The sequence below is a fragment of the Podarcis cretensis genome (assembly GCF_951804945.1).
Source record: "Podarcis cretensis genome assembly, chromosome: 7".
Lineage (NCBI taxonomy): Eukaryota > Metazoa > Chordata > Lepidosauria > Squamata > Lacertidae > Podarcis > Podarcis cretensis.
In genome coordinates, this window is record NC_137176.1 from 52,976,865 (window position 1) to 53,265,222 (window position 288,358).

Below are 288,358 nucleotides of genomic sequence, written 5' to 3' on the forward strand. Positions count from 1 at the left end.
CCCTAACTTCCACCCTGCTGCTGAGAGCCCCATGGGATGTTGAATGAAGTGATTCAGCAGTTAAGACCGTCTCCCTAAATTAATTCAGTGGGACTTAAGAGAAAAAGAAGCACAGGGATAGACAGTAAAATGTTTATTCTTCATATTAGTAGGCTCTATGACTAGTTTGTAGAAAATCGATTTCTTTCTGGTGGAGACATTTTTGTATTTTTTATGGCACAATTGTGCAAAATAAATAAGATACCAAACATACCGAATAAGAGTGCAAAGGAGTACTTTGTGAGTGCCATCAGACTTTGTCACATTTATTATAATGTTCCCTGCGCTGCTATCTATTTTATACATAAGATCACCCAGCATTCTCAAATGTGCTAAGGAACAGACAGTATATTATTTTGCCAGATGAGTAGGTAGCTGAAAATGGAGGAAGAAAATATGCTTTGTTGAGCTGTGAGATTTTCGGCATCTATGAACCTGCATGAAATCTTAAAAGCAATCTGACAATCTTTGGCCTCTCGGGTTACTGAAATAATGTATGTGAGTGATGTGAGCACTTACAAATGCTAATGTCATCAGGCATTTCATCTGATGACTGGGTGGTAGAAGGCCTGTGCTCACCTTTACTTCCCCCGTAACACAAGTGTCTCTTGTGTCTTGAAGAAGAAGAAGAAGAAGAGTTTGGATTTGATATCCCGCCTTTCACTCCCTTTAAGGAGTCTCAAAGCGGCTAACATTCTCCTTTCCCTTCCTTCCCCACAACAAACACTCTGTGAGGTGAAGGAGGCTGAGAGACTTCAAAGAAGTGTGACTGGCCCAAGGTCACCCAGCAGCTGCATGTGGAGGAACGGAGACGCGAACCCGGTTTCCCAGATTAGGAGACTACTGCTCTTAACCACTACACCACACTGCTTCACGTTAACAAGCCCAAGTCTGCATGGGACTAACACAGTGAGGAAGAACCTGTGGCCCTCCAAATGTTGCTGACCTAAAACTCCTATCACCCATGGTTGCCGGGAATGATGGGAGTTGTAATTCAGCAATTTATGAAGGGCCAAAAGTTCCCCGCACCTGGACTAACATCTGGCTGCTCTCTGACAGCCATTACCAGTGGTTTGGCTGATTTTCTGCAAGCATAGGCTGCCTTTCAGGGTGGCCTCTTTCCATGAGGTTGTTTCTTCTCAGACCTGCTGTGGGTTCAGCAGGTGAGCAGGACTCAGAACATCTGAGGGCTTTGGGAGAGAATTTGCACCTCCCTAGTAGCTCTTGTAGGGGACGCAGGTGGCGCTGTGGGTTAAAGCCTCAGCGCCTAGGGCTTGCCGATCGAAAGGTCGGCGGTTCGAATCCCTGCGGCGGGGTGCGCTCCCGCTGCTCGGTCCCAGCGCCTGCCAACCTAGCAGTTCGAAAGCACCTCCGGGTGCAAGTAGATAAATAGGGACCGCTTACCAGCGGGAAGGTAAACGGCGTTTCCGTGTGCGGCTCTGGCTCGCCAGAGCAGCGATGTCACGCTGGCCACGTGACCCGGAAGTGTCTCCGGACAGCGCTGGCCCCTGGCCTCTTAAGTGAGATGGGCACACAACCCCAGAGTCTGTCAAGACTGGCCCGTACGGGCAGGGGTACCTTTACCTTTACCTTAGTAGCTCTTGTATTGGAAGCCACCTCAGGAAATTCCGAAGTTGGCTCAGGGAAACCCCAGAAGTACAAAAAAAAAATGTTGTTGGGAGGCGCATGAATGCAGCCTAAGGAACACTCAGCATGCTCAGTGGCTAAAAAATGCTGACTGTTAGGAGAAAACAAGAAGGGTAACAGCATGGAGTATCTTGGAAATGGGCATGGCTGGGACAGTGAACAGGAGCACTCCACACTGCAAGGTCCCCCTTGTCATGGTGTGTGCATGACTTTCTCACAGTATTTTGGCAAACGTAAAACAAGGTGGACCTTGCGGTTTCCCAGTAAATACACAGAAAAAATACAGCATGTTTCTTGTAGTTCAGCGCTTTATCAGCTCTTTCAAAATGGCCAGCCAGCTTAGCATCCACTGGCCAGACTGGCTCCTTCTTCTGCCCAAAGGGTTCAGAGCATCCCTTCACTTAGGAGAGAAGCTCCTCAAGAGGGAAACCAAAGAGGATTCCTCACTCCATTGTCTCCACGCCTTAAAAAAGATAACCAACCAAACAAGTATAAGAGAGATGGAAGAGCCATCTCGACCTTCTTTTGCTTTGTTTTTTTAAGAAACGGCAACCAGTCTGAAGGTCTGAAGGTAGAACTCCTCGCACTGGGGGGGGGGGGGGGGGGGGAGAACATGCTGCAAGAAGGGCGCTTGAGGCGCCTCAAGATGCTGCTTCCGTCTTCACCTACTTAGCGAGCCGCCGCCGCCGCGATCCTTCTCCTCGCGGGGGGAATTAAGAGCTCGCCGCCTCCCCCAAGCGAGGCGCCATCATCTGCCCAGCTCTTTCCGTGGGTGCTTAAGGAAGCCGATCCCCTCTCCTTAATTCCTTTCCCGCCTCACAGCCCTTGAAAGGCACCTCATGCAATAAGGAGCCCTTCCAATTTATGTACACATGAATCTGTTTCTGCCTCTGTGTGTTCCTTAGCAAAGGCCAAAGGCGGGAAAGAGCCTGAGAGACGAGGCGCGAGGGAACGTCTGCTATTGGCTCCAATCCTGCAGTTTATCTATGCAGGTGGATTCTTTCCTAACCAGCTGCCTTTTAATTGGAAAACACTAAACGCGCAGGTGGAGGGAGCACAGGGAAAGAGAGCACCTTCGTCCCTCAGCCTCCTCCCCTAGAATGACCAGGGCGGAGATGCGGGGAGACTCAGGAAGCAGGCGGCCGCGTGACGCGGAGCAGCAACAGCCAATCAGAGAAAAGGAGCTCGTCTTCCTGCCCCGCCCGCCCCTGAGCTTGGATGTGCCTCTCCACTAGCGTAGGTAAATCTTCCCTTTTCTTCGGCGCAAGTACTGTAGAACGTTTTTTATGGCCAGAGTTATGGTGCCGGCGTTCTTGAGGAATTATCCAGGCTGTTTCTCTGTTCCTTCCTTTTTTAGTGTGATACAGAAACCAGAACAAAAACAGATCCAGCAAACCCACCCGCCCACCACGACGGGTTGGCTTGTTAAGCAGCTTGGCTTGTCAGGTGCGTCGCGATCTTAGTTCTAGCCGCGGAGTAGAAGTAAAACGCAGCAGAATCGGATTGGGGGGAGGGGAGGGGAGGGGTGGGAGAGTCTCCGCGTTTGGGACGCTCTAAGGCTGTATTTTTCGGAGTCAGAGGAGCCACCGTTTTCTTTCTCTGCTTAGTGAAATATAAAGGGTCGAGAGTGGGTTGCTGCAAAAAGATGTACAAACAAAACGCCTTCCCATTCTAAAGGGCGATGGATGGAGCCGAGCACCACCCAGTAACGCAGCTTTGAGTAGCAAGCTTTTTTCCCTTTTTCTTCAAAAAGAAAATCACCATCGTGATTGCAGTGCTTAAATCTTATGGCGTCTGTGATGGTTTTTGATCACAAGTCGCCTGCTGTGAGACACTCTGATGTAAAACTCCCACCAGGCACCTGCTTGCTCGTCGGCGCCTTTTGGCGTCTGAAATGAATTTATGCTAGCGAGTCTCTCAAGCCTTTCTGCAGGTCAAGACACTTAACCCGGTGGCTTTGTCCTCACCCCAAATGTTTAGAGGTTGGCCCGTTGGGATACTAGTGAAGGAAAAGGCACTCAAACACATGCTCAAACACTCCAAGGCTGGGTCTGGGGACTGAAAGGGGGCGGCTTACGTTATTTCGGTGATTTCTAGTATGTGCTCCGACTTTGACCCACTTCTCCCTCCCTTGCTTACACTTATTTGGGGATCAAGCACCATGAAATGAACGAGGCTAGCTGACTTCCAAGTAAGCTGCACGTTACATCAGTTTAGCCCTGAGAAGCGGGGATGAGCAGCCAGCCGGAGACCCAGTTCCTTATGCATGTAAAACACCTATTAAACTCAGCTTCACGCTTCTGGCAGTTGGCTATTCCGACTCTCCTCCCCGCCACCCCCCCCCCCCGGTGGAAGCAACGACATGTGACGCCCCCCCCTCTTTCCGCCCCCGCATAAAACAAAAGCTGGCCGCCCCCTGAAGAGGAAGGGGGGGGAATCGTAACTTTGTGCAACACGTGCTCGTTGCAACAGTGGCAGGGAACTCCTGGACTTGCTTGGGGCGGAATGCATAGCCGTCTCTTCCTTGCAGTTCAGATCCCGACGAATCCTTCTTCTTTCTCTTCTAGTTTAGCGATTCTCATCTTCACTCCCCGCTGGACAGCTGGGTACCATCGAGCAGGATCGACGCCCCCACATCTGGGGCAACAGCGAGAGGAATACATGGCCGTCGAAGAGATTCTGGAATGATGGCAAATCTCCTGCGGGAGGAGGGCGGCGGACCTTAATTTGCCCCCGCAATTTAATTTCCTCTTCAGGGAAGCCTCTGCCTTCCGATGGATGGCGCCCCCTTTGCTAAGCGGCAGCGCGATTGAAAACTTCCTTCCCGGCGTCCCGCCGCCTCCTCCGCCTTTTTCTTTTCCCCAGTAGGGGTCGGTTGGGAAAGGGCCCGCGCTTCCCGGGTCGTCCTTCGGAGCGCCTGCTCCACCTGCAGAGGCTGAGGCATTTCTAAGCCACACGCTGGCGAGCGCCCAGGTTCCCGTTCCCGAGAACGAGCCAAGAAGGACGCCAGGCGGGAGATCGGCGGAGCTGCCCGGCGCTTGGCTGACAGGTCGGCACCCGCAGGCATGGACAGCGCCTCCAGCCTGCACACCCAGCGCCAGGAAGCGCCGCCGCTACTGCTGCTGCTGCTGCCGCTGCCGCTGCTGGCGACTCTAGACCGGCTCTCGCCTCGCTGCTGCTGCTGCTGCTGCTGCTGCTGAAAGGGCGATCGCGGCTGCTGCTGCTGCTGCTACCTCTTGGCTCGCCCCCGCCTCCCTTCCCTTTCGGATGGACGCCGCGAAGTAGCTGCTCTGCCGTGCTCCGCAGATGCAAGCAGGGATCGCTGATTCCCTTCCCTCTCCAGTCTGGAGCTCTCCACAGAGACTTCCACAGAGCCCAGCGCTTGGAAACCTCCAGAGTGCAAGTTGCGACTCTTAAGCAATGGGCGCCGCGGTCGGAAGTCAGCGGGCTAGCGCCTTGCCACGGCGGCGCTTCTCTTAACTGCGTGGATTGGGAATATTGGGGAAACAAGTTTCCAGAGGCGGTTTGGGCAGTTGGAAGTCCGGCGTTCCAGTGAGAGCGAGCATGTCAGCAAGTAAGTGGTGGGTGGTTGTTTTTTTTTTTTGTTTTTTTTTTGGGGGGGGGGTGATGCTCGCCAGGAAAAGGTTGCCTCTGGTGTGGCATTTTTTAAATAAAAAAATATTAAGATGATAATGCCGCTGTTACTCTCTTGAGACCTGGAAAGGGGAAGAGGGCATGGTCCCTGTACTAAATGCACTTCTACCTTTTGGATGGGTGTTCCTAGTGTGCTTTCATTTGCAAGAAGCTCTGTTGCAGTACACCATCTGTCCAGCTCTGAAAAGCACTGGAGATGCTTCTGTTTCAGTGCTGACATACCTTTGAGACCCGGTGCGGGGTCCGTGAGCACAACAGAGCTAACAGCGCAAATGTGCCTGCCTGCCGTTTTGCCATTAGTTCCCCAGGTAAATGCCAAGTCTTTTGTAAAGCAAAAGGCACATTCGTCCAGCAGTTCTTACATTTCAGCTGTGCTTCTGTTGATTTGTCTTGGATACCTAGAGTGTGTTGTTGTTATTGGTGCTCTTCTCAAATATCTCTTTATATGCAGCCCATGTGCTGTGTGTGTGTGGTCTGTTTCTTGCCTCTGGAACTACTTACCCTTGTGAGGGTCACTGTGGAGCTGGAAATCTGTCACAAAACGGCTGCTGAATCCTGTATGATTTCAGTTTAGTGTGTTGATAGCACAGAGTAAGTGTCTGAGTCAAATATTAAGTTGTGTGTGTGTTTTTTTGAAACATATTCTAAGGCCTATGGAACTATAATCATTATTATCTTGAAACTCATCAGTTGTGGCAAGCCTGTCACATTGAAAGCACTGAGATCCCCACTTCTCCCTCTCAGCACAATTAGTGAATGGAGCCAGCCGGCTATTCTCTCTTCCTTGAGACTGCAAACTGCAATCTTTTCCACATTGCCCTTGCTTTTTGCATTCTGCTTTACCCTCAAAGATTTGCAGAGTAAGAGCCATTAAACAGATTTATAGGCAATTGTGGGCATTTGTCTACTAGCTTGATCTGTTCCAAGTGAGCACATTAAGATCAGCATGTGCAGCTGTCAAAGGTGCATGTGGGGGAGGCGTGGAGGCAGAGAAGGCTTTTATTTTGGTTTGACTTGCATAAATGAACTTTGTCACATATTATGGTAAGGAGTGGGATTGCATGCAATGATATCTTGATATATGTTGCGGAAAACTAAGCTGAAATGAAATTGGCAGGTTTGTATCTGGGATGCTGCCCAGTAGTTTGATTTTTTTAATAAAAAAAACCCCAACCAACCAACCAACCAACCATAAAGCTTCCCTGTTTGATACACTTTACTCTGGCCCGTGCTTCCAGCTTTGGGTATTTTGTGACAGCCATTATTAGTAGATACAATTAAATGTACTTTCAGCATATTGTAGCATGATATTTTAGCTGTACGTCCTAGAGAACATGGATTGTCATAAGCTCCTTGGGGCAGGGATCAATGTGCACTTTCCTTATGTTACTCTGTATAGTGCTATATCTGCTGATCTTGTTGGAATAAAGAGAATAATTATTTAAATACATTCATAGCAAAAGACAGAATATATAATACATCTTTCAACCAGGTATTGTACCTGGCTGTCACCAGGTGAGGAAATAGGTCCTGTATGTTAGCTGTCTAAATGCACTTCCAGAACTGCATCAGCAAGGTTCATATTTCTCAGTCATAAGAACCTGAAGTGTTTTTAGATTGTTGGGATGATTATTTCTACCTGCTGTGATGATGACTGCGTACACACTTTAGGCATACCTCATTTTATTGTGATTCACTTTCTTGTGCTTCACAAATACTGCTGCTTATGAGGGTATATGGGTGCAGCTGGAGGGAGTCTGGCTGCTTCCAGGGGAAGGAAGCCCCCCCCTCCCGCTTTCTGGTGATGGGAGGGGAGTTGCCTAGTGCTGGATCTGGGTTTTCCCCCCTCTCCCCCCTGGTGTCAGGGGAGCATGGCTTAATAGACTTCAGTACAGTGTAAATATAACTTTTAGATTCACTGAGAAATGATTTGTGTGTAACTTGCTTTATTGTGGTGGTCTGGAAAAGAACCCGCAATATGTAAAAGGTATGCCTGTGTACCTTTAGCACTGCCTCCTAAAAAAAGAAAAGAAAAAAGAATTTTGGGCACTGTAGTTTAGAGAGCTACAATTCCCAGCAAACCATACCAAACAGCAGCCCAGAATTGTTTTAGAAAAAAATGTGCTTCAAAGGTATAGCATTTTACACACCCTGCCTGCCTGGTCTTAATGTTAATTAGAGGGGGAAGACTTGATTGGCAATGCAGTCTGCCTCTGAACTATACATATGGACTTATTGTAGTAGTTCCCCATGCAGTGGCAGAGAGGCAGTCTTTCACTAAAGTGCCTGTACAATACTGTGTACAGAACGCTAAACCTTGCCTGAAGGCTGGGATTTATTTAGAGTGCATTAGAGTGGTCCCCTTTGACAAGCAGAAATGACTTAACAGTAGCTGATGAGATAAGCAGATGATTTTTGGGAAACCAGGGGTCCTCGACCAAATCCAGGCACCAAATGCATGTTTTGTTTTCTGTCCTCATATAATTCTGCGGTTTAGCCTAATACTGTCATGAGAACTAATGGACTTAATATGTGCCTTGCTTAAGTGGAGGATGGGAGGGGGTCCTACAATCTGGTCCCTGATCAGCACAGTGTAGTGATTCTGGCTAGACAAACTAATGAGATGTTAATAGAATCATAAAATCACAGAGTTGGAAAGAAACCCCGAGGATCCTCTGTTTTACTAAATTACTTCAGCTACGAAAAAAAGCCAAGAAAGGCATGTTGGAACATATTTCCCCCCCTCTTCAAAAACCACATTCTGGCAATACTTTCGTTAGGACCACTCAAAGTTTCACAGAATAGTGACCAAGTTTTGGAGTTCACCAGAACTCTTTAGCCAGCTGGATGTTAAACAAGGGTGCGAGATGGAGGAGGAGTAACAATCTCTTCTTTTTTGTGTAACATCTAGCGGCTAGCCTGATAAAGCAATCTGGAGAAATAAGTTTATTCTCTCACTTTTTCAGCTTGAATAGATGAGTGATTCTGTTTTTGGGGTCAAAGTAGTTTTTCACATACTTTATTAAATAAGTTATTTTGTCCCACTAAAGTGCTAAGCAGAAGTACAGTGGTACCTCGCAAGACGAATGCCTCGTAAGACGAAAAACTCGCAAGACGAAAGAGTTTTTCGTTTTTTGAGTTGCTTTGCAAGACGAATTTCCCTATGGGCTTGCTTTGCAAGACGAAACGTCTTGCAAGTTTGTAGCCTTTTTTGAGGTTTTTGAAGACTTTGGTGATTTTTGAAGCTTTTCCAAAATCCGTGCTTCGCAAGACGAAAAAATCGCAAGATGAAAAAACTCGCAGAATGAATTAATTTCATCTTGCGAGGTACCACTGTAAAGGCCAATTTGTGAACAGGAAAAAAAAAAAAAACCCAGTAGCAACCACAACTGTGTTGTAGTCACTTAGAAATTGATGAAGGAACCATATTACCCCCTTTCACATTTGGCTCAGTGTCTTCTCATATCTGCTATTCATATGCAGGCAGGCACTAATTCAAATTATTTAATTCTGGCTACTATTTTACTATTGTAAAATGTGAAGAGGTAACTTGTAACCCTAACCGTGTCTACTCGGTTAAATTCAATAGTAAGTCCTATTGAATTTATCATAAAGAAAACATGTTTGGATCAGCCCTAGATTTCAAAACTAGATTTCTGTTTTTAACAGAAACAAAGTTGGCAGATAGGATAGCTCTGACTTCAGCCGGAGGATGGCCGGGGGGGGGGGGGGGATATGCATTGGCGTATGCCCTTTCAAAGTCCTCCTTTCTTTCCCTTGCATATCTACTCAGAATTAAAGGCCTGTTGAGTTAAGTGGGGCTGATTCCCAAGTAAGTATGCATATTGGATCCTCAGTCTTATTTGGCTTATATAATTTGCTACAATTAATGCCATTGTATTGATAATTTTGCTGTAGATGTCCCAAAAATTCTGCTGACTTTCATTAGAGCATATTTCTGACTCTTAAGACTACAACTATATTCAATACATATCCAGGGATATTAGAAAGCTGTTTAAAAGAGAAGAGCTAAGGCTTTCTTAGGTGCACTCCAAAGCATGGAAATTGCAAGTTAAGCTGTCCATACACAATGTAGGCAGTGAACCTATTCTACAGTCCTGCATATTGTGCTTGATTACAATTTAGTCCTCTGCACCCACACTTCCCTGCAGTCTTTCACCTTCATCCTCTGCCAATAGAAGAACACTGAAGCTGAGGCCACAATGAGGGCAATCGCCACCAGGTTTTACACTGACCTGCTTTAAGTCAGTAAGAGAATGGAGGAGGTGAATCTTGCATATATGGGAGATGGGAGAACATGTTTATTGCTGACAGACTGTCAAAATTAACATAGATGCAGTTCTCATGCTTTTCGATGCATGAGTAAACCTGTAAGCCTAATTCTTCAAATGATTTTTATATTTGAATTTTCTGGAGGCCACCAAGATGGAAGAAGTACCTCATATTGATGTCCCTCAGAGCTTGCATTAAATGCTGAAAGATATGAGCTTCCCTCTCATCAGCTGAATCCCTTATTTACCCCAGTGCTTTTTGAATCACTTTTATAATCTTATATTTTGCTAGAATGTCTGTATCGTCTACATTTATACAGAAAGGTGACTTGCAAGGAACATCTGACACCGCTGCAACTCCCATATCCTGGCTTCCAAGATGGTTATCATAATATTGCTCCCACATTTATCTGTATTACTAGGCAACCAACACTCTTAGGACTTGATGGCCTTGTAAGAATCTTCTTCCCTCTGAGGGCTGTATTCCCTCATGGACAGCTTATGGAGTATGCCTGCCAGTGGTGGATGGGTCCAGAGACAAAGTGTGTGGAGCAACAGATGGTGACCCTTTCCTTTGTATATTGGATGCATTCCAATCAGAGACTAATTAGAGGGTTCTCCACCCTTCATTCTGGTAAAGATGAGGCATTTTCATAGTTCAGGAGCCTGTTCCAGTCACATAAGAGCACCCAAAGGCAGTGCAGAGCAGGGTGATGGGTGGGAGAGCCACAGGAACAAGCTAGAGAGGTCAGGCCTGCTCCCGACCTCTGTTTTAATGAGAAGACATTTAGGCAAGCCTTGGGCTTATGCACCTACCTTCCTTCCTCTGTTCCAGTTATGAGGAAGGGATTTGAAATGTTTTTAACTAACTCACACTAAGTATGAGCAAGCATATAAGTAGCATTGGATTTAGGGTGGTGTGGGTGGTTCCCTCGCACAGGGGACTAAGCTAAGGGGACATAAAGTCCATTTTGGGCCACCAAATGTTGGCCTCGCACAGAGCGCTATATTACAAAGGATTACATTGGGCCTGAGAATCACACACACAATGATAAACCACGATAAACATGTATTGCATTTGATTGACAAGCATTGTGTGCAATGGAACTCACTTTCTCAAATCTGCTCCAGAAGGTTGAGAGGCTCCCCTTCCATAAATAAATTTAGGGGGCATGTGGAGGGAGGAAAGTGGGGAAGTTCCATTGTGCAAGGGAAAGTTATTGTGGTAATAGAATGAGTGACTTAGCACCACACTGCATGCCAGCGTTTTTTGTTCCTTCAGCACAGTGACAAGGTGTTTCTACAACACACACTCTCTGGCCCTGTAGCTCACTTTTCTCAAATATGTATTCCTGAAAAATACACATAAACAAGGACCAACTTAAATGTGAAAGAGTGGCAAAACATGTTTCAACTCATGTGAGCATTCCATTTTCTAAAGTTCACAAAGCAGAAATTTGCAATGGAAAGTTATGGGTTTTTCAGCCATAGATTATGAAGACAGATCACCGTCCCCATATCACAGTATTAAGACTGAAAAGAAGAAGAGGAAGAGGAGGAGGAGGAGGAGGAGTTTGGATTTGATATCCCGCTTTATCACTACCCTAAGGAGTCTCAAAGCAGCTAACATTCTCCTTTCCCTTCCTCCCCCACAACAAACACTCTGTGAGGTGAGTGGGGCTGAGAGACTTCAGAGAAGTGTGACTAGCCCAAGGTCACCCAGCAGCTGCACGTGGAGGAGCGGAGACTCGAACCCGGTTCACCAGATTACGAGTCGACTGCTCTTAACCTCTACACCACACTGGCTCTCACCACACTGTCAATTCGGCCAGTTGTCCTCTAGGCTAAATTAAGAAATTATGAGTTTTAAAACAATTTAGAAATTTTGTATTTGCAGCTAGAAAATAATTAGCAGATGTTGCAGAAGCATTTTATAACATGCCTTATAATAAGTCATCGTTTCATGCTTCAGTAATAAACATTCATTAGATGACAGTGAAACAAGCAGCTAGGAGGCACTGAGTGTCCACATTGTTTTAAATGAGTATATTTTTAATACCAGATTCAGCAATCTCCCAGAAGTTATTATTTCTAACTTTAGAAATGTGCATGAGATTATTGCCTATGAAACTTGACTCACGTTGCCTGAGACTGCATTTTGTTGGTATGCAATACTCTTGTCAGGCCACTTCTTGCCTTTGTTTAAGTACTTTATTTCAGTAAGGGTGATTGGAGATGAAGGGACTTATGAGTTTATAGGTGACCAAAGAGCTTGAAGCAGTACGAGGGACACAATCTAAGTCACCAAAGGAGACTAAGGGACCTGACATGACAACTGTCAGTCATGCTAGCACCATGCCATATGGTATTTCTTCCTAGAGGTGATTTCCCTTTGTGCTTTTGGGAAGTGACTATCTGGAGGTTATTTTTGATTTTGTGTTACCCTTGATTTTTAATAAAAAAAGGTAATGTGCCACATTCGTACAACTGCAGTAAACATTATTGCTTTTACCTAAGTGGCCTTCACATGTTTCGGCAGTGTCTGGGAGGGCATCTTAAAATTTATTTTGTTTTATTAAAATGTTACCTGCCCATTCATAGGAAGTATATTAAAGTGGTGTGCAACATAGAAAATTTAATAAAATTAGAAAGAACATACATAAAAACATAATAAAAAACATCAGAAAAACACAGGTTGGTTAAAAGTGAAATTTGTATTGCAAAGCCCTGTCTAAACAGCACAGTTTTCAGAATATGTCTGAAAGAAAGCAGAGATGGTCCCTGCCGAATTTCTATTGGCAGGGGGTTCTACAAGGTAGGTGCTTCCATGGTAAAGATTTGGTCCCTAGTGAATGCTAACCAAACCTCAGGGGCATAGGTAGCTCCAGTTTTGCCATGTAAACTACTTCAATGGCTTTATGCTATGAAGTGGTCCATTATTATTATTATTATTATTATTATTATTATTATTATTATTATTAAATATATAACAACAACAACTCCTCACCAGAAGATCTCAGTGATCAAGTTAGAAGATTGAGGTGGAGCATAAGGGATCAGGCAGTCTGTAAGATAAAAAAAGGTAAAGGACCCCTGACAGTTAAGTCCAGTCGTGAATGACTCTGGGGTTGTGGCGTTCATCTCGCTTTACTGGCCAAGGGAGCCGATGTTTGGCCGCAAACAGTTTTTCTGGGTCATGTGGCCAGCATGACTAAGCCGCTTCTGGCGAAACCAGAGCAGCGCATGGAAACGCTGCTTACCTTCCCACCGGAGCGGTACCTTATTATCTACTTGCACCTTGACGTGCTTTTAAACTGCTAGGTGGGCAGGAGCTGGGACCAAGCAATGGGAGCTCACCCCGTCGTGGAGATTCGAACCACCAACCTTCTGATCAGCAAGCCCAAGGCTCAGTGGTTTAAACCACAGTGCCACATGTGTCCCAATCTGTAAGATACTTCATGCCAAAGTTTTTTCAGGCTTTGTGAATTAACACAAGTTATTAACCTTGAACCTAGCTGTTTGTTTGATGTTTGTGTGTCACCATGAGGGCCCTGCTAGGGATGGTAAGGCCAAGTATACATATTTTAATAAACAGGTCCCTCTGAATGTATGGCACAGGCTCTGGCATCTTCTTCGGTGCCCTAGTGTCCGTGGCTCCCCATAGCCACGTTCTGAGTAATTTGGAGCTCACGTCAAAGGAGTTAAGGAGAATTTCAGCTTTAATTACATTCAATGTGAAATCAGTTTATTGTATTATGTATGTGCCATTGTTTCATTTCAATAGAAATATTGTTTTATTATGCATTATTATCAAACAGTTGGATTGCTTTTATAGTCTTGATTAGTGGTGTTTTGTTGTTGTGTTTTTATTTTTGAATGGCATGGTTTTATTGTGAACTCCTTTGAGCATAATAGATGCATATGCAATGTATGCAAATACCTTGACTAAGAGACTAAGCAAGTATCATTTTTTAATTTTCTTTAGAATACTTTTACACTGACCTTTAAGGCAAAAAAACCCATTTAAAGTGGTGTATAAAACAGAAGAAGTAATACATATTCACAGTTAACTAAAACTACTGCATTAAATTATATTTTTAATGGTATTATATCATCCAAAGTTTTGTACTTCATTATGTAAACGTGTGCTAAATTTTGTGAGGTTTTATTTGGGACCAAAGGGTGGGAATTATGGGAGTGGGGAAATGGTGATCCTGCTGAATGCGATTGGAACCAAGCATCATCTACCCCACCACACACTTCACTGATACCTAGATTAGCCTTGCTGAACCAGGTCCTGTGTAGATATTTTGGACTCCCATCATCCCTATCCAGAATGGCCAATAGTTAGGGATGAGTGGATTTGTAGTCTGAAACATCTTGTGAACACTGGGAAAAGGCTGCCCTAGATGAATCATGCCTAGTCTTTACCATCGTACTTCCTAGTGGAACAGAGCAGGGTCCATTTCCACCACCACCTTGCCAGCAATTTCTGTTTCAATCCACATGAATGCAATTCAAGTACAGTACACGCGGTATGTATTCCACAAGCATAGATCCAGTCTATGCACACATCTCTATTCTTCAGTCATAAAGCTAGTTTTAAGTGTATCCATTTATCCCTTGATGGTGGAGAATTCACTACTGCTCTTAAAGATTAATTAAAATGTTATTTTTTCACAGTTTTATTTTCATTGGGATTTATTGATGTAGATGTGTGCTTTTGTTTTGATACACCGGTTAGACATTCGGGCTAAGAATCACACACACACACACACACACACACACACACACACTTGCCTGCAAGCTAGATCATAGAGTATGTACTAAGGCAAGATTTAGCGTTATTAAACTTTTATTAGTGTTTAACTTGTAATAGGTTTATCAGAAAAGTGTCAAAATGCATTATGGACTGGAAAATGATGTGCCAGTTGCTATAACCAGCAAGTTCAGAAGTAGATGGATTTTGAAATTTGTGTGAATCTATTACTTGACTTTTAAAATTATAGTGTACTTTAATTCTATTCCCTCCAGCAAATAATTGAATTTAAGCTTTAAAAGCCTTGCGACATCATGTGAGGAAGCCTGACCCTATTTTTTCTTTGACTGGTCTTGAAAAATCTCATTTCCTTTCTCTTGCTTCTGCTCTCCTTCCTTCAATGAATTTGGAGTCTTACTTTTCATGTTTCAGGTATGTAAGTGGCATGTAATGCTAACAGATATTTAGGAAATGACTTTCTGATAAATTCACGGTTATTTTTTAGGAGGATGTGTGCATACTTTTGCTGGTCATACTATTATACAAACAACTATATCTTGCAGGATCTGATCATTAAATCAGCTGATCTCTCAGTTCTAGCTAGGCACATCCTCTACATTTCAGCTCCCTTCTCATTCCTTTCCATCTGTAAAAGATGGTACCACCTGGGGAAGCTATGCTGTGTGGCGTGGGTCTGTGGGAGATCTTCCAGGTAATCATATCCCAAGTTGTTCAGGGCTTTTTTTCTACAAAGTACCAAAACCTATGTCTAAAATTTTATGGGCATAACCAGGATTCAGCTGCTGGAAATTGTTTCCAGGGGAAAATTGCTAAATGTCTGGGAAAAACTGGACATATGGCAACCCATGTCTGCAGTGTAGATTTTTGGCAAATTTGCTTAAAAATAGCTCAAACCAGTAGTTTGAAAAACATACATTATAAATTAAAATTACATTTCAAAATAAATGTCAGCCCAGGTAGGCTGGCTCAAACAAAAAAAGTTTTTAAGCATTGTGTAGCTTAAACAACTCACATCCTCAATGCCACTATCAAGAGCTCACATAATGTCTATTCCACACTTGCAAGGAACTTGCAAGGAACTGATCCTTCGGGAGGGAGGGAAGCAGGGAGTTTCAAAGTGCATCAGTTCCTTGCAAGTGTGGAATAGACATGTGCAAGTGTGGAAAAGACTCTTGATAGTGGCGTTGAGGATGTGATTTAAGCCACAGAATGCATGCAAAGATTTACTTAGGGAGCTCGCTTAAATCTGTTTGCCTTTTGTGCTCAACATACCTGCTCTATTTTTCAGTAGAATGTTTTTCCCATTAAGTGTCTACATTGGGCCATTGTGCACAGTCTTTCAGAAGTTCACAGTCTCACATTTTGGTCAGGGTGTGCATCCCAGAGCACAGTTTTGCTGATAACAGAGTGAAATATTTATTTATGTGATGGTGCACATATGGCACTAAAGTATTTTAAAATATGTTAAGTGCCAGGTATGCCTGTTGTACTGCACTAATACACCAATCTATTTTGGAGCTAATCTGTTGGGCAAGATTTTACTTTTGATCTTCTGTTGGCTATGCATATACCACTGGCTAAATTACTGAAACTAGTGTGGTTCATCTGGCTCACATATTAATCACATGGTGGTGGGTTTTCTTCTTTGCGACTGTAATGTATGCATTATTGGCTAAATATCTGGCACGTGATTATCTGGTGAGCTACCTTCCGGTCACTGACCAGACAACATACGCTTAGCAAGGTTACTATATCATATACTTTCATGTCTAGAACATAGCTCAATCCTGGGTTCTGTACACGTAGATATCTAGGGTGAGTTAGCATAGGTTCCAGGACAGAGGATTGAACCCCACTACTTCTCTCCATTGATAAAGTCCTTGCAGAGTTGACATCCATAGCAGAGGGGGTTTGCTTCCAAACCTCCCTGTCTTGACCTCAGTAGCAAAACACTTTGCTCAACTTTAAGAATTAAACTAGTGCTCCATTCTGCACCCCCCATCACACTGAAAATTAACATAGTAGTTTGACTTGGTGAGGGGGTATCTTAGGATAATAGAATTTTAGAGTTGAAAGGGGGATGCAAAGGGTCATCTAGTCCAATGCAGGAATCTTCATTTTTAAAATTATATTTAGAACAGGTTATAAACTGCTTCATAAAAAATCCCTAAGCAGAGTACACAAAACATAGTTTTATAGAGTTTTCACACAGCAGTCTAAACGTCTTTCATTAGTAAAACATTGGTTCGGGAAGAACAACTTTTAAAGGATTGTATGGAATATATTAGGGACGTGGGTGGCGCTGTGGGTAAAAGCCTCAGCGCCTAGGGCTTGCCGATCGAAAGGTCGGCGGTTCGAATCCCCGTGGCGGGGTGCGCTCCCGCTGCTCGGTCCCAGTGCCTGCCAACCTAGCAGTTCGAAAGCACCCCCGGGTGCAAGTAGATAAATAGGGACCGCTTACCAGCGGGAAGGTAAACGGCGTTTCCGTGTGCGGCTCTGGCTCGCCAGAGCAGCAATGTCATGCTGGCCACGTGACCCGGAAGTGTCTCCGGACAGCGCTGGCCCCTGGCCTCTTAAGTGAGATGGGCACACAACCCCAGAGTCTGTCAAGACTGGCCCGTACGGGCAGGGGTACCTTTACCTTTACCTTTATGGAATATATTGTTGCTTGTCTGTCACCTGTGATTTATGTGTGTCTGTTGCCTGGCTCTGCTTTCTTTGATTCCCAGTGTCAAAAGAACTGATGCAACTTTTTCTAGTCTGGATGAATAAACTTGCCTAACAAAAGCAAAAATAAGAAAATGTTTTATTCTACAAATATAAGCCAATTATACTGTAACAGCTCAAATTTTCTCCCTACAATTTTTCTTGGGAGAATTGTTAATAGGTGCTAAGGCTTTGAGCCCTCAGTGGTTCTCTAACTGGTGATGTGAGGAATCTCAGGCTGTTGCTGGTTTTGGATTACCCTCTCAGGAACCAAGTCTTGCAATAGAATATTCGCCTTTCAAGTGCATATTTAAAATTACAGGTCAGTTTTAAAACAATGCTGTATTAGGGCTTAACTCTTTATTTCCTCTGTTTCAGAATTTTATTTTTTGAAAGTCTGTTGGCATGGAGCGGGGCCTTCTTTGTGTGAGAGACAGTGAGTGGGCTGCCGTAGGTGAAAAAAAGGGTGGGAACTGTTGCTAAGACCATTTTCAATCTGTTTGTATGTCTTGTGTTTAGTTTTTGCCTAAACCTTTGGTTAAACTGGAATTGTTTAAAGCTTATTATAGAAGTGTTAAATTGTTTATTGGACCTCTTTACCTGATTCCATATCCTCTGCTGGCTTACTCAAGGGTGGGGGGAACACTGGGGAAGGTGGAGAGCTCTCGTTCCAAGACGAGGGACCCAGGAGAATAATGCACAGTCGGAGAATCATAGGATATGTAGTCCAACTTCAAGTTATGAAGCTGCACAGACCACAGGTTTTTTGTTTTTGTTTTCTGGCTTAACAGTGAGGGGGAGCAGTGGCTAAATTATTTTAGGTGTTTCCTTGAGTCCTTTGCGGCTTTGGCTGGAACAGTCTCAAGATCCCGAGTCTCTTTCCTGAGTGATCAGGAGTGGTGAACAATGGCTATAAAGCTGAGAGACAGGGGTATATACAGTGTAAGTATTTTAGCAGAAATAAAGATTAGTTAGGGAAATCCCTTTGCTATAGCTTCTCATTTAGCTTTTCTTAAATGTGTCTTTGCTCTGAACTATGTTATTTCAATGTCTTCAACATTTCCTGAAATCTTACATCTCTGAATTAAAGCTTTGGTTTTGTTTTTTTAAAATGGAAATGAATTCATAGATGAAATGAATAAATAATAATGTATTTCTGACTGATAGTTTTCCAATTACATGTTTCAACTGTTTAGATGCAGTTAATAGCCTGGAACTGTTTGAGTTTGCAGTTTTGTATGGACTTGTGCACAGAAGAGAATTTTATATACAATAAAGTATACATGGTGATTTAAAAAATGACTACTAGTCTTTCCTCTAGTTAAACATATGGCTGTCACAAACCACAACTGAATGTTTTGACCTCTGGCAGGATTTGCCAACTGGCTGAAGCTCAGTGGTACAGAAGACATCCCTACATCTGCTTTTTTGAGCCTAATCATGTGTGTCATGATTATTGTTACATAAACACATAGATGTGGATTGATTTAGTATCAAGTAAGGTCAATTTCACCTTTAGAAGCACATGTTTTGAATATTAAATCAAAGAGTCCAGCTCTTCTGCGATATTTTTGAGAATGTAGAAAGTGCTTCAGGGTTTTGGCCTGGGTCCATTGTTATTCTACATCTTTATAAACAACTTGAATGAGGGAATTGAAGGGATGCTCATCAAATTTTCAGGTGATACCAAACTGGGAGGCGTAACTAATGCCACAGGAACCAGAATCAAGATTCAAGATAAACTTATCAGATTGGAGAACTGGATCCAAACTACCAAAATGAATGTCAATAAGGGCTGCACTTAGGCAGCAAGAAGCAGCTGCACAAATATAAGATGAGGGACACCTGGCTTGCCAGTAGTATATGTGAAAAGGATCTAGGGGTTTTAGTAGACCACAAGATGAACATAAGTTGGTTTTACTTTTGGTGGCTATATAAGGAAGTACTGATGTCTATCTCTAAGTCGATGCAAGTTATATCTAAGCAACGTTTTGAAGTAATTTGCTAGATGAAACGACTTCAATTGGCTTGCTAAGCCATGTGAGCCAATGGTTCTCAAACCCTCAGTGTGTTAGGTACTTCCCCTGCATGTGAAGACATACTCTGGTGGATTAAGCAGATGAGACCAATAGTGGGTCCAGTGGTCAAGATGCAGTTACTGCACATGCTGTAGAGGGGAAATGAGGGGCAGATGAGGCTGATCAACCTGGGAAGATAGGCCCTCTAGGTGAAGGAAAACAGAGTTTTCCTAAATCTCCATTGCATTGTGGCTATACTCATTTGTGAGAAAGCCTTTGGGAGTAAACCCCGAGGAACAGTCCATACCTGCTGCATTGTGGGACATCTCCATGAGAAGGAAAGGCTAAGGAGTAAACCCTACACAAATTTGGAGTGGAATCCCTAAGATGGTTGGATAGTGTCTTGTAGGCCGCTTCCTAGCAACTCCTGCAGCTGAGCTCATGCCAAATGTATTACTCTGCTTTTTTTTGACCACATCAGCGAGGGCAAGAGGGTTTTCTGTCTTTTTGTCACATGGGCAGCCCAGATCCTGTGCAGGCTTGCCCTCTGGAGAGGTCACTTTGGTGCTGTTAATGTAGCAAAAACAATGCAGGAGGCAGTGGATACAAGTTGCCGGTTTCTGCAGCCACAGCAGGCACTGTGATTCTCCAGTGAAATAACTTGACCCTCAGAGGCACACTCCATTGTCTCTTGAGATAAATGGAGAACAACAACAACAAACTTCCAAGTTTGTTGCCATCTCAGTATAGCTCTGTGAACTAAGTTGTAGGGGTGGCAACTCATCTACAAAGGCCACATAGAATTACTCCTGAAGATGCAGAGCTGGCTCCAGATTTTGCGAGCCTTTGGGCAAAGTACCACTGATGGGCCATCTTAACTTGGAAAATGTCATATCTTCCAACTCCAGCTTGATCTCCTAAGCCTCCTGATATATGCTGTGTCTTGGAGAGTCAGAAATAGGAATCTGTTCTGTAAGGAAATGCTTTAAGTCCAATTGCCAACTTTTTTGGCAGCCTGTGTTTTGCAATCTGTGCTGCATCATTTCACATCCGTAACTGATTAGAATGCTGTGATGTTGTTTGTATTTTCTTATTTGCTTGCATCCATTATTCCCAGCAGCTCATTCGTTTAATTTGCCTCTCAGCTTTCCCAACTGTTTGAAGACAAGCTGTCTTAAAATAATAAGTTGAAAAGTCACAAGGTAAATGATAGGAATGCCTAGATGTCTCTGGTGTGTAAAGATGCCAAAATGTGGCCAGAATGGCTATGCACTACCTCCAGTTTTAGAGGCAATATGCTTCTGAATAACACTTGCTGGGAATCACAAGTGGGACAAGCACTGTTGCACTCAGGTCCTCCTTATAGGCTTCCCATAGGCATCTGGTTGGCAATTGTGAGAACAGGATGCTGGACTAGATGCACTTTGGCCTGATTCAGCAGGGTTTTCATTCTCTTCTTAGATGGAGTGGAGAAAGATGTTCTGAGTTTCACAATAGTCTGCTCTTGATTGAGGTGGCATTCACATGGCAGTTTTCTGTTTTCCTGATCTTCCCTTAACTGTTAATTTATGCATTCTGTTCAAGCTCTCACATGACATAAAAGCAGTTTTAAGAAATATAGCATAATGACACACAACTAGGGCGCTCGTTTCTATGTTTGCTTCCAGAAATAAAAAAAATTATTGGCAAATAACATGGAAATGCGTGCTATATCCAGCTATATTTCTAGAAGTGACTTTTACATTGTGTGAAACCTCGAACAGAATGTGGATGCTAACAGGAAAACATCAGGAAAATGGAATAAACTGCAGTGTGAATGCTGCCTGAATGTTAAGCATCATTACAGAGAAAATTCTATAGGTTTCAAAAATCAGTACGTATCTGAAATACATGACAGTTCTTAAATTTTGTCCTGAAACCTTCGAGGTGAAAAACATTGAACACATTTCTTCTTTTTTTTCTAAGCAGTTAAGTTTCTGAAACCACAGTAGGCAGTACACTTAAAGAAGTTGCTATCAAATACGACTTCTAATGTAGGAATCTGGTTTTATATATATATATTAAAAAACCAGATTGATCAAAGTATCTTATTATTCTACCACTGTATTCTGAGCTTTCCTCATTGCTGTTATCAGTCTGTGAACAGTCATTTTTAAAAATAAAAAGGTAAAGGGACCCCTGACCATTAGGTCCAGTTGTGGCCGACTCTGGGGTTGGGTCGCTCATCTCGCATTATTGGCCGAGGGAGCCGGCGTACAGCTTCCGGGTCATGTGGCAAGCATGACTAAGCTGCTTCTGGTGAACCAGAGCAGCCCACGGAAACACCGTTTACCTTCCCGCCGGAGCGGTACCTATTTATCTACTTGCACTTTTAGAGACCCATATTTTGAAAGAAAAAGGCTTAAATCAAGATGGCTTACTTTTAAAAAGAAGGCAGTTTTTAAACGTTTCTGATACAATGTCTCTATGTTTTGTCACAGAATAAGCATGGAATGAATTATTTAATTCTGTGTATTTCATAATGAGTGATATCCAACTAAGTCCATTGATTTCTACACAGTCTACTGTCAAGTAACATGGTGTACAGTCTTTACAATAGAATTTAAGACAAAAATAATAATTTCCTAAGGCTAAACATACCTTTCTAGTAAAGAAGGGCCATTGAATAGAGTGGGCTTTACTTCCGAGTAAACATGCACAGGAATGGACTGTAAGCCCTTCTTGTCCTGATACTCTTTTCAAAAACATCCAAGACAGTTTTGAAAGCAGTATCCTTTCTCACTCAAATCTGTTTGCAAGATAAATTGATTTGGCATGAAGCATTTCTCCTTGATACCAATATTTTGTTAAAAGCCCCAGATACTAGGTTAGTGGTGCAAAACTGATTCTGTGCCCTGAATGAATTAACGGGTTGAGAAATGGAAGCTTACTGGGAAAATTTCGTTTCTTAATGTTCCTGAAGTTAGATCATATCATGTCCCTAGAGTATTATTCAAATTCTTAAAAATTGTTTTCACCTATCAAGAACAAAGAAGAGCTATAAGCCAGCAGAACAGAATACAATTATTCTCCAATAACCAACAAAGGCAGCTGAACACCAAAAGACCATTATACCCATTGTTGGTTTCCTGTGAAGATGTTGATTCAGAATGCTCATATTAGTCCAATTCCTTGGAGTACTAGTGCATTGGGCTTATGAAATATGATGAGGCCATCTTTGTGGTCAGGTCCTCTTTCACTTGCTACATATGCTGAAATGTTAGCTAAGGTGTATTGTTAGCTGTCTGCTTGCCCACAGCCCTGTCCTGACAGAAGGGACACCATCTCTCTGTAGCCGTTCCTTTTCTGGCCAATTTGATGGGTTATTTGTAAAGTTATACAGGTTAAAATTAGGAAACTGGGAAATGACACCCACAGCTGAATCTGCGGCCTGAAGTGGCTGCATGTTGCCCTGTGATAAGATAAGCTCTTCTCTAAAACTTTGAACCTATATACTTCATTATGACACGTCCCAGTCCATGAAGGCTTGGATTTGTAGCTTAATCCTCAGCAGTGTGTTGTTACTTTATACCCATGTCTCTTCTGTCACTGCCTTCAGTCTTCAAGATTTTCAGTAATTCCTTAATGTCATTTTTTTTTTGGCAAAGTATGACTCCAAACTGAATCCATTTCTATAGGAAGAAAGTTCATATTTTTAATGACTGTATAGTCAGCTTCTCCAAAGTTCAATGCAGAGTACAATGGAAGTCTAAAAAAAGCACAGGAAAAGCAGTAGCAAGACTTCATGTCCGGTTTAATGTAACACTGAGATTTATTTGAACAATTAAACTCATTAGTTTTGTTTTAAAACACTCCCTGTTTTCCTTTACATATGCAGAAATAGCTGTCATGAATAGTTTCACATTATGAAAAGTAAAATAAATCTTTCCCCTGTCCATTCTGATAGACTTAATACACCACCACCAACAGCAACAACAAAAAAATCATTAGCTGTGATGTCCTGCTTTAATAATTTCTTCAACAGATGGACAGTTTTACTAATCTGTTCTTAATCTTGTTGGATTATAACATTTTTAGGTGAAGGAGAATACAAATGTTGCAGCTTTTAAATATATTTAGAAACTGACATAGGAACCTTAGGCTAGAAATTTGATGTAGGGGAAGTATCCATGGAAACCAAAATTTGAAGCGAAATGTTCTCAAAAAGGAAATACATAGGTGAAATACTGTCTGTTTTATACATATCCTTTTTATAAAAACCAAGTCAAACTGAAAGCCTGTTAAACATTTCTATATACTAGTCATACCAATTAGAGTTAGTTTGTTTCAGTTGTAACAAGTGTATCCTGATCAAAGGATTGTTGCTAATGAAACACATTGGGTGAAATCCAGCTGTGTCCATCTGGCAATGAACAGATTCTTTTGGCAAAATGGATACCTCTTCCCTCTGTGGTTTGCCATGCACCCGCTCTTCACAATCTGCTTTGGGGGGCTTGGGAAGGGTATGAGGGCTGTAGGTGGGAGGAAAGAATGGACAAGTCCCCTCATGCAAGTGACAGTCAGTTTGCATAAGTTTTCAAGTGATTTAAAAAATGTCTTTGGTTTTCTTATTTCTCCATCACCCTTGCTTATGGATGTTTGTCAGCCACTGTTTGACCAGGGCTGGAAAAGGATGTTACCCATAGGAAGAGTTTTTGCCAAGGAAATTTGGTTCTATATTTCATTACATTCTCATCACAACTTTCTTTTATGGGAATAGGCATTGGGCAGTGTTACCGTTGGGGAAAGTAATGGACAGTCTCCAGGCTTTCTACCCTTTGGGGAAATAACTTTAAGGGATTGTGAGTTGTGGCCTCATCGTCATACTTCAGGGGGGTCATAATGGGTGGAGGTGGACCTGGTTGGTTGAAAAACCTACCATGATTGGTGGGCACTGTTGTGTACTCTTCACTTCAGGTCAACTTCTAGGTCAGGCCCCAGCACATGGGCTGAGTGGTGATGGTGCTAACACAAGCACAGGCAAACACGGCCCTCCAGATGTTTTGGGACTACAACTCCCATCATCCCTGACCACTGGTCCTGTTAGCTAGGGATGATGGGAGTTGTAGTCCCAAAACATCTGGAGGGCCGAGTTTGCCTATGCCTGAGCTAACACGTTGCACAGCAAATAGGCTATACAATGCATTGATCCTTACTCTATGCCTAGCCAAACCCTTAAGCAGCTGCTATGCATCCAGGTTTTGGCCTTGATCATCCCAATAAATGTCTCCATGTTTTTATTTGTTGCCATATTCCACTTTCACACTCCCCGTGTACCTGGGTGTGTAATATTGGTTGCTGGATATTTGTTATCTGTCCTTTCATGGTGGTATGGAACACTGACTTATGGCAAATCACTTTTTGTTGTGATTTTACATTGTTTTGTTGTACCCCTCTCAGGGATTGCTTCTCAATGAAGGGAAAATATTGAGTCACATGCTTTGGCACTCTGAGGTCTCTGGAATCCTAATAAGGGTTTGAATGGTAGGAGTCCACATTCCATCTTAGTAAATTTGGTAGTAATAATAAATTTATACCTCGCCCATCTGGCTGGGTTTCACCAGCCACTCTGAGTGGCTAGCAACAGAATATTAAACAGAATAAACCTTCAAACATTAAAGACTTTCCTAAACAGGGCTGCCTTCAGATGTCTTCTAAAAGTCAGGTAGTTGTTTATTTCCTTGACATCTGGTGGGAGGGCGTTCCACAGGGCGGGCACCACCACTGAGAAAGCCCCTCTGCCTTGTTCCCTGTAACCTCACTTCTAGCAGTGAGGGAACCGCCAGAAGAACCTCAATGCTGGATCTCAGTGTCTGGGCTGAACGATGGGGGCAGAGAATCTCCTTCAGGTATACTGGGCTGAGGCTGTTTTAAAACCACTGCTTTTAAAGATACCCAGTTATTAGATTTTATCATCTGGCAGAATTAATTGTAACTTTTTTCTTCCCCTCAGTAGAATAAATTACCTATTCCAGTTTTCTTTTAACATCTCAATTTATACCTTTACTCTTGCATACAAATGATTCATTCATATGCAACAAATAATTGGAGAAGGCTTGGCTGTGCTAAACTGAGATTCCAAATGTGTTGCATTTGGGCCAGCAACCTTTCATTGTAATGCAAGCTTCCCTGGGAGTCTGGAATGATGTGTTTGGTCTGTTGCAGAATGCAAACAACATCCATCAGAGAACCAGATTACACAGAGTTGTTTGCATTATTCAGCAGGTAGCTGAAATACCACAACATTTAGATGTGCAAGCGATAAAATGCTCAGGAGGCTTTTGAAGGGTTTGTGCAGGCAGAGAGCGATTCTGTAACTCCATCAGTTTATAACCAGATTATCTTCTGAGATGTGAATAAGGGCCTCTTGTAAGAGCTGTAAAGTTCTTATCTTCACAAGGCAGATGCTGATAAGCCATTGTTGGAGGACAGGGAAGCTCAGTCCTGTTTGGCCTGAGTAGTTAATGCCTTTTTAATAACCCTCACAGTACTGATTGTAAATGCTGATGTGTGGAAATGTAAACATTTTCTTCTACAAACTTTCAGTAAGTGCCAACCTGATGATAAAGAAGCTCAGTGTTGACTTCAACAATGATTCCAAATAACATAATACCACTCTGCCATCAATAAGATATTTTGGATTGGGTTGGAAAAAAGGTGCAATTCAGGAAAGTGTAACCACTTCTTGCCCTAGTGTATTCCAAATATGGTGCAGATTAATTTTCATTAGACCCAACTGCATTGATAGAGTACCTTTGGACTGCAGATGAATCTTCTGTCACATGCACCCTATAATGAATTGCTGTATCTCAGTGAGTATGTGGGCAACAAGTTTGATGCAAGGTGTAAACCTAAAACCACACAGCAGGTTTTCGTCTAATAGTTTCATTCTCCATTGAGCTAACTTTAAGGTACATAATTGGTGCCCAGACAAATGGCCAGAAACCATTGTGGGAGATCAAAGTCCTGTACTGCTGTATTTGTCCATTTCTTCATCTCATTTTCTGGAATTTAGTCTGCTAGTATGTTTCACCAAGGTCATTCCTTACACCAAATTCCATATTCATAGGAAAAATGAGGTTAATGTGACAAGTAGTAGAAATGTTTTACTTACGATGGTGGAATGCTAAGAAGTGATCATATCTTAACTGCACAGCTACCGGGTTCCCATTGTTATAGGTAAAAAGGTAAAGTTAGTAAGATAGTTCAAGGTATTTCAGTAGACTTTTTAAATTAAAGTAGCACAATGTACAGCAGCAATGAGGAACCTCCAACCTGCAAGCCACATTGCACCCTGCAGGGGTCCTGATTTGGCTCAGATCTACATTTTCCCTAAAACACACCCACCACACCTGACACTGCAAGTGATGTGGGACAGATAAAGACGTGGCAGCAAAGAAGTGATCAGGAACCTTAAAATGTGTCCCTGAATGCTCTTTGGCAGGTGACGCCTGCTGCAATAGGCTCTGGCAGCAACCCTCTCTGGTATCAGCTGAGATTTGTAGGGCTTAAGGAGTGTGGTGGCAGCAACTACTATATAGTTTTGGGATGCTACTGGCTTACCTTGCTAGACAGTTGTGGAAGGAAGGGTGTAAACAGGCTTTCCAGACCGCTCCCTTCTGTTGCAATGGTGACCTAGGTGTGTGGCCCTGCCTGCCCATCTGTCAGAGTGACTGCAGCGGTTGAAGGGCAATTTGGATCTGGCCTTATGCACTTTTCAAAATCCTTTGCACCAGGTGTCTAAGCCTCAGATAGCCAGCTGGCTCTTGGGCACTTGGCAACCTGCAATGGCTTCAAAGCCCCTTTGCTGTATCCAAAGGGCTTTAAAGTCAGCCTCTGCACTCCTGTGTGAGCCATTGTCACAGCAAATGAAAGAGGAGCCTCAAACCACTTCCAGGGATCCCAGGGATTGATTGTTTAAAAACTCAGAGAGTTGCAGCTCTGTGAGGAAAATAGGTGCCTCCTAATGATATAAGAATTAGAAACCCTGGTCTCCTGTGTGACAGGTGGGAATAGTTACCCCTATACTAACGAGGATAGGTGACTATGGGGGTGAAGATACCAGTATGGAGCCATGTGTGCTTTACTTCTCATGACTTGTAACCTTTCCTGACATATTTGAAGATGTTTTATGACTCTTTGCTGCGTTTGAACTACTATATATGTTTTTGTTCTGAAGTGCTTTGGGGCAGACCTTCTCAACTGGCACGTTGAGTTCAGTGAGCTCTGTCCTATTGCAATAGCTATAATAAATGCTGGGTCCCTAAATCTGGATGCTGGACTTGGAAATAGTTTCCTTGGTTCTGTGGTTTATTCAAAAGGTGGTTGTTCCTCACCTGTATAACAAACAAGATGGTGTAGATGTGATTTCTTACTACATGACCAACTCTCATCACCCTTAAGAAACTAGTGTTTCCATAATCTGGGGAGGCAGAGAGTCATGACTATTTGAAATGGGATGATTCTGATTTAAATGTATAGGTCAGATGGGGCCTCATTGGCATTTTGCAATAGCACCATTTCTTGCTTTCTGAGGCTTTAGCAAAGTATATGGATGCAGTTCCACAGATATGAGAAGTAATCCCCTTACTAAGTACCACCATTTCTTACAATGAAAGAAAATGTTTTCTCCTATAAAATAGCATGGTTTACATCACTGAAATTTTAAACTGTCCAAAGTCTAATAATACATTTGGGAAATAGGACTTTTAAAACATAATCCTGCATTTTTACAATTATTCTGCATGGTTGGGGGGGGGGGGCTGGCTAAGTTTCTGAATAATTGTGTTATTAACAGGGCACCACAAGTAAAGAGCAAAATCTTGGATTGCTGGAGGAACATAAAAATAAAGCTTTCATGTGTCATAGTGGATAATAAATATTTATCATTGTGCACTATACAACTCAGCATGGGCTGAATTCTGTAGGAGAAATAGTCAAAACCAGAGGGATTTTATATGCTCTCTATGATTGATGGTGGGTGTAAATAGGATAAATAGGAAGGAAAATTCTGTTAATACAGACAGGGAACATCATCATAAAATTGGATTTAGTCTTAGATATATTGCTGGAATTTAGCTTGTTCCCACCCCTCTTTGGACATAATTCTGTATCTAGTGTAATTGGTCAATGAATACCACAATACTTCTTGCAATTTTCAAGACTAGTCTGCTCACTTTCAGCTGGAAGCTGGGCATTTAATATCACTGTTCGCATGCTGTGGAACACTCTTCCAGCAGAGATTTGGCAAGCGCCCTTGCTTTTGACTTTCAGGCATCTCTTGAAGACTTCTGGATGCCAACAGGCCTGTGGAGTTGTAATTTTTAAAAAATGATTTTAATTGTTGTTCTGTGCTGCTTTTAATTGGTAGTTTTGTGTTTTTATATTGCTGAACGCCACCCTGGTATTTTACTAGAGGGTGGTATATAAATGCTTTTAGAAATAAATAAAAAGCTGTTAACTCAGTTTCTGTACAGGGAATTGGGTGGTGATGCCATCTTATCTTTTGCCTCAGGCAGCAAAATGCATTGGACTGGCCCTGCAATCTTTTTTGCAAATCTTTTTCATGAGAATACAGTAGCCCATTTATAGCTGAGGGATGTGGGCTTTTGTATTATTCTAATTCAAGTATACAAATCAAATTGTTGATTGGTGTACTTCCACATCCCATCACAGGGCCACTTGCCTGCCAGAGCCATTTTGGTTTCTGTGTGTGTGTGTGTGTGTGTGTGTACAGGTGTGTGCATACATGTTAAATTTGGGAGTAGATAGAAGTGGTCAGGGAAAACTGAAGGGCCAACATATAACTGGATGCCTACTGAAGGTTTTGGTTAATTTGATTAATGGAATATATAGAGCTTACTCTTATGCATGCTTACTCCTAATTAAGTCCCACCATGCTCTTTGAAGCTGACTCTCTCGCTAAATTTGCAGCCTTGGAGTGATCCAGATTTTACTTGAAACTGGATGCAAAAGCTTAATAATCCCACACAGTATGGGGTTATTATGAATCAGTGTATCAGGAGGACTTTGGTTTCTGTGCTGCCGTTTTTTAAAATGGTGACACTCCAGTCACACCATACATTTAAAACCACTATACTGTATTACTTTAAACAATCATGGCTTCTCTAAAAGGATTATAGGTGATGTACAGTGGTACCTATGAACTTAATCCGTTCTGGAAGTCCATTCTTAAATCAAAGCTGTTCTTAAACCGAGGCACGCTTTCCATGATGAGGCCTCCCACTGCTGGTGCCCTTCCACCGTTCGGCTTCCATTCATAGACCGAGTTCAAGTTCGCTAACTGGAGCACTACTACTGGTTTTGGGGAGTTCTTATGCGGAATAGTTCGTAAACAGGGCTGTTCTTAAACCGAGGTACCACTGTAGTTTGTTAAGAGTGCTGAAAGCTGTCAGGAAACCCCTATTCCCCTCCCAGAGCTACAATGCCCAGAGTTCCATGGGAAGAGGGATTGACTATTAAAAAACCACTTGGGGGACTGTAGCTCTGTGAGGGAACTAGGGGTTTCCTAACAACTCTTATCACCCTTAACAAACTACAGCTCCCAGAAATCTTTGGGGGAAACCATGATGATTTAAAGTGGTATCATAGTGCTTTAAATGTACTGTGGGAATGTGGCCTCTGATGCTTTAGAATCCAAGTAATTTATGTCGGTAGGTAAACACTTTTAGCACCCAGCCCCAAAGAAAAAAGCCAACAACTTTCATAACATTTCCGGTGATTTCAGAGATGTTAGTGGGGAAACCAATGCAGCATTGAAAAGTTTAAAGCTAGAACCTCAAATCATAATAGGGAATAAATATGCCAGCCAAAGATTAATGGGTACTGTAAGGGATGTAATGTAGGAACCACAGTGAAAGGAGATGTAGGAGGATATTGCAGGCAGTCCACTTAACAAATGCCTCTCACTGCTAAGTATTAGTGGGAGCGAGCTTAATAATAACTCTGTTCAAATGCTACATTTTGAAATATCCTGCTGTTGAAAGGTGAAGCAGACCAGAATGTGTTGTCTCTTCGTCCTTAATTACCTGTCTTGTTATGCGTAACTATTTTTTGTCATGCTTCCTTTAATTATGTACTTAGAAATAAATGCATTAAAACCCACCCAACTACCTGCTATGTACTTGAGATGTTTTGACAAAGCTCTTTTTCTTCCTGTCTTGCACAGGTGCCTTTCTGTTCTGTCTACTGATTTCCATGTAACGTTTGCCTTAACGTGGAATATGAATTACGTGCACAAGTGTGCAGACCCCGTGATGCAGGTTTTACATATAACTTCTGTTTACGTCTTAGACATGGAATATCCGGGCCCCATAATGAAATATGCAGTATAATCCTGTACATATTTACAAGGATGTGAGTTGCATTGAGGTCAAAGGGGCTTACTCCCAAGTAAGTATGCATTGTCAAGGAGTAAGTCCCACTGAACAATGACATTTACTTCTGAAGAAGTGTGCAGAGGATCACACTGTTAAAATATAAACTTTATTTGTATTGAAATGCTCTCTGTTGCCCTGATTACTTATCAAAAGAAAAAAAACAAACAATTGTAAGTGTGTCTCCAGTTTTTCCTAAGCTCTAGCAGAGGGCAAAAGAAAAATCATTCTGCTGCATTGCTTACTTTCCTTGGATACCCTTTAAACCAACCTTCTCCCAACCAGGTGCCCTCCAAATGTTGCTGAACTACAGATCCCATTATTCCAGGTCATTGACCATGCTGATGGTGGCTGTAGTCTAAAAGGGCACCAGGCTGGGGATGGCTGGTTATATTTTGAACATTGTGTCATTTGACATGAAAGCAACTTACAGTGCAACAATATCACACTCAAAAGCAGCCTTGGGGAAAGAGTTAGGCTCTGCCTATCTGTATTTGAACTTAAAACATCTGCATCCGGACTCAAAACATCTCTTCAAAGTTTTCTCCTCCTACCACTTGTCATTCAGCTCCAGAAACGCATGCTCTTGACCCAGACATGACTGACAGAGTTTTGAGGGAAATATTTAAGCATGAGAGAAGTCAAGAATGTTGAAAAACTTCATGTTCAATAAAGAGGTCATTGTGTGACTGGATTGAAGAGTCCTAATACGACAGCAAAGGAAAGAAGTTGAAATTCTGTCGTGAAATGTGTAGGGTAACGGTTGGGTCAAGTGCTTACACTCAGTGTGCTCACACGTTGAAAATCAATCTTGATGGATTGAAAAGAGTGTTTCGCTTTCATGTGACAAATGGAAGTAGAACATTGCATCCAGACTTAATAGTAACCATTAGTTTCGGTTTTTAAAAAGCTTTAATAATTTCTCCACTACCTTGGAAACTTAATGGAATCTGTGCATGAGATCCGTCACATTCATTCGAAATATAAATCATGGTGATATTTGTACACAATGAATTAAAAGCAAATATGAATGAAGGGAGACATTGCCCACAGGCCATTACCCATGAATACTTAGTGGAATGAAGCAATAAGGTCTCTATCCTGGCTGGTGCAAAGGTCTAGATCAGAGATTCATGGCGGGAAGCAGTATGCCAGCACTCTGAGTCTGTTTTCACTTACCGTAATTGCTTACGAGTACCTGATGATTTTTCTTTCATGCTGTGTAAAAGCAAATTCAGATCAGGGAGGGGGTACTCCATGCACATTTGCAAACATTTCCGCCTGAACCCCCCTGCATGTGGGGCTTTTTACATCATTTTGAATGCTTTTAAAAAAGAGAGAGATCCTCAAATGGTATTGCATCCCTGCTCACCCCAATATACTCGAATCAGCTCTGATATTTGGCAAGACAGAGACTAGATGGTAAGTCTTGCTCCTATGAAATCCAGCTCGGTCTTTCCTACTTGCTTTTAATCTCTGTGGGTTTAGTGAATGTTCAAGACTTTTTGTAAAATCAGACGCTACTTAGCCCTATGTGTTATCTTGAGCTGTAGTAAAATGAAGGTGGGAACTGCCGGGAGCAAGTTTCTCTCTGATACTTAGACAGTGGAACATATGATGCAGGCAGGACCAAGTTTCCTGTGGAACATCTGCAACTTGTTTTTCTTTGCAGGGACTGTAAGATAAAATTTTGGAATACTTGCTAAATTAAGTAACTTTGTACAGGCTCTTCATTAAACAAATCTCTAGCTTACTGGGTTATGAAATATTTATAATATATGCCAACTATGTATACGCGTTGGGCAGCCTTCACAGGCTCTGGATTACATTGAATTTAGACTGTGTTCTTTCATTTTAGTTTATTTCATTTAATTTGTTTATTTTGTATTAATAAGCCTCTTTCAAATGTCCTTAATGCTTTTGAAGATAGTGGGAATAATTCTCTGTACATTTTATTGAATTCCTTTCAGCTACTGTTCATCACTTTTAATGTGCTTATGGCCACAATGGCAGCAGCAGTGGTATAGCTCCAGAGTCCCTGGGCAGCTGGCAGTGACTGGAGAGGATCCAAGTCTCTGTATCTGCAGTTGTATTTGTAGGTTCAGCAGCTAACACTTTAGCTGATAGGTGGTGGGCAATTTGAGTATGTCTTGGCAAATGTTGCCCGGTCTATAAATAAACAGTGTCCCTGAGGTCATGTGAGTGCTGATTTCAACTGCAATAGGGAATGTCAAAGAAATTACTGGCCTTTCCTTTGAACAATGAATGTTAACTTTGAGTTCATCAAATAAATAATCAGTTTTTCATACTTTGTTATCTCAAAAGATACACATGTTTAGGATTTTTATAATAGGCCCTTTTTAACTGAAGTGATTGCCTCATAACTGAACATGGCACCAGCTAAAATATTTAGAAGGATGACAGCCTTCTATATTGTAGCATTTGAAGTGGTACTACTGTTACAGACAAAGGTCCAAACCTGGGGTGACAAGCCAAATTAATCACACCAGGGTGGAAAAAGAAAATGTTTATTCAGATTGCAGCACTCTTTCCTATTTGAGCTTGGTTACAAGGTTACTGGGGAGACTTGTTATGCCTTGCTAGTTTCTAGTCAATCTCAAATGTATGAGACAAAAGCTAATGTCTAGTGTATGCAAAAAGATGGAGTCTTTTTGGTTCTCCTTATTATGTGTTCCCTTCACTACTGACAAAGGTTTCATTCATGATTTAATTTAACATTTAAACTTAGTCCTAGAATCCAATTTCCATGCCTGGCCTCAGCCTTAGAACATTGTGACTTTAAGACCTGCTTTCCCTCACTATGCAGGAAATACAACAAAACACTTTTATTTTTTTAAATTGTTTGTAGTGGAAGATTTTATGGATAACAAAAATACATATAATGCCCCTGTTTTCATTTCATAGAATCCTATCTACAGGTCAGTTACATTTGGTGTGAGACTCTGTTATCTTAGGCATTGTGAGCTTTCGGGGAGAAAGATGTGGTGAGAGAAAGAAAGGAGGGTAATGATTTTTCCATCTTTTGCATAATGTATGTGCAGGGGTTTTGTGTCAGTGTCACATGGATAGGTTCTTTATCTGTTCATTTATCTGTTTTCATTGACAGTGTGAAAGATTGGGGAGCCCAGGACATGTTTGGTTGCATTCAGTTGATTGTAATGAGTTTTGCTTATGTGTGTGAGAGGGTGCGGGTTGTTGGGTAAAGATAGCCATATCAATTTGTATGCTGTTGTGAGGTGTGGGTGGGGTTATGTTGTTGTCTTGTTGGGAAGCCACACCAGGGCAAAAGCATCCTCTTTTGTTTGTACCCATGCTAATTTCAGTTTGTTGGTTAGGTTTTCTAGTTGGGCTGTTTTCCATATGGTTTGGTACCAGTGGTCTATGATCACTCCTGACTGGTCCCTCCAGTGTCTAGTTATGATGCTTCTAGCTGCTGAGAGTAGGCAGCTTACATAGTGTGAGTGTGCGTTGTTGTCTTGGAAAATATTTAATAGGGCCAGTTCTAGAGTTGTTTCTTATAGCTGTTTTGATATTTTGTGGATTTCTTGTTTGAATAATGTCCAAAGGTGCTGAATTTGGGGCCATTCCCACCACATGTGGATATATGTGCCTGTATTAATGCAACCTCTCCAGCATTTGGGTGAGGTTTCTGGGTGTATCAGTGCCAGCTTCCATGGTGTTAGATACTATGTATAAACAAGTTCGCTTCTTTTGACCAAGGTGGATTTAAAGGGTGGTTTAGACCCCAATTTAGACCATTGGGTAGGGTTTATTTTGTATGTTATGTTATGTTCCCATTGGTCTTTGATTGTTGTTAGGGGGTTTGTAGGGTCTTGGAGTAGTATTTTGTATATTGTGGATCCCATCCCCTTGCTGTCTCTCTTTCTGTTGTCAGGAGAAGTTTTTTGAATGTGGTCAAAGGCCTAGTGGCTGCTGCTTTTATTGCTGGGTTATTTAAGGTGGTGTGTAGTTGGTAGTGTGTAGGCCAGGGTATTTGGGTGCCCCCTAGCTTGTCTTGTATTTCTTGTGTTGCTTGTGCAGAAGTCTGTTAGGCAGTATAAGCCTTTGGCTTGCCTTGTTTAGCAAAACACTTTATAAATGGGATTGCCTTTCTTGGATGAAGGTGTCGCTTTCAGAGAAACTTGAGCCTCATTCTCCTCTTGTTGCCAAAATGTAGTTGGTCCTTTTATTCTCTGTAGTGAGATTAGGTTGATCCTTTCCCACAGGATGCTGGGAATTGTAAATTGTCTGCTATGATTCTTCTGATAATTCACTTGTTATGGAGTTCATTTTTCATTCCAGTTGTATCTGACAATTGACCAGCTTAAATATGCATGAATCATCACATGCTGATTAATGTAAACTGCTATTAGCTATTCATGCATCATGTCTTCCTAGAACTAATTTTAAAATGTTAATGGGATTTGAACATCTTGGGGAAGAGAAAGATGATTCAGTCTTGCTTGAGCAAAGTATGAACTTCTGGCATTGTGTTTAGAGCACATTTTTCCAAATGTTTTTCAGATGTCTGAAAGGCATTTGAAGTGATGGACCTTCAAAGGTTCTGGTTTTATTCTTCCACCCTTCCAGTAACTCTGCAGGTTGGTGGCGAAATAAGTGTTCTTTAATGTTTTTATGGGGTAAAGGTTTTGTTTTAAAAGTAAAGTATATAGAAATTCACACTCTGGAATGTACAAGGTTATCTGTGTGTACTGTCTTGTAGATATACAGTATATCCACAGTGCTGCCGCCAGTTTAATTACCTGATACATCCTGTCAAAATGAGGCTTGCTCAGAAACTGAGGTCCTTAATATTTATGTTGGGACCAGTTGATTCAAATTTGGTGGGTTTCTATTGGATAATACATTGGACATTCTGCTTCACTCCATTGGACCAGAGTTGTGGCCTGATGAGTGAGGAGAATTCCACATAAATTTAGAATGATTGTCTGGGGAAAGACCCTGCTTGAGTATAAAAGGGCAGGTCTCAGATCAGTCAAGAGAGAGCCAGTCAGTTGGTTGGTCAATCAGTCATCATATGAAGCAGCCCCAGAAAGAGCTTGGAGCTGGAAACTGGAGCCAGGCAAAATATATTGGGAATCCTGAAGATAAGCTGGAGCTGAAGGTCTGTGAGGGAATAAGGGAATAAAGTCAAGGGTCTGCAGAGACTGTGGGGTGCCTGAGGTAACAGAGGTTGCTCTGTCCAGGTGAAGTCTTTGACATGAGTCCAGGTTGACACCTGAAAGTCTCAGAACAAGAGGACCAAATTGAAGACTTTGTGAGCATAGTGCCTCAGTGCCAAGTGATGAAGTGGTAATTGGGTTGGAGTGACTCTGGTAATTGGGTATTGGTATAAATAGCAAGAGGAGATGAATCTCCCAGATCTATTCTTTTTAAAGTGATAATAACACAGTACCATGGTATAGTGAACACTCTTACTTAAATTAACACTGGCCAAGTTAACTTTATTCCATAGCAACCATTCTAAGTAAGTAGAAAGTCTTTAATGAAAGTGTTAATGAAAAATAAAATACAGCTTACATTTTTGTTTCACTGTATGCAGTGTCTGTACCACACCTAATCAAAGCTACAGGTGAACAAATGCATTTTATTTAATGGCATTTTTAAATATATGGTGGCAGTAGAGCAACAGGATCAAACATAGTGAATAAATAGCAGTAGCTATAATAATCTTCCACATTTGATGGTAGTGTTGGTGGGTTAATAGATAGGAAATTTTACATTTGGTGGCAGTATTGGTGAGATAATAATTGAAAAGCCCTCCTAAGGTTGTATGAAACATTCTCTCCTTGTTAACTTGTATCATGTGTCAAAGTGGATTATGTTGCTGTAAATCAGTGCAATCAGCTCCTTTCCCTGATTCTTTTTTGTGTGTTCCTTCTGCTTGAGTAATGTTGATGTGATCTTAGTCTTGCCACTAAGTACATGGCCACTTGGCATAGATACAAAATACATGGTTGTTTGGTAGAATAAACCCCAATAACATCCTTTTTATTTGTTAGAAGCCACTCAGTGACATTTTAGTCTTTTTACAATTTTATAAAGTAGGTTAGAATTTGCTCAAGGGCCCCCTAGTGACCTTTCTCCAGTCAGTGATGATTTGAACCTATTTTGTTCCACATGCACCCACCAGTGTCCTATGTATGTTCTGTTACACTGGCCCAGTTTGCATGTAACACTTCAGCATCATATAGGGCTCATCCAGACTTCCTTTTGCACTGTGCTTTCCAGGCACTGGTCCACACCATGTCTGAATATATATATTTTTCGTCCCAGCGCTTTCCCTGACAAAAAATAAAAATAAAATAAAAATCCATATTTTACTGCTGAATTGGAGCAAACAGCAATCCATGGAGAACCCTCTTGACATTTCTTGTGATACAACAATAAAACATGGATTTTCCCACAGAAAGAACTGGGACAAAAGACAAAACTGCTCAGACATGGAGCTTTAAAGCTAAAACCTGTGCCTAGAAACATGGTACAAAAGGAAGTTTGGATGATCCTTTAGTGTTTTGCATGGGTAACCACAATAATATTTCAAACATGCTGATGATAAAAGTAAATACTTCAAATAAGTGTGTGTGTGTGTGTGTGTGTGTGTGTGTGTGTATATATATATATATATATATAACTAGCATCTGAGAACAGACCTGTAATTTCTGGTGGATCTGTTGAGCTGTCAAGGCCTAGATAGACTCTGTCTGAGAGATTTGTATTTCAGGTTTACCCTACCATTATTTATCAGTGGGTAGATCTGGCATCAAGACAAATATCTTCCCAATTATTGCTGAAATGCTCCATTCTTTCCCTGGCTCCTCATCCCCTCCAGCCTGTAATTAATTGCACTGCTGCTACAATTACCTTCACAGCCTCCCCTGCACTTCCATAAAACAAAACAGAAAATCTCAATATGTCAGGATAACAACAGCTTTCACTTCAAGATTGTCATACACCTCTCTGACTCCCCACTCCCTCCAGCAAAATGACTATGGTGACACTGGGCTATTTTTGTAGGACTGCTGTAGCCACAGCCCTTGCCCTGGCAACATGGGCACAATGATTTTATCTGAATTGGCTGAGTAATTTCCAAAATATTAACAGTATAAGGAGGTGAAGAGAAAAATCCATTTTGGGGGCATATGAAATAACTTGTGAGTTAGAAAATGTATGAACTCCCTTGCTGCTATCTTTTGCGTTTGCCATGACACAGCTTTCCAGCCACAGCTATAGAACCTTAGGGTGGCAGTGGCCCAGGAGATGGCATTCTCTGGGGCAACCCCTAAGTTGTGCAATTCTCTCCTTTCAGAGGTACACCTGGCTTCTTCACTATACAGTGTTCAGCGAATGCTGAGGACTCACCTCTGTCCCCTGGCCTTTGACACCTGATATATGTGTTTTCCGGGCCCACCTGAAATCTGTTTGCGGGAGGAGGAGATGGAAGTTGGATGTGTGAAAGCCTTAAACTTCCCCTGGGCTTGTTCCAGCTTGTGAACATAGCACTGAATAATGTTTTAGCATCAACATGGAAATGCCATTGTTACACTGCTGTTGCTTATCTATTGGTAGATGTATCTAAGGCTCAGAATGAGGAAGGGGAACATTAAGTCATTCTGGTGTGTTTGTTACATTGTTTCCCTTCCCTCATAGAGTGGAATTTGTGGAGTTCCTATGTGGCCTGGCATCACCCAGGGAACTCAACTGCTCCAGACGTGCAAAGTGTCAGAGATGGAACTTTGACAAAGTACTGTACTTTCAGACTGTTATCTGAGCTCTCTTTAGAGATCTCTTTCTCCGGCTATTATGTTGGTTGCTATGCTTTAAATTGAAATTATGTACCCAAAGTGAATGATAATAGCCAGACATGTAGCAGTGACATATTGTGCATAAAAAGCTTCATCAGTTTAATATTCTGTATTACTACTGTTGAATGTTATTGTGTTTGCCGGTTTTGCTGGTCTATAAATTTTTTCTAGGTGTATCACAGACTTCCAGTATGGGAGGTGGGGCAGACTTCTGTCTAAATAAGAGTTTATTTTGGAGTGACTTGGTTGGTAGGTTTTAATGGGGTCTCAATTGTTTTTGTAAAATTCAGACTTCAGTAATCTCTTAATTTGGGAAAGTTTACATTGCTTCAACTGTATTTAGATACACATGGACTGCTTTTTCTTTTTCTTATTGTGCTGCTGTGTTGCTACTCTGGTTCTTTAATAATGTATGTGTATTTATATTTCCTGTTGCTTTTAAAGCTCTAATATGCATATAATTCTTGGAATCCTTTGGTTTTGAACAGTGTGGTAAACATGTTATTATTCAGGCACAGTAGTATCTGATTAGTTAGGGTTACTTCAGGCAGATAATGAGAACTTGTTCTGTAAGCTCTCTTTAGGAAGTTAAAGAAAGCATCACATTTGAATTAAACCAAAGAGACCATCTGAATATTTAATAGTTACCACCAGATATTTCCAGCATTTCCCAAAGAATTAAAACTGGTGTGTAGCTGACTCGCAGATTATGATGAGCAACAAATATTAAGCAATGTGCTTAATTGTGCAGCTCAACTGTAGGCACAATTGAAGGAAATGGATTATTCAGCCCAATTTTGGCACCAAAATGGCCCTGGTCACCATGACCTGGTCAACCTCTCATGACTTCTGTCAGGAGAGATACATGGGGAATGCAACTTTGTTAATTCTCTTAGTTTAAGTGAATTCTGGTACTGTCAACATGGTATTCTTCTGGACTGACTTGGTGGGCTTAGGACTCAGGGCTTTGGTAATAAAGTGGCTCAGCTATGCTCAGCCGATAGAGCATGAAACTCTTAATCTCAGGGTTGTGGGTTTGAGCCCCACATTGGGTGAAAGATTCCTGCATTACAAAGGGTTTGAATTAGATGATCCTTGTGGTCCCTTCCAACTCCATGATTCAAGCTATTATTGTGTAGTTCCAGAAAGTGACACTGAGTTTGTGACGGTTGCTCAGTTCCATGGCACTTATAGTCATTCATTGCTCTATCTTGTTTCCACTACTGTTACATCTATATGAAGCTGCTGGGTGAGGTTATCAGAGTGGGTGGGAGTGAAGTGCCAGCAATATGCTGATAACACACAGCAGTGTGTCGTCAGAGCCGGGTGAGGATATTCATGTGCTAGTCAGCCTTCCTCAACCTTGGGTCCCCAGATGTTTTTTGCCTACAACTCCCATCATCCCTGACCACTGGTCCTGTGAGCTAGGGATCATGGGAGTTGTAGGCCAAAAACATCTGGGGACCCAAAGTTGAGAACCACTGTGCTAGAGCAATGCTTGGATGCAGTAAAGAGCTGGATAAGGGCCATTAAACCAAAAGCTGAAACCTGACAAGATGGAGGCATTGTGGCTGGTTAGTTCCCATGACCAGGAGTTAGGCAAACAGACTGTTCTAGATGGAGTTGCACTTCTCTTGAAGGAACAGATGTATAGGGATACTCCCAAATCCAGCTTTGTTGCTTGAGGACTAAGTAGTTTCAGTGGTTTTGAGTACCTTTTTCTGATTTGCCACTTATGACCATTTCTGGACAAGAGTGGCCTTGTCATGGTGAATGCAAGCTTTAGTAATAACATGCTCCTATTATTGTAATACATTGGAGATGGGCTGCCCTTGAAGATGATCCAGAAGCTTCAATTAGTGCAGAGCAGAATGTAGCTGCCAGAATTTTAACAGGTACAACCAGATTGATTCTGAAAGCATGACATTGGCTGTGTGTTTGTTTTGGAGTCAAATTTTAAAATGTTTATGTTCACCCATAAAGCCTTTAAATGGCTTTGGACCTGAGTACCTGAAGGAGAATCATCCTACACAAGCCCTAGGATTTTCTGAGGAGACTCTTCTATGTATACTATCATTGGGGGAGATTTTTAATATGGTGGCATATGAGAGAGAGAGAGAGACCTTTCTTTACAGTGTGACTTACCCTTACCTTAGGAGCATGCTTCAATTCTTGCTGTAGTTTTTACAAATCTTCACTTATGCTCAAACCATTTAGCTGGAGTTTTTCTCTGCTTGGCTGCATGTTGGTGCATGCAATGTGTGTCTCTTTCACTGTTTTTAGTAAATGTCAGCCATAGTTTGGAATGTGAACAGTTCTTTTGTGGATTAATTGCATAATAAAATAGCAAACGATAGGCTTAACAACCCCAGATATGCAAAAATAAGGCAATCATAAAAACAGCTTCCTACATAATGAGTTTTTACTATAAAAATGCTTTAACTTCAAAATGGCAATTCCATTTTGATGATTTGGCATTTGTAGTAGTGTTGTCCACTTTTACATGTTGGAGAAGTCACCTAGAACAAAACAATTCTAGCCCCCAAGGCTGTGTGAAAATATAAGTGTTGAATGTAATAGTATATATTTGAACAGGGTTCTAAATTGTGTGGAGATACTCCAAGGGCTGAAAAGGCTTCCACTTCAGAAGTTCATCCTGCATCTCGTAGAAGGCAGGATGGTAATGGGCACTGAAGTTGAATACACTCGTTTCTGTTCTCCCACACATAGTGCTTCTAAAGTGAGTGATTATAATGCCCTGAAGAGGACTTAACTGTGAATTTTTCAGTCTTGTGATTGACATGAAATCCACACAATTTGATAAAGCAATATCTGAAGGATAGTTACTGGGTGAGATTGGGCCAGTTCTTGGGACTCAGCTAGATTGGTAAAGACAAAGTGCTTTGAATGCATTGTACATGCGGTATAACACTGACACCAGATGACGCTGTGGAGTACCATCTTCCCGTAGTGTCTTTCCCTGTATGAGTTTACAATGCTTTTAACTGAATTGCTTCTTTGACCTGTCTAGATCCAGCCACTGTCTCTCAGCCTGACTCACATCATAAGGTTGTTGTGAGGATAAAATGGGGACGAGACAACCATGTACAGCAACCTGAGCTCCTTTGAGGAAAAGGTGGTCTATAAATGTAATAAACAAAGAAACAAACAAAGGAAGAGGAAGACTGAATGTTCCTCAGTTTTACTGTATTCTGTAATATTTGCCACAGGCTGCTAACATTTGCTCATATCACAATGCCAAGTTCAGTAATATCGGATCCACAGTAATATGACTTCATCTGTCTGTTTGTTTGCCAACTCAAGGTAACAAAGCTACATTTTAATTGGAGTTTTTAATTAAAAATATAATTAAAAGTTTGCATTTAGATTACTGGTTGGAGATATTTTATTGTTTTGGTGGTCTCATAGTAATAACAGAGAAAAATGAATCTAAGCCTTGAACAAATGGGGAGGCGGAGTTTTGTTTCAGCATCATTAGGTAAGCCCATTGGCACTGAAATTGGATTAGTGCTCCACCTCATGTGTGTTGTAAGCAAATCATTTTGCGAAACAATAGCTCTGTTAATCTGGACCTAACTTTTAAGGGGAATGCTTAGTTAAGTTCTGCAGTGTTTGCAAGCATAGATGTGATGTTTCCCTGAAAATTTATCTCCTGTTTTCAAGGAAATTGAGTGTCCCATTTTTTGTATCAGATTTTTTGGAAGATCTGTACAAAACTTTCACATTGCATCATCAACCCCCGCCATGTGTGAATCCCTTGCAGATTATTGCAGTGCCTGGATACAGAGTCAGGTCATGCATCCATAGTAGTGACCAGAGGAGGAATGACCACTGGGAGGCGTGCAGAGAAAAGAAACACCATGTTGCATCTGTAGCAGCACAACCAGACACCTTCATCTGCCCCAGCTGCACCAAAGCATGCCTCTTCCATATTGGTCTCTACAGTCACAGCATGCATTGTAACCTTCCAACAGTTTGATTTCACCCCCAAAGGCACACTCTTCCATTGTCTCCCAACAAGCAAGCAAGCATCAACAAGTTAAGAATGGATGTATCCGTTTTCTCAAAGACATCTGTGTGGCTTAAGAGTCATTGAAGAATGAATGTAGCAGTTGCACTCAATGTTGGCCTGACAAAATATTTATAAAGAGTAGACAAATAAATCATCTTTGTGAGTTGTTTCTTTTTGGTTGTCTATAAATAGAACTTTGCAACATTACTCAAACCAGCAAACCCAAATTAGATTGATGTAACACTTCAGTATACAAGCCACATATACTTGCCCTTGTTAGGAATAAATGGTGATGATCAAAACTATCTGCCACGGCTGAGTCACACACAGCTCAAAGTCCTACCAGAAGTCAGAGCCTGCAGTCAAGCTGGAAGGTCACTCCAGAACAGAAAAACAAAGTCAAGAATTGGAATAAGCACAATCAGGAAAGACAGTTGCCCAGGAAAAGTAATTGAACAAGCAGGAAGCCTCTACAACTGTTTCTGTTAAGGAAAGTCAATTGCCAAGAGTTGAGTGTCTGCAGATAGTCCAGTACTGAGAATCCTTTACAACCTAAGGAAATCTTTTCATCTGTAGCCAGTGCTTTTATTCTAGAAAAAAACAGGTGCCAGTATTCACCACGATGTTGTTACAGTAAGTGCCACATTTTTAACCAATGTTTTTGGGGAAATGGTGCTGGTACTGAGTACCATCGAGTACCCCTGAGAAAACCACTGACAGTAGCCCTGTGTGATAAAGAGCAGGCAGTGCACAGAGGTGTGTACTTTAGGTTCTAACCCTTTCAGCAATGGACACCTATTTTTTTGGTGAGCTCTCATTTGTATCACCCTGCCAAATAGCAAGGAAAACCTTACAATGCATCAAGCATTAAAATAGCCACTTATTTGGGCTCAGACAACCAGTTTACCCCACTACTATACACCATTAGGTAAAGGTAAAGGGACCCCTGACAATTAAGTCCAGTTGCGGACGACTCTGGGGTTGTGGCACCCATCTCACGTTACGGCCTCGGTCCAGTATACCTGAAGGAGCATCTCCACCCCCATCTTTCTGCCCAGACACTGAGGTCCAGTGCCAAGGGCCTTCTGGCGGTTCCCTCACTGCAAGAAGTCAAGTTACAGGGAACTAGGCAGAGGGCCTTCTTGGTAGTGGCACCTGCCCTGTGGAACGCACTCCCACCAGATGTCAAAGAGAACAACAACTACCAGACTTTTAGAAGACATCTGAAGGCAGCCCTGTTTAAGGAAAATTTTAATGTTTAATAGACTATTGTATTTTAATATTTTTTGGAAGCCGCCAAGAGTGGGAAACCCAGCCAGATGGGCGGGGTATAAATAAATAAATTATTATTATTATTATTATTATTATTATTATTATTATTACGGACCAAGGGTAATGTGGCCAGAATGACTAAGCCGCTTCTGGCAAACCAGAGCAGCCCACGGAAACGCCACTGGAGTGGTATCTATTTATCTACTTGCATTTAGACGTGCTTTTGAACTGCTAGCAGGGACCAAACAATGGGAGCTCACCCCATCGCGGGGATTCGAACCGCCGACCTTCTGATCGGCAAACTCTAGGCTCAGTGGTTTAGACCAAAGTGCCACCCGCATCCCTACTATACGCCGTAAGATTTAGATAGTCAGATCTCCAGAAAAGCAATGGAGTTGGGATGGATTACTCACCTTTACAAATATAACCTCTTCATGAAATATTCATACTATTGATTTAATGAATGCTGCCAGCACTTAGAGTGTGTGTGTGTAATATGTGAACTGGCCCTCTTACAGTTGAAACTATTTTCTTCTACCAAAATGTAATAATAAGATGGAGTTTTAAAAGTTTTTCAAATTCACATTCCCCAAAACACCCGATCCTTTTTATTGGCCGTAGTAGGGGATGAGATACCAAAAAAGGCATATAATTTATTCCTGTATGCAACAGCTGCAGCTAGAATAGTATACACCAGATATTGGAAAGAAAGAGGTATTCCAACAAAAGAACAATGGCTGTATAAACTGATAGTTTGCAGAACTACCAAATATGACAGCCAAAATAAGGAACCAGGATGAGAGACAAGCAAGAGATGAGTGGGAATATTTAGAAGAATATCTAAAAAGAGATGACACCAAAACTATTCTACAAGTAGGGGTAATACTTTGAGCAACAGTTAACAATGAAGAAATCGATGGAAGGAAAATAGGGTAGAAAAACTAATGGATATGCAGCAAAACAATGCCATGGAGTGGATGGGCTGGGAAGTCTGTGTAGAAACAATGTATGATGAAAAATATATGATATGTAAATTTAAACTGGAAAATGTAGTAGTACTGTAGTAGTAGTAGTAGTAATAAATCATCATCATCATCATCATCATCATAATAATATATGGTGCTTCTCACCATCCCTGCTGGTTTAAACTCTTTGTTTATCAGTTGTAAAGTCAGTAAGGTTCAACTCCTTACGCAGCGCAGCACAATGCACTGTTTAGAGTGAGATTATGGGCTACGCTTTCTGTTGAATAAATTACATCCTCTCTCTAGGGCTTTGCAATTAGAAAAGAGTAGGAGAATTGTGAAGGAATGTGTTAATGGTGGTATGTTGTTGTTGTTGTTGATGATGGCAGCCATTCTGTTTTCTCTGCAACAACATCGACAAACCAAGTTCTGTTACATTTCTCACTGAAAACAAATAAATTAGGGTGAGATTACACATACACATTCATCTCTCAGTAACCACAGTATCGCAAATAACTAGATTCAATTACTCCAAGCAGATCTTTCCTACCACTCAGAATGAAAGGTTATCCTCCCCGCTCGTCCGCCTTGAAGGCAATTCACACTTTCAGCTGGAATTCATAATCTGAAAAGTCATTGACTGATGAGCAATCAAGTGAAACATTTTAATGTGCAAATCTGCCTTTGGCTTCATTTTGTTATAACTGCCTATTGCTAATCTTGATGCTTTCTAAAAAGTGAATAGTATTGCTCTATCTACTCCAGCTTTTCCCAATTTGGTGCCCTCCAGATGTTTTGGACCACAGAGTCTCATCAGCCCCTGCCAGCATTGCTGGCCTAATAGGGATTGTATTCCATAACATCTAGAGGGCACCAAATTAGGAAAGGCTGCCCTACTCTGTGGTGATAAGAAGCCATTGGGAGAGCTGCATTTCAAGACATGAAAAAACACAGGATTCAGAGGGGGAAAACCACTCTGGGAATAAGATTCTGTGACAGAAAATGGAAGGAAGGGATAAAAGAAGAAAATGCAAACAATTTAAAATTAAAAGAATGTCAAAACAAGTGGGAAACTAGTTGATTACCATGACTACTGAGAACAGAACATAAAGCAATAAGATTAAAATACGGAGTAGCAGATTTAACATCAAACATTAGGAAAGCAACATTTAGCTGTTCGAGCTGTTCAGCATTTAAACAAGTTGTGTAAGAATTGTGTGGAAACACTTTCCTTGGAGATTTGCATAATATATTGTTTTGTGTTCAGGGAAATGTTCTCAGCATTACAGACTAGATTTATTTTTTTTTAAAGACAAAACAGGTTTATTGGCTTAAATATGTTGAGCCCCCAAGAGTAAGAGCATAGAGGGAATTCAGGGAAGGTTTCTTAAGGAGTAGTTTTACCACTGCCTCCTTCAAACAGGCAGGGACCACCCCCTCTTGTAAAGAGGCATTGATCACCTCCCTGGCCCAGCCAGCTGCTGGGTTTTTATCAGCCAAGAGGGGCAAGGGCTGTTAATGGAAGAATCCGAGGGCTCCCTTGGACAAAAACAAAGACACCAACTAGGATTACTTGGAGCAAAACAGCAGCCTGTAGGCTTGGCCTTTATTGAACTGTTGCAACAGGGTGCTCCCCTCACTTGTAGGAAAGAGGAGGGACCCAGAAATATGGCGTGCAAGACCTTATAAAGATTTTTGAAATTGCCACCCTGTAGATCAAGACCACCCCCAGAAACATCATCACAGAAAAGAGGGGTTGAGGGAGGAGTTGTGGTGGTAACCTGAGTGTCCTGTCACCTGGCTGGTTTCCCCTTTCCCCCTCCCCATGAGTACTTTCCAGGTGACAGAGGGGAGTTTGCAGTTTCCTGCCCCCAGAGGGAAGAGCTGATAATTGTCCTATGTTCCAGTCTGTGCTGAATCCACTCCCATATGCAAGTTCTTTGTGATCTTGATGGTCTTCTGTCTAGGACCATCAGGGTTGGCATAGCAACTGGGCAGGGCTCCTGTGTATGTGCTGGTATGCTCAAGGGATTATGGCTGCCCTGTATCAAACCTTCCCCATTTTGTAGTCCTTCCTTCATGGAGTAAAATAAAAGTGGAACAGTGCAAATTTATAACAGAAGTGTAGCGTATGTAGTCTGCAAGTGCGAGTGTGTGTGAAGTTTGTACAAACTGAATGATTGGGTCCCCCCCCCCCCCGCGGCAGGGTCTAGAGTGCAACTGGTCGCCCTGACCGATCCGAGCACCTTGCCCACATCCTCGAGCCTTACCAACTGAAACTCATACAACACTACAGGACTTGACTGTACTTTGGTCACTCCAAGAGGTTCATAAGTTTGTCATGCAAGAGGATATAGGAGAAAAGTATGATGCACCTCTGGAGACAGGAGACACCTTTCTCCTTGATGGAATTTCTCTTAACATAATGCTGTTCTTGAATAGCTACTTTCTGGGGAGCATGCCTAAAGCCACAATCGTGTATAGTCAAAACACACTGGGTGAAATGGTGGGTTGCATTGCCAAAGTGTTTTTTCTGGATTCCTGCCTTCTTTTCACCCCACCCTTTTTAATGTGCCTAGTGCGTAAAGCTGAATGTGCACAAATTAAATGTGTGCAAGATGTGGGTATAGCAACACCCCTGCCTCAGTATAACAAATGGCTTGTATCACTTCACATTTTGTGGGGAACCTTTTGGTCTCCTCTGAGTATCATATAAAATGATGAGCAATCAAATAGTATCCTGGAAATCAAAAAGCTGGGAGTTCAGGAAGACTTCTCCATGGTTTGGTTTTTTTGTGCTTGCACAGTTTTATTTTCTGTCCTTGTCTTTACAGTCCTTCTTGTCCGTGGAATCAGTATCACAGGGATCTGATAAATTTTGTGTTAATTATGTTAGGTTACAACAGCAGCAGCACATTCACACTGCTGGACTATTTTCCTTTTTCTTTTTAGAAATGATTGGGCACAAAGAAGTATTACTGGAACAAGGCTAGTTGCTTGAAATAGTAATCAAAGGTGGGGCAGCCAAGGGCCATGCCTGAGAAACTGTATCTTTGCTTAATACACCAAGATATGAACGAGCCTTGTACCTCCACACACATCCATTTCTCTGCCCTCCATACCTGATACGGGGAGCTAGTGTTTATAGTATGTAAAGGGTTAAAATGAGATTTACAGCAACCCTTGCTCCTCCTACAACATGGTGGGATTTGTGCTGTGTGCGCTTCAGATTTTTGTCAGTTCCATTCTGTGTAAGCTAACCTCAGAGCTTAATAAAGTAGCCATTCTGCTGTTCTCTTCAAGTATCACTCGTTATTTCCAGTTATAGATTGCTTACTGTGCTGCTAGTGGAAGTCTGCAAAAGGACTTCTGCTAGTGCAATGGGGCTCCCCCTTTTTCTCCCTGCCTCCACCTCAAATTGTCTGTGTGTCTGTATTTGTCAGGAGAACCACCAGAACAGCTCATGGAGGCAACAGGTTGAGAGCTAATTACATGCTGAAGGAGCAATCTTCTTAGTGCTATGTTGAATTCCTCCCACTATCTGGAGACCTCAAAGCCATCTGTTGTGGTGCATAATTAACAGGAAGGTATGCAAGTGTTTGAGTAGATGCATGAGGGACCCACTTAAGAATATTACATGGTGTTAGAGTTAGGCCTGTTCGACATCAACATCCCTGACAGTGTTTATGGCACAAATATAGTCTCGAGGGAAGCTAGTTAGCCTTGAAAAAAGCCAGGATATGAAGACATGGTTTGAAATTGACTTAATATCCAGGTGAACCATAGTTTCCCAGTTTGGAAGTAACAGGAAACTATGGTTAACTGCTTGCTCAATTGGAATAAAGTGGCTGTGTTTGAAGCATAATTGAGCTGAAACATAAGTATCAAAAAGTAGCCTATGGAGGTAGTTTTCATGCACCCCCAATAACTGGGCAATTGTCACTAGATGTGTTGAGGTGCGCTTTTGCCTTCTAGGCAGGCCATCCCTTTCTTGTGTTCAGGTTTCTGTAATTCATTATGCTCGGTTACACATATGATTGTCTAATTCAACAGCTGTACAGTGGTGCCCCGCAAGACGAACGCCTCGCAAGACGGAAAACCCGCTAGACGAAAGGGTTTTCCATTTTGGAGGCGCTTCACAAAACGAATTTCCCTATGGGCTTGCTTCGCAAGACGAAAATGTCTTGCGAGTTCCTGCGGGGTTTTTTCCCCTCCCCCCCTTTTCCTAAGCCCTAAGCCGCTTATCAGCTGATCCGCTGATAAGCCGCTTATCAGCTGATCCACTAAAAGCTGCTAAACCGCTAATAGCGCTAATCCGCTAAGCTGTCAATGGGCTTGCTTCGCAAGACGAAAAAACCGCTATACGAAGAGCCTCACGGAACGGATTCTTTTCGTCTTGCGAGGCACCACTGTAGTACAATATGCAAAACCACAATCTGGATTTGGGTGATAAAGCTTCATACGGTTTGAAACTTTGCAGCTTTAGCCACTAAGGAATGCTGTGTTCTGCAGTTTCATGACAACTTCTAGGTTGTGAAGCAGTCTTACTAATGAGCTGTTATAGAGAGTTCAGTCCATTCTTTTGTGCTTCTTTATAGCAGTGTTTAAATCAGCTATTACTAGCATGAACTAGGCACTGTCTTCCCTAGTTGGGAAGAAGTCATGGCTTGCATTGCGCTGGAAGCAAGATTAGATGATGCTGTTAGTCCCTTCATGATCTTAAAAAGAAAGAAATGGATATATTATGCTTCAATACAATTCCTTATCTCTGTGTAGGGATTGTGAAGCAAGTTCCAATATAAAAGCTAAATGTGATGGCAGCCTGCCTTAAATAGTCTGTTTCAGCATATATATTTTTAAAAATCAAGTAAGAATACATAGAGTTTTTTCTTTAGATGTTAGGAGCCCTGTTGAGAGAATGTTATAGCGGGCATGCTAGCATAATAAATTATATAGTTTTTATTGTTGTAAAGCATTCTGAGTTGTGCAATTGCACTATAAGGGTGGGATATAAGTGTAAACATAAATGAAAAAAATGTTTGTAGATTGTTGAAAAATGGGCGCTATAACCTGTGTTTATAAACACAAGCAAGACAAAATTCCTTCAGTGGATTTTCTTGGTTGTGAAGAAAACTGAACCTGCTGATCCAATATTGGAAAAGGCAGTGGTGCTATCACTGCAAGACTTGGGTGCAGATGTCCAGGGCCCTACTTAGCAGATATCAGAACCACATTAAATCAGCATCAGAGTGCAAAGTTAAAGCAATGCAAAAGCCTTGCGATGCAAGAATTTTTGGGTTATTCACTTAAAGTCTAAAAGAGGAAAATAAACAAGCTTCCTTCAGGAGGGCATTCCACAACCTTGGCATTACTATTGAAAAGGCCTTGTTTTCTGATGAGCTTTGTCTCTGAAGGGTTGGAAGACTCATGTGGGAGAAGATATTCTTTCAAATAATCTGGTTCCAAACCATTTAGAGATTTATAGGTAATCATCAGTCCCTTACATTGGGGCCAGAAGTGACTTGGAAGCTAATGAAACTCCTATAACAATGGAGCTTATTGGTTTCATGAAGCTGGTTGTAGCCAACATCTTGGCTTCTTCATTTTACATGGGCTGAATTTTCTGAACTCTTTTCAAGGGCAGCCGCACATAGAACACATTGTTACTATCCTGGGAGACAGTGGAGGGCAGGTGTGGAATCCCTTGACTTTCCAGCAGCCTGACCAATCTCTCCCTTCTCCTGCACCTTTCCTTCACTCTGCATTCCTGCAGCTTCACCTGCCTCAAACTCTTATCTCCTGGCTGTTTACAGATTCCCCCAATTCACTAATTCCTTCTTCAGTCTCCAATCACGCTTCTCCTGATGCCCACGCATCAGTATCCAGCCAGCACTCCTCAGTGTCCAGCCAGGTCCTGAAAAGAACCATGGCAACTAGTTGCACACCATTGCCAACCTGAATGTGCCTGTAATTGCCAGCCTTTCCCCCAAATCTAGTGGAAGAACATTTTTGTCCATCACTTCCCACAACACAGATGCGAATGTATTGCGTCTATAGGATTTCTGAATATTTGAAACCAGCATGTTTCATATATTGCAGATATAGCAGGCTGTTGTCTTGATCAGCTGTTGGTACTCTTGACATTAGCCATATTTTCATAAACTGATTTTGCTAATAAGAGGTGTGCACACAATGACAAACCACCCTTCTGCTATTTTGCATGTACAATATGTTGTCAGTAAATTACAACTCAATTTCCATTTAGATTTAACTGTTGTAGACTTTCAGACAGATAATTTGTCAAGAAAACCAAATCAAGAGCATAAAGGGAGGTTCTGGTAATAGTATGTTTCATTTCTTCAGTGTTTTCAGAATGATTAAGAGGTGTGATATCCTCAACCCCTGAATATTTTTTATTTAAAGAAAGGTAATACTACTGCTATATTTTTCTTGCCATTCATGCAGTCATATGGTAACAAGCTTGTCAGGATGAGGGATAGAACATTCAGGCGTGGCAGTTTTTACAAGCCTATAGTGTGTACTACGGCGATAGCGTTTGCAAAAATGCCACATTCATTGTATATTTCATGCTTCAGACTCCACTGAGAAAATGAACCTGCAGTTATAGAATTTAAAAGATGTGAAGTGAAGTCAATTTCATGTGTAAATCTAGTAGAAATGTTTTGTTCACTCAGTTTCAATATATTCCATCGTGAGAATCAGCAGAAATACTTCACTTAAAGGAGTCTCGGTTCTGCTGTTTAATGAAGACTGTCAATGACGCTTACAGACTGAATGTGCTTGTGTTACTAATTGTTTTGAATTAATTTCTCCTGATTTTTTTTTAACTCTCCAAAACTGAAGAGCTGACTTGGTTTAGAATGTGAAGCTCATCAGAGCTGGGAGACTACAACTATTCCATCACATCCCAGCTAATGGGAGATAAGAGAGTGTAAGCTAGCTGTGCCCATGTGTGAATAAAGCTGTAATCTGGGGCAAAGTTAGGGAGATTTAGCACAGAGAGGCAGAGAGAGGTGCAGGTTCTTCCTTCAGGAATAGTTAGAAATTGGCTGGGTGCCAGACAAACAGATGGATCTGTTAAAGGGATGATGATAATGCCCCCTTTGACTTGATCCTAGTTTGGGTGCAGGATTTTGGACAGGATGCAAATGTGACCAGCCTCTTTGAAGTGGGGGATGGGCAGGGAATACATAGAAAACCACTGCAGCCTCTTAAACTACTAGGGGGACTAGGTTAATTGTGTGCAATGACTGTAGCACTAGAGTCAGGCAAATTTCAACCTACTGAAACCAATGGTCTTAAATACACTTTATGTTGGAATGCATCCATGGCACTGAATTGTGCCATCTGTGACCCTTCTCTCCTGTCTGAATTATTAGCACAGGGATCTAAACAGTTCTCATATGCCTGACATGATGTTAGTCTGCAGATTTAGCAGGCCTGACACTTGCAAGCCTCTCCATCTGGGAACACCTTTACAGTAGCTATTAGTCATTTCTGTCCTGTCAAAAGTACTATCTTGCTTGAGTAGAAATAAAGCTGTTCGGGTCAGAAATTTTTGGAGTTGCAATCTGGTTTCAGTATCTAATTCTGAGATTTCCCGTGTCCTGATTTACAGTGACTTTGATCAGGAATGAATTGGCATAAAGGCTGATCTCACTTTGAAGATTCTACTAGGCCAAGGGCAAGATACATCAAGGGGACGCAGAGACTATAATGTGCTGCAGCTTTGAGATCAGTGAAGGGTTTGAGTAATCAGGAACTTTCAGTTTACTAATGTCACCAGCAAAAAAACAGGAATAAAACTCCATGACACAATTATGGTGAAACCAAGTTAATTTTCTTGCATAAGTGTGGAGGTAAAGAAAAAAAAGGATGTTAATTGTTAATTTATTCTTCCAGTATATTTTAAATTATATTTTCTAACCTTAAATTTACTGTTAAAGTACATAGAGATGTATCTCTGTAAGGAATCATACATTCTGTCTGTGACTTTTGTGAATCAAAAGCGTACATGAATCTATAGGAGTTAATAAAATCAATGGAATGATGTAAGTGAAAACTTAATTTTGCACTTTTACCGCCAAAACTCCAATAGGCTATTGACACACATTGTGATTCTAAGCAGGAAGTGTGTGATAGAATGCATCAGTCCAGTGATGCATCATGTTGTTCAGTAAATATGCTAATAATCTCCTTTAGGCATATTTAGAATATCAGAAAATTCTCTTCTTGGAGCTTACATGTTTTCACAGCAATCATCTGTAAATACATTAAATTACAGTAATGCTTTAAATGTTTCTGTATTAATCTTGTTAAATCATATATCAGCCTGTAGTTCAATAATTCAAGAAGCAAAGTAGTTACTTATCTTAAATTGCCAGCTGAGGCTTTCAGATTTTATTTGTTTGTATCTCAAGTAGAGAAAGTATTGAGCAGGATTTTTGAACAGAGGACTGGGCTGTGAAAGAAAGTTAACAGGGGAATAAAATGATGAACACATGCAGGCAGTACCGCTTCCCTTTTACTCTGTCAATGATTGTCAATAGCTGTGGCTCCATAACTATATATGCTGGGGATTTTCAGAGCAGCATAGGGAAATGATATTGAAATCCTACTGAATGTCATGAGTATTGGGGGATCTAATATTTTCTGCTCTTGATTTCCATTGCATCCCAAGCAGTTTTCCACAGGTTGCTCTTGGCTCAGAAGAAAGCAGACTCTTCTGTTCTTAACTTGGCAGTGAAGTCTTCTCCAAATTAGGTCCATGACAGGAAGCAGAGATGTATCTGGGAACAGATTGTCATTTTGAACATCTCCCTGCCCTCCACCTGTCCTGCTCTGGCCACATCTGGCATTATTAATCTGTGGGCTAAGTGGGTCAGGTCCCCCAGCAGAGTCCATTGCAGGCTTAGGGGCCCCTTCCCCAATACAACAGAATGTTAAGGAGTCCATAAAGCCAGACTGAGGACAAACTAAGATATCTGGTCTGAGGCAGAATGTAATCTAATGGCAGCACGCATAAACAGGATTCCTGGGGTCAGCAGCTGAAGAGATCAATTCAAAAGCTGGGGAAGCTAAAGAAGTCAGGTTCATGGAGTTGAATGAGATGTGCTGTTCCAGTGCCTGGCAGGCTTCAACTGCAGCCTGATGTAGCCTGGTCTCCCATACCATGCCCAAGATGATGCTTGAACCTGCTCTTAAGACTCCTTTCTTCTGAGGCATCTCATTAGTCTCAAGGAGCCCTTTGAAGTACAGGTTGTGTGGTGACCTTGGCCTCTCAGGATTGCACTCCATTGTCAACCAGCAGCCTGGGCTTGGTCCTTCTGGTGCTGATACTTTCAAGCCCTGGAGAGTGACTTTGCCATCCCTCTTACTTTGCCAGAGGGTCCTTTTTCAGATGTGGGTCATAAAACTACTTGAGGGGTTCTCCAGGCATCTCCTGGGTGTAGACCTAGGGAAATCCCTCCCAGCCTTTAAATACTAATTGGGGTGTTCTTGTCTGCTCACCCAGGTGCATAGGAACATAAAAAGATGACTTAAATTGAATAAAAAAGACTTGGCCCATCTAGTTCTGCTTTGTCTACGCTGACTGGTAGTATCTCCCCAGGATTTTGGATGAGGTTCTCCCCCAGACCTACCTGGAAAATGGATGTCAGGGATTGAACCTCAGACCTACTGAGCAATGACCCTTCCCCAGGTCCTGATCAGCAGATTCTTAATCCGAGGTCAGTCCAGCCCAGATTGACACTACCTCAATGTTTGATAGTAAAATTTGCAATTTCTGAAATGTCAAAAGAGATTCCAGCTGCTTTTCTTTTCTCCTTTTCCAGCTAAAATCTCCAAATGCTTCAATTTTCTTGACCAGCTTCTGTTCTTGTACTGGAGAATAATGACATCAAATTTATATGCACTCACCCCCTGTTTAGCAAACCATTACTGGCATCTGAGTTTGCTCCCTATGTCTTTCTGACTCACCGCAAAAAGACAAAATCTAAGAGATTGTTCTGTTCATTGTTCCTCCCTCTAGGGAAGAAGCCAGCAGTTCTCTGGTTTCAGTCTGCCTACTTGCTTGGACAGAACTTCCACTTGTCCTAGTGAGTGAATTTTACAAGCCTTGTGGCTAGAAATGTCAAGTGCTATGAGAGCAGAAAATTGCTTTGGACTGAAAGTAGCATTTGTGTGAGGGGCTTAGGCTGAAGGAACATTGTATAGCACTGTGAAAGAAGGAAACAAGAAATGGTATCCTTTATGTGTGTCTTTCCACTTGCTTGCTGTCGTCCCTCAGTAATTTTGTGAGCTGAGCTAGTGGCTGTAGATTTTCCTTGGACCTAAACATGTCTTACTTGGCAGGTGAATTACACATTGTACACTTTCAAATATGATTAAATTTTAGTGCTAGGGATTGGTGGGGGGTGGGGTGGGGGTTGGGGAGTCTGCTTGGCAGTAGACTTTAAAATGGCCTGCAGCCAAGACAACATGAAGTAAGGTGTTCAGTCTGCAGAGAAGTCATCGTGAACAGTGAACAATGATGATTTTAGTCTTTGTGGACACTTGCAGAATGTCCTATCTAGGGAGACTTGCCTGGCAAGAACTGTGATTAGATTCCCATATCAGGCAAAAAAAAAATCTATTTGTCCAGGCTTTTAACATTTACTATCAATTAATTGTATAAAGATTTTATCTGTTTTGCTGAAATTCTAGGTTGAATTTTTTTATGCTGCTGTTCTTCTCTGTTCAGACATTTTCTGACATTTTATATTGACGTTTTACTATTCTGGCTGTATGTTTCCCTGATAGATTTGTTTTTTTAATGACAGTCTAATCCTTTTTTAAAAGAATAAAATGATTATGTGTGGTTGCTTCATCTTCACCAAGCAAGTGGTTCAAGTCCTCACTGAGAAGCACAAATAGGAATGCCAGTGTCCAAGAAACACTCCAGTAAAGTAAAGTAAAGTAAAGTAAAAATTGCTTCTATTTCAATATGAATGGTACATAGTAGTAGTCATAGTGGTGGTGGTGGGGGTAATGAAATGATAACCTTGAGTTCAAACTATTTGCTCTGTTAAATATCAAGTGAAATGTTGTTTCACAAAGGTAAAGAAGTATGAATGAATATGAAGAGCACAGGATTTATTCCTTTCGTTGCTGGATTCTTGGTACATTTGAATGGGGAATCCAGAGCATGTAGCTCCCATGCATTCATGGCCCCACTGCTCACCAACAGAATTGTAGATGGTTTGATGCACACAGTTTTCCCCTTGCTGAGAGCCACAGAGCTCCATGTTATTCCTGGCTTCAGCTGGGATGGTGTGTGACAGCTCCTGAACAGGACCAGTCAAAGGATGTTTCTATTGATCATACACTCCTCAAGCAGCTCTGCCATTTTGAGAGGCGCCTGTAAGCCCTAATTTGCACAGTGGCCCACAGTGACTTCAAGGGACTAGAAGGGCATCCATTGTTTAGTCTGTTACATGGCCAAATAATTGCCATCACATTTTATGCTGCAAAATGGGTGAAAAACTCAAATTTAGAGTTGTTTATTTTAAAAATCATTTCTACACTGCCATATAAAATATCAAAGTGGTATACACTATCAAACATAAAACATGATTTAAACCTTTTATATATATAAAAAAGATAATCATTCAGGTGACTGGCTAATCAAAAAATAAACAGCTGCAAAGGCGTATCAGCACAAAAAGTATTCAAGAAACACTTGAAAGTTAAAAGCGAGGGTGTTTGCCAAATCTCTGCTTAGCTGCCTCAGTTCTATAGCTATCTGTTGGTGGGAAACAAGAATGCATAGTGGGATGCTAGCAGATGGTAGCTGTTTAAGAAACAATGACCACAAAATCCTTTGTAAATATAATTTTTGCAGATGTTTCTCAGTGTGGCAGTTGTTCCTGTTTGCAGACTTCAGACAAATTTGTGCCTCAATCAAGGATCTGTCCCTTCCCCCCAATAAATCTATGTTTCTAGTATATATGAAAATGTATCCTGCCAAGAGCTTGATATGTTTCATTGTAGACAATCAAGATTACAAATAATCAGCAGTGTCATTAGGCACACACAAACAGCTGTGTTAGACATCCCTTGCAGGGCTGATGCTTCACTAACAGCAGATGGAATGGCTTTTCATTTATTTCAGTTTTCCTTTCCCTTGCCACTGACAGGAATATTATATACAGGGTGGTGCTGTAAGACAGACATAGGTGGAAGAAACACCACGGAGATGGAAGTGGGCCAAAGCAGTGGTTGAATTCTGCATAGTATACTCAAGTGCTGTGGCAGTTTAAAGTCTAGCAGATTTATTGCAGCATAAACATAAGCTTCTATATGGGACGCTGGTGGTGCTGTGAGTTAAACTACAGAGCATAGGACTTGCCAATCAGTAGGTTGGTGGTTCGAATCCCTGCGACGGGGTGAGCTCCCGTTGCTCAGTCCCTGCTCCTGCCAACCTAGCAGTTCGAAAGCACGTCAAAGTGCAAGTAGATAAATAGGTACCGCTCCAGCGGGAAGGTAAACGGTGTTTCCGTGTGCTGCTCTGGTTCTCCAGAAGCGGCTTAGTCATGCTGGCCACATGACCTGGAAGCTGTACGCCGGCTCCCTCGGCCAATAAAGTGAGATGAGCGCCGCAACCCCAGAGTCATCCGCGACTGGACCTAATGGTCAGGGGTCCCTTTACCTTTACCTTTAAGCTTCTACACCTAGAGGCAGAAGTTGCATCCTGTAAAAAGAATGGAAATTATGACTTTAAAGTTCTGCAAGACTGTGGTGTTTTTTCCCCTCTGCAGCAGATTAACATGACTATTCAGTGTTACATGGGTGTTGCACAGAACATGAATGACTATTCTAGGCCTGAGATTGTTTAAGGAGCTGTCTTGCTTTCAAGGTGGTAAGACATGGAAGCTGCATACTTGTGGGGCTGTGCCACAGCCCAGAATTTAACTTGGCTAGACAGTCCTTGTTAAGTTCCCTTTGTCTGATCTTGTAACAATCTGTTATAGGCTGCTTACACACTGTATCTTTAAAGCACATTATTCCACTCAAAGAATTCTGAAAATTGTAGTTTGTTATGGGTGTCGTAAGCATTGAAACTCTGTGAGGGGCAAACTACAGTGCCCAGAATTCTTTGAGGAAAGAATGTGCTTTGAATATGTCCTTTTCTGCTCATGAGTCAGAAAAAGCAGGAGCCTAGATTCAGATGCAAATATAGTGGTACCTTGGGTTACAAACACTTCGGGTTACAAACACTTCAGGTTATAGACTCTGCTAACCCGGAAGTAGTACCACGGGTTAAGATCTTTACCTCAGGATGAGAACAGAAATTGTGTGGCAGCGGCAACAGCATGATGGCAGCGGGAGGCTCCATTAGCTAAAGTGGTACCTCAGGTTAAGAATGGTTTCAGGTTAAGAGCAGACCTCCAGAATGAATTAAGTTCATTAAAAAAAAAAAATATTTATTACTTTTAAACACTACAAAAAAGGAAAGAAAAAAAAGAAAAAAAGACAATACAATACAATATAAAAAGATTACACAACACTAACACAATAAACTAATCTAAACAAAACAAAAACAGTTTAGCACACATTATACAATTTCAGTATCTTATCTTTCATTCACTTGTTTCAACGACCTCCTCACACCTCCCTTTTTGTATTCCACTTCTATTAATTGTTTCAGCAATTCCTTTCCATCTTCCTCTATTTTCTGTCCTATAATTATCTTAACATATTCTAACGTTATTTTTCCTTTAATACTCTACTAATCTATTTATACCTAATTCCTTATAACATTTCTACTAAAGCCATATAACTTCATTCCAACATTTTTCTAACATTCATTAATTTTACAATATTTCTATAAATAGTCTTTAAACTTTTTTCCAATCTTCTTCCACCGACTTTTCTCCCTGGTCTCGGATTCTGCCAATCATTTCCGCCAATTCCATATAGTCCATCAACCTGGTGATCTTCTGTCTGATGCTCTTAGCTCTTTTCCAAGTCCCTTCTGCAGATCTTCTTCGTATTTATACAAAAACTTTACTTTGTCTTCTACTGATCTTATTTTTATTTTCCTTCCTTTAAAGCTGAAGAATAGACCTTGGGGAAACTCCCACCTAAAGATGATTTTATTCCTTCTCAGCAGGGCAACCAAATCTCCGTAGTTAGACCTAAGATCCAAAAGGTATTTCGGGACGTCTTTAAAAATTTCCACTCTTGGCTGTTGTACTTCTAGGTTCTTCTGGTAGTGCCAACAGTCTCTTATTCTGTTCTTCTCTTTTTTCCCTCCTCTTCCAAATCTGAAGGCCCTCACAGTTTTAAACTCTTCTTGACCCAGATCCAAGTCCCAAAAATCAGCAAATTCCTGTGTGAAGAAGTCTTATCAAACTTTCCTTCTCCAATTCAGGTAGGGCTCTGATCCTCAAATTCATCTGTTTTTCTTTAAATTCAGTCATAGCAAGCGTCGACTTATGGTCATCAAGTTGCCTCTGTAAGGCTGGGACTCTCTCACCAATTGTGTTACTTTACATTCAACAGCAACGGCTTTCTCCCTAGCTTCCTCCGCAGTCTGCTGTATCAAAGTAGATTCCTGTATCAATTTCTGGATTGTTTCTGTATTGATATTCACCTTTTGTCCCAGATTATTTATACTTTCTGTATTTAAGAAAATTTTAATAGTTGCAGCGTCCACTTTCGCATTTGTCACATCTATTTTCTTGTTAAGCTGTTCCAGTGAATCACTTATCTTACTTAATGCAACCGCTAAGGCCTCTTCTGTCGACATACCTCTTGATTTTGAATATACTGTTACAAAAGCAATAGCGGAAGAAGCAGGGGGGCCTGATATTGAGGCTCTCCTAGATTGCTGCCAAGTCCTCCCAAACCTTAATGTTTTTTCAGGAATTGACTAGTCCGTTTTTTCCTTTCCATTTGCCATAACACTTAACCAATTCAAGGTCAGTCCCAGAGTCTCACAGCTTTTTATCTTGCAGCTGGAAATTCCCCAGCCCAGCTCTTGTAACAGTTTCAAATGCTTCCTCTAGGGGGAAACAGTTTCTGTTTATATTAGTCAATAATGTCCTCTTTTAAACACAGCTCAAACAATAAAGTTAGTTTCAATTTTCAGTTACTTTTACTGCTGTTTAAAAGCAGACAGAGACAGTAGAAACAATGTATTTCTCTTATTAGCTAGCTGTCAACGAACGTTCTAATCGCTGTCAGTGAGCCTTCCAAAGAACATCAGTCCTGCTAGCAGCCTGTTTCCAGGGTCTGAGCGGCAGTATTTTAACTCTCTTCACTCTCTCCCGCAGGCATATTCAGTTCACAGCTTCTCCCCCTCTTCTCCTGCCTCCAAGGGGAGGTTTAATGTTCTTTACCGATGGAAATTTAGTCCTTTACAATAGGCTTTCCAAGGCTTCACCTTGCAGCCTCAATGCTTCAGTCTATTTACAAAAGGGGAAGGCGGACTTCCTGTATTGAACCTCCCCGTTACGATACAAAATTAAACTTTTAGAAATCCAATTCTCCCGCTTCAGTTCTACTCACGGGTAATTACTTTAAAATCAAATTGTCCACAGGAAAAAGTCAGCACTCTCCGGCAACAGCTATGCGGCTTCGCTCCATGGAAGAAGCAGACGATTCAAAGCACCGCGCCGCTCACCCCACGTTGCTCCGGACCCCCGAAACCGGGTTTCCCTGCGAGTAGGGAGGCGCAAAAGGTGCCCGCCGAATCCCATGCTCACAGGCTTCTCCTGCCTGTAATTTTTTGCGGGTCTCCGCCTTCGCCATGATGGCCAGACCCAAATTCCCACGGGGCAAATTCCTCCCGATCAGAGGAATTCCACCATTACCGGAGGCACCAACCCGGAAGTTCCTCAGAATGAATTAAGTTCATAACCAGAGGTACCACTGCAATGGTTTAGCTCTGGGTAGTGCAGCTGGGGGATCCTGGAAGTCTGAGGTGGAATCTGCACACATATAAAAAACACTGTGAAAATGCTTTTTAAAAAGATGTTTTGAAAAATACATTGATTTTGGCACAGCTCACCATTGTCATCTCATGTCACAACTGTATATTACACTTTACAACACATTTAAAACATTTTATTTGCAGCTGTATAGCTGAGTCCTGAAGGAGCAAAGTGGCCATGATTTCTGCATTGAGCACCTGCATGCTTTATGCTTTACATTACGTGTGAAATGGGTCTGTGTCTAATCAATGGTTTGATTGTTGCAATCTTGCCTGATCCAGCTATCACAGTTCTGTCCTGAGCGCTGGCCACAGTGACAGTTATACTGCAAATTGATTTCAGTGGTTCATTCAATCAAAGTAAGATCAAGGTCTGAACCAGCATCTTTGTGTGTATGCTATGCTTATCCATCAGACTCCAAATGGGATCTCTAGCTTGGGAATCTAAGAGGAGGAATTTTTAATAGCCTGGTTCACCTGCCTCTTGGTCTAATAAACTGTGGTTGTTAGAAGCAGAAATTAGCTATGAATTTAAGCACTTCCTCATTCCCTTACACTGAACTTCTGAGGAGACTTCCTAGTTTACTAAGCCACAGTTTCCTGTGACGTCTCAACCAGAAAACTGTGGTTTGAGTCTCCTCTGCAACCCATAATTAGGAGCTAAAATTTTGTCCTGGTTAATAGGAAGCTCTTAATCCATAGTATCCCTCTTTGGATGCCAAAGTAAAGCAGTTTAACAAACTAGGTCATTTTTATACAGCTGGGCACATGAAAGAAGGAAGGAAGGGGAGGAAGGTGCACTTTAGTGCTTGCTGCAGATTTCCAGGCCAGAAGTTCATAGTTTTCTGGGTGGTGAATCACCTTTACCAGGCCAAAGAGCATTATGGCTCATGGTAGTGTAATCAGAATGTTCTAGTTATATGTGAGTTGCAGTGCACCTTGAATTCTTAATAATAATAGTAATAGCAATTGTATTTGTGGAGATAGTAGAAAGAATTCCCTTTATTAAATCTCTCTGTGTGCTTGAATATGTTAAGATAAGCTCAACATAGTTTTCATGAAGAATTTATTTGAGCGCTTTATAATTCAGAAATCTTAAACTGTATTGATTATGCAGAAATCTGTTATTTTAGAATTATTTTGCTGCTATCCAGGCTTCAAGATTTTTGTATCAAGGATTAAAGACAATGTTTTTCACATAGCCTTTCCATAATACTGTGGAAAGGCTATTTAAAGGGGGAAAGGTTCACCACATGCACAGTTTAATGCTCTATGGAAAAAGTTATATGCACTGGGCCTTTGTAAATATGCCATTAGTGCATGTATTGCTAAATTGAATTTCGGCATTCTTTCCCCTTGAAAAGCCATCTTAAAGTACTTTGGGTATTTACTTTCTGTCATATCTTGGACCACACTTAAACAATTATTTAATTATTCCATTTGTAGCTCACTTACTTTCTATGGATCTATTGTATGGTTTACAAAAAGGAAAATCCAAATTCAAAGAAATACATAGGCATAGATATACAATAAGCATAATTTCAGATTATTTTACACTGAGACAAATCAGGACAGGAGTCCCCTGACCAGCCCTGTCAGTGAAAACCCTGCAGAAGGATTTCTGCATGTGTGATGGGTCTTTTCTCCTCTTCTTCCATGTCTCCTGCACCCCCGGAATTGGCTGTGGCTGGCTTGGGAGAACCCCCAGAATAGCACATGGAGGGAAGAAAGGATGGAACACCTGAAAGAGTACAATGAACATTCCACCCACTATATCCATATCTATATCCATATCCATATCCATTATTCAAATTACAAAAAACCAAACATTTCAGCCTGGCATCTTCACTCAAGCTTCAAAATGCTGGGAAATTAGTTGTGAAAGGACCACACAATTAATAGATTCATTATTTAGACCAGGGGTCAGCAAACTAATGCCTGGGGCTGGTTGCAGCCCCCCAGGCTCTTAAATCCGGCTCACAGACCCTGCCACCTGCTTGGTCAGTCCTCGCGTGCTGCGGATGCCTTGCTGCAGGGGGACTGACTTCTGTGACATTGGCACGGCTTCTGGGCAGGCAGTGATGCGGCTTCAGATCGGCTGCAGGAAGTTCCTGCAGCCAATCTGAAGCCTCGCCACCTGTGGCTGAGGTAAACCCGGTTTGGCCATGGATGGAGAGGCCGTTGGGCGGTGGGTCTAGGCATCGTGATGGGCACGTCGCAGGGCTTCAGCTGGAGCTTGGCATGCCTGCTGGCCCTGCACCTGGCGCCCGGCTCGGTACTCGGTACTGCTGCTGGTGGCGCGCTTGGCGGCCATGCTGGAGCAGCTGGAGGGCGAACTGCGCCCCACCTGCCTGGTGCTACACGTGCTACACGTGCACGGCCTGCCCACCAACCTGGCCTTGGACGACGGGCCACAGCGCATGGTGCATGCCACCTGGGAGCTCTGTGGGGGTGGGCCAATGGAGTGGCTGCTGCTCATCAACAACGCCGGTGGCAACACACGCTCCTGAGCCTGTGCAGAGTACGTCCCTCCTCCAGGTCCGGAGGCAGCTGCGAGACCAGTTTGCAGGGTATTTATATTTTTCAAAATATAGTCCGCCCCCCAAAAAAGGTCTGAGGGACAGTGGACCGGCCCCCTGAAGAAAAAGTTTGCTGACCCCTGATTTAGACAATATGAATGTGGTACAGAACCAGTGGCATTGAACAACCCCACACCATGACAAATAACAAACATCAACCCTAGTAAGTAATCACAGTAAATGAGCAGAGGCAGATGTGGTAATAGACACAAGACAAATATTGTCACCCCAGCATGATGAACCCAAAGGTCACTGTGAGCTCAGTCCTTATAGCTGAGAGCTGCAGGTGGAGCACCCCTGTACTCCGGCTTTTCAGCATGAGGTAGTCTGAAATAAATACTGGTGTGGGAGGAAGTGGAAGGAGACAGATGCTCATGTAGCAGATCCAGCTGAACACATTTCCTTCCCCTTCTGTCCCTCCCTGCCCTCCAGACAACATGAGGTACTTGGGGTCAGTTTAGATCTGCAAGCAACTTCATAATGTTCAGGAGCAGATTGGAGATGCTGAAACATGTTCTTTTTCTTATCTTCCCAGAAGAATCTTAAAAGATTTAATACTCTAGTCTGCCTCTCACAAGGATATAAGTCATTTTGGTCTGTAAGGATTTTGGTACATCTGTTTTCTTCTCCAGAGGTTCTTTTGCACAACTAATTTTTCAGATGGTTCCAGCTTGAGGGACACAGCTTGCTAAAGGAGTAAGTGGAAGCAAATATCCCCAAAACAGTTCAGAATTTATATATTGTTCTGCTGCTGCTGCTGCTGCTGCTGCTGTCTTTGTCTTTAAAATTTAGAAAGCTTGAAAAAATGGAATGTGTAATTGTATCTCCTTATGGATAATAATCCAACGTCTACTTTATATAGAAGAAGAGACTAGTGGCAGTGCTTTTGAAATGGAATTGAGAGAACTCATATACACCAAGGAAAATGTAATGGGGAAGAATTTAAACCAGGCTTCCACATCCTGGTGCCCTTCTGATGTTTTGGACTTCAAAACATCTGGAGCTGGAAATATTGTGTGGGGCTAATGAGAGTTGTAATTCAAAAAGTCCGGAAGGCAGCAGGTAAGAAATGGTTAATATATGCAAAGGAAACCATAAAGTCAGAAAACAGTAATGGTGGGTGATTTTAATTAACCCATTTTGAGTGAGTTCAAATTTCCTCACATCAAGCTGTTCTCTTGCAAGGAAGCCCAAAACAAAAACATCTTGATTTTTTTTAAGTACAGATTAAGATGTAGTTCAAGGGGTAATTGTGCAGGAACCACTTGGTAGCAGTAGCCTAGAATAATTTTAAGTAATCATGGTTACTGAAGGAATACATCTGTCATAAAGCCACTTTTAAGCAGGGAGGGAAGTCGACCACATGCCCAGTTTAAATAGTTAATGTTGAGCCATTTCTCTCTGATTTGTACTCCATCGCTCACCAACACTGCATCCCAACTTTTCAATTTGCCATATGTGAGCCAAGGGAGAATAGATATTTATTCCAGTATTCTCCCCTTCTCCAGCATTTTATTTTCCCCAGCTGTGGAATAAGGCTGGCAAAGAATTAGAATGCAATAAAGGGAACAGATTAGAGTTCACACGCTCCACTTTCTTTTGTTTTCCACTGTAGTGACAGCAGCTGGCCAAAGGTGAAGCATAAGCCATCGCTACTAGCAGGGGGAATTAAGTATTGGCAGAGTTGCATGAAGGTTAGGAAGGATTTGAGATGTAACTAACCAAAGATATGAAAACCAATTAGGATTAAAGGAAAGAACGAAGCACTTTTGAATCAGAAACTCTTCCAGAGGGTTGATTTGCTATTTATGCAACTGGGATATAAAAAGATCATTCATGAATGATGCATGTATTATAGCAGATGGTTGTTTACATGGCTGGATCATTTGGGTTGATTCCACAGCCAAGAAGTAAAGTATTGTCCATGTGGGGCCTCTTAGATGTTGTTGGACTCCATCTCCCATCACCCCTAGCCAGCATACCCAATAATCAGGGAAGATGAGAGTTGTAGTGTCTGGAGGGCATCACCCTGACCATGCCAAAAAATGGTAAACCAAACAGCACTGAGAATACTGCTTGGACCTAGCGGTGCTTAGATCTCACATAAGGTTTCTGGTAAAGATCATGTCTGATACAATGCAGAGCCACCTCCATTCAGTGTAGAAATACTGGACTAGGTGGACCAGTGGGGAGGCTGGGGAGACAGGAAAAGCGCCAACACTGGAACAAAAAAGAAAATACCACCTAAGAGCACTGAATTAGTGCACTTACAGCTGGGGTAGGGAGTCTGTGTCCTGCCAAGTGTTGCTGGATTTGCCATCATCCCTGACCATCATCCATACTGGCTGATGGGAGTCCAACAACATATGGAGGGACACAGATATCCTGCCCCTGACACAGAATCTTCCTTTCCTGGTTCCTAGATAGGCCAGTGATTTTGCTCCATATAAAGCAGATGCCTAGGTCCAAATGTTGCTTTTGCAACATTTTCTATAAACAATCTGCTGTCCCGCTTTGCAAATTTAGACTTTTGGGTCATACATCCATCATTAGCCTTTGTTTGACACAAGCAGGCGTAACTGTATTTGTAATACTTTTGAATATGGTACCAGGAATTGAAATGGTAGAGTTCTTTCACCATGCCGTATGGTTAGGACGACACTTTGGTCAGGTATGGACCAATCTTCCAAAAAATGTAATTATCCATATATATATATATATATGCACACTATGTCTTCTGAAATTCTCAAACATGTTGATAGGCAGTAAAATACCTGGAAACATATTGTGGTGAAAAATGAAACACTAAAACAAAATAAAACAACTAGGAAGTTTGTGGAACTATACTAGGAGAAACAAATGAATACTATTATCTGATCACCTGCATTGAACACCCTTCTCAGTATTGCTTCGGGAATTTCATGTCAATTTCTGAGGTTCAGAACAGAAAAATCTAGCAGTTGCAATCTCGATCATGCAGAATAGTCCATTATGCAACTGAAGGAGACATTGCAGAGTAGTTTAAAGCCAACAGAACTATAGGGAATTGACCTACTAATGGTACTCCCTGTGCAGAGCTAGCTCTGTGAACTTGAACAGGTTGTAAATCTGCTTCCCTGGCTCACACATGGAATGTTCTAGGGAAGGGGTTGAACTCAAGGGCAAGTTTTGTATTATTTATCAACTTGCAATGTTGTTTAGGGTAGACACTGTTTCAGGCATAGGCAAACTTGGTCCTCCAGATGTTTTGGGACTACAATTCCCACCATCTCTGACCACTGGTCCTGTTAGCTAGGAATCATGGGAGTTGTAGTCCCAAAACATCTGGAGGGCCGAGTTTGCTTATGTCTGCATCATTTCATACTTGGAAAACCATATGCATTGTGATAACGATGGATGGATAATAAGTTCAACTGATGTGAATCATTCAAGACTTCCAAAACTACACACAGAGATATTTTACTGCAGAATAGTAATGTGTGATGTGTTTTCTTAGAGTCCTTTGTTCTATAGTAGCCCATTCTCAGCTGGTAAGAGGATACTGATTCATTTTTAGTACACAGTAGGCATCCATACTACTGTGGTGTGATGTGAAATTTGGCAAGCACAGGCATAACAATGAGATTGTTTAGTAAGCTGCCATTATGCAAAAGCAGTGCCTGCTATGAAACTGCCTTATTTTCCATGCATAGATTATTACAGGTATCACTTTAATAAGTTTAAAAAGCATGATGATTATATAAATACAGAGTAGTAGGGCTTTGGAGTTCAATTCAGATGCCACTAAAGCAAGGGTAAGGTAGCTGAACTATGATCTAGTGTCAAGTCTGAATTGGCAAACCATGGTTTGTGAAACAAAAGTACAAACTATAGTTTAAAGTGGGCTTGCTAGCCACAGTTTGAGCTAGCTGTGGTTTGGTGTGATATTTGAATCGTGAAACCATAGTTATAGCTATTGCTCAACCTCTAGGGCTTGCAGTGCTAGGCAGAAGAAAAATAAAAGCAAACAAATAACTCTAAACCAAGGTTTGCCTGTACATCTGGAAGCTCAAACTGTGCTTTGAATTATGGATTCTGGATGGTACACAAACCAATCCTGTGAGTTGTTTTCATCCATGCAGAAAAAAACAAAAGTTATCAGACTGAGTTATGGATGAGTTTACATTGGATTGTGAATATAAGATGAACTGTGTCTCACTAATAAGGATAGTATTTAAAATGTGTTGCAGTTGTGAGAAATTGGGTATGTACTGTAGCAATGTGGGAGAGGGCCTTCTTGGTATCAGGATGAGCAATGAAGCTTGTACGGAGGAGGACTACACATGCAGTTCAGTATTTGTATAGGCCTTCTTTGCACTACTGCAGAATGTGCAGGCATGAAGGTGATACAGTCCACAAGTTTGGAAGGGATTACACATGTGCCTAATAGCACTGCTGAACTGTTTATCAGTTTCTGAAATTCTGGTAAAAAACCCACAATCCATTGCTGAATGTCTCCTGCAGGGTGTGTGTGTGTGTGTGCACTGTGCAATAGGTTTTTCTTACTTTAGAAAATAACTTTGCAACAGTCCCCAAGGGTGTACAGCAACTGGCATCTAATAAACTCCTTGTAACATTTTCTCTCTGCAAAACAAAATGCTAGGAATAAAAGGTTTTGAAAATCCTTTGGTGCTTATTTTAGTGTCTTTTGCCAGTGTGTGTCAGGATTACAAACAATACAAATAAAATATGCATTTGAGGGGTAGCCAGCATGGTGCCCCCTGAATGTCTTTGGACTGCATCTCCCAACAGGCATAGCAAATGGCTGGGGATGAGAGTTGCAGTCCTGCAGTATCTGGAGGGCAGCAAGTTGGCTTTCCCTGAATGTAATCAGACTTGAATACATCACTGAAATGGTAAATACTTGCCTGGGAGTAAAGTCTATTGAACTCAGTGGATCTTATTTCTGAATAAGCATGCTTGGGATTGCACTATAACAGTAGTAGATTGTCAGTAAGACTATACAGTATATTACAACACAGTGGACTTTGTTTTCCTCTTCCTACCAATAGTACATTGTCATCCCTCAGAACCAGTGAATTGTGCCAGAAAAACTTCTTTCCTGCCCTTTCTGTACAGTTTGTCCCTAGTCCTCACGCTATCCCTTTCTTTTCAAGTGTTAGAATATTTGTGAATATTATGAGATCACAATAACTTCCACTAAGCACCTGGATGCTACTCAGTTTTTGTCTGTGATTTCCTATGAACTAAGATATTGCTGCACTAAACCTTTTCTAAGAGTAGTTTCATAAGGAGCTAAGATGATTATTGTTACAGTAATAAAGAAACCTTGCCGTTCTTGGTCAGCATCTGCCCACTGAGGCTCTGGGAAAGTTAGAGTGGGGGAAACTCTCCCACATGACCAACTGACCACTTCACCAGCCTCAGCTGGTCACGGGGGATGTCAGGATGAGGCAGGAAATTTGAAATTGAATGGGCCAATTGTGGCCAACCTTAAAGGTAAAGGTGGTGATCAGACCTGGGAACACCTGGCTTCAGTCAGGTCCGCGGTCAATCCATTTAAACCAACCGTGCTTGGAAACAGCAGCTCAGTCAGTCATTGGATGTCCCACCTACCCTTGACCCTGCCTGAAAGTAAGCAGGCCGTGCATAAGCAAGACCTTGCCATGGAACTAATCTGTCACCATACTCAGGGCCAGGGAGGAATTTGCCTGCAGACTAGGGGTGCCTCACCTTTATTGCTGTTCCAGGACAGTCCACTCTGCTCTGTCAATAAATTCTTCACCTTGCCCAGTAGCTTGAAGTGTGGATAGGTGGATCTCCAGTTGCTGTACCTTCTCTTCCAGCAAGCCAACAAACTTGCGCTTGCTGTAGGTGTAGTTTTGCACATTTTCAGGCAGGAAGACAAAACATGGTACAGGTGTTGCAGGCCACTGCAGCAGCTCCCTCACCATCTCTTGGTCCTATGTACACTGTGAGACAGCACTCTGGACACCCCCCCAACACCCCCCCAACAACACGCCCTTGCAAATGCCCCTGTTTACAGATCCTGGTCATGAGCTCCCAGAGGTTGTAATCAGCGGAGCACACCTTCACTTCTTTTAGGGTGCCAGAAACCACCAGTTCCTGCAGTGAGACACTTGCCACTCCCAAGCCCGCCTCACCAGTCTCCTCCAGCTAACCATAATAAGCCACAGCAGGGAAGGATTGAGAGAGCAACTGATCAGTTAAACTGCTGAATTACAGGACTTTCCTGAGGTCAATAAAGCACTTTCACTGTTGGATTCTGGCCAAGGTATGGTAAAGCATTGTTTAACATTGTTTCAATAGTTTCCTTGGAGGTTTACCATTCAAAAGAAAAAACACACGAAAAGACAGAGCAAGAATTTATCTGCTGCACTCTACAAATGTCCCTGAATGGGGGAAACTGTCCACCCCCCCCCCCCGTTCAAATGTAATAGCCCTGCTCTTGACCACTGAAATATTTGGAACTAGTTCCTGTTTTCATGTTTTGATCACCTTTGGTTTCCTGAAGAAATTTAGATTAGATTACTCTGATAGTAAAAACTAACTTGACCTTTGTCAATATTTCAAAGGCAGAAGAGGACATTTGAAAAGTCATGCTTGTAGCCCTCTAAGACAGCAGTTCTATGAACACTTATATAACAGAACGTCCCAGTGAAATCAGCGGGGCTTTACTTTTGAGGAAACTTGCGTAGGATCCGGCTGCAAGCGATTTAACAGGAAGCAGGATTATTGTAATGTACATTTCAAGATTCACCAGCATGCATCTTTCCACACACATTTTCCTTTTGTGTAGTGGTTCTGTTTCCTTCACTAAACTTTAGCCATGGGTTATTTTTAAGTCATACCTAGGAGAAGCCATGGCAACCATGGTCAGAATAACCTGAAGTGCATTTTGATGCCACATGCCAATGCACATGTCTGCCAAGGCCACATTTTATATTGTACATTCTATCTACCTTTTTATTTTTATGCTCATGCTTAATTTGGAAAAATAATATTTTTCTCTCCCTTTTTCTCCACATTCTTTTTCTATTATTTTATTATTATTATTAATTGGGCTGGATTCAACTATCTGGTACCAGTAGCAGAAGCCCACACAAAAGACTTCTGCTAGCTCAATGCAGCTCTCCTCATCCTCCTGCAGCCCTCTACCCCCCCCCCCATTTTTTGGCTGGGGTGTATATGTCAGAAGATCCCCAGAACAGCACACAGGCAAGCAGAAATACTTGTGCTGTTTTTTAAAAAAATATTTGATGTTTTATTGTGTTTATATATATGCTGTAAGCCACCTAGAGTGGCTGGGGAAACTTAGCCAAATGGGTGGGATATAAATAATAAAATTATCAAAATTATTATTATTAGCACTGCTAGGCTGTAGTCCAAGCACAGTTATCTGGGAGTCAGCCCTATTCAATTTATTAGGATTTGCTTCTGAGTAGACTGCACTGTTACTTATTACTTCAAATGAAAACAGTGATGAAATGAGTTGAGAAATCTGCCTGTGTGAGCAAATTTGCAATATAGAAATGTATTTCAAATGTGTTTTATATGATGATTTTGAAACTGGCAGCTGACAAACTGGGAAGTTTTTGGATGAATCACCTTTAGTCATAGATTTTCATAGAATCATAGAATTATAGAATCATAGAATCATAGAGTTGGAAGAGACCACAAGGGCCATCGAGCCCAACCCCCTGCCAAGCAGGAAACACCATCAGAGCACTCCTGACATATGGTTGTCAAGCCTCTGCTTAAAGACCTCCAAAGAAGGAGACTCCACCACACTCCTTGGCAGCAAATTCCACTGTTGAACAGCTCTTACTGTCAGGAAGTTCTTCCTAATGTTTAGGTGTTTAGTTCTTCCTTTAATGTTTAAATGGAGAATTCATTCTCAACACCTTTGTGAGATGTGGGTTGAAAGTGAGCTGGAAAACAGTGACTTGCTCAGTGCTACTCTTCAAGTGTGTTGCCTTCAAGCGTAATCTTCTTTCATGTGTGCCATGCTGACACCAGCAAAGCCCATTTCTTATGCCACCATGCAGTCATGAAAAGGAGTTGGAAATATTAAACCAGGGCCACAGCTGAAATTCCCATCATTTCTCTTGGAGTCAAGCAATACTCCAAAGGCCACAGGCTCCCCATCCTCTATCAATGCATGAAGGTGCTGGATGCATCAGAATTGCTGCTTTGCAAATAGAGTGGAACCTTGAGTTGTGGACGTAAACCGTGATGGAGGCACATCCGCAACTTGCAGCATTCGTAACCTGCAGCGCCACGCCTGCCCACACTTGTGACTCGATTTGGTGCTTCTGCGCATGCGCGAGCAGCAAAACCTGGAAGTAACCATTTCCGGTACTTCCAGGTTTCCTGCGGTCTGCAACCTGAAAATACGTAACCCAAAGCTTTTGTAACCTGAGGTACCACTGTAGCTTGAGCTCCAAAACAAGAGGAAACCCACGGCAAATGGTAATCTTACAATTTGCAGTGAAGGACGTAGGCTTTATACAAGGTGACAGGAGCTCAACATTAGCTCCTCAGCAGAACAAGATTCAGCTCCCTCCTTGCTCTCCTCTGGATGATTCCACCGTATTGGATTAAACCAACCCATTCATATGGGTTACATATATGTACTCAGCAGGCCATGCTCTTAACTTAGATTGCAAAGACTGACCTGGGGCTGAGGCATATTGAACTCTGTGGAACTTAACTCAGTCAAAACTCATAGGTTTGAACTGTTAGCTATTACTTCTCAGGGCTGCTTTTTGCAGTTACTGTATTTTCACTTTCTTCTTTCTGATCAGCATTGCACAAGTTTTGTGAAATCTGCTTCTTTTAAGTCTATTTTTCCCATCTCATTCTTGTTGTGCTTATTGATCTATTCAGTCTTCCTTTTCACTCCTTGTGTGTCCTTGGGTTTTGATTCTCTGCTCTTGCTTCTTTCACAGCAGCTCTTTCCTCTCCTCCTTCTGATGATTTTGCCCCTCCTCCACAGCCTGTTCATCCCTCACTTTCCACCTTCATACTCTCCAACAGTCTATGTTAGAGAAACAGAGCAACCTTCACAAAAAACTTGCTGCTGGCATGACTTTATGCACTGTAAATTCACGCTTGTTTCATTTCTGGGCTCTTTCATATGCAAAACAGGCTTATCTTTCATGGGTTTTTCTTCATCTAATCCTTGGGGTATTTTTTTTTCTAATTCCCATTCCCATTTTTTTCCAATTTCTGCTACTCCTTTTCAGTCTTCCTTTCTCCTCATGAATTTGCCTTCTTGGTAAGATAGAATCTATCAGTAATACAATTATGACTCCCTTATCACCTTCTGTTCCTTTATTTTGTCTCTTATGCTGCCTCTGGCTTAATTTTCTTCATTTTGCTATGTTATCTTTGGAGATTTAATACCTCCTCCACCATTTAAATCTATTTGCCTCCCCCCCCCTTACCTCCTACCTTTCTTCCTCTTCCTCTGCTCTTTATTTTTTCCTCATTTACTTTATAGATTCCTTTTTCTTCCAGTCTTGCTATATTCCTCCCATATTTTTTACAAACATTACGCTACCACCGTTGTTGACCTTGTTGATCAATATGGGTGATGCGGGCCTCTGAAGGGTTCCCCAACTGCATTCCCTGACAAAGGAACAGCAGGCCTCTAGTTGTCTGGAACTGCTACAGCATGGTGCCCCAAGCCCTGTCACTTGTCCAGAAGGTTGGTTAATGATATCAAAAGCTGCTGACAGGTCCAGGAGAATAAATAGTGTCACCCACCCCCCCTCCCCTGCAGCCAGGATGGATGCAAACAATTTTATCCTCAAGGAACCTAGCAAAATATCACAGCAGGCTACGGAGTGAGCAAAACTTACACTCAGCTTAGTACTAGAATGCAGCAGCAGCAGCAGCAACAGCATCAACAACAACGACAACAACAAACACAACCACCACTACCACCCAGCTGGAAAACTGAGGATGAAAGAGAAATAAACATTTTTAATTTCTTTAACCACCATGCAATAGGTCTTCAAACAGAGTCTAAAGAGTCAGATTTGTCAGATTTCTTGAGAATTCTTCTGCTTGTGCTAAATCGTCATCCATTCAGACTCAGGTCACCACTGAACCATCATGACACCTGAGTGTTAGAAATGTTACATCATCTAGAAGCTATGGTTGTGAGTCGAGAACCCACCACCCTCATAGGATTATAATAAGACACAAAGACACATTATTTTAGGTTAATGGGCAAAATTAGGCCACAACTTTTATTGGTTACAGCACGTGAGTAGTATTGGCTTAGGCATTGGATGAAACAGCAATACATGACTCCACCCCGCTCAGCAGGGAGTCATATCAGGGTTAGCAGGAACCTGACTGGGAACTGAGCGCTGCCGTGGCTGTTTAAATGTGGCTAGCCCCGCCCACCAGCCAGCCCTATTGGTCAGCTGGAAGGCTTGGCCATGGCAGCAGAGGCACTCAGGAGCAGGGAGCTGAGTATGTCTCCCTGCCGCTGCGGGAAGCTGCTCCCGCTCACAACCCCTCCCCTCTGGGAGGAGGAGAGGCCCTCCCAACTCCCTGTTATAGGAATAGATCAAGTCTTCACTAGGATGGTCAGACCAATTTTGTGTGTGTGTGTGTGTGTGTGTGTGTGTGTGGCACAATCAATAAATGAATACAGTTTGGCAAAAAAAGAAGTTATTTTCATCATTCCTTCTTAATTGCTCACAATTGCCAATAACCATAGTTGGTGGTGCAATTCTTGCTCACTGGTTTCTTTTGCTGTTGTGGGATTCTTTTTTTGGTTTCTTTAATTTTTCCTCATGTTTCATATTATTAACAACAAACAAACAAACAAACAAACATTAAAAAGAGAAAAGGCTAGCCAGACTAACTGAATTCATAAACCCATGGGACCCACTGCTTTTGTTGATCAGCAGCAACTCAAGTTTCAGGTATCCAAACTATAAATGTGCCTTACTTCATCTTCCTAGTTTGTTTGGAAACTTGTTACAATTTGCTTAGACCAAAGGGGAGTAGCTATAATGCACAGTAACTCTTGCGTGAATGCAAAGTTAAAATTGTCTGTAGCTGTTTTTAAGAAGGAAGAAACCTTTTGGCAAGAGCAGTTACTTTGAATACACTGTTAAACAGTACCGCCAACCCAGTTCAACCAGAAGTAAATCCCACTATGCTCAATAGGACTTAATCCCAAGTAATTGTGCAAAGGGTTGCAGCCTAAGGGTTTGTTTTTTAAATGATTTTTTTTTAGTTCAATGGAGTTGCTTTTTCAGGAGTATGGTGAAATCTTTAAAACACACAGACCATTATTTAGAAAGATAGAGAGACCTTTGTCATCAGCTGAAACCAAATATTTGTGGACTTGTAATGAAAATAATGAAATATGATATTTAAAATCTGTTTATTTGAAGACTGAAACATAGCCTTATATATTATTCATTTTACAAAAATCTCTTCCAGCAGTCAAGTGGCTTAGCATTATATAGATTGCTTGAGCTTGACTTTTCCAATAACCTAGAAGTGAGGATGGAGGAAAAACCTGACTGATTTCTCATTTGAAGGGGAACCTACTTAATCCACACTTTGCATTATGCAAATCAAAACACAAACACCCCTTCAAAATTAGCATTTCTCTGAATTTTGCAGTGCAATTCTCCAATCAAGTATTGTATACAAAAGTGCATATACTAGAGTGATGTCAACATAATGAATATATTAGTGAAAAGGACAAAAAAATGTATTATATTAGGAGAAACTGCTTTGCAAAAATGTGTGTATAAGAGTCCTGTATTTTTGCAGGGTAGAAATATTATGAAACTCACAGTTGCCAAGGTAATAAGGGAGGAGAGAAATTTGTAGCAGAGATTCAGTAGTTCAATTCCTGCAACCACTGGTTCTCCTGTGTGTATGGGTTAGGAATGTCCAAGGTTTGCAAGAAATATTTGCAAGAAACAATACAGTTCCATTGTTAGTTGTAATGTATAGTTCTACTGTTAGTGGTGCTTTTGGAGACTTGCATGCCTTGGTATTAGGCTCCCTGTGGAATTTGACATAATAGGAGAATGTTTTGAGTGTATAAACCTATTAATCTAGCACATATTTACTGCTATTAATATTATAGCAGATCTGGTTGATGGTCTTTTAAAACGTTGAATAATTTTAAATCGGCATTACTCCAGCCTTACACTCAGCACTCATCCTGCCTGACTGGTCCTTGATTATCTCCAGTGCAATGAGGTCTGAAAAACTTTCTTAGCTAATTCCTACATCCATTTTAAAAAACCAATGTCAAATTGTATTATAATGCTTCTGCTCACTCATTTATTCACCAGGTTCCACTATTGTTCCTACTACTGAGATAGATCACTTGTTGTCATCTAGTCCTTTGTATGCTTTACACCCAAAACATTCACTACCTCATATATGGATTTTACACCCCCCCCCCTTTGGGATGGTCATGGCAGTGATTGCTTGGACTAGTAAGGATTGAAGATGGATTTGTTATTAAACCAAGCTTGAATGTGCCATGAGACCCAGTGTAGAGGAATGGTGTTCTGGACTTTTCTAGGTTCTTTAAAGAATCTGGGTAAGCCTACTGCCCCTCCAACAATTTCCCCAAGCCACTTCCTTTTCTAGAATATGCTGTCAAAATCTGCCCCCCCAACTGGATTCACCTCAAGATACAGAGCTACCTTGGGTTACAGATGCTTCAGGTTATAGACTCCACTAACCCAGAAATAGTACCTCGGGTTAAGAACTTTGCTTCAGGATGAGAACAGAAATCGCGCGCTGGCGGCACAGCAGCAGTGGGAGGCCCTATTAGCTAAAGTGGTACCTCAGTTTAAGAACAGTTTCAGGTTAAGAACGGACCTCCAGAACAAATTAAGTTCTTAACCTGAGGTACCACTATATTAGGGACGTGGGTGGTGTTGTGGGTTAAACCGCAGAGCCTAGGACTTACTGATCAGAAGGTCGGTGGTTCGAATCCCCGCGATGGGGTGAGCTCCCGTTGCTCGGTCCCTGCTCCTGGCAACCTAGGAGTTTGAAAGCATGTCAAAGTGCAAGTAGATAAATAGGTACCACTCTGGCAGGAAGGTAAACGGCGTTTCCGTGCGCTGCTCCGGTTCACCAGAAGCGGCTTAGTCATGCTGGCCACATGACCAGGAAGCTGTACGCTAGCTCCCTCGGCCAATAAAGCGAGATGAGCGCCGCAACCCTAGAGTCAGTCACGACTGGACCTAATGATCAGGGGTCCCTTTACCTTTTTACCACTGTACTATTATCAAAGCAATTCATGCCACTGATGGATAACACAATAAACATTTGTTGTATCAAGTAGTAAAAGGGATTTAAGGTGCCTACAGAGTTGGCAAGGCATGCGCATGAAAATCATAAGAAAGTACACACAGTGAAAATGATGCATGCATCTTTAACAACATCCAAGCAAAAGATCATTTGTGTAAAAAGTGATTGTGTCCTTGAATGTCATGATTTTATTTTAATCATGTCTGAACTTGGAACGTGGATTAAATAATGAGATTGGGTTTAGAGATCTGTGAGCCTTTTTGCTAGACTTGACATCTTTTTTTTTTTTAACTTGATCATACTGTAGTACACATTGGCAAGGTTTCTGAGTTTTGCATTTTTATTTTTGGTTTCCTATTAATTCTGTGTTTGGCAGATTGTTTTGCCACTAAAATAGTTTCTAAAGGCAAAAATCACACTGGATTTAATTGTGATTGTCTACATTAAAAATAGGGACGCAGGTGGCGCTGTGGGTTAAAGCCTCAGCGCCTAGGGCTTGCCGATCGAAAGGTCGGCGGTTCGAATCCCTGCGGCGGGGTGCGCTCCCGCTGCTCGGTCCCAGTGCCTGCCAACCTAGCAGTTCGAAAGCACCTCCGGGTGCAAGTAGATAAATAGGGACCGCTTACCAGCGGGAAGGTAAACGGCGTTTCCGTGTGCGGCTCTGGCTCTGGCTCTGGCTCTGGCCAGAGCAGCGATGTCACGCTGGCCACGTGACCTGGAAGTGTCTCCGGACAGCGCTGGCCCCTGGCCTCTTAAGTGAGATGGGCGCACAACCCCAGAGTCTGTCAAGACTGGCCCGTACGGGCAGGGGTACCTTTACCTTTACCTTACATTAAAAATGCAATGAAACAGTATACCCATTTTAACATTAGGTAGTCAGTCTGGGTTTCTGCTGCAGAAAATGACAAGTCTCTGCCTGAAGGCTTGCAGTTTTTAATAGATAATATATATGGAGGAATGATGGAAAGACTATGCAGTTTCATAAGAATGGACTCTCAAAATAACAAATAAATGGAAATGCTTATTGGCATTTTAAAAATAAATCAGATAAATACTTGTTGAGTAGAAAAGGAAGCAAATAAAAGTCTTAAGGGAAGGAACAGAAGTGTGATGGATAGCAAGGGATAAATAATTCAAGGCATGAGGAGAAGCAAGTGAGAATGGACAAAAATAAGTATTGGGAAGGGAAATTCAGCCGTCTGTACATGCCTGCTTGAGTTAGTCCCACTGAACTCAGTGGGGCTTTCTTTTGAGTAGAAATGCATAGGACTGTGCTGTGAATTTGTGATTTGATTTAGAACATCCATTGGGGCTAGGGATACTACCTTTGGCCAGGCCACTCCATATTTGCATCAGCTATACAATCCCCACCAACGTAGAGCTTTCTCCCTTGCAAGATTTAACGTAATGCCATCTGCGATCCTGCAAAGGTATTGTCCTTGTGGTATAAAACAGGTCAAAATCATTGTATATGTTTTATTCTATTGCCCCTTTTATGCAAAAATCCGTGATGAATATTTGAACACCATGCTGAAAGAAAGCTTAAATTCCTCAGACTTCTCTGGGGTTGACTCTCTACTGCAGGCATGACTTCACAGAGAATGTAGCAAATTTCTGAGAGATACCATGAAGCTATGTTGCTAGAAGTTGCTGACATTGTAGATTTGCCTTGTTCTGGTATATGCAGTGTTCTTTCTCTGTTTTTCAGCTGTGCGGTTTGTGTTCATATTATACATTGGTGCCCCGCAAGACGAATGCCTCACAAGACGGAAAACTCGCTAGATGAAAGGGTTTTCCGTTTTGGAGGAGCTTCGCAAAACGAATTTCCCTATGGGGTTGCTTAGCAAGACGAAAATGTCTTGCGAGTTCCCGCGGTTTTTTTCCGGTTTTTTTGCCCTTTTCCTAAGCCGCTAAGCCGCTTATCAGCTGATCCGCTGATAAGCTGCTTCTCAGCTGATCGCTAAAAGCCGCTAGACCGCTAATAGCACTAATCCGCTAAGCTGTCAATGGGCTTGCTTCGCAAGACGAAAAAACCGCTAGACGAAGAGAATCGCGGAACGGATTCTTTTCGTCTTGCGAGGCACCACTGTACACTGGTACATTGGTTCTCTAATGGTTTGGCTCCCAAACAAATCAGCTCCCGAATGCTGCATACCCAGAAATAAGTGTCCCGGATTGCGAACATTTTTTGTAAGCCCAATGTCTGACCCAGCTTCTGTGGCTTTTGATTGAGTACAGGAAGCTCCTGCAGCCAATTGGAAGCCACGCATTGGTTTTCGAACACTTTTGGGAGTAAAACAGACACTCAGAATGGATTAAGTTTGAGAACCAAGGTACCACTGTATTGTCTACAAACAATAAAATTGATTGATTGATTGATTGATTAATTGATGTTGCTAGAAGACTCAAGAGGCACTTTTTAACATTATGTCTTTATTAGTTTTATCTTAAAGATTGTTCTTTTATTAACAGACTCCAGTTTTATGCTTTAACTTATATACTCTTTTATTCTCTGTATGCCAATGAAGACTGATTATACTTGTAGTAAATAGTAAAGCACTTCATTTGGGTGTAGTGTTGCAGTCTCAAACCTGCCCATGACCTTTGGCAGTTACAACTGACCAGGACTCCAATGGGAATGCAATGCTTTGTGCACACTGTGACCTCATATGCTCTGCTTCCACATGCAGACTGAACAATGTGATAATGTAATCTCTTCTGATGATCAACACAGAGTATTGAAACAAATGGTCTAATAATTGCACTGGAAGCAGACAGGAGACCCAGCCCTGATTGGTTTCTTATATCTACAATTTCTCTTCTGGACACCAGTTCCTCCTGTTGTCATGTCTCCCTGTGATTATGACCTAGCACATTGCTTGATCATGTCCTCATCCTTTATCACTATGTCAAAGCTGCATTTTGAATAAGTTGATTTCTACATGGTTGAGGTACAAATTTTTTATCCAATCACATGGCTGGGAATGATTAAATGGGACCCAACTGTGGAACCTGTCCCTGCTAGGATGGGAAATGACCATTCAGTGGGAAAGACCCACACAATTGAGTCACTTAAGTGTTATTTCCCATTAGTGCTGGAGCTGTGTATTGGAAAGGAGTTCTCCTATGGTTAAGCTAACATTTAAGAAGCCTCTAAATGAAGAGTACTTAGATTCTTGTATTCAATAATAATAATGAATGTATAAGGAAGAAAAAAGGTTGATCTGAATTTTCAGGGTTTTTTTTTAAATTTTAAACAACCTCTTTTAACTGGTACAGGGAGAGGAGCAAAGGGGATTTCAATAAGTGATGTAAAGGAGGGGAGAGGAGGGAAGGTTTCCTCTTGCCATGAAAAAGGGAAAGCAGAAACCAAAAGCAACAAAGAACAATATCTGGGTGAAAGTCAAAGCATAAAAACTACAAAGCATACAGCAAATGAGAGGATTGATGGGATTATTGAAAGAAGCTCAAGGCACTCCAGAAATGTGGTGTAAATGGAGCAAAAGGAGATAATGAACATCAAATAGCTAAGCACAGAACATCTTTCTTAAAGGCTTTTGGGGGCCAGTTGGTGTTAGAGGAATGATAGGCCCTTTTGGAGCTACATGTGGGAAATCGCCAAGGATTGAAGCTGCTATATTATACTATAAAGTAAGGAATGCAAATTCTTCTTCTTCTTTTGGTGAGGGAAAGTAAATAAAGGCTGGATTTTAATAAAATATTATTTTAACTTTTTGGATTGGTTTTGTTCATTTGCAAATTTCCTCAGGCCAAGCAACAAAATATGGATAATATATTGGCATGTGTACAAAGGCGACACAGGATTGCTGGAAAACACTACAAAGCAGTGCAGAAATAGTAAAATTGTGCTTATCTAAACCAGTGCATAAATGATACATGAAGCCATGATGCACAATATAGACAGATTGCAATATGTGGTCCGTCTTTAAATTTTCCAACATTGTGTTACAAAAGCAGAAATAAGTACTGAATAAACCACGCTGGCATTTCTTCATTTATTCCTAGCATTCCAAAAAACATCCCAGTTGTTCTTAATTAAATTACTAGAACTTCACACCAAATTGTCTAATAAGAATTTTAGTTACTGCAAAGTTGTCCTACTACAAATGATGCTAGAATGAAGGATAGCTGGAGATGGTACAAGGCCAAAGTGAAAACAAGTCATGTTTGCCTGTCATTATGAGAGCCTTTATTTTGCTACCCTTAGGGCCAATTCACACATGGATATGCTTCCCTTTATTACACAGGGTTGCAATTCAGAGACTCCAGTGTGCTCGTTACAAGGAAGCATTCTAGCTTCCCCCTTCAAAAAGTAGGCTTCACACTCTCCAAAATTACCCCTGGAGGCAAGCCTGAAGGTGCAAATGGCTGTTGTCTGAAGGAATTGCTGCCCATTTCTTGATGCATAAGTGGAGTCGGTTTCTATTACCACACAGCAGTGGGGTTAGATCTCATCCACAGTACACAGTGGCATGCTGTTGAAAACGTAACTTTTCACCATTGAAAAGTGTTGTGCTTGAGGTGATTCCTAGTGATAATGAAATCTCAGTTTGTAGCTTCAAGGAGGTTTCCTCTTCCATATTTTAATTATGAAACGTATCAAGAATGCCTTAACGGCTGCTGAAGTCTAGGCGGCGATGTTAAGTGTTCATACAAAGGGAAACGAATTCAATAAAATCAGTGCAGTAGAAACTGGATTCTAAAAGAACTATTTAAAACCAGAGAAATGAACTTCATGTGCTAATAGCTGTCTTGGCCTTCAGTGCCAGATGATGAACTTCAACTCCCAGCTCTGTTTTTGCCAAAGCCTTTAATGTGTAAATCAGATCAGTACATAGAGGAAGGCACAGGTGAAAAGGTGCAGGAGGTACAGAGGTATAATAGACACCTGACTAAGCACAAGCTAAGACATTGATCCAACAATCAATGCACTCCCTGCACATTTTCTTTTTGAAGAGTGGAGCGGTCATAGCACCTCCCATTCCTCCTCAGGCTCTCACCATCCTCTCCATGGCATCTCCATGGGACTCGTGACACTAGCAGTTTTATGATTATTTTTGAGGCACTTTAGAACCATTTCTTGGAAGAATTTTTTTAAAGCTCCTTTCTGCTTGTTGATGCATGCTTCTTATAATGGCAATTCAGATACACTGGAAAATTTCTAGTATTGAAAGAGAATACCATATTTTTTGCTTTATAAGACTCACTTTTTCCCTAATAAAAAGTAAGGGGAAATGTGTGTGCGTATTATGGAATGAATGCAGGCTGCGCAGCTATCCCAGAAGCCAGAACAGCAAGAGGGATTGCTGCTTTCACTGCGCGGCGATCCCTCTTGCTGTTCTGGCTTCTGAGATTCAGAATAATTTTTTTCTTGTTTTCCTCCTCCAAAAACTAGGTGTGCCTTATGGTCTGGTGCGTCTTATAGAGCAAAAAATACGGTATGTGATGGAAAAAATATGTGTGGCCATTATTTAGTTGCAAAGCAAAATACTATATTTGTCCCATATACTGTCTGCCAATTCCCCTGGTTTTCCTGCAGTCTTTGTTCTAGGATGCATGCCTCTGATTATGCACACTAGAACTCTTTCAGGCTCTGACTTTACTGTCTTCCTTCTGTTCACAGTGGCAATTAAAGTCGGCCGTGACATTTTGGGTATCGGCAAGGGGAGCCTTGGTTTCTGGGACTGGAAGTAGAGTCTTGTCAATGTCACTACTTGCCCTTGGAACTCTCTTCTCATCATCCAAGGAAGTGTTTAGTGAGTTATATTGATTTTTCTCCTAATGTCTACTGATTTAATTGATGTTTATCCTGCCTCATTTTCATGTTGTTATTTTTTGAAAAATGCATCTTATTGCTGTTTTATTGTTTTATACATTTTTTTACTTGTGCATTGAGCATTATTTGGTCAAAAGACAAGGTTGATATTTAACCAATAAATTATAACAAAATGCTCAGTCACAATTTGGAATAGGCATTCATTTGTCACTAGAGATGTGAAAGAAGCAGTGTTGGGGTTTTAGTGAACTTGTACAAATTCAGAGGGAGATCAACCCCTTGTGGATTTTTAGCTGGCATATTTTGGGGATTTGCCTGGTATCTTCCATCACCATGTAGCTCTTTAGACCAAACTGCAACTACAACAATTTTTTTTAAAAGAAAATCAATACTTACTTGCTTGAATTCTTCTTTGCTGTATTTATGCCTTTTCTTTTATGGATGCCAGTTGGATTCTTGGAAATATCACTGGCCTCAAGCTGTTGCAGGCTTGAGTCATCGATAGAACTGTGGAGAGTCTTGGGAGAATGTGTATATGTGTGTGACTCTGTGTGCATGAGCACTGCAACAACAATGCAAAGCTTATGGTGTGGCCTTTGGAATTCATTTAATTTTAAGAAGCCTTGGGGAGATAACTGCTTTCTGAATAAGCTCCAGCAGGTACCATTAAGTTCTGAGCAACTGTGCTAACCAGCCAGTCAAGATTCACAGTTTATTCCCACTCCCACACAATTAATCCTGAAATAAAGACTTGCATTGAAAGAAAGAGCAGGAAATCTAAAATAAATTCTTAATTAAACACTGATAAAGATGAATGAGTGGTATGTGTAATCCCTAGCTGATAACAACCCAGAAGCAGTATTCCATGGAAATTGTCCAAGTGATATAATGCTGTACAGAAATAAAATAAAGAATAGGAATAGTTATTCTACTCCTTCTCCCTTCACAATTTTTTTTACACAAATAACAGGATCACAGAATTTTTGAATTGCAAGAGATCCCAAAGGTCATCTAGTCCAACCCCCTGCAATGCAGGTATCTCAGCTAAAGCATCCATGACAGATGGCCAGCCAACCTCTGCTTGAAAACCTCTGGTGAAAGAAGGCCCTCCACCTTCTGAAGTAGTCCATTCTATAGTCAAACAGCTCTTGCCACCATAAAGTTCTTCCTAATGTTTAGTTGTAATCTCCTTTCTTGTAATGTTGGTTCAGGTCTTACCCTGTGGAGCAGCAAAAAACAAGCTTGTTCCATCTTCCATGTGACAACCCTTCAGATATTTGAAGATGACACTTTTATTTCCAGTCATTAGCATGTGGTAGTTACTTAATACACTATGATCATTGTACTTGGTGCAAACGAAATGCACAAATACAACACATTTACTTAAATAAGGTGCGCTTATTTAAGTAAATGCTTTCATTTGCTCATACCTAATCTCCTGAGTACCAAATGCCAGTAGATAACAGCATGCTGATTAAACACAAAAGGTCTGATTTAGGGGCAAATTTGTATAATAGACCTGAGATGTGTTTGAGATTATTATTTTATCAGCAACTTCCCCCAGCACATTCTCTAACTGCTGCTAAGCAAACTTGCATACCTAGGCAGTTCTCTTGCATAAATGATGCTATAGTTTTATATAAATCCCATAGATTTATGACTAATGTTTCAAACAAAACATACAGATTTCCAATGTTCAGAGGTCAGATTTTTTCTTAAAAATGAACAAACATATGGCTTATTAAATTAATCTCCCCCAAGTTCTTAAATAAAAGCAGTGGTTGAAAACATGTCTTTTGGTAGCTAACTATAGTCACATCTTTTCACAGCACACATGCAAAGAAAAACGGAAGTTTTCAAACAAATATTATTGTTTCTCTGGAGAGGTTAGAGAGGATTCAAGAAGGCTAATCAACGCACAACTCCCTCCTCCCAAAAAAAGTTGCTTTCATATTTCTAGTGGAGAACTAGTATGAATTCATAGAGAGGGTGTTAACTCTCATCTGATGCTTAACTGACATTTTAACATAGCACACAAACTCTTCAAAAAAAATAAAAATATCTTACATACTTTTAATAGCTTTGTAAACTTCAGAGTCTCAAAAGGCAGTGGCAGAGGAAGGTGGATGTGGTCCGTCCCGGGTGCCATCCCTGAGGGGGGTGACATTGCCGTGCCGCCGCCCCCATGCCTCTGCTCGCCATTTGTGGCACCCCCCATGGGACGCTGCTCGCCGTTTGTGGCACCCCCCTGAGACGCTGCTCATGGCACCCCCCGGGGGGCACTTGCCCCACCCCTGTGGGCCACTCGCCCTGCCCCCCAGGTGTATGCCGCTCCGGCTACCGGAGCACCTAGCTCTGCCTCTGTCGGAAGGAAGGGAATGCCACAGACTCCTGTAGTTATCCAATTTACACTCTGATCTTTTGCTAACTTTGAAATATATTAGGTAAATATATGCTGTTGGCATCCATCTGTCTTATGCATCTTTGGGGGTAAAGTCAAACCATTGGAGAGTTACAGCACCAGCTGTGGCTGTATGGGAGAGACTTATGGAGACATATGGGAGAGACATGTTTTATTGAAGGTGGGGCAGATGAAGGTTTTGCTGCTAAAGGTGCACCATGGCATTCTTTCTCTCTGCACTTCTCCCAGCAACCCTTCATCCTCTGGTCACTGCTATGGATCCATGACCTGTCTCTCTGTCACTAGACACTGATAATCTGCAAGGGATTTCTATGCAATGAGGTTAATGTTGCTAGCCTTCATGTCATGTTTGCTGACATCTTTGTAACACACAGGTGGTCTTCTCAACAGGCCTAGTGCCTGAAGCCAGCTCCGTGTAGAGCACATCCTTGAGGATCCTGCCATCTTGCATTCTATGTACAGACCAAAACAGTGTAGATGATACTGAGACAGAAGTGTGAACATGCTGGGATGTGGGCTTAGGGAGAGCACATATTTGTTTGGTCAAATCTCTGTCCTACCATGTGGTGCCCAAAACCTTCCTGACACAGCACATATGTAAAGCATTAAGGCATTGCTCCCGGCAGATGTAAGTTGCCCATGACTCATTTCCATAAAACAGAGTGCTCAACGCGCAGACCTTCATCTTGGTATTGGTCATTTGCATCACATTCTGCCATACTCTTTTGGAGAGGCAAGCCATTGCCATAGTTGCCTTGCTAATATGCTTGTCCAGCTCAGCATCAATGGAAAGTTTACTGGTTATTGTGTGACCGCAGCTCCATGCTGACAGCTTCTAGGGGCCACAGGTGAGAGTGTAGGGAGGGGACCAAAGGTGGATGAACTACTTCCAAGGGAGTACGACATATCCCCATCAGAGGTACTGCTCCTCTCCAAACACACCATACTAGTATAACATAGGAAAAAGATTACAGATAGGTAGCCGTGTTGGTCTGCCATAGTCAAAACAAAAAAAAAATTCCTTCCAGTAGCACCTTAAAGACCAACTAAGTTAGTTCTTGGTATGAGCTTTCGTGTGCATGCACACTTCTTCAGATACACTGAAACAGAAGTTTCCAGACCCTTCTATATAGTGAGAAGGTGGGGAGGGGTATTACTCAGAAGGGTGGTGGGAATGGGTGATTGGCAGATAGCTTACGCCAAAGAATAAACGGACATAAATCAGACATCAGGAATCACAAGACAGAGAAACCAGTAGGAGAACACTTCAATCTCCCAGGACATTCTATACAAGATCTCAAAGTAGCTGTTTTACTACAAAGGAATTTCAGAAATAGACTGGAAAGAGAAGCTGCTGAATTGCAACTTATCACCAAACTTAAAACCATGGAGAGTCCTGGTCTGAACAAAGACCTTGGATTCTTATCTCATTATACATGACAAAGCCATTTTTCACCTTCAGTCTTCAACAGGCTCATCACAGCTATCTGCCAATCACCCATTCCCACCACCCTTCTGAGTAATACCCCTCCCCACCTTCTCACTATATAGAAGGGTCTGGAAACTTCTGTTTCAGTGTATCTGAAGAAGTGTGCATGCACACGAAAGCTCATACCAAGAACTAACTTAGTTGGTCTTTAAGGTGCTACTGGAAGGAATTTTTTTTTATAGGAAAAAGACTTTGTGAACCCCTGGAAAGCTGCTGTCAATCAGTCAGCAGAGTGTTGGCACTTACCTGACCTCCCATCATAGGCAATGCTGTGACTTCCCAGGAAGGAGAGGTAGCAGCAAGGTCAGCAGGGCACAAATCCACCGGCAGAGCCAAACTGGTGTTCTCACACCAGCACACTGACCTTTCTACTGCCTCCCTCTCTCCCTCCCAGGAATCCACAATGATGGGTAAGTGGTGATGCCTCACAGACCACTATTGCAGTCTGTGGAGAAAGTACAGTGGTACCTTGGGTTACAGATGCTTTGGGTTACAGACTCTTCAGATTACAGACTCCACTAACCCAGAAATAGTACCTCGGGTTAAGAACTTTGCTTCAGCATGAGAACAGAAATCACATGGCAGCGGCACGGCGGCAGCGGGAGGCCCCATTAGGTAAAGTGTTACCTCAGGTTAAGAATGCCCCTTCCGATCTTCAGGAGGAGGGGGGGTTGTGGGATCACGACCCCTCCCACACTCACTCTGTGAGGCTGGCGTCAGCCTCGCAGGAGACAGGGATTCACCCAATTAGCATACCCTGTGGCGCCAGCCAATTGGCTGGCGGCAGGGGCGGGCCTTCCTAGGGCCACTTAAGGTCAGGGCAGCCCCTGGCTCGCCCCCTTTCTTCCCTGGAGACGACGCAGTTTCCCACCCACCCGCCCTTTAGGTTTTGCCACTGACCTTGCTATGGGCTTCGGCTGGTCGCCGCAAGGGGCCTGGTAGGAGTTTTTCCATTTGGCTAATTGGCTGGTTTTGTGAGCCACTTGGTTTTTTCGCCTACCTCGTAGCAAATCGTCACAACTCCCTCAGTTTTGGCGGTAGGCATTGGCCGGGGTATTATCATGCAGATGAGGTTGGGGGGGAGGAACGCCATCACCTCCCCCAATGCTTGAAGGGTAGTTCGTTAAAGGACTCCGAGGGGCGACGCCTCGTCCGAAACCTACGGAGGCTAGGGCCTAAAGCGCGCCCCCGAGCGGTAACCCCTCGGGGAGCGCCTAGGGATATGCATCTCGGGTGGCTCCCCCTGTTGGTGTTTAACCCTTCCCGGTCAGACCGGATAGTCGGTTAGGGCCAATGCCTAAAGCCAATACCCTTCTTTCCTGTAATCAATAAAGTTGTGGCCATTTTCGCCCATTAACCTAAAACTCTGTGTCCGTTGTCTTCATTTATTCCACCTGTGGGGGGGAGGGAATAGCCACACAACAGTTTCAGCTTAAGAACAGACCTCCAGAACGAATTAAGTTCTTAAACCCAAGGTACCACTGTACTGAGGTAGATGGACCAATGTTCTGACTCAGTATAAGGCAGGTAGGTTCCTTGTCTTCCCCAAACCCACCTGTGTGAAGTGCTTGTTGTCACAATAGCCTGCCAGTCGTGAAGCCAAAGCTGCATTCCATCCAAACCAACGTCTTGTCTGTGCAGAGTGCTGATTGGCTGGCCTTCATGGTGGTCACAAAGCTACTACTTTACTTGCTCAGGCTTCATGCAGGCATAGTTTTTGATTGCTTGTGGAAAGCCCTTGGGAGAAGGTGACTTAAACAGGTGTAAGGAGGTGGGGACTTTCAGTCTCGCAACTGATCCATGGGGCAAGACCTACTGGGGATACGCTGCTGTGCTCCTTAGGACTGGCACTCATACAGATCTGTGAAGATTGTGTTTTTGCTAACTCTGAACAGTGTGATTTACAGCCGGCTCACTCGCTGACACCTGTTCCTGCTCTTTGAAGGCTATATTTTGTCTCAGCTCTTTGCCTCTGCTAGCTTTTCTCCTTTCTTCATAGAACCTTTCCACTTTTTAAATTCAATTTTTATATGTATTCACTTTGTAAGTTTCCCTTCCTCCCAGTGAAGCCCAGGGTGGCATGAAGGTTCAGCTTCCAGTGTAATGCATTCTCAAAGCACCCACCACTCTTGCCTTTCTGCATTGTCAGTGCATGAGAAAGTTTTGTTTTCTGTGTCATCCCTGGAGGATTCCCATGGCTTCACAAGATGCTCACAAAGGAGAGAAATATGCTGAGCAAAATCTGCATTTCACCCATATGAGTTCTCTTAAATGACACAGGAAATGATGTGGATTTCATTCTGTTTTCAGATGATCCAGTAACTCACAAACATAATAGCATCACAAATTACTTCTCTGCAGTTGGCACCTAGCTTACATTCTCCTTACACATCTTTGCTGCCTATTTCAGTTCTATATTTCATTAGGGAAAGAACTATAGCTGTGCAGCAAACATCAGCAGGGTGGATGAATTGTGATTCCTTCTCATACCTGGCTACCTTCATCATAGTCTTTTGAGTCCTTTTGTCTTATCCCCTTTAATGCCTCCTTTCTCAGTTCTGCCAAATGAATGGATCTTTCAGCCTGGTCATTAGAGTCAAGCCCAGATTCTACTTAATGGAGCCAGCTTCATCCCTCTGATCTTTCTCTCAAGCCTCAGTTCTTTCATGTGTTAAAGGAAGCTTGTGAAGTGAGCAGGCTAAGAAGGAGGAAATCCTGTTGAGGCTAGGATCAAGCCAGCAGAGTGTCAAGGCCACTGGAAACAAATGACCACATTTAAAGGATTAAACATGGTTCAGATTTCTTTCAGGGTTTTGTAAAAGATGGTGCAGGGCCAGTTCAAGCAAAACAGGAAGCAAGCAAGCAAGCAAGCAAGCAAGCAAGCCAGCCTGTGGCAATGATACTGCAGGTGGACATTTGCTCGGAAGAGAGACTTCTCAGCAGTGAAGCAATATGGGAAAGATGTGGGATAATTTCTAGATGTTATAGACTCAGGGCCAAACTACATCTTGCACTTGCTTGCGTGTGTGGACTGTTACTGCACATAGGGAGAGGAGAGTTACCCCATTCATCCCAAGCTGTGACCCCCAAAAAGAATCTTCCCCCACTCTTCAGTATGGCTATGAGAGCTTTTTTAAAACAACAACAGCAGTTTTTCTAAACCTTGTAGTTCTGGGCAGATTTTTATCACTATTGCAGTTAGGGAGGAAAGGGAGTAAACCTCCAGTCCCCATTGTGATCTCTAAAACAATCACCACCATCCATTTACCTTTCCTAACTATCATTATCATTATCATTATGCATTGAGCATAGCATGGTTTGGCCCTTATTAGTGAATTTTATGTTATGGGTGATAGTCAACCAAGTTTTGAAACTGATGAATATGTTTAAGTCAGGTCCATTAATTTCAGTAAGTTTAAAGGTAAAGGTAAAGGTACCCCTGCCCGTACGGGCCAGTCTTGACAGACTCTGGGGTTGTGCGCCCATCTCACTTAAGAGGCCAGGGGCCAGCGCTGTACGGAGACACTTCCGGGTCACGTGGCCAGCGTGACATCGCTGCTCTGGCGAGCCAGAGCCGCACACGGAAACGCCGTTTACCTTCCCGCTGGTAAGCGGTCCCTATTTATCTACTTGCACCCGGAGGTGCTTTCGAACTGCTAGGTTGGCAGGCGCTGGGACCGAGCAACGGGAGCGCACCCCGCCGCAGGGATTCGAACCGCCGACCTTTCGATCGGCAAGCCCTAGGCGCTGAGGCTTTAACCCACAGCGCCACCTGCGTCCCTATTCAGTAAGTTTACTAGATGGCTAAAACTTAGATGACTACCACTCTAAGTTAATCATACTTGGTCCCATTTGAAATCAGTGTTGCGAGTCGGCCATGACTATTTTAAGTGATTTCAATAGGAACTAAGTGTACCTATGTGACATACAATATTTAATGGCCTAGTTCAGTTGTCACACTAAACCAGCCTCTTTGCTCCTCCCTGGTCCTTCTGCTGCTTTGCTGCGCTGATGATCTAAGCCATGGTTGGCCAGAAAAATCACGAACCATAAACCACAGGAGAAACCTTTGTTAAAGCTTCTGGTTCATGTACAGATAGATAAGCCACCAGCCTGGATGTGGACAATGCTTTAGCACAATTCAGCACCACAACAGAATGACAGAGGATGTAATCTCCTCCCTGGAGCCTGCACACTGACATCGTCATACTAAGCCATAGATCGGTATAACAGGACATATTAACCAAGTCAACATCTAGCACATAGCTACTTCGCTAGTTTTACTTCTATTAATTATAGGCATGCAGGAGATGTGGCAATCCTTTTTGGAAGTGCAGTGTACTAGAAAGGACAAATGAAAATCTCCTTTATTGCTAGAGTTCTTGGGAAAAGCTTCCTGCTGGTATCAATTGAAAGCTTTCCCCCTAAGCATTCTAGCCGTGTCAGAATGGGCAGCCAGCCGGTTTCGATTCTGATCACAGTTTGGAGAGAAAAGATAAGTCTCCCCTCCCTCTGTACCGCATTCCTTGTAAGGTATGCCCCCTACTTCATGACTGTAGTTCATAAAAAAATGAAGAAGTGGAGGCAAAGAACTACTCATTAAGCATAGCATGTAGTTTGGTCCTCAGTCTTGATCCAACCCTGTGGTTTTGAACCTATAATTCAGATTTCTTTCCATATGAGTAAATTCAGCAGGACTAATTGGTAATCTACTCCCCCTTCTTCACGCACAAGTGCTAAAGAGTCATCCAAGCACCGCTATCATTTATCATGCAAAGCTTTTAATATCTCAGCCACATAAACAGAGAGGTAAACAACAAGGCAATGGGGCACTTCCGAGGGTTGATATTTGAAGTTAATAATTAACTTGCATCTTGTAAGGAAGACAAAATGAACAGAAACAGCCTTTTGCCACTTGGCATATATGCACTTCCTCACTTGACTGATGCTAGAATAATTACAAGGAATGCTGTCGCTTTTTCTGCAGAGAAACTTGTCAGTTTCATATACCGGTAAGTGAGCAAAGGAAATATACTGTTGTACTTTGGTTCTTGAATGCCTTAAGACTTGAATGTTTTGGTTCCTGAATGCCGCAAACCCGGAAATAAGTGTTCTGGTTTGCAAACTTTTTCTGATTGAGTGCAAGAAGCTCCTGCAGCCATTTGGAAGCTGCGCCTTGGTTTTTGAATGTTTTTGGAAGACAAATGGACTTCCGAAAAGGATTCCTCTCAAGAACCAAGATAAGACTGTATAGGTAAATTCCTGACTGGCTTACTGTAATGTGCTCTATGCAGGGCTACCCTTCACTATAACTTGGAAGCTGCAACTAGTCTAGAATATGAATGGCAGAACATTGAGTAGTACAACCAGAAGGGACCACAAGAGATCAGTCCTGAAGAATATGTGGTTCACTTGCCAACATGCTTCCAGGCCCAGTTAGAGTGCTAACACTGACACATAAAGCCCTGAACAACTTGGGTCCCAAATAGCCGAATGAACATCTTATTCTCTTCTAACCTGGTTATGTATTAAGATCAACCAGGGAGGCAGTTTATATGGTTCCACAGGCAAGGGGAGTGAGTGGTGTGGTGTGAGAAATGGTTAATCTTAAAACTGGTTTATGGTAGATGTTTGGTATCTTGGTGTAACCTGCCCTGGCAGTAGTCTGGTGGGTGGTGGGTTTATAAATTGAAATATACATTTTAAAAAACACACCATTTATCACAGTGAGCAAATGCTTCCAAGAGCTTAAAAAACACAAAAAGACACAAAATTGGATTCAGCATAATTCAGCTCCACTTCATAATTTACCAGTTGTTAAGTTATAATGCAAGGTCTAATATATTTTAATATAATTTCCCAGGCATAATTACTATGTATAGGCATGCATGAAATATTACCCACTATATTATGTAAATACACTTAAATTTAATTAGTTAATTTGGTTGAATTCCAGATAGTTCATCAGCTAAAACATATTTAATTGGTTGGCAACTCTAGTACTTAAGCTTCTGTATGCTTAAGTTTAAACAAATTTATGGTTTAAAAGAGTGGCTTATTTAACCTTTTAAGTCGGCAATTCCTTCACCTATCTTGACATGACATTTTAGAGTAGTGCACTCATATTATCCACTTAGAAAAATCTACCGTGGAAGCTAAATATCCATAGTAGTCGTAAGACTGGGTGATTGACAGACCAGTCCAACCTCCATTCAGTTGTGCTGGAGGGAATTTGGGTGAGGTAGAGGTGTCCCTCCCCCCAGCTCCACCAGCTGTGCTAGACTCCACCACCATGAAGCACTTAGCTACGTACATAAACCACAGGTAGGAAGAAGCTACTTCTAGTGATGTCTCTGCCTGCGGTAGCTAGTATATGAAGCAGAATGTTTTGGAGCTGGGCCAGTTGAGGACCAGAAGAATCCCAACCCAATCCAACTGCCGTCAGTGGGTTTGTTAAATAAATAAACATAATAAAATATATGGCTTTGGTAAGACATCACTGCTGAAAGCACAATACAGCACAATACGGTACTATAGAAGGAATAATGTTTGGAGTTTCAGTTCATTTAAAACAGAGGCCTGGTAAGAGGGAGAGATAATATTTGGTAATAAGAGATCATTCTGACAAATTGCCCAGCAAGGAGGAAAAATAGTTGAATTTCTTTGTTTAAATGGTCATGTCTCAAGATTTTGGATTGGATTATTCAGTGGAGGTGTATGAGTTAGACACATAAGCAAAAATGACGTATGCTACACTGAATGTCCAGAGTTATGAAATGTTAGCATTATCGGTGATTGCTAACAAGCATCTACAGCACATAATGCCAATTTTGAATGTTGGCCTTTATTTTTAACAGGAATATATATAAAGTACAGTTTGAGCCAGATGCATTCATTCATTCAATTTATATCCCATCCTTTCTCTCAATGGAGCCCAGGGCAGCAAACCCATCAATAAGACATATATATGTGTATTTAAAAACAGCTGAAAACAGTTCTAAAAACAGTCATCTCAGGGTTGGAAGGAACAGTGCTTTTCATCCATCACGTGCCTAGGTAAAGAGGAATGTTTTTCAGTTTATACTGCCAGTCAGTGAAGAGAGTGGCAGGCACACCTCACGAGGGAGGGCAATCCACAAACCACCACTGAAAAGGCCCTACAGGTAAATGCTAGCCAAGCTGCCTTTTTTCAAACCATTCAGATAACCAGGCATTTAACTAAAGCAATATTTTAAACTGAGATTAATATTAATAACTATTCCACATGAGAAACCAAGCAGATTTGTTGCTTTGTTTTGAGTACCAAAATTTCAAAAATGTGGTGTTGGGCAACGTGAGCAAAAGCAGCCAACGGCCAATTGCTTATGTCAATTTATTTTGCTTGATTGATTGTGACGGGGAGGGGATGCTAGTGGATTCCCCCCCCCCTTGAAGGCTGTAGTACAGTTTGTACTTAGTGACAGGATCCTGACTAAATGAACCAGTTATCTTGCCCAGTATGGCAATTCCTGTCTTTAATAATGAAGTTTTCAATTGGTTGCTTATCTCAAGAGCCATATGGTTTGGAGGTAGGGAAATTATTCATGGAGAAAGACACATGGAGAAAGCTTAAATAAGATTGCTACTCTGCTAGCTAATTTCCTGTGTCACTTGGTAAAGGAGATGAAAACTCCTAGCTAGCTTGCCGAAGTGTGGGTGGAACCACCCTTGAATACATCAGAGCCACTTCTGTTGCAATAAATAAAAAAAAAGATAAAATCCCAAGCAGGATTCCTTCCGACAAATGCTGCGGTCTGTGTTGAAAAAGAAAATTAAATGAAAGATGGATGATTGAAACTAATATGGCACTTTAGCCTCCAGGGCATAGTACCAATTGTACGAGGTGTTCTGTACTGTAATTAAAAGCACAGACAACATCTCAGCGAATGGAAAAAGAATTGTGTTTTTTAGGGCAAGAATTATTGTACGTGTAACTCTTTGCTAAAGTTAGAATGCGGAGTCGGAATTCACTTTTGAACATTACTGTCACCAAGAGTGCTGCTCTTTTTAGAGTTTATATAAAGTATTTTTTAAAAAATGCATTAAATGTGTGATGTAGTTGGGAACCTATGGAGGCTCCATGTACTCCGTGGGGTGACTGATAGACTTATTATTTATTGTATTTGAACAATGCAACTAACACTAAATGAAAGCCAAAATAAAAACAAGACTGAGCTGGGGTTGGGGACTTAATGCTGGCTGAGCCAGCTAAACTAGAGATCCACTGTATCCTAAGTTGCTCATCCTGGCGGATCTTGTTATAGGATTGCCCTGTGAGTTAAAGGTAAAGGTAAAGGTACCCCTGCCCGTACGGGCCAGTCTTGACAGACTCTGGGGTTGTGCGCCCATCTCACTTAAGAGGCCAGGGGCCAGCGCTGTCCGGAGACACTTCCGGGTCACGTGGCCAGCGTGACATCGCTGCTCTGGCGAGCCAGAGCCGCACACGGAAACGCCGTTTACCTTCCCGCTGGTAAGCGGTCCCTATTTATCTACTTGCACCCGGAGGTGCTTTCGAACTGCTAGGTTGGCAGGCGCTGGGACCGAGCAGCGGGAGCGCACCCCGCCGCAGGGATTCGAACCGCCGACCTTTCGATCGGCAAGCCCTAGGCGCTGAGGCTTTAACCCACAGCGCCACCTGCGTCCCACACCCTGTGAGTTACTTCAGCATTAACATCATTGCTCAATCAAATACAAAACGTGCTCTAAAAAATAAACTGAAAAATAATACTTTTGTTAAACCTCTTTGCAGTTTCCCTTTCAGTGTAAAATCTTTTTAATCTTCTAGTCAGATTCAGATACCAAAGTTTCTGCTAACCAGAAGATACATTGCGATTCTAACATCACTGGAAATAAGAAAACAGATGTTCTTCCAACATACTGAATCCAAACCTAAGAGCTTTGATAGCTCTCAGAAAGACACAAAACACTTTGAGCCTGATTGAGTTGGATTACTTAAGAACACCTTGTAAGCACAGTGAGAGGGTTTGCCAGGGTTCTGTAGACCATGTAAGCAGGAACAGAAATTCATACTACAAAAGGGGAAAAGGTGCAACTCAAGCTTGTTAAGCGCAAAACAAGGCAAATGCCCACAAGACTTCAGTCACAACAAATTGTCACAAGACTTTGGCCACAGTAATAGATATAATTACTGTTCAAAGATGGCTCACTGCAGCTGAACTGCTTATTCGTTTTATTCATTTAGCAAAATGTATCTTTGTTTTATAACTCCCCTTTCTATCTTCCATCTTCTGTGCTTGCAAAAATTGGCCAATAACTTAATGATATGCTTACATTATTTATATGATACCTACCTGGTGCGATACCTGCATAAAATGTATTTGTAAGCATCTGGGTGAAAAGAGCAAGGCTCCCTTAAAAGATGGACCAAAGCTGTGATTTTTAGCTTATTTTATTATTACCCATTTGTTACCCAGGTTGAAAATCCCCTCATTGTTCTCTTGGCATCTACCCCATAATATATCACACTTCTTCTTTTGCTTCCTCCAAATTCTGCTGTCTCTGCATGACCTTTCTTAATTTTCTTTCAATTCCAATTGCTCAGCTCTCCAATCTAGACATGAAGTTGCAGATTTCACCCATCTCTCTATTTTTGTTAACCACAGACATAAGCATAAACTTCATAGAGATTCAGAGCAAAGCTTTGCTCGTGTCAGTCTGTGTTTGTTCACGTCAAAAGCTTTGCTCATGTCAAAAGTTTCGCTCCTGTCAGGCTACCATGACCATGCCTTCACAGTGTCTGAGGTAGATATTGAATTTGTAATTCACCTTCCTATAAACTTCAAATTCAGTGATGTTTGCATGAAACCCAAACAATCACATATTCAGTGTGCTGAACTACATGCTCAGAAATATGTTATCTATCCACCCTGGGCCTTTAAGGCAAAATATTTCATTTTGTCTCCATCTTGTTTCCCATACTTTTCTGAATGTAGATAAAGCTGCTGGGTAAGGAGACTAGGCTATTGTAAATGTGCATATGATACCCAGGTGTAGTTATTTCTTTATTAAATTTCTATACAGTGGTACCTCTGGTTAAGAACTTAATTCGTTCTGGAGGTCCGTTCTTAACCTGAAACTGTTCTTAACCTTAGGTACCACTTTAGCTAATGGGGCCTCCTGCTGCCGCCGCGCCACTGCCGCGTGATTTCTGTTCTCATCCTGAAGCAAAGTTCTTAACCTGAGGTACTATTTCTGGGTTAGTGGAGTCTGTAACCTGAAGCATCTGTAACCTGAGGTACCACTGTACTGTCCATTATCTGAGGATCACAGGGTGGTTTTTGCTTACATTTTCTAATTCTGGTGAGGTAGGAAGTTCTAAATTGGTATTTGATGCCAGTTTTAAAGTGGATGGGGGTGAAAACACTGATGCCTAATTCAGACAAGGAGGAGGCATTTTTGTTGAAGGGTTCTGGCAGTCTTGGGAATAGCTGTTTGACCGGTTAAGATGGAGTTGCACACTTCCTTGACAATCACATTTGCAGCTTTCAGAAACACATACATTTAGCCTAGATGGCCAGGTAGCACTGGGCGGCACTGCTTACCAGTCTCGGCACAGCTGGCTTGTCAGACATGTCCTTCGCTGGAGAAGCTGGGCATCTCTATGGCCATTCATACCTGACTTAATCACCCGAAGATTGGTTTTTTGGTTTAATTCAAGCCAGGAATTAATCTGGTGTGCAGTGGAAGAGGTGTTAGGCTGAAGCATTCTTTCCCATTGTTCATTCCCAGTTTCCTAAACCATGGTTTATATGCATGGTTGATAAGATTGTCTGAACCTGAGTCAATGTGCAGTTAAGTACTCTTCTTGTAAACATGGTTAGGATCAGGAGGCTTGTGTTTCATGTCACAATTAGCTACAAGTGTTGAGATGGAGATGTCTGGCTTGATGATAGAAGTTGACCTTTCAGTATGAGCCTATGCTTTTCTTGTACAGAAAACCTTCTAGGTTCTCTCAGTTTCACAATTCAGGGGTTTTTCTTTGCAGACTAGCTTTGTGGCTGAAGTCTTGAAACTGAAAGAGGGCTGCCCAATGGCAGATGCTAAACTGACCTCTCACCATCTTCTTATTAAATTAACTGTATTCACAGGATGGTAAATTTATGTTATACCTCCCTGTTATGTTTTACAGTAAATATCAGTGTCTAAAGGCTATGAGACAGTCCGTGAGAAGAAAAAGCTATTTTCAGTATTAGCATAATGTTTTATTCTCTTCTTAAAAGAGATATTTTGAAAATAAAATATTGTTTGGCATGCACAGAAGAAAACCACAGCTAGTGACTAGGCAGTGATTTTACCTATGAGCTGGTGGGGAATGGTGGGGTTTGAGGAAATAGTGCAAACCATAAGGAAAGATTGTAGGATGATAGAATCATAGAGTTGGAAAAGAACCCAAGGGCCATCTAGTCCAGCCCCCTGCAATGCGGGAATCACTGACAGATGACCATCCATCCTTGGTTTAAAAACCTCAAAAGAAGCATCACCCACCACCTTCCGAATGATACAGACTGGTGTGTGTGTTCCTTAAATAACAGGTTATCTTTCTAGGTAGCTTTTCAGAGTCTGTGCAGTTCTGTTGTGTGTGTATTTTTTTAATTTAAATGGTCAGGTATTTCTTCACAAAGATAATGCCACCCTGGCATTGTTGGTTTAAAACTATCTAAAATATTCTATGATGATGTCTTGTTACATTTTCTGTGTATAGTTTGATGTGACATAATGAGGGCATATTTTAACTTTCATAAGGACTGTAAACTTCTTTAAAGTAAGTCTGGTAAACTCCTGATGTAACACTCTTCAACAATTTAAAACAATACAAATATGTTCCTTTTTAAAGTTGAATTAGCAGGAAATAAGTAATTGAATGAGAAGTTTTCAAGTATGTTCATAGAAGTAAAATCAACAAAAAAGACTGACAACCATATTAGCTTTTGTGGACTGGCGCCCACTTCATATTAATACTTATATTTTTCTTAACTCGTTTGGAGGAATAGGAACAGCTTAACCGAGTTTAAGGTTATTAAAAATCAAGGATAGACAGTTTAAGATAAGTGCATGACTCAGAAATCCCATTCTTAAGCACACCTGACATTTGACTTGGGATTTTCTTATCATTTGTCATTCCTACTCTCCTGTATGTGAAACCTTTGAGTTAAAGAAAGCCATGATGAAACAAAACTTGGGTGAGTGAAGGACAGCACAGTTGGACTATTAATTAGGCATCTAGCAAGTATTCAGTACAGGAGTGCTCAACTGGGCCAGCACCCCAGCTTGCATTGCTGCTGTGACCCAAGCTCAGTTCTGCTCACACTTGTCCAGTTCTTCTCTGCAAGTTGCCTCCTCTGGGGTAGAAAAAGAGGTTGAGGGAGGGACAGTGGGGAGCAGGCAGAAGAATGTCCAAACACAACAGCACTCCATAGGGGCCTATCAATCAGTCCCTGTAGGGGAAAAAATGTTTGGAAAGTATCCTTTCCCACCAGAGAGGATGTCTCTTCTGCTCTTGGGTGAGGGAGAAGGAGCAGTAGAAAGGAGGACAGTCATGGTACCCTCTGACCATCATATCAGTGCTTGGAGAAGCTCGCACCAGCATTTCCGAGCATTCAACTTTATTGCTCAAAGTGCAGAATGAATTTGGGGGGCAAGCACAAAACTGTTTGCCCATTGCTACCGTTAATATTCCTAACCGTGTGCATATTCTACCATTTGGGAAAGAAATGTGGAAGTGGCATTCTGCTCCAGTGAAGCCCCATGTGACCCAGTCTGGTCACCCTTCACGGCAGATCTGAAAATTCAAAAGCTTGCAAATAGTGTTCTTACTTGTTTTATGTGAAGTGCAAATGTATTGTGTTGTCCTTGGAACATCCAGGGGAGTTGCATAGTGAACTACATGCCATTTCTGTCTGATGCAGAATGGACAGGCATATGGTTCAATTTCTTGTTTAATCGGGTAGCACTTTGACTGTTGATGCATCTGTAGATCATTTGAAGAAAACATATGCTTATGCAGATCCCTAATTTAAAGGCCACTTGACGGTGCTAATCAAACTGTATTTAATGATAACTGTCTTGACAGAGAATTTTTTTGATTTATTGGCCTCTAGAAAGCTGGTAAATATCTAATTATGTCTATAGAATATGCATTTTATTAATATTTTTTCTACAAAGATGTTTTACTCAAGAAGAGGGAGAGGGAGTTTCAGGCAGGTAAAAATATTTCACTGTGTTCTTGATTTTATTCTCTTTCTTTCACTCTCTCAAAGCAATACTTGTCTAGGTTCATTTTTATTTATATTTGTTCAGTACTGTAAGGCAGGCATGACCAAACTTGGCCCTCCAGATGTTTTGGGACTAAAATTCCCATCATCCCTGACCACTGGTACTGTTAGCTAGGGATGATGGTAGTTGTAGTCCCAAAACATCTGGAGGCCCAAGTTTGGCCATGCCTGTTGTAAGGGATTGATTGTAGTGGAGGTGTGCAGATAGAAACCTTCAGGCTATTAACCATTTATTTTTAATTGCTATGTTATGTCCAGTCATCCTCTGCTCCTTTATGTCCCACCAGTAGAAATCACTTCCAGTTGACCCATGCCTTGTGCAGAAAACCTGCATCTTCCCATATAGCCTGATTGGCCCTTCTTGCTTGTTGCTTAGGCTTCCTGGTCTTTATCTTTGTTTTCTAAGCTTATGGAGCACATACTGTGGCAAGCAAGTCTTCCTCCTCCTCTTGGTTCCCTGTTTCCTAGCTCCTCTTGCGTACAAAACCTCTTCGGTTAGTAGGGATGGATCTAGGCACATCAAAGAAGTGTTTCAGTTTAAAGTGCTGCAAATTTAAACAGGGAGAACTGGCAGAGAAAAAACGGGACTCCACATCGCCATCGGATAGCACAATGTTATATCACATATACAACGCATATAAAACACTTTTTCTTTACCCATCTAGCTGAGTCCTAGGTGTTTTGTTTTGCTCTGCCAAACAGATGCTGGTCTTTTCTCTGTCAAAAGTTCATGAATTTTCATCATTCTGTGGCTCTTTCCCTCAGCATTTTGTTTTGTTTCCATTGTTTAGTTAACAGGGGCTGCTGGTCCTGAGTATAATGCCTATTACCTCTCTGTTAACAAGAAAGCACCGTTGCATCATGTTGCTTCAGCGGTATTTTCCTTTATTTTTCTTCCTCAGCAGCTTTGTATTAAATGAAATGTTCTTTTCCTGTGGATTGTAAACATCTAGTTGGATGGGCCATTATCATCTTGAATGACGTTGTGTATGAGAAAGCTATTGTGCAGTTGTGGGGAGGGGGTGAGACATTTACCTTTCGCTTTGAGAGTAGGAGAGGGTTTCCATGTTTGACTATTACAATGGCAAAGTCTGGGGTTTAATGTGAGATTTTGGTCCACTCATGTTTTACGGTGTTGTGAAGTGGAATGAATTATTGCGTTAACTGTGAAGCTACACAGATTCTCTTGTGTGAGTTTTCACTGAATTTCTGAAATCAAAGGTTTGTACTCGATGCTTCCCTGGATATGACTCCACATCCATCCACAAAATTGGAAGGTATTCTATCTGACCTAAGGTATAACAGTGGCTGCTTATTATTATTATGGTCATATGATGAATGCTGCAACTGAGCCATGCATTGCAAATATGTTCTGCTGTGTTTCTTTGTATGTTGGTTGGAATACTTTGTTCTTTTAATTTAGAGAAAAAAGTGTTTTAGGAAATGAATAGTTGATTTTTGGGGGTGGGGTTTTTTTGGTGGGGGAGTGGGGAGGAAAACTGCACTGGAAGCATGTTATTCTAAGATTTTAAAAGGTTTTGTGTGTTTAGTTTTTGGCCACAGGTGTGTAGGTATGAATGATATATGGATTAAAAAACTTAGGTCATTTGGTATTACTTGATTTCTAAATAAACAGGCATGGAGTTAGTCTTGTCTGAATATCATACTTGGGCCCACTTACATGGAAACTCTGTCCCTGTCCATAGATGCACAGTTCACATATATAGAAGGGGGAGAGACAGTGGTACTCTGCACTTGTGTAATGATACTTTCTCAAATAATTTTTGTACAAGTCCTATTGTGGTGAAAACAGCAAGGTTAAAAATAGCAGCCCTACAAAGTCAACATGTTAACCACCTATCACTAAGTGTATATAAATACTTATAATTTAGATCTTATGAAATCTGACAATTGCTAGTTAAGTTTTGAATAGAATATGATTCCAAATCTGCTAATCCTTCAATGGCTATTGAGAATCTGGGTTATTATAACTATGAGAAAGCTTGCTAATTTTGTTACAATAAAGGGAGGAAGGCAAGAAGATTAGACCTTTGTGGGGAAATGGAGTATATTTATTATGTTTTGGAACTTGAAAGTGAATGTTCATATACAACCATAAGAGTAATTAGGTACCGTTTAAGGACAATAGCCAATGAATATTATTAATTATAACTGCAGTTCTATAAACACCAGTGAATTTATCAGTTCCTTTTTGTACTGATGTAGAATATATGTTAAGAAAACCTTTTATTATATATATAAAATCATGCAGTACATTTAGAAAGAAGAATTCCAATATAGCCATGCCCATTTCACAAACTGTGAAAAGTTGAGACATGTGCTTTCTAATGGTTTAATTTTTTTTTTAAAAAAATGAACTTAGAAATTAATCACACTAATCACATTACATTAAATTGATGCTTTATGCAGCTAACAATTGATTTTAACTCAGGCCGGATGATAAGCTTGGTATATGTTTTGTGGTTTGGTGTTGGTTAGTATGCAGCAAGTGATGGATTTGAATTAACATAATACATTATGCAGTTCAATGGGGCACCTCGGTGTTCTATTTGGGTATGATGGTTATTAGCACAGATGCTTTTTAAAAAGCCTTTGAAAAATTCATAGATATAAGGCCTATCAGCAGTTGCTAGTAATGGTGGTTGAATTGCACCTCTATGTACAGATGCAGTATACCTCTTGAATAATTTAATCAAGAGATGGTTATCTCCATCATAACCTCTTTACAAGTTTTCTGGATGCATATATGGCTGATCGCTGTTGGGAACAAGACAAGAGTGGTTGAATTCCAGGAAAGTGGGTCTTAATGAAAAATAATGGAATACATTTTATCACTGAATAGCCATAATGTTATTCCTTGATTTAGCTTTGGTGTGAAAAACTGCAACTTTTGATGCTTTAGCTAAAGCCCAGTCATATGCCTGGCAAGTAGATCACAACCAGATGGCTCAGCATTGCTTGCCCGGAAAAAATGTCACTCCCCTTTGCCAACCATTAAATATGGTTGGCATGCACTTGTACTGGGCACATCAGCTTCCTAATGATCCAGAAAGCTACTACAATGCTGTAAAAGGAGGTTACAGCACTCCCTTTCTTCCTACCCATGATTGCCTGTGTAACTCCTGTCAAGCCAAGTGACACATGTTGCACTGGGGCATGGGACCTGCTTTGCAAGAGCACTATTGCCTGCTTCTGAACCACAAAATATTGATGTCATGGCAGTGATGGCTTAACATATTGATTTCCTGCCTTTCTCCCAGACTGGGATTCAATGCAGCGTACCACATTTAAATCACCATTATAAAATGAACAATAATGGAGCAATAAAAATGAACTAGTTAAAAACCAATAGTTAAAATATAGCAAAACTCATTTAAAACCAGCATTAAAAATGCAGTTTGCCCAGAAAGCAAGCCAGTGGCAAGCATCATCTCTACCTTAGTTTTCCAAAGGTCTTCTTCTGCCAGCAGGGTAACAAAGAGTACTTCATCCTAACCTTTTCGGGGAGAGAAATACACCAGAAAAGGCTCTGTCTCTTGTGTCAACACCAACTGTGCCTCTAATGTTGATGGGACTGAGCAAAGGTGCTTGGTCACCCAAGAATCTTAACACCCAGGCAGGTTTGCATAGGGAGATAAGATCTTTCAGGAGCCTGTGCAAGGACCTAGGCCCTAGAGGTCATAACTAACATTTTTAATTGTGCCTGGAAACAGACCTGTAGCTAGCAAGGTTAACAAGGGAGTAGCGTGCTCCCTGTAGCCAGCCCCAGCCAGCAGTCTTGCCATGGTAGTCTGGACCAGCTGAAGCTTCTGAACACTCTTCAAAGGCATTCCCATGTAGATCATGTTGTAGTGATCCAACTGGGAGGTCAAGGGGTCATGCCCCAGCACAGGTGAAAGTGGAATGGAATAGAATCGGTTATTTTCATAGGGGATGGGAAGCCAAATTCTGTTTTGCCCCAAAGCATACTTGCGTCTTGATCAACTACTTCAGTGGTGTTTCACTCCCCTGAAACATCATCTTCTCCGTCTTCTTTTAGAATTCCTTAGCTTTCTAAAATGCAGAATTATCGTGCATGACAAACATTATTTTCGATTGTGCTCCATCAGTCATATTGCTGAGCATTGCATGTTTTACCTTTATCTTTTTTTTTAACCTGCTGAGCATTGCATGTTTTCACTCTCACTCCTGCCCCTGCCCAGCATTTTAATATTCTTGAAAGCCATACAGCTGAAAAGAGCCGAAACCTTAGATCAGTTGGCCCTACTGTCTGCACCTTGGGAAGGGAAAATGTACTGTTCTTCCCCATGAGAATCCTTTTAGCAATTCCCAGAAAAACGCTGACCAACTGGTGATGCTCAGGGAAAGACATTTCCATTTTAAGTACTCTTGAGATGGCACTCCAGTCTCATCTCTGTTGGTATGTGGGGGGAAATCAGTGTCAAAGATATAAGTGGTCCCCTGATTGATGAAACTTGGCTCTTAGTGATGCTGCTTTATTATTTTCTTTTGTGTTGGAGATCAGAAAGAATCCTTCTGTGGCTCTAATGAGCTGGAGACTGTTTTCTTTCCTCTCATTCTGACATGAAATAACACTCCACAGATTATTATTTTTTAAAGACCTGGCTTGGAAATACATGTCTCAGCTTATTAAACTTAAGATACACTGGAGCCTTCTTCCAGTGCACTCCATTCTTGGGCCACCGCATCTGTCTTCCCTTCTTGATTTGAAGACTTCTCAGGCTAACAAATCCTAATCACTTGTTATGACCTGACCACTGGTCCTGATAGCTAGGGATAATGGGAGTTGTAGTCCAACAACATTTTAGGCTCCAAGGTTGAGGATGGCTGGTATAGATGGATTTGTCAGCTGCTTGGAGGGTAATACGTTTTGCTGTAATGTGGAAGTTAGATGTACAATCCCTTAATTCCAAAACAGATGATCGCAGTGAGAGGAAATCAATGAGGCAACTAGTTATAAACTGTGTATCCAACACAGTAGGGATTTCCTATCCCTATATACTATGTAGAAACAGGAAATCCTATATGATGCCATTGATGATGTCAGGTGATTGACTTGTGGATTGTCCCTCCCAACTGTCAAAGTTGACCCATGGGATGAGAACAGATAATGATCTCTCCCACTGGGACAAAGAGGTCCCCACCCATGCTAAAAGTTTTCTAGCAACAGGAATATGCCCGTAGTGCTTTTTAACTTCTTCCCTTTTATCTGAGATTGATTGTGCAGTAGTGATAGTGGCTATCTTCAGTGCAGCAGAACTGATGTATGCACCTCTGTGTGATTTCTTTGGTGATACATGAAGCAAGTGTGGTGTCACGTTTGATGATACCGTGAATCATTATGCCTGGCCCTAAATGTTGGTGATTCATGGATGAGGTCTAATTTTTGTGCCTGTAGCAATCACCCTTCTCTCTTAGGATATGCAGATGGAGGAAAAGGAAAGCACTTTGCACTCCAGTACTTGCACCATCATATTAAATATGGCCTTTGAGGATAAGCCATTAGTGCTCATCAGTGGAAATGTCTGAAAATAGCTTTGGTTCTCATGATGCCAAGAAATGATAGAATAACTACTATTGCAGTCCTGACAATTAGTTGTTTTGTTTCTAATGCAGCATGACCTGGACAAGAATCCTGTAGCTATTGTTGGTTCAATTTGTTCCCTTCTCTGTTCAGAATCCAGTGAGTGGGATCTGTGCACATGAAAATAAATTTAGACTTCTGGCATCCAATGCTGCCAAAGATTACTGAGGGAGGTGAAATCCCTTCCATGCAGAACCTGAAGTCATGTATGCTGTAGTTCTGCACTGCATGGACAGTGCCAAATGGCTTTTCAGTGCCAATATCCTGCTCAGAGATGGAGCACAGAGCATCACACTCCAAAAGTGCTTGCAGTTATGCAGTTTGCAGTTTTCATTTTTGCACAAGAGAACTTTAGAATCCAAAAGCTAGTGTTTATACTATATCTAATGCAGACGGATACCGCCAGAAGATTATTGCAGGTATTACAAAGCCTGAATTTCTTAGCAGTTTTCTTCTTGTATGCAATCTGGCTCTGATTTAATATATTAAGCATGTTTGTATATTCATTTACATAGTGCTCTTCTTACTTGCTTTTCATGCATGTTGTAAACCTTGCACCAGTTCTCCAAAGTAGGCTAGTATTTTGCCCATATTGCAGTTTAAAGAAAGGGGCAGAGTCTGAGAGCCAGGGAATTTTGAGTCTTCAAAAAAATTCATAAACAAAAAGAAGGGCTTACAGCAACTTACAGCAACTAAAGTAAAGCCTACTTCCATTATTGGCATATTACACGTTTCTCCATTTTGGCCTGTGTGGAAATTTCATAACATAAAAAGGCCTGATGCTTAATTAAACAGAAGATTGGCTTGAGCTGCAAACCTTGGATCTCCACTTGGTAATACAGTTAGTAAATGAAACTTCCCAGTTCAAAATCCCAGGATGTACATAGCAATCCAAATCCCCTATTGTCAGTTTCTTTTATAACTGAAAGTATGAATAGTCAATTTCAAGCAGGAAAGGGATTCTGTGCGATATGTAACTAAACAGTAAGCGCATGAAATGTGGCTGTGTCAGTTGAGCTCCTTCCTTGTAAATGAGAATTCAGAGTAATGGGCCATTGCATCAACACAAGTGAATGCTTCCTTTGGTCTGGTGTGGAGCCATATCAGGACTAGGCAAGCTGCTGCCAACACCGAGTTGTCTTAACAGCAGGACATGCATTGAGCTGCCAGCATCCTGTGGCTCTGGGCGCTCAGCTGTGGGAGCAGGTGCACCTGGAGGTTAATTAGCCACTTAGGAGGAAGTGACTGGGGCAAGAGGACAATTCTCAGCAACAGGAACGATTTGCTTGGCAGCCACATTCACACAGAGAACTCAACTTGCAAAACCAGATGAAGCCTGTTAGGTAGAAATTAGCATAAGAGAATGTGAGACACCCCCATATTATCTGACTGCTCCTGGGCAAAGCTATATTGAGCCAAGCTGCATTGAAAACTGCTAAGAATTTAGCACTGTTTTAGTGTTCAGATGTTTAAAAAAGATGTTATTTGAACATCTGCATGAAAGTGCTAGGAGAGATTATCCATAATTTTGGCGTGAGTATGCTGATGGCTCCCAGGTCTGTGTTTGTGGTAAAGCATCCCAGAGCTGTCATATGTTCATAGGAAGCTGCCTGTTTACAGAAAGTTGCTGAATCAGACCGTTGGTCTTCCTAGTTACTAAATACTGAGGCAAACCATTGGTCCATCTTGTTCAGTGTTGTCATACTGACTGATAGAAGCTCTCCAGGATTTCAGAAAGAGGGTTTCCCCAGCAGTTCCTGGAGGTGCCAGGGACTGGATTTCCTGCATGCAAAACAGGTGGTTGCATGATCCCTCTCAGTGAAGTTTATCTATCCTGCATCAGTGATAAATGGAGGATACTGGTGAGAAGTCAGAGGTGAACATTGGTGTTTTACCCCCAGGCTGTAATTTTGATAGGGTTATGATTTCCCAATCTGAAGAACTGTGAAGTCTTGGAGTCCTTCTTGATTTCACATCACTTTCCATTCAACAGGTGGCTGTCATAGCCAGAGCTGTTTTTTTAACCAACTGAATTCATTGCTTATAGGTGCTTTGTATGTAGTGCTACGATAAACCATGGCTTAGCATGAAGACATGAGTGTGAGGAGATTGTGGCTACTTTGCTCCTCATTGAGTCCCGCTGTGAGCAAAACATTGGTTTGGTTTGGCAGATTGTCCAAACCCAGGTTCATGGTTTGTTTCAGGACATACCACAAGCTGTAACCATGGTTTGTTCATGGGTTTACATTTACACTTATCAGATCCTGGAGAGTGGTCTAATTTAGCATGTTAATTTTATTTCTATTTAATAAACACTTTGAAACTGCCAAGCTTGCCTAATACAGTATTTTCAGCACCCATCCATTGTTACTAATGAATTTATAAAACAGAAAATTTTCCGTGGGGAAATAAAGCCCTGGAAAATTTTCTGCCTCATATCACTGGTTTGCAGGTCTTGGAAAGCTGCTCACTCAGTGCCTTTGCCTGACATTTCCAACATGCTTTACCCCTCTTCCTCTTTTGCCCTGATGGCCCATCCCATACTGTGTCATAGGGTCCTCTGACCCTTGGGGGTGGGTTTTTGTAGGGCAAGAGGCTGCAGTAGGGAGGAAGGGGCAATCAACCTTCTGCTTGTGCAAGCTTGTCTTAATAGAAAAAGAAAACTGAAAAATTGAGGGGATAAGAAAGATGCGTCTTAAGGAACCAGCACTAGATCCTTTAAAATAGTCTGTAAAACAATAAAAAAGATATTAAGGTGCTTTTTGTTTTGTTTCTAAAAATGAGGCATATTCTTTTGCCTGCTTGTGGAGTCTAAAACTTGTCCTTTTTAAACCTGTCAGTTAAATCCTTTCCTGAGTCTGCCAGTGGACTTTTTTCTTCTCTGTGTGCTACCATTTTGCAGTTAACAGCATGTGTTGAAATCTTTCAATCCAGGAACTGTGAGGTTCTATGGAGGCCCAGCAGTTAGTCACTGCAAAGTGAATTGAGATTTCACTGCCTCTCAATTGCCCATTCTTCAAAGCAGGGGACTGTCTCTTGCCCAAGAGACTGAATGTATTTTTGGAGTTTACTAAATAACAAATATATCTGTACAATCTAGAGAGTTTTAACATCTCCTTTCTGTTATTTCATTTGTCTAATGAAAGAGTTGAAAAACATCCTCATCTGAATTTGCCTCGGACACAGGTTTGAGCCTACAGAGGGAAATTGAGTAGATTACCGTAAATAAAATTTCAGTTCCCATCAGTAGCTTTGAGGCAACTAATCATAAGCCTGCATTTTTATCAAAGCTTATATTTTTGATTAAGGCCTGTATATTAAGATGAGCTTAAAGATTTTCAAATGTTTCATGCCAGGCAGAAGACCAGCTGCCTAAGAACCTTGGCAATGTTTATTCTCTTGGACAAGGGGGCCCCCTGATTTATAGCAGAAAACAATTCTCAAAGTCGTAAAAAGGGAATTACAGGCTGAGAGCGAGGACACTGACCTTGCATGTTGCAAAGTACAATTAAGCTGTAAGAGTGGTTAAATTAAGAGTTGGTAAATAGTAAAATAAAACCATGTGCCTCCCATTAAACTTGAGCCATATTTTCCTAAGCTTAAAAGGCCAAGAGCATCTGGCTGGCAGAAAGGAAGAGAGTATTTTGGGAAGTCTTTTTCTAAAGTTGTTTCTTTCTTAAACTGAGATCCTTTTAAGATTTCTTTTCCTTTTAAAAGGTTATTTATGTTATGTATTAAATATATTGGCTTAAATGTAATTATGCAAAGGATTTAGAAACTAAGAAATGTTAAATCCTTATGCTAGATTCTTATTTCATATAGTTGAAAGAGATCACAGGGGCCATCAGCCCAGCCCCCCTGCCAAGCAGGAAACATCATTAGAGCACACATATGGTTGTCAGGCCTTTGTTTAAAGACCTCCAAAAGAAGGAGATCTTTCAATGATGATGTGAACTCAAGATCCTTGACATCTGTTTAAGATTAAAATTTAAGATTAACCATTTGTTTTGGAGGGCAATAGGGCAAGGAGGGCAAGAGGTGAGCTGGTAATTAAGGTTCCTTGTTGAGACACATGTAAGATATATTACTACTTATTTGTCATTTATAGATAGAAGAATATATAGCTTTTTGTTTCCCATAAAAGAGCAAAAGGAAATGGGTGTATCTTTTGTGATTGGTTCTAGCAAACAGCCAATAGGAATTTCAACCAGGCTGATTGGACAGAGGCAGCCACAGGAGGAGCAAGGGGGCTGGATTAAGGAAATATAAGTGCTGGCCAGAATGGCAGGAGGGCAGGCCAGAGCTTGGTAACCATATACCACTGTGCCTCTCATTTATTTGTCTGACAAATAAATTATTATTTTAATTTCTCTATTGCTGCGTTGAATATTTCATTCCAGCTAAGCGTTAACCACAAGCAGGGTGCTACAGCTTGGGTCCTGTCTTTACCTATATCACATTAAAGGCTGAGCTATTAGTAATTGCCAATTTTATATTGGCTTCATAATAAACCTACCTTCCCACTAGGTATTTTAGTACGATTGATGTGATGAAGATGGAATTGCTCCATGATATTAGACTTCACTGCTTGTAAGTTGAGGTATATAAGAGCAGAAGCAAAGAGGAAGAAATCCTTTCATTTACTTCAAAGCTTTACAGCTGACAGGGAGCTAGCTGCATGGCATTGCAGTCTGCTACTTATTTGACTGCAAGACTAAATGCCCAGGGAAGCTGCCACCCGAAACCCAGCCATGCTCTTTCATGTAGTATGGATGAGGCTTGCAGCTCTGAAATGCTGCCTGACAGGAAATTGAATTCAAGGCTTTGTTCCAATAAATAAATAAAACATCAAGAAAACATTTAGTTGAGAGAGACCACAGCAACCTCATGCTGAATTAACAGAAAGGAAGCTAGCACTGCTTTCTCATTCTGGACTGCTTTATTCCTAGCAATATTGGGGTCATACATGTTAAGGCAGAGGAAATTATCTAAAGATAAATGGTCTGAAATTAAACTTTCCCTTTTCAGTGCCACTCATATTCTACATTGCATGGATACTATATTATATAGGACTTTAAATAGGGGTGCTCATCCAATTTTGGTAAAACTCAGAAACAGGCCCATTTGGGCCTTGAATCTGAAGTCCCATATAGGTTCGCAAAATACATTTGTCCATAGGTGGCAGCCTCTACCTGCTGCTTGTCATTGCAATTGTCTTGCTAACAGAGCAATACAGACTATAGGAAACCAGCATAATTTATGCAGCTTTAACACAGCTGGCATTAAGTTACCCCATTCTCTTATATGACCCTTTGCAGTGCTATGATGCTCTGAGAACTGTATGCACTGTATGTCCACACCATACAGATTCACGTATATTACTGACCATTTCTGTTTTCGGTAACTTTTACAATAACTTCCTACATTTAGTTTGATGGGTTTGCTGCTACTGCACACTGAGTTGCTACTTTTCTATTTCCAAGACAATAGGCATAGCTAATTCAAACCCTATGAGGTTATGATAGGTTAGATGTCCCTCCCAATGTGTGCCAAATGGCACTTTTAAAAACATCACCACCCAGAATCTTATTTGCTTATTTGTTAATGTTGTCATTCACCCAGTCTGGAGAGAGCCTTCTGAAAATTTTCAGTCTATTTTCCATTTCACCATCCTGAATAAAGTGGTTTCATCCTCAGATTGGCTTCCTTATGGCTCATTTGCATGAATAACTTGAACAGTACTCAACCTAATACAGATCCCTCAGAGAAACTGCTGCTTATTTCCCCTCATTATCCATTTTCGTTTTTATCTGCTTTTTCTTCTTTTACCATTTACTGGTACATAATAGGATTTGTCCTCTTATTCGGTGACTGCTAAATTTACCTAGGAGCCACTGAAACTTGCATAAAAACTTGTTTGTAACCCATGTATATAACATGTCTCCTGGGCCACCAATATCTGCATGATTGTGGAAGGGAGGTAGCTCAGTGGCAGAGCATCTGATTTGCTTGCAGAAGATCTCAGTTCAAACCCTCGTGTCACCAAGTATGGCTAGGAGAGAATCCTGCCTAAAATCCTGGAGAGCTATTTCCTGTCAGTGTTGGCAATACTGACCTAGATGGACCAATAGGACTAGGCCTATTGGTGCTGATACAGTACGTCAAAAGGCTGGTGAGACAGGATTTCGATTTCCAGAAACCATGATCAGTTGTTTTCCTTCATCAGTACTTGCTCTTCTCCAGGCCTATGCAGGTGATTATATGAACATCTGTGGAGTGAAAGTGAGAAGGGGCAAACAGGCTAGCCCTACCCACAATAAAAAGCACAAATGTCTGAATGGGTATCCTAACTGTCTTTAGCTGAATGTGATTAGAAGTCTCCCTAAGATCAAGAACCTTGTACATTGGGGGAGTTGTCCCATTTCAGAACCTGCAGACCTCCTAACCAAGAACACCTCTCTTTTATCCAGATTTAATGATCCTGTCGCTAACTCCAGACACTGAGAACTTCCATGGCCACCCCAGAATATACTAGAAAGGAAATATAAAGCTTAGCAGCAGCAGCAGCAGCAGCAGCAGCATACAGATGAAAATCCATTCCCTGTCCCACCAAGATTTCTGCCAATAGTTTCATGTGCAAAAATGGTTCAGATGCATTTATCTCCTTTTCATGTCACCCAAACCTCTCCTTTTTCACCTGTCTGTGAGAGAAAATGCACTTAAGACCACATTTTGAGAAACAATGGCTTTTACTGAGCTTCAGTGTGAATCCATACCTACCTATGCTCCCAAAGAACACCTTTAGTACAGCACTGGACTCTGGACCTCAATCCTGGAAAGGGACTCTGTGGGCTCAGTAACAACTGTTGGGGGCAGAGATAACCCATTGCTACTCCTGGTCAAGAGCTCCTTCCCAAATGCATATTCACACAGCTATGTGAAACAGCTCAGCCCTGAGCCAGGATAGGTAATCTTTGTAATCTCTCACTCTCTCTGGGAATTTGAAAATCACAGTGTTGTGCTCTTACCACTCTCAAATTTCTTCTCATAGCATAGGGATCATTGTTTCTATACAGGTATAAATGTGTCACAATATTAAAATATCCCCGTGATCCCATATATATGCTACAATGCACCAAATATTCATTAATTTCACTGTGATTTTTAGATATCTTTATTTCATCTATTTCTTGCAATAAATGAATGTTTTATTCAATATAGTTTTGGTTTGGATAATACATTTGTGTGTTACATGCAGTTCAGGCATATTCCCAGGGCATCACTCAGTTATTTCCAGGAAGAGGTCATATTAGTGTGTGGGTGGTAGGCACACACATACGCACACAAAACAAGCACACACATCCCAGAAGACAGGGAACAGTGCTTCCCAGTGTGAAGACTGATGCAGGTAATTCATTTTTAGCCTCTCTCCTTTCAAACAGTGGCAATATTAAATAGCAATGGTGCAGTATCTACATAGTGTTTCTGTCCTTCATTTGGTCACATACCATTTTTATGGACTCTAAGGATGCAGGTAGGAACAGTATGGAATCACAACTGCTTCGTTTCATACCAGAAGGGAATATGGATTTATCCTAACACTGTGTTTAACAATATTTTATACAGAAGAGTCCCTGAAGAATCCTAATTTTGCTTCATTTGGATAGTCTTGACAGGGTTCTGTGAAATGTGAACAAAAGAGATGGCAGAAAGAAGTGAGGCAAAATTAATAAAAGCATCAATTTAATAGACTGCGTAACTTTCATATTAAAGCAGTGCATTACACATAAAACATTTCAGTCTATATTTAAACTAAAACCTGTAATTTTTTTTTTTTTTTAATTGAAATTAGTAGGGTCGGCAAAGTCTCCAATTATCAATGACATAACAATGAACTTTTAGGAACAAAACGGGAAATCTACCCACAATCAGCTTGATGTGGAATTATTTGAGGTGTTGAGCATGTTTTTTCAAGCAAGGCAAACTTCTGCTTCAACACATCAGCAACCACAACACACAGCCACGCTGGCACCTTTTGTCTCACCAATATGATTCTATGATTCTAATTGTTCATCTCTATCAATATTCAGATGTTGAAATTCCATGGCATTAACCTTCTAGATACTTTTTATTATTAGACTTATCCAATCATTTCTAGCTATCCATCAATGGTAGTTGGTGGTCACTGGAGCTGGTGGGGTAGAGGGCAAGGCAGATACTCCTAATAGAGATAGACGCCAAGACATGCATAACATGAACAGAGAGACACACAGACACACACCTAGCACAGAGACACGCCTAGCACTGCTACATAGACACAGCTAGGGATACATACATTTTTATGCTGCACGGTAAGACACGGGAGCTCATTTTTTGCAATATTCCACACAAGCCAGGATCTACTTATAGGGGAAGAGTCTCAAATCTCCTGCCAATCGTCTGTCAGCTGTTTACCCTTCTGTGTTTCTGGCAGGGGGGTTCTGAGAAATGGACAGATATCACCAACATGGTGCCCATAGAGTTCAACTCCCATCAGCCCAGGCAGCATGGTCAAGAGTCAAGGATAAAGGCACTGCATTGGCTACCCCAGTGTAGCGTGTGGCTGGCTGGGCATCTGTTTATAATGAGACATTTCATTGCATCTTAAACTTTGTTTTGAAAATGAACTCACTAGGAAAATCAAAGAGAATAGCACCATAAAATTTCCTTGCAAATATATATCTGGGTCGCCCTGCTGTTGATTCCATTTGACCTCTTCTTTTTGACATAGTGCTTAGTACCTTTCTAGGATAATCATAATGTGATTTTAGTAGTTTAAAAAACTCTATTTGCTTTCTATAACTACATTTTTAAATGAAATTCATTCGTGCTCAGGTAGACTTGTTCTTTATTACTTGTTCTTTATTACTGTGTTATGACTGTAGGTGGAATCAAATCCTACTCGTATAACCTTTCCTATCCCTACCATACAAACAGTGAAAGTTATTTAAGTATTATATTTTAAAATGCAAAGCATCCAAGGCTTCAGCTGTGATCTTTCTCCCCCACCCTGTATGTTTCACAGATGCATCCTGATTCTTCTTTTCAACTTGGCCATAAAGGATCAAGAAGAATCATGACTGAAAAACTCTGTGGATGGCTACCAGTTTTCCTCTCAGCATTGCTATATCAAGTCTTCAAGTGGTATGTTACATTTTCCCCAAGAACAGCTTGTGGGTTGGCCTTTGGCCTTTGAATACAATAAGAATTATGCTGGCTTCATTTTAATGTCGGGCAGTTTCTGCCACTTCTATGTTTGGGGGAAGCCTTAATGAATGGTGTGATATGTTTTCTTTCATTCTTGTTTCAAAGGGCAGGTGTGCAGTGTTCATTTAAATACAACACACTCCCCTTCTATTATCAAAGAAATAAACAACTATCGGATGTTTAGAAGACATCAGAAGGCAGCCCTGTTTAGGGAAGTTTTTAATGACTGATGTTTTAATGTATTTTTAATCTTTTGTTGGAAGCCACCCAAAGTGGCTGGGGAAACCCAGCCAGATGGGCAGGGTATAAATAATAAATTGTTGTTGTTGTTGTTGTTATACAGAAATGTAAAGATAGAGTAAAAATTCTCTATGATATGCACTTGATTACGCATCCTATTTGCATTGCTTCCTTTGATATGAAATGATGGGCTTTCTCATTGAAATGAATAGAATAACATACCGTATTTTTCGCTCTATAAGACACACCAGACCACAAGTTTTTGGAGGAGGAAAACAAGAAAAAAAATATTCTGAATCTCAGAAGCCAGAACAGCAAGAGGGATCGCCGCGCAGTGAAAGCAGCAATCCCTCTTGCTGTTCTGGCTTCTGGGATAGCTGCACAGCCTGCATTCGCGCCATAAGACGCACACACATTTCCCATTACTTTTTAGGAGGGAAAAAGTGAGTCTTATAGAGCAAAAAATACGGTAATTGATTTTGTGAAATTCCATCATAGTGGACAATGAGAATAAATAGGTAGTTTTGGTTTTAAAATGCATAACATAACAAACAAGAACAAAACAAAACACGACATTTAAAAAGCCATAGATTGCTTAATCAGTCAAAGGCCTGGTTGAAGAGGAATGTTTTTGCCTGGCACTTAAATATATACAATGAGGACACCAGGTTAACAGGGGTGGAGAAAGGGGGATGTGATAGGGGCGGGTCGCCTTGGTTGTAACCCCTGGAGTGGTGACAACATGCTGGGCGGCACTCACCGCGGGGCCTGGTGTGCACCCAAACCATGTGTCTCTCCTGGGAGTGACGTGGTGGCTTGGGTGCCCACAAACTCCGTAGTGCCCCAAAGGGTCCGCCCACTGCCTCCCCCTCAGCAGTAGGGCAGCTGAGTGGGAGGAGGCAGGCAGACTCCTCAGAGGCCCTGCGGAGCGTTCTGCCCCGGCTCGCCCCGCCCCGCCCTGCCCCGTGGGCGGCTGGCCCCCTGGGCGCAGGGCACGCATGCCGCCCCAGGCGCCCGATTGTCTTGCTCCGCCGCTGCCAGGTAAGCCTCCCTAAAGAGAGCATTCCACAAAAGATTGTGTGATCTGAGTAAAAGTTGGATTCAGCAGACTTAATCTGAGCCTTCAAAGGCATATAGACTTTGAAGAGAAAGTGGGAAAGAACTCTACCAGTTTCCTACTCCAGCTATAGGCATTTGTCAAAGGCAGAAAAGGCAACCACACACATTTACCACTTCATGATCCACGAGGCAGTAAATGGAGGGTGGAGACTGGCTCAGAGGCTTTGTGAGCAGCGAGGGAAGAGCTCAGGTGTGTCATTGTACCCATGGCTGCTGGCCAACCCCTGACAATTATGAATTGGTCATCTTTACAACAACTTTATTCAGTAGTTCAGTATTACCACTTTTGATTATTGCTACAAGGATTTCTACTTTGTTTTTCATTTCAAATAATTTCAGAACCAGTTGTGAGTTAAAATACCACACACCAGCATAAAAGCAGAAGCAGATAAATTGCAACCCATTGGAAGCCTGAGCTAGAGTAGGTAGAGTGCTGAGAGATCGTAACTTGCCAAAGGCCACCTGCTGAGTTCAGAGGAGCTTTGGACTGGGAGCTTCAGATTGTAGATCTGTCTCTTAACTTCAGCAACTACAGCCACACCTGGGAAAGTACATATGGATGACAGTATAGAACAGGCATGGCCAAACTTGGCCCTCCAGCTGTTTTGGGACTACAATTCCCACCATCCCTGACCACTGGTCCTGTTAGCTAGGGATGATGGGAGATGTAGTCCCAAAACAGCTGGAGGGCCAAGTTTGGCCATGCCTGGTATAGACCTTTTAAGCTTTTATATTGCACATTACCTTCTATAGATATAAAATGTGCATATAGCATGGCAACATAATGTGCACATTTTACCACTTCACATGACTTATTAAAACATGAAATTTATTTTTATAAACCACTTAATCAAAATATCTTGTAAGTTATTATTAGTAGTAATGCACCAATAAAAGCAGTAGAATTTGAAAACAATTGTGCTTAACTAAATTATATGTAATAGCCATTTCCTCTTTGCTGTTGTTCATTGTCTTATAAATATAATAAAAGTATTTTCAATGATTTTTTTTAAATATGTAGTTTCTAAGCCATAGGGAAATGGCCTTATAGAAACACAGAAGGCAGCTGATCTGATCTCTGTGTTACTTTAAATGAAGTAGAATAGCTTTGTCTCTAAGAGCTCCTGTTGCCCTTCTATTAGAGTATAGTTATTGATTTCCCTGAAGAACAAGAACACTTTAATCAAGCATTCAAAAATATTTTTGCAGTATTGAATAAATGCTTGCTGTACCAAGGGGATTTCAGGTTTTATTGCCAAGCTGCCCATCATGTGTTGTTTTGTTTGCATATGCCATCTGAGATAAGCTAAATGAGCTTGCTACTTTTGAACTTTTGAGTTCTTGTCAGTAGGAAGAGAGTGAGATTAGTTAATTAAGTCTTGGTTTGGAACTGCTAACCCCTTTCCAAAACAAATTATACTTTCCTGCTCCACTATCTGCTGTGAACATCGTCCTAAACTACAGGGGTACCTTGGCTTTCTAACTTAATCCATTTTGGGAGTCCGTTCGACTCCCAAAACCGTTTGAAAACCAAGGCGCAACTTCCGATTGGCTGCAGGAGCTTTCTGCACTCAATCGGAAGCTGCATCGGACATTCGGCTTCCGCAAAACGTTCGCAAACCGGAACACTTACTTCCGGGTTTGCAGCGTTCGGGAGCAGATTTGTTTGGGAGCCAAGCCGTTCAAGTACCAAGGTACCACTGTACCTCAAACTGAAATCAGGTTGGAATCAAGCTATATTCATAGAACCCTTTATCTCAATCCTAAAAGTAACTTTTAAAGATGGTTTCACTATATGGAAAGCACCCTGGACCACTCTGTGGCCTCCTCCCACCACATGGCATCGCACGCAAGCACTCCTGCCAAGTTGGGTGGAGCCTGGTGCCTGTGTGAAGCAGTGTACCTCCCCACAATTTGGGCAGGTGCAAAAAGTAATGAAAGTAGGGTCACATGTGACTGCGCACCAGTATCATGAGCACCGTTTATCATGAATGTGAAATAAAAAGGGCACCTTGAGGGTCCCAGAGACTCGTCAAATTGTTTCAAATCTTAAAAAACACAAAATGCCCACCTTTAATCTTACAAAATAGGATTTGAGTACTACTAGTCTAAGGTACAGGGTGATTGTTATGACCTGTAGATTATTTTACATACTATTACTTATTATAAACTCCATTGCAGAAGTAAAGTGCAGCTAATGCAAATATTTTAAAATTATGCCTTTTCTTACTTTTCTAAAATATAAAATAGTGGGCAATATTTCCCGCCTCCCACAATTTCCCCCCAATTTCCAATTTTTCCACTGGAAAAAAATAAAGAACCTCCCCTCCCCGCCCCCCACAAAAAACCCCAAGGGGGAAAAATCCCTCTTTCTTTCATTCACATATCCAAACACTCAAGTTTTTGAAGCCAAGCTGTATGAGTCGGTGAGGATCATATTCAGAACCAAGGAATTATGAACTACACTGTCGCTGCTAGTGAAAAGTAATTTTAAATGACTGGTGTGTTGAGAGATACATGGAAACAAATTTACCTTCAATCATATATAATGAAACTGTCTTGCTTATTTCTTCAAAGCTTTGCAACTCTCTCTGACTTTTGGCAAAGCTGGCAGAGTGGGTGGGTGATGAAAGATGATGTGCAGAAATATCCAGAGGGCCATGGATTCTCCACTCCTGCCTCAACTAATTGTTACTCTTCTAAGAATTTATAATTCCTGCTCTTGACAGCATCTCTGTAATCCAGTGTGTCTGCTTAATTTATACAGTTTGTTTTAATGTTTACTGGCCAATAAGTCTTAGTTTTAATAAAATCTTTCCCTCTATTTTTAGACAAATATCTCTTGGTGCCATAGCACATGGATTTCAGGACTACATGTGAAGAGGTAATGCCAAATGCAGACACAATTATTGTGTTTTATTTTGATGATAAATGTGATATGAGCTGTTACAAGGAAGGCTAAACTGTATTTTCCAGTAAGTCTCACAGGGCAGAGGGAGTTATTCCAACCATTTTAGGGACTCCACTCCGGATTTGAGTAGAATTTACTCCCTATACTTTTCTTCTCCTGAAGAAAAGGCAGCAGAGATTTAGGATAAGAGTTTTCCTACTCCTAGATGGGCTACCTTCCTAGGTTGACAAGCTCCATCTGCCCCTCCCTTACCTCTCCATCCTGTGCCGAAACCATCTTCTTGGCCATTGGACCCACTATTGGTTTCATCCACTCAATCTGCCAGAGCCTGTCTTCTCATGCAATGGAAGACCCTAACTCACCAAGGGTTTGAGACCCACCAGCTACCCTCACCTGGTTTAGCTAGCCAGTGAAAGCCATTCCTGAGTTGTGGCTGCTGATAGCTTCTAAGAGCTGAGTGCTGTGCAGGGGGGACAGGGCACCAAAGGTGCGCAAAGCACTCCAGAATAAGCACGACGTGTCCCCCACCAGAGGTCCTACCTTCCCCTAACACCCCCAAAACCCCACATAAACAATGAAATACTTATAACTAACCCATTGCAATTTGAGTGGACTTATCTCAAAGGAAATTACACAATAATACAATAAGTACAGTTATTCTTGCATTGAAGGGAATTGGATTAGTTGACCCTTCCATCCTTACAATTCTATGATAGTGCTGCTCAGGGAACAGAAGAAAATGGAGCACAATTCTTGAGTGTATAAAACTGGGGATATATAGCACAGGAGCAGAATAAGTTGCTTTCCTCTGTTGGCAGAAAAGTACTGGGCAATGGAAATGCAGCTTTCCCCATCATTGCAGTGCTATGACAAGAACAATGTGCGGTTGTTTAAGTTCTCCCTTCCATGCAGTTCTTAGAGAGGCAATAAGGCCAAGTGGCAGGTAGGGAGGTGTGTGTGAAAACAGAGGTTTCAAATTGATTTGAATTAGCCTGCAACCTCAGAAGATGGGGAGAGAAGTAAACCTTGATCTGTGAAAATAAAATACAACATCAAAACATTACGCAGAGTGTATTTCAGGGCAGCATATATTTGCTTGGCTTTATGAAATCTGAAATAATTTAACCTTCTTCTGGTGCTAAAGAATGCCCTATTTTTGTGTATCAGTGCTGCATTGGCATAGGAAAGGATGGTATTTAAATGAAGATATCATCTAAAGATGTATTGTACAACTGTAGCTTCTAAAAGGCAAAGACTACCAGGGCCTTATTACATTTAAAGTTTTCCATGTAAATTAGGTTATTCTGCTCATGTGCTATCAGTCAGTCCATTGCCGTAAATGGTTTGCTTTTTTCATGCTTGACTTCTTTGTTCAAACTGTGAATAAACTCTGCCCATGTGCATTACAATGCCGGCTTCTATTTTAATTTCGTTGTGATGTTTAATTATGTCTACTGTATAGTTACATGCCGCTTAATTCTTGCCCTAAGCTCTCTTTATAAAATTTCTCAAGAGATTTTATAGAGTAATCAGCCAAGTCAGAAGTGTGCAGTCAAGTAAAGCAAAATGACTGTATAAACAATTCAGAATTTATTTTAAAAAATAAAAAATAAAAATCTCAGGCAGCCCTCAAATTAATTGGGAGCTATTGGGACACTCCTAGGTATGAATCAATAGGTGTGTTGTTGCTCACTCTCCAACCTTGCTTGGCTGAAAGAAGTTATAACAATAGAATTAAATGTGGTTATTAGCAAGGTTCTCCCACCTTTCCCTTTATTCCCTACTTCCCCACGCCTGTGATTTTAAGCAGAGAAGATGTTCTTATTCCACAAGTCAGGAAACCAAAATGCAAAGAAACAACTTTTTTAGGATAACTCATTTGGATTTTGTCTGCTGCCCAGTTCTTCTGCTTCAGCTCCTTTAACAGAGCAAAGGGTCTGTTCGAACGATGGAAATTCACCTAGCTGCCCAGAGTGACTGGGGAGACCCAGCCGGATGGGCGGGGGTAGAAATAATAAATTATTATTATTATTATTATTATTATTATTATTATTATTATTATTATTAGCAGGGCTGGTACACCTATGAGGCACAATGAGGTGACAGCCTCAGGTGACAGGATTCACAGAGGCAACACATTCAAATGTAATTGGTCAAGGCTGGAAAGGAACCAGGGAAAAGCGACTTGGTTGTGGTAAATTAAGAGTCTTGCCTGACATTTCTCAGTCACCACATCAGCTGAAAGGCCGCTTTCAGGGCAAGCAGGGGAAGCAGTGCCAAGAGAGATGCAATGTTTGTGCCTCCCCCTCAGCCTGCATCCTGGCCAACCCTAGCTATTCCCCTGGGTTTGGAAAGTATGAATGGATATTAGGCGCAAAGATATACTGAGAAGGAAAATAACTGAAACCAGAGATCTTTGCAGGGTATCAAATGGATACGCTACCACTGTCTAAACTGCATATAAACTGCCACACAAGGAAGAAATGTGCCCATGTAATAATTACCCATTACTCATCTCAAACAGGAAAAAGATATGAACAGAAGGGACATAATGTCTGGACATTAAAAGGTAGTCTTTAGGGACATTAGACATCATCCATTTCAGATTGTCACAGTACACCTCTTGCCATTTTTTAAATTCAAGCTGACCAGCTGGATTTAGACATCCTTTAGTTAACCAGTCTGCAGATACAAGCCATGATCTCAAAAGCACTTGGAATGGATTTGCTTTTGTGCATAGAGGAGCTATTGGATTATAACCATAAAGCAGGATGATTGGAATCCTTCATGGTGTTTCAGTGCTCTACTGTGATCCTAGTTAAGCTCCTGGCTCATGAGTAATCCTAATTAGGATTAATCAGAGGCTGTAAGCTTCACACAGGCTTGCCGGGGTGACACCTTCCATTAAGCAATGTGTAAGGTTCAGTCCCATATGCGTTGTGACACTGGATACTGAAATAAGTGTCTTGATATTGTGAAGGGGGATTTTTGCTTGCAGCATTTGTTGGCATATCCATACTGAACACAGATATGCAAATATATGTTATTAAGTGGATCAATCTCCACAATCCAGACATGTTGCTAGTAATCAGTTTTGTAATGTCATTGTCTCAATATATCTATTTGCAACTAATAACCATAGACATTTCCAGAGATATTTTGGAATATGCTGGCCTCTGTTAAAGCTTTTCCAAAAGACTATCAGAGAAAAAGTATCCTTTTGATCCTCTAACATGAACAATCAGCGTGCAGCTTGGAAACTAAGGAAACCCTTTTCTCTGTTCATCCTTTGAAGACAAAGACAGGGATTTGTTTGCTGCAGGATGGTAACCAGGAGCCTTTCAAAGTGCGGCTGCACTTAGCCAAAGATATTTTGACGATTCAAGAGCAAGACGTGATCTGTGTGTCTGGCGAACCTTTCTATTCTGGTGTAAGTATCATTTCCTTCAGCAGTTTTCAAAATGAAAACATTGTGTATGTTGAGCTTTCCCCACTCCCTTTTGCCTTCCATTGGAGGGTGTTGAAATGAAGAAAAGTTGCAAATTTTTAAAATGATGCAATCAAGTCTAGGTTGAGGTCATGAAATGCTATGGTATGGTACTTCTTGGTGTTGTTTTGGTACAGTGTAAATAATATGAGCAGCGTTCAGGAGATCACTGCAGTGAATGGTCCTAAGAAGCATTCAATTAATATAATTCACAGTCATGATTCAAGTGGGATGAGATAGCTTGCTTAATGGGATTTAACTTTACTAGGTGCTATGTTGGTCTCAGGTTAAACCCAGGACTCCTGAGACAAAACAAAAACAAAAACCTTACAGTGGCCATGAGTCTCCCCCTAAGACTCCATGATTGGGCAGGGATATAAAGAATCCAAGTTCTTAGGGACCTTGTAAATTAATACAACCTTGAACCTAGGCTGGTAGTGTCCAGGCACTCAGTGCAAGCTTTTGAGCTCTGGAGTTATGTGCTGATAATAGTTCTGTCCTCATCAACAGTCTAGTCACAACATTTTGCTCATGCTGGAGCCTCTGCACCAGGCTCAAAGGTATCCCTGCGTAGAGCACATTGCAATAATCAAGTATTAAGGTTGCTTAAAAACTCTAAAGCCAAGAGCAGAGTGTTATGGAGATATAAAAAGAGCTTTGCTTGATCTGACCAAAGACTTGTCTAATCTAGCATCCTGTTTCCTACAGGGGCCAACCAGATGCCCTTTGGAAGTCTATAAGCTAGACATGAGAGAATAGCCTTTTCCCACCGTTGTTCCCTAGTCACTGGTATTCAGAGACTGTTCTTTCTGGTCCAGTATCTAACTTTATGTTGATGCTGAGTTACCCATTGGCTCTACCCAAAGAGAATTTAAGAGTTGCTTAAGATCATCAAACCATATCCCTGCAATTCTACCAGATCATATCCAGTTTTTGTGTTTTTTAACATGGATTTATCATTCCATTTGCATTTCCTTAATATGTCAGAACACCTATTACTTATATCTAGATGACATTTAAATAATGCCTTGGCATAAATGCATGATATTTTTAATTTCCCGTACAGTGTTACAGCCTACATTTCCAGAATATTGTTTTAGAAGGTAACGAATGATGTGCTCCGCTTGGTTAGCCTGGCTGCATGTTATCTGAAGATTAAATGCACAACCCATTAGATAACATATCGATGTGAAGATGGGATTTACTTTTCCTGCTAGAACAATTGTCATAGTTGACACTTTTGAGCCCTTTTCTTTATTTCCTCAGGAACTGAGATGAGATTATAAATGACTAGGCTCCTCCCAAAAGACTCTGTGTTCAAAGTATTTTCTATTTCTGCTGTATGCTATTTGAATAATTGTCTAGTGATTAGATATGGAGGGTCTGATTCAACCAACGTGGTGTGTGCTAGCGGAAGCCGGTGCAAGGACTCCTACTACTACAATGGGGCTTTCCTCCTCCTCCTCCTCCTCCTCCTCCTCCTCCTCCTCCTCTGCACTTTCTGTGCCTCCCCACATCTAACCTGGTGGCAGAAGAGGGGAGGTTGTTCCATTTGGCGAGCAGAAATGCTTGCACTGATGGAACAATTGTTCTAGCACTACACATTTCTACCCTTTTAGCTGAACTTTGCTTCTCCCACATTTATTGGATAACTGCCTCCCAGACATGTATTGTGAGCCCTTGCTCTTGAAGGATCAGTTTCACTGAAGGTTAGACCACACGGTACTGGGAGCAATTTGTTGAAGTTATGAGTTTAATGTAGATAAATGTTATATGTGTTTGTAATACGTTGGACTGCCTGTTGCAGAGGACTGGTGGTTTTCCACTCTAGGGTGGGGCAGGCTGAGTCTTGTGACTGGTTTATGAGGTATTTTTCCTAACTCGTACCCTGAGCTTCTCTGTGTTTGGTGCTATGTGCAGGGAAACAGTTTGCTCTGTTGTTTTTTGAGTGGTGTCTCTCTGTGTTACAGCAGAGAGAGACACAACCTTTGCTTTTAAGCAGCATGGACTTACTGTGGGATCCGGGGAAGGAACTTACTGGACTTTAAAACATGGGAACTCATTACTAATACGCAATGTAGCATTTTGTTCTTCTGCAAGAGTTACTGTTTTGTAACTAAATGTTTAAACACCAAGTGTTAGGTATAGTGTCAGTGAAAAGTATCTGATCAGACTCGTGTAGAAAGAAACTCTCTTCACCACAAGTAAAGCTTTAAAACTTATTTATTGTGGTGAAGAGGGTTTCTTTCTACATGAGTCTGATCAGAGACTTTTTGTTGACACTATATCTAACACAATTATCCTAACCGTAGAGCATCTCCAAATGTAGTATTTTCTGTTCCTTTCATGGGAATAAATGACACCCATCTACACATATGGAGAGAGTAAAATGGGCCACTCAGGGATGCTTTTGAGATGGAGTTAACCCACTGCCATTTGTCAATGTATCCATGACTCAATATTCATTTTAGGTCAGGAAACGTTCGGTGAAATTGTGGGTAGTGTTTGTGCTGCACACAGTGGCAGCTGGTGACATTTTGACTTGGTAGGGCTGCATTTTCTAAACTTGCTGTTTTCATCACGGTAGGACTTGCACAGCACATATTTAGGAAAGTGTGCCATTTCACGTGTGCAGAGTGCTATTATCACCTTCTTTCTTTAAAAAACCACACACCCCAAAAGATATTAATCATCAGTGAACAGGGAAAGAACTTCCATGTAAGAGGATCAAAGTATGATTTTCTTGTTTAGAAATTTAGGTATACTTTTTGAATCCATGTGTTGTTTTCAGCTACACATCTGTTCCTATTTTCAGTGGGAGAGCTGTGTTCCAGCAGCTCCAGTGGATCAGCCCCCACTGTATATGTGTCAGGATTGTTTTAGTGTTCTGGTGATACAGCTGAGGTATTAGTATTGTATTGTGTATTTTTTCTGCATGCAAATGGTCTGGTTATTATTGTGATCCCCTAGGGTGTATAATAGCAGGCACCACTAGATAAATAAGGATGGATTTTCACCCCACGTCATGGGAACATATGAGGGGCTCATTTCTGAAAATACTCCTATATGCTATTGAAAAGTGACTGCAGGTTTATCTCTGTGTTATATTGGATACCTGGACACATATTTTAGAAGAATTGCCTAGCACTAAATGTTTGCATGTGGCAACTCATTGGCATTTGTTTTATGTAACTAATTTGTCACTTTACGATTAGAAAAAAACAGAAAGAGCAGTTCCTTATTTTTTAATGTTGAAATTCAAAACTCCAAAATGGAGATATAGTGTGCAAGCCTATTTTCATAAGAAATATTAAATCTGAATAGAACTGAACTTGGCTTACTCTTTCAGGAAAGGACTGTAACAATTAGAAGACAAGCCGTAGGAGGATTTGGATTAAGTATAAAGGTAGGTTGCATTTCCCCAACTGTTTCCTATGTTCAATCAGAAATGCCATTTGGCTTGTGAATAATGCATTTAATGAGATCAAAAGGTGCTTGATTGTATTATTACCTGCAATTTCAATGAAAGGTCTGTATTGGCTGATCTTTACAATAGATAATCAGTTGAAAAAATTTCCCCCGTAGCTAATGGAGGAACAATAGAGGCAATATCCCATTAAGATTCATTTGTACTTATAAGGTTTGGTATATATTTTAAAAGTATATTTCATCTGTGTAGTCTTGTCTTTTGTTCAGTGGTCCTTTAATTTTAATTACTTGTTAATGAACACAATGGCAGGCTCACTAAATAGCCAGTGAGTTCCCATAAACTATTTATTAATTTCATAGTTGCTTGCTAATAAGATTGAAAATAGTCCTATTTCTCCACTGTATTCATTGTATTACAGATGGAATGATTAATCCACATGAGGATTGGTTTCTCTCTCCCCCCTCCAAATACCTACCTTAGAAAAGCTTAGGAAACATAAAAAGGGAGATAATTTTAAATGGTACATTATAGCTCTGAAACACCATATAAACAACAAATCTCTTTTGAACAGAGCTTTTAAAAAAATCTCTTTAGTACAGAAATCTTAGCTGTTATCTATGAATGCAAAACAACATTGGTATATGTTTTTCAAAAATGAACTTATGAAATATGATTTGAAGGGAAAATAAAATGTAGTTCTCTTGCATTCTTATTGAGTAGGAACTTGAAAAAAACAAAAGCTTTCCAGTTCTTAAAATGAGTCTGGTGTGTTTATTTTAGCAGAACTACCTAATTAAACCAAATGCTAATTAGTGCACTATGGCTAAAATCCCATAAGAATGAAAATGGGAACAAGATTTTTTGTTGTTGTTTAAAGTCATTACATGCTGTTATTTTTTTCATGTCTAGAAACAGAAAAGAGAGTAAGTTGTGTAAGCGTGCCTGAACTAAGAATTTAAACATTGGAACACTGGTAGATTTTTTTTTCTTTTTTAAAGCTACTATATAATTTATGATGATGCTGAAGAAAGTTCAGAATGCTAGGGACTGGAAGACAATTAACTTCTTTTTTGCAATACAGATTTCCGCTGGTTTATAAGCATAAGAAAATTATTACTCTGGACAAAATCCAAAAATTGTATTCACCTTTCATACATTCAGTTAATTTCAGATAGCTTGCTCAGTCTACCATCATAATATTAATTGCCTCAAATTACTGTTCATGCTTTTAAGAGGACTTCCGGAGGTGGCGTGAACGGCAATGGCGGTCCTCTTCCTTCTGTGAAGAGTAGGTCTGTGGGAAACGGGTCGTCCACTACGGCGAAGCGGAGACCCACGTCGGAAACCCACAGGCAGCAAAAGCCTGTGGTCTCGGGACCCGGCGGGCGCCAGAAGCAACCCCTGAAACGTTGAAGGAACCCCGTAAGGGGCTCCGGAGCAGGGAGGGGGTAGCGGCGCTGTGGGTCGTTTCGCAAGCTACGGAGTGAAGCCGCGCTGCTGCTGCCGGTGAGCGCTGACCTCTTTTCCTGAAACTTCTGATCTGGAAAAGCAACAATCCGTGAGTAAAGAGGACTTTACAAAATTTGAGACTAAAAATTATTGAATTTGGCTGAAAGCGGAGCGACGTAAAACAGGAAGTCCGTCTTCCACTGTCACTGAACTTCAAAGCAAAGAGCTGGAGGAGTGGAGGCAAAGAAAGAATTTTTAACCTAATCGATCTGAGCAACCGCTGAACTTTCTTGTAAGCAAAATAAGGACTTTAAGCATTTGATTTTATGCTCTTTACTTGCATCGTGATACCTTTCTTCTATCGGAAATATAATTTGAGTAAGAAACCCAGGTTCTGGAGCTGCCTGAGTGACTGAGCTCTCAGTCTGCAGATTTGGTTACTTTGAATTAAAAATTGCAACATTCTGAGGGAGTTTGGACTTGCTACTTTGAAGCATCATTTGAAATACCAGTTTGCACTGTTTGAAACAATGTGGTTGTTAATACTAACTCTGCTTAAAACCTGCTATTGAAGGTTCCTGGACTTTAAACTTGATTTTAGCAATTTTACCAGAATTGATCTTTTCCCTAAAGACATTTTAAGCTCCCCCTAGAGGATTCGGGATTTACAGCAGTGACATTATTTTCCTTTCCTTTCCTGGCCTCCTGTTTGACTGTTACCATCTGGGCTGTTGTTTTCTCATGGGAACAACTCAGCTTGACCTTGACTTTTATATAACTCTGGAATGAGTGGCGCAAGAAAAAAGGGACCAAAAACTAGACAAACAACTTTAACAACTTTAACCGCAGCCTCTCAGGCACGCAGATCATCTGTACCTACTCTGCCTTCAGAAGAAGAAGCTGCTTCTCGGCCACAAGCAGGGGAGGGAGAAACTGAGCAATTACAACTGGAAGATATGGCCTCAGGAGCAACTGCTTCTATTTTAGAGAAAATCTACGAAAAACTGGAATCTTTGGACAAGAGAGTAGAATCTCTGGATAAGAAAGCTGATGAGCAAACAGCTAAAATTGATCAAAACACAGAATGTTTAAATAGATTAACTGGACAAGTATCTCAGAACGTACAAGCAATTGGAGAACTGACGGAGGCCACGGCAGAAAATCGGAAATTGGCTGAGGATACTAGCCAAAGACTGGGAAATTTGGAACAAGAGGTAAGACCACTCAGCAAACAAGTAGGTGAACACCAGACCTACCTCTCCATGATAGAACTGCGGAACCGGGAGAGCAACCTTAGGATAAGGTCGATACCAGAAGCGGAAGAAGGCAACCTAGCTGAGTTCCTGACTAAAGAGTTTTCCAAGTTTTGGAATTTAGAGGAAAAGGACTTTAAAATCGTATCAGCTTTTAGGCTTGGAAGACTTGTAAAGAAAGAGAAGCCCAGAGACTGTTTGATAACATTGAGATCAAAGGAGGAAAGGGATAAGATTTTGGGCCTACACTACGGAAAGTCACTGGACATTTCGGACAGAAGAATTGAATTTTACAAGGACATCCCTAAACAACTGTTGGATCTTAGATCTGACTATCTTGAACTGGCCAAACTGTTGAGGAGCAACTCAATTATCTTCAGATGGGAATTTCCCCAAGGAGTATCTTTCACTTTTAGAGGGAAGAAGGTTAAAATCAGAACATTGGAAGACAGAGATAAATTTTTGACTGCATACGGAGAGGACCTTCAAAAGGGAATTGAATTACCCTTTGGGCCTGGAGCACCAGCGGTACCTGCACCCTCGGAACCTGAAGATCCAGTGAACAAGACACCACCCCCAGGAAAATAATCAGATTAATTCAGGATGTCTCTGCAACTCTTGAGTTGGAATATAAATGGCTGTAACATCCCGGGAAAAAGGAGGAAAATTTTTCACATATTAAAAAAGGAACAATTGGATATTATTTGCTTACAAGAAACACATGTGACTAGGCTCCACAGAAAAGTGTTAATAAACAAAAGACTTGGCCAGGAATTTATATCTTCGGACAGAGTAAAGAAGAGAGGCGTGGTGATATATGCAAAAGAGAGCCTGTCACCCAAATTCTTATTTAAAGATGAACATGGAAGAATTTTAGCAATTGAGATACAACATCAAGGAGAGAAGATTTTGTTATTAGGAATTTATGCACCAAATGAAGGGAATTTTACAAGAAGTTGCATGAGACAATGCTGGATTATCTGGACTATGACAACATCATTATGATGGGAGATATGAACGGGGTCGTATCAACTAACATGGATAAGTCACAAAGCCAAAATGTTACAAAGGACGGCAGACTACCAAAGACTTTTTTTGAAATGACAGACAATATGGACTTAATTGACATTTGGAGAATGAAGAACCCCTTGGGAAGAGAGGGAACATTTTTCTCTGAAGCCCAGCTGACTTGGACAAGAATCGACCAAGTATGGATAACTAGAGGGCAGAAAGGTGGAAATCTGCCCAAAGACCTGCTCCGACCATAATGCAACAAAGATGGACATGACACTACTACCAACCGGCTCCTTTAGATGGAAGATGAATGACAATTTGTTTAGAGATCAGGAGATTGTTGAGAAGGCCCAAAAAGCCTTGAAGGACTATTTTGAGATAAACATGAACACTACGGTGGAAAAAAGAACTATCTGGGACGCAAGTAAGGCTGTAATGAGGGGGTTCTTGATACAACAGAATGCTGTAAAGAAAAGGAGACAAAATGAGAGGAAAGACAAGATATTGGAGAAAATCAAAGAATTGGAGAAGAAGTTAAGATCAAATCCGAAGTCACAGCCGACCCTGAGAGAAATCAAACTTCATCAAGCACAATATTCTAAATTGATAAACCAGGAAATAGAGTGGAAGATTAAATTAATGAAACAAAAAACTTTTGAATCGGCAAATAAATGTGGGAAACTGCTAGCTTGGCAGTTGAAGAGGAGACAAAAACTAAATACAGTTACAAATTTAGAAATTGAAGGAAGAAATATTCAGAACCCTGTGGAGATCAGAAAGTGCTTCCAGAGATATTTCAAAAGATTATATACTCAAGGGCTGCAAGATGAGGTTGAGATTAAACATTTTTTGGAAAAAAATGGACTAACAAAATTGTCACAAGAAAATAGATCAATCCTGAATTGCAAAATAACACGACAAGAGATTGAACAAGCCATTCAGAACATGCAATTGGGCAAATCCCCAGGGCCAGATGGGCTGACCTCCAAGTACTACAAGACATTAAAAGACTATCTGATACAACCACTGATGGAGGTCAGCAATGAAATTATGGAGGGGAAGAAGGCGCCGGAATCGTGGAAAGAAGCTTTTATCACATTGATACCAAAATCGGAAGCTGAAAAGACACAACTTAAGAACTATCGTCCCATCTCCCATTTGAATGTGGATTACAAAATATTTGCAGACGTTTTGGCAAGTAGACTCAAATGAAGTAATTCATAAAGACCAGGCAGGCTTTCTCCCAGGTAGACACTTGTTTGCTAACACAAGGAATATCATTGACATTTTGGAACTTTTGCAAACAGACATAAATACAAAAGCAGTGTTAATTTTTATAGATGCGGAGAAGGCCTTTGACAATATCTCTTGGGAATTTATGAAGGGAAATTTAAAAGAAATGGGAGTGGGACGGGGTTTTGAGAATGGGATTGATGCAATATATTCAGAACAAAAAGCTAAATTGATAGTTAACAATGTGGTTACAGAAGAGTTTAAAATTGAAAAAGGAACACGACAAGGCTGCCCCATTTTCCCTCTGCTATTTATTTCGGTTCTGGAGGTGCTCTTGAACATGATCAGAGGGGACCGGTTGGTAGAAGGAATCCAGGTCGGAGCGAAACAATACAAACTTAAAGCTTTTGCAGATGACCTAGTTTTGACCCTGCAGGAGCCAGAATCTAGTACGAAGAGAGTGTTACAATTGATTCAAGACTTTGGTCGGGTGGCGGGATTCGAATTAAACAAACAGAAAACTAAGGTGCTGGGAAAAAATTTGACAGATACAGAGTCAGAACGGTTTCAGAGAGAGACAGAACTAATTGTGGTTAAAAAAGTAAAGTACCTAGGGGTAAACATAACAGCAAAAAATCTGAGTCTTTTTAAGGATAACTATGAAAAATGTTGGTCTGAAATTAAAAGAGACTTAGACAGTTGGACAAAATTGAAACTTTCTTTGTTAGGCCGAATTGCTGCTATTAAGATGAATGTATTGCCAAAAATGTTGTTTTTGTTTCAAACACTACAGATTGTGGACAAGACGGAGTGCTTCCGGAAGTGGCAGAGAGACATCTCTAAGTTTGTCTGGCAGGGCAAAAAGCCCAGAATTAAGTTTAAGATATTAACTGATGCGAAAGAAAGAGGGGGCTTTGCCCTGCCAGACCTAAAGTTGTACTATGAGGCCGCAGCTTTCTGCTGGCTAAAAGACTGGCTACTTCTCGAGGACACTGACGTTCTGGATCTGGAAGGTTTTAACAATGCTTTTGGTTGGCATGCATACTTATGGTATGACAAGGTTAAGATCAATAAGGCCTTTAAGAATCATATTGTCAGAAAAGCAGTGTTTAATGTCTGGACAAAATATAAAGACTTATTGGAAAATAAAACTCCAAGGTGGCTTTCACCGCTGGAAGCTAAGGCCCGAAAAAGACCCAATATGGAGGCCAAATGGCCAAAATATTGGGAAATACTAGAAAAAGATGGAGACAATTGGAAATTGCAGAGTTTGGAGAAAATGAAGGATAAAGTGCGAGACTGGCTACACTACGCTCAGATTAAAGAAGTTTTTTAAAATGACAAAAAGCTAGGGTTCCAGGTGGAGAAATCGAAGTTGGAAACAGAACTGTTAGAGCCTAAGACTAAGGTACTTTCAAGAATGTATAACTTGCTGTTAAAATGGAATACACAAGATGAAATGGTTAAATCGGCTATGATAAAGTGGGCACAGGACATTGGGCACAACATTATGTTTGAGGACTGGGAAAGGTTGTGGACCATTGGGTTGAACTTCACTGCATGTAATGCTTTGAAGGAAAATGTAATGAAAATGATATATAGATGGTACATGACCCCAGTTAAACTTGCCAAAATATACCATTTGTCTGATAACAAATGTTGGAAATGTAAAGAAAATGAAGGAACATTCTTTCACCTCTGGTGGACTTGCCCTAGAGTGAAGGCTTTCTGGGAAATGATATATAATGAGCTGAAAAAGGTATTTAAGTATACCTTCACTAAGAAACCAGAGGCCTTCCTTTTGGGTATTGTCGGCCAGAAGGTGTTAAGGAAGGACCGAACATTTTTTATGTATGCAACAACAGCAGCAAGGATACTTATCGCTAAGCACTGGAAAACCCAAGATATACCCACACTGGAAGAGTGGCAGATGCAGCTGATAGACTATATGGAACTAGCCGAGATGACCGGCAGAATCCGAGACCTGGGAGAAGAGAAGGTTGAAGAAGACTGGAAGAAATTTAAGATTTATTTAAAAAAGCATTGTAATTTGGTTGAATGTTAAGAAGGATGCTAGATCATAAATAATTGAGCACCACTAAACTAGATGGAATTAGGATGACAAGTGAGATTGAGGAAAAAACATAAACCTTTGGGAGGATTATTAGATTATATTTTAAATGAATGGGACAAAATCCACTCTGGACAAAATCCAAAAATTGTATTCACCTTTCATACATTCAGTTAATTTCAGATAGCTTGCTCAGTCTACCATCATAATATTAATTGCCTCAAATTACTGTTCATGCTTTTAATTGGGATTCTGAAACAGAATCCTTGGCTGTATTTTAAAAAGAGCTAACAACAGACGTAATGACATACAATACCAGATATAGGAGAACAGAAGGAATTCACATGAAATGACAGTAGGAATTTAGGGTCAACTTTTACTTTCTCAAAATCTATATTGGTCCATTCGTGCACTTCAAAAGATGTTGACTGTGGTTATAAAAAAACCCAAATGCATAACCTGGTACTAATACTCAGCAAGCCTAAAAATATCTCTATATCCTAAAAAGAGGGGCAGGGATTGTCATTACTACACTATTAGCTTCCAGAGACCTACTTTTTGACCCTTTCCTGTGTTCTTAGTAGCTAGTCAAAGCGGAAATAGAAGCTAAGAGTCCTGATATTTTTTTCTGATGCCCTTCTGTTTCATTAGCAGTTCTCTTTCTCTTCTTGTTCATTTTCCCATATCAACTAAGCATTTACAAGTTGCATCCCTCATGCTGTAGGAAAATCCCCACAAACCTCTCAATATCTGCATTTCATTTTTATGCTTTTGCCCAATTCCTCATGGTCTCCTCACTCACAAGGATCAGGATGGACCTCCAGATGCTGTTGAACTCCCTTCCACCTGATCAAGGATTATGGGAGTTGTAGTTCAGCAACATCTGTCCCCATCCCAAACTTAAGGGATAGAGAGGTGGGCTTGGATCAAGCTAACTCATTTATGGGACTCCAAACCTTTCCATAGATCAGAGCTGCAGCTAAGGGAGGGGGAGAGGCTTGCCAGGTTTTTTGCCCCGGGTGAAGCCTCCAGAGGGGCTCTACTGAGGCTCCCCACCTGTGTGTATATATGCGCAAATATGCATGGGGTGTGTGTGCTAAATCGGGTCTTTGACCTGGGTGAAATAAAGCCCAGATTCACCCCTGCTTAAATACTCACTGCGTCTAACAACTAACTCTGACTTCCTGACCAGCTTCAAAATCACCACAATAGTTTCTACTATGCTACTGTCAGTTCCTAGTATTCCTTGTATTTCTCCTCCCAAAGTTGCTGACTGGCCATTGCTTTGGACTTCCCACTAATCTGTGTTCTCATTTCTCTGTGTGCATGAAGTCCCAACCACTAAGCTTTGCTCTGTGAAGGGAGAGTATCTGCACCCCACCCTCCTCACCCCAAACATAAAGTTAACGATGCTCTACCAGTTAGGTGAAAACTAGTTCAGGGGTAGTTAACTTTCTGTCCAACAGAGTCTGCAACCAAAGATTATTGCCAAAACAGTATCTCTTGCCTTATGAATGTTGGTGACTTGTATTGGTGTGCCAATATGAACCAACTATCATTTGCGGCACTTGATGTCACTCAGGGTTGTAAGAGTTGCTTGATGAAGTCATTGTGTGAATTGAACAGTGCAACCTTGGTTTGAAAAAGGTGAACAAGGCTGGAGATTTTAATCTTTCTGCAATAATCCAATTTATACTTTCAAAGTCTGGAAAGGCTAAAAATATAAAGGCATTGTTTGAAGAATATGAAATCTGACATTAACATTGATGTTTCAGAATTGCTTCTAGGATAAGAAAGCATAAGGACCAAAACTATGCTTAATCATATTTAGTTGAAGAGTTTGTGAGTTTTTTTATTCTGTTTATTTTTCTGTATAAAAAACCCAGCACAGAAACTGAGCAGCTTATTTTGATTTCCACTTCCATTCCTCCCCTGCTTTTAAGGACAACCTGTTACTTTTCTTAGAATTCTCCTTTTCATCTCTTATTTCTTATTCATTTTCCTACTGACTTTTTGTGCTATGTTACAATGAGAAAAAGAAAATGGAAAGCAGCAAAGAAAACCTTCACATTCATTTTAATCAAATGTCCAATATTCTTGCTTTCTATTGTATGGCTTTGTTTATCTGTTCCTTGTCAGCACGACAAAATGATCACAGCATGGCTACTGTTTCAGAACTGGGCCTATTTTTCTTATTATAAAGTGGGCTCCATATGGTAATCTCTGGAGAATCTGGGGGAACCTGCAGTGAGTTTGCTTTCTTTTGTCAACAGTTCCACATTGTTCTGTTCACACCCCGGTCTGCTGATGCTTCCAACAGACTTTCCCCCCCTCCCTAACAATGGAGCTGATTGCATTCATATGCCTATTATTAAACAGAATTGTGAAACAGAAAATCTTTACCCCTTTGAATAAAACAAACTTAAAATGAAGTAAAAACTTCAAAGAAATGTAATAATATTTATAAACTGACAACAGGCTCAGTAAAATGTGGTTATTTTCATCTCATAGGGCGGAGCGGAGCATAATATTCCAGTGGTTGTTTCCAAAATTTCAAAAGAACAACGAGGTAAGTATCCGTGCCAGGCTATTTGCTCAGGGGATCCAGCAAAGCATCACCAGGTTTATACATTTCAGACTGGGGAGGAATAACTGAATAGTTAAGAAAAAAATTGAATTCTGGGCCATAAATGTGCATGGCAGGATATTTTTAAGGAACATATGAAGCTGCTTCATGCTGGGTTAAATCCATTGGTTCATCTAGTTTGGTATTGATTACAGTGGCAGAGCAAGCCGATTGGGCGCCTGGGGCAGCATGCGTACCCTGCGCCCAGGGGCATGGCGAGCCACTCTCAGGGGCATGGCGAGCCAGGGCAGGATGCCCCGTGGGGCCTCCGAGGCGTCTGACAGCCTCCTCCCACTCAGTTGCCCTACAGCTGTGGAGGAGGTGGCAGGCAGACCATTTGGGACAGTGGGAGCCTGTGGGCACCCAAGCCACCGCGTCACTCCCAGGAGAGATGCGTGGCTCAGGCACGCTCCAGGCCCCGCGGTGAGTGCCACCCGGCATTTTGTCAACCACCTCAGTGGTGACACCCAGGGCTGACTGCCCCCACCGCCCCCCTTCCTCCACCCCTGATTGTTTACAGTAACAGGAAGCAGCCGTCCAGGATTTCAGACAGGGTTCTCTCCCTGCCATATGTGGAAATGCTGGAGACACAAGGCAGATGCGGGGAGCACTGGGCCTGCAACCCTTCCTCACACTTTGCACATTTAAAGTAAAATAGAATTTCCTTTGTGAATTTTAGGCTCACATGCTTTAAAACCCTCTTCAATACAAGCCTAATTATTGTCCCTGAACTGTTTTATATGTACAGCACAGATTATTGTAGCTGTGGTGCGCATGCAGTGTGCCAAGCATTCCCAAAATGCATGAGAAGCTTCTGTTTTCATGGAGTGCCATCTGCACAACAAAACACCCCAGAAGCCTAGGGTGCACTAATATGTATCCAATTAGGTTTCAGTCAAGTTGTGCATAAGGTTGAGGAGGAGGTGGACTGTGGCCAGCAAGAGCAAATTCCATAGCAGTTCCCTTCTTTGGCTAGAGTTATGAGGCTGAATGCACATCACAGACTAATGTGCAAATTGGAAGCTAGCTGTCCATCTGAGTTTGCACTTCTGTGAGAGTTGTGATGCTCTTCTTAGCTAACCCCCCCCCAAAAAAATGCATTTAAAATGTTTACTTTGAGATCAGAGATTTATAATTAAATGTCTTTTGGGCAGTTTTTTTTAAAGCACAGAAACTGGATGGAAAGTGACCTGGTCAAGAAATAGACAGATATGTCAATCTCTAGCAGAATCCCTGCAAAATGTCACTCAGATCACAAGATCCACTGCAGCCTTTAAGCCTGATAACTGTATTTAGAAACAAGAGCTGCAGCTGTTCTTTACATTTTCAGGGTTCAAGACTAGAAACATGTCCTAGATGCAAAAGGGGAAATAAATTTCCTCAATAATACTTTCAGAAAATATTAATTATCTATGTAAATGTGGAATATGAAACCTGTCATGGATTTGTTTTCTTTTGTCACCTATTTCTCATTGTCCTGCTCACATCCTGCTCCACTGATGCAGCTAATGAAAAAATATAGAGGAAAGGTTGAAATGAAAAGCACACCTTTCCTTTATTTTCTCTTTCTTTTTAGCGGAACTCTCAGGCTTGCTGTTCATAGGAGATGCAATTCTACAGGTAGGCAAACCCATTCACTTTTGCCAGGTTTTTGTCCCAAGTATAATGTGAAGTCAACTGGGACGCAGGTGGCGCTGTGGGTTAAAGCCTCAGCGCCTAGGGCTTGCCGATCGAAAGGTCGGCGGTTCGAATCCCTGCGGCGGGGTGCGCTCCCGCTGCTCGGTCCCAGCGCCTGCCAACCTAGCAGTTCGAAAGCACCTCCGGGTGCAAGTAGATAAATAGGGACCGCTTACCAGCGGGAAGGTAAACGGCGTTTCCGTGTGCGGCTCTGGCTCTGGCCAGAGCAGCGATGTCACGCTGGCCACGTGACCCGGAAGTGTCTGCGGACAGCGCTGGCCCCCGGCCTCTTGAGTGAGATGGGCGCACAACCCCAGAGTCTGTCAAGACTGGCCCGTACGGGCAGGGGTACCTTTACCTTTACCTTTATAATGTGAAGTCTAACCTAAATGAAGCCAACGCTCAAAATTGTCTTTTCTTTTTTTTAAACTCAACAGATTAATGGAATTAATGTAAGAAAATGCAGGCATGAAGAAGTGGTGAGCTTATACTCCTTTTCTTAAAACCATTGCGGTTCTTAATAAAAGTCAGCATAGCTGCACTTCTGTCACAGTGTTCATCGCTATGCTCTGTAAGTAGATCAATGATCCCAAGATTGCTAAATGATCTAACCTTTGAATATTGTAACTTTACCATAGAAATGGTTTACTGGCCTCAGTTGTGTTACAGCCTAAGGGAGCCTCTGCTTTCTTAGGATTTGTAGGTCCTTTATTTCTGGTGTGCTGTGTGTACCTCCTTTAAGCAATACTATTATGTCTGGTTAAGCAGCGCTCCCTGTACATACCAGATGTGTGGAAAGCTCTCGTGTATAAATAGAGAAGTGAGGGTCAGGGTACTGGGCCCACCCTCAACAACCTGCACCCACACGTTGAGCACAGATGTCTACAGTGGAACCCCTTAAAGTGAACAGCTCAGTATGGTTGAGGTGCCAGTGGAAGCACTTACCCCAGTGCAAATTTGTGTGTGGGTGTGGCTAATCTGGATTGGGACTGTAGCATGGAGTAAGGAGTTAAATATCCTCCCCCCTACAAGGTCTCAGTTTAGACCGAGCTTCCTCACACATCCTGTTTACTTTTTCAAAGTAGTTCACACAATTGCTAATTGCATGAATAGTTTCTCACTCAGTTTGGTCTGGGGAACCTGTGGCCATTGAAGTGTTTCTGGTCTACAACTCCCATGAGCGCCAGCCAGCATGACCAATAGTCAGAGATGATGGGAGTTGTAGTCTAGCCACATCTGGAGGGCCACAGGTTCCCCAGCACTGCTCTAAAAGATAAGATGTCTTGCATAGTTGAATGATTTAAGAATGCTTTGAAGATGTAAATTCAAGGGAATTATAGCTCTTTTAAAAAGAAGAGTTATAGACTCTTACAAAATTGTGCATCAAACAGTAATGTAAAGGAGCTACTGATTTCCTAAAGAAACTCTTTTCTTTTTAATTGTATATTGCATTATATGAGGTTCAATAACGAATTAAGTTATTTTCCTAATCCCATTTCTCGGAGCTGTACTTCCTTTTTAGTTTTGTGCTTATTTCATATATGGCTCATCAACTTTCAGAGTCTGATTTGTTTGCAAAAGCAGCTTAATCCTTTGCTAGGCTTCTGTATACTAAAACTGAGATTTTTATTTACTGTGTCTTCGAGCCTTGGTGTTCCAGCAGTGATCAGATTACTTTAGTCAGTAGTTAAGCTAATGCAGAAAACCTCTCTGTGGGAGCAAAATGAGATATTGGGGCTTCAGGAAAAGGTTTGGTTGTATTTTTGAGTGCAGTGCCATATAGCTATGCTAGTAAGTCATTGTTTTGTGATCAGAGTCAATGAAGCAAGATATGAAATGTTTGTGAAATTATGCCGGCACCCTTGTTAACCTGATTATGCTTTCTAGGATTAATATTTCTTTTCAGTTATAATTTGCACAGCCAGCCATGCTTATATTTTAGCACCTGACAAATGCTTAACCAAAACCTTAGGCAGAGATGTAAAGTGGGTACTTGTTTGCAAACCTTCAGCCATAGAATCATAGAATGGTAGAGTTGGAAGGGACCCTGAGGATCATCTAGTCCAACCCTCTGTAATACATGACTGGATACTTTTACAGATGACTCTTCTCCTGCAACAATTGAAACAAAGCAGATATAAATGAATCAGTAATGACTGGACTGAGAAATGTCTTTAGAAAATTGAGAGGGGCACTTCAGTAAAAGGACTGTGGCAATATTCAAGGAACGGGACATCCTAAGCAGAATATTATGATTGAGCCCTCCACTCCTCCACTGTAGCGCTTATCAGATCCCAGAGCTATTCTTCTTCTCTCTTCTGTCTTCAACTAGGCAGCCATTCCTGTTCTATCTTACAGAGCTACAGAGCTCATGTCCTACACAGCCCAAATGCCCACTTCCCCATCTGGCATCTCTAATCTGTGGGCCTCAAATTGTTCACCTCTGTGCCTGGCCCCAGATTCCCATCACTTGCTGCTTCTGGCTTGCCACAAGTGTTTCACATCTGGTATGTATACATTGCAGCAGCCTGCTTAGAGGTGAGTAGAAAGAGGCTCATCCCAAAATCAATTAGGATCCATTGAGTGACCCATTTGCTCTTCACTGGCTGCATTCACGACAGTTTATTCAATTCTCACGACATTTCCTTAACTGTTAAACTGAGCTTTCATGCAACACAAAAAACACTTTTGGAAGTATAGCAGAATATATTTTAGTGCTCATTTCAGTGTTATTGGCTTTCGGGGGGGGGGGACACCATTTGCAAAGAACACAGAAATGAGCGCTAAACTTGATCTAAGTCTTGTCGAAGCTTAAATATAATGCAGAAAATAACAGTTAGGAAAACAGTGGGAAAATGGAATAAACTGTCCCGTGAATTGTGGGGGATTGGATGTATGTTTAGGCCAGGCAATGAATGGGCTGGATTTCTCCATTTCCCATCTTATGTTCCCAATAGGGAATCCTTGCTTTGGCATTCCTTGATGAGTCACTGCCTCTGGTCCCTTTCCTGTTGCCTGACCATCACACCTTACCCTCCTATAGAAGCAAGCTGTCTTTCCTGTGTACCTGGTTCCTCAGGCTGGCCTGGCCTTGGGGGTGTGGGGAGACAAGTTGTTTCTAGCACCTGCCCTAATATTGTTGCAAGACATTTCCCTAGTTAGTCATTTATATTTATATATTAAAGCTGGGAATTTTAAAAGTGGTGGTAGAAGGAGAGGATGTGGTGACAGAACCATTATTTCTCTGTAGAAGGACCATATTCATTCATATTATCTACAGTTAGAAAGATCTCAGGTATTTGGGCTGAAAGAGGCTGTGATAGATCTTGATGTGTGGCTCACTCATAAAGGGATAGAATTACACACACCCCAACAACGTTTTAAATCTTTCTTAAGCTATACAAATCCACAAATGTTTTTCCTCCCATTATGAGTTCATGTCACTTCTCGACTCCCACCTTCCTTGGTGCCTGAGACAGGCACCATGCGACTCAACAGACAGGCTGGCCTGTGGCCATAGCCACCTCCTTCCTGGGAAACAAACACATTTTTTTCTCCCTTTCATGTATTATCCCGGAGCTCTGCTGTTTGTGAGTTCAAAGAAAAGTGCATGAAAGAAAAATAAACAAAAACCTAATTATAATTCTGGTGCAAACAGATATTTGATGCGCGCAAAGGCAGGTCATCTCATTGCCTCTCTGTCTTAATTTCCCTGTCCAAGAGAGCTTTGGCCCATATCTAATGAGTGTATGTTAAAATGGAAAGTGCTGTTGTTTGGAGTGCTTCACAAGCTGTTGTTTTCAGTTCTTCACAGAATATGAACTTTCCCCAAGTATGTTAAATTGATGGCAATGCAAAAATATGTTGTGTTTTAATGTGCTGTATTAGTATCAAATGCAAAGTTTAGTGGACTTCTTTTTTATTTTTTTTAAAAACCTTCTAATGCCTTGAAACTTCTTGTTATGTTTAGATAGGACCCTCAGTCCACATCTACACAGTATATTTACTTATAGGCAGTGCTTTTTTCTGGGGGGACGCAGGGGTACGCATACCCCTACACATTTTGTGAATCTAAGTTTAGCCTCATTGAGGGGCAGTATTTCAATATGAGTAGGAAAATGAGAGTACCCCTAAACATTTTTTTTTAAAGAAAAAAAGCGCTGCTTATAGGCAAAGACTGTTTCTTAGGGCCAAATCAGACTTGATGTAAGCAAGTTGTGTTATTATTATTATTATTATTATTATTAGGATTTCATTGGGGTTTCTTTTGCTTTACCATTTATTTAGAAGATTTATAAACTGTTTGAGAAAACAACAAGAAGAAAGTGGTGCACAAATGAAACTGGAGATAAAACACAGCTGGAATCCAGTGTCCAATTACCGTAATTTTCGCTCCATAACACACAGTTTTTTCCTCCTAGAAAGTAAGGGGAAATGTCTGTGCGTGTTGCGTGTCGAGGTCCCCAGGGCCACCCCAATAACTCACACATCACACAGAATTTTTGTTTAAGATTTTTGGCATAATTTTGGCCACAACTTTATTGAAATACAAATTTGTGAGTGGTTGCTTAGGTATTGGTTGCGACTATCTGCCCCCACCATGGGGAACAGACTGACATTCCGCACGATGCGAAAGTCAGAATAGGGGAATACACTTGGGGGTTACGCAGAGCAGGGAACCTGCCCTCACCCCAAATGCAACCAGGAGCTCATTGCTATGGCCCGAGCCCCCTTGACAGAGTGGACAAGCAATAGTTAGCCCCCAATTCCTTTAACAGAATCCCTTGCAGCAGCAGCATTAGAGGGGCAGGCACTCAACCTACCAAGGGCAGGCACTCAACCACTTCCCCTCAACCAACCAAACCATAAACCAATGCCTAACCGCAACCTTACAAGTTGTGACAATTTGCTATGCAGTAGGCAAAAACCAACCTAGCAGTTCGAAAGCACCTCCGGGTGCAAGTTGATAAATAGGGACCGCTTACCAGCGGGAAGGTAAACGGCGTTTCCGTGTGCGGCTCTGGCTCTGGCCAGAGCAGCGATGTCACGCTGGCCACGTGACCCAGAAGTGTCTCCGGACAGCGCTGGCCCCTGGCCTCTTAAGTGAGATGGGCGCACAACCCCAGAGTCTGTCAAGACTGGCCCGTACGGGCAGGGGTACCTTTACCTTTACCTTTAGGCAAAAACCAAATGGCCCCAGCCAATCAGCCAGATGGACAAAATTCCTACCAGACCCCTGCCCCAAGAGCAGATGACCCCATGACAGGCATAGCAAGGTGAAAGCGAACAACCCTAATTCTAGGGCAGGGGGGACGGGCAATCCGATGCACGGTCGAAAAGAGGAAGCCCTAGCCTCGTGCAAGGAGTTTTAGCATTTCTGGCTGTCAATCAACAAATGGCAACATTAACTTCTTCCCAACAACAAGGGAAGCCCCAATCACATCAGTGGCCAATGAACAATTAGCCCGCCCCCAACTTTGGAGTGTCCTGGCTGCCCCCACCGCAACACGTGCTCTCCATGAAGGAGAACACGCTTTATAGAGCGAATGCCTACAGAGGGCGGGGGAATCTGCTGCAGTCGTGAGCAGTCCGTGGCTCGCTTTGAAACAGCACAGCGGGTGTAAGCGGCTCCTGTCAGCTAGCCAAGCGGGGGAGGAGGGAGAGAAGCAGAGCGGGAGTTGGCTGCTTTAAAACAACCCCTGCTCTCTGTCCCTGCCTGTAGTTTTTTGCTGTCCGATTTTGGATTAGCCACTGTAGGGGCTGTGTGTGTGTGTGCTTCAGCTATCGTTCTCCTCCTGCTGCTTCCCCGTTCACTCTCCCTACTCCCCTGCGCTCTCCCAGTCCCCCTGCGACTTTAGAATTGACACTCTGTGTGTCTGTGTGAGTGTGAGGGATCGTTCTCCTCCTCCTGCTTCCCCGTTCACTCTCCCTACGCCCCTGCGCTCTCCCAGCGCCCCTGCGACTTTAGGGCCAGTTCGCTCTCTCTCTCTCTCTCTCTCTCTCTCTCTCTCTCTCTCTGTGTGTGTGTGTGTGTGTGTGTTTTGACCTCACTGCGCTTGTTGGGGGAGAGTGTTGGTCGCAATTTTTCTTGATTTGTCTCAGAGTGGTTACTATCGTGGTTTCCTTGCCGGGGAGGAGGGAGGAGAAGCAGAGCCTGCTTGTTTTAAAGGAGCAAAGCCAGAGAGGAGACTCTCCTGCATTATTAGCAGCATCCTTCTCCATACCCCCCCCCCACACGCGTGTTTCTTCTCCCCTTAAACTCCTCTCCTGCATTATTAACAGCATCCTTCTCCACATACCCCACACATGCTCCTTGTCCCTTGAGTGCTTTTCCTTCCCTCCCCACTTAAAACGTGGTTACAAAGCACGGATCCACATGGATCCTCAGGATTTTTGTACTGGGTTACCCCAAATTCACCATCAGATCACATAGCAGGTCCATGGCAACAGCCTGCACCAAAAAACACACGCACCCACTGTTTCATGGGGCCGCAATGGCACAAAAACGTGGTTACAAAGCATGGATCCACATGGATCCTCAGGATTTTTGCATTGGGCTACCCCAAACTCACCGTCAGATCACATGTCTGTGGCCACAGCATGAACCACAAAAATCATACATCCGCTGTTTCGTTTAGAATATTTTTTTCTTGTTTTCCTCCTCTAAAAACTATGTGCGTGTTATGGTCAGGTGCGTGTTATAGAGCGAAAAATACAGTAAAAACAAATTACATAAAACCATCACAATTAAAAGCAAGTGTGTGTGTGTATGTATATCTATATATAAACATGCACACACACACAAAATATACAAAGATAAAATCATTAAAACTTTTAAAACAAGTATAGGTAACTAAATTATATATCTGGGTGGTCCTGCTGAAATAAGTTATTAGCAGGTGTCTAAAACAGAATGGTGAGGGTGTCTGCCTAACGTCAGTAGGCAGCGCATTCCAAAGTGCAGGTGCTGCACTTTGCAACCTCTGGAAATGTGGAACAGACACTGTGTGGCACTTGTAAAAGTGCAAGCCACACAAATGGTAGCCTTCAAATAGGCCTCTGTGGGGCAAGGTAACACACTAAGTTAACTGGTCTCAAGCCCCGTGAGGCTGAATTTTGTGGAAGTGGTCTTCTGCTGCCTTCACCCAGATCCTCCAATTGTCCCTATTTTCCAGGGTTGTCCCTGGTTTAGAGAATCTTTCCTGGTTTCTGATTCGATCCCGGAATTTCCCACTTTTCTTAGGATGTCCCTATTTTCATCGGAGAAATGTTGGAGGGTATGTTCACCCAGTGAAACAATCTTTATTTTTTATTTTTTAAAAAAAGACTTGTCTCCTGTAAATTGTGCAATGTAGTTTTACCCTGCCATCAATTTAACAGACTTTGGTAAAGGTTTTTTCCCTCCCTGTGGAGATAACAACAGGGTTTTGCTTTTTGAGGGAAGTGGATTTAGATTTCAGAAGGAGCATGGAAGGAAATGGTTAAGATCATCTCTCAGAGCATCACTCCCCCCAGTCAGCAAGGCAGTCCTTTAGGAGCTGCTAAGTACTAAAATGAAAATCATTGTGCCTAGTTTGGCCTTTAATTGCTGCCACTGGCCTATTTTTGAGACAAGCAATCTTGGATAGGTAAAGGTAAAGGTACTCCTGCCCGTATGGGCCAGTCTTGACAGACTCTGGGGTTGTGCGCCCATCTCAAGAGGCCGAGGGCCAGCGCTGTCCAGAGACACTTCCGGGTCACGTGGCCAGCGTGACATCGCAGCTCTGGCGAGCCAGAGCCGCACACGGAAACGCCGTTTATCCAACGTCTTGGATACCAAGTCCTAAAATAGGCCTTTTTCAAGGAAGCATTTAACCAACCACTCTAGCTAGTCTCTTTTGTAAAATATGAGTGAAAAGCTGATACCCACAGAGAGACATTCCTATTATACAGAAAAAGCAGGCAGAAATAGCATAAGAAGAGCAAAATAAATAGGTTTGGACAAGTTTGGCCTTTCTTCACTCATTGGCTAAGTTCTCAAAACATGTTCCCAAAAGCCCTTTGTTTGGGCCACTTAGCAGTACTGGAGGGCTGCTTGGGTCAGAGCCTGTTGGATCAGGCCAGTCACCCACATCTAGTCCAGCACCCTGTTCTCACAGTTGCCAACTGGATGCCTATGAGAAGCACGAAACTGGACCTGAGCAGAATAGCACTCTTACTGACTTGGGATTCCCAGCAATTGGTATTCAGAGGCATGAATTCTTTCATATCTCCAGAGCATGTGTCTCTTGTAAAGCTATAAGGCAGAGCCAGCCCAGAGAGAGGTGGGGAGAGAGAGAAGGTAAGAGGGGTGGAGGGTACTGCTGGTCCACTTTACTCTCAAACCAAAAGGATCCCACATTTTTAAAGTTTCAGCTGCATCTGGGCAAGTCATGAATGAGCTGAATCACACACCCCTGATAAGTAATAAGTGAATTAATATCTATGTATGTACAAACACCATCTGTTGTGTGTGCCAGACTTAGATAACATATTGGAAATTTAACATATCCACACACTAACCACCAGCATAGATGGATATATACATTTTTTATTTGTATTATGTGGATAATGATAAAATCGCAGACCCTCTGATTGTCCCTATTTTCCAGGAATGTCCCTGATTAAGAGAAGCTGTCTCAGTTTCTGATTTGACCCCGGAATGTCCCACTTTTCCTTAGAATGTCTCTATTTTCATTGGAGAAATGTTGGAGGGTATGGAGTTATCAGGCTCCTGAGCTATCTGAAGGCAATCCTGTATATAGACGGGTTTTTTAAAAAAATGTTTAATGCTTTATTATTTTTTTTATACGTTGGAATCTGCCCAGAGAGCTGGGGCAGTGCATTCAGATGTGTGGGGTATAAATAGTAAAGTTATCGTTATGGAATGGGACATTCCTATTTTCATCGGAGAAATGTTGGAGGGTATGAAAATGCATTATAATTGTTATCACTTCAGCTCTAGGTTCCTGTACGACTGAACTTCTCAATACATACTGTGTTTTTACCTGTCTGTACTTGTCGTAACTGATTTGTAGCCAATACTGCTACGCAGAGTAGACCCATTGAAATTAATGAACACAGCTAACTTGGGTTTATTAATTTGCATAAGTCTACTTGAGTAAAACTTAGTTGGATGCAACCCATTATGCTGCAGAACACTCTGGGATCACAAAATGAATGAAGGGCAGACTAAAAATAGACATATTAAACAAACAATAGTAAACAAACAATTAAGACTCACTGCTTAGCAGAGGTTGTTGATAGACTGCCAAGATGAGGGCTGAGCCAAATGATCACTAGCAAAAACCTTTGGGGCAAAATCCCACCCCCGGCCCCAAATCATGTCACCTTCTTTTATGACTATCATTTTCCTTCTCCTCTGGCATCATGTTATCATCTCCCTTGCTGCCTGATCCTAACTAGCCAGTGATCATGTAGCCATGGAAGTATCATGCCACTCTGTGACCATGCAGTGAAGAGGGTGAAAATTACCAAGATGTTCAGGCAACTAGGTGGAACACTTCTGTTCTGGCAATGTACTTTGTGGGTCGACAATAAAACTGTCACTGTTCAAGTGTGCTAAGAAAGGAAGTACACTCCTTAGCCAGAAGCACATTCTCCTTTGTCCTGTGCTGTAGAAGATTCATTGTCTGCCATTACCTTTGAGCACTGGAAGAGAGAATGTGTTACCTAGACAACATAGGAATATGCTCCCTTCCACATGTAGCTCTAGATTTTGGGCTGCCTCAGCAATTGCAAGGCCCGGTAAAGTCTTGCGAAGCCCCAGATCTTCCTGAATGTACTCTATGGATTGTTGCACCCTGCAGGCATTGCAGTGAGTAGCAGAAAGCTCCTGTTTTCAAATGTGTACTCAGTCTCCTTATTCAGCCTATCATTTTTTCACAGCCATAGGTGTGTTTGTCAACAGAGTGCCTAAGTCTGATGTCAACTTCTGATTTCACCTTGAGCATAATTCCAAAATAGCAGGGGTAGGATATTATCTGAGCAAAGCTAATGCCAGTATTGTGTGATTGTTGCAAGATTGGTACCAACTGCAGTTTTCCACCCACTAATTCATGTCAATAAGCAAATTATAATAATTACCAGCAACTAAATGACCAAATTATGATTGACCTAGTGGTGTATTGTAAACAAGACGTACTTTAATAATGGTTTTTCTGAACTGTATTGCTAAGTACCTATTTTCTCAAAAGATTGGGGGGGGGGGCTTTTGAAAGGAAGGGTCAAATTGTAATAGTGTGAAAGAGTGCAAATAGATACTTGGCAATTTTCTTTTATCACTGTTTTATCATTTTATGTCAACTATGATTGGAAAAATATTTGACCTGCTCTCTTCTGAGTCTAGCATGAAAAAGGAAAGCTATAATTATCAGGTGGTAGTTTTGCAAGGTAGGCAACAATCTGTTTTTCTTGTGACCCAGTTTCCCCTGATGTTCAGTACCATCCTCTTTGTTATTCACCACTTCTCACCCTCAGAGGCTCCTAAGAGCACCAATAGTACCTTGGAAGCCAAATGCCTTACAACTTGAACGTTTTGGCTGCCAAACGCTGCAAACCCAGAAGTGAGTGTTTCAGTTTGCGAACGTTTTTTGGAAGCTGAATGTCTGACACGGCTTCCACGGTTTCCGATTGAGTGCAGGAAGCTCCTGCAGCCAATTAGAAGCAGTGCTTGCTTACTGAATGTTTTTGGAAGTCAAACAGACTTCCAGAATGGATTCCGTTCAACAAACAGTGTACGACTGTATCCTTTTTCTTCAGAGTACATTGGGTGGGACAATTGCTGCAAGAGCACAGAAACCCTTCTCATAATTGGACTGCTTCTAGGGCCTTGTCCTTTATCCTGTTCACTTTCCTTATGTTCCACTAATTTCCTGACTCCAAAGTTTCTCTCTCTCTCTCTCTCTCTCTCTATATATATATATATTTGTTCTAAGCATGAGGGCTCCCCTCTCCAAATCTCTCTTTTTACATTTCTTTGGATGTTGCTTTAGAGAGTGCTCCCTCTTATCTCTGTTCCCCTAAGCTGCTCATTCTGCATAAACTTGTTTAGCAGCTTTTTAGTTTCATCTCTTAACAGCAAATAAAACAGATTCTGTTTTTCAATACTCTTTAGTTATGGCGTGTTCTAAACAGAATTTCCACACAACTGTGATCTTGTGTTTCACTTTGCTCTTCCAAACAAGTGTCTGGTGCTTCCAGAAGGGAGATTGGCAAGCCTGGGCTTGATCTTTAGCTCTTTCCAGGTTAACTTGAGCAGCAACAAAGACTTGTCCTATGGTTTACAGTTGGTGGTTTGCCCAGGAGAGCTAAAGTGGACCTGAGAGCTAAAGGAGAGCTAAATGGACCTGAGTTCTGAGGCTATGCCAAAGCAAACTATGCTTAGATCAGTGCAGACTAGCAGCAGAACAACTGGGGAGGATGAAAGCAGCTGTGATCTCCTCTTCCAAAGGTCATACACTTGCTTGTTTGCCCTAAGCCATAGCTTGACATAGCTTGACTTGTGAACGAGGCACTTTAAATATCATGTTAGTGTTTCTTTTGTTGTTGATATTGCAGATTCATGTCCAAGGGAGAAAGAGCCATTCAGATATTTCCAGCTATAAAACCATGGCTATAATAGAAGTTGTACTCTGAATGTCAATTAACCACTGGCAAGAATGGATTTCTCAGGGATTATTGCCTAATTAGGAATATGAAATGGAAGTGAAGTAAAAGCTGCAATGGGACAAAATTAAAGATGAATTGTGATAAGCATTATCGTTTCCAGTGCATTCAAGCCATCACCGATACGCTCATCAGTGAACACCCTGAACAATTTAAGCTAGTTGCTTTCATTTTTTCCCAGCACTGTGCTAGAATGCTGACACAGTATTTTTTTTTCTTCATTTTAGAGTTGTTTATCAACCTACAGATGTAAAATCACCTCACTTGCTCAAAGTATTTGGAGAAAATAGGGGAGCCCTTTGTTTTTAGAAAAATCTATGAAGCTCTCTGTGGGGGTGGGCTGTAGCTCAATAGCATAGCATAATAACCTTTAGAGGCAGAAGGTCCCATGTTCAATCCTTGGTATTTCCAAGGTTGGTCTGGGGAAAAAAGCCCTACCTGAAACACCTGAGGACTCATTGCCAGTCAGAGCAGAAAATACTGAGTTCGATGGACCAATGGGTTGTCTTGGTATAAGGCCCTTTCCTGTCATCCAAATATGAGAAAGAGCTCCCAAGAGCAAGCTCTTATTTTCAGTTCAGGTCTAGAGAATAAGATAGAGACACAAGAAGCTTCTGAGAAAGAACAGATTAGATGACAGAATATTCAGTAGCTGCAGGTATCCTATAAACCAATTTTTGATACCCTGGAGCCCGTGACCAAACCAGCTGGAGCTGACTAATGTTGTAGTTGAAAAAAACATCAGCAGGGCACCAGGTTAGGGAAGATGCAATTGAAACAATGGAGTGTGTAACCTGTGCTGGATACTAATCTTAAATCAGGCTTAGCACCTGTTTTTTAAAGACATATTGTTGTGTATATGGTTTTTTTAAGGTATGGAGAAGAAAAATTAAGGCCTGTAAGTTGTGTCTAGCCTGCCCATGGCTTAACTTCAGTTTGCACTGCCCATGAAAGATAATTTCAGGGGAAACGGGGAAGTTGAACTATTATATAGGACTTCATTGCCTATCTATTCCTCTTGTTGGGAGCTTAATATTTTAGTGTAGGTTTCAGATTTTGCAAAATAGGGATGGGACAAAAATGTGCTTATATGTTTCCCTGTATTGCTGAATCAGTGGCATGGATGATCGCCCAAAAAAAAAAAAAAAAAATTGTGTATGGGAAAAAGCAAAAACTACTTTCAGAGGTTTTACAAGTTATGTCTCACAGATGCAGTGCAATTATTCATCTGTGTATGAAAGGCTATCATTATGTGGATGGGCTGAAGCAGGCAAGAAAGGAAGTTTTCACATGGTTTGCAGGTGACAAGACTAATTTTGTCAGAGAAAGCATTTGCTGCAGTACAAAAATATCTTTCTCAACAGAGATTGGAGGCAGAGCAGCCTACGTACTAAGCTGAGAGAGCTGCAAGTATTGATCAAAAGCATTACTTCAAAAACAGATTTGTCAAAGGATTTTGTTTTATGCCACTGTCAAGGTTCTGGAGAGCTCAGCTAGTAGGGGGGAAAGCTTGCAAAAGTTCATTCAAGTTCTTTAAAAGATTTTCTTCTATCCATTTAGTTACCTTTCTTTTGCTAATAATATTTTTAGAATGCAAAAATGAATTTAAAATTATTTTTCAAGGGTGATTTATAAATAAAGCTGGGTAATAGAAATAAATCTGTCTAACACATCCTATATTAAAAAGAGTGTGCCCAGCATCACTGTGTGTTCAGTAACATGTACTGAGGCTCATTTTTCAAGTGTGATCACACATAGGTCAGATACAAAGAACAAAGAAACCAATGTCCTTACTCCAAAGGGGTTTGCTAATCAACCATGCCAGCCCTGCCCATTCCATGAGGGGAGTTTGGGATAGAGAATGGAAGTCTGCTATTGAAAGAAATAAAAGAAAAATATTTTGAGAGCTTAAGAAATACTTTGGATCTCTCCTATAAAATCTGGAACCAGTGGCCAAAATAACAACAGCACAAAAACTTTTCTGTTGGACATAGAAAGGAGATGTGCTGAATAACAACTCCTATCATCACTGGCCATTGACCATGCTTTGGGGGCAGATATGAGTTGTTGTTTAGCAACATCTGGAGAGCCAAAAGTTCATCACATCTGGCATTGTGGTCACAGATTAGTCGCTGACACAGAGTTGTTCAGTGTGGGACTGTGTTTGACATACCCACCTGAAAATTTTCTTCTCTCTAGATTAGCATTACATAATGAATCCAGCTCGCAGACACTTCCACTCTCCCTTATTCCACATCTTATTGACATTCTTACAAAGCCGGCTGTGTAGAGTAGGGCTGGCGACCCAATATAGGTTCATGTTTCTGAGCAGGCAAAAGTATTTCATCTGGCTGAGAAATGGCTCAGGTGCGGCATTTGTGAATGCAATTCCAATTCCCCTTCCCCAAAAGAAATGCAGAGAGAAGTTGCATGTGACTGATTTTCTCAAAACTGTTGTTGCCTTCATTCCTCCACTATATAAATCCCATCATTCTCTCAGATATGTATGAACTGGGCCACAACATTAGGACAAAATATGCCTCCCTTTTTATATTACATTACAAAGCTCATGTGTCAGCCCTTTCTGTCAATTTTCAACCACCGTGTTTTCATTTCATGCAAGCAGTTTCTGAATAACCATCCCCATCCTTTTTGCTGTTGGAGTTAGACAAAAGGCTGCTCAGCATAAATAAGATTACTGAGTTCTAAGGAGCTGAACCACAATGTATTTTGCACAACACATGTGAAATTAGACTACTGTATTCATAGTGCTTTGTGTCTTCCGCCATGTCTGAAAATACTTCTAATAAACTACTATTGCAACGCTGAGGGATATGGAGGAATCTATATAGAGTGTTCAGCAATCCAGAGATTTCAGTCATAGTGGATAACCTGAGAATACAAATACTGTAAAGTAAGATGCCCGATTAGAGCACTTCATCTCTGGCTGACATTTATTAATGATGTCGAGCATTATTTAGAAGAAATAGTGAAAAAGCTATAGTGACATTTCTAGTCTTTTATTTATTAAGCTTTTATTCTTATTTTTGTGCGTTCTCTGAGGTGTCTCTAACCAAATTTCAATAACAAAAGCATCCCACATTTAAATCAGCTCATAAAGGTCTACTTTGATTGTGATTTAAAATTTAAATTTAAATTATTTTAAAAAATGGAGCAGTTTTGAAGGGCATGACATTTAGAATATTAAAGAGCTGCTTAAAATATGTAGCTCCAGTGTTTTAAGGTATTTGAGAAATCTCATGCCTGTTTGTATCTTAATATCTTAACCACATGTAGCCAGAAGATAGAAATGAAGTCTGTTTCAAAAGGGAGAAGAGGGCATCATGGAGAGAATAAAGAGGAAGGGGAGTGGTCAGATCTTCTGCAGGGCCAAAGGGTACCTTTCTGTCAGTAGTATAGACCAAGACATTTACACTAGATATTCCTAGGACCACCATAACTCCTTAATGTGGATTAAAACTTGCATGCACCTTGATTTTTTTGGATGTTGTCCACATCACATTCTCCCCATCCAACTAGCAACCCATAGTTTTATAACAGTAAACTCTGATTTTGCCAGTGACACTTTAGCCCCTAATTTGGTGTTTTGGTCATTGCTAGACTCTGGGGTCATGATTCCTAGGAGTCTAAAAGGTTCCTGTGTTCTGAAACCCACTATTTAAACATAAAGTGATGTGCATTCCATCAACTAGCCTTTTTCAAAAAAAATACCAACAATGTGCCTTTCTTCACCATATGCACCAACGGTGAAGCAGTGTATTTTTAAGGTCTGTAGCAGCAAAAATAAACATTACTGTGGTATACTTTTTAAAGAGACTGTCCGATTAGTGAGCAACGAGCTTTTGCTGGCAACTGTATGCTTTAGCAGATGTATGAAGTAGAATGTGAATGTATATATTCAGCAGCAAAAATGTTTAAAGTGTTGGGTTAGAATAGGACAGTTTTAATACTGTAAACTGAAGGACTCAGTGATCATTTTCAATGGACCTGAGATAGCAAGATTATTAACAGTACAAATTGAAGCTCAGTTTTTATACCTATTTTAACATTTCCTTACATCTTATAGTTGTGAGATAGGTGTCTTCTCTTAAATTTCTGCATGTTGCTGGTGATACCTTTTCCCCTACCTTTTTCTTTCAGTTGTGCATTGCTCACTACAACCTTCTAAGTAGCATCATCTTTGATATTTTCTGTGATCAAGTGTGTCCCACTTTCAGAAAGGGATGCTCAGCAAAGTTTACATGACTTCCACTGTGTCAAATTACTGTGAAACATTTGCTCATATCTGTGAGAGCAGCACAGGGACAGACAATTCAGTTCTTGATAGATGGTCTGGCTGTTACACTAGTGAGAACAGTTTTGATAATCTGGATGAAGTGACTCTGGGTAATTCATGGAACAGAAGAGAAGGGGAAGCACACATTTCTTTTAAATCACCGAGGAAAAATTCAGGGGTGTTTTTTTTTAGTCCAAAGTGAGAGGCAAAACAGACAGATTCCACCAATATGCATTTATTTACTAGAGAATTTTATTTACTAGAGTTTTTTTCTGTGAGACTAGAAAGGTTTAGCTACCCATGCACTATATTTTTTACATGGGATGTCTTCATACTGAATTATCCAATGAGACTGCCTTGTTCTAGGCAGAAAGGGAGAAGAAGACTGCTCATGGTGTCCTTTTATAATCAGAGGGGAAATGATATTATCCAATCCCCTCTTGCACAATTTCAGTGGAACGTTGTTCCTTCCTCCTGGAAATAATCATGTTCTAGAATGCTAATCACAACTGTGCAAGGTTTAGCCTGGCCAGGCAGGCACTTTTCACAACCCCATGAGTCTACTGGTTGAAGTGGGGTTGACTGTACAGCTGTGGGTTCATCCACTTTGGCATCTATAGAATTCCCTCCTCTTACTGGAATTTGCACCAAAGTCAACTTTCTCATAAGGGAGGCAGTTTGCTCACAGGTGGGAGGCTTATGTGTTCTGCTTGGTGATAGTTCCAACATCTGGCCATCTGCAGGTTTCACTCTTGCAATATAAGGCTCAGCTTTTGCTAGATCTCTGATTCAGTCCCAACTTTTACCAAAATGCTTACCTCAAACCTCTGTGCACTGAAGTCCTTTTGTAAAACAAGAGAAGGGACTGAAAAATTTGTCTGTGAAGAATTTTAAGGAAACCAGAATATAATCATAAAGCTTAAAAATGCATGTTTGCTTTTATTGTTCATTTCTTTTTCTGTTGCGCAGTAAGCAACTGTGCAATTGTGTGTGAAGGGTAGAATGTAATTTTGGCTTGTATGTGTGTGTTACATCTACATCTTTAATCCTCAGGTTCAGGTTCTTCGGAATGCTGGAGAAGAGGTGACCCTAACTGTATCCTTTCTCAAAAGAGCACCTGCGTTTCTCAAACTGCCCCTCAACGAAGACTGTGCATGTAAGTATTAACTTTTTTTTATAAACAACAACAACCACAACCCAAACAAACCCAAGTCTGAATCTATCATAGGAGCCCCAGAGCCACTTCACATTACTACTTTTTAAGCCTGCTTCTGTGAATTGCCCTGCCTTTGTTAATTTACAAATCATAGTTTGGTTTTTGTTTGCTTATTTTTGCTGAGAATTGCATGAGTTTCTTCCTAGAGCTGATTTTGAGTGTTCCATTTTAAACCTTTGCTTTAGAGATGATGTTATGCTCTCAACTGATTACAACTTGCTTTGAGTGCTGTTAAAGTTCTTTGACTTAACAATAATTTGTCCAGAGTATTTGCATTTCATTTCTAGATTAATACATAATGGCAGAGATTTGGAGAAGGACTGGCATTTTCCCCCTAACTTGGCAATTGAGAGTAAATATATCTGTCTTGAGGACTTTTCATTTTAAATTGCAGTCATGGGCTTGAACAGATTGCTCTGCTTAAGTGAAGATTAATGGAGTCCATAGTGATCAGTATTTTGTTTTTGTTCAACCATTTAAACTGATTAGTCTTATTGGGAAATAGCAGATATGGAGAGACAGCTGTCTTCCTTCTATAATTTTAATAAATTGTAGGGACTAGTGCGTAGTCTGAGATGGCTCTGTCTGTGTACTATAGTGGCCCTGTGAAGATTATCACCAGGGTTTCCCTCAGCCTTCTAATTAAGAAAAGGAAAATATTGTTTTAAAAAAAGCTTCTGAAATGAATTCAAATAGCCTCCTACCCATTAAATAATTCCCATTGCATTATATTCATTTATTTTCAAATGTTTATTAACTTGTTGAAAGTGTTCTCATTTCTGTCATTATACCAGTTTCTCCTTTATTCATACTAATAAAGATATTTTATATTCATTTGATATTGTCAAAACAATTCACTCCTTTCAAGTTTCAAAAATACTACATGTACACAGTAGAATTCGCACAGCTACTTTATTTTTTACAGCCAGAAGTCTATTTGGGGATGGTGAAGTAATCTAGGATCACCACAGTTATTTGCTTCAGAATTTATAAATGGCTCTACTTTCATAGAATACCTGGGTGGTGTATCGAAATAGAACGTAAAAGATAATGCAGATCATAAAACAGTGTTGACATTTATAAATCTGTACCCTGATGGCAATGCAGTTTTTTTTTTCAAATAGGGAAAACATCTGGTTATCACAAGTCTGTAAGATTACTTTACATGGCAAAGAACTCCCCATCCCTTCAGTCATCTTTGATGATCTTCATATGCATGGTGGTTTTTGAGAGCTGATGCATTTAGTATGCCTGTAATACACATTAAAACACCCTCTGTAGCAGAGGCAACAGCTGTGCCCTATGTGTGGCTGAATTGTAACTACTGTATGACAAAACCAATGTCAGTTTTGATTATGAAGTGTGCGCAGTAAGCTGTGATACACTTTTGTATGTATTTATGTTTTTATTAGGCATTCCTAGTGATCAAAGCAGTGGTACTTCATCGCCTCTGTGTGATAGCGGTTTACATCTTAACTACCATCCCAATAATACGGTAAGAAATGTTTTTTTTTTTTTTTTTTACCTTGCTGCCAAAAATCTGAAAATTTACCACACATGACTGTTAACTGAGAAGTTTACACAATCTATGAGCATGCTGGGAATATGCCAGTTTCAATATTAGGTAGACTCCATAGAAGCAAAGTGTACTGTAAAAACCCTTTTCTCATTATGCAGCTATAGGTGGGAGAACTTCATGCTAACTCCTGGTTTAGTAATGGAATGAATTCAAACTGAGACCACAACTGACAAGTGGATAGGATGCTGAGTACATTCACTTTCTTAAAGAAAGTAACGCAGAGTGAAATGATGGTGGGGGTCCCATCCAATGTGTTCTCTGTTATGTCACTAGGAGAATGCCAGGACCTAATAATTTATTTCGGACATACAGCATTTATTTGACTTTCTTTTCCCCCTCAGAATTAATTCTAAATTGGATGTGGGTTGGAGGAGTGTTCTCTCATCGCTATTTTGGCTTGCAATTCAAATTATCTTAGTGAACCCACACTAAATTTTAATTATGTTTTCCCCTGGACAATTCAATTTTACTACTACATCCAAAAGGTCTGATTTCAAAAAACTGCCAAACAAATTGGAAACAAAGGTAAGTTTGTGTGTTGTAAAAAAAAGGTATCAGCACCGACTCTCATGGAAGAAGCTTTTTTGTGCTTTGTTTGAACATCACTTAGCAATACATCATAGGTGCTGACAGACCCAGAGGCTCAAATAAACACCTGAAATGTTGCAGCATTATTCTGTAGTCTCCTGTCTCTGGAACCAGCTAGAAAGATTCCATCAAGAACATTTTGACACTTCTTGCTTCTGCGGAGGCTACAAATACTTCACGATTAGTGTTTCTTACAACCCTTGTAATATTTTCCCCCTTTCATGTCTACATGACCTCAAAATGTTTGAAAGAAAATGTTGTTTTAAATGTCAGCATATCCTGTTGGGGTGCTTGTTTTTCTTACCACAAGTTTATCTCTTTTTGCCACTATAATATCCATAGAAATGAACACATGAAGAAAGGTAAAAGCACCTTCTGGATAGAGGGGCATGAGAGTTATTCCCTTTATCGGTGATGTGAGCCAGAGCTCTGTTGCATGAATGGTTTGTTTTTCTTTACTTTCTTTTCTTTACTTTTCTTTACTTCCATTGGCAATAACGATGGTGCAGGCTTCTTCTATTCATTGCAGATTCTAGGATAGGTCTATCCTCAACATCTGAAGTCCTTAGGAAGGATATAGATATAATGCTCATTACACTGGCGTCTCTAGAAACACCCCTTCACTTTCTCCTTTTTCAGTATATGGTGCCCATTGAATAAAACCAGCCCTCTCTTTCTTATATTTGATGGCTTCACTTACGAGCATCCTGCAGGATGTCATATACTATATAGTTCTCTCTTTGTATAGAAGGTAGAGATTAATGTTACCCTTCCCAGAGAACCTTACAAAATAAAACCTTTCCTGCTACACATATCCCACTTGTTGTAGTGATGAGCATTTTGCAACTAGCCAGCTCAGAAGATTTTCACTGGGTGATCTTGGACCAACCACAGACTCTCAGCCTATCTCACATGGTTGTTTTGACAATGAAATGGGGAAAAAGAGGACTATGAAACCACCTCAAGCTCTGTGGTGGAAAGATAGCAGAGAAATGTAATGTAATATATAAATGAGGTACTGTTTATTGTAGCTGCTGATGGTAACGCCAAAACATCAAAGTGTTTGAAATATTTTTCAGGACACACTTTCATGTTCTTCATGGCCTACGTCTCCAGGGCTTAGGTGGGAGAAGAGGTGGTGTGATCTCCGATTAATCCCGTTGCTTCACTCCCGGTTTTCCCAGTATCTCCCAGGGTCAGATATGTGCAGGTAAGTAGATAAAGGAAATAATTTCTCCATATACAGGAGTATGCCAGTTGTAATTTTTGAAGTGAAGCGTCTGAGAAAGAGAGGTGCTCTCAAACTACCAGATCATTTTTTACCATCGTTAGAGAAAGAAAGGCATTTTTTTACTAATAAGGAAAAATAGATGCTATGTTAGCTGGGGCTGTAAAACACAGTTAGTTAGTGCTAGAAACTAATATGATTAATACTCTAAGGTACAACTTTCCCCGAACTTCTAGATATCAGAGAAGGAGAGAGAGTCTTACTATTTACAAAAGGAAAAATAAAAAATACCCTCAGTAATATTAAGTAGAATGGGATTTTTTCCCTAAGTCATAGAGTAGAGCTATTGAGTATGACTTAGTTGGCTAAAATCCAATTTTAGCTAAGTAAATTAAAACCTGTTGGTACTCAGGCTGAGCATGTTGATTACTTCTAGCTGGAAATGTAGCTCTTTCTCAAGTTGTGCATGAGGCAAAGAATATAACTAAGAGACTTTTGGCATGACTACAAAACCCTTATAAGGCATGTGGAGGCACTGATTGCTTGAAGGAATTTCACATCCAAATCTCCATGCCTAGATAAGCTAACAATCCATTAAAAGGCCTAGTATCAGTCAGCCATGATCTTTTCCTCAGAAGCTAGACTCGACACTAGGACTAGAGTCTCCATAACAAACTATTCAGTGTTTTCCTGTGCTCTAACCCAGGAATACTTTATTAGCAGTAGTGGCACTGTGTACCTAGCTTTCTGGAGGTGGTATTTCTGCCACTTAATGAGACAGAGAAGGGCAAGGCTGTGTGGAGGTTGACGTGATGAAGGCACCCCTATGTATCCAAACCTGTGGTCCCAGCAGGGCACCTGCACAGCACCAATCCTCCTTCCTGGTGTGTGACACTGCCCTTCCTGCTCTGTTCTACATCGCTAGGCTGGAAACTGTTTTTAGTTGACTCTGATTGGACAAAGGAAGGTAGGGTGGGATGGGCCAAATTCATATTGGTAAAGGTATGTGTTTATTTGCAGGCTTCTAATGGGCAAGGAAATCAGAAATCAATATGCTGGCCTCTTTTTCTCAACCTGCAATCCCTATGAAAAAATCTGTGTGGCCCACCCTCTACCCCACAGTGTTAAAGTGGAAGGATTGTTACAGCTAATGCAAAATGCACTGGACCAACCTGAACCAGAGAATAATATTCCCTGTGCTGAATTTTTTATTTTTAAAAAATAAATCAGATCAACCTTCTATCAAAATTTGTCTGACTTTAAGTCACCCAGATGTAATGGATAGAAGATTGATTTCGAACGAACTGCAGCTACAATTCCCACATTTCTCATGTCTAATCTCAGTCATATATTCATCATGAATAAATAGACCTGTTGTACAATTTCCAGTCCACACTCAGGAGATGGTTTTAGGGCATGAAATATCATCGTGCTCCCGTGTTTCTTAAGCCACTCAAACCAATGTACTTTCTGGAGGAAACTGGGCCCTTACTGCTTCAGCATTTCAAAGGTTTTTATAGGCTTGATAATTATCTATCATTTGGATGTAGTAAATCAGTCCACAGAGCATTACGGCAGATAAGTCAGCTGTGCAGAATAGCGGACACAGAATGCTTGGATGCCCTCCCCTCATATTGATAAATACATTGCACACATTCATTGTGTTTAGGTTATGTCCAAATGTTGGGAAAGTGCAATGTGAAAATCATTAAAGTTATGTGGATCAATTCTGAGTTCTCAACCCTTCACCTAATTAGTTTTTGAAGCAGATCATATTTGAATTTTCATTAAAAATCTATAATTTAGTGGAGCATGCCAATATAGAATATTATGCTTTAGTGCTTTTATAGGATATGGGGAGGAGGGACTCTTAAGTTATGATAGATTTTATTACAAAGTCTTGTTCTTTATTTTATTATTTAAAAAGTTCAAAGATATCTTTCTAGTCTTCTCATTGAAAGTATTTTCCCCTTTATTTATTCTAGCTCTGAAAATTTAGTGTTGATGTAGCTTCTGTAGTTATAAACCTGGGTTACTAGTGATCTAGCAACAGCTGTATTCTGCTGTGTCCAGACCTGTAGAAGCTTTCTTTGTTTTTTTGCACAGACTCCTTCCAACAAGTCACCCATTGCTTTTGGAATTGCAGATGTGAAGCCACTGTTGTCTTCTTCCACAATAATTGTCCTTTATAATGCACTTAGGCTGCAGTTCTATTCACACATACCTGAGGAGTAAATCTATTTGAACTCAAAGGGGTTTGCATTTGAGTAGATGCTTAGGAATGCTTTGTGGCACCAATGGTGTGAATTTGCTAGTGCCTCCATTCTTTTAGTGCATTAAATCAGGGAAGGAAAACCTATGGCACTCCAAATGTTGTTGAAGCCCAAATCCCATCAGCCTCAAATAACATGGGATAATGGAAGTTGTAGTTCAGCAATACTGGGAGGACACAGGTTCCCCATTATACATCAAGCATAATGTTTACATTTATTTATTTAATCAGTCAGTCAGTAAATCAATTGATCAATCAATCAATCAATCAATCAATCAATCACCCTTCAATTATGTTTCTAGGGCAGTTTATATAAAAATAAAATTAAAAATGTAGCAAGATACGGATAAGCTCCTTAACAACTATATATCATTCTTGTTTAATGAGCAATTCCATATGGTGGGAGGTTGCCAAAATGACTTCTTTGCTTCTGAAAACACACCAATTATTATCCTAGCTCCTATAGAAGCTAAATGATGCATCTGTTCTTGTTTTGGGGGATACAGTGGATGTCATATTGAAATAATGAAATTCTCCAAGGTGGAGATGAATGACTCGGATCCAGAATCAGCATGGTCAAAATATGTGTGTGTGGGGGGGGGTAAAGCTAAAGAGCTATGTGCCACGAGTTGCAAATTGCAGCTTGTGCAATCTGCCAGGCTACTACATTTTCAAGCTTTGCGCCCTGAGCAGATAGCCCAGTGTGAGCAATCTGTATTCAGTTGTTCTGTGGGTTTTGCCAAGATTTATCTGGAGATGTGCCATATACAAAAGCTAAATATAGAAGAGAATGACTCATAAAATAGGGAAATCAGTAGCAGTTCAATGGCTGACTTTTATTGTGGGGCAAGGGTAGGTAGAGGGGAGTGATTTCGAAGCCTTTTGACAAGTATTATGAAGTTGGTAATGTCGGAGTAGGTGCACTTGTCTCCTGACCTAATCTATTACGATGTGTCCATAGGCAAAATGCATTTCAAGTAATCGCTGTGGATGGCATTTGCAGTGGAATAATTCAGTGTCTCTCGGCTGAAGACTGCATTGACTGGCTACAAGCAATAGCAACGAATATTTCCAACCTCACAAAGCACAATGTAAGTATGCCTCTAAGTTAGTTCATCAGATTTCCCAGTTACATTTGATCCTGACTGTCATAAAGGCCTCTTGGGTTTACGCACAGAATTATCTGTGCATAAACTATGCTTGAAGCTTCCCCAGAGAAGTGAACTGAAGTCTGTCATCAGCTCAGAATTTTGAAAGCTTCTTGAAAGGGGAATTATTTTTTCCTCATGGCTACATAGTCCACTTCATGGCTATCAGTATTATTTCCTTTTTTTCCTGATATCCACCGACAGAATTAGAAAGAAAAGTAGAGAAGGTATAGCGCTTGCAAGATATGCAGGCTTTCAGCATTCATATTCTGATACCCAGGATCATGGAAAAGCTCTTTGTTGCCCCCCTCCCAACCGCCTACCCCATGCACAAAGTAACACAGTTAGATATCAGGTTCAAATCCCATCTTCTCCAGAGAGCTCACATGGTCACCTTAAGCCAGAGGTCAGCAAACTTTTTCAGGAGGGGGCTGGTCCACTGTCCCTCAGACCTTGTGGGGGGCCGGACCCACTGCCTCCTGAAAGCACCCCCCTCCCAAAAGACACCCCCCACCTATGCCAATCACACTGCAGCCGCCGGCACTGCCTTGTCTTCGGCAGTGTCGGCGTCCTCTGTCTCGGCAGGGCACAGAGCCCAAACCGCTGGCCTGGGCGGCGGAGACAGCCTCCACACTGCTGCCACTTGCTTCCCGCTCGGCCGCTTCCTCCCGCTCAGCTGCCTCAGCAGGAACGAAGGGGCGGCGTCCAGAGGCGTCTGTGGCTTCTGATTGGCTTCAGGAGCTTCCATCACGGAAGTAAGTCTCTATGCTGTGAGGTCTCTGCACCACGTCTGTTTAGCATGGGGACTGACTGAGTGGGCAGGAGGGTCCACAAGGTTCACGGGCCAGATTAACGAGTCCAGTGGGCTATAGTTTGATGACCTCTGCCTTAAGCCAATTACAGTCTCTCAGACTTATCTGCCTACCTTCCTCACAGGCTTGTTGTGAGGGGGAAAATATGCAGTAGAAGGGATCATGTACTTTTATCTTCAACCGATAAATGGCCCTTTAAATTGTGTTGTAAATACAAACCCTGCCAAGGTTAGTTTCATTTGAGTGCAGCTGATGCTTGCTGCAAGTGGGGCTTGCTTTCAGCACTGAATGTAAGCCCAGCTTTTGGCGGGGAAAGTTGCATCAGATTCTTCTTTTGCAGCCGTGGTTTGAAAGGATCAGGACTACAGTTAAGTGCTCTCCTAATGCTTCCTGTGGAATGTGATCATGTGGCATCAGGTGACTGAAAGCATGCTCACCTATTAAAAATGGCCCGTGGAAAGTTGGCCAGTTCTGAATCTAGAAGATGTTCAAAATAAAAAAGCATTTCGCAGAATGTTCATTCATGCTCTAATGGCTACAATTCCTCCTCCTACTTCCAACCTCACTGCAATATCTGGGGTCTTCCTTCTCCCAAACTGCCTTCTGTGTTTTGCCTTCTCCCCCAGTTGGACTTGTCCCAGATTTAAAAAGCTGAATCTTAGAGAACGAACAAATTGTGTGAAGTATTTATATGCTACAGTTCCTTCTGAGTATATAATCTCAGTGGCGATGGTGATGATGATTTTAGGCATCCTTGCATATCATTCTATAATATTCCTAGCTGGAATTCCTGACTGATATTATTCTGTGTCTGTTCCCACCAGCACCAATTACTTTCTCCCCTCCCCTCCCTCTAAACTTTTAAATATTGCCCTACTTTAGTTTAGTTTTGGTATCATATTGAGTTCTCTAAATCTTGCAATATCCTCCACAGGCTTCTAAAATTAATTTTGTTTCTAATGCCGGGAACATACTGAAGAATTTTGTATCTTGTGGAGATTTATATCCAGCTACAGAACCATTCCAGCTGGTGTCAATACTGAATTGGTATTGCAGACTTGAATCTGTCTGCCATCTGTAATGTTCTGTGCCGCACTCGCCAATTCCCTCACTATTTATTCATCTTGATAGTGCTGTCACTGCGTATGGCTGTCAGTCTCAAGACAACCTTGACAAATGGGACTATTGCTAACCTTTGTGCTTACTCTATAACTATTTTCTATTACTAATTTTAGCTTGTGCTTGGGAATATTTTTGGTATTTCAAGGAGCGATGTTCTTACAGTTGCAGCAAATATTTTAAAGCCAAATTTCAATTGCCTCTGATTAATTGCTTCTGATTAGCACTGTAATTATTGCCACAGAAATAATGATGTTTTAACACATTGCTATTATGTGGCATGTTTTTACAAGATTGTAATGTATACAGCAAATTCATAGGCAGTTAAAGTTCCCCATAGTCCAGGCAGGAAAACGTGGGGGAGAGGAGTTTATTTTGGTAATGTTGTATGGCTTGGCTTAAGCTTCAGCAATCCATGGAATGATTTGAAGTATGGAGTAAGATCTTCTGTTCTGCACTTCTGTGATGTGTGCTGAATGTCCCAATCCCTCCCACAATTAGCTGTGCCTGGTGTGGTTTTGTCCTGAGCTCTGCAATGGACCATGTTGGCTCTTGTATGGCACACAATGCAATGGTCCATAAGCAAGTGTAAAGAGATGCACAATGGGGCAAAAACTCCCAACTTCACATAAACACTGATCGTGTCTGAAATGGTATTGACTGACCAGGAAAGGGAACCTGAGTTTGTGTAGCTCAATGAAAGCTGCTGCAAGTAAAGCAAATTCCATGTCAGAAAATGTCAGAGAAAGTGGATAGGTGAAAAGGTGTTCTTCCTCCTGATGCTAGAACCTGAGGCCATCCAATGAAGTTGAACAGTAGGAGATTCAGAACAGACACTTGATTACCAGTTGCTGGGGAGAAGCGGCGGGAGAGCACAGTTGTGCTCATATCCTGCTTGTGAGCTTTCCATAGGCATTTTTTGGGGGGATACTATGGGAACAGAAGTCTGGGCTAGGTGGGATCCATCATGGCTCTTCTTATGTTACTATGACTCTACTCCTTGTTTCCAATAATATTGTAATAGTGTATGCATTACAGAGCCAAAATTAGACTCCGAAGCCAGGGTTGGGAATTGCTTCATTCCGCCCCTCCCCCGGGATGAAGGGCTGGGACACTTGTGCACCTCTGCTAGTTAGTGCAGCATCTCACACAACTCAGTGATAAGGAAGGAGTATCAAGTAGTTCTTATATGGCCAATTATTGCGAAATGTCATAAAGCTAAATGCTCATAGTTAATGTCTTGCCAGAATGAAATTACCCCTTCTTTTCTGTGACTGAGTCCCCTAGCTCCCTTAATGTCTTTTTTGTCTGATGGGGAATTGATCTGTAATCTAATCATAATGTTCTTTTAAATGTTAGTCGACAGGAAGAATTGAATATTTGACAGCATAAGCAGGAATTGAGCATTCTGCTATACAGGGACATTTGAGGACGAAGAAAAGGACATTTAGCCACAGAGTCACAAGAAAATAGAATGTTTATCAACAAAAGAATGCTGCTGGAAATGTCTGTGATTCAACTAACTGAAACAAGACGGCTTCTGGCATACATTAAGCTGAGGTTAACAATTTTTGTGCCACCTCAGTGCAGTGTATAATTTTGCTTGGGTTGCCAATGATTGCAGTGTCACTTGACAAGCTGTGTCAGAATGGCAAAACAGTTATTGAGGATATCTGCAAACATTTAAACAAGCTGAAGTACAGCATATTTTCTGATCTGTATTTGAAATGCGTTCTTGTTTGCTCTTGGCAAGAGTGTCAAGATATCTGTCTCTCAGAAAGTAAGTATAAGCTCACTGAGATGCAAAGATGGACTCGCCATGCCTTTGTGGAGCACAGAGAAAACAAATCAAGATAAAGCGGGATAAGAAGAGCCTCAGCTGGTGTGGAAAGTATTACTTGAAAGCCTTATGGGCCAGCTAATCCAAGGTTAAGCTCTGTAAATCACAGTTTAGTTTGTGTCAGAGAATACTTGTAGCTTGCTGTACAGTCATATCAAGAGATTCTGGCACCAGTTAATGTTCCTCTAAGTTGGTAGCTCTTTGATCCTTGCAGCACAAAGATTGCCAGAAAACAACACAAGGAGCCAGGTGGAATTTTCCTTCCTTTTTCTGCACTTTGCAGCTGATTGGCTTCCGAAGATCCTGTTGAGTTTCTGAGAGGTTAACCCTGGAGATGCCTGTCGCTGAAATAGCCTGATAAACTGAAGCCCTGTGCAAGTTGGCAAGAGGATGGGTGACTTGAAACAGCTGCTTTTGGATATGGAGGAGAGGCTGTAAAGAGGGCAGTGGGATGGCAGTAACCACAGAAAATGTAAGAGGGTGGGCAAAAAGAAGAGGGACTTGCCCTTTGTATTGGAAGGATATTGCTCTGGTCTAAAGCTCTGCTTTTACATAGCGTTTCATGATCACAGCCATTTAAAGGGCATCTTAGGGCCCCGTTGCCAGTGGGAGCACCCACAGGGGGTCTTTTCATCAATGTTTGGACCCCAGTGTAGGCACCATAATGATCACAGAAGATGTCATGAGTGTGCCTCTCTTAGTGACTTCTCATTGTTCCACATGGAAGACCATTGGGTGATTTGGTGGTGACTCAGTTATTCCAGATTTCCTTGCATGGGATTCTGTTTACTGTTTTGGCTTACAGTAACTCTGGGGTGAAACAACATTTGCAGCATTGCTTCCCAGTAGGAACTGCGAAACTTTCAGCACACCTTGTCATCCCCAGTGAGAAAAATATGCTGCCTTTGTGTCACTTCTCTTAAGCAGAGGAGGCCTCATCTCTCTTTCCAAAGTTGCACTTTCTCCCACCATCTGTTGAGATATTGGGACATAATAGCCATAGCAGAAGCCTGGCCCTTCCACAGCATATTTTGAACACTGAAAAGCACCACACACTATAGGTCATTCAAAATGAAAGATTGGCTAGATTTTTTTTTTAAAAAAATTGTTATTAAAGATTTCTTAGTTTACAAAAATATGTGCATTGTCTCTTTTTTCAAGTTGCCTTTTCTACAGATCACTTTCATTTGTTGTGAGACATTACTGTTGCATACAGTGTTAGGTTAGGAAGAAAAGGGGGGAAAGAGGGGAAGGGTGAGTGGGGTGGGGTTGGGTGGCAATGCTTCTATTCTTCTGCTTAGTGTATGTGTGGGGTTTTGTGTGTCAGCGTCACTTTTATGGGACTATTCACTTGTTGTATTTCCTTGTGGTGAGAGAGGTTGGGGGTGGCTTAGGGTGCAGTTGGTTGTCTGTAGTTGGCTGTAGTGAGATTCGTTTTTTTGTGTGAGTGGGGTATATGTATGTGTGTTTTTGGATCAGGTTAGCTAGATTGATTCGTATGCTGTCGGCGGATTCTTCTTGTTGTCTTGTTGAGCTGTGTATGTGATAAAGGGGAACTATACCGGGGTGAAGGCATCTTCTATTTGTCCCCATGTCAGTTTCAGTTTATTGCTTAGTTTTTCTAATAAGGCTGTTTTCCATACTATTTGATACCATTGGTCCATGCTTACTCCTGACAGGTCTCTCCAGTGTCTGGCTATGATGCTTCTGGCTGCTGAGAGTAGGTGGGTTATCAGCTCTTTATGATGTGAGTGGGCGTTATTATCTTGGAAGTTGTTTCGTGGAGCCAGTTCTGGGGTGACTTCTAATGCTTGCATAGTTATTTTGCATATTTCTTGTATGATTGATGTCCGAATCCAAGCAGCCAAAGATTGGCTTGATTGAAGACTGCAGCCCATACACTGGTAAGCTAGAGATTTGATTACTGCAACACACTCTACATGGGGCTTCCCTTGGGTCTGATCCAGACACTTCAGTCCATGCAAAATGCTGTGGCTAGACTGGTGATGGGAACAGACTACCACAAACACATGACACTGGTGTCAGGGATCTTTAGCTGAGATTCCTGCATAGCAGGGAGTAGATTAGATGATCCCTTCCAACTCTACAATTCTGTTATTCTGAAAGTTTTTAAAGAATGCACACACACATATATAGACACACACAGTATACAGTCAAACCTCGGTTTTCGAAAGTCTCGGCTGTCGAACATTTCAGAAACCGAATGCCAAAAACCTGGAAGTGAATGCTTCCATTTTTGAACATGTCTCAGAAGTTGAACGGCTTCCAAGGCGTGTTTCTCCATTTTTTCAATTGATTTTGTTGACCGGCAATTGCACCTCGGTTGCCGACCGTTTCGAAAGTTGAACGGTCTTCCGGAACAGATTACTTTCGACAACTGAGGTTCCACTTTACACACAAAAATATAATCTGTCTTCATATCCCAGATAATCTTGGAGTAACTCACAATTTAAATTCATAAACTTGCAAACAGGGAAGAAGCAACCAACTCAACTCCATTAACTGCAACAGTTCAAATTGGTGCCCGTGCTGCAGCAGCTATAAGCTTGACCTGTGTGGGTCAAGTCATAGGGGGAGCTCTAATGTTTCACAGTTGTTTAATAATTAAGGACACAATTATCATTGGGCTCAATCTCAAGCAACACTGGATTTAATTGAAAGAAAATGGGCCTTAACAGCTTGAAGCAGTTCAGTCTCTCAGATCAAAAGTGTGTGTCTTAAGATCTGGTTGAATTCCCAGTTAAATACTAGCTAGTTTAAATAGTTCTTTCTGATAGTGATATGTATTCATGAAATCAGGCAATATAGTCAGATTAGTGACACTGGGAATCTTGCCCAGGTAAGGTTCTGAAGCTCCTTTCTCCCATATTAAACAAGTGTTCAAAGAAAACCTTGCTGTGCATTGCCTGTACTGCCTACTTCTGTTCTGGTTTTAGGGTTCCTTGTAAAAGAACTTTGCTTAAGGGAATGACTTCACCTTTCTATCTTGTTTCTAAGTTGTTCAATATGCCTAACAAATCCATAAAAAAAAAATACTTGAAAACAACAAAGCGTAGAGGCACAGAATGGTTCAAGCACTCGTAACTTGTAAAGAAATCTGAAATGCCTTTAAGATTAAACATTCAGCTATGATAAATTATCAGTGCAGTGTGAAAAGTGCTCTCCTAGAAGCGAGAGGAAAGCAGTTTCAGAAAATTAGAGGTAAACAGATGTGCATTTGATCAGTCTAGTAGATCATCTATGAAGCTCTCCAAGCTGCTTGCATTGTTAACATGCAGCAGTTTCTTCATGAAAGTTCCACTTTCATTACAGTGGAGAATATGGTATGTAATGATGACAGATGTTTCAGCAGACTGGGGACACTGGCTGCTAGGTGTAATTTATGCAGTGGAACCTTTGAGAGTGTTACTCAAATTTCTATTTTTAATTTACACTTGCAGTAGGTTGAAGCACATTTTTTTTTAAGCATATGCCAGTTTTGTTGTCGCTTCCCTTTGCAAAGGAGCAAATGCATCAGTGGGATGTATTGGCCTCACAGCTATTACAATACAATCAACTTAACTTTATGTTAAATGCTGCTGTTCATGCAGCTCTAAATTATTCATCCCAGGATTTGGAGAAGACGAGTCGTGTTGGTGTGTGTGTGTGTGTGTGTGTGTGTGTGTGTTTTAAAAAAATATATATTTCTCAGCACGGAATTGCTTTGCATCTTCAATCATTTAGCTTAAGGAAAGTAAGCTACTGCAAGCCAGTGGCATTACTGTGTGGGAGGTGAGTATCTTCTTAACTCTGTGTGAGATATTTCAGTCAAATTTCCAGCAATAGCTAAAGTTTACCCAGTAATCAAAAATAAGGGGTGGTATCTGATTGGTGTCCCTCTACTGACAGAAGGTATCTGTTTGGCTTGAACAGGAATTGAATCAAGTTTTGATCACTCCTTGCAGCTCCAAAATCTGCTGTTGAAGTACTCTGACCCTCTGGAGCAAATCTGGGCAGATTAGCAGGCAGTGAAATCTTTGAAAATTGCCTCCCTCCTAGGGAGACAAGATGCCTTGAGTCAGCAAAGGGTCCCCAATTGGGTAATTCCTAATGATGGGTGTCTTGGGAAAGTAAAAATACTGCTCACACATGCTAAACCTCAGAATCAGATTTAGGACTTGATTTTAGGTGATAATTGTCATGCTCATTATGCTGACTGGCATAGAAAGCATTACAACTGAAAACAATAATTATGATGACGACTGTTTAATTTTAATATGTCTTTTAAGCAACACTTTGGTGACTGATAGCCACTTCACTCCAGGGGCTGCTGTGATGGGAACTCCAGGTAGCTCATTCAGGACTTATTCACACCTACTTTTTGCCCTGTGCTTTCTAGGCACAAGTTCATGCTTTCAAGCTCTGTGTCCAGACTCTCTTTTATCCCTCGGAGCTTTCCCCATGAAAACCTGTTCTTTAAAATTGAAGTGCAACAAATGGGAATTTTGGTTTTTCATGGATTGCAGTTTGCTCCAGTTCAGCGGTTTTCTCAGGGAAAGCTCCAGAACAAAAAAAGAGCACTCAGACACAGAGCTTGGAAGTGTAGACAGTGGAAAAACGTACCTGGAAAACACAGAGGAAAGGTAAGTGTGGAGAAGCCCTCCATTTATCAACACTGTCAGGGCAGGTAGTCACAGACCCTCAGAGAGAGACAAAAGCACTTTACAGCTGCTGTTGAAAGAAACTAAGCATTTGTCACTTGCAGTTGCCACATAGCCTGATAAAGAAAGGTCTCCTCACTTTATCATTAGGCAAAAATAGTAGCATGATATTTTCAGGGTCATTTTAATGGCAGCCACTGGAAACAAAAAGGAAAAGATTGTCAAAATATTGTACTCGGGTTAAGAACTTAATTAGTTCTGGAGGTCTGTTCTTAACCTGAAACTGTTCTTAACCTGAAGACCACTTTAGCTAATGGGGCCTCCTGCTGCCACTGCACCACTGCTGTTCTCATCCTGAAGCAAAGTTCTTAACCTGAGGTAATATTTCTGGGTTACGGGAGCTGTAACCTGAAGCATATATAACCTGAAGCATATGTAACCCGAGGTACCACTGTAGTTGAAATCATCATTTGTTTTATTTCAAGCTTTTAAGAGACACATTTTCACACACACACCCCACATGCATATATTGGCATTAGTCTGTTTAATTAAAAAGGAATTACAGGAGATTTGCTCATTTTACTCCCTCATTTAATCTATTACAGAACACAAGCAGTAGCTTTTTGTGTAGTTTTCTGAAAAGTGAAGATATCCCATCTTTGGGAATTTTAAAGAAGAAATACGCTGTTGTTGTTTTCATCTCCATGATAGGGCCTGAAATGTGTTCTTTAAAAACTTTTGCTATATCTTTGTGAATAAAGCCACCAATACAATAGATTTTTATCATTCCTTTTTTTTTTTTTTTTTTTTTGCTTATTGGTGCTTCTTCCTTTTGTGAAATACTTAACTTCTGCCATCCTGTTGTTATTTTTTTTCCTCTTTTGTGAGTACTAAAAGTTTTCAAATGTACTTGAAGAAGAACAAATAATATGGTGATATGTTCACTACTGGTTATTAACCAGAGAGTAATATTGAATCGAGGAGGTTGCTGATGTGAAACAACCATAATAATGCTATCGACTTAATCCTGCTGGTGCCTAAGGTCTTTCTAATAGGATAATAAAACTGGAAAGGTGCTTTGGTTTCACTTTATACCTTCATTCTGGCACAATAAAACCCGTGTTGCAACTCAGCACCAAATGACAGGGCAGATGCCCTTAATGTGGAATTCCAGTCATGGTAGCAGGTATACTAACAACTCCAACAGGAGAGGTACCCTTCTCCTTTGCTTCTTATTTACAGGGCTCTCCAGCATCAAAGCAGATCCTCAGTGCTGTACACAAATACCAAGGAGTCAGATACCTTAGAGATGTGCACTCCAGCCATCTTGGCAGCATTTTGATTGTCCTCATTAGATGACTGATACTTCTAATCACAGATGTTGTAAGAACTCTACCAGTCCTATAGGAGGTGATAGTTAGGCCAACATACCTTGCCCTATATTGGCACCATTATTTGTTGCACCTGCTTATTACAGTTGCCACACACAAACCTCAGCAGGGCTCAGAACTTCAGGGCAGCCACTGTAGCCATCTGAAGCTTTGAACTGTCCCAAACTGTCCCTCTCAGTAGACTGTTAATCAGCAACAATACCAGGCCGGTCACTGAACTGTAATACAAGCTAATACCTGGGATAGGTAGCTTGTACATCAGAAGATAAAATCAGAATTCAACATGTCCATAACAGATTGGAGAACTAGGCCAAAACTAACAAATGTAAGGTACTACACATAGGTAGGAATAACCATAGTTGTGTGCATAACTGTTGTTGGGTTTTAAAGTAAAGTCCTTTTACTTCAGTGTGGAAAAGTGGTGGTGGTGTTTTTTAGAGAGTCCCTTAAAAACAAAACTAGTGAGTGGACCAGTTTCGGGTGCTTAGTAGCCAGCTTTCTGCACCTCAGTTACACCTCAGGGGAAGACATCATGAAGCATCTTCTCTCATGGGGCTTGTCAGATCAAGAAGCTCAGGCAGACTCCAGGAGACATTCTTAATGGAAAAGGGGGCAGACAGACAGCTGCACCCACCATAATTTAAGAGAAAATTTAAAGTGGTCTGCGGATGTTCAGAATAACTGAACCTCTTTTGCAAAAGAAGAAAACTAACATGAAATTGAAGAATGGTTCTTTGTGTAGCATTAATACTGTTTGTTATAAGAAGTCACTTAACCTTGGTCCCAGGGCCTGAAGGAACATTATGCTGTACCATGTGCTTTGTCAGTGTCTGGATAGGAGATTGCCTGGGCACCCTGGGTAAATTTCCTTGAGTTACTAATGTAAGAAAGAGAATAGAAATCTAATAGGTAAATAATAATATTTCCATACCACATGAAGTAACTGAGCTATCATGAACCTCTTTTTATGTCCATCTCCCCTTTTTAATAATTTTATTGCATTTTTCAAAAAAAGAAAACCCCATCTGGTTAAGTTTTTACAAAATATATCATAGACATGCACATGTAACAGTATAATAAAACATGTTATTTCCTTACTTCAACCCATGAATAATGGTTACTAGAATACAAAAATACATGGTTTAAAAGTTAATTTGTAATATGTGATGAATCTACTACCTGAATGGAGAAGCTAACTAGTATAGCTTCTGAGTTGCTGAATTGAAAAAAAACACCAACCAACATTTAGAGGAGACAAAATGCCCTTAGTGCCATTGCAATGTCACGACCTGTGGCAGTTCTCTGGCACTTTGCCAGTGCTGCAAGCTGACGTAGGTCATTGCAGTGACACAACATCATGGACTGGCACTGCTATGCTGGAAAATATCCACCATCTCACTTGGCATATCTCACAAGGTAGCAGAATCATTACTCTGCTTTATGGTTACTGTCTAGTTGTTGTTTTTTTAACCCAAAAATATCTCTCTACCTATATGCACTCGGTCTGCATTACGTTTTCTTTTCTTGAAGAAAAAAAACCTGCACACCGTAGGCTGTTTTGGTAATGATTGCTTTAAGCAGCAATCCTATACCCACTCACTCAAGACTAAGCCATACTACACTCATTGGGACTTAACTTCTGCTTAGTGATGTTTGGGGTCACACAGTTAAAGTACATTGCAGATAATTGCACAGGAAGAGGAATTGGTACTGGACGGTGGAAATGAATGTACAGGGCCTATCTAATAAATCAATGAAATTTTGTTGCTTTTTCCTGCAGAGCCAGAATTTTTTTTCCTTTCTAGTAGCCCTGGAATTTCCAGACTGAATGCCATCTATGAATAGTCAGACAAATTACTGTAAAAATTATTTACCATATGTCAAAGAGATATGATCCATATTGCTTTAGTGCAAGTTCAGTAAAACCTTTTGTCAGAATGGTAGCTCCTTTGCAAGTGAAAAGCAGCATTATGAGGGCGACATTGGACCTATATTTACAATGAGAGTGGGAAATCTAAATAAAAACTGGAAACTATTCTTGATCATTACAGAGTCACATGTTTAGTACTTTAAAGTTTGCTTCCGTAGCATGCTGCTTATGCAAAATAGTGTTCCATAGGTGACTTCTCAAATGATAATATGGTTTTGAAAAGTGGCTTGTCAGTTGGGATTTTACAATTTTATGTCTGCATCTCAAACAAAGGTAAATTTTAGGTAGTAAACGTGATATTATAGTTCCCAGAACTAGAAGTTTCAATGTGTAGATGCTCCTGACTGAAAGCTGCCAGAGGAAATTATACTGGCTATAATACAGTTGAAATGTGTTAGATTTGCACACTATTATCTCTACATGTCCTCAGTATTCATCCTGCCTTCATCAAAATATTATTTTTTTCAAAAATCAAAGTGAAAATCATTTGAGTTTATGTCATTCTTGACAGTCTTGGGTCAAGCTGTATCTTGTTAAATGTGTTTTCATTTTACTGACAAGTGAGAGATGCCTAGAGAGAGTGGGTGTTTTGTTCCAGTTCATCCCTTTGTTTACAGCTGATGGTGCTGCTAGCACTCTTGGCACACCTCTGGAAGAATGTCACAGAGTCTTTGTCACTTCTGGATATTGCTGCAAAAAGCTTTCCCATATTCACTTTCTCCATACGTGCAGAAAGCTTTTATCTCCAGGATGCAAAGCCTTGATCTCCAGGAGTAGCTTGTTTGTTTGACTGGGTAACTGAGGCCACACGGTGGCAGGGGCCTCCAAAAAGCTGTAAGGGTGAAATAATTTGCATGCCGTTAGCTGACCAAGTAGTTTTCAGATTGGTAGAAAGTTGTGAGCCATCTTCTCTGTACTAGTCCATTAATCCAGGCAGACTAACACATCATTATCAAAAGCTTTGTTTATGTTGCCTTAAATAAAAGTATTAGGCTAACCTATATGGGTTTTGCTGCACATAGGAGGCTTTCTGATCTCTTGGGAAATACCTCATGAAATACCATCATGAGATACTGTTTGGGTACAGGCAGCAAAATATATTTTGATTATATCAGGTGTAATAAAAGGTTCACACATGTTCCATGCAGGTAACATAAGTTGGAACCTGACGTCTTCTTAATTTCCACTTTCATGTATTTGGAAAGGAAGCCATATCCATCTTTCAAAGTCAAATGACATTGTGCATTTTGTACATGAGTATCCAGACCTGAGACCGAAATGCCATCAAGAATTAGCCAAGGCAACCAATGGCTAAGATTTATGGTTGTAACCAGCTAAATTCCACTCAGATCAGACACATTGTAATGAATGGACCTGAGTCCATTAGTTTCAATGGATCTACTCTGAGTTGGATTACACTGGGATAGAGCCTCTAGCTTTTAATGGCACTTTAGGTTATGTTGTTAAATATGCCTTGTTTCGCATTTTGTGAGTTCCTGACATCATTTAACAATCTAGAGTTGTGGTGCTTTGGCTCCATGTAGGTAGAACACATGTAGGTATGAAAAAGAACCTATTTTTGTATGCTGTCATAAAGAAGTACCTATGTCACAGACATGTTTATATGTGATATCCTTTTATTTCAGAGCCTTGTATACTATACCAAAAGTGTTTGAAGTATCCTTCCTATAAAGCTTGCCTTACTTACATTTTGTTCACTTTCTGCTGAGACACAAAATCAATTGATTTAGGTTAGCGTTAGCTCTAGAAATTGTATGTAAAGCCTTGTGCAAATAAATCTACTGAATGTTATCCTTATTTCTTGGAACTCATATGAGCTTGGTTAATAACGATGATCTACTACTACCTGTGCAATGTTACTATCCAAATGTATAACTTGATTCATTATAGAATAGATGCATGTGAAACGTCATTATAGATCAGGGGTTGGCAAAGAATACTGGCCATGGGCTGGATCACTCCCACAGAGATCGTCCGTGGGCCGGACTGGCACAGCGCAGCACCGGAAATTGCTTCTGTGCATGTCCACAGTGCTGGAAATTGTTTCTGCGCATGCCCAGATGCAGAAAATCGCACCTGCGCAGAAGCGATTTTTGGTGTCTGGACATGCGCAGATTTGATTTCTGGTATCTGTGCATGTGCAGATGCGATTTCCAGCGCCGCTTGGTGAGTCCTCGCACCTTGCTGCGCCAGTTAAGCGCAGCATGCAGGGGACTCATCGAGCAGGCGGCTCGGTTCGGGGGCAGCTCATGGGCTGGTAGAACTGTCTTCGTGGGCCACATCTGGCCCATGGGCCGCACGTTGCCGACCCCTGTTATAGATCATCCACTTTGTGTTTAAGGCTTCATCTGTAATTCTGCTTCACTTTTCTCTTGAATACAAACATATATTTTATTCTGTTAATAAATGTTAGCAGTTCAAGCTCTGAAATGTTTTCAGGTTTTCAAGAACACCAGCCCTAATGTGCAACAAAATTAAATGTATAGAGTATAAGTAAATCAAAGGAAAACAGTGATTTGCCGAACACTCAGGCATACATTGGGCACAGTTCACTTAATGAACCATAGTTGTAGAAGCCCTGCACAATGCACTAGCACAATGGGACTTCCCTCCTATGCTCCTCCCATGTACCCCTATAATTGGGGAAGACCCATAGAACAGTGTGCAGGGGAAGCTGGGCTCATTCCATTGGCATGCTGATGTGCTTGCACAGTTGGAACGTTTGTAATGGCACAGTGTTGAATTCCACGCATTGTCACATTCAGAAATGCACTACATTTAGAAATATTGAATCCCTAAAAATCTGCACAAAACCCACTCTGTCAGCATCTTTTGGTAGGCTTTGAATAGTTTCACAAAGTAAATATATCACAATGTCAACGGGCGTGTAATGTGCCTGATTTTCATATCTCAATATGCTTATTTATTAATCAATTTCTGTATTCACTTTTATAGATTAAAAAAATCAACAGGAATTTCCCCGTAAACCAGCAGGTAAGAGAAGAAAAAATATATTTTGAAACCTTAATATCCTATTGTTCTATCTCTGGCGAAATAAGCCTTCAATCATCGTCTGAAGCCCTTCTTCATGTGTTCCCCTCCACTAGAGGTTTGGAGGATGGCAACATGAGAATGGGCCTTTTCTGCAGTGGCTCCCAGTCTGTGGAATGCTCTCCCCAGGGAGGCTGATCTGGTGCCATCATTATATATCTTTAGGCACCAGGCTGACTCTTTCCATAGTGTGTCCCATTTCACAAAATTAACAGCCAGAAGGACTATAGAAAACACAACATTCAGAGATGCTCCTGAATTTCACTCTGGATTTTGGAGTCCTAAATCATTTGGTGGCATTTCCAAAGCTGAACACTGCAATAAAGGGAAACTTGATCGCATGCATGATAGTTTCAAGTTTTGTGTGTATTGTGTTTTAATTATGCAAACTGATAAAACACCTCAAAAAAGAAAAGTTAAGTTGATTGTAAATACGGCTGCATAAATGCCTTAGTAAAACACTATACAAAAAGCATATTGATGCACTCTTACATACCATTGCTTCAAGATTGCTCTTTTGCAGTCTTAGAAAATGTGTATGCATTGGTAATGTAGGGGGAGGAAATGGCACAAATAAATTGAATGGAAAGAAAGCCACAGAAAATTGCACATGGCCTTCAGGTTCCTGGTTTCTTTTAAGAAATTATCATTGTCAAATCAAAATCCTAATTAGACCAGAGTGAACCAGAGGAACAAAAAAGGTACTGCAGAATGCCTCTAATACATAAAAAAGTATGTCATTCATAAAATTAAAGCAGATTGTTGTGAACTAGACATTGCATAGTACTGGATTCAGCATGTAAGGTTGTTTTTTCCATGAGCTGTTTGCATGGGTGAAAATAGCTGGTAGCTTCTCTTTTTGTATGGAAGAGTGTAGGGTCATGAATTTTAATTATTGTCTAAGTGTTGCATACAGTTACATTGCATATAATTTGGATTTATACCCAAAATAACAGCAAAAAATTAATAATCATCAGAATTGGGTGGTATTGTAAAGGTGTTCATATTTTTAAAAAATTATGTGGATTGAAGGCAGGAAACTACAGGGCACCATGATGTCATGTTGTGATGTCATATGCTACAGAGGAGGAGTTAGATGTGTGGCTGTTGTTTTCAAGGAAAGCTGCCATTTAAAATACTGCAAGGATCCAATGAAAGGTCTTTTGGTTCTTTTCTTTTGGTCTCTCTCTCTCTTTTAAAAATGTCTAACGCTGAAACTCCTGATAACCCAATTCTGAAAGAACTGCTGTTTCAAGTTGTCTCCATAAAAAGCTATTGTCTCACTTGTTCTGGATTTCTTTCAACTTAGCTTGTTTATTCACATTTTATTTCTTTAAGTTATATATGTGTCTTCTTTTAGCCCCTCAAACGCCTCCTCAGTTGTTATTATTATAAACACCTTGTGATTCATTCTATAGCATGAATTTTCAAGCTTGGTAATAGATATCCAGACACTGTCCTGAGGCAGAAGGAGCTCACCATCTGAAACCATTACAGCACTAGAGGGAAATGATAGAGGGGGAGGGAAATTTCCATTTCTTTCCACGAAAGGAGGCTCCAAGAGCACTGCAATTAGAAAATGTCAAGGTGACATATAAGGGCTTCTATATTTGGTCTGCCAAGTTAGGACAGAGAAACGCAGGTGTGCTTCATTTTCTTGGAATTCATCACTGCCGAGCAGCTGTTTATCAGTGACAGAAAATGTCAGTACCTGGGAGAGATGGGAACAGTAATAAGTGGTGGTGAATTCGAAAAGTTAATGTAAACATTTTCTTAAAAATAAACAGATGCACAATTTAATCTCCTCCAGGTTTCCAGATCCTTTTTGCGTTGACCGTCCCCTTCCTGTTCCTTGTTATTTTCTGAACCAGACACAAACAACACTCAAGCTGGTCAGGCATGCTGGATTTTTGCTTTTGCATAGTGAGCTTTCAGTCTGGTATCCTTTTACTTTCAGAAGATGACTTCTGTTAATCTCATAATGCAGAGGTTTTTGAGTCCACGGCTCCCTTGATCAACTGCATCCTTTCTGTGCCAGCCCTGTGGGGCTCAGGAGCCCAGTTATGTCATGCCTTGCCTGCAGAGCTGGCAGCCTCTCACCCTTTTTCAAACACCCTCCCTTGTGGAATCTTCCCTCAGCCTCCTCTCCTCTCCTCTCCCCTCTCCTTGGCAGTCCTCCAGGCAGCCACTGAGGCCATCCCTGGTCTCTGAGCTGCCCCACCCCACCCCAAAGAGAGGTGCCTCCTCACACTGCCCCATAGGAGCATGGGAAGCACCCCCAGGCCAGGCCCAGGGGCTCTATTTGCCTAGGGAGCTTATAGCCAGGGTTGCCACAACAAGCAGCTGTGCAAGCCTTTGGCAGGCAGAGATGCAAGAGGGCATCAGAGGAGGAGCTTCCCTGGAACTGAATGGAATGCGAAGCAGTAGGTCAGAAGCCATTTACCCACAGGTGCCTCATGGGTGCGTACCCTAAATGCCAAGTTGTGACAAAATGACAGGCAATTGGAAGTCAAATTATCCACATATGGCCCAAATCAAATGGTAGAGAGTAGGCAGAAGGTGTACTCCAAGGACAATGAAAGGTACTCTTAAATTCCTACTAACCCCCCAGAGGTGGCTGGGTAATCATACACTGCTTAAAGGGTGGGTGGGTCATTGCAAAAGCACAGGATGAGGAAGATGAGATGAGCCATATAAAGAAGAGCAGCCACCCTCACCGATGACATGATTCCCTCCCCACACTCCTCCTCACACAAGGAGGAAGGCCAAAAACCCTCCTCTGAGCAAGATAGGGTAAATTTGCTCCTCCATAAGATGGTCACCTGGCATTAGCAATAATTCCACCCACCCCCTATGGGCAGTGGGTGGGGTGTATGTGCTTTCTTGGGCTTGTTCTTTTGAACAATTAGGACAGAGATTTACTAAAGGTCTAGAGGCAGTCATCTCCCTCAGCTACCAGGTGTTGAGCCAGCCTTCTCCACTAGATGGGGAAATTATAACTGTGTTCATGCAATTTGTTTACTGTGCTTCACATGTGTTGTCTCAGTAATTTTTGCAACAGAACTTTAAGGCAGATTTGTGTTATTATCTTCATATTGCAGATGTAATGCTGTAGCTGGGGAAAGTGGGTTGCCTGAAGGCCACCTAATTCTTGGTGAGCCCTCCACTGCATTTTGTAGAGACATATCAATCCTACATCTTTGTAGAGCAGAAATTCTAACATTATTCATAGACTTCAAAGGCTCTGCTTTCACTAAGCATTATATAATAGACTTTGAACAAGAGCAGATGCTATTTTTGTCAATGCACCTCTGCACAGATTTTCCTTGTGAGAATTCTTGCACTCATCTTCAAATAAACCAGCATTCATGTATCCCATATATGAAAAATGAGGTTGTGGTTGTCTTAGAAGTCTTGTTTGACTGGTCATCTGTGCAGTTACAAGTCATTTCAGTGTATCCCACTGATCTTTCCTGGCATGTGGGCTTCCTCTTTTTTTCTCCTGGTGGTCAAAAGGACACTGATGGAAGATATTTGTCCTAGCCCTTAGCACATACCCAGGATGGCTCCAAATATAAGCAGTAGCTGCCTTGAGTCCTGGTCGGAGCTTTCTAGAAAGTTCCACACTATGGCCTGCATATGCATGGAATCCACTGACTGCACAAACAAGGGTTAAAGGTGAGCAGTACATATTTGGGGGATATCAAGTTAGGTATTAAAATGCAGGCACTTGGGGTTACCATTCCTAACTTGGCCCTTGTCACTGCAGCAGATCACGTTTATTGTCCCCCTTGTGTGTGTTTTGAGGATCCATTTGTAAAGAGGAGCAAAGCTATCAGGGACAAGATGATAAGACAGTATTTATCTGACTGATAGACATCTGTATTGAAGCTGACTACATACAAATATTTTCACTGTGAAATAATAAGCTCCAAGTAGACATTATTCATATTATAACTCTTTGCAGAGCGGTAAAATTAAAAATGAGCGCTGAAATAAAATATTAATATTAGGGTTTTAGGCATTTAATGGGATCAGTTACATATTGAAACAATTGTCTCCATATATGTTTCTAATACCTAAAGAAGAAGGGAAATGTATGGCCACATGTGTGGGTGTCTGTCTGTGTGTACACTCACACACGACTTTGAGATATTTGACTCTATATAGAGATAATTGCTTCAATTCTCCATAGTTGTTTCTCAAAAACTTTTAACTCAGCATCTCTTGACAGATATCAATGGAATTTTTTTATGTCTTAGAATATACTTGCCCTGTCACCATCTGTTGTCACCAAACAGATTTTTGATCAGGCTCATCACGACAAGGAAGGCACTAGGTTGAAACAACTATTGCTAAGTGTGTATAAAAACGCATAGGGGAGCTGGGTTCTTGCTGTTAAATTAAGCAGAAATGCACACCAGGGTGTCAATTACGCTGCGATAATTCCCTCATATTGCCCTGTCAGCTGTCTGTGCAACTAAGCATTGATTATTTTTGCAACTAATGTTTGATTATTTTTGCATTGATTTGAGCTGAGAATGCCTTTGTTATTACATCTTTACTTGGTTTTATTTAAAGGAAGAGAATTCCCCAAAGAGAGTTGTAAAAGAAAAAGAGCTAAAAGAGATGTAATGTAATTAATTCTCATTACTGCTTTAGATTCTTCTGAGAAGCCTTATTTCTTCAGTCTGGGATTCTTTAGGCGTCTCATGTTTTGAGAATGTATGCCTTTCTTGGTGTCCTTCTGCACTGTGTCCCAAGTCACGTGGCAAGTGTTTGAGAAGCTTTTAGGCCCAATGTGTGTAGCAATTCTCTTTCCTGGTTTTTTAAAAAACACAATGCATGATTCTCTGTCTGCAGGAACAGTGCAGGGTCCTGGTAGCTAGTTGGTTAACTGAGCATTTGGCAAGTGGGCTTTCCTACAGATGGTCAGCTTGAATACTTGCTGTGCACATTGGCATGCAATGCATGCTGTATTCATGCAAAGACAGTTAAGGTAAATTAAGAGAGCTGCTGGAAATGCCAGGTAGAAGGAATGGAACATTAGCTAGCTTCCCGAATCTGAAGGAAACTCAATAAGGATTGGTGGAAATCCAGAGAGAAAAGCATGGTTTTGTTGCTGCTGCTGTTTGAAATTTTAGAGTGTAACCTAGCAGTTCTGTCAATATCCACTTCCATGTGATAGTGATACATAGCAAAGTCGTGCTATTGTGAGCCATGCACTTGCGTCTAGATCTCATTGAAATATCCTTGAGATGTGAGCAGCTTTCATCAACTACAATGGGTGCATATTAACAGCTTTGCATTTCCTTGACCATGATTATATTTAGAGATGGGTCTCATATACATCCACTGTAAGGATGAAGGGACAAAATCCACTTGAAAATTAGCCCACCTGAATTGATTCAAAATAATTTTAGTAGGCCCAGTTTAGGCATTCCCAGTACAGTTCTTTTCATGGTCACAGAACTGATAATTCTTGTGTTTAGAATGTGAAAACATTGAGTAAGCCTAGATGAATGTTATTCCTTAGGAAACTGTATAAACTCCATAAATTAATTGGAACTGATGATGTAGACATTTTAAGTACAGCTATGCATAACACTTAAGTTTTACAGAAGGATGTTAAAATTTAGTTTATAGAAATCATGAAAAAAAATGTTTTATTATTGTCTGCTCTATTTCTGGTCAAACAATATTTCTTAACATGCCATGGTATCTTTATCCCTAAAGTATTTTGTGGAGTGTAGATGTTCTAGCTGCACACTCACCCAAGAAGACAGTATTTTGACAGTCTCCATTTGATATTCACTCTTTAGATTCACCCGCAGCAAAGCAGTTCAAACAAATTCCAAAAAGATGTATCATGTATGCATAGGATGTTCACTGCAAATTTCTAAGATGACATTCTGTTGATCTGGCACTGATATGTTGTCAGTTCTGCTGTTCATCTCCATAAGCAGAATCTTCCAACATAACTATAACTATATTTATGCTTGAAGGTGATAATACCTGTAAAAGCATTTTGGGCTTTATTCACTCAACATCCCCCCCCAATCCCGAATTGAAATATTGTTATCTTGTTATGGCAGGTTTGTTGTCATAGGATATTATTCTTCTATGCAAGAACAAAGAAATCTAAGATATTTCAGACTCACACCCTTACTGATCATCTTGGACCATTGATAGGACATTTATCTATGAAATTGCATGCCATGCTCTTCTGTATTCCTTTAATGTGAAAAGTTTCGGCACATAGGCAATTACTGTAGGGGTGATGATGCCAGGATAAAACTGCCATGGAAATAGACTTCTTTGAAACCCTTCGTTGAAAAGCATACAATACTTGTCTCCTAGTTTTCCTGCTGCTGTTGTTTTTATCTTAACATCAAGAGCTGAAATTCAGGAAGGCATTTGATTTTTATACTTATTTTATTGCAGTATGGTAAAGCTTTCAGCATCAACTAGTGAATGGAAATAATGTTAACTTTCATATTATAATTTACAGGGGATCTGGCATTAGTTTACTTTCTCATTATATTAGAGTATTGAAGATCTGTCAGGTAATAATGAATACATTCAACCTAGTGCCCCATACCTCCAAATATATAGCCTAACATAACAGTCATGCTGTTTATTATGGGAGCTCGGGGAAAGAGAAACTATCAGAGCCTTAAATCAATGCAATTTAAAGTCTTTGTTATTGATCAGTTCATGAAATATGGTGTACATCCATCTATAGCTTCATCTAGCTTATAGAAGTTGTAGTAGTCAAACTACCTGCTCATGCGAGCTTAGTCCAAAGCTGTCAATATGCCTCAGATGTTAGGACTGTATACTTAGGAATAAAATTAGGAAATATAAATTAAATAATGATAAAAGATGAATGAATAAAGTACTGCCAAGTGTTTGACTCTCTCAAAAGCCTTTCTTAAGATAATTTCTGTCCTCGGGTTTGGATAGATAGACATGTTTTTGAATTTCCACCCTGGCAAATCTTACCTCCCTCTGCCCCAATCTCCCTTCCTCACATTGCAGAGCAGCATAGATAACATTTGCGACTAAGATTTTGGAAATTTCTAAGGCAATGGAAATGGCAATGTGTATGCCCATTGTATGATTCCTGAAAAAAATATCTCCTTCCCTGTCTTTGAAATATTGTCTGAAAATCTTAGAACATGTGTCCCATAGCTAACACTGAGAATTTCAAAATACCATGTATTCTTTTTAAGCATACAGTTCACTCTTTCGTAGTGTGCAATAGGGTATAAACACGCTTATCTTCATATGGACTGTGCCCATTGTTCAGTAGGTTTTTACAGCAATCTCATATAAATCATTTAATCCACCTGAGGATTTGATAGACTCTTTGAAATCTGTTTTGAGCTGTGTTCTTAAGTGTAATTAGCCTTCAAGCTCACAGTTTGGCCTTGAGTTGCAAGTCATGATCTCTCATCCTGACTTATCCCAGAAGGCAGTCGTGAGGATAAAAAGCAGCTCAGATGAAGTGCAGAATACAAATTCCACTATGTCTTTAGTGCATAAAATATGCAGGTAGTTAAGGATGCTGCATAAGAGACAGAATGCAAAAAAGGGGGGGGGAGAGAATTCTCTTCCTTAATTCTGTAGTGTAGGGAAGTTTTGTCAATTTCAGTTTGGTGGGCAAGCTTGAAGCAAAGTGGATGGGGATGCAAAATATGGAGAAGAGTCTTTGAGCACGCGGAAAGAGTGTTTCCCAGTAACCACAACCAGTCAAGAGGTATCTGGGATTAGAGGGCCCAGTTTTGATCTTCAGACAGAGCATATCTATGTGGGGTTGCCAACTTTACTGGTAGGGTTTTGTACGTTTCAAAAGAGGTGGATAACCTGCATCCCATTTTTTTTCAGGACTCCCAATTCATATCCAATGGTCAGGGACCACAAGAGTTGTAGTCCAACAGCATCTGGAGGGCCAACCCTTTTTAACACTTGTCTGTCTCTATACTAGGAAAAGCTATATCTGTTGAGTTTCTATCTTGCCTCCACTTCCAAAATGGCAATTATGGTTGCATCTCTTCTTTTACAATTTAAGCTTTGCTTACTAAATTAAATTAGATATCTCTTGCTTCACAGCCCTACAGTTCTACATTGCCTCACTCTTGAGCATATTGATTTGAAAAACTCATTTCAAATATGGAAATGCTGTATTTCATATGGATTTTTTTCCAAATTTTACCAGTAGCAGCTTGGAATAATTAGAACTTATGTACTAAAGGCACATATGCAGGTGAAGTCACACTTATTTCAATGGATTTGTACATAAGCTCAGACATAGGAGGTTGTTACAGCACAATAGCACAATGAAATTAAGATAAGAAGTTCAGCTGCAATTCTGTGCAGATTTGTCTGAAAATAAGCCAAAAATAAAATATGCCTTCCTGGATCAGACCAAAGGTCACACAAAACGCTTCTGGGAAACCCACAATTAGAATATAAAGGATGTTCCTAGCAACTCCTACTGAGAATAATACTGCCTCTGATATTTGAGGTGACATATAGCCATATGATTTAATTTGTCATTGATAATTTTGCTCCATGGATTTATCTAATTGCCTGTTGGTCATCGAGCTTCATGTCCACCTGTTTGGGAGCCATTTCCTTATCTCATAGCCATCAACAGATGAAAAATCAGTTTGCAGTGTAAGCATTTTAACTTAATCAGGTCACTAGGACTCTTATTCTATTTTGAAATGAATGTTAAAGGTAAAGGTAAAGGTACCCCTGCCCATACGGGCCAGTCTTGACAGACTCTGGGGTTGTGCGCCCATCTCACTTAAGAGGCCAGGGGCCAGCGCTGTCCGGAGACACTTCCGGGTCACGTGGCCAGCGTGACATCGCTGCTCTGGCGAGCCAGAGCCGCACACGGAAACGCCGTTTACCTTCCCGCTGGTAAGCGGTCCCTATTTATCTACTTGCACCCGGAGGTGCTTTCGAACTGCTAGGTTGGCAGGCGCTGGGACCGAGCAGCGGGAGCGCACCCCGCCGCAGGGATTTGAACCGCCGACCTTTCGATCGGCAAGTCCTAGGCGCTGAGGCTTTAACCCACAGCGCCACCTGCATCCCTGAAATGAATGTTAGATTTTTTTAATGAAGTTTAACGAATCTGAAAGTCATACTGCTGTATATGCACACAAACAGTTTATTCAGTGCTGCTGTAAAGAGGGGCTAGGCCACATAGATAAATGAGAACATATATTTTAAGCTGCAAATGATCTAGCAACAGCTTCCGTTCCAAATCTACAGCTGCCCTCCCATTTATCTTCAACCCTTAAATACTAAATTTTACAGCCTATGTATGGCAGCCTCATCTATCTTTCACATCAACCTTCTGGAATCATGAAATGCATTTCTGAGAAGGATCCACTGTGCACTTTGCAGGAAGGAAAATATTATCCCATGTTCAGCTGCCAGGGAAGGTGTTTAGAATTCATCAAACTTTTTTTTTTAAAATTGTTGGGAAATCAGTATATGTTGCATGTGGGTTGGCTGAACAAAATTATAGAAGACAGAATAGGCCAAACTGGGAGTTCCTCTCTGCTTTAGTGGGCATTTTGTCTGCTATCTTTCCAGTACTACTGAGCCACAAACTGAAATGTTCTGAACCACCAGCCTCTTTGTGATCCCTCAAGCTTCCTGCTTCTAGTACCTCTCAGGTTGTCCCCTCCTCTGAGGTGTGGCCAGTTTCTCACTAACAGGAACCAAGATCTAAGTAGTCTTCTGTGCCTTCCCTGGGGGGCTCTTGGGCAGGCAGCTTCCACTACTCTTCCCCATGCTGCCAGTCCCTGACACTAGCAGTTATTGATAGCCTTATCCCCATGAATGTTTCTACTCTCTTTTGACATGCAGAGTGACACCGCTTCCAGTACGTACTTCCCTGGCCTTCCTGTATAGTTTTAATCTATGTAATTGGTTTTATTTCCTTTTATGCATTTTTATTTTTGCAAAGTGCTTTGAGTTTATTTTATAACAAGTGAGGCCTTTTGTTTTTTATAGCATAAAGAAAGCAAAATATTATGGCCAAAGCTTGATTTAATAAAACCAGTTTAGGAGCCCAGGTAGTCTTTCTTATAGCTGGGTTGCTTTAGACAAGTCAATCTTCCCGTGGTGGTTTTTAGAAGGAATGAAATAAATAAGAAAATTCTTGTAAATTGTAATGCATATACCTACAGGATACACACAAATGTAAAGGAGCAGAGCCCCATATAGCATAAAACCCACAAAGTTAATCTGCCACTTTCATATTTGGGAAATTTATTCCAGTGTTGATGCTTCTTCTGGGCAACAATAAACTTCATTTCTGGAAGTTCTGCATGCTAAGTTGCTTTAAATGAGTCGCATCGGATAATATGTTTTTGGAATCTGACAACCATGAAAAATTCTTCATTACTAATCTAGCTTTGATGAAGTAATGAAATGAGATATAATCTGGAGATCTCAAGAACTACAATGCCTTATTTTCGGTTTCAGCTTTACAATGAAATTCAGCTGATGTTACATACGTTATGAATCCATTTCGCATGTACTCTTATATACAATTGCTGTAATAGATTGTTATATCTGTCAATTACTTTAGTTACCTCTTAACACTGTTTATAGGTTCCATTATCTTAATCTGTGCTGTTTGCACCTACACTATAGCCAGCACACACAATCACTTCAAGACTTGAAATTGGAATTATATACCTTGATTATTCTATCCTCTTTCAATTATAGGCATTGATTTCTCTTTTAGAAGATTAATGGCCCTTTCTGTAATGGTATAATTCTGCTAGCAATTTAATCTTATGTCTACATATTATCAAGTTTGATTATTTCTGATGTTTGTGTTCCTATAACTTTCTTTTAGACAAACCTGACTGCTGTGTAGTAAACTATTTGGAGTGCAATAAAATGGATCAGTTTGTAATTTGTGATTAATTTTATAGAAGTGCATTCAAAATCCAAGCATGTGATAGAAACAAAAAAAGGTGGATTGACTGTAAAAATTGGGAAGAAAGACCAATACACAATGGTAATGGGCCTGGAGATGGATCATGTAAGAGCAATACTGTATCTTTGACTGAAAATCGAGCTGAAGGTAGCTATCTTGAGCCATAAACCATGATAAGTCACAGTGGAACAGCTTCAGAAGTCAGAATGCAGGCAGTATAGTAGGAAATCAAGATTGAAGAGTGGTCCAGAGAGACTAAATAGCAACAACAAAATGACTTACTGCCAAGGAAAGGGGATAAGTAGAATTATCTTGCAATAAATTGGTCTCTCTCAATTCTTAGCCACCCTGTAGTGCCTGAATATAAACGAGGAGCAAGCTCTTAGGGGGTGGGAGTAGGTCATTTAGTTATCCAGACATTAGTGTTATGCCTGTAAGTTAGTTCCACTGGAAATTCAATATCCAAAAGACTTACCCAAAGCATACTTTATCCCTGCTGCCTCAACACTATTAAGTTAATCCAAGCCCACTAAGACTTCTGGACTTCTTTGCAGTCCCAGCTCAATTTGTCTTTCACAGCTATGATTTTTATAGTAGCAAACAGTCTGCTGTGGATTTTCAGGGGGAATGTGAAGCAGTACACAAGACTCTCTGATGCATGGTAAATTCTTGGTCACAATGTGTAGGAAACTCATATCAAAGAATTTGTGGAGAACAGCTCTGTGGAGACTGTCAATGAATGTCCCTAGATCCTTGAGCAAACCATAGCATTCCTTTGAAAATAAGGACAGTAGGGTCTTTTAGTGATAAATTTGACAGCCTAATGGGATTACAGAATAATGTTTCTATGCCAGGGGGCAGGTGAGTTGCATGGCAAGTAAACAAGACACATTGATGATTTCTTACTGTATAGATATGTTGGATTATATAAAACTAGACATGCATCAACAACTATAGACACTAACACCTATATGTTGCAGCTGCAGGGCCATGTGTAGGGAGCCCCCAGGAGCAGGGAAGGAGTAGTGAAACATAAGAATAAACAGGCACAACAATGTTCTGGAACTGAAAATGGTCACAACTTTATTGATCACAGATGCTGGTAGGCTTTGGCTTAGGCACTGGGGATGTCTCTGAGTCAGTCTCCTGACTGATGGCTGACATTGAACAGGGTCGTATCTGGATGAACGGATGCTTCACAATGCAGGTCAGCCAAGCTGAGCCACAGGCCAGTTAAATTTTCAGTTGCAGTAATGTTTCCAAGCTAACAATATATAAAATTAACAAACAGGAATTTAACAGTTCAGGTTACAAATAAAACTATATGGTAACACAAAGTAGCTTTTCTGAACGCTATTCAAAGTCTTGGTGCTGACCTTTAAAGCCCTAAATGGCCTTGGCCCTGTATATCTGAAGGAGCGTCTCCACTCCCGTCGTTCAGCCTGGACACTGAGGTCCAGTATCAATGGCCTTCTGGTGGTTCCCTCACTGCAAGAAGTGAGGTTACAGGAAACCAGGCAGGGGGACTTCTTAGTAGTGGCGCCCTCCCTGTGGAATGCCCTTCAATCAAATGTCAAGGAGATGAATATATCTTTTATGAGACATCTGAAGGCAGCCCTGTATAGGAAAGCTTTTTAAGGTTTAATGTTTTATTATGTTTCTACATATGCTCGAAGCCACCCAGAGCAGCTGGGGCAATTCAGTCAGTTGGGTATGATGATGATGATGATGATTTGAAAGACCGAGGTAAATAAAAAAGTGTCTGAAATTGCATTTTGAAATGGGAGTTTTGAAAGCCAGACTTGAAGCTCAGCTGTGCATTGATGTTATTTGCATTCTTCTGCTGGGACTACTGAGCTCTTTTTGCATTTTCCACAATTAGGGCAGATTAAGAATATTGGAGAGCCTTTATTTCATTCTTTCTTTAAAAACTTTGTATGGAGGAAACAAAATGTGAGAGTAAATGAGAAGCATGGGGAAGGCTTTTAAGGCAAAAAGAGCCATTTCGGGTTTCAGAATGGTAGAGCTGAAAAAAATGGCACGGGGGGATATATATTGGGCTAAAGCAGAGGAAAAATTGGGGTGAACATGGGAAGGTTTGAAAATATGGGCAAGGGGTTGCATCTACTTTCCTGCTCTCTGATCCCCACAGCATAGGTTTTTGCATGCAGGGACTACTTATTTGGTGACCTATGAGCTGTTTATCCAACTATGCTTCTCTCTCCCTCCCACCCCCCCCCCAATTTTTTGTAAGATTTCTTTTAGGCAAGTGAGAAATCAGTAATATAAATTACTTACAATTCTGCTGAAACAAAGTTATAGGGTCTCCTCCTTTCCCTGATCAATTTCATATCTTGCAATGCAGCAAGAGATGGTCTTGAATATTGCTTCTGATATCTTGTAGTCTTTTGAATTAACAGTTTGACAGGTGCTGTACGGTCTGAATCAAAAATATCCTTTTTATGTTAATAAATCTTTAATAAAAGAAAGGCCCGTCAGTGAAATCAATCTAATTCATTCGCATGATGTAGAGAGACAAGGGAACAATATATCAAAGAGCAATTGCTTTAAATTTCCGGGACTGCTTTAATACTGGAAAAATAATCCAGTGTGAAATATCAATGCATCTATATAGAACAAATGGCTTTATCTGGGTTGATAAATGACATGAGACATTATGAAATATTATCAAGGTTTTCAGAGAGAAAATCTGTTAAATGAACAAAATCCCTTGCTTATAAATTAAATATCCCCAGTTCTCACACATACTTGATTAACTTTATTTATGGGAACTAGTAGATCAGAATCTCAAGATATTGGACCTGCAAATGTAGGAGCCATCATGTAAATTATCTTCCTTATCTATCAGTTGGATAGCTAGCAGTGGCAGTAGCAAACCCCACAAAGGCATTGTAAAAATCAGTTGTGTCTAAAAGTCATCAAAGGTATAGACCATTTTAGTTGGCCCTACATCCCTCTAGGGTTGGTAACTCCTATAATATTGGCACAAAGGTGAAAAGCCTGGTAGCTGGATCTAGTCTACTGAGCCATTTCTGGTGGTCCTGTGACAATTAGGCGCTTCTTGCCTTGAAATATGGCCTCTTCTCCCAGATTCAAAAGCAGCGATCTTTGATGCAAAGGAAGTGCGCTTCCAATTCTTCTTCATTTTATCCACAGCTTGATTTTCCCCCCATTTCCAGTAAAAAGCTACATTCAAAGTCACAAGTAGTTAGTAGATGAGATGTTTTTTCAATAAATCACAGCAACTCTTCCATGCTGCTAGTTTTGAACTAAGTAGAAACTAGAGAAGGAGAAATCTTTTGATGCATAAAAATATAATTGCTTAGGCCTAGTGTTTCAAATACAGTTTTAATCAGGGGCACTAAAAACAAAGACATACTATATTCTCCAGGTAGTCTACTGTCAAGTAATTCATTTTACAGTGAATGCAGTTTAAAGAGACAGTAACATTGTCTGAGTTATGCTTTTCTTTTGCTTCTAAAAGAGGTTAAAGACAGGCACCTGCATCACAATTTTTTTCCTCAACCCCGAGACTCAGGTTCATGGTCCACTAGAAGATGAGTATCCTCACAAGTGATTATAACCATCATATGATACCATGTTTTGGCAATGTTATGAATGGTGTTTGGACAGCTGGTACATCTCTCTCAGTATAATATAATAGAGTTTCCTGTAACAAAACTGTCACATAAAGTTTGGAAACATGCTTGAATGCACTGTTAAGTATATTTGTTGCAACACCATTTTCACATAATAATCTAATGTGGGGAAGTGTGATTATATTCTTTTATGCAATGCAGTGAAAATTTAGTTCCATCTTCTCCTTTTTATTTCACACAGTTGCAAAGAAAACAAAAAAAGAAGCATTCCATTAGGAATTTTAATTAACAGTGGGCTGTTTGCACAATTGAAGGCTTGAAATTATGTATGTGATGAGTTGTACATGCCATATATATTGTTGAATGACTTTCTGTGCTAATAAATCTTGAGTGACACATAGGCACAATTCAAGACATGGATTGTGACAGCAGAAATTTCGTGGGACTTCTAGAAACAGGCTGTTGAATGTTGCATATTTTCATAACAAATGTTCATTGTATGTGTGTAGAATTTGTCAAAACTATTTGTATTTTCTGCCAGATAGTCTACACAGGCTGGACAGAAGAACGGGAACAAGATTCTCTTCAGGACAGAATGTATACACCAAAGTTTCTAGCGTTGAGAGGTTCTTCACTTTATAAATTTATAGCACCTCCAGTAAGTATTAGTACCATTTATTGGCTGCCCATTAAATGGTTTTTATGAAATTGATATAAAGGTTTTATGTTACTCCTAGGCATTTCATTCAGCTCTGTTGTAAGGAAAAGCAACAATAGTGATGGGGAAATTTGATTTATTAACACAAAATTGCTATGAAAAGAAATGACCTTACAACTAATTTTGTCCATTCCCAGTACTGAGATTTCTCTGTAAACTTAGAAACTCTCTGTTCTTTACACAGCATGTTTCCAGAAACTACCTTCTTTGTTGATGTCATAATCATGAGGAAATATCTAATAAGTATGAGGGAAAAAAATCTTGATAGAATTTTCTTCTAGTGTACAATTTTGTTTCTGACCATATAACAAAAGAATGAGGTTGGGGAGATACCCTGGTTCATTTCCTTAGATTACTGCAATATATTCTACATGAGGTAAAGGTAAAGGACCCCTGGATGGTTAGGTCCAGTCAAACTTGATAATGGGGTGCGGCACTCATCTTGCTTCAGGCCGAGGGAGCCAGCATTAGACCACGCTACAGGGGACTGCCTGATTCTTTCCCTGTTCTGGAGCAGATCTGATAAGGAAGAAGAAAGGGAAAACTTTTCAGTGCATAGAAATATAACTCTTTAGGCCCAAAGTTTGAGTAAGCTCTTAAACAGGATGCTAAAACAAAAAAAGACACTTCAGACGGTCCAGAAGGCTGGCATCAGGCTCTTCATACAGGCCACATATAAGGAGTATATGAATCCCTTAGTGTACTAGCTACACAGGCTTCCATTTTGTGTCCAGGTTCAATCCAATATTCTAGTGATGACCTTTGAAACCCTTTATAGTTTGACACCTGGATATCTGAAGGACTGTCTACTCCCATGTGAACAAACTTGGCTGCCTTCCGAGATCATTGTTAGAGGTCCTCCTCCGTGTGGCATCCTTGCCATGTAAATATGCTGTGTTTTATTTGGCATGTGTCCAATAAAGAGGATATATCACACTGAAACTGCTTTTGTAAGGAGCTTGCCCACAGAGATTGGCTTTGCAGAGCTTTCAGGTTATGCTTGTTGAATCATTCAGATTAGATTCCAGACTTGTGAAGTGGTGCAGGGTTGGCAAGGCGGCATGAACAGCACCCCCCAGAAAAATGCACCTGGGAACATTGCCCCCCCTCCAGCTATGCCTCTGATTTAACCCTTTCTAACCTCCACAGAGGTGAGTGGGAGTCATTATCAGAGCTCAAGGACACATTCCAACCAGACAAAAACACTCAAGAAGGATTTGAGGGCATAGCCTGCAGGAAAAGGGTGCAAGTGAGGAGGGGTGTGGCTTAAGGAGAGTCCCAAGGACCATATATACCAGACTAGAGGGCCACATTTGGCCCTCAGGCCTAAGGTTTCCCACCCCTGCTGTACACCATAATTTGACATTACTTTCCAACCGATATAACTGGATGAAAAAACAGTTCAATTAAATTTTGTTTATTTTCACCCAAGGTTACTACGTGGGACTGGACACGAGCCGAAAGAACATTTTCTGTATATGAGATTATGTACAAAATTCTCAAGGTATGAAGAATAAAAATGCAACTTCATTGTACTGAGGGGAAGGAGGGATGGCTGTATTCACCAAACGTCATTGGCTGTATTCACCTAGTCATTGACTACTGCTAGCAAAATATCCCATGGAAGTCAAGTTGGTGGAGAAAAATGGTCTGTGTGAACAGTTTCAAAATGATAGAAATAATTTGGGGAAAGGATTTAATGTGGGTTAAGATTTTGCCACTGACCTTGTAAGAATCATGTGGAATAAGAAGGGTAGCTTTGTCAGGATCCTTTCTTTTAACAGAGAACAATCATAGTCATTCCACAGACACCATATTCACCTTAGAGTAGAGTACAATTTCCAACTCTGAGAACCTGATTTTCAAGGAGGCCTGAGCTACAGCATCTCATATGGCCAATGTCAGCACTGGGCCACCTTTGACAGTGTCTGGTGCTTTGCCATCTACCCACACAGAGCATGACTGGCTACTGATGCTTCCTCCACATCCCCTTGCTTCAGGAGTATAGCAAGCTGCCTTATACCAAGTTAGAACATTAGTACATCTAGTTCAGTTCTGTTCGTGCTGACTGGCAGTCGCTCTTTGAAGTTCAGATAAGGGGCATGGTCAGTTCTACCTAGAGGTGCCAGGGATTGAACCTGGAACTTTCTACATGTAGAACATTTGCTTTGCCCCTGAGCTGCATCCCTTCGTCGCAGGCATTCTAGTGAGCATGATGACAGCTTGGAGCCACCATTTAACTTTCCTACAATGTCCCAGGCCAGTCACAATGTAGCATTGCTGAGAAATTGTGAGACATTTAAATGGTTGAGACCTCCATTACATTGGGGGTGCTCCAGGAGTGTTCTTGTGCATTGTAGAAGGTGTGAATTGTGACAAAGCAATGGTGGCCCCAAGTTACCCTGGTGCTCGACTGTGCACAGTGGGTGAAGTAAGCACTCATATGGAAGAGACCCACCAGAGGGCATGATGCCAAAAGAGTCCCTTCAAACCTGGAACCAGCCCTAACTGCTTTATTGTTGAATAGATTATGTTTTGGGTTCATTATTCAATTTTATTTAATCTGCTTCCAAATATTTGGTGAGGTTTGTTAATGATACCACAGCTTGCATGAAACCATATTGTAAATTTAGGGCAATTTCACAAATGACTCTAGGAATCATAACCAAAAATGTTCCCACATTTGCAATATGAATGAATGAATCACCTTGATCAGTACACACAATCACTTTTTAAGTGACTTCCCCCCTCATTTTTGTATCATATAAACACCATTGAGAAGTGACAAACTGGTAGCCAAATTGTATTTTTAAAGTATTGAGTGTAAAAATGCAATTATTCTTATCTGATGTTTATCTTCACGTGCCATCTGTGCTTTACATTTAATGAAACATAATAAGATAGGGTTTCTGATAGTCCAATTTGTTTTAAATGTAGAGCCCTAAATGCCAAGTAGTAAATGAATGATAACAAATAATTTTAAAGGGAGTTGTTTAAAAAGCTAATGTACGCACAACAATACTTCACAGTATATTGTGTCTGGGATTATAGAAGTAGAAATGGCTATTTGGCTAATGCCTTGCAACAGGAGCTGAATTTAAAACCATCATTTGCCCAACTTTACTATACTGTGGCATCTGGTGATTGGAAAATAAATTCAGCTTTATCACAACATTATGGCAAGAAATGAAGACTACTAGTTTCTACTGGAAGTGTTAAGATATGTTCGCTCATTACACTTAGTTTGAAAATTGTAATTTATCCTTAAGTGATGAACCAATTTTTTTCAGAAACTTAGTCAATTCAGTCTTAATTTAATATTGTCTCTAGGGATTCAGTGCTGTAGCATCTAGTCAGTGTCATTTAGGCATGATAAGGCCCTGAGCCTGGATATACTGTGTGCATAAGTAATTCTTAGCACACAAATGGCTGGACTCAAGGCAATGATTAGAACCAAGCCAGTCTTTCTGCATCATGTCCATTTATTGCACAAGGAAGAGGCATCATTGTATCCTAAATTCACTCCCCTGTTTCTGCCTCTGGCATTCTCTCTCCAAATGTGCTTTCCAATTTCTCATTTTCATTCTCCTTCCTCCCCTCATTTAGCTCTTGCTCTCTCTCCCTCTCTCTCCCCAATGGCTCCCCTTGGCAATAGCCATTTAAGCAACAATCAACAATTACTAATGCTGATACTCCTCTGCTTAACTGAACACAATAATGGGACTTCTATAAAGGAAAATTTCACACCAAATGGTTTGGGGGATGGGATGGGCAGGGAATGGGACATGAAGCAATTCTCTTCTGAAGCTTTCCCTAGCACTGAATGTTAAGCATGACAGGTATCTGCAGTGTCTGTCGACAGGCTTGCATTCCTGAGCAGATATTTTTCAAAAGTTACTATTGAGCATTGTGTCAACATGTTGAATATTCCTTATGCTGTCCAACCGGAGCCAGGGCCCATAAATTAAGGGAGTGGGGACACAAAACAAACATTGTTCAGAGCAGGTTATCTCCAGTCTCTTTCAGTTCCATCATTAAGAAGCTTGAGAAGCTGAATTACTTTGCATCTAGTATCATATTTACGAGGTCCTTTTAAGGTACACAGAAAGAGGAATAGAGTCTGTGAAGCAGCAGACCAAATATATATAATGCCAAACCTTGGCATTTGTTGAGTACTTTTAATTTGAAATAATTTATTTTTAAGTCCTTGTCTCCCTCAGACAGATGTATTGCTCTCACTTAACATGAAAATCAGTATTAATTAGGCCAGCAAGTGTTGCACTTTCCCATTAGAAGAGATGCTGGTTTAAACTCTTCTGGGATATGAGCCAAGTACTTGACAGTTGTGCTACAGGCTTTATTACATTTGCATTCCCCTTACTCCCTACTTTCAACAACAACAACAAAAAGTAGAGCAAACTTTTTTGAGTACCTAGCTCAACATAAAGTTCTCTTTAGGGTTCTGTCTCCAGACATTAGAAACTGGAATAAGTTATGTAAATCAGTTGAATCTGAAAGTGTTTACAGGTTGGTGGATGGAAATTCCATTGTGTCTAATTTGACCATGTATTAGACAAGACAGCACCTTCAGTAGATTTTAGGAATCAGTTACAATTGGTAATTGATAATGCTTGAAGATGAGTGATTGGATAATTGCCTGAATGTGCGTGTTGTGATCCATTTTACATGTAATTTATTTTTCTTTTCTTTTTTAAAGTCATAATGATTATCATGTTTTATCAGGAATTATATCTGTTCTTTTCCCCTCAACATGAATCAGTCACTATGTCCAACTATGAAATAAACCAGAACTTCTTTTTTTAATCAATTTTTATTACAAGTTTCAAACACAGAATACAATAAAAGCCAAACTAATCTACAGAAGAGAAATAATAAAAAAGGCAAGACTAAAAAGGGAATAAAATAAAGAAGAAAGGAAACTCCTATTAGCCCCAGCCAGCATGGTCCATGGTCAGGGGTGAGAGTAGTTAAAAGCCAACATCTGGAGGGTCATATGCAATTCCAGCAGCTGTACTGCCTTGGAAGCACAAGAACTGGGATTGAGCCTTCCTCTGTTACAATACAAAGAAGGAGTCAAATGCCCAAATACTAATATATAGAAAGAAACATCAGCAGCTAGTATATCAAACTTACCTGAGCTCATTATGAAAGAAGCAAACTAATCAGTTCTGGCATATTTATCCAAGATATGTGAATCTCAAAATACAAACCAGGAGGATAGCAGAAAGTATAGCAGCACATCACAGTTGCGCTAGGAGCAGATGAGTTGGCACAGAGATCTTTTGATGGACAGGAATCAGAAAACGGAGCAGGGATTGATAGCTTTTTCCATTTCATTTTCCATCTTTTTCCCATGGTTACATGTTCTGCTCAGGCTCTCTTCCGTTATTTTCCATTTAAAATTTATATAATGTGTTTTCCTCATGCAGCTATCAGTTGCTACAATTTCAAGTAAACCTTTTTTCTTTTATTGATGCGTGTCATCACATCTAGATTCTTTTCTTCATTTTTGATGGGTGCTTGAACGTGCATCAGTGTGTGGATGCCAGTTTTCCTCACTGCTGCTTTTAATGGTGTATGCATTTGGACACTGCCTGCTACAGGACATTTTGTATCCCACTCTTTCTCCATGCAACAGAAAGCCACACATTATCTTAACAATCCCCTTGATATGAGATCATGACTGGCAACTTAAGGCCATGCAGTGAGCTTGAAGGCTAATTACATTTAGGAACAAAGCTCCAAGCAGACTCCAAGGACTCAGTGAAATCCCCAGGTGGATTAAATGTGATTTAAATTAGATGCAGGGAAATGCAAACATATCCCAATGGAGTTGTTCAGCTCAGAAGAAATCATTCAGTGTACAATTGGGTCTAAAGGGCAAAGAATCCTGGTGGCAGGTTATGCAAAGAAGCAAGATGTTGAAGTGTGTTTGTATTTGAAGGAGAGGCCCCTAATTGTGTAGGTTGTTGCTCAAGAATCAGAGTAATGAGAATACCCTCCTTTTCAATTGTGGAAGAGAATGACAACATTTCCCCAAGTACCTTTAAATCTGGATGCATCACTTGTAAATGTTAATTCCACATAGACGGTGGAGGGAAAGCACTCTTAGTTATATGTGCATGCCAGTCAGTGCAGGTTCCTTCATTTAGTTTATAGAACCAGCAAATTGCAACTACAACAACAACAGCAACAAAACTAATTACACCACCACTTGTGGAAAATAACCTAAGACTGTTTGGAGGGCCTCGATTCCTCAAGCAGGATGCCTCAAAACCTCCAACGGGCCTATATTCAAGAGCCTGCAGCCCTTATGACAGATAACATACATTCACTGCTAAAGGAATAGCAGAAAAGTCCAATAATTTGAGAACTGTTTGAATGCATTTGGTTTATTTTCTTTATCCAAAGCCTTGCCAATAAGAAATTGTAGTGTTTTTCAACAGAGTAAAGAAATTGTTGGTGTACACAAAATATATGACACACTTCTGAGGCATTTTATGACTGGTAACTTTGGGAACTATTCAGAGATTGGACACTGGCACCTGTGAATCCTTGTAGCCAAACTGTGCTCTGCTACTTGGCGTGAAAACTCTAAAACATTATTTTATTTCAAATCCATTTAAATGCTGAGACTAATGTGGGCTGAATAAAAATTACATGGCACTTTGTTCTGCATCTAACATGTGGGTCTGTACTGTAAGAAATATTAATTGATGTATGCAAGATTATATAACTCCAGGTTTTCATCAGGACAGTGATCTACTGGATCGTCGAAAACACTGCTTTGGTGTCCAATCTGAAACGGGAGAGGATCTCTACTTTTCTGTGGAATTAGAATGTGACCTCATATTATGGGAAAAGGCCTTCCAATCAGCAACTTTTTTAGAAGTGGAACGAATACAGGTAAGAAACATGTGGTGTCAAATTCATTTTGGGTTATTATTATGCAATACATTTGATGTGATAGTCAGTGCTTTTTTCTGGGGGGACGCAGGGGTACGCATACCCCTAAACATTTTGTGAATCTAAGTTTGGTCTCATTGAGGGGCAGAATTTCAATATGAGTAAGAAAATGAGAGAACCCCTAAACATATTTTCTATAAAAAAAAAGAAAAAGTGATAGTTATTACCAAAGACTTTTTTTTGGGGGGGGAGAGGTTTGGAATATTTAATGGGAAAAAGAGTTAATGATATACTACTAATTGTTTCCATACAGGAAAAAAATCTCATTTAAAAACAAAACAAGATAGGGTTCTGTATACACTTTTAGTTTTTGAAACCCAAACACTGAAAGTACTAATGAGATTAGGTGTGGTTGTTTGATACGTTCTTGGCCAAACCAAAATGGCGGTTCAGCAGTTGTAGACTTCTGTTATTTTGCTTATTTTCTTAGCTTTCACTTTGAAAATGAAAAATATCTGCTAATGAGATAAGGATAAACAATGGTGTGGCCAGTACGGTGCATCCCAGTTGTGGGGCTAGAAGCTTGAATCTGGGAAACTTGGGCCCAGATTATCCATGAAGCTTGTTGCATGGCCTTGGGCTAGTCACTATCAGCATAGCGGTTCTGATCTCATGGTAGAATTTAATCAAGAGGTCAACGAGAAATTGGAATTTTATGGGATAGTAAAGGAGAGACCAGTACTTGGTAACATACATCTCACTGTCAACCAGAATGTTGTTGGTTTGAGTCCACTCAGGGACAACTGTGGGAAAGATTCTTGTATTGCAGGGGTTGGGATAGATCAGGCATGGTCAACCTTGGTCCTCCAGCTGTTTTGGGACTACAACTCCCATCATCCCAGCTAACAGGACCAGCGGTCAGGGATGATGGGAACTGTAGTCCCAAAACAACTGGAGGGCCAAGTTTTGCCATGCCTGGACTAGATGAATACCTTCCAACCCTACAAGTCTACAATTCTATAAGTGCAGATGATTTCAGGGTGGCAGAAGAACTTGGGAGTCACTATGTTGTTACGTAAATATTTATAAGAATAGAACATCTATTATTTTATTATACTTCATCCTTTTGAAATACATAGGATGTTTGAATGGGGATCTCTTATATTAATGGGTATAGTTTACATCCATTGCTTTTCTAGTAAGTCAGCTTTCTCCCCTCTCCCCCACTTATCCAGGATCACAAATAGTGTCACGGATCACAAATAATGCACTTTTAATGCAAGTATTACAATTTTGCAGTACTGATTGATGAACGACTTCCCTCCCCTCTAACCCTGTAAACCTCTTAGCCCATTTTCAATTAATTACAATGTGTTTCAAGTTGATATGCAGCCACTGTTTGGCAGATCAATCAGATTGATTCAGTTGGCAGAGGCACAGAACCTATTTTGAGTTTTTACATATACAGAATAGTGCCAAAGCTCCTTCTTTTCACATAGAAACCTGGGAAAATCACCTAGTGTCTTGAGGGCAGGGAATGCTTCTCTGTAATATAATGGGGCAACATTTACAAAAGAAAATGCATCTTGTTAGGAAATGTATGCAGTGGTGTGTTCTACCTGTTGAATAATGGATTTGTAGATAGTTCATCTCACTCAGATCAGTAGGATATCAGTAGGATATGCACTACAGCTTTGTTTAAATAACAGTCATAATGTACAACTATTAAGGTAAAGGGACCCCTGACCATTAGGTCCAGTCGTGGCCGACTCTGGGGTTGCGGCACTCATCTCTCTTTATTGGCCGAGGGAGCCAGCGTACAGCTTCCGGGTCATGTGGCCAGCATTGACTTTTGAAAACTGGAATTCTGGCATGAACTTAGTAGCCAAGAGTCTCTGAGCCTTTTCCGCTTTAGAAATGGGCTTGGGTGAGCTTTTTCCTCCATTGCATTCTCTCCCACTTTAAACATCTCCTACTAAGCTATAGTATACTTCAGGTTTTGGGGCCTGAGGAACATAATGCTTCAGTTTCTGCTCCTGAACTAGGGCAACTGAATTATTCACAGTCCCAGTTTTAAGATTCTGTACTTTTTGCACATGGTAGATTAAATATTGAGTTGCCTCTTATATGGGAAACTTTCATTCCGAATAGGGGTTTTTTCATCTTTTTCAGCATGTGAAATCAATAATCAAAAGCAAATAATTCACTCTTTTCATGGCAGGTGTAATGTTTTAACGGTTTATATTAGATCTGTAAGAACTTTGACATTATGTGCTCTCTTGGCAGCATTCTTCAATTTATTCTCTCCAAGTTCACAGCAAAGGGGATTAATTAAAGTAAGCTGAAAAGCTACAGGTGAAATAAAACCTCTGATTAGGAGCCAGAGAGTGAGAGGTTAGAGACTGACCCTTTACCACTCTAACCTGTGGTGCACATTAATATCTCTTTACCAATTTGAGACAGCTGCTCAAAGCCCGTTATAATCTTTCACCTTTCAATATTTCCTGCTAGGAGTTGTGCTTGTTACTCATAGCTTTGTGGCTGGGGGAGTGGGGAGGGGAAGACTGATCCTTAGGTGAAGTGATTGATGGAGCAAATCTAGCACTTGCTGAGGTATTGAACTGCTAAATTAGAACACTAAGGTGGATGGCCAGTGCGTTTAGAACAGAACTTTCCTTCAGTCTAAAGTTACTTCCTCATGCTTACCTGCCACACAGGTTAAAGCAGGTGTGGGGAACCTCTGGCTCGCCACGTGTTGAAAACGGCAGCTCCCATCAGCCCCAGCCAGCATGGCCAATGGTCAGGGATTATGAGAATTGTAGTTCAATGTCATCCAGAGGGCCACAGGTTCCTCGTACCTGTGTTTTAAAGTAACCCACATCACTTCTTCAACACAAGGTGCCACTGCAGTCCTTTACATAAAGAAGTTACTTTGCCCAGAAATTTGAGATAGGGATACATTTATGAATGTGTGTAACAGTGAGCATCCAAACCCTAAGTAAGGTATCTGAGGGACTGAAAAGAATTATGAGGCTCTATTTCCAGCCCAATGATCTCTGTGTTTTAATCATTTTTATAACTGAAAGATATGACAAAAGGAAGCAATTGTGGGGTTTTTTTTTGCAAGTTAATAAAATTAAACATTTATGCCCATAACATTTATTACTACATAATATACTAAATATTAATAAAACTTACATGAAGTTGGTGAGCTTTAACAAGCAGTTGAGTCACAAATATGGCTGCTTATAGGGCTTTCCATTGATTACTTCATTTTTTATTTTTCTCTGTGGAATGATTTGTTTCACCCACAAAATCAAAAATCATTTATTTTCTCCTATTACTTTTACTGGATGTTTTATGTACTAGTTTTTGCTAATAATTTTAAGCCCAGTATTTAATTTTATTTCTCTTACAATAAACATTTTCTGGAAATCTTACAAAAAAGAGAGACAGCATCTGCATCTATGTACTCTGCTCTAAATTTTCCAACTTTGATAGGACTAATAACAATTAACTGGATGCAGGAATGCAGTTGTTGTTGTTTTACTTGAGTGCAATTCACATATACACAAATGTGTAACAGTGTATGCTAAGTTTGATTCCAATGGCAGACTTCAATTTCTCTGGATTGCATTCAGAGGCTTGGAATCAAAGTTCCCTGCACATGAATATGAAAGGTGCTTCTACATATTGGGGGTGGGGGGGAGCAATGATTTCTAGCAGCAGTCCCTCACATACTGTTTCCCCTCAGGAAGCCTTGTTCCACACCCAGTAAGCATGGGATGCCTTGGCCAGCAGCGCTGGGGCCCATAGACTGCAGCAAAATGCCCTTGCAAAGGGGAGAGGACAGCCTTCCACTTGGCGCCCGCCCACCCTCTGGTTAGAACCTTCACTGAGCAATTTTAAGTAGCTGGTTGACAGGGCCGGAAATATTTTTTTTCACTCAACCTGATTGGCACTTCCCTCTCACCTTTCCCCCAGTGAATTTATGGTCTTCCTTTGTTAGGCGGAACAACATTGTTTGCTGAGGGCAGAAATGGCATTGGGCAGGATCAACATAGGATGGGAGAGCCCATAAAGGGCCTGAGGGGACAATTGACCATGGTACCTCCAAGCTTGGGTTGAGGTGCCTGGTTGGAATCTGCACCCTGGTCACCCAGTGAGACCTTGCTTGCTTGGCTTGCACTACACAAAGTTCAGCACTGGCTGATTCCCATGAAATGGGTTTGGGGTGGTCCAAACCCAGGAGACCCGTTCCATCATGGAATGATTTCATAATCCCTTACCCTGCCTTTTGCTGTCAATAAAGATTTTATTCCATCACTGCTCTACGGTCTGGTTATTTTGCTGCTCTGATGGGTCACATATTGTGCCTGCCTGGGCCTTACCTTTTGAGGGGAGGAACAAGTGCCTGTTGTGGCAGGAAATAATGAAATCCCATGGATCAATTCTTCAGATCCATGCCAGTATTTATACTTTCTTGAGCCATGCCATATTCACCTGTGGAACACATGGCTCCAACATCTGAGCTACATCTAATTGTTTATCATGCTATATAGAAAATATGTCCCAGTGGTTTGAATTATAAATGGTACTTTTTGAGGACTGCTGTGGCAATGGCAGCTGAGAAATGATTTATACTATCCATATGCTAGCAGAGCTTTTCAAGAATGGACTCTTGCTCTTTTCATTCCATCTCTTTCTCTCCCCCCCCCCACGACTTTCCTTGCTTCCCACCAAATACTTGTGGTTGTCATGGGAGATAATAAAGTCATAATCTAAAGTCAACAGCCCTGGAGACGAATGCAGAATCAAGAAAGCTTGTCTCCTCAGCTGGTTATGGGCCAAATTTCTGTGGCTCTTCTTCCATTCGATCCTACCTTTCCCCCCTTTTTTCCGCCACCTATTTGGGATGGGACAATCCCTTTAGCATCTGAAGATATCACACTTTAGTTTGTCTTATTTTTATGCCTTCGCCAACATCTAAACATGGGCTGCCTAGAATTGCTTGAAAAAGCTGTCTCTTATCTCAAAAGACCACACAAAGGTGGTGCATATTGAATGGCACTTGTTTCAAAACACTGCTGTTCCAAAGAGCACATAGCTCTAGTAACCCTTTTGGTTTGATAAGGGAATTAGACACCTGACACATACTTTGCAACCTGCATATGTTTACAAAATGATCACTTTTAAAGATGTGGAAGTATAGCATATAAGTAGTGCAATGAATACCCATCTCAGTGTCCCAACTAATTGGTTATTCTTGGTGCGTTCTATTCTGTTCCAAATATGGGAATGTGCCTGGGCTGTTTACAGGGACCTTCTAGGAAGCTTTGGAAAACTGACAGCATTGGACTTGCCCCTCTCATCCCTGTGAACTCATTTGTGATCTCTGTAAGGGCTAAGAATCTAGAGTCGGCCCTTCAGGCTCCCTTCTTCACTTGTGCAAAAAGCAGTGGCACAAAGAGACATCTCTCGCTCTATGCTCCCCCTCTCCACTCTTTATTTCCCCCCCTTGAATTTTGCCCTGATGCTGAGTAGGACTAGCTTCAAAAAGTGTAGCAACTGTGTGAGTAAAGTTCTTGATCTTCGCAGTCACTGCCTCACATGCCTCAAAGAGGCTGACATCATTAAAATGTGAAAGTTTTTTGCAGAAGTCTTGCAGAAAGTGCTCAGGAAACAAATTGTTGCCCCCATGGACATTTCTCCCAAAGGCCATGCAGTAATTTATACTATGCAGGGGTGTAAAGGAAGGGATCCAGCATACCCAGTCTTCCAGAGCTTTCCAGAAAGTTCCACCAGTAGGTTGTGCAGGTGCTTTTCCATATCTGTGACTGCATTTACAGGTGAGCCACTTTAGGTTTTGATGTTATTTGTTTGTTTATTGAAATCATGTTAGTTATGAATTATATGATTTGAGAAATGGGGGGGGGGCTACTGTTGGCAGAAAACAGAAATCTGAATTTAAATTGATAGGAATCACTTTGCAATAGACAACTTAATTAGCGATCAGATTATTTCTGCTTGGCAGTTTCTGTTTAAACATTTATTTTGTATAAAAAGTCATTAAGTCATTGTTCTTCTAGCTCTAAACTAGGGTTTTCATCAGTCTCAGAAGGATTGCAAGATATTTGTCTCTGACTTTAATGTGAAAAGGTAGCATCTTTCATAAGCACTTTTGTGATGAGTAGCTTGGCCTTTTCAAGTTCTGCTGTGCACTTCACATCTTGACAATGATGTTCTGATCAGAAAAATACCTAATTTGCGCTGAGCAGTACTAGCTTTGCATTAGGAACCAGAAGCCAACTATCAAACAAGGAGCTCGGTAGGAGAATGTAATTTGTTGTAAACTGAAATTTAGTGTTGAACAGTTTCATTTTATCAATTACAGATAGGTAGCCGTGTTGGTCTGCCATAGTCAAAACAAAATAAAAAAATTCCTTCCAGTAGCACCTTAAAGACCAACTAAGTTAGTTCTTGGTATGAGCTTTCGTGTGCATGCACACTTCTTCAGATACACAGATGTATTCCATGTGTGATCTGTGTATCTGAAGAAGTGTGCATGCACACGAAAGCTCATACCAAGAACTAACTTAGTTGGTCTTTAAGGTGCTACTGGAAGGAATTTTTTTATTTTGTTTTTTCATTATATCAATGCTAACCAAAATGTCACACTGCATTGGGGGGGGGGCAGGTTGGAGAGATAAGAAACTAAAAATAAAGGGAGTTCTTCCGATTTCCTTCAATGTTAGAAGTACTGTATTAGCAACTTGCTGGCAATGGAAGTTTGTCATTTGCCCTTATCAACACATTTCCTGACATAAATTATTTGAAAATGAATTTGGAGCGGGGTGTCAACTATAATACAAATAATAAAAATAGATAAATGCAGGTGCATCAAGTGGTTAGATCCAAGTCCACGAGAACCCCACTAGGACAATTCTGGGAACCTAAGAGTCTCCTTATTCCTTGTCTTCTTTGATGAGCCATTGCATCAACGGCAAATACCTAGTCATTATATATTTTGTTTGCATACCCTCTTCCAATGAAATATGTTTATCTTGCATTAAAGTAATGGGACATAAAAGCTGCAGACAAAAGTGCCTCTCTTTATTTACCAAAGGTGCATGTGTCCCCAGTCATATGTGAGCAGATGTATTCCATGTGTGATCAGAAATTAGGAGGTGATGCATTTCACTCTCAATTACTTCATTTACATTGAGGAATGGGCAAAGACAGTTGAATTCCAATAAAGTGGTACCTTGGTTTACAAACTTAATCCGTTGCGGAAGTCCATTCTTTAAAAAAAGTGTTCTTAAACCAAGGCGTGCTTCCCATAGCAGCGGGAGACTCAGTTTACAAATGGAACACACTCAACAGGAAGTGAAACATGTTCTTATTCCAAGGCAAAAATTCACAAACCAAAACACCTACTTCCAGGTTTGCAGTGTTCTTAATTCAAGTTGTTCATAAAGTACCACTGTATTTACTTACCTACTATGCTAAATTGTAGCCAGATAGTCAGGGGTGGCACATCCTGCTTCATTGCACTGCTGCCGCCACCACCCCTACAACCCCCTGCCTGTTTCTGCCGCTGCTGCCTGCTATTCCACCACTGCACACTCAGCCCCTGTGTGTTTTCCATGTAGGTAGAGGTAGAAGCTCTGGAATGCAGAGCTTGGAATGCAGAGCATGGAATGCAAATGGCCAGTTGATTGAATGGCTAAGGGTTTGTGTTATTTACAAAGATGTATTTTGTTCTTGCCAGGGCTAATCAGTAACTAAACAGGTATTTCCCCTTAGCCATAATTTATCCAAATAAATGTACTCAACTGAAGCACTATCTAACATGCTGTGTTTTTCAATCTTTCCTAGTGCAAGACATATGCCTGTGTTCTGGAGAGTCATCTTATGGGGCTTACCATAGACTTTGGCATGGGTTTCGTATGCTTTGATGCTGCAACAAAGGTAAGGCCATGAGAAGATGTTTACATGCTGTTAATGATTCATTTCCAATAATTATCTTTTAAATTGAGAGTTGAGCCATTGCTTGAAGTCTGTTACTATACTGTCTATGCCTTCCCCCATATGAGCCAACCGGGACCCTGTGATCATAATCTGAGGCTCTCCATGAGAGGTCCTGAGGGTAGCAACACAAGAACGGCCCTTATCTTCAGTGGATCCCTGCTTGTGGAATGCTCTCCCCATGGAGGCTTGCCTGCCACATTCATTACATATTTTTAAGTGCCAGGCAAAAACATCCCTCTTCACCCAGATTTTAGGCTAATATAACAATCTATGGCATTTAAAACTTGGGGGTATTGTTTTTATTTGTTACTATGGTATGTCTTTTTGTGTTTTTATATTGTAAGGCACCCTGTGATCCTCAGATGAAGGGTAATATAGAAATTTAATAAATAATAATTTTATCCTATCACATTCTCAATATGCTTTTTAAAATAGTTTCTGCAGGACTTACTTCTGTAGAATGTTCTTGAGATGGAATGCATGACTTGATCCTTTTCTACAGCCCCTGCTCTTCTACTTGTTCCAACTCCTTTCCTTTTCTCTCCCCCTTCTCCATGAACATCATAAAGCACACAATTCAAAAGCTCTAAAGGGACAAACTTCTAGAGATATGGCCAAAGTTCACATGAAGTTTGGCATTCAGTAGGGCATTCCATCTGAAGAGAAGCATTGCATCTCTGGAATTCTTTTCCAGTTTAGTTTAGTTTTTTTCTAATTCAGTTCAGAGATGAATTCCTTCTTTACTTAATCTCTCTTACCTGGTAGCAGGTGCTGCTGCTCTGGTGGCAGAGAATGTGTGGAGATATTTTTCCTTGCCTCACCCTCCTTCCCACAGCAGCAATCCTGATGCCAGGAGCTTGGGGAAATATAAATCCTTCATACTGTTACCACAAGAGCAGAAAGCGCTGCCACTGGGCAAGGGGATTTGGGTGCTTATGAGAAGTGGGGAGAGGGGAGCAGCATTAAGCACTGCGCTCACACTGATGCCATTGGGAGAATGACAGAGTCCATTCTTGCTTTTAACTGGTTCAGAATAAACTCAGCCAGTTTTCCAGTCTCAAGGAGGAAGGGGAGAAACTCATTCTGACAAGCCTAATTATAAATGTAATCCGTGCAAACTTGCCTATTGCAACAAATTTCTTAAACAAACGAGAAAAGGGACTGAAGCTTTTAGCATGCAGACAATATGCTTTTGAATCATAGTCCTTCATTCCGTGGCCCTGATTGAGGGAGCCAGAAGCAGAGAATGGGGTTCTGGTCGTGTTCCTGACGTTTCCCCCTCCATAGTAAGAGCTTTGACAGTGCTGATAACCTATAATGCATTCAAAAAAAAGGTGCCTGTGCCAGCTTCTGTTTCCTAGCCTGCTCACAACAAATGATATGGAGTGAAATAGGTTTCTACTTGCAGATTGTTTTCTCTGGATCAGGGTGATTGTTTTATTATCTAGATGTTAATAGAAAAATCACAATCCACATTGGTCAAATGTCAAGATTGTACTTTCTCTATGAGAGTCATGAAAAACAAAGGACAGTTTGTTTTTCTTCTTCCATGGTGTTACTTTCCTCTAAAATCTCTTTCAACGCTGTTTCCTCTGATAGAATCCATCAGATAGGAAACTGCACTAACAAAACTATTAACATAGTTATGGCTTCGGATTTATATTTTCAGAACAGAAGAAACCACACACAGATATCTTAATCAACATATCCAGCTGGCAACAGTGTCAGAATAAGAGAAATATCAGCTGCCTTCCAGACAGAAACCATTAGAATCAGCCTCAGTCCTTGTAATATTTTCTCTAGCCTTATAAAATCCTACTTTGCTCACTCACCTGAAGCAAGTAATTTGCTTTGACAGGCCACTGACATACTATCAGCTTTTACATTATCATGATTACCACAAGCCTGATCTATACTTCACTGAAGTCAGTGGGTGCCTTTCCATTGATTTCAACCCCCCCCCCCACGGCCAAAATATACCCCAGGCCTCCTCAACGAACACTGCAGATTATTTTCCCAAGGTATTTACTTGACCAGAAGAATAAATTTGGTTTGGAACCTATCACATACCCCCATCCATATTCTCTTTGTGCACATTACTGTGTTTTTATTATTAAGAGCTGGACCAAATTTCTGACAGCTTCAATTTTCATGTCAAAAATGCACTTCTGATCAATCAGGGCCTTTATCGATCAGCTAAGCAATGTGTAGGAAAATTGTGAGAGTTTCTGCATGTATCATCCAGATCAGTACACAAATCGCTGCTCAGCGGTGTTGAAAAGTCCCTGATCTGGCCCACAAGAAAATGCCAGAAGGGTTTTGAGATCTCTGAGCTTTTCTCACCAAACTTTGAGAGAGCCTCTGACTCAACTGAATGAATCCATTTCTTGAGGACATGGTGAGGTGGGGACTGTCACCAGTCACATGAATTGTAGGAGAAGGCTTGCCCACAGAAAGCAGATAAAGGGACTAAGCCCAAGGTTTTGGTCCAGTTAGGAAGCTTCCTTGAGGTTGGTGACACAAGCATAGGAATTCAACAGCTTTATTCTGACATTCTGCTCACTGCTAACAATAATACAAGAGGAGGAATAGATTGCTCAGGGTTCCAGATCACATGGGAGCTTGTACTATGAAGGTTCCTACCTCACAGCAATGGTATTTTTCAGTAGAAAGCTACTGCTACCCAGTATTATTGATCTTTACAATTTATTACTTGTGGCAGCAACACTCATAACAGCATATCATAATCTATCCTGGTATTTTTATTTTTTTGAGAAACTCAAAAAGCCTTTTCGTTATCTTTGAAATTCATGAGTGAAGACAAAATCCTATTGCTGCTTTTCCTTTTATGATGCCAGTAAAGTTGAATAATTCAAACTTGAGATCCTTACCCTTTTATCTCTCCTGCCATTCATCAAAAACTGGAGGGTTGGGGTGATGAGTGATGGCCTTTGGGTTTCAAAGCCTTTGTAGTTCTTGATTATTATTACTTCACTTTTCTTTAGCAAACAACATCTAAGGTAGCTAGCAAGAAGTGTAAACACAAAGCATACAAATATTAAAATTACACGAAGCACAAATTATTCTTTAGTAAGCATCCTTTAGATTTGTTATAGATTGAATACAGAGGCCAGGATCACTTTTTGTGGCTCAAGCAGGCAAACAAGCCAAAGCTGGTTAAAAAGTGCAGGCTGAATCCAGGAGCATATCCATCTGTACATACCTTGGAAGAAAAAGCATCTTCATCCAGAAGAGATTGGATACTCATCTTCAAATTAATGGAGCCTTTAACAGCATTTCCATCTTATCTGGATGAAGTATCAAGTTGTTCACCCCCCACCAATTCTTTCCTGGTACCATATGCCAGTTCAAGACTGTCACCTACCACTTTGTGTTCAGAAAACGGAAATGCGTCATTATCATTATACTGATGGTAGTTCAGTCGTTGTTTCAGTTCCCATATTGTAATTTTCTGTCCAAAAGAGCAATCAACTCCCTACAGTCTTTATTGGAATCCAGTATCATGGCTTTGCAGTATAGCATGTATTGTTAGGGTTTCATTACCACTATCACCAAACTAGGAAATATTTATGAAACACTCCCCACCCCTTTAGTCTGAGCATAACTATGCATAAATTATGCTTGGTATGAAAAAGGTAACTGAAACATTGGAAGTTGTGGTCATTAACAGAAACACTAGAAGCTGCCTTATTTCAATCAGACCACTGCACTGATAAAGCAGCAGATCTCCAGGGTTTCTGATGGGTGATATTTTCATTCCTAACTGGAGATTCAGCCAATTAAACCTTGGACAACCTTCATGCAAACCAGATGCTGTACCACTGAGTTGTAGCCCTTCCCCATAAACATAAAAGTCAGATATATATTATATCAAGTCAGATGATTGGTCCATTTTGCTTAGTAATCTTGACACTGATTGGCAGTGGCTGTCCAGGGTTTCAGGCAGGCAATCTTCTCCAGCCCTACCTGGAGTTGCCGGAGATTGAACCCATGACCTTCTGTAGGCAAACTTGATTCTCTACCACAAAAGACAAACAAAAGAAAGTCATTTGCATATCACATAGTTAACTGAATGGAAGTTGCTGCCACTAGATGTAAGACAGGGGGCTTCAGAGGGTAATAAAAATTAATTCACAGAGGATATGCCTATGAATATTAACCATGGCAGCTAAATTGTACCTTCAAATTCAGAGGCAGCTTCTCTTAGAATATTATTTGTTGTGGGGCAAACAAGAGAACAGATGCCTTCTTGACATATTTGTAGAATTCCCGAAAGCATCCGGCTGATCACTTCTAGAAGCAGGATGCTGGACTTGATGGATCCTTGGTGTTATCCAACAGGGATATTCTTGGTTTTGAAATTCTCAACCCACAAAGCCAGATGGCTTTAGCAGCTTCCATGTTTTCTGAAATCGGGTCATTATTAGCTGGCAATGAAGCTAACCCAGCAGCTTCCAATTAAAATTAAATCACTTGTGCCAAACAAGGAAAAAAGCAAGTGCCTAAGAAGTAATCAGGATTCTTCACCACTCCAAACCCAGCACCTGGCACACTTGAGGGTAGCTTTCATTTTGGTCGGAACGAGCTGGCATGATGGGATGGCTGATACACTGCCTATTTCCCAGAGTGCCAATTCCAAGCTCTGCTAAGTAGCAAAGCTTTGTAACAAAAGTGAATTCAAGGAAGGATGTATTAAGCCCATCTTGGATCAGTGTGTTTGCATGATACAATGTCAAGAGCAATAAGAATGTGATGCTTTTAGAGGTTTTCCCCCCCAATTAGATGTATCCTCTAATAAAATCAAGAGGAACAGATGTTTCTAACAAGAGCTATGTCAGCCTCATTTGAATGTAATGCAAAACTATAATTGAGTGTTGCAGGAATGAGCCTGGTCTTCATTAGCCACCCTGCCCTCTGTTTTCCTCTAGTGCAGGCACAAGGAGAGCAGTAGTTTTCACTTCCATTTTTAACTAACCAGAGTTTAACTAACCAAATCCCAACAAACCCATGGTTTAGGAAGTTGGTTTGTTTTCCTAAGCCTGTAGCCCCCCAGATGCTGTTGAACTACCACTCCCATCAGCCTTGTCCACGGTGTCTGGATCTGGTGGGAGTTATAGTGCAACAACAACTGCAGAGCTACAGGTTGGCCACCCCAACTCTACATTACAGTTCAGCTGAACCTCTTTAAAGTTTGGATGTAACAATACACTGTGGGTAAATCAGAATGGAAACCAAAGTTTCCAATTTCCTCCTTGCAGCCATACGAGAAGAGGAAATGAGGAGCACACAAGTCCAGAGCTCAGGCAGTTAATGCTAAACCATTTCAGACCAGGCCTGTGAGAATCAACAAATTAGGTAGGAAGTTCAGGTTTCCTGACATAGGGTAAAATATGTTCAGCCAGTTGTAGTATGAAATGTCAAATTAATAATGTTTCCTAGCAAGTGCACATTGATAGTTCCCATTATTTTCATTTTGCTGAGAAGCAGTTCTTGAAATACTGCATTATCCTGGAATTTGGACTGGAAAATAAGAAGTTTTGTGATGATCAAAAGACCACAGAAAAGTTAGAGAGGAGGATGCTTATTAACTTTTTCTTTCAACTACTGTACATTTTGTTTGCTGGTGCCTGGATGGCTGCCATTGCATGGTTTGTAGCGGTTTTGTGCTTTGGTTTTTTTCCTGCTCACTTTTGACCTTCTGAACATGTGCATTTGTAACCCTCCTTTCAACAAAGCTTTCAGGGCAGCTTATGTAAACAGAATACAAAAACCCCCAAAAAAACTTGTTTTAAAAAACCAGCATGCAATAGCAGAAATAATAATGATAGCTAGATAAAAGCAGCAAGAAATCATTTGATAGAAATGAAGGCCAACTGAGAAGCTAAAGCAGGTCTAGGAAAACAAAAAGGTCTCTGCTGGATGTGAAGATGTGAACTCAGGCACCAGGCAAACCCTCTCCTCTTGCTTTAGCTCCCCTCCCACATCACTATAGTCCTTCTAAGTCCATGATCCTTGCTACAATGTTGTGCAGGTGTCCTGTGCCCAAACAGCATCTGCAAATGGACAATTAGGATCTTGCATCAAGTGCCTTCGAAGGGTAATGAAAGTGCATCAACAAATGAGACTATCAGGTGTGGGGCAAGTGGTCATGGTTTAGAGAAAGCAGCATTGCAGTCTAAATTGGGACTCATGCTGAGCCTAATTAGGCCCACAGGACAGAGATTTCCCACCCAGCCCTGATTAATAAGCTTAGTCTTCTTATAGCAATCTTATTGTGTCTAAAAATCTTCTGTAGAGGTCCATAGCCAAGAAATTTCTTGAAAGGAGATATAATACACAGCTGCAAAGAAGCTGTTGTGGCTATTTGACTTTGGAATCCCTCTCTAAGGAGCCACACCTAGTGCCAACATTACAATCTTTTCAAGATTTTGCTCTATATCCCGGGCATTTAGTTGGAACCGTTTTTGTTCTTTTGTTAAAATCTGAGAATGGGAAGTTGCACAATGTGTCATTGCTGAAATGAAGTTTATCGGTAGTCTAGAGGCAGGGGTAAAGCAAATGAAAGGCTGGAGATGACTGGTTAAAATGCTTAATTTAACCCACTGAAATTGATTGCAGTTATGGCACAGAATGCTAGATTAGTTTTCAAAGATCAATCAATGGATGTTTATTTCTTCAGATTAACACGGTTGTCACCATCTTGCCCTTCATGTAAGCTTCCCTTAGGCACTTGTCCATAGCTAGAGACAGAATGATGAACCAGATGGCCTGTCTCAGCATAACAATTTTATACCCAAGTTAAATATCTCACTCTCAGTATCTGCTTCTTCACTTTGGGGTTAATAGTGACCTGGAGGATTACAAATAAGGATTACAGAGCATTATCTCTATTAGTATTTTCCACATTAATGTGTGGTGTGTGTGTGGGGGGAATATTCTAATTTTTTTGCTAAATGTAAACCCTGTATGTAAATACAACAGTATTTTCAGGGAGGCTTCAATTAAACTGAAAAAAGAACTACAATACAAACAATTATAAAATTGTCCACCATTATAAAACCATTATATTTCTCTGATGCTGAGCAGCAATACCTGTTACTTTTGAAAATCCAAACTTATACTGGCTATTGGAAACGTTATAATTTTTGGCTATAAATGTGCATTTATGAACATGAGCTCCCCAGCCCAGAGATCCCAATGCACTCACTGTATATTACATTATAATATGTTCTAACATTTAGTTTTAAACTGTTGTTTTAAGAACTGAGTGAACCTGTGTGAGGGAATCCTGACACCCAGAATGGAATGCTAGACTGCTGTAAAAAGCTTGGATGCTACACTATTGTACCAAGTGTACATGATGCTGAGACATTCACATGAATAAGTACTCCCACAGACCTGCCACTTTGCCAGAAAAAACAAGCACTGTTGACCCCATAGCTCCACTATGTTGTGTGACTCCATCATGACCCTCAAAATGGGCAGAGTTTGGGACAGTATCTTGGTCTTACTAATTCCAAACAATTCAAGCAAATAAGAGTACATTTTGGCTGATGGCCAGTTAACAGTAGCCCCATGCAAATATTCAAATTATGTACAAAATGGAGTGTGGAGCAGGATCATGGTGGTAGGCCCCACCCTGACTTAAAGAGCATTAAGAAAGCCTAAATGCATACAGTTCTGCACAACCAGACTCCAGAGAGACCTTGAATTGAATGTGCTTAGATATTCACATTTGAATATCTTCATAAGGCTTACATATAGCAGCCCATGTTTACATCTCGAAAACTTAAAGACGACCATTTATTCACATCCCGTATTCAGTGAATGCTGAATGGCTACATCTTTCCCCTGACCTTTGACACTTTGAGATGTGTATTTTTAGAGCCTACCCTATTTTTTATGTCTGTATTCTTTGTTACTGTAAGTTTTTAAATTGTTTTTAATATTGTACTTCAGATTGTTGTAACCAGCCCTGGGACCTTAAATAAGTAGCAGTAATAATAATAATAGGCTGTAATTTTTGGTGTTGGGATTTGTAGATTCAAAGCATTTGCTTGATAGGTAGTTTGTAATATTTCATCATTCTTTGGGGAACAATTTCTCTAAAGGCAGTAGGATCCATTACTCCAGGTTACAGTTTTGGAATTACAGATGGTTTCTTTGCTTTCGCAAGAGCTGAATGAAGCCAAAGTCCCATGTGTGGCAATCTGATTGGTGTATTTGTCTCACCTAGAAATGGGCATACAGATATAGTTTGATCATGATGGGTAGAAGGAAGTTCTATTTTTTTTTATATAATATTTATTAAATTTTAGTTTAACAATAAAATACATAGGTAATAACACAATCTTTTCCAAAATCCACGTTTCATATTCATCTTTGGACTTCCTCACAACCCTTGTTCCTGCTTTCTAAACTCATAAATTTTATCAGCAAATTATTAACTTGGTTTAATTCAAATAATATAATTTTTCAATATTAATATCTCAAATTTTAAGATTTAACATACTCTTATTGAAACTTAATTATAAAATGTTACTTATCCAAAATTTATCTTTTCATCTTCCAATTAAATTTAAATTTATATTCTTTATAACTAGTTTGTTGAAGCCATGTTTTTGCTAATCTTACATCTTTCTTAATAATCATACAATTTACAATATTTTTGTAGATAGTTCTTGAATTTCTTCCAATCTTCCTCCACCAGTTCTTCTCCCAGGTCTCGGATTCTGCCCGTCATCTCCGCCAATTCCATATAGTCTATCAGTTGCATCTGCCATTCTTCCAGTGTGGGTAATTCTTGAGTTTTCCAGCTTTTAGCGATAAGTATCCTTGCTGCTGTTGTAGCCTACATAAAAAAGGTTCGATCCTTCTTTTGCACACTCTGACCAACAATGCCCAAGAGAAAGGCCTCTGGTTTCTTAAGGAAGGTATACTTAAATACCTTTTTCAGTTCATTATAAATCCTTTCCCAGAAAACCTTCACTCTAGGGCAAGTCCACCAGAGGTGAAAGAATGTTCCTTCAGCTTCTTTACACTTCCAACATTTATTATCAGACACATGGTATATCTTTGCAAGCTTGACTGGGGTCATGTACCACCTGTATATCATTTTCATAATATTTTCTTTCAAGGCATTACATGCCGTAAATCTCAAACCTGTGGTCCATAAATTTTCCCAGTCAGCAAACATGATGTTGTACCCTATGTCCTGTGCCCATTTTATCATGGCTGATTTGACCGTTTCATCCTGTGTATTCCATTTTAACAGCAAATTATACATTCTTGAAAGTATCTTAGAGCTGGGTTCTAACAGTTCTGTTTCTAACTTTGATTTTTCCACCTGGAATCCTACCTTTTTGTCCAACTTAAAAACTTCTTTAATCTGAGCATAATGTAGCCAATCTCGCACTTTATCCTTTATTTTCTCCATACTCTGCAACCTCCAGTTATCTCCATCTTTTTCTATTATTTCCCAATATTTCGGCCATTTGGCTTCCATATTGAGTTTTTTCAAGGCCTTAGCCTCCATTGGTGATAACCACCTTGGGGTCTTGTTTTCCAATAAGTCTTTATATTTCAACCAGACATTAAATACTGCTTTTCTGACAACATGGTTCTTGAAATTCTTATGTATTTTAGCCTTGTCATACCACAGATATGCATGCCACCCAAACGCATTGTTGAATCCTTCCAAATCTAAAACATCAGTGTTCTCAAGAAGTAGCCAGTCTTTCAACCAGCAGAAAGCTGCTGATTCATAATACAACTTTAAGTCTGGCAGGGCAAAGCCCCCTCTTTCTTTAGCATCAGTTAATATCTTAAACTTAATCCTGGGCTTTTTGCCCTGCCAGACAAATTTTGAAATATCTCTCTGCCACCTCCCAAAACACTCCATTTTGTCCACAATCTGCAAAGTTTGAAACAAAAACAACATTTTTGGTAATACATTCATCTTAATAGCAGCAATACGTCCTGTCAAGGAAAGTTTCAATCTTGACCAAACATCTAGATCCCTTTTAATTTCAGACCAACATTTTTCATAATTATCTTTAAATAAGTTCCTGTTCTTTGCTGTTATGTTTACCCCTAGGTATCTTACTTTTTTAACCACATTTAATTCTGTCTCTTTCTGAAACCTTTCTGATTCTGAAGAAGTCAAATTTTTTTCTAAAACCTTGGTTTTTTGCTTATTAAGTTTAAATCCCACCACTCGACCAAACTCATAAATCAATTGCAATACCCTTTTAGTACTAGGCTCTGGCTCCTGTAGGGTCAAAACTAGGTCATCTGCAAATGCTTTCAGTTTAGATGGGTAGAAGGAAGTTCTAAAGCACAAGATGATCGTCCTATGTTTTCCCCCTCAGGTAGGAAGCCATTTGGAAACCCTGCTCCATTACATAACATTAACCAGCCCATTTGGCCAATTTTATTGAAATGGAAGTTATCAGAACACTAACTTTGCACTAGGAAAGTGAGTTAATCTGCAATAAATAGGTGCAGAGGATAGGAGATGAAGTCTGGCTTATTTACCACATATTTGACATAGTGTAAATTGGGGTCTTCACTTTACTTCTATCTTTTGCTGTTAACCAGGGTCAGGCTGAGCTAAAAGGATTTCAACGAACATTTCACAAATGCAGCCTGACTGCTCTGAGCCAGACACTGTCAAAATGTGATGCAGTTTTATGATCAAAGAGACTTCGGAGCAGAGAACACTGCTCTTGTTTAATTTTATTATCATTGGTACGTTATAAAGTTCCCTAGAAGGACTTTTTCTCTGCTTATATTTTGTGTGCTGATGTTCCTGTGTATGTTTTTTTTTCTTCTTCTTCTTCTCTCTCCCCCCCCCCCCTTTAGGCTGTACTATGGCGGTACAAGTTTTCCCAGCTTAAAGGGTCTTCAGATGATGGCAAGAGCAAAATCAAATTCTTGTTCCAAAATCCAGATACTAAACAGATTGAAGCAAAGGTAAAAGCAAGAACTCCAATATATTTCCCTTGTCTGAAGGATATTAGATCAAGTAATCAGGGGCAGGGAAGACAACAAAATTTGAGGCTCGTGTACTGATGCTTAAATAAAAAGATGAACACTGTTGCTATTTTGTCTGAGAACTAGAAAAAAGTAAACTAAAAATCAGGCAGAGCTGCATGCAAAGCCAAGCCAAGCCGATAACTAGGTTGATGCATTGTAGTCTTCATTCAGTAGGGAACTGGACATTGAGAGGACAGTTCCTTCAGTGTAAAAGTCTGCCCCTCAGTAGCTAGTCCAGTTATTTAAGGTATTAAAGGTAAAGTTAAAGGTACCCCTGCCCGTACGGGCCAGTCTTGACAGACTCTGGGGTTGTGCGCCCATCTCACTCAAGAGGCCGGGGGCCAGCGCTGTCCGGAGACACTTCCGGGTCACGTGGCCAGCGTGACAAAGTTGCATCTGGCGAGCCAGCGCAGCACACGGAAACGCCGTTTACCTTCCCGACAGTAAGCGGTCCCTATTTATCTACTTGCACCCAGGGGTGCTTTCAAACTGCTAGGTTGGCAGGCGCTGGGACCGAGCAACGGGAGCGCACCCCGCCGCAGGGATTCGAACCGCCGACCTTTCGATCGGCAAGCCCTAGGCGCTGAGGCTTTTTACCCACAGCGCCACCTGCGTCCCCATTTAAGGTATTAGCTATCTTTTAATACACATACAAAAAGGCTGTTGCTGTAACTATACACACTGCTTGTACTCTGGGGAGGTCACTTAAGTACTCCTAACATAGCAGCCCCATGGGGTGCGCTCCATTGTCTCTTGAGATAGATGGATGCCATCATGGGCCATCAACATGTTAACGGCTTGGCTTTTCTCTGGCTAGCTATGTGAAGCTGCCTTGGTTTGTGATCCTAAACTGAATGCAACAGCACTTGGCTTTTAATTAACCAGACTTTTCTTACCTCATGAATTCATGATTTTCTCAAATTCCAGCTCTTTACTGGGTCTAGAGATTATGGAGAGTCTACCCCTCCCCCAAACTCATAACAATACGTTGTGATAAAGGGTGCTACGGATATTTATTAGGTATGCATTTCAACTGTGTGGTTTGGCAGAGCTTAGCATATGCTATGAATACTAAACTACCCAGGTGAAATTATGCCACATACTTACTTCATTTATTATATCAGGTAGCTGATGCCATTCCTGCTTCTCAGCCACCTGGTAACAGCAGACTGTGCTGAGACAGAATTTGTACACCTTTCTTCCCTCTGATTCCTAATCTTTGTCAGAAAGCGTTGCTGTAACAACAGTTATGGTGTGGGTGGGGGAATGCTAGTGGATTTGTCTATGTGTTGTGGTTATACATTGTGGAGTTATATACAAGAGAAGGAATGAAGACTATTTACTTTAATAATAATAATTTTATTATTTATACACCACCCATCTGGCTGGGCTGTTCCAGCCACTCTGGGCAGCTTGCAACGCATATTAAAACACCAAACATTTAAACTTCTCGATACAGGTCTGTCTTCAGAGGTCTTCTAAAAGTTGTATAGTTATTTTTCTTGTTGACATCTGATGGGACGGTGTTCCACAGGGAGGGCGGCACTGCTGAGAAGGCCCTCTGCCTGGTTCCCTGTAACCTTACTTCTCGCAGTGAGGGAACCACCAGAAGGCCCTTGGCGCTGGACCTCAGTGTCTGGGCTGAATAATGGGGGTGGCAGCACGCCTTCAGGTATACAAGGCCTTTGAAGGTCAGCACCAAACCTTTGAATTGTGTGGCGCTGGTCTGAGTCCTAGACTTTTGCATGTTATGAAGAAGAAGCTTCCTGTTTTATGCTTCTGTTATAACTTGCAAACCCTCAAAGTGAGAGACATCTGATGCCAGGACAGCTTCTCTACAGGGAAGAAAATGGGGCAAGGGACAGCAACCATATGTTCATTTTTAGTGCTTCCTTATAGCATGCGAGTAAAGGATAAATTATTACATGTGATGTCTTGTTCCTGCAATAAGTACTGCTGTGAAATCCTGTTCTCTGTAAAAGTGTTTGAGCATGTGTCTCAGGATTGCATAGAGCAGCATGCCAGAGCATTTTACATTTTCTGTCAGACTTTACTTCATAAAAGAGCAAATTCCCGTTCACCTGCACTTATACCTATATGTTTAATCAAGAACAGAGAATTCAAATGTGGGTTGATGTGCAGTCACTGACAGAATATTTTATTGGCCAGTAGCTTTAACATTAACCTGGGTATGTCTAGCAATCTTTCTCCATTGTGAGGTAAGTTCTGACAGGGGTAATATATATATAGATCCTGACAAGTGAGAAGCCCATGCTATTAAAGCAGCCGCCTGCACATTTGACCAGTCAGTCATGTTTGCCCGCTTGGACATAAAACTTTAGTTACAAACTGAACATAAAATAACACTAAATCTAGTTTTATAATCTTCAGTGATAGAGGAAGTCTTGCTCAGGTACAGTTCTAAGGAAAAAATCTTGGCTCATTGGGAATTACCAGCCAATAATAAACTTGGTTTTTTGTGATACATTTCTTAAAAGAATTCAGAGAGGAGTTTATTCCAGATTAAATTCAATATGTTTGGTTCACATGCAGGTTTTTGGAAATGTGAGATTTACTGCTGCACAACAGAGGATTGCCGCCATAGGCACATGATGTCCTCAACTGGTACAGGGAAGGCTGAAAGAATGAGCACAGGAAACTGGTATTGGGTTGAATTAGGCCACAACTTTATTGATTCCAGGAAAGGGTAGGTTTGGCTTAGGCATTGGGCATGTATCCAGCATCAGGCAACACACCTACTATCTGACAGGAGCCTAGTGGGTTTGACACTGTACTGTGCCACAACCACCACACAGGCTGCCATTTGAAGAGTGTATTGGCCCATCAGTCCCTGTGTGGATTCCTGGACAGAGTCACCCCTCCCAGACCCCTTTAGCAGTGTATCCTCCAGCCCAATGCCTTATCCCCCAAAGTTGTAACAGTTACTGTGAGGTAGGTGAAAAATGCCAAATTGCTTGCAGAAGAAAATTCCTCCCTGCCCCCGAACATGACGACCAAGCAAAGCATAGCAAAGACTGTATGCCACACGTCTGCTTCCCCACTGGGCAGACCACTAACATACTGGGGTGGGTGAAAAATCCTGTGATGGGCAGCCTGCACCTGGCCACCCCCTTAAATAAGCTAAAGGTGGAATGGGCACAGCCTCTCCTGCCACTGTCCCTCCTAATCTATTGTGCAATCAAGTTGCCAGCAGATCAATTGTACCATTAAGTGGCTTTAACTTAGTGCTACAATCCAATATATTCAAAGCACACATTAGTAAAAATCTGGAAGAAATGTGAAATGCTCCTTGAGAATGTCAGACTCATTAGTCTACTATTTATGGTGAAAAGCAAGAAAGCTAGCCAATTTTTGGCATTGTTTACAATGCAGCCTTAATTACGAATTACCAAGTGCATTATAGAAATACAGCAGCATCATGCTTCATTGCTTAGTGTGTATTCCTCACCCTTTGATTGTAAAGATTTTTTTTGAAAAAGGACAGCTTTCTATAATGCTGTTTTTGAAAGCTCAAAATCAGCCTTTTAAAACTGTATTTGTTTTGGGGACACTGTGCTTTATATTTCATGCAGAAAGCATCCCAGAGAACACATCCTTTAAGTTCACATCCTCTTTGCTGTTTCCACATTTAGCTAATAGGATATTTCTGTTTTGTTCCTGGGTTTACAGAAGATGTAACAACTTAAATGATGCCAGCATTGTGGAGAGGGAATATCATCATGTTTTGTTAAGTCTTTGTAAGTTTCCCATTACTTTTAGTTATAAAATACAAGGCAAAGGTTAAACCAATCCATTTGTGTCACTCATCCATCACTCTGTTAATTCCAAACATAGAGTAAGATTGCCCCCCAACCAATGTTATTTTATTTAACAAAAATTGTATACTAATTAACTATAAATAGAACCTCTAAGGCAGGGGTTGTCAACCTGGTCCCTACCGCCCACTAATGGGCATTTCAGAATTCTAGGTGGGCAGTAGGGGGTTCTATGGCACAAGCTGAATCCTCCTTCCATCGAGCACTGGTGGGCCGTAAGGAAATTTTACCATCAAGAAAGATTCATTAGTGGGTGGTAGGTATAAAAAGGTTGACTACCCCTGCTCTAAGGGGTTTACAACCCCGCCCCATAAAATATACAATACCATTATCAATAACAGTCATAGTCAAAAGCAAGTTTTGAAAAATGGTTCAACTTGATCTGTTTTATGTCATCAGCATATTGATGATATCCTCATCTTATCCCACAGTGATCTCTTGCCAGTGTTGGAAAATATGGGGAAAGTAATAGAATTGTGACATGAGCACAATTTCCTGAAGGATTCTAGTAGCTACTAATGCTGGAATCCAGTGTGCTGCAATGACTGAGAGTGTCACATGTGAGTTTCTGGCTCAAATCTTGCCCAGCCATGGTTAATGGCCTTTATGTAGGCTGGTATCTGTGTCTCCAGTGCTATGTGGGGATAATAGTACTATCCATTGATTTTAATGGGTCCAGTATTCAATATGACTTCAGTCAGATGCAACCCAAATCATAAGTTGCTCATAGTTGTAGTAATAATATTCAGTGTCATAATTTGTGAAAAGGTACAAGACTATACCAGATTAACAACCAAAGTATGTTGTAAGCCTAAGTATTAGCATTGTTCTGCCCCCACAAGGGTCAGTTATTTAGTGATAGCAAATTTGTGTATTAGTATTAGGTAGAAGGAATAATTCTGCCCCTTTAAGAAAACATAATGCCTTTCCCCCCTTTTAGACCTCAAGGCAGATTGGGAAATGTAGGTACAGCTATATTCTAGTTTCTATTGGCTCTGCTCAGAGCGGGAAGAAACCTCCCTTTCTCTTTTGTTTCAGTCTAGTGCTTGCCTATCCAGGAAGATAGATGAATTCGCTCGTTCTTACATAACTCAGCAGGGAACTTCATAAAAAGCGTCTAACCACTTTAATTTTCCTAACTTGTAACATGAAATTAATGTAATTTGCAGGAAATCATCATGAACCTGGCACACGCTAAACTGTAGTTAGTGGATATAGTATACATGCAGCAGGATATTTTTATTCTGAAAATAGTAGCCTACCTTGTCATAAAACATGGCTTAACAGTTAGAACATTTTGCACTAGGATGGTAGAAATCTCAAAACACTGGCTTGTATCCAACTAAGTCATATTAAACTTAAACTGATTTAAATCAATAAGCTTAGGTTAGTCAGTTCCATTGCAGTGGTTCCAACTCTGTGTGTGACTTAGATGCCATCCACTGAATGTGGCTTTCCATCTCTACAGGAAGAGATAAGCAGCATCCCCAGGTTCTAGTAATCCTCTTTATTCAGAATCTCCTCTACAAGCTTTTGGACCATCAAGGTCACAAATGGAATGGGCCCCATTAGGCAATTCTTCCCAAGGGTTGAAGTAACATGGCTGCAAATGCTGCCCAGGAGGGTTTGGTCAGGGGCTTTGATCCCCGCTGGGGCAGACAGAACCAGAAGAAAGGATAACAGCTGTGAGCAAGACTGTGGCTCGGCATGGTTATCAGGAAGCTCAGCATTGCAAAAGGGATTTGCTTAGTTAGTGGAAGGAGGCTGCAAGCTTTATCAGAGGAATGTGGTAAGAAATATTAAGACCTTGTGCTTACCTTTGTAAAGAGGAAAGGATCCATGGTAGGTTGATCGCTTCAGATGGCACAAGGACTAGTGTAGAACTGGAAAATGTCACCTGTGTTGGGAGAGCAAAAAGTTCATATTGATTGCAATGGGAAAAAGCAGAATGGTCACAAGAATGGAGCAGCTTGAGAATGGGCTATGATTCAGGATAAAGGTGGGATACAAGGAGCAGTGTTTTAGTAGCTCAGCTCAGGAACCTTCTTATGCCTGATTTTCCTCATAATAGCTTAATTCCCACCCCACATGCCCATTTTTCATGTTCTTTCAATAATGTTGTGGCCAGTTCAAGCCCATTGATTGGTGTCCACTTCCTTTTATCCTTCTCTACCTACCAGAGGGGCAGGGGGATGAGTTAGCCCATGGATTGTAGAAATAAACAGTGAATTTAACTTTCTTCTTTCTAGTTCTTCAACAAATTTTCTTTTCCATACTAAGTCATGGCTTAGTTTCTAGCATTCATTGTCACAATCGTCCAATATAAAATTGCTGTAGCATTCCACTCAAATATTTGAGTGCATGTTATCCAAAGAAGGTGTTTCTTCATTAGCCAACAAATACTGCAGCTTTCCACAATGATGGATGACCATCCTTGACTTGGTTAAACTTCTGTTGGCTTGTCTCTACAACAGAGTGCTGGGTGTGCTGTGGAAGATGAAAAGGTGGCCTAATCTTACCTTTGACTTCTTTGCTTTCACTTTCAGGAGTTGGAATTTTCCAACCTGTTTGCAGTCCTGCATTGTATCCACTCCTTCTTTGCGGCCAAAGTGGCCTGTTTGGACCCACTCTATGTTGGCAGTCAGGCCACAGCTGCTGCTACTGCTGCTACTGCTGCTACTGCTGCTGCTACTACTGGTGCTGCTGTTGCTACATCTTCTGGCACTAGCAAATTGAAGTATACGACTTGATGGCTCCTATTTCTGCACTTGCCACTTTCCAGGAGTACATGAGACTACGTATACGAAACATTCATCAGACAGGTCTCTCGGAGAACAAACAGCAAGCAAGAGAACTGACTCAAGAGACAAGTGGCAGTTGTCAGCAGAGTATAGTCACATGGGATCATGAATTAAGTCTCAATTTTACAAGGCATCAGTACATAATCCAAGCAGAAATCTCTGAGGTGGATGAAGATGCTTTTATAGTATAATCTGATTGTGTTTTGAATGACACTGGAAACAAAAGAAACAGAAATAAACGAATGACACAGTGCTGCACTTAAGTATTTAATACAATTTTCAAATCTCCATAATAATAGACATTTTCTTTCCAGATGTTTTTATATGACAACCTACCAAGTTCTGGATCAGAACTAATTTCCTCTTGCTAGACTATGAATGTCAAGCAAAGAGGGATCAGTGTGTAGCAACAAGGAAGTGAATGCAAAAAGATGCTACTGTATCTCCTTAGAAAAGAAAGCACCTTAAGTACTGTTGCAAATTCATATTTGTGCCCTTTTGACATAGAATCATCTTCATTCTTAATTTTGGTTCCATCCCATTATCATAATGATAATAGTATAGCCATATTAGGTCAACATGTTTTTAAAAAGGAAATATAAGCATAATGAAGCCATCTGCTATTGAAGCCTATAGTACTTAAGCCACTTAGCTCTTGCTCTCATGAACAGCAAATGAGGTGGAAATTCTGTAATTCTCAAATTGCAGTTTGGGGCTCACAAAATTCAGTGTTCTGTGATACAGGCAGTAGCAGCCAGTGGAGGGGGGGCAAGGCAGCAGAGAGCTCAGGGTGGTGCAGGCACAGTGCTGGGTATGTTGAATTGCCGTCGCTGCTGCTCTTACACCACACCTGCTCCTCGCTGCCTTGCCACTCCCTCATGTAGAGATGCATGACTTAGGGAAACCAATTCAGAAACACAGCGCACACAGCCACCACATGCTGCTGCACATGGGGAGGGAGGAATCACAGCATGTAGCGAACTCGATGTGAGCATGAATGGTGGTAGCCTAGCCTTCAACATGACATGCTAATTTTCTTTCTGTGTGAATATTTTTCATGGAGAATCATCATAACTTGATGAGCCTTCACCTCAGAGCCTAAAGTGGTAGAGACTAAACACAGGTTCACCTGTTTTTGTGAGACCTAGGCCTCAATTCTGGAGTAAGTCCATTGACCTTATTAGAACTACCCAGAAATTGTTGTTTGAGGATCATGGTCTTAAGCCAACAAAACCTTTTCCCTTTTTCCCTTTGCTTTCTTTCTACATACAGATTCTCCGTTGTTAGTAAAAATCTGTTAACATTCAGAATTGTTTTAATTATGAATGAATTACAAAACCAATGTTAAACTTGTTTAATTATGTCTTTTATTATTCAGTTTTATAGTGAAGTGTCTTTTAATCTGCCAGGCTTTGTTCTCAAATCCCAAGTATTATATTTTGTTACAGGCACAATAAAGGTCGCACAAGGCTTCACTTTTAAATTTGATTTTCATATTACCAACAGGAAACCAAGAAATAGAATTCATTTACTCTTTTGTATTTTAATTAACAGCTGTTAAAAATGACCTTACGAAAAAGCAAGCTTTCTTGTAGGTTAAATGGAACATCCCAATTTTTGAAATGAAACTTGGAAAGTTTTAGCAAATTCTTAAAATGGCATTCAGTGTTGTGTCATGTAAAACTAGCCCACAGGGTAAGACAATAAGCCCTTTTCAGATATTTTATGTATGAGGCCAGCAGGCTCTGCCTCCATTGTTCATGCATTCATTGTACCATTTGCAAAGACCTCCATACATACAGTTGTAAAAGCAAAGGATTCTTCATCTGTTCAGCAACTCTGGAAAACCAGCATGCCCTAACATTAAAAGAGAGCCCTCTTTGCATGCACTGGGGTCTTTTCAGATAGTATAAGAAACACTCATACATTGGAAGGCAGAGCCTTCCGCTGAGATATAACCCCTCCCACATGCACTGATTTCATCTGTAAAATGTCTGAAAAGGGTAATATGCTTTACATGTATTTTTAAGAATTGTATTTTAAAGATGAATCTAGAGAAAGTGTAAAATTTGATCTACTATATATGTACAGTGTATATAACACTGATAAGGTTCCAAAGAGCCATTAGGAAATATTCTCTCATTCTCTCTCTCTCTCTGAAATGAGTTTAGTTTTGCATCAAGTACAATCCAGATCACAATTATGTGTATAAGCCAGATTCAAATCAATGCTAATAAGTATTTTCAACCATGCAGATTGTTCCCCATTGCCCTTACACCAAGGATAGGCATCATGTGGTCCTTGATCTAATTTCATACAACTTGGGGAAAGGGGAACGATCCAGAGGGAAATGAGGTAACAGAGAGAAAATAGTGGCCAAAAGGGAGGGAAAGGGAGTTGGCTCCACCCACTCTTGGCTCCAGTTTCCCCATTGGTGGCTGCAGTCCCATCCACTACCAGCATGCAGTCTCCAATATATTACCCCTGAGACAAAATGGCCCTCAACAGAAATAAGGGTTGTCCATCTCTGCATTTTGTGCAGAACTGTTCAGGGAGATTTGAGATCTATACATGCAGAGAGTCCTTTTTATATTTACTTTCCAGAAAAGTTGCCTCATCTCTGTCCCTCTTACTGTAAGTTGCTTTGCTGGAGTTTTCTTTGGGGCTTGAATTTTAAAAGTCCCATTGCCCATGTGTTCAGAGGATAAAATGAGATGGGCCAATGCTATACAGTGGAACCTTGGCTCCCGAACTCCCTGGGAGCTAACATTCTGGCTCCTGAACAAATGAAAACCGGAAGTAATTGTTCTGGTTTTCAAATGTTATTTGGAAGCCAAACACCCAGCTGCTGCAGCCAATCAGAAGCTGGGCCTTGATTCCCAAACTGTTTCAGGAATTGAACAGACTCCCAGAACAGATTAAGTTTGGGAACCAAGGTTCCACTGTACTATCTTAAACTGAAGCTTGTAACTGACAGTTTTCATTTCGCATATACATGTAGCACATATACATTTTATACCAGGATGGTAATCTGCTGCTACTTAACTATCCCTGTGCAATATTTTTATGAACTAATCATTCAATAATTTGTAGTTCTTGCTGAAATTAGCTTTGAAGGAAATAACTAAGGTTAAGAAGGAAACAGTGACTACATTTGATGTTACTTGGTCCAAACTATCCATAAGAATGAGTCACTAATTGCAAACATTATATTAGGAAGGTTCATAGGAAGGTTGTCTGGCGGGTAATATTTCATAAATCATGGTGGGATCCAATTAACACTGTGCTAGCTCATACCAGTGAATCAAGCATGCAACACACACACAGTTTTCCCTGCTCACATAAGATATATCATTCCCCTGCCCACCAAACAGGCTCTTGGAGCCAATCCCAGGTTCAAATGTTTCAACTCATTGACTTGGGCTTTGAAAGAAAGGCAGGATGTTTAAATGAATATGATAATATGTATTGAATTCACATAACTAGTATCATGGTTCTGTGGATCCTTCATTAGCATGCAGCATGTTGAGAATCATGCAGTAGAGTCAGTAATATTTTAAAATTCAGAGTTTTAGCCAGGATGTGACTTAAGCATATCAAAAGACCACACACACGTATCACATTGCCAATTTGTGCATCAAATCCAATTCATAAATCTATTCAATATTGTTTCCAGTTACAAATTTAAAGTAATATGTGTGAGAGTATAGTGATACAAGATGAATCTTGTACAAGGTGGCATATTTGAATTCACTAAGCTAGGAACCAAGGTATTCCAAGTACTCTATGTAATCTAAAGGCTCTGTTGTGAAAATGTGACACTGGAGAGATCTGAACGGTTGGCATTAGAGCCCGAAGTCAATAGCAAAATTTTGCCTGCTGACTTCAGTAGAATCAATGGCAAGCAAAGTACATGGTTGCTTTTACTTCTCATGCACTTAAGAATAGTAAAGTCACTCGCTCACTTTGAAGCTGATGTGGGGATTAGCACTCATTAATGGGAATGATCATGATTGTGCCTTAAAAGTATCAGTCTTGCTACACTATTACAGTAATCCTCATATTAATAGCTTCTCATAATGGCAACTAAACTGCCTACTTTCTGAAGCCAAAAGCAAAATTCTTGAAACTATAACAGACCAAAAGATAACACAGATTACAAATGGGTCTGCTATATAATTAGGAGATGACTCATGTAGTTGTATTTTTCAAACAATAATGGCTACCTTGTGGCAGCTTAGATATCTGGCATCGTTAGGGCTGCCTTATTTATTTGTACCTGTCTTGGGGAGGCAAGTATGGATGTGATAAGTTCAGCCTTTGATTATTATTATTTTAAATGCTGTGGTTTTCTTTAGAAACTACGACAAAAATGAGGAAGCTGCTGAATTCAAGGTATTCATTAAAACTATTTTTGGTACCATAACAAATGCATCTTCAAGAAAAGCTTGTAACACAGAAAAGTAGAACTCAAGATTCTTATTTTTAAATACATATGGTCACTCATCTGAAGTAAGAATGTGACTTATGTTGAGTCAGGTAGCTTCAAGGCCTTGCTACCAGAGATCTATTTAGCTGGAGATGGTGGGGATGGCTCCTTAGACCTTTTGTATGAAAAATGTGTTCTACTCTCAAGCTATAGTTCTGACTGGTGTAAGTGAGTTAAGGGGGGTGATTGCACTCATTTTGTGAAAGCATCCATTCATATAATACAAAGTGCCATGGCAGAATCATGAGAGAGTCTGCTTTTTACATATTGTTTGCAATTGTGCAGCCCAGAATATCCTGAAGATACTATGCATGTGGTAATTCACTTTACAGTTTAGTGATGCTTAATACATAATTTTTTAAGCTAATTCCAGTAAGAGATGGTCAACTGAACTAAATTCTGGTGGCACCTCTAAATATAGCTGTTCAACATTATATATAATATGATATGTGAATCTAACTGCAATCCTGAGGTCCATATGGGCCAGAGCTGTGCCATTGCTTGTTGTGTCTTTTTAGCTTTTCCAGGCAGTAGCTCCCAGTGTATTGGCTCATGCCCTGTGATTATTAAAAAAAAAACCCCACAACAACTTAGAAAAGGGTTAAAATCTGTTGGGTGGTTTTTAAGTTAACACCACCTGTTGCCAGGGAATATGATAAAGAACGCCCTGAGTATGTGCATTCCTGAGAACTTTGGTCTACAACTGATGAGTCATATCCTGACCAAATGTGGGTCCCAGCAGTGACACCACCACCGTGTGTATGTGTGTGTGTTTAGGAGAAAAAAATAGTGTATTTGATTACAACAAATGACCCCTTTTATAGAATGGGGAACTTCATCAAGAGCATCTATTTTCATCACTACATGAGGAAACTACATCTACAAAAAATTCATCTTGCTGTTCAACATTAAATCAGGGCAGGGAACCCTGTGGCCCTGCAGATGTTGTCAGACTCCAACTGCCATCTTTCATTATCATTGGCCATGGTGTCTGGGGCTGATAGAATCTGGAATTGAACAATATCTGGAGAATCACAGCTTCCCCGGCACGAACATAAATGTACATTAGTCCCCTGCTTTCTCTCCTTATATCTGATTGCAGGAAGCTAGACATATATGGTTTAGAAATATTGAAGTGAGTCCCCTGTTGCTGGATGTAGCTAAAGCTGGGTTGTGAACCTTAAAATCTGACAGCTATTGCCCCAAGGACATTGGGACCACAGAAAGATGCAATAACTTGTGTGAAAGCTCTGTGAGTTGTGTGTAATTAAAATATGGACTATGAATATCCTGCAGATAATATTGCACTGGAAAGATTAACATCCTCTTCCATATAATGGGGCACAATTCTTTATAAGTTGCACAGCTGTATTTTGGGGTTGTAATTGCCAGCAGAAACTCTGTGTAAAAACTAGGCTAGGATCCAATAAGCAACATGCATGAGCTCAAAGCACACTCCTGGATGGGGGCGGGGGAGGTTGACTGCCTGTTCTTCCTCCCCCACCCCTTCCTCGTGAAGCATCATATATTGCTCTAGAGGGTTCCCCAATTCTCAAGACAGCTTTTGTGGGGAAGCAGAAAGGGGAAGGAGCTGGAAAGGGTCCAGTGGGAAATGGACTGGAAAACCATGGTGCATATACAGCCTTTGGATCCAAGTCTAATTAGATAGAGCTATCTCAATGAGAATAGCTTAACTTGAAACTTGGGGGTTGTTTTGTCATATCAATCTAAACTGATATGTAAAATTTGTAAAATGCAAATGCCACACATTATTCTGCTTCAAGAACGACTCACAAAACACGGGTTGAATATTATCCTCTGAAGAGTCAAGGCATTGTTCTAATAAACCTTGTTCCATCAGGTATTGATCAGATAACTCAGTGTGCTTTAGTGTAGGTAATGATGGGAATTGTAGCCTCTCTTGAACTTTTCAGAATCACTCATAACCAGCAATCTTCATGATTACATCTCAAGCTATATTGTTTTACTCAGAGGAGTGAAAGGAATCAGTGCCTAAAGATTTTGAAGTTCCTAACTGAAAATTGCGAAGGAAATCAAGATAGGTAGACTTGAATGAATTATCTGCATGCATATGTTCCACTTTAGAACTTATTCTTTTTTTGGTATGTATCCATAAAAGACATTAATGGAGCACAGGGCAGATGAAGGTGGTTTTAAAAACGTATTTGGGAGGGGGGCCTCATTCCTATGCTGGCAAAGCATTTGAATACATGTGTAACTCCATGCATGTGTTGTAATGACTTCCATCAATAGGAATACTATTGTGCATGCTTTTAAAGGCTTACATGAATCATGTTCTAGATAACAAAAAGTATTTAGTCTTCATGGAGAAAAAAAACTGGCCAGTCTTAGGAAATGAAATCCTTGTGGAAGTGACCAGAGATTTCATTATGGCCAAAACCCATTTATTGAAATTATGGAAAATGTTTTTCTGTTTTTTTATCATTTTGATTCTGCAAACAGGCACCCCAGCTGTGTAATACTAACTGATGATGAGCTCCAATATCCACCGGAGTTGCCAAATTCATTTCAAGCATTAAATTTGTATTCCCACATAACAGTGTACATGTATCTATCTGCTTTCTTCGTTTTGGCATGGAGGCCATCATAGAACATGTGGTGATCTTGAGAGCCCCAGACTAAAATACTGAGCAGGTTTGCCTGTGCATAACTCCTCTTGAATTAAATTGGACTTGCATGAGCACAGGATTTCAGCCAAAGTGTGGCTCAAAACAATTTGAACAATCGATGCCTGGTTTACAGTAATAATCTATGACCTTTTTAGAGATAGGATTGATTTGAAACTTTGAGCCACTCAAAATAAATGTTCCAAACCTAACTTCAAGTGAATAACAATCCCTCAGAACAAAATGCAGATAAATTTTATTTCTATATTTTATGGTATATTCTGCACTTGCTTTAAGATATAATTCTAAGTAAAATATGTATATATTGGTTGGGGAAATGACTATTTTTGCAGCAGATGCACAATCTTGACATAGAGTAATAAAATCATATCAGCTATTTTTCCCCAGACCTTAAAATTATCTGATTTTGGCTTATTCTCATTGCTTTGTACATTGATAATATTTCATGAGTTTTAATTTGTGGTTGGGGGAAATGACAGAGCAAATGTAATATAAAGTATTATATATTTTATAAATACTGAGGTTTAAAATACCAGATCAAACAGTCTAAATATTTATTTCATTTTTAATTATGTTTGTGGCTCTTTGTAGTGTTTTGTGACTCAAAGACATCTAGTTGTTTAAACTCATTAATGAACTACTAATAAAACATTTCCTTCTGTTTGGTTTTGTTTCATTGATTTGTAATCATGAAAAGAAAAAATAAAATAATTTTTTAACAACTTGTTTTGGGCATATGATGTGTGGCTATCTGCATCAGACTAGAAACTGCATTTACAGATGTTTTTATTGCTGGGATTTTTATTGCTAATATGTTTCATGGGACAAAATTCATAAATGAAATAAATGAAACAATTAAGTTCACACACACACACACACACACACACACAGTCTCCTTTGGTGCTGATGGGACATTTTTATAATTCAGCGGTTCTTGGCTGGGGAATGAAAAAGTGAGCCTCCGCTTCACATATAATGCCTTTAGTCTGAGAATTGAGCTCTCCAACACTCTACCTACCTAAGGAAAAGCAAAAAACCTAGCTGCCTGCTATGTATTTAACTACACAGCTCATTTGGTCCTCTTACTCTATAGTACGTATTAAGCTCTGAAGTGCATGCAATGCGCTACCTTCCAATCGCCTCTTCCTCAAACCGAAGGAAATGTCAGAGGACCTCCTAGGACCGATGTCTTCGTCTGGCGTGTCCCTTCCTGGGGAAACAATATTGTAATTGAGGTAACTAGTACAGAACAGATGGAAGAAGCCTATATATCCATCATCATCTCAGTTTGCCAAGTGCTAGCCATATCGACACCATTCATCCACAAGAGGGGAGATATGAATGAGCTTAGGGGAAACCCCAAGGTTTGCAGAAGTACAAGCAAATCTGGTAGGCATAAAAACTAGCCAACTAGGACTGAATGCTCAGTGTGGTAAATTATTATTGAAAGAGAAAGAAAAAAGCCATGCAAATTGAGGGCCTTGTGCTGGCTTGGGCAATCAGGCTCGTCATCCAAAACATCTGAAGAGAACCACACTGCTGAAGGCTAATCAGCCTCATATAGTGATACAGGATATTATATCTGATGCTTTGTGTGTTTCTTTGGCTCTTCTCTACTTTATTTGCTACTAGGGATGGGAGAACTTGCAGTGTGAAGACTTCAGATCACTCATTTTACACCATGAAATGCCACTGATGATAGGGAAGTAACAAGACATGGTCTTCCTGTTTTCAGCAATACCCCAGTGTCTGTCATAATATCTTATTCTTCCAGCCTGAATAATTGTGATAATGCAGGGGTTCAAAATGAATTATCTCTGAGTTTCTGCTTTATCATATTTTTAGCATATTGTTGAAAGATTTCACTGCCATATCACTCTCTTTAAAACTAGTTTCATCATTTTGTCTGTATGGTAGCTGATATTTAACATTTCACTTAGTATACAGCTATAGAGCTGGCATGACTCTTCTGAAAAAGAACTCTTTCCAAGGTGATCAAAGAAAAGAATGCTGAATTATACATGCTGAATTATACTGAGAGCATACATGCTAGCAATAATACATTGTGGAAAATTTAACTCTACAAACCATAATCTTACACCTAAACATTACATGCCTCTGCAGGTGTGTACGGATTTTTACTTACTTACTTAGTTTTATTGCGGCAGAAGCCAGCGACACAGAACACCACAAGATCAAACAAAGGGAAATCAACAACATCAAAAAACATCAAAAAAAATTACACAAGGGAACTTTGCAGTGTGCCATTCAACAAAAGAGATTTACTTGTTTCCTTCTCCCATCTGCCAAAAGCCGAACAAACAGAGATAACGGACAGACTAGATGAGTTATTACTCTACCTTCGCAACTCTGAAGACCTAGCGCCCACAAATGAGTACGGATTTTTATTTCTAAGGGGCAATGGGAACAATTTATCACTAATGTGATAACAACCCTTAACCTAGAATTGCTAGATTCATAATTATATAATTGGGGAACCTTTAAATATAGTTGAATGGGGAAAACATTTTTGTTCCTTCATCTAATTTACACCCACTCACATGCATTGTTTCACCCAAGTTGGGAATGATGAAATTGATTAGACCACAGAATGCTTGTAATTGGATGCAATCAATTTCACATTTAAGAGGGCATGAATGGCGGGACATTGTTTACTGAAAAGGCAAAATATGCTTGTGCTTTCCTCACTTTTTAAAGGACAAGTTGAGCACATGGATTGTGTACATCACATATCCCTTGATACATGGAAACAAACAAACAAATGAATTATAGCCTTGAAAAAAAAATCCCAACGGTTCCAGGCATTGGAATGGTGAAGTATATTATTCATCATGGTGTCTTTGCAAGAAACATTCTGTCAAAATAAACTTACTGCAGAAGTGCTGCATGTGTTTCTGGGGAACAGTTCCAGCTTTTCCTCCAAAAAGCTCTAAGTGCTATTAAGTAAGAAAAAAATTGGTCAGAGACCATGATAAGGCACACAGAATGAATGTGTATCCTGCGAGTGACAACACTACATGTCTGCCTCCAACAATCTGAAAATTCACTGCTTGTACAGAACCTAATGCCCAGTTCTTATCACATGAATCATACTTCATAGAATTGCTGATATGGGCTTGAGTAGTAAAAGTTAAGCAAGAGCTAGAAATAGCAAAAGAAATGCCTTCAGAAATTCCCTATCCTGTTTTTTTAAAAGCATTATTTAAATAAAATTTAGATTTTAATGGGAGCAGGCAGTAGCTCATGATTTTGGCGTACTCGTTCAAAACTAAATTTACCTATGGCCCAATAATAAACCTGTCTACGCAGAAGTAAATTCTACTAAATTTAACATGAGTTCCTAGGTATGCTTACAATGTAATTATATGAATGTGCACGTATGCCACACAGTGTAATTCTAATAATGTTTATTTCAGTTATAGCTGAATTGGGGCATATGTTCACAGAGATAAAATGGGTTTCATGCCCAAGAGACAAATCTCAGAAAACACTAGACAGGTGTTGAATAAATACTATATTTTTAAAAAAACTAAAAAGATAGTTATGCCCATTATTTCTTCCAATGGTCAAAAAACCTTGCACATTTTGGAGGGCTCATTTATGAAATTGATGTTATACAGAACAAGGTATGAGGCAAAGGTTTTGGCGCACACTTGAGCAGCTTTGCAAAGAGTTGGGAGAAGTTATGAGGACAAATAGATAGGATTCATCCCCCTGTTACTCTGCAAAGAACAGGACAGGGTTGTCCGTTATGGCTCCTGCTCTTTGCCCTGTCTATTGCAGCTCTGGCAATTTCAATAAGGAGCAATAGCAAAATTAATGATGTCAGTATCAATAGGGGAGAACACACAATACATCTGTTTGCAGATGATGTGGCAATTGTCACAAGCAAACCTGAAATGTCACTGCAGGAAAGTCAAAGACAAGTAGACAGGTACAGTAAAGTTTCAGGCTTTAAAGGTAATTATTTAAAAAATAAGCATTATAGGTATGCGGATAGAGAATCTCCTTTGAGAACAGTGTTTTATTTCTCACTCAAAGAGGGATATAAGGGCAAGGACAAGGAAAGAGACTTCCAATGGCCTTTCTTGTTGGCACTTCAAGATATTTCAAACAGCTTCAAATAAATGCTGGATGGAATTCTGAGATGGTCTCAAAGGACTAGTTGGAAGAGATGTCAAGGGATGGTACATTTGTCTGCATGTGGTGGTCACTCATGTCCTCTGAGAGAGATATTTGGGACAAGATCCTCACAGAAATAGACATTATGACCATACAAAGCAGTTATGGGCACTTTCCCAAAGGATTTACTGTCTACAATGCATACAGATTTTGAGTGGTATACAACACAGCATTGCAGAGTAAGCACTGAGCCTGTTCTGTTACCAGGTTGTCTTATGCTACTGGGCAAGAGGTTCCACAAGCAAGTAGTTGGTATTTATACGCACAGTTTGTAGAGGACAGAAAAATAAAATACCTAGCCACAACAGTTCCAGTATGGCAAGCTCTTGTGCAATGGTTCTAGCAGGCTAACACATTGGATACAACCCTTTCTTTTATATCCTTTAGCAGAAGAAAGAGCAGTAATTACATTCCATTGCAAAGATTCTCTCAAACTGTGGTTTTGGGCAGGGGTGGGTTTTGGGCAGTGTGCAGTAAGGTTGCATCAGGTGCACAGCCAAGAAGCATGCCTATGTAAAGCCTGGTAAGTACCGTATTTTTCGCCCTATAGGACGCATTCCCCCCCCTCCAAAAATGAAGGGGAAATGTGTGTGCGTCCTATGGGGCAAATGCAGGCTTCAGGAAGCTATCCGCAAGCCTTGGGAGCTCGTCACGACTTCCTGCCAGGCTCCCAAGGCTTGCAGACAGCAGACAGCAGCCTGAAACCCAGGGAGCACAGCGGAGCACAGATATCTACTTCGGGCAGATATCTGCAAGCCTGGAGAGCCTTGCTGGACCCGTTCTGGGGGCTGGGGTCGGGGGAAGCTCAGGCTTCCCCCGCCCCCAGCCCCGCAAGTTCCGGGAGCGATGGCGAGGTTGCGCAACCTCGCCTTCACTCCCAGACCCCTAGCCTTGAGGCTAAAAACGAAGCCAGGACAGCTAGCGGGATCCATCCTGCTCGCTGTCATGGCTTCTTTGCTCTTTGGGGCTTGGGGGTGGGGAAATAATTTTTTCCCCTCTTTATTCCCCCCCCCCAAAAAAAAATAAGTGCGCCCTATGGGCCGGTGCACCCCATAGGGCGAAAAATACGGTACTTGCCAGGCTTCAGGGTGGAGACATGATTGCTCTCACAGGGTCCTAGAGTCCTCCCACCTCCTTACCAGGCTTTGGAAAGGAGGTAGCAGGGCTTTAGGACCCTTCCGGAGCCTTTTGCCTCCTTCACAAAGCCCAGCTTAAGCCGGCACTGCGAGGGCTGTGGGGGAGGGCACCAAATGGCATTGTACAGGGGAGCATATTACCAAGGCCCACCCCTGTTTGGGAGGCTTTAGGACCAGTTATAGATAAATAAGCTTATCCACCATAAGTTTGTTAAAGGCCATACAAAACCTGAATCATTTGATGTAACACAGTGTCCATTTTTGTGATATGTCCATCATATATAGCCCATAACCAATGCTTCTCCCAGATCCTTGTATGCTTTTGCTGGACTACTGAGAGAAAAAATAAAAGCTTGAAGGTTTTTACTAACTTGGTTGTGTTGATTGTGTCAGAAGAACCTCACGCTTTTTTGAATCCAAACCAGTGTCTATAGCTCCTGGCCATTATATTTACTTCATTACCACAACTAATCAGGGACCTAGTGTGTATGAATAATACCTACTTTGTGTTGGGGGGGGGTCTCATAAAACTGTCATTCTACATCCATGCATATACCAAGATATTAATCTGCTCACTTTCAGTTAGTTAGAAACAGCATACATGAACACATTGGTCTAATAAAGGATATCTCAAACTAAACTGTGTGTAGAGTGTAGGTACTTTGTTTTGTTGCATTTTGATGAATGTTTCATGCCTGTCATTAAAGCTGAATATGCTGTTTCGTTAGATTAGGGATAAATGTTTCCCTTAATCTGTTTAGTGTTTTGATGCAATCTGTACGGCTGGATTTGTAGAGGGTGAATAATTCTTTAGGAAGTATCAAAGGACCTGGCAAACAAGTTTGCTTCTTTTGTGCATATTAGCCAGCTTTCTTTGCTAACTCTCTTGCTTACAAAGTGGAACAGCTGAAGAATACAGAATATCTCCCCTCACATCACATATTAGATTTCAGCATTTAGACCAGCTTTCTCCTCATACACCCCTCATCAAATCTTCATGTATCACAGACACTTCTGTTGATTATTCTTTTGCTCTGAAGTTATTTGTTTGTGTTTGTGTCTGTGTACTCCAAAATATTTACTGAGTACTATGGTTTTATTTCTTTAGTAATTGATTCTTTTTCATACATTTTTAAGGCCACAGAACTGAAATCACTGAAAACCTATAAGGGCCTCATTCAATATATTATTTCCCCCTGTGTAAATAGTCTTTGGGCTACCCCTGCCTGAGAATACACTAATATAGACAGATATAACAAGTGAATATAGAGCTGGAGCAGAATAGTGACATGGTAGAGCTTTCCACCACTGCCTTCTGGAACTAAATCTTTCTCGCAGGGAGCAGAGAAGGAAGCCTGCAGCATCTAGTGGCCTCTCAGCCATCATCCCAAGCACCATTGGATTCTTCTCTTAGTGTTTCTTTTATATATTGTCATATCTCTCTTTAGGAACATAGGAAGCTGGCTCGCCCTGAGTCAGAGCATGGGCCCATCTAGCTCAGCATTGTCAACAGACTGTGGTCATGGCTCTCCTGGATTTCAGGTAGGAGATTCTGCCAGCCAAACCCAGAGGTGCCAGGGATTGAATAGATAGATAATGTATGTAATGGATAGATAATGTATGTATCTATCCAATATATTAGGGAAGTCATGCAACAAGGAGCAGAACTGTGCTCAAGCTGAACCCTTCTCAAGAAAGGCAATTGGATGAGAACCCCATAACCCCATATAAATGTCACCATGGTAATGTATACTAGCTAATAGCTTCCAGATATCCACGATCATGAACACTTTACAATAACAGTTTGTTATCAAATTTACTGAAATGTATCTTCAGGCTGTATTATCACAGGGCTAAAAGAAAAGAAAAGAAAACTTTAAAGGATCACTGTGTAAGATGCCTGACATGCTTTTGAAAATAAACATGTCCAGTACGAAGTCAGTGTCAAACATGGTGTTCTTTTAGTGGGGGAAAAAAAATAGTGGCACTGTGGCCTATGACCCAGATTTGTTCTCAGCAGGAGCCTACACCCCATCCTGGCTTCACCCAAGATGCCATGCACTTCCCTACTTCCCTGCACCCCCATTTGATATGGGGAGGCAGGGAAGTAGGGAGACATTGAAAATGTGTGTATGTGTTCATGACATCAAACATTGAGTCAGTAGAACGGTCTAGCTTCCATTAATCTGCCTGGAGCCGCTTTGTGTGTGTGTCACGTATGAAAGGTATGTGTGCAGTAATACAATGATAACCGTGAAATTGTATCATCTGAATATCTTTAAGGCAGTCGCTTCCTTTTCATGATAGTTTGTTGAAAGAGCAGTAGCTGCAAAGGTGATAGCATCTGAATCACTCAGGCTGCTGACCATGGCTCAGGTGAAAATTATTATTTGGGAGGAATTGTCCCTCTTGCAATTCTTCAGTTCATTGTGTGCCAAGCAATTCCCTTCTGATCAGATAAACGGCTATTTGATCCATGTGATTTAATTCAATAAAAAGTGCAATGACACCATTAGAATATGATGCTCTTCTAGTAAAACAGTGTTAACGCATAGCTCCTAATAATCTACACTATATTTCCATCTAAGCATATTATTTTTAATTCCCAGGCCACAGAAGAAGAGATATTAAACAAAACTGTTCATAGATTTCCAAAGTGATCTTGCATCATTTCCAGTAAAATTAAAGCCATAATCATGAACTCTGGTATAACCTTTTGCTAGTTAAGAAACTTAAAGGAGCTAAAATAATTTAGCAGTGCTTCTCCAAAATATCTAATGGGGGCAACTTATGGCAGCTGAATGCAACACTGAAACAGAACACAGAAAACCATCTCTACTTTAATAAGCATGCTATTAACCTTTCTCAGCAAAACGGTTATGATGCAGATCATCTTCCTGTATTGCACATATATCAGCTTACTGGGGAAAGCAAGCAAACAAATTCCTATTGCAAGAAGAAACATGTCTACTCTTTGAAGAAGGAACATTTTGGAGAAAATGTAAGATATAGGCCAAAAAGTAAGTATTTGGAGCGGCTGGTATGTACAGGTGAAACACTCAGCAGCTCTTCCTGTTTCTTGAAATTAATCTTAGTCCCATTAACAGTGTAGTGTAGTGGTTAAGAGCGGTAGTCTCGTAATCTGGGGAACCAGGTTCGCATCTCCGCTCCTCCACATGCAGCTGCTGGGTGACCTTGGACCAGTCACACTTCTTTGAAGTCTCTCAGCCTCCCTCACCTCACAGTGTGTTTGTTGTGGGGGAGGAAGGGAAAGGAGAATGTTAGCCGCTTTGAGACTCCTTAAAGGGAGTGAAAGGCGGGATATCAAATCCAAACTCCTCTTCTTCTTCTTCTTCCAGCACAAATTTTAGGAAGCAGAGCAACTCACGGGAGGGAAAAAGTTTTCTTTTCTTCCCAACACATCTTTGGGAGAGCATGAGCAGTGACAGCACACAGACTGAGTCTTGGGAAGCAGTTAGCTGGCTCCCCCCCCCCCCATTTCAAAAACTGATGCCATGCCAGCAGCTTCTAGGTAACAAAGGTCTCTGGACAGGATAGTTTAAAAGATGGAGAGTTAGCATGTAACACCAAGTATAGAGCACAACCCGCTGACACAAGCCACATGCCAACAGATGGGTAATGGCTGGCCACCTGAAGCAACTTCTACTTTCATGACAAATCCAGCTGTTACCCAGTCCCACTGAAACTTTAGTAAAATACTAATACTAATACTAATAAATGTTGCCAATTCCATGAGGTTAATAATAATAATAATTTATTACTTATATCCCACCCATCTGGCTGAGTTTCCCCAGCCACTCTGGGCAGCTTCCAACAGGAGATTAAAAATACATTAAAACATCAGTCATTAAAAGGACAAACCGCCTTCCTTCACTTTCTCCTGCCATCGACTTTCTCCTGCAACCATGTTTTATATGCACCCTCATGCCAAAATATTCATTGTATTGTTATTTAACAAAACGGATATACTGCTTGTTGGTAACAAAACCTCTAAGAGGATAACAAAATACAAACCACGTTAAAATTGTCAACAAAAGACAAAATCAGGTAGTTACAAACCTTTTAGGGATTATTAAAATTAATAGTAAACCAAAATGAGATTAACACATATGACAACATTCTGCATGTCTGGATAGGCTTGCTGAAACAAAAAATGTTGTAAGCAGACACCAAAAAAAGAGTACAGCAAAGGCATCTGCCTGGTGTCAATAGCAATAAGGAGTGATAGGAAAGTGAATAATAAGGAATAATGCAGGAAACTTGTTCTATAAAGCCAACCTCTTCTGCTCCTGTGTTCTAAATAAATGATCACCCCATAAACCTGTTGGCCTAGAGGCTGGTTTGGGAAGTGTGAGATGTGAGCGCTTCCAACGCTTACTCCTATCCTGATTGTGTCAAGCCTCATTCCATCATCATTTTCAAACCCAATAGCAGCATGCATGGCGAGAAGGAGCCACTGTCTAGAACCTGGATGGGGCAGTGCTCAGCAGGATGGCAGCATGGTCAAAGCCATGTAGATACACTAGAAGGCATATTGGATTCTGTCACTGCCCTCACATGCCCCCAACCTCAGGCCAATATAGGTAACCAGCAGTGACACACTATGATATTTGACCAATGATAAATAGATAAGATATGCACAACAAGAAATGGGAATCTTTGTTTCTGCAACACTGGAAAAGGGGAATTTGCTCATATGTAGTGGAAGTGTGTATTGGACAGCGGTCTATTAGGTCTAAAGCAGTGGTGTCCAAACTTTTTTCAAAGAGGGCCAGATTTGATGAAGTGAAGGGCCATGAGGGCTGACCAAAGGACCAACCAAAGTTGTTGACCTTTAATAGGATTGAAGTTGTCGAGCTTTCTTTTTTAGGGTTTTACCCCATGAAATAAACTGCCTCAGGGGCTGGATTAAACCAAATGGCAGGCTGGATTAGGCCTCCGAAGCAGACTTTGGACATGTCTAGTCTAAAGGTATGGCCTTTAAATCTGTTGATTCATCTGTTTAATTTATATAAACATCATGCAAGGTTTGTGGTTACATGATTAGCATGAGCATTCATTAATAAAGAACAGTGTGATCACGAAGAACAGAAAGAGAGATTTACAGTCACCTTGTATGTGTCTGTAATGTTGCTTTAAACTGGCCTTCAATCAATCAAGTAGTTTAGACTCAGGGCTTTGAGGTTTCCAACTCTAGCTAGGACCATGAAGCAATAATATATATGCCGTGGTCTAGCAGTAGATGCAATTGGAGCATGATGTTTTCGAAATACATTTTCATGGTCTATTAGTCTAGAAGTTTAGGATGTTCATTATAATAAGTTTAATGATACTTATGCTTGGGCTATTATAGAAAAATGTTCTGAGCTAAAAAAAGTTTTGTTTTTTTAAAAGCAAACCAGTTCTGATATTATCTTTGCATTTCATTTATTTACCAACACTTAAAGGATAGGAAGGATTTGGAATCAACTTATGTCCCATAGATGAAGAATTTTTTGAGCCAAAGAAAAATCCAAGGTTTCAATTTTTCTATTAAAATCCTGTAGTTGAAATCTAAATGTGGTAACTAGCATATAAGATATCCATGCATTAAACAGTAAAGTACCTATTTTAGGGAATAGGCATTATTGGAAAGTGGAAAAAATATGCATACTATTGTACACTGGTAAAACCAGAAGTTGCATTCAGGGGCAGTGCTGGGGCATTCTTCACCCACCTCCCTGAATTCAGACAGTCGGTTTATTATTCAAAAAGGGCACCCAAGTGTATCTTATTCAAAAGAAACACAAGAGTAACTGTAACAAAGATTTCTACTTTTTGTAGTTTCATTTTTTCCCCATTTCATGTTCCTTGTTCACTTCAATATGAGAATACTTTCATGTTTCCTGCTTGCCTCAGTCCTGCAGTTTTGGATCACAATTCAGTTACTTAATTTGCAGTTGTATCACAAAAGTATGACTCAATGACTGAAGGTCCTTGAGTTTCATTTTCAGACCTCTAGGACACTTTCATTACATGAAGAACTAAACAGAATCAGAGCACGATTCCTGGCAATAGCGTTTTGCAAAGATTTCAGTTTTTTTAAAAGAAATCAAGGATAATCTGCAGTGGGATTTGACTTTGGGCAGTAGCATCACATTCTAGCTCAAATTTAATTTGAGATCAATTAGAACAGCTGCCCCAAGGCCCCTTTGCAGCAGAGGTCGTTTCTAGCCAGTTCTGCCTCCTCCAGTTCTGCCTGTAACACTTTAATATGCCTTTATTGATTTTCTTATTATTTAAAACCAAATTTTCAAGCCTACCATAAGGATGTTGTGCAACCCACACCACAAGCAGCAGATGGGGTGGTGAAGCATTGCTGGGGGCAATCTCAAAGAAAAGGTTTTGAGCTATTTTAATGGAATTTTGCTGAAATCTACACTTCCGACATGGGCTGCCATACGTCTGGCTTTTTCCTGGACATTTAAGCAAATTCCGCCCAGGCGCTGTTTCAGATGGCTGAATCCTGTCTATATCTGGGAAATTCTAGACGTATGGCAGCCCTAGCCACATGCAGTGTTGCCGGGGGCAGGGTGCCACAAGCCAGCTACTTGAAACTAAAAGGCTTTCCTCACAGTCACATTTGTAAGTTGGGTTTTAGCTGCCCACCCTCTTCTAGTTTCAGTGCAGGATTAGTGGTCAATATGGGGACAAGTGGGTTTCTCCCTCACCCCCCCCCCAATGCCTGCTTTGGCTTTGAAGTAAGTTTTTTTCTCCATCTGTTCTGCACTGATTTTCTTTTCAGCTGTAGCCTTTAGTAGTCTATTCTTTTCTAACGTAGATCAGAACTGGCAGGGTGGGATAGCTCAGGTGAAAAAGAGAATCGAAATGAAAATATACTAGTTAGAATCCTAAGGAATCAAATAGAAGGTGAATGCGGATGCCCGCCCCCCTTAAATCAGTCTCTCGGGGGAGCAGTCCTGAGAGACAGGAGTATCCTTTGGCCAGTGCTATTTTTCTAGAAAAAGAGGTGCTGGCACTCACCATGAATGCCTCCCCTGTTCTCTTATAATGGCAATGGCGCCCACCTGAGAGGTTCTGGAACTGAGATCCACCAAGTTCCTATTGAAAAAAAAGTCCTGCTTTGGGCATTTCAGAACTGTCAGCTACTGAGCCCACAAGTTAGTGAATATAATAGTTCCTTCACAATGTAATCCCATACTCAGATATGTAAGTCCCACTGAGTTCAATGGGATATACACCCAGATATATGTGCAGAACTGCAACCTAAATTACCAAGATGGAAACTAAACATAAAATAGGATAAGGAAGAATGAAACCTTATTGAAATCACAAGTGCAGTGGTATGATCCCCTCTTAGTTAAAGAGTAATTACTTGGTTTAAATATTGTGCAGGAATAATCTATTTTACAAGGTTTATGCATTTATTATAACTCTTTTAAAAATGCGTATTTACTCTCATAATAGTAAGAACTTACTTTGAATAATGCAGTAAAAAATACCCCCAAGAGTACATTTTTAAAATTACATTACTAGCATTCATTTTCTGAATTAAATTGGAAATAGTAAAAAAAAAAAAGTGTGGGTGTACATGCACACACACACACACACACACACTTTATTCAGTTTAAATAGCAAGTGTTACTGAAAAAAATCACACAATACATGATTCACCAGTAATTACGAAGAAACGCATTTTATGAAAAGGAATTATTGATATATAACCACAACAGACTGAAGTATTCCAATGTGATCTCTAATGGAAACTAGCAACATTCACAAACACACCAACTCAATCATTCTAAAACAGACATAAAAGCATATTATAGTAACAGCTAATATTGAATGTATGGGGCTTTAAAAGGCTTTTTACTCAAAGCAAACAAGGCTTTTTTTATTAAAAAGAAAGAAAATACCTAAAATAGTTATACAGATAAAACAAGCAAAATACTGCTCTTCAGTTTCCAAATTGCTAGTCTCTTATTTTGCTATAGGAATAATTTGGTACACTGTATTCATTATAATGACTGAAGAGAAATCATCTCTGGTGTTTATTGAATTTGTTCTGGCCAAACAACTCAGCAACATATAAAGTTGATTCTTTCACTAATTTGGGAAGTTTTGTGAATTTTTCAAGATATATCTAGATTATTATCCCCTAAATCCTGACTTAAATTGCTTTTTGAAGAGTTGTCCAGAACACAGTGTGGTTCTTTGTACATCAAATTGCCCCCAAGGTGTCACCAATGTGTTTTGACTCAGCTATCTTAAATTTTCACTTATGTGACCATGCAAAGCACAGCCTTCTATAAGCCCAGTAGAACAAGTGAACCATCATGTTCACTAGCTATCCTATTCAATAGGATGTCACTTACCCTTTGTGTGCATGGAGGTATAAAGATACATGCAGACCCCTAATTCTACATCTGATTTTTGGGGGGGGAGGGAACACAACTATAAAAGGCATGTGCCTCACTTTGGCCATCGCATTTGAAACTAGGGGTGATGCAGAGGGACAGTTCCAGTACTGAAAGTTCTCTTTTCAGTTTGCACATGGAACACTCCCTCCACACCTTTCCACTCAGTCCCGTGGTGGGAAACTCAAATTATCATAGGTACTCTCTTCTTAGGAATCCCAAGCTTTAAGCGTTGTCTCCTAAGAGACCACATTGTAATCCTGTGAACCATTCTGTAGTCTTTGGGTGAAGGGTGGAATAGAAATTTAAGGAAATAATAATAATAATAATAATAATAATAATAATAATATCTGCATAAGCCTTCATGAGATGCCACCAAGATTGTTCTAGCCATAATCAGCACCTGGTTCCTACTTCCTCTTCCCTTAACCTCACAACATTTCTGGGTTGGGTGTCTCTATAACAGCCTGTGTCTATATGGCAGGGGAAGCCAACATGGTGTCTCTTGGACTTCTGTGGGCAGGGGCATGTCAAAGGTGGTGCTTTCCTTTCTACAGCCCTCGTCTTCCTTTATATACATGGACATAGTCATGAGGAATTGCTCACCTCACAGCTTTTATTAGTCATTGGTTATTAGACCACACTCGGAATACCCCGAGCCAATGCCAGTGATACTTCCCTCTCCCTGAAAGTTAAAGCAGCTTCTTTTGATTCGGGTTTTACTTATTTACTTACTAAACTTATATCCCGCATTTCCTCCCAAAGAAGCCCAGTTTGGCAAACAATACAATTAAAAATAAAATAACAACAGATTTAAAACATCTAAGTATCTACATAGTTCATCACCAGCCACCCTGTGATCCAGCTCAAGGACACTTCTGTAAACATTAAGCATACTTCTTGCTTTATTAAGTCCTTACTAAAGCCAGGCAGTTCTTTCTCTGTCAAATCTAACAGCCTTTTTTAGCATATGCATGAAAGGGGAGGGGAGGGAGGGAGAGAATAATGTAGTTCCGTTACAGGAGCTTCCTGTTTTTTCAGCTCTGTTGGACTGAAGCAAGCAAGTTCACTGAAAAGAGATCTATTTCCCTGTCTGTGCTGACTTCCTCCAGAGACTCAGAATGGAATATCTTCTCCATTCCAGCACAGGGACTTGGATGAACCTGAACTGGATTAGCTCACTTTGTAAAAGGAAAAACTACAACTAGTTCCTTTTCAGATAGAATGAACCCAAAGTAGAGTAAGTCCTTTTAAAAAATGAGCCTTCCAAACACATACAGGAACCATTTGCTCAGCATTAGTTGCGCACAAAGTTTTCCACCCACCTAACAATGTGTATCCAGAAGTTTGCTTTGAAATGTGCAGAGTTCCATAGCTAGATTGGGGCCCTGGAGTTTAATTCTATGATTTCTGTATTTTGGTCTGGCAAATATCATATGTGAACAGACTCACAAACTAAAGCAGAATAAAGTCACACCACTACACTGCTGCTAAGGAATTACTTATAACTGCTGTTGAGGGAATGTTTACCTTTATAAAAGTGATAAATATAGAAGCTATGTTCTTTTACAGCAACAAAAGCACTGAGCTGTCAGATTTGGGGTGGCATAAAAATGTTCCCTTTTTAAATGCTGGGCGACTCATCTCTTCAGTGCTAAATTTAGCTTGAAATTTAAAAGGCAGCTTAATAATAAAAAGCCCTTAAACTATTTCTCTCTCTCAAAAATGTTTATATATTTCCCTTGGATAACATGCTTCCATTTATATTAGAAGAATTCATAACAATGTTTGTAGAAATTACACTTCGTGAAAAGAACTCTGATCCTTTGTTACCACTTTGATTAATTTTATTCATTGCATTGTTCTGTGCTGAAAGTGGCCCATAGGGCGGCATTGAAAAGACAATTTTAATCACACAAAAAGACAGGAAAACAGGCTTTTCTCCAAGAGAAATAAACAAAGAGGAAAGCATACCCTGCAGAGTTTTGAGGAAGCAGAAAACCCTCTCCATTTAAACAGCGGAGCTTTATGGTGGGGCAATTGATGGAGAGGAAATGAAGACATCAGTTCTGGATTTAAAAAAAAATCCTATCACAAACAACACAGCAATCCTCTTGCTCTTTTTGTTAAAGCTTATCCATTGAACTTCAAGTAGGTTTGTGAAGAGAAAAAGAACAAAGCTCAAAAGAACACAACATTTCTCAGCAGGGTAGCCATTGTTGTGCTCCTGTCCAAAGCAGGGCAAGATACCAACAACAACAAAAAGCATTTAAGCACTGCTTGGCACCGTGCTTTGAGTTTTTGACTGCCATTTCAGTAAAAAAATAACTGTATCCAAACACAATGAGCAGTAGTAAATACTCTAGAACAGGGAAGAGCCAAAGAGGGGCTTCCTTTTGTGAAGATTTTGGGCAGTGTTGAAAAGCACTCCCTTTTTTGGCACTTTGAAGATGGTGTTGAAAGGGAGAAAAAGGATTCTGTTTAGAATGAGGACAATGCATTGGCTTATTATCCACCAGTGACATCAACACATAATCAAATCTGATTAGCCACATCATGTTATGATGTCATCCTGCTCCCTATGTAATTCCTTAGTGGTCGGGATTGACCATGTGACTAACTGAGGAAGAGGGTTCTATAATGAAAAGCAGCAGCAGAGAAGGGAAACAATGGCAGAAATGTAATTGAAATACTGTAGGAGAATATTCTCAAGTTTAGGGTCCCCCCCCCCCCAAATGTTTCTGTCTTCCAAAAGCATCACTTTCAAAAGCATCACGGTAATGGTACCCGCCCTGTGGAACGCCCTCCCATCAGATGTCAAAGAAATAAACAACTACCTGATGTTTAGAAGACATCTGAAGGCAGCCCTGTTTAGGGAAGTTTTTAATGACTGATGGTTTAATGTATTTTTTATCTCTTGTTGGAAGCCGCCCAGAGTGGCTGGGGAAACCCAGCCAGATGGGAGGGGTATAAGTAATAAATCATCATCATCATCATCTTTCAAACTGAACATTGGAATACATGCAGTAACATACTGGGTAGCTCTTCTCTAGCATCCACCATGGTCATAATGCTAAAATCAAAAGGCTTTGTGTAACTCCCCATTCTAGATGCCATATGAATGTTTTATGAGCAAACATATGCATACATCTTATCAGACTCAGTCCTACAGGACAAGCTAGGAATATCTCCTTACATGTGTCACTAATCTCTAGAGCTAGAAATGGTGGCATAAGCAAACACCCAAATTAGCTAAGCCATTGCAATGCCTGTGGCCAGGAAGCTCAGATTCCATGGGAGACTACAAGTATTGTTTTTGTGCTCCTCTCCTCACAACCTCAGAACACAGGAAATGGAAATGATGGTGTGCTTGACTGGCTGCGGCTTCTCAGCTGTGAAGGGAAAGCAGCCTGCAATCTATCAACGGTATTTCTTCCTTGCTATTACATCACAAATTCCAGGTTTTAAGCCATGTATTAATAGTAGGCTACAACAAAGTGACCCCTGCATTAAATGAAGCCCTGGATGTTGGGAGTTATTGGGGAAAAACAAAAATGACATTTGTCATGGCTCTTGGGGGAAGATGGCAAATGTAAAATTGCCACTCTTCAGAGACTAATTGCAATGTGCTGTATATCCTTGGCACACCTGATGAAACTATTCTATCAATCCTAACCACATTCATGCTCCTGGAATTATGTCAGAGGGCTTTAATATCAGATCAGAACAAAAATGCTTCTCTTGGAAGCAGTTTGTTAAAGAAATGAATGTTCTTGGAGATGCAATCTGTGAACTAAACAAACCATAATTTTGAAGCTGCTCCAATGTAAAAAATACATTTCATTTTTCAAGCTATATGTGAAAGTGAGCAAATCTAATACCTGAGATTGGATATCTTTTAACAACAGCAGGCTTCACTTTTTGAAAGGAGGGCTTGTTGTAATGTTTTATTTTGGCTTCACTAGTTCACTTTCTAATTAACAAATAATTGTGAGATGCGGGCCATTTGACTGAGACTGATCATTCACCAAAATATCTTTGTAGCCAGAATTGTTACTGGGGGCTATTTATTCTAACTAATAATTCATTATATTTTTAAAAAGTGCTTAGCACAGGCATTTAATTGTACAGTGGTTCCTCTGGTTAAGAACTTAATTCATTCTGGAGGTCCGTTTTTAACCTGAAACTGTTCTTAACCTGAGATACCACTTTAGCTAATGGGGCATCCCGCTGCTGCCACGCTGCTGCCGCACGATTTCTGTTCGCATCCTGAAGTAAAGTTCTTAACCCGAGGTACTACTTCTGGGTTAGCGGACTCTGTAACCTGAAGCGTTTGTAACCTGAAGCGTATGTAACCCAAGGTACCACTGTATTAAGAAATGTACATACACAATCACACTTGGCAAACTGTTGCCAGCTCCAGTGGCTCTCTGATTTAGAGCATGGAGAATCTTTTTGGGAAATCAATGCACTTCAGTTGACAACAACTTTGGATGCTGACAAACATCCCAGCAGCTGATTTAATTTGATGGAAAGTCTCCTACTTTCCATGGAATTTAAAGGAGGAGAGGAAAATCTTTAATGGTATATGAAGGGAAACAGCTGCAGTATTTACAGATTATGTTATTGTTATCCAGGGCAATTACCAAGTGTATAAAAATAAAATACCAAGACAATTATAACATACTTAAAACATTTTTATATGAGAAATGCTTTTTATTTTATTAATTATTACATTTATATCCTGCCATTCTTCCCAAAGGAGCCCAGGGCAGCAAGAAGTTATAATTTAAAATATACTACTTTAAATAAATACTTTTATAAACGAAAATAAAAATATATATATTGTCATTGCTCTAGAAGAAGATGCTCATATAAAACTCAGTGGGAAGAATTTCACTGACAAGCATAATGTGGAAAAGTTGCCCACCTAATTTAAAATAAATGATTAAACCTTCTACTTAAGCCCCCCCCCCCTTATCACAGTAATAAATATTTGCTAAAGGGACGCAGGTGGCGCTGTGGGTTAAAGCCTCAGCGCCTGGGGCTTGCCGATCGAAAGGTCGGCGGTTCGAATCCCTGCGGCGGGGTGCGCTCCCGCTGCTCGGTCCCAGCGCCTGCCAACCTAGCAGTTCGAAAGCACCTCCGGGTGCAAGTAGATAAATAGGGACCGCTTACCAGCGGGAAGGTAAACGGCGTTTCCGTGTGCGGCTCTGGCTCGCCAGAGCAGCGATGTCACGCTGGCCACATGACCCGGAAGTGTCTCCGGACAGCGCTGGCCCCTGGCCTCTTAAGTGAGATGGGCGCACAACCCCAGAGTCTGTCAAGACTGGCCCGTACGGGCAGGGGTACCTTTACCTTTACCTTAAAGGAAACAAAAGTCTTGCAGCTCTCTCCTACAATCTCCCAGCACCTAGGCCTGCAGTCAGAAACCTTGTGGCAAGGGGACCCAAGTGTATGTTGGGAAGAGGGACCCGGTGCAGAATGGACAATGACTAAAATTCTTACGTTTAAACAATTTAAACCAAACTTTCATATAAAATATTGCAATGCGCTATATCACCTAATGTATGATTAAGGCTGGAGTCTATGCTGATTAAGTCTGATTCTACGATCTCTGGGAAAGTGTCCCTGGAGCATATAAGATAGTATGAATTTCCCACTCCACAGTTAGATAGGGAGGTCTACCGATGGAGTGGGAGGTCTTTCCACAGAGGCATCCTCCTTACAACCATGAAATGGCTCTTCTCCACTGCATCTGCATCTATTCAGAGTCTTTATGAAGGGTAAAGTCTTCCTAAGAGGCCTGGGTGCAGCCTGAAGCCTGGAAAGCACCTGAAAAGGTCAGGAAAAAAGTCTCTTTGGGAGGCACCAAATAGCACTGAATCAGGTAGAATTATCTTAATACACTGTGCTTCTTTGCTACCTTTGGCAGGCGTCTGTACAAATGATGCAGCTCCACAGGTAACAAGAATGGCTCAGCTCTTCACACCGGCCTCCTGTTGGTTTCCATCAATTCAACGTGCTTGATTTTGACAAAAAGCCATAATGAGCTAGAGCTCTGCTACACGTGTAACTGACTATACCCTTCTCTAGCTGCCATTGCAACTGTTATTAATCAAGATCAACAATTTATCCCTAAAGGTGAATTGTGATCAGATAACAAAGACTCACAGAAAGGTGTCCACTTGAGTCACAAGCATAGAAATCTTTCCTGAGTCTGAAGACTGTACGGTTTTTCTAATAAAGTATGCAAAGTTCCTCTGTTTGTCCTGCCATTTGGTGCTGAGAGGTTAAGACAACAGAGATTATGTGAATTTAAATTGAAATGTGGTCTTTTCCCTTGCATCTCACTACAGTAATCTGAATTTTCAGAACAGGAGAACATAAAAATGTAAATACATTAACAGAAGAATAAAAAATGCCCTATCTGAGCATACAGAGTAACAATTAATCTTCAATGAGTCTGGTCAAATATTTATTGTGTTGAGTTTAAGGGAAATGATTTCTCAGCTTCTCTAGTCATTTTTATCTAGTAGCAGAGTTACCGGTACTTCAAGAGCCCACTGAGTGGATCTCATTTGGGCTTGGTAAATAGGACTTACGGTAGTGGTTTTGCTCGCTTGTTTTTGGAGAAAAAGCACTGCTTCAAGAGTGCTGATGTAGCATAGTGCACAGTATATACTAACAACATTGCAAAACTATTTTATGGTCCACAGCAGTGGAAGAGATAAATTCTCCAGATGAAATTAGAGTTCACATGAAAAAGAGTTGGCTAGCTAAAAAGGAATCATTTATTATGCAAGTGGCAGCTGCCTGCCTGCCATTTTCTGCCTTCTGTCCACTCTGTGCCTGTTGCTGGGCCCCATAATCCTTTGACATTTTTAGAAGTTAGTTGGATTGCAGCCATTAGCATGCAACAACACTGTAACAGTTGTGTTTAGGTCCTAGAGCAGCTTCACGATTAATGCTACAATCTGCTGTGCATGCATAGAAAACACTCACCCTGTCTAAGGGCAACCTGTTTCCGGAATCTTTGCTTCAGTATACCAACATCTTGGAGGTGGCAATGGTGTGTCAGCCCTAGAAAGTTTAACAGCAGTAGGGCTGCATCACCAAGAGACAATTTTCTTTGTGGGCTGAGTAATGCAAAAGCAGTAATGAGACTGAAAATACTACTGTGATATCTGAAGACATCTCACTTTAGACTTTCAGGTGTTTCTTGAAGCCTTTTTGTGTGTCAACAGACCTTTCCAGTTGATTAGTCAGTCACCTGAATGATTACTTATTTACATTTTCAGTCATGTTTTATAGTGTACACAGCATTGATATACATTGTGATAAAATGCTATAGAAGTACTTTTTAAAATAAAATAAAAATAAACAAACAGGCCTGCTTTAGATTTTTAATATCCTGGGTAGCAACATAGTTACCTGGCTGGCCAATGCGTACTACTGCATGAGGACACAATGGAACATTTTGTTGCAGTTGTCAGTCATAGTGCTATAATGCATTATTTCATGGTGGAAACTACTTTGACCTCAAAAATGAGAAATGCATCCTCAGCAAGGGGCTACCCGGTGACTGCTGCATGTATCTCAATGTTTCTAGCCACCCCACAGATCATGGGCTGGAGAGAAATGAGGGCCTGAATTCAAACCTTCTTTCCTCCTCATGGTGTAAAAGTGGAGTTATTCTCTGCACCCAGTAAATGACCACACTGTCAAAACGGATAGTGCTAATGAACACCTGTTTGGTGCTGCATGTGCTATCTCTCCATAGTTGTGAACCATGTAGGCAGCCCTGGTCCCAGAAATGATGTGCTCAGCAACCTTTCATGCACCCAGCTACCAGATCAGCTGGAGATATGAGCACGTCACCCTTGCTAGATTGTGGTATTCAAGTTCATGGTTTTAAGAAAACTGTTTGTTAATAATTACTAATAAATATTTCCCACTTGCCATTTCTATGGCTTAAGTGTGCATTTCAAATATTTCACAGCTCTTTTACAAGTCTTGTAAACACAGCTAATTGGAATTTGACAAGACACAACAAACAGGGCTAGATCTGGGACATGCATCAAAATGCTGACAATAGAAATTGAAGCTATCAATTAAGTTTTATGTGCAAGGGTTTATTTAGAAGTAACTGAAATGAAAAACTGTGTCATTTGACATATTGAGTGCTAAGTTACACCTTGACATTTTGCAAACACCAGTGTTAGGTAATCTCCATCTAAATTAACAGCTGGGGCTTCAAAATTTAAAAGCAGCCATGTGTCATTAACATCTGTCATCAATAAAGCCCTTCTAATCATGGATCTTCCTGGAGAGATCAAACTGTCTTTTTAAATCTGTTGTTTGGTCTTTCACTACCATAACTGACAGTGCTCATAAAAGTCTACCTTCACTCTTGCCACATCAGCATTTTAGCATCTGCCTATCGCACTGCAACAGTTGCAAAACTGCTAATTTGTGTGTGTGGTGGGTTTTTCTTTTTTTAAAGAAATACAATTACTGCTGTTATAGTTTGCATTTGTTAGAATTAAATTAAATATAAGTTTTGGCGCATGGACTTAATCATCCAAAATGTGATCTGTGTAATGATAGCCAGAACATTTGCTTTATGTTCCTACAAAATTCATTTGAGTTGCTGAATAGTCAGTTAGAGCTTCCATCAACTTACTGCAGCACTTTACTCACCAAATATATAGTTCTATAATTTATCACTTTTCAGCTAGCAGGAGTGATACAAAGGGAACCAATCAACACAGAAAGCAAAACAGTCTCCCTCCTTTCCACTCTCTACAAATATCTTTCCTAGAATCCCACTGTACGTGGGAGGACTGAAAGCCATTATAAATCCTACAGGAACAGAATGTTGATACAAACAAACAAACAAACAAACAAACAAACAAACAGGCATCAGCCATTCAATCCTATTTACACTCCACCTTCCTTCCCCACAAACAGATACTCTGAATAGTCACAGCATTCAAGAAAAAGGAATAGCAACCTTGCAATCCTATGCCTTTTTGCTATGTTCAGTGAGGCTTACTCCCAGGTAACTAGGATTGCCAATTTAAATTTATAGGGTTGAATTCAATGCAGTGCTAAGTCGGTTATGTATGAGCACAAGATTCCGACAAAACATCAGGAAGAAATTTCCAACAGTAAGAGATGTTCAACAGTGGAATGGTCTCCCTCAGGAGGTTTTGGGTTCTCCTTCTTTGGAGCTTTTTCAGCAGAGGTTGGATGGGCATCTGTCATGGATGCATTAGTTAAGATTCCTGCATTGCTTAATGACCCTTGGGGTCCCTTCCAACTTGACAATTCTTTATGCCCCTCCTCCCCCTGTGCACACACTAAACATGTTCTGGAGATTGTGATGTTTGTCCCTGCCATGGTTCTGATGGGACTGTACAGTAGAAGGTCCCATGTCTACTGTTTGTTGTTGTTGTTGTTTAGTCGTTTAGTCGTGTCCGACTCTTCGTGACCCCATGGACCAGAGAACGCCAGGCACTCCTGTCCTCCACTGCCCCCCGCAGCTTGGTCAGACTCATGCTGGTAACCTCGAAAACACTATCCAACCATCTCGTCCTCTGTCGCCCCCTTCTCCTTGTGCCCTCCATCTTTCCCAACATCAGGGTCTTCTCCAGGGAGTCTTCTCTTCTCATGAGGTGGCCAAAGTACTGGAGCCTCAGCTTCACAATCTGTCCTTCCAGTGAGCACTCAGGGCTGATTTCCTTCAGAATGGAGAGGTTTGATCTTCTTGCAGTCCATGGGACTCTCAAGAGTCTCCTCCAGCACCATAATTCAAAAGCATCAATTCTTCGGCGATCAGCCTTCTTTATGGTCCAGCTCTCACTTCCATACATCACTACTGGGAAAACCATAGCTTTAACTATACGGACCTTTGTTGGCAAGGTGATGTCTCTACTTCTCAAGATGCTGTCTAGGCCTGTCATTGCCCTTCTCCCAAGAAGCAGGCGTCTTTTAATTTCATGGCTGCTGTCACCATCTGCAGTGATCATGGAGCCCAAGAAAGTAAAATCTCTCACTGCCTCCATTTCTTCCCCTTCTATTTGCCAGGAGGTGATGGGACCAGTAGCCATGATCTTCGTTTTTTTGATGTTGAGCTTCAGACCATATTTTGCGCTCTCCTCTTTCACCCTCAATAAAAGGTTCTTTAATTCCTCCTCACTTTCTGCCATCAAGGTTGTGTCATCTGCATATCTGAGGTTGTTGATATTTCTTCCGGCAATCTTAATTCCAGCTAGGGATTCATCCAGCCCAGCCTTTCGCATGATGAAATCTGCATATAAGTTAAATAAGCAGGGAGACAAAATGCAGCCTTGTCGTACTCCTTTCCCAATGAGTAAAAGTTCCCATTGGTGCAAAATGAATTAAAAGAGAAAGTATAATAGAATTGTAGAGTTGGAAGGGACCCTGAGGATCATCTAGTCCAACCCCCTGCAATGCAGGAATATGCAGCTGTGCCATATGGGGATTGAACCTACAACCTTGGTGTCATTAAAGCTCCATTCCCCCACAACATGGGTGTGAGCTGGTTTGCCCCTACCTCTGCACTAGGCATGGGGGAGAAATTCAGTTCTACTCACAAAACTAGGTGCACTTTCTGGAACATGATGCAAGCTGGAAAAAGTACTACCCTATGAAAATCACAAGTCTCCATATTTTGTGGTGCAGATTCCAACTAAAAGGAATTAAATGGTGAAAAAATGTGTATATTAGGGCAAATGGTATACCTTGCTGAAAATAACGCACAAAAACATTATAGTAGGGGGAATTGCTCCCAAAATATGTATATTATGCAACATTGAATACAAAGCTACTTATTAGCAGAAATGTGGACTAAAATGTGAAGAATTTTGTGAGGACTCATGTAAACTGATGCAGAAATATGGTGAGCTGAACATGAGTTTTGAAAAATAACTGAGAGCAATTGAAATTGACAGATTCATCCTTCGCTTAAAAAACAACAACCAATAACTATGCAAAGCTGAACAATCTAAACAATGACACACAATGACACACACTTTGAGCTGCCACAGTCAATGGGAAGGAAAAGGGTGAAATATTTTAAAAGTGGAAAAGGAAAAGCCACCCCTTCTCACTTGCCACCCTGCTTGCAGTGAGAGGAACCTGCCACAGCAGCCATCCCCATCAATAGGATTGCTGTTATTTGGTTTATCACCATTCTTCACTCTGTGAAGATGCTGCAGACATCTTTCTGGAAATAATCTGTCATTGTGGTTTTAGTTTATTTCAAGGACTAAGAAGGTCAGTGCTATAGCAACATTTTAAGGCTCAAGTCCAGAGTTTTTATTAGATTGTGCTTTTATTTAATAATACATGCACATGAAATCATTTTATCCAGTATCTAATTTTCATTTTGGGATGTAGAAATTCCCTTACGGGGGATTTTTTTTTAAAAAAGACCAAACAAAATGTTCCTACTATATATGCTTTTGGCCAGGGATGGGGGACATTTGACCCTCACGATACTGGCCTGGTTAAGTGCAACAGCAGAGATCGTTCTGTGTGTGACAGAAGGATTAATTCTTCTATTAGTAAGTCAGCCAAGGTGGGAGGGCAGAGGTGCTGCTCAGCCATGATCATCACTAAGGTGGCATGTGTTCTGATTGGCTATGCTGTTCTGAGAGAACTTTTCCTCAGTATGTTTTGTTGGCTGTCTCCCTGCTATGTACAAGGCCTGAACTAAGAAAGATTATACAAAGTATTTTTGTTTGGTATGCTCAGTAAAGTATTATCAGGATTCTTTCTCTCTGGACTGCATATATATTATGTAATTTTGCTAACAGGGCCGTCACATTTTAAAATCTTGCTGCACCATTCAGAGACCAATTTCTACCTTCATCACCACGTGGTGCCTCTTGACAGATTGCTCCACCCAACTGCGTAGCAGGGAATGGTACTGTATGCAAATTTCTTAAGTTTATATGTTCTTGGTGCCTCTGAACATTGTAATGCAGGGGTGAGCATGTGTACCTTCAATTTACAAGACATCCGAAACTTAGAATACCAATTCAAGCGAACCAAATTTAAGCAATTTTCCACCCAAAGTAATTCTTAATGAATAAACACTAGATGTGTTTTTTTCAACTGACAAATCCCAATTCTCGGGACATATTTGGAGGCCTGAATATTAACCACCTATTGAAACTGCTCCTTTCCCCAGCACTTAAAGCCACTCTGCTGAACTATAGTTTCCTGGAGATGTTCTTTTCTTTGTCTCACTTCATTACTTGATTTCTTGCTTTCTGTTCAGATTCTCCTGTAGAGGAACTAATTTGTATGTGTGTGTGTATGATGGAAAGTAGTAAACTGGACTAGCATTTTGCTTCATTTTATTACGTGCAGTGGCACCAAAACTGGCAATACTTTAATCACCTTGTAAGTTTTTATGGCGTGTTCAATTTACAGTTGCATTTCACATTTAAGCATGGCAATAAAGAAAATAGTTAATAATATTTCCTACCAAGCACACTGTTTTTATTCTGGAGAAATATCTCTGGTGGCCAGCTCCTCAGTCCTGCTGTCTCCAAATTTCCCCTCCCTTTTTGCATGGGAGTACAGTCATGTAAACACAGAAAATATATAACAGCTCCAGAATGATGGGAATCCCTCACTAGGTAAAGATCTGCATGTCAGGCTTATTGAAGGCACAGGAGCAGTGTTTAAATTGATTAAAAAAACAAAAACAAAGGCAAGCCTCAGCCTATCCATTGGAACTGTGATAAATTAGATATTTCTTATGCAGGTCCAGCCAAACCCTGCAGCAAGGTGAACTTTCCTATTTCAGACTGCACAACGGGGATAGACAGACAGCTGAAGGCAGGAATTGGAGTCTAAACAGAGCCATAAAACTTTTACAAGCGTTCCTTCTTGTGTTTCAAAGTGTTGGTGTCTTAGTCTGGGCCTCTTCTCATGGAGGACCACAAGATAGTTTATTCAGTAGTCTGAGAAAGAGTTTAAAGAAATATCTCTATTTGTGCTACTTGGGGTTGTCTGTTTTCAGACAGCTACAACATTTGCTAGAATGTGGTCCAAAGGATTCAGTTTGTACTAAGACTGCTGCACAGTACTGGGATATTCTTTTTCAGTTGGTTTTTCTTATCTTCAGATGTCTCAAATGCCTTTGAAGGAACAAAGCGGTTCTTAATACTCTCTAAAGTTTTTATTGTTCATTAGCTCTCCTTTTAAGCTTGGGACAGTGGAAATTTCCAAATTAGTCCAAGCAAAATGTTTGCTGTGTTATCCCTCTCACCTCAGAATAATTGTCTTATCAAAACTAAATGTAAACTTCTAGTGAGGTACTTGGCTACCTTAATTATTGGCACTCATTCCAATTATATGTTAATTAATTTAGCCTAGCAGGTGTTCCTAGCAACTAAGGAAGAAATGGGCTGTAAAACATAATGAAACAATCACTTTTATTATTCTTCCCCCAGCCCCACAACAAGAGAGCTACTTTTAAGGGTGCAAAGGGCTATTTTGAACGTCCAATATCAAGCAGGCCTTCAACTGTCAGACACGTGACAGTCTCTGAGGTAACCAGATGCTAAGGAGAATGAAGCCATTATATTGTTAATAGCTTTGTGTGAAAGATGGAATTTCAGCAGTTGTTACTTATCAGGTATGAGAAGGAAAACCTGCACTTATTTAAAATGCAACTTCTGCATAACCATTAAGCATACAGGAGCCACCTGCCATTTTATCTTGTTTACTCTTAATATTCTCTGCTATCTGGTTTCAAAGATATTGATTTTTTATATTTAAAGAAATGCAGTATTTTCCTCCACCTAGAATTTTTGTTTTTGATAAATACAGCCATTATGTGTTATCAGATTTCAAGGCAGTTTATAATGACAGTACAACACATTATAATGCAGAGTAACAGCAGCAGATAAAAACACTGTAATAAGTAAAAACATCATAAATTTAAAACAATTGTATACAAAGAAATCTTTTTTCCTGAACAGCAACAATGTAGGTAACATCTTTTGGGGGAGGATATTCTGTAGCTGGGGTTTCACAAGTAAATAAGCCTTCTCCCACATTGAAATCTGCCTTACCTCAGAAATGTCCTGCACTAACACCCTTTCTAAGCAGACTTTCTTTCAATAACATACCCATAATTTCCTTCAGTCACATTTGTTCTCCACCCCTTCACAGCCAGTTTATATCCTGAGCACAAGCCCTGTGCTCAGGATTACAGGTTCAGTAGTCAAGTTGAGGGCTCATTGAAGTCAAGCCACCATATCCTTATCTTTGGGGGACTAATACCAATCCAAAAAACAATACAGTTCCCCTCCCCATTTAAGTTATGTTTGTGGCTGGCTAGAGAAACTTTATCAGTATCTGATTGTTCTGCTTCACCAGACTAGTAATCTCAATGGATGCCCTGAATAGCACATACTCTATGGGTGCTGTAAGTGAACACACACTCCTTTTACAAAGTGGGAGGCTGTATATTCCTAAGCAATAATAATAGGTCAGGAAAATAGTAATGAGAATTATAACACTTTCTTACAGACCTCCGATGTTTTGTATCCTCTGCCTCTAGACATGTATGCTGCTTTTATTTATCTATTCATATATTTTCTTCAGTCTGTGTCAAAGTTCATTTCATTGTCATTATCACTGTATCTGGGCTTTGACTTTCCTTTTGATTAATGGAAAATATCCCTGGCAAATGTAGTAGCTTAAGGGCTGTAATGAATCCATGCTAACCTCCTTCCACGCTAATCTCTTTTTTCTTTCTCTCAAGGTACACTTTAAAAACATAGCGATATTAAACTGCAGCACAGCCTTATCTAACACCTCCTTCTTCAGCAGCTGACTATCTTTTATGCAGTATAGTGACCTCCTGTTCTTGCCACACCTGATTCTGATTGCTAGTGTAACTGTACAAGACCAAAGGCATTTGCCCCTCATCCAGTCCCAGCCATTATAGTCAATCCTGCTCTCCCGCCCCCCGCCAACTTTTGAGGAGACTTTAACCTTAAGCAATCCAGGCAGGCACTTCCCACACATTTTTTAATTGTTTTATTACTTTTGTAAACCACTTTGAGGGTCCCCCCCATCAAGCAGCATATAAGTGTGTGTGTGCGACAACAGTTCCATCACACTGGCTATGTAACCTTGCCCTTCTTACTATTGCAGCGTTTCATTTCAAATGCACCCCTTACAGCAGACATCCCCAACCTGCGGTCCTCCAGATGTTTTTGCCTACAACTCCCATGATCCCTTGCTAACAGGACCAGTAATCAGGGGTGATGGGAATTGTAGTCCAAAACATCTGGAGGGCCGAAGGTTGGGGATGCCTGCCTTACAGTGATGCCATTACAGCTGGTTCTGCCCTTCTTAACTCTTTAATCAAATCCAAACCAGCCTGCCTTACTGTGGGAGCATTATAGCCAATCTCCCCACCCGCTCCTAACTGCTGAAAGTTTATGACCAGAAACCTACTTTTTCAATTTATTATGTTTAGTTTTAAAAGAATGTTCACCAAGTGGAGGATGGCCCGTTAGGCAAGTTAGGCATCACCACACCAAGCTTAGTCTGTGCCCACCTTCCTGCCTCCTAGGAGGAAGGAGGAGGTGACACTTTATAAAATTTGGCAGACAGGAGAATGGGAACAAAACCAGTTGGCTCTGCCTGTCGTTGGCTCCGGAGGCACCTACCGTTGGTTTTTCTGACTTCCACCCCTCCAGTCCTAATGGGAACTAGTCACCACTGCCTTTGCACAAAGAGATTAATTTTAATTATATTTATAAAGATAACAGGATCAGAAGAATAATGTGAACAGGGCTTGCTGCCACTTTAAAGGCTCTGTGCCTTTAGCAGCCACATGAAATCATCTGGTGCAGTTTTTCATAGTTCTGCATAGTCTTGCCAGAAAAAAAACACCCCTGTTGATTTCATGCCCACCAAGCAGTTATTAAATGAGCAGAATATGGATGCCAAGGTAGAAAGAAGCTTGTAGATTAAGATACTCTATTATTATCTTGGAGTGTGTGTGTGCTGCATTATCACACCCATGAAGATTTATGAGCAATGAGAAGAATATAATGACAAGCCCCGTATGTTGCATTGGTAGTTAGAAGTTACTTGTTATGTAAATTGCTATTAGTAGCACCTACAATCCTGAATGATTGATTATGTGTCATGATCAATGTTGTGATTGCACCAGCCCTAGTTCTGTTTCTTGTGGCTTCTTCTACGCTCCTTTGTTGTTGTCAAGTTGTTTTTGTTTTTGCTGTAAATTTTAATTTCCTAAAACCTTTACCTTTAGCAGTTTCCCCCATCAGCTTCTTTTATTCTAAACTTTTGTTTCATTTTCATTTAGTTCAAAGTCCCTTCAGTTCAATATTTAGGTACTTGCTTCTCTAGGATCCTTTGCATTTCTGAGGCATTGACAGGAAATTCTAACTGTGACTGCACGTGGCACTTAAAATTCTGCTTTATTACCCATCACAATCCACATGCTCATGGCAAAGACAAAAGGTAGCAGGCAATGCTGACATAGAATGACTATCTTGCAGCAAATTTCTAACAATGTTACTCAGAGGTAAGTCTGCTTAGAAATGCAGATGTTCTATAGTTATTAGGAGCTGCCTCTGCTTTATTGTTTATGATGGGTGGTTTTTTTTAAGAAATGGTGTTTGTTTTGCTCTTGGTTTCATAACATTAATTGTGTTTTTAAACTGCCCAGGAATCTGTTTTGATGAGGGGCAGTCCAGGTCTATAAATAAATAATAATACAATAAATTTTCAACAAGCTAGAACAAATATCAATGCAAATAACATGCATTGTATGATCCACAAATGGTTTATGCTTCCTTACATGTACAGTGGTACCTTGGGTTAAGTACTTAATTCATTCTGGAGGTCCGTACTTAACCTGAAACTGTTCTTAACCTGAAGCACCACTTTAGCTAATGGGGCCTCCTGCTGTTGCCACGCCGCCGGAGCACAATTTATGTTCTCATCCTGAAGCAAAGTTCTTAACCTGAAGCAATATTTCTGGGTTAACGGAGTCTGTAACCTGAAGCGTATGTAACCTGAAGCGTATGTAACCCGAGGTACCACTGTAATTCAATTTAAGTGATATGTTTGTGGATTTGAGCCATTCTGTACAGTGTCGTTTGAGGCACTAATGAGTATTGCAAATTGCTCAAATGTGCTTAAATCCAGAAGATAAATCTAAGAAATGGAATCTTATGTAAAATCAGAGAGTTACTGAATTTCTAACACATTCCGGATATTGTGTGCTTTTCTTAATAAATAAGTAACAACTCTATATTCCTGTGTGGTTACATTCATAGGATTTTGACAAGCATCTACCCAACTTTTCTGTTGATGTGTTTTTTGCATGAGCTAAAAGCTACAAAGAATAATTAGCAATAATCATCACAGAAAAAAACCAAGTAACCAGTAGCATGTAAACCCATAGCTAGTAAACCACTTTATGGACCATACTTTTTATGAAGATCAGCTCTGATGATGACATTGGTACCATATCCTGACCTGCAGGTAACATGTCCACTTAGTTCAACTTGTTCACTGTCTGTCATCCTGGGCTCCTTCAGGAGGAATGGCAGAATACAATTTCGCTAAATAAATAATATATGAATGCCTTGTGTGATTCTTATTGCCTGCTTTAAGAACATGTTAAATGATATGGCCAGAGCTGGCCTGAGACATTTTGGCACCTGAGGCAAATGACAAAATGGCCTCAGGGAAGAAGCGGTGAGTAAAGATATATGCCAGGGTAAGTGAAGACCTACATTGGAAATGAGGGAGGAGTATAGGTAATGAGATAGATAAGAAAGATAGGAAGGTATTTTTATATGCAGTGTCAGCAGCAAGAACTTTGATGGCCCCAGAAGTGGAAACAAGAAGAGTTACCTACGACTGAAGAATGGAGAATGAAAATGATGAATTATGTGGAACTCGATAGACTAACAGAAAGGATCTGGAACCGACGTGATCAAAGATTTACAGAAGATTGGATGAAATTTACTGAATATATGCAAAAATTAAGTGATAAGCAGATAACGTTTGTAAGTTTTAAGGAAGCTCTGTGAAGAGAAAAGGTAGGAATATTGTTAGATTGTAAAAAATTAATTAATAATATGGTGGTGTAATTTAAATTTAAGAAATGTGGAGAAAGTAAGTACTAGGAAAGTTTTTCAGGCGGGAGGAGGGAAGTCAATAAGGAGGAATTTGGATGTAAAAAAAGATGTTTTGGATAATTTGTTATGGAAAAAGAATAAAAAATATATTTAAAAAAGGGAATGAGGGAGGAGTGAAGATCTATATTTGGGGAAAAGGGGGCGGGAATCAAATAAACCTTGCCTGACAAATGAAGTGGGAATCAAAGGCAGGAATGGGGCCCACTCTGAATCATGTCAGACAGGTACAGACTCCAGGAGACCTCAGAATGCAGCCCCTGCCATTTCCTCCCTAAGGATGGAAAGAGACCAACAGTGTGTGGCAGCTGTGGTGGACAATGCATTCCTTGGAGGCTGGATGTGCTGCCCCTGTGGATCCTGCCACCCGAGGCGGTCACCTCACCTTGCCTCATGGGTGGACCCGTCCTGGGTCTGGCTCACTTTACCTTTGAAGGTGGTGTGCCACCAGCTGCACTGCAGGATGAGGACCACAAAATGTAGAACAAAGATGGTGATGAAGAAAGGATCATGTGAAGGTGATAGTTTCAATGCATGTCAGGTAGGAGCTTTCAGTTGCCATGCTCGCTAGGCAGAAACTTTAGCCAACTTATTAACATCCACCTTGATAACCATAAAGTGAGTAGAAATTAGCTTGGTCCCAGGTGTTTAACAGCCGGCATATAAAGACTGTAATTGCGATAGATCAATTCTACAAGCTTGCTGCTGTCAACACCCTAATTCCCAAACCACACTTTCCTTTTAATGTTAAGTACTGTCAGTGCAAGTTAACATTTCTTCCCTCTTGATTATCATAATCTATACCAATATTCCTTCAGGACTGGAAAAAAATCCTGCATTTCTCCACTGCTTACAAAACCCTACTTAATACACATTTGGATTCTTCTCCTCACAGAGAGAAATAATCTCTCAGGACCTGAGGCATTTCAACACCTCCCTCCCTCTTTCTTTGTTTTTTTTTATGTGCTTATTTCTTTGCCACTTACAATTTGATGGTTGATTAACAGAATGGAGCTGAAATGGGGCCCTGGATATTTATATGGCTCTGCAATGCTTCATTCTTTCAGTTATTTTTCAGGAGGGCTAAAAAGCAGATGATAACTTTGTAGCATAGATGCAAGTAGGCCAATGCTTGACAATGTCACATAATTGCCTTGGCAAAAATAGGAAAATTTCCATTCCATTTTAGAGTAGTTTCATTTGACCTCTGTGATGATGTCCCATAGGTGAATCTGATTGGAAATCCAGCCCTACAATATCTCTGTTTTGGCTAGGATTGCTCAAGGAATAAACAAGCATGGTGATGAATGGTGCAGAAGCACCAGCAGAGGAGAATCAAGAATTATGCATTATTATTGCAAAACAGTACAAATATAGCAATGAAAAAACGGTAATGCCGAGCTGTTTCAGTATGGAGAAACATCTAGCTCTCTAATGGTTCTCTTTTTGTTCTGAAAATATCCGTGGATCAAAATTCGGCACATCTAGCTCTCTAATGGTTCTCTTTTTGTTCTGAAAATATCCGTGGATCAAAATTCGGCACATCCTTATTGCTAAATGATGATATAAGCCTTCTCACCTCAGTTCTACAAAAGTTTTTATGTAGGAAATGTAGTTAATATTGTGAAACCAGAAACAACATTCAGTACCATTCAGTAGTGCAGGTTACTTTCATTCCCCTCTGGCAGTATGCACATGATCTAGGCAGAAGATATACAGAAATGCTCCTTTTTAATAAAGTCACTCACTTCTATTACATAATTCTGCAATGACCTGAATATGTGGATGGACACTGAGGATTTCTTTGTGTTATTAATTCACATTACTTTTTTTTGTTCAACACAAAGCTTAATACCTGTGTTATAATTTTTGTTATTGGGCCACTGCTTTCTTTTCCTTTTCCTTTCAAGGTCACTTAACTACAGGTACTCCCATGACCCTATTTTCATACACAGTTGAGAATGGTTTGAAAAATGTGACTTAGATATTAGTGGATATTTTCATGAGGATCAGAGTCCTTGGGGGAAAGAAAGGAACAAAACATTATTTTGCCAAAACTTTGTGGAATGTTTCCCTCTTTACTACAATGTCACATAATTATGTGTTCAATAAGTGTGCTAATCATTTTCATTCTTGAGTATTTGTTTCCATAGCCATTCCCTGTTGTACTACTTCCCCCCAATTATGGTAAGTATTCAAAATGTAGACTTACAGCTGGCAGAAATTGAGTGCCTGCTTGGCCATCAGAGCTTGCAGTTCCTGTTCATGAAAACTGATGGGTAGGCAGCTAACCTAATCACTGCCTCTGTCGTAAAAAGCACCCAGTCCTGCAAAATCGGACAGTTTTGCAGCCTTCTCCCATTGCTGTTTCTTTGAGAAATGCATGGTGATTTCCATGTTATTTTATGGTAGCTACCTTTCTCTCCCCCCCCCCCAAAAATGTGGTGCTATCTGCTCCAATGTTTAATCCTCTTCTAAAGCCATCCAAGTTGGTGGCCATCACTGTCTCTTTGGCGTTCCGTGCACAATGTGATGAGGTCCTTTCTTTTTCTGTCCAGAATACTAAAACATTCTAGCGTTGTGCTAGAGGGGAGGAAACTTAACTCTATCCACTTCATCCTTGCCATGCATAATTTTATAAACCTCTATCATCTTAGCTGTTACTCATCTTTTCTTTAACCTAAGAAGCCCCAAATGCTTTCTCTCATTATAGGAGAGTTGTTCCATTCCCTGAGCCTTTTCCAGCTCCACAATATCCTTTTTGAGGTCAGGTGACCAGAACTGTACACAGTATTCCAAGTGCAGTATCGCCATTGATTTGTACAATTGCATTTGTATATTAGCAGTTTTACATTCAGTTCCTAGCATGGATTTTGCTCACTATGTGACAACTGTGAAAAGGGAAAATATCTTCACTGACTTATCCCATACAACCTCAAGGTCTCATTCAAATCCCATAGGTGTATATGTGAAATTAAGAGTTTTTGCCTCAACATGCATCACTGAATTGCATTTGCCATTTTACAGGTGATTCACAATTTTGGAATGCCTTTTGGAGTTCTCTAAAAGTTCTTTTTTGTTTGCTTGCTTTAACAACCCTGAACAATATATTATCGTCAAGAAACTTAGCCACCACACTAACGAGCCCTAACTCAAGACGCTTTATGAGCAAGTTGAAAAACACAGGTCCCAATACCAATCTCTCCATTGAGAGAACTGTCCATTTATTGCTACTCTTTGCCTTCTATTACTCAACCAGTTCCTGATCCACAAAAGGACATCACCTCTTATTCCATGACTGCTAAGCTCACTCAGAAGTCTTTGGTGAGGTAATTGTTAAAGAGGCACATAGTGTAGCCCACTCACAAGACTATGCTACCTCTGTAAACCCCTAAGTGATTGCTTGTTTGCAAATCTTCTATATTAAATTATTCTAGCACGTGGAAAGTCCCACTCCTACAAAATGTAAAAGGTAAAGGGACCCCTGACCATTAGGTCCAGTCACGGACAACTCTGGGGTTGCGGCGCTCATCTCGCTTTACTGGTCGAGGGAGCCAGAATGCTTCCAGGTCATGTGGCCAGAATGACTAAGCCACTTCTGGTGAACCAGAGCAGCGCACAGAAATGCCGTTTACCTTCCCGCTGGAGCAGCACCTATTTATCTACAGTACTTGCACTGTGTGCTTTTGAACTGCTAGGTTGGCAACAGCTGGGACCGAGTAACGGGAGCTCACTCCGTCGCAGGGATTCGAACCGCCGACCTTCTGATTGGCAAGCTCTAGGCTCTGTGGTTTAGACCACAGCGCCACCCGCATCCCTCCCACAAAATGTACAGTACACTAAATTTACTTGGTTGGGGATACAGCCCCATGCATCCTACATTTGTAATAATAGCAACTCTCCCTAATAAAGTTACCTAGACTAATTAAAAAATTACAAGAACAGCAACTGTGAACCAGTATAAACAACAAGGTCATGTTTTACAAAAAGAAGAAATGAGAAACAGATGTGACCTTAATGAAGGTTCTTAGTAAAAAGCAAGTCATGCTGAGCTTACAAAACCAAACTGGCAGAGTCCAAACTCATGTTTGATGAAACTAGTGCTACATAGCAATAGTTGTGCACTGCTTTAATTAAGTGAGAAAATGTTCTATTAATTCTAGACAATATAATTATCTGCAGGAACCAAAATAGATACTGAGGACTTGAGGCAAGTTGTCCCAACTGTCTTACATAGATCATTACCTACCCAAGTGTAGCTACAAGGTTGGCATAATTAAAAATTCAACCCACTGTGAAGTGAAAACTCAATTCTTATAGCTGTTTCAAGTTGCTTTGATAATATAGTTCCAGTTTCCTTCAAGCATGCTTCTGCTCCAGTCAACTCCTTTTGCTGTTGTTTTGCACACAGTTCTGCAGTTACGGGGAAGTCTTTCTAGGCTACGTAACTTTCTTCAGAGGAAAGAAATCTCATGACTTTTAATTAAGTGAAAAACAGTGTATTTACACTGTCACCAGCCAAAAATGAAGCAATTGTTAGGGCCAGTCCCGGCTCCCATTCTTAAGGTGCAGTGCGTTTCTTACATTGTGGTTATACTTCTCTATTATTGTGGCTAAAGCATTCTGGACAGAGGTTGGATAGTCATCTGTCATAGACGATTTAGTTGAGATTCCTGCATTGCAGAGGGTTGGACTAGATGATCCTCAGCATCCCAACTCTATAATTTTATGAGTCTATTATTCTGAAGAATGAAATTGGGATGCAAATGTAAATACAGACTAAGGTGACATTCTGAATTATCCTTAAGTAGGGATCAACAAATCTTCCATTTGGGTTTCTCATTTTGTCCCAGTAACAAGTTGAATTTGTCATATTTCTATATCAGTTTGTGAAAGAAAAAAAATTAAATCTTCGCAAAAAAATCAGCATTTTACATGCATATTTCTCCTAATACACAGATTTTGGAAGCAGTCTTCCCTAATATACATTTTAGAAACAATATAATGCATTTTGTTCATTATTTCCCCAATGTTCTATTTTCATTAATATATATGTATATTACTGCACATTTACCCCTAAAACACACATTATTCACATTTTTCATTCAGAGAAGTGCAAATTTTGAAGTACAGCTATTTTTCAATAGACTATTGTTTTAGGAAATGCAAATTAGGTATGTTAAAATGCAAACTGAACTGAATTTCTCCCCCATTCATTCACTTAAGGTAGCATTTTGTTTTTGCTCTTGATGCTGCTAAAACTAGATTTGACTTTCTAGGTTACACATATGGTTAATTTTAAATGCATGGCTATGGCTTGAGGGCAAGGTTGGCCTATTTATTGGTGTTTTTATTTGGTTGTTTCATAATCGGTAATATATGTTATACCAGCATTGATTCATTATTGCAGTTGTTTTATAATTTGTTGAAATCAATTACTTTAATATCATCCACAGAAACAGAGGCAAAATGTTCACTCTACATGAGATTAATATGCACCAAGATTGGCTGAACTACTTATGGCCTGCCTACACACTTGAAGTAAAAACAATGGCGAGTCTGGCAGCCCTTTCAAAGCTAGCAGATATGTCATGAAAGAAAATTTTGTGGACTACAGTCCACGGATACATGACGTTTTGCAGGCACTGTATATATATCAGATATATACGGTTGGAGGTGGGAGGAATTATAAACAATGAGGTCACAGAAGGAGATGAAATACAGAAAACTACAGTGTGATAATTACTTTCTTAACACTGGCTAATCACCCCAAAACAGTAGTTCATAACGCAAACATCCTGACAATGGTAAGCCAATTAGTGTAATAAAATCCATTACACTGATTCCACCCACAAGTGATAGCACTGAACCCCTTAATGTATTGTAATTCAGGGGTTTCAAATTGCACTCTCCCTTTGCAGTTCCTTTGATCAAGGATGGTGTGTCCAAAAAGGCTGAAAAGTCCCTTCACTGTATTAACTATATTGCCATTTCTGATGTCAGATATGTGACTATCCTTTTGCACAGGGACTGGCCTCTTTGTCCTATGTATAATTCAGAAAGGCATTGTTGGTAGAAGAAGCACATTGGAAGATGAGTTGGTAGATGAACTTCTGTTATAGATGACATTATCAGGTCCAGTCATAGTGTTGCCAGAATACAATGGTACCTCGGGTTACATACGCTTCCACTAACCCAGAAATATTACCTTGGATTAAGAACTTTGCTTCAGGATGGGAACAGAAATTGTGCTCCAGCGGTGCGGCAGCAGCAGGAGGCCCCAATAGCTAAAGTGGTGCTTCAGGTTAAGAACAGTTTCAGGTTAAGAACAGACCTCTAGAACGAATTAAGTACTTAACCCGAGGTACCACAGTATATATGAGAATAGAATTGGCATCCAGCTCTGCAACAAATCTGACCTCTGCATCCAAATCCCTGTTGTGTGGACCACTGTTGCTTTGAGTAGCTGCTTTAGGCTGCGTGGCTATTTGTAAGCAAGTAGTATTTGTAAGCAATGAGGTGGATTTCCAGTATAGCTTTGAGTAGCTGCTTTAGGCTGCGTGGCTATTATGTAAGCAAGTAGTATTTGTAAGCAATGAGGTGGATTTCCAGTATAGCATTTCTCCACTGGTTTTATTTGAAGTATATCATGAAAAAAATAGAATTGATGGAAACTGTAGCCCATCAAATATCCAGGGTTGACTGACCTCAGCTTAAAGGTAAAGGTAAAGGTACCCCTGCCCATACGGGCCAGTCTTGACAGACTCTGGGGTTGTGCGCCCATCTCACTTAAGAGGCCAGGGGCCAGCGCTGTCCGGAGACACTTCCGGGTCACGTGGCCAGCGTGACATCGCTGCTCTGGCCAGAGCCAGAGCCGCACACGGAAATGCCGTTTACCTTCCCACTGGTAAGCGGTCCCTATTTATCTACTTGCACCCGGAGGTGCTTTCGAACTGCTAGGTTGGCAGGCGCTGGGACCGAGCAGCGGGAGCGCACCCCGCCGCAGGGATTCGAACCGCCGACCTTTCGATCGGCAAGCCCTAGGCGCTGAGGCTTTAACCCACAGCGCCACCTGCATCCCTCAGCTTACATTAGTGGAATAATTAATTTTGTAGATATACCTGCAACAGTGCAGCAGTTGTTCCTTGCTGTTTTCATTTTATTCCAATCATGTATTTCAAAGTGTACTTCATTTCATATTTCCAATTATCTCAAAGCATCTTACAACCATGGAGTTTAATTGCACCCCAGTAGCATGTTTCCACCATGTAAAATGTTTCACTGAGCTGTCTACAAATTATATGGTGCCTATTATACTAGCTGTGAAACCATTTCTCAAGCTCTCGTATCAATAGTGCTTAATAGCTTAAAGAAATGGCACTATTAGAAAATTAGATATCATAAATAATTTCAGAGAGAAGGAAATGAGTAACTGGATACTAGAAACAGCAATCAGAGTAGGCCACAATTTTATTAAAGGAACATGGCTAGCATATGCATGCTTTAAGGGCCAATTGTATGGAAAACACTTTTATTATGCTTCCTGTTGAGATGCCCAGGGAGACTGTCATGGGCAAGCCAGTCAAGATGCCCTGGCACATCTGCTCACCCTTTAGCAACACTCTCCTACATCTCAGCTGATGAAGCACCCAGTGAAACATAGTATCCTATCAGGAGTGTCTTATCAAAATAAAATTAATCTTCACATGCAGATCCCAAAATATCAAAATGAGTGATATTCCTGAAGTTGATTCAGAACAAATATTTTTCTAACTCATAATGCTCAGAGCTATATAGGCTATGCAAAGATGGCATTCTGAAATTCTTCACCCTACTCGTGGGAGTTAAAGTGGCGAAGGATTTCTTTCATGCTGGAGTCTATGATGGAGGAATTCCCAGCATCAGCACTCCAAGAAAGTCTAGTTTCTCCCATATCCACAGCCTTAGATCCCAACAGAAATCAGCCATGGTTCTCTCTCTCTCTCTCTCTCTCTCTCTCTCTCTCTCTCTCTCTCTGCCTTTCCAGCCTATAGCTTTTCTTCCAGATTCTGGCTCACCTCAACTCTAAATTCTGGTTTTTGTCCTCACTGTCAGAGAGTTGTGGGAGTTGTGGCCCCCACCCATTTGCCATCTCTCACAGAGCCCCTTAATCCCTGTTCATGGCTCATCACCTGAACAATTTCTTCATCAGGAAGCTAGCTTGGCTTGATTAGCTTTTAACAATTGCTGGATCCAAGGATCAGATGGCCTGATTGGATTTAAGCACTTGCAAAGCCTTGATTAGATTTTAATATTTGCTGGATCCAAGGATTAGAAAGGTCTGGCACCCAGTTTAATCCATACACACCAAACTCATAACACCATGGTATTGCCTTTGCTTTGTCACATTTATTTTCACCATATTTCTCAGTACTCGGTTCAACAAAACAATAGAGTAGTCCATTTCTCTGCAAAATGAATTTTGTGAGCAGAACTCATTGTCATTTCATTTAACAAAGGATAAGAAAGAAAATAATTCTTGCCGTGCCATGTGATTCCTAGGATATCTGCCAATCAAGCAACAAAGAACTTTGAATTGCCTCACCTTTTCCTAGAATGATTTTCTGGTAGGTAACCTAGTATCCTGCAAACATCATAGAAAGCATGTATACTGTACACCAGATGTGGGAAACCTGTGGCCCTCCAGACCTTTCTGAATTGCAACTACTGTCCTCCTCAGCAAGCAAGACCAATGGTAGGAAGGAAAGGAGTTGCATTTAAACAGCAGGTGGAGGGCCAAAGGTTCCCCACATTGCTGTACACAATGGAAAATGCAAACATACAGGTGGTATCAGATCAAACATGTTTTCTAAAATGTAGATCAGACAAGTTACAGGTTCTTGTCTAAGTCTCATTTGTTTACTGCCATCTTTTGTATTAAAATGAATGTGCAAGCAACATTATATTTACAAGCATGCAAATACTTGCTCTTGCAAAAGAGAATGCAGCACAGTTTCACAATGTTAGAAGAAATATTATATTTATCATTGCTGAAAGTGACTATGTGTCTATTTTCTTTCAGATGGGTTTGTTAATATGAGATGCAAAGAATCACATGTTTATTTTATGGTATGTGTAAACATAAGAACAGTCCAATTGGCTCCAAGAAAAAATACATCTAGATCAGCATTCTGTTTCCTACAACAGCCAGCCAGGTTCTCCATTGGTTTTACTCCATCCCCAAAGGCTCACATCTCCACTGTCTCTCAAGACAAGACAGGTGCCATCTATTATATTAGATCCAAGCATCCACTGCTTCCTACTTTACACAAACCAACTGTTCAGAATCTTGAGTTGTTATCAATAAGCCTATGATGATTCTCAACAGCAGAAATATATGGGAAAATTCCTTCCTATCTCAGGGACCCTTACTGCAGTTTTAGTTGAAGACTCTTCCTGTAATGGTACCCAAACAATAACAGATGCCCAGACATGCAGCAGATTTTCAGTGTACAGTGCATTAAAAGGGTCAATAAAAAGACATGAAAGTAACTAGCTACTCCAGGAATGAAATTAACCAGTCAGGCTGCTGACATAAATTACACCTCTCATGCTGAATATAGCTCTTAATGTTTGCCATTTAATCAATTCAACAGCACCTCATTAATCCTCTTATATGAGATTCTAAATATTCATTAAGAAATGCAACTAGGACAGTTTAAAAAAATGTTCATGTGGACTGAAAATATTGCTCCTTGCTTTCAACTGACTCACCCATTTACATATCTGTGGGATCAAAGATAACCTTGAGCAAATGAAATCATAACTTTTTATTGGGCCAACTAATCATCCCAAATATTGTGCAAGCAAGGCTTTGAACTACACACTCTCTGTTGGGCACAGATGCTCAGAAGGAAACAATAATGGAAACAACAAAGGTTACTGTTACAGGTTCAGGCTGATGGTGGCTATAATGAATGGCTCTACTGTGTCTTAGAATATGGGAGTCAATACATATTATATGTTTAGATAGCAAAGCTGTCTTGGGAAGGTCAGATGTAAGAGTGGTAAAGCTGCTGGAGAGAGAAGATGAACTCAACCCTTTCACCACCTGCTATTTCTGTCCTCCAAATGGTTCCCAAATAGCAACCCTGCCCAGGCCCATCTTTACCCGGGGGTGCAAGGGGTGTGGGGCACCCGGGTGCCAAATTCTGGGGGGTGCCAGGCACCTGCCGCTAAAATCTCCTGAGCTCTTAACTATCTACCTGTTATGAAAAATAAATAATTTTGATCAAGCTAGAAAAACAAAATACATATATACCTAAGTATTACCAAAATGTATACCTACTGTTTCACTAAAGGACTTTTGACTTTGTGCGCTCATTTACCAAAGACGCGCCACACTAGCGGCGGTGCTTGTCATTCACAATGGCAGCACTTGTCATTCTCAATGGCGCCATGTACATGACATTAACTAAATTTGGGGGCGCTGGGTGGATCTTTGCACCCCGGTGGCGCATATGCTAAAGACGGCCCTGCCCCTGTCCCTTGGGTTGAGCATAGGGGTGTGTGTCTCCTTTGGATAAAGCCTGAAACCCAATCCAAGAGTGAACTGCTTAGAAGGGATTCAGACCTCACCCTAAGTGGTCTGTGCCTTCAAAGCTAAGTAGGCTGTGCCCCAGACATCAAACCTGCTTCGGGGGTCTTGAGTTAAACCCTCAATAAGTGGGGGGGGGCATCACCTTCCTGCTAAAGGTAGTGCCTGACAACAACTTATTTAATTTAATAAACTAATTTGTTGAATTTAGATACCGCCCTATACCCGGAAGTCTCAGGGTGGTTCACAGCAAAGATCACAATATATAAAATCAAAATAAGAACAATAACCCAATAACCCCTTCCCGAAGAGCCCCATTTTAAAAGGGTATAGGATGTCCATCAGGTCATGTCTGCACTGCTCAGTCACTCATACCTTCAACATGCCCCCTTAAACATGTCCACATTTCATTAGGTGGTAGAATTGGATAGTCACTTTTCCTTCCATTTTGAACAGAGAATAGGTGGAAATAGATTTTCACTGTGAATGCAGTGCTGGTTGATCTAGAAGTCATTCTCCCCATTAATGGGGGTGACTGGGGGTATACTAGCCCCATTTTGTCTTCCCATCTCCGATTCCAATTTTCTTTCTTTTTTAGATGTAGCAGCCATTTAGTTACACCAGGTCCCCATGGCAGGCATTTTATGAATGACACCTCAAAATCCCAGATGTGCCACTGGCCCAAAAAGAGTTGATGACTCTTGTTGTACAGGATTGTCCTGTTCAGTTAGTACCTATAAACTGCATCTTAAACCTAATGGATTACCAGCTAGTGAAATCCCATATTCAAAGGCAGTATGTTGCTGAATGCAGACAAACTACAGGATAATGCCGCTTAAGAGCTTCCCAAATGCATATCAGTTGAAACTTCGAGTGGAGCAAAGAATTTCAGCTGGATGCAAATCACAATACAAAACTGAAGAGCACCGTGCATTTCCAAACTATTTAATCTAATAACTCAAATCATTCAAATAAATTAATCACTATAGCAAGGTTTGTTTGTTTTTCTACCAAACAGCAAATGTCACTAGTACAATAAACCTGCAACTTATGTGGGGCTTACATTCTGTGGATTGTGTTTAAAGCCAAAATCAAATATAGGTTCAGTGGTGCATTGGGTTCAGTGGTGAGTGGGATTTCCAAAGTCATTTTCCCCACAATCCCAATCCCTTTCCACCCCATTTATTTATTTATTTATTTATTTATTTATTGCCATCACCATAAATCTGAATGCACATAAGTTAAATGTGCATAGTTGTAGTGTAGCCTTATTGAATTCTTATTCAAGTCAACACAGTTTTCTAACATAAACCCATAGTTCCTTGGCTCCCCACCCCCCTTGAGAAACAAAGAGTTTTTTATCTTATTCAGACTTCTTTAGAGGGAATACAGTAAATTATCTAGTGCTATGAACAACAGAAAATCATTTTAGTGAATACCAAAAGGTATTAGCCACATGAATCTCAAACTTACAAAATAGCATAATCTCCCCCAATTGTATTTTGTAAGTTTGAGATTCATGCGGCTAATTGAACAATATCTCTCTGTTCACTGTAATAGATGATTCTCCCCTTTTTTGGTTAGTAAATATGCATATACCAACTAGAATTGTACTACTATTTTGAAAGCCACTGTTAAATTATGTTGCCATAGGTCATAAATTACAGGAAACAATCAACTCTGCACCAGAAAGCTGGCATGCTCCTTACATTTATCACATTATAGATGCTCACTTTTCTTTTACACACCCACCTACCCACCCACCCACCATGATGACTCGTTAAGTATTTATAAACAATAACTAATAGGTCTTTTAAAAAGTGAGTTTTATCTGTTCCTGGCAGGCAGTCAAAAGTCTCCTTTGAACCTTTTCCATTTGCTGGTTTCCAAAAGGCAGATTACAATTTTCTCCATACTTTTTTAAAAAATAGCAAATTGGATTTAAATTAATTTTAGGGCAGTGTTTGCATCCAAAATAAACTTATAATAATGACTTTGAGCCATATGGTTCTGTCCTGAAGAAGATGCCCACTTGGTCAATGTGAATGATTTTGTGAGGAAAATGGTCCCTGTTGCAAGAAGTAAAGATCATCGTTAATATTCAATGCTCTACTGCTTAACTAAGTGGTTTGTTTACTCTTACATGATTTCTCCAGCCTTAGGAAACCTCCTGGTGATATGCTGGGGAGGTTTATAGGGTTGGTCCGTTAAACTGTTTAACCATATTCTGACAATTGCAGAAAAACTCAGGAATATATATTTTTATAACCACACCATACCATTTGTGTGGAAGGAAGGAATCCATTGTGCATTTTATTTGAAACAGGCATGTCTTAAAATCAGATACATATTCCAGCTCTGAAGGAGAATCAATAAACTCATTCTGGGTTGCCATTACAAAGCACTAGTGTAATATTTCTCAGTTTGTGTCATGCCCATTTGACATTAATATTTGGAGATAAATGTGTACAATTTAACTACATTTCCCCACTAAACCACTAAAAAAACCCCCTAATACTTTATTTCATAAGAATATATTTTCATGAAGAAATAGTTCCCTTTTGGCTTAATAAGGTCTGGATATGTCTTTTTATTTTAGCAAAAAGACAGAACTGAACAAAACATCAAAGAAGAACTGAAAAACAGAAAAGCTAATGGTAAAATTAAGACTGACTCTTACACACTAGTATGGTGTGTGGCTTTCTGCATGTCTGTGAAACATGATATATATAGGAGGTTGCTGTGTCTTGTTCAAAGACATTTATGCTTAAGCATGTGAATGCTACTTTAAGTGCATCAGTAAATAATTTGGCAGACTAATAATACACGCAATGGATTTCTTTGTGTCACATCTGATGAAATGTTAGAAACCTACCATGAAGCACTTTTGTACGAGCTCAACTGAAATGAGTGGAAGCTGGGTAAGAGCACAATAATGTTACAGGGCATTTCCCATTTATTGCAAAAGAAGAACTTCACCGTGAGTTATGCCTGTGAGGCCAGACTATGACAGACCTATCCAACAGGCTGATGTAAAGTGCAAGGATTATTCCAAACAATAAAACGGTGAGACGTAATACATACATACAGAATATATATAGATATTTGGCTGAGAGCCAAAATGAAAGCACTGAAAAACACCTAGAATGGAAGAATTCTAAGTATGACATGGCCACAGCCTCTCCAGTTTGAAGATACTTTGTACATATCATTCATCAAATCCAGCCCAGGGTGTTAGAAGAGTGAAACTGTGGATCAAGAGACATAATACCCCATGGATTTAGGCCTAACCCCACTTCTGAGAGTAAACCCTGTTGTATTGATTATTATTTGCTTCTGAGTAGAGGATTTTGCTGTTAATAAATCAAATTACCCCCCTCTCCCCTGTTTTCTTGGGGGGGGGGGCAGAAGGAGCAGCAGCAGCTGGAGGAGAATGATGAGATTGGGACACTCATACAGTGAGTCCTTTTCTTTCTTGCCCCCTCCTCCTCCTCAGCCCCACTCTTAGGACATAGGAAACAGCCATGAAAACAGTGTGATGATGGACTAGTGCAAATCTTGTAGAGAGAGAAATAAGTACAAAAAGCAATACTCCAAGTAATGTCTCATTTCGCTGAATTGATTGGACACTTCAGGGCAAATTCATTATAGCCCACAAACAAGTTTGGACAAAATCTGTAAGAATTTTATTTTGCTTATTAGGCAGATATGAGCAAGCTGACCTTTATGCATAGCCAATGATGTTAATACTTGATCATTTCTAAAAACGTTTACACCATTTAGTGCTTCACTTTAACAACTCTGTCCAGAACAGCCAGAAATATATAGCTAATCTCCATAATGCTGAGCCTGTCAGGACCCTGGTAAAAGGATGACTAACATCACAGTTATTGTTACAATCGTGCTAGATTTCAGGCAGTATCATTTTTTATCTGTTTTGCAGTTGTAGGCATGAAAATAGCCTGAATGCAAATGAAGAACTGTCCTTACAAAGACTAGCAAATTATTTTGAATCAATAGTCAAAAAGGTTTGAATTCATGAAGCTGTGTAGTGTGAACCATGCAAACTGTATCTATACCAGGGCTAGATTTGAAGAAAAACTGAAATACCAAAATGTGAATCAAATTTCAGCATTAGCATTTTAAAAATTTCCTATTTTAATATTTTTAGGAACACTTTTGAGAAAATTAAATCTCATTAATAATTTTAATGTTACAAATTTGATAGTTTGCAAGGTAAACACTTTTATTGTGTTTCATAATTTTTTTTCCAAACCCATAAGCAAAAAACAACAACAATGAAAAGTTTTTCAATCTAATTGTATTGTCATAATTCAGAATGTTCTAAGAAATTTCTGCAAAAGCAGAGTATGTGGTGACAATGTCCCCATTTCATTTCTATTCTAATTCAGAGTGCTCTCTCAACTCATTATAACAAATTGACCTACATCAGGGTAGCAGAGCGATCTTTCTCTTTCTATTGATGGCTAAGATATAGGAAAGGGAGTTCATGATGGCTGGGAGTTTGTTAAGAGGGAGATAGTAAAAGCACCACTGGCAGTCATCTTTGAGAATTCCTGGAGAACAGGCGAAGTCCCGGCAGACTGGAGGAGGGCAACTGTTGTCCCTATTTTCAAAAAGGGGAAAAGAGAGGACCCAAATAATTACCGCCCAGCCAGTCTGACATCAATACCAGGGAAGATTCTGGAGCAGATCATTAAGCAAACAGTCTGTGAGCACCTAGAAAGGAATGCTGTGATCACCAATAGTCAGCATGGATTTCTGAAAAATAAGTCATGTCAGACTAACCTGATCTCATTTTTTGACAGAATTACAACCCTGGTAAATGAAGGGAACGCAGTGGATGTAGCCTACCTTGATTTCAGCAAGGCATTTGACAAGGTGCACCATGATATTCTTGTAAAGAAGCTGGTAAAATGTGGTCTTGACTATGCTACCACTCAGTGGATTTGTAACTGGCTGACTGACCAAACCCAAAGGGTGCTCATCAATGGTTCCTCTTCATCCTGGAGAAGAGTGACTAGTGGGGTGCCACAGGGTTCTGTCTTGGGCCCGGTCTTATTCAATGACTTGGATGATGGACTCAAGGGCATCCTGATCAAATTTGCAGATGACACCAAACTGGGAGGGGTGGTTAACACCCCAGAGGACAGGATCACACTTCAAAACGACCTTGACAGATTAGAGAACTGGGCCAAAACAAACAAGATGAATTTTAACAGGGAGAAATGTAAAGTATTGCACTTGGGCAAAAAAAATGAGAGGCACAAATACAAGATGGGTGACACCTGGCTTGAGAGCAGTACGTGTGAAAAGGATCTAGGAGTCTTGGTTGACCACAAACTTGACATGAGCCAACAGTGTGACGCGGCAGCTAAAAAAGCCAATGCAATTCTGGGCTGCATCAGTAGGAGTATAGCATCTAGATCAAGGGAAGTAATAGTGCCACTGTATTCTGCTCTGGTCAGACCTCACCTGGAGTACTGTGTCCAGTTCTGGGCTCCACAGTTCAAGAAGGACACTGACAAACTGGAACGTGTCCAGAGGAGGGCAACCAAAATGGTCAAAGGCCTGGAAACGATGCCTTATGAAGAACGGCTAAAGGAGCTAGGCATGTTTAGTCTGGAGAAGAGGAGGTTAAGGGATGATATGATAGTCATGTTCAAATATATAAAAGGATGTCACATAGAGGAGGGAGAAAGGTTGTTTTCTGCTGCTCCAGAGAAGCGGACACGGAGCAATGGATCCAAACTACAAGAAAGAAGATTCCACCTAAACATTAGGAAGAACTTCCTGACAGTAAGAGCTGTTCAACAGTGGAATTTGCTGCCAAGGAATATGGTGGAGTCTCCTTCTTTGGAGGTCTTTAAGCAGAGGCTTGACAACCATATGTCAGGAGTGCTCTGATGGTGTTTCCTGCTTGGCAGGGGGTTGGACTCGATGGCCCTTGTGGTCTCTTCCAACTCTATGATTCTATGATTCTATATATTGCTTAGTAGAAGCACTAATGTGTTGAAACAGATATGTCTGAATTGTGTAAGGACCAGCTGTTCACATGGCTGCAGGCAGTAGCTTTTGGAACAAGATTTGTTGTAATAATAGTATGATTTATGTTGTCCTTTAATGATTGGTTTTATTTTAGTTCTAAAATGTTATCCTGTCTTTTGGTGGTTAATGAAAACAACCAGCTACTCCACCTCAGTGCCTCAGGAGCCGGCACTATTGATGCACACAATGTGGTTGTGTTCTTTGGGGCTTTTGCTCTCAAAGTTTTTGAAACTTTTCCGGACATGAATGTGCATATTTTTCATGAATACTAGAAACCCATGTTTTATTTCCTACTTCAAACTCACACTAACCCACATGTCACAGATTATATTTATAGAGGTTGAATGTGGAAGGATCTCAGTGCTTTGCCTGCGGGTCTTTTCTATGATGTTTGGTACGTGTTGCAAAATATGTGCATCCTTGACCCCCTCAACATAATGGAAGGCTCCATTGAAGTGGGGTGTGGGAAAGATTTTGTTCATTTTATAGACAAAGATGATTCCTTAAATGAAAAAGTAATGTACCATAAGTGTAGCCTTTACTAAAAATAACCTGCTTAGTGAAGGCAGAAGGCAGTGAGATAAAATGCTTTTGAAAATAAGTCATTTTCTCTGTCCTCTCAAAATATTATAGATGGTTAAACTTATATTTTCAAAACCTTGGGTTTTTTAAAGAGCATTTTTCTTGGTATACGGGTTGTTCAAACATTGTATTTTTTCACATTCATTTCCATATATTAAAAAGTTATTTTCAAATGTTTTTCTATGGATGTTTCTCTGTCAAGATGGATTTTGCTAAGCATTGTAATTCTGAAGATATTAATTAATTACATTTAAGAGCCGGCAAACTCTCCTCTGCTTTGTTCAATTCAAAATTGACTCATTATTTCAGAGAACTCTACAAAAGAATAAAGAAAGAGATGATAGATAGATAGATAGATAGATGATAGATAGATGATAGATAGATAGATAGATAGATAGATAGATAGATAGATAATAGATAGATGATAGAAGGAAATTGTGTTGTAAAACAACCAACTGGGAGCATTTGCTCACCACTGCCTGAGCTGTGATTAGACCTGGGCAAAACAAACTTCACAAACGTCAAGACTACGGAATTCACTAATCACAAGGTAAATTGACAGCAGCTTTATGTGACAGCTTTTGAAGGGGTTTTACAGGCTCCCAGTGGTTATGAGGCTTGATGAGTGTATAGTACCTCCAATATAAGAGGTTGTATACTTCTAAATACAGTGGTAAAAAGGTAAAGGTAAAGGTACCCCTGCCCATACGGGCCAGTCTTGACAGACTCTGGGGTTGTGCGCCCATCTCACTTAAGAGGCCAGGGGCCAGCGCTGTCCTGAGACACTTCCGGGTCACGTGGCCAGCGTGACATCGCTGCTCTGGCGAGCCAGAGTCGCACACGGAAACGCCGTTTACCTTCCCGCTGGTAAGCGGTCCCTATTTATCTACTTGCACCCGGAGGTGCTTTCGAACTGCTAGGTTGGCAGGCGCTGGGACCGAGCAGCGGGAGCGCACCCCGCCGCAGGGATTCGAACCGCCGACCTTTCGATCGGCAAGTCCTAGGCGCTGAGGCTTTAACCCACAGCGCCACCTGCGTCCCCTAAATACAGTGGTACCTTGGGTTAAGTACTTAATTTGTTCTGGAGGTCCGTTCTTAACCTGAAACTGTTCTTAACCTGAAGCACGACTTTAGCTAATGGGGCCTCCCGCTGCCGCCACGCCACCGGAGCACGATTTCTGTTCTCATCCTCAAGCAAAGTTCTTAACCTGAGGTACTATTTCTGGGTTAGCGGAGTCCATAACCTGAAGCGTATGTAACCTGAAGCGTATGTAACCCGAGGTACCATTGTACCAGTTGCTTGGAAGCACACATGGGCAGCTAGATGGCCTTGTAGGCACTTAGATTGCCAGCATAAGAACAATATGCTGGGTTAGTTGGGTTTATGGTTAGATCCAGCAGAACTTTTATTATATTCACGTTGTACGTTGTCAGAATTTCATGTTACATTCCAAGCTATTTTCAGGGCTGGAGTCAGATGCAGTTCAGCATGACAAAGCAGAGTCAGTTGTCAGTGAAGTTAACTCTTCGTTCAAGGAAACAAACATATAACTTGGCCTGGTGGTCTCAGCAACACTTCCTAGTAGGTCTTGTCCCTATAGAGAAGTTTACAAGACTGAAGGACCCTGTCTTCCACTCCCTCTAAGGCTCCTCCTCTCCCAGATGTTTCCCAAGCAGACAAAAACTGCTTCTGCCCACCTCTGGTCTCTGGTCTGTCCTCCTCATTACTTTGTGAATTCTTGGAGACCAGTGGGGAGGAGAGCTTGTTGCAGCAGGAGAGGGAGAATCACAGGATTCTGGTCTCTTGACACACCCCCACCTCCTCTGTTTCAGCCTTAGAGTCTGAACTGCTCCCTGTCACAGGTTCCTCATACTCACTTCACCCTGTTGCCCCTTCAACATCCAACACCTCCTCCCAATCTTCTGCCTCCTCAGTGTCCCACCACCAATCCCTGGGCTCTAAGCCTCCTTCCTCTTACATTTCCCTTGGGGGTTCCTCGGCTCGTGCCTCCCACCACCTGTCATCTCGTCCAGCCAGTCAGTTTGTTCAATTGTAACTACATGCATCCTCAGGAGCTTGGTAAATTTATGTGCTGAACACCTTAATTATAAATTCTGGCAACATCACTAATTGCTTTTCCTCCAAGTTGTGTTGAGCAGGTTTCTAGCCTCACGACAAAGAACATGACTTGCCTGAGGCCACCCAATGAATGGATTTACGGCATTCCCTGTCTTTGAAGATGATGATTTAGGGCAGTTCCAAAGAGAGGAGTATATAAAGATGTGTCAAAAGTAGTACAATAACTTTCTGACTTACCGTTACTTTGCAGACATTATCCAAAGTGTATTATTCAGAGGATTCAGCTCCCTTCATAAGCAACTGAAATATCAGGGGAGTGTCCACAAATATCCACCCTCACAAAAAGTAAAGTTTACTTCTGCTTGTCATTAAGTAGCACTTTGCCATCATCCTCATTCAGTGGATAATTTGGTAAATAAGTGGCACCATTCTCCCAAAGACACCATGATGTATTGTTTTAACTGAGACGCCATCACATTTTAAAAAATGGTATTAAAACTTCAAATGAACAGGCTGCACTGGTTCTTTGCTTGAATGTCCCACTGGTACCTTATAAAGACTTTAGATTCCACTTCATCATTGTCCAGAGGCCAGCCATTTAGTTCTAAAAAGAAAAAGAACGGATTTATTAACAATGTAATTCAAATATGCCAAGGACAAAAAGTTTTATGAATTATATTCATATCAAAAGTATTCTCAGTGAAGTCTTTTTGATCCTTATGAATGGATCATCAGAGCAAATGGAAGTATGCAAGCAATAATGTCATCTAAAGTGAAAAGAAGCAAGTATTTTTCAATTGTACAATAATGGTCTTAGGGCTGCCTTTAACATAATGTATCATAAGACCAGTGATCTGTATTAGAAATTTGTTTCACTGAATTCCTGATTGTTAGTTTTAATCCAAATGTGATGGCATAATTTTCAAAAGTGAAATTCTATGCATATTTACTAAGAAATAAGTCCCAGCATGTTCAAGTCATAGCACTGCAACCTGAGACTTTAGAGCTATTTTGTTTTCACATTATTTTGTTATAATATGATTTTCTGTTAATGTTATAATTTGATGTTTTTACTGTACTTAAAGTTTCAGACCTGTGCTCAGTGGTGTGGGAATAAGCCATATTGAACACTGTAACTTACTTCCAAGTATGCATGACGAGAATTTCTTTGCCTGTCATTGGAAGATGTTTTGCAAGATGGAGTGTGTGTATATATAAATATATATATGTAAAGCAAATGCATTTGTTGAGGTTTTTCCCCATCCTGAGCAAATATTTGGCAAGGGAAATAGGAACAAATTGCCATGAATTTTTATAGAACATTTCTTGGGTGCCTAATCAGCAAAGTCCTCTGGGTGGTTCAAGCAGAAGTCAAACAATTCAAACATTAAAATATTTAAGAAATTATACATTAACATTAAAATTTAATTGATTCAATTTCCTGCCTAAAAACCCAGCATGAGAAGCATAAAAACATTTAAAACTCAGTAGAAACTATCATTTTCATATGAGAGAATGACTATTTCAAGGTCTGAGCAGGCCAAATTAAGACATGCAAGTCATTAAGCCACCTGGATTGGTCTTGTCGCATATTGACTCTTCACAAGTGACAATTGCCAACAGAAATGTCATGAAGACTTTCTGTTAATGATAATTAATTAATATACTGCTTAATTATAATGGTAGCTTCTAATCAGATTACATGTATAAAATTCAATTATAATAAAAAATATAAGCACACATAATTTAAATGCACAATAAAACTATTTCTTCAAAACAAGCAATCATAATTAAGATGTACAATAGAAGAAGCCCACTGAAACAGCACAATTAAAGAGCTAAAACACCAATTAAAAAATTAAAGCAGGAGTTTAAAGTAAAGAGAATGTTTGCTCAAACAGGTGTGTCTTTGAGAGCCAGTGCAATGCCAATACACATAGGGCCTTTCAACCAACCAATCTTTATTATGTTCAAAGACTAGACAACAAAAATAGCCACAATAACACATATATCCTACATCAGCACCAAGGGGCAGAATCAGTAAACAAAATTTAAATTTCATATAGACTTATTTACATTAAAAGTAACACTCCATCAGCTAAAGTCTGTGGTACAGAGTCTAAAATCAGTGTCACTGTCACAATGGCCTCTCTTGTCCACATTGCCATAAGAGAGAATTTCAGGACCGACCTGGTGGCATTCAGGTCTTTGCCAGCAAGAAAGTATTTAATATAAGTTTCCGCCGAGTGGCCAAGAAGTTTCCTTAATAAAGGATGAATTAGCTCTTTGCGGATATCACAGTATAGTGGGCAATACAACAGAATGCAGCCAATTTTTGGGTCTCATCTGAATTCAACTAGGATAGCATGATATCTGCCTTCTAATAGTGTTGAGGAGAGGGCATTAAAGCTGTCTCAGCAGTGTTTGTGGTTCTCCAGTACATTTAGATAAGTGGCTGGATAAGATGTAACAAAGAAGAAGAAGAAGAAGAAGAAGAAGAAGAAGAAGAAGAAGAAGAAGAAGAAGAAGAAGAAGAGTTTTAGTATTTATATCCTGCCCATCTGGCTGGGTCTCTCCAGCCACTCTGGGCGGTTTACAGCTTATATAAAAACATAATCTCTGAATCTTGGATGATCAGTTAAGATCATTTTGGAATTCTATATCCCAGATTTGTTCTTTAATGATGCTTCTAGCTCTCCCTAATTCTAGACCTAGAAGATATTCAAGAGAAAGGCTGTATGAAACATGAAGCTCGTTTTCTTGTAAGGCCCTTCCATCATTTTGCTTGATAATTATCTACCGGCATCAAAGAGAGCAGTTCAGTTGGGGTCTTATTGAGTCTGAGTCATGTATACAGAGTAGCCAAACTTTGGTTTCAATCCTATATCAGATAATAAAAAAAAGGTTAAGGACCCCTGGACGGTTAAGTCCAGTCAAAGGTGACTATAATCCTGTCTCCAGCCACAGAGCTGCATTAGGGGAACATTTAGGTGTTTGGAGTACTGAGTTTAGGAATTCTGACTGGATTTTTTCATAAAGGCCCAGATTAGAGAAGGGAACTAGTTGTATAGTATTGGTTTTGCAGCAAATAGTTTGATAGCAGTTGGGATGAAGTTTCCTCGCTTCATTCAATGAAATCTTAAAATTGCCACAGTATTTTGGGGAGCCATAGAGGAGATAGGGCTTCTCATATTTCAGCAGGGAGAGCATAATGGGGCTCATCACCAAGGTTATGGTTAGCAGATTGCAGAAATTGCAATGCCTGCATGGAACCACCCAACAAAACAGTTCCAGGTCTCTCACACACTGCAGTCATAACTACAGACTCATCACTTCATTTTTTCCCACCTTAAGACTGACATATTTTCTGTTGGAAAACTGCAGTTGAAGACATTAATCTACATGTTTCAGTATCAATTTTGCCTGTCTACAAAGTCAGCAATTTGCATTTTGTCAGCTGGTGTTGGTGGCCAATCTCAACCCATCAGTGCCACAATTGGTGATTTGAAAGATAATCCAAGCAGCTCATACTGACATCAAAATGGCTTTTCTTATTTTGCATCTAACATGAAGCTGCATGTTGTCACCCTCAATTATTAAAGGGATTTAGGTAGCTTCAGCACAAAATGACATCAGATAAATTGCCCACAAGCAACATTTCATGAAGTCCCTAGCTCATCTCTGAAAGTGTGCAGAAAATTAGCAAACAGCTTTAGCCTGGATTGCAAAAACTAAATTGAATTAAAAGGAAGCTTTTACACACACACACCCCCCCTCTGGAAGGGCTCACATTTTAAATGTTTTGATTTAAAGGAAACATTGGATTTTATTGTTTAGATTTATTACAAATTGAAGACACACTTAATCCCAGTGAGCTTCAATCAAACCTATCAAAGACACTCTAGATTTTATAAGGAATAATCTAGGCAGGCTGAGTGAAATGCAACCCTTTCATTCATTCCTCAGATACAAACTAAATAAGTTGGCATAAGCAGCTTTCCAGTAGAGATTTGATTTAGCACTGCTGCCACTACCTTTTCCTCCTTTCTTGTTCATACACACATAGAGTAAGTGCCTAATTTAGTTAAGTATACAAATCTGGGCACTTTGCAGAGTCGAAACTCAAAGCAGACAAAAAACAGCCCATGTGCGTGTTATTGAAAAACATTTGGTATACAATCAAACTTTTGTCCCAATCCAACAAAGATGTGAGTGTCTTCTGTGAACCTTGCACCTAGTACCCAAACCTGTGTCTTTGTTGATATTTTGGGACTGGGTTTACATATGCTTTGCCAAATATGCCCTGCCTTTGACTGTGCCCATTGTCTGTGAGGCAGAAGGAAGAAAGGAAAGTTCAAATTGTGAGAGTTCCAAATACGCCCTCACCAATTTTGACGATTCTAAATTTGCAGTCTTCCCCAACCTGGTGCCCTCCAGATGTTTTGGGCTACAAATCCAGCATTCATATCAAGAAGAGCTATACTGGATGGGGCTGATGGGAGATGTAATCCAAGGTATCTGAGAGGCACCAGGCTGGGGGTGAGGAGGCTGATCTACTGTATTAGCATAAATATCTGAAAGTCTTCAAGGAGAATAATAAGGAAGAACATGCATTTTAAAATCCTGCCACTAGATTATTACCCAGAATACTCATTTCTCAGACTCACAGCAGATAAACTATCTACGACTTCTGCTGATTCAGCACTGTTGTCAGTTAACTGTCTTTTTTTCCAGAACAGAAACCAATAAAATTTGCTGCAACAGTAGATAATCACATTACAGGTAGTTTCAATCATGCTGTTTTGTGGATACTATCCAAAGCCTAACCTAAGGATTGCCAAGGGCATGGGGAAAGAACATTTATTGTGTGTTTAACCTCTGTAACCCAAGGGAAAGGTTACAATCATAATGGTTAAAACTGCTAATTCATCTGCCCTAATGTATTATAGGACTCCTAAGGATCAAATATTTTTATCTACCCAAACTTCTCTGTTGCACATATGATAAAACATGGCAGAAACCTATCCTGATACAAGAGTTCAATCAGAGTTTCTTGGTGTAAAAATTGCTGCAAAGAGTGAAGGCAATAAAGGTCACATTTCAAAATGCTACCCAAGCTGTATTCATTTTAATTAGGATTTTTGTCAACATTAATTAACGGTTAGAAGTAAAGATTGCTGGAGTCTTGCATATACCTTTTAGCTTCCCATCATTAAGAAGAGTGAAATTTGATTTATTAATGTGGAAAAATATTACATTATGAAATTAAGACATTGCAGCTTCCAAATAATATTTTCTGTTGGCATGAAACATGTGTCACCGTAATGTAACTTTCACAATGGTGACCTAGGTAGATATTTCATACTTCCCTCTAGGCAGCATATTGAGAAGAGTAGAATATATGACCACGACCTATTTTTACTGTCATAACTGTGGAAGTCTAACTCTTTTGCTGTCTAGCTGGCATGAAACACACACTATAAACTAGAGTGGTTTCATTCACTGGAATTTCTCTTGCATCTGGAAAAGCCACTGTTTTCTAGTTCAGAATAGAAGCCTTGGTGACTCCTAATGCTCACCATCAATCTGAGGTGAGCTTTATGGCCCCATAAGTTTTTCTACAGCTTGGATTGTAGTTGGATAATAATGTCCATTTTCCTGCCTCTTTCCCTACTGCCTTCACACTTAACTGGTTTGGCAGAAGCATGGAGACCTGCTATGGTAGTGTCCCTGGTCCCTGGGGTGCAGCCCAGGGATAATGTATCATCTGGCCTGGGTTAGCCTAGTTGCCTAGTCTCCCATAGAAAAGGACAGAGCAGACTCCTACCTTCCAGGCCAGCCTTCACTGTTGAAGTAATTTCCTCACTCATAATGTGCAAGAATCTTCCCTCCTCTACACTCAGTTTCTTCTTCCTCCACCCTCAAGATCCAGGCCCAACACAAACCTGCCAGCCGCTAATTTGCCAGAATCTTTTTTTTTCTGAATCATATCTAGTGTACATTGTCTTGATATGGTTGTTTAGAATGTG

General features: G+C 40.7%; 1 protein-coding gene across 2 annotated transcripts; it reads left to right on the forward strand.

Moving 5' to 3' along the window:
* Positions 1–2,643: 2,643 nt before the first annotated feature.
* On the forward strand, positions 2,644–224,103 carry SNTG1 (syntrophin gamma 1). Of its 2 annotated transcripts, XM_079983352.1 has the most exons (21): positions 2,644–3,132; positions 4,254–5,260; positions 82,247–82,379; positions 114,332–114,450; positions 118,704–118,756; positions 122,079–122,213; positions 125,620–125,676; positions 135,232–135,289; positions 136,923–136,966; positions 137,461–137,502; positions 154,080–154,182; positions 155,655–155,737; positions 157,489–157,619; positions 160,871–161,000; positions 175,787–175,825; positions 191,016–191,132; positions 192,625–192,696; positions 197,967–198,119; positions 205,998–206,090; positions 217,035–217,145; positions 223,591–224,103. In XM_079983352.1, the coding sequence occupies exons 5-21, from the start codon at positions 118,730–118,732 to the stop codon at positions 223,792–223,794; spliced, it is 1,599 nt and encodes a 532-aa protein (XP_079839478.1). In that variant the 5' UTR covers positions 2,644–3,132; positions 4,254–5,260; positions 82,247–82,379; positions 114,332–114,450; positions 118,704–118,729; the 3' UTR covers positions 223,795–224,103. The 2 variants fall into 2 exon arrangements, with proteins under 2 accessions (XP_079839478.1, XP_079839479.1); XM_079983353.1 differs by lacking the exons at positions 2,644–3,132; positions 82,247–82,379 and having other exon boundaries at positions 4,107–5,260.
* The last annotated feature ends 64,255 nt before the right edge of the window (positions 224,104–288,358 follow it).

Excerpts from the sequence above, each read along its gene's own strand:
- SNTG1 (XM_079983352.1), top strand. The coding sequence starts at position 118,730 with ATGGATTTCAGGACTACATGTGAAGAG. Across the intron at positions 118,757-122,078 it reads TCAGGACTACATGTGAAGAG|ACAAAGACAGGGATTTGTTT; the intron begins GTAATGCCAAAT and ends CATCCTTTGAAG. Across the intron at positions 135,290-136,922 it reads AATTTCAAAAGAACAACGAG|CGGAACTCTCAGGCTTGCTG; the intron begins GTAAGTATCCGT and ends CTTTCTTTTTAG.